Below are 243,793 nucleotides of genomic sequence, written 5' to 3'. Positions count from 1 at the left end.
TGAGCCACAGCCGCCCCAATTACATAAAATGGAAAATCAATGAAGTTTGATTCTTGGTCTCTGGCTGAGATCTGTTGTTCTTACTGACAGAGAGAAGGATGAGAGGAAACTGACACTCATAAAGAGAACGAGGTTCTCTCCCTTTCTCTGTGTGTGTGTGTGTGTGTAAGCGCACATATGCGTCCATTAAAGTTTTGGTGACGCAATTTCTGTAACGTATAGCCTATAGTGCACCATCACCACCAACACCACCACCACCCTCCCCTTCGACGCTTCAAATATAGTCAAATATTTCTCACTGAAGCTTCGAAGCCCAAAAATAGTATTAAGGACAGCCCTACAAGACTCTCTGCATTTCATGCCTCTAAACTTCAGTAGAAACTCAGTCATACTGGATCATGGGGTGGTCACTCCAGGGAGGCAGGTTGGAGAGTTTCTCCTCAGTGGCTGTTTCTATGGGCCAGCCCCAGGCCTTTAAGAACCCAGCCAGGTTCATCCCCACAGTCTGGGAGAAAGTCTCAGCATACAGGTTCATCTTTGCGGTCTTGTCCCTTGGAAATGTGCTCATCTCGTGGTAGGCAGCAAACACCTTCTTAAAGGCATCCCAGCCAAACTTCTCCTGGAGCTACATGGACGGAGACAGAGGTCGAGAAAACGTGAACAGGAATATTAATAAGATCTAAATGCGATTGTAAACGGGCAAAGAGTTTAGCCAACTCTGACTATATAGAGAGTTTCTCTACAGGATATAGTTTCTCTACAGGATGTGATATACAGTAACTCTCTCTCACCTGCAAGTATGTCTCCAGGGCCGTCCAAAGGGTCCAAGTGCGGAGGTTCCTGCCCTCCGTAACATACTTCTCTGCTCGACTGTTTCGTTTTGCTAAAGCCAAAGCTGGATGAGCCTGCATAGAACAAGATTAAATGATAACATTGTTAAACAATGTAATCTAAGGGAAAAGCCAAATACTTTTCTCAACAAACAAGTTGTGTTTTGTGACTTCTATTGATATGAAAACATGTCACAATACATGTTAAGATCAGGCTTTTCTAGTCATTGGTCTCAGTTGTTCTGTCAAAAAAATATAACCGATTTACTCCACCTTTGCTCTGTCGATCCCCAGCACCTCTTCGTGCACATACACTGACCACAGGTTGCAGGTACACTCTGTGGTGTGTGGTGGGAACTCCCAGCAGCCTCTCTGTTGGTTGTGTCCCAGTTCATGGACAGGCCCCCACTGGTCTTTACAAGCAGAGTCAGTGCTGAGTAGCTGAGATGCTGTTGGCTTGTGTGTCATGATAGGATAACCAGAATGCATGAAACCTGGATAGAGTAAACAGTCCTTTTAAGAGAAGTTGACATGTATGGTGGGTCACTGTGATGAGCTCAACGCCATACAAGTGCATCCAAAGAAAGCAAAGTAAAAAAAATGCATATCTCACTTTTTGGCTTGTGCTGTTGTAAAAGTTCTCAATCAATAAGTAATTTTCACTGAGAAAATCTTTAGCCAATACCACAACATTATTTTTTTTTTAAATTTCAAAAGTTCCTGCTGAGCAAACATTCACATACTGCACCACAGCCGAGCTCACTTACCGACAGAAATCTGCACATCAGTTACAAAACGTTCTTTGCGTGAAAACTTCTGTGGTTTCGCAGCAAGATCGGCGACACCCCTCATTATGTTATCCCAGAATACCGCCAACTCATCGGGGTGATCCAGGTCTCGAACAGTGTTTGATGGTACAGTAAGGATGACGTTTTCAAACTCAAACTCTGCCCAGGGTGAAGGAGCTGTGCGCAGCGTCAACCAATCAGCAAGTGTTGTTTCACCTGAAGAGAAGAAAGAAGTATACAGTGGAAACTGAATTTGTGTTGTTTTGATCTTTGACAACATTCACCATAATTGGTAGAGTATAAAAAAGTATTGTCTTTTCAATGACTATTACTCGTTCTACCAAATTAACTGCCTTTCACATTACCTGCCTTGCCTCTGCTTTTAAATCTTCACCATTGTATCAGAACTCTTAAACACATATACCAGCGTCGCCCGCCACTGACTCACCAGATTTATAGTAAGGTGCAGATACAGCCATCTCCACCGTGACCTCCACCCCCTCCACATGTGTTTTGGGTGGAGCCACCAGGTAGATGAGTCCCCCCCACAGGTTCGACACCTGTATCTTCTCTGAGGTTACAGGGAATCGCATATGAACACGCGGTGCTCTCTTCAACACTTGAAACCTCAGGTAGTCTGTTTGACAGCCTATCTGGATCTGAGAAAGACATGGAATATGTGTTGCTGCTTTATGAATGACTGCATGAAAAGTACAGTATACTTTGTTCTATAGTTACATGTATGAGTCAAACGATGTACAGCTGGCTGGCTGGCTAGATAGATAGACAATAGGGGTGTAAAATCTAACCGATACGTGTCCTAGATATGGCTATATCGATACAAAACTCTGAATCCGACTCAAATTTTGACGGGAATGGGTCAAAAATCAATATATTCATCATAAACGGAAGCAGAATATTCTGTCAGATGGATTTTCTCTCTTTTTTCAATAAATTTTGACTTTTGGACTTCGGACGATAACAATCGGTGAGCGATTGAAACGTAACCCATTTCAGCCTTCTATCTTCAGTATCTCACTTGACCTTAATAACTCTGACTTGATTTTATGAACTGCACCTTCCATCCTTTGCTGACAATCTCTGCTGGCACGACAATGTCAGTCTTCATACCAGGTGAGAGGTAGAGACCTGTACTCATCCACTCCGCTGCTCCTGACACACATACACACACAATATCAGCATATTATTGCAATGCAAAAGCACAAAAATTACTGCAATATATATTCAGTTGTGCACACAAATTATGCCAACGGAAAAATCACAGTTATGCAAATACAGTATATTACTTATAATTATAATTGCATCATGCATTTGTCGACAAGAGTGAGGTCTGACCTGCTGTGTCAGCATTAATCTTGACCTTGTGGTTATAGACCACTGGCATCACGGGGATGTCCTTGATGAAGTAAGGCAGGAGGGCATCAGGATCTGGGCAAACCTTATATACATCTGTCCCCACACTGAGGAGTAGGTGGTCTTTGGGAGTCTTCACAGGGGAGCTGTCACTCACCTTGAAAATGAATGATGAATATTATAAAAGAGATTGCTCACAGTGCGTGCAGCTAATATCCAAACTGAAAAGCCTTTCTCTTTTCTCACAAACTAACACCAATCACAAAGTCATTCACTGCCCACCTGTGGCATGCCCGACTCCTTGATGATGTCGGTGAGTGAGGACACCACTTGTGTGTAGGAGGGATGGTCATGAGCCTTCATGCTCAAGTACCTGGTACAGTCCCCACCCAGTTTTTTAAGGCATTCCTCCTCTTGCTCTGTAAGCTCCTCCCCCTGGGTGACATGACCACCGAAGCGGTGTAGAAGGTGGCGGAAGTGGTAGGTGTTTTTGACGGCCTTGTAGGAACCTGACCCAAGTGTCTTCCCCAGCAGGCTCAAGCCCATTTTGTTGATGATCTTGTTTCCTGAAAGACAAGAAACTTGACTTGATCTATGTGTTGCATGGTTTAAAGCATTATGAATAGGGGTTGACAGTTATGTTTGTGCAGGTCTGTTATGTCATAAAACAATAGTCAACCTTCTTTTTTTAGATTTGCCTTCACCAGAGTGTCTAGTCAATCTTGTCTGTGCATATTCTTTTAATGGTAATGCATGAAAACACAGAGGCACCGCAGTGCTTCCCCTAGCACCAATAGGAAGCGTCGCGCTGCAGCGTATCATGAGTATTTTTACACTGCATTATGACACATGGCGACAGGGGCGTTTTCTATCACGAGGGATCGCCTCGCTTCCCAGCATTGGGCGCTTGATGGGCTGCCACTAGGCACTAGGCACCTGACTGGACGAACGCTTTCCCTCGTTGGCTGCTGCTTCCTGTTTTTAAACCGGAACAAACATGGCGGCTCGTTTGGAAACTTTATTCTCTTATATCACGACAATAGTTCACCGAAATGTTTCTGAAAACATTTTAAGTGAGAAATAAGCCATGCAGTTGCTAAATCTGTTGAGTTGTGCCGCATACCCCTGATTTGCATAAAGTAGCCTAGACCTCAACTTTATGCAAATGAGGAGCGGCCAACGTGACACCCCGTCTCTTGAATCGCGCTGCCACACTACCAGAATGCATTGGACAGCTGCTTTCATAGACAATGAATGGGAAGCGTGAAAAGGATGGAGGCTGTGGACATGTACTTTTACAGCGCATTTCCACCAGATCCGGTGACGGAAGGCGTCTCAACGCAGTGCTCCAAATGGACACACACACCACTATTTATCTTTTAACAAACATCTAAAATTTTATGCCCTCAATCATGTGTCAATGTTTCCCTGTGGTATCGAAAATGGTTTTAAATATTGATATTTATCAAGGTATTGTATCGAAGTTATAAATTCTACTATCGTGACAATACTACTCTCCGTGCAACAAACAGAAGCACATGGCTAATTATTATGCAGAATGATATCATCAGACTTTCCTGTCTAGTGGCCTTGAATGCCATCTTGCCTTTGCCATGGTAGGAAAAAACCATAGCTCGGGATATTTCTCAACCTCAACAACTAGTCTCTCATCCATCTGTCAATGAGTGCCAACGCACGCCTAGCCGCCGTCGGTGTGGAGGGTGTACATAGAAAATAATATTGTCGTTTGACAAGTGCTGTACAATACGTCCAATGGTAACATTTGTTTAATATTATACATGGTCCCCTACATATGAAATAAATAAATATGTTATATTATCATGTGTGAAATTGGCAGCAGCACATTATCATACCTGCGAAATCTTTCATTGGGTTTAGATTACGGTGTGTCTGTGCCCAGTACCAGCAATGTCCACCAATCAGCAGGCCTCCTCCCTCTGCCACAAAGTTTTGGATTTCCTCCACCTGTTTATCGCTGTACGCGTTACACACAAATACACTCAGGTCTTCCCTGAAGTTCGTCTTCTCGCAATTAATCTCTGACTTGCTGAAGAGGTCAAGGGCTTTGTGGAGACCAGGAATGACGCCAACAACCCCATTCCGGCCGTCATCCAACCAACGAATGGCGTTGTTCCAAAATGGAGCCAGTGTCTGTGAAGGTTTATCAAAAAAAGAAAGTAGTTTGTTAATGTTGTTCACAGAAAACACAATTGGCAGATTAAGCACATATAAAAGAAAGCACTATTTAAGTGAGACCTCTTTTCAGGAGTAGTTCACAGATTTGGCAAAAGTGGCGTCATACGAACAAATTTCTTTCAGCTTGAAGGACAGGACTGAGACATATGGGGAGACTACTTGGAATACATTATTAAAGTGGACAGATCTTGAAGTAAAGTACACACCATCACACAATACTCGCATACACACTTTTTATGTGTCTGAGAATTAATTGGTTGCTTGTAAATTAGATTACATCATGGTGCAGATTAATGTAGGAATATGCATTTGATTTGTGTTTCTTTCGTATTTCATTTATTATTATTATACTATTTATTTTATTTTAAATATTATTATTTTGCATATAGGAGTCATTTGATTTGTTGACCAAAATGTGACAAAACTTATTTTAAAAAATCAATAAAATACTATTTACAAAAAAAGAAAACACTATTACAAATTCAGACCCCACCTCTCGTTGCAGAAGTCCTTCATGTGAGATCACAATAACCCGTCCCTGCCCATAGTAGGCTCCTGCCAAGAACGCTCGTCCATCCTCGGTGGTACCAATGGGGAAGGCTAGTGGGCCGTGGACCAGAATCTCAGAAGTTGTTGCCCTACTGAGGTCAAACTCGGACACCCCCTGGAGTAAGAACTCCAAGTCGTCCTCAAAATCCTTACCGGTTCTGAATTTGAAAGGGGGAAGAGGAGAGAGAGATGCCAAATATGAGAGACTGTTTTCAAAAAGTGAATGAATCAATGCTGATCCTAGTGTTGGCTTCTCCTGCCTCAGCCTCCAAACCGCAGCCGGAGGGAACAGGGGAGACACCAGAGCTTTGGTCGGAGACGATAACGTTTCTCGCTGCGGAGCCCCGTCACTTCACAAGACAAGAGAAACCTCTGTTGGTCTGGAGGAGCTGCAGCAGTTATTTCTGCACAAACGTCCACTGTATATTCACTAGATATTCTCAGAGCTAAACTAACTCTTCTGCAGTGTGTAGTGTGCGCGCATGCACGTGAGGTGGAGCGAGCTGAGTGAAGGCAGGCAGGCAGAGGAGCAGAGGAGCAGAGTACAGCAGAGACTCCGGCAATGGAGACCAAAGCTACGGTCTCCCCCGCGTCCTCCGACCGCGGCCAACACTGTTTAACAGACGGGCTTCACTAGATATAACTTTGTGGTTTTGGTGCTTTCGTGTAGTTTGTGTTGGAGTCTTGTCTGAACAGCGTAGCCACATGCGAGCGCGCATGGGACACCGACCCGGATTGACTTACACGTGTAAGAAGTTACAAACAGTCCCTTTAAATAGCCCTCAATTAAATCATTATGTCCTAAAAGTTGTAAAATGAACTAATAGCCAAATCCATCATTATGAACGTGCATCAGACATGGATGTATAAAGAGAACAACATATCTGGTTCTGCCAGCTTCCTGCTAGCTGTATGTGGCTGTAATAATGGATATATTGGTTGTAATTCATCACTTTTATACGAAGCTCCCCTAGGAGAACATTTTTATTAACTCGTAAAAAATATATATATAAAAAATATACACTTACTCTACAGCCATCCAGGAGGCTGGGATCTGAGGTTGGACAGGCAGGCACTCTACCTCACCCTGATGCTCAGAGAAGTAGATCCCTGCCACACCAGAGACCTTGTTCCCTTCAAACTGAAGCAGCGTGCACAACTCAGGGTGCTCTGCAGCCCAGGTGCACGCCTGCCCCGCTATCAGCACTCCTCCTCCAGCTTTCAGAAACGCCACCAGGTCCTTAACGTCTGGACCCACGCTGTAGGCATCTGCCACATACACACCAACTCCCTGATTCTCACTAAAGGACCCCACAACTGTGACCTGGAAGCTGGATTGGCTGAGGTTATCAGCGACTGCCATGACGTCATTGTGGATCCCCACAGACAGGTTGTCAGATCCATCTCCTCTCAGCCAGGTCAGAGCGTTCTCTACCAGAGCAGGAAAGGCGGTCAGGTAGCCCTCATGACCCAGGACCACGATCCTTCCACGGCCGTACAGAGAGGCTGCCATCAGGACCTGGCCTCGGCTGTTCATTACTAAAGGAAAGGCGTTGTCGCCATTCAGCACCAGGTCACTGGGAATATGGGGGCCACAGATGTCCAGGTCTTTCAAGCCTTCCATCAGGGACACGTAGGCCTCTTCATAGTGGTTTTGGATGGGCTGGTTCGACATGATGAGATGGATCGATGCTCTGAAGATGGGATAAAGAGAACTGTGGATGGGAAAAGAAAGCTGTGCTCAAATGTAAATTGCGTTAGCACAGGTTTAACAATTACAAGGATGGATGTTGTGTCTGTGCTGTGGGAAAAGAAAGAGAGCTGAAAGAGATTAAAAATACATTTTTCACATCATCTAACAACAAAATCTCAAATTCAACTTCAGAAACAAAAAGTGAATTCAGTAGCAAAGTATGAATTACCAAAAGTCTGCTGATTTTCATCACAAATAAAAACAACATAAAGCAAAAAGGGAAGTTTTTACCTGAAGTTAAGTTGGCTTTCCTCCAAGAACACAGAAGAGAAGAGTCGATATAAATAAGAAGAAGAGCAGGAGGGACTATTTAAGTGAAAGTGTAAAGGCATAAGAGGAGGGACTTCAGCGAGAACAACCCAACGCCTGCAGTTACAAGGGGATTAACAAAAAGGTCACTCTTCAAAGAACAGCATCTTCAAAGGATGAATCTTGTTCATCCAGTCAGTCAGTATTAGTAGTTACTGACACTTTAACGATAACATGTTGGGTGTGTCGCAGTTATGTATTTCCCACAAAACTTACATCATTACACATTTCTAATGTGATATCGCCACAAAAGAATCCCCAAATCCATGGCATCAAGTCAGATATCAACCCAGCACTCAAAGCATCAAGTAACCCCATGATTTAGTTTATGAAGTCCAACCTATAAAGGTCACATATCAACTATACAAACTAAACTAATTAACTAAGCAAATCCACAACAATGCCTACGATTGATCATAATAGTATTATTTTTAGTGCAAAAAACACTCAAAAGAAGAAGAACCTCCTATACCCCTTCTTCCGGCGCTCTTGCTCGGGCCATGCCCATCTTTGAACTCAACCTTCATTTTGATCTCAATTACACACCTGTAAAAGTTTCGTGACTGCATTTTGCACGATTGTGATGCTATCGCAGTGACACAATCTGTCCACAGACATATAAACAACTGGCAAAAGTACTCAAAACCACCTGTGCGGTAGTTCCTGCTACAGTCAGTGTCTCCAGGAACATATTTTGCCATGATGACAAAAAAAACCTGCTCTTCCTGTCCAAACACACAAAAACCTGCTGTTCCTATCTTGAAGCATAGTAGTAGTACTACAGTAGTCTATGTACTACAACTCTTCTTACACTGTTTGACACCAACCACCATATTACTGTGTACTCTACTGATTTAAAAAGGTAATTGAGCTGTTTTACAACATGTATTTAGTTCCATATGACAGTGTTGTAGTCAAGACCACCTAAACTGAGACCAAGTCAAAACCAAAACCAGACCAGTGCCAGTACTGCTGTTATTTTAGGTAGCCACATTTTATTACCGAAGATTTAGCCGACATCTCCTCCCAGACAGCCACAGCTTCTTCTCCTGTCTCCTGTGTTCATTTTCTTAGAGTGTGTGAAGGGTGGCAGGGAGGCTTGACGGCCGTTAACAGTAACAAACCACAGTAATGATGATAACATTGCGCAGACAATTTAGTGATATCCCCACAGTTGTGGTCTTGACCAGTCTTGAAATAAAACCCTCTTTGTCCAAGACCGAGTAAAAATACAGTCAATTCCGAGACCGATACCTTCAAAACGTGGTCTTGAGACTGGTCAAGACTGTTACAGAGCTAGTGCTAAGTGATAAGGACTGAGATGGTGGATTGAGGCAGATATGAAGCAGTTACATGTGAGAGTTGAACGCAGCGGAGGTATGAATGCTGCATTTCAACACTTGGCTTGTTTGCATTTCTTTAAACCAATCTCAAGCCTCTCAGACGACGCTAAGTCCAGGATGTAGTGACTGTGCCTGTGAGGGCTGTTGGTTAGGACCCAGATGCAGACACAGACACAGCTGGATGGTGGTTGAAAAGCAGGTGGATTTATTATAATAAAGGTGGTGAGGGTGCTGGAGAAGGCAGGGGACAGGCAGGCTGCTGAGCAGGGTGGAGTGGCTGGAGGAATGAGCTGAGGCGGCGTGAGGATGGCTCGATGGGAGGCTGGCACAACTGGTAGGCAGAAAAATCTGGCGAGGACTGGCAGGAAAGCTGGTGTTCTTGTACTGTGGGTTGATTAGGTGATTGTTGACAGGTGCAGAGTGCAGAGTGGAGAGTGAGACCAGGTGCCTGATGAGGAAGCCGCGCCCCTGCCACACCCACAGGCAGGGGAGGGGGAGACCCAGGGGAAGCAGAACACCGGAAAACTACTGGAGTCAAGGCCAGAGCCGTGACAGTGCCCTTGCAAAACAGCTAGCGGAGATAGCAGTATGGGAGGAGAGAGTTTTCTAACTCCCTCAAGAGCAAATCCACAGCAATGCCTGCTATTGAGCATAATAGTATTATTTTTGGTGTTTTATTTGAAGACAAAAAGCTGGACCTAATGATGAATGTTTTACTAATTTTAGCCAAATTCTTTATTCATAAGGCAAATTCTTTAAGACCCCGCCCATCTTCATGTTATGTTATGATTTAATGATTTATTCTGCTTACTTTTGATTTATTGACTTTTTTATTGTCTGTGTAAATGTTTCATGTCTAATGTGATATCTGCTAATTTTTGAGGATAACTTTGTAATTGTAATGATTGCCTTATTATATGTAAATTCATCTTGTGGATAATAATTAAAAAGACTTTAAAGAATGAACCCAAATTCTAAAGCTCAATGTTAGAGTCTCTTGTTTTGGTTAGTTTGAGTCTACTTCTCCGGCTTGTCTTTTGCAGTGTCGTATGTTTTATGTTTGTCTTCACATTGATCACTTATATTGCACTATTTGCAATGCACTATAAACAAATACAAAGGAAAAAAACAGGGAAACAAAGCGCATAAAACACTCAAAACAAGAAGAACTAGAGACCAATCTTGCGATGGAATATCACACCAACCACGACACCAAGCAACGACACTCCTTCTTCCACAACCCTTGCGCGGACCACGTCCATCTTTGAAGTCGACCTTCATTTGACCTCAACTACACATCTGTAAAGTTTCATGATTGCATCTTGCATCAGTGTCCACGTAAGGGGATAATGTACAGTGCTACTGTTCATTGTTGTGAAAGAATGCCCGAGGGTGGACCCCAGGCTTCGTATCGGGGTCAACCCCTCCACTCCGCATTAGGGTGCGGCATCGCCCTGAAGGGGATTCCTTCACAGCAATGACCCGCTAGCTGTACATTATCCCGCTAATTACACGGCTATTTACTGAAGAAACCAATATTTTCACACAGAAACGGTCCGCCAGAGTCCGACATAGGGGCTGCGCCCATAGCAACGGTCTGTTATAGAGAAATTACAGACAGCAGAACGCCGTGACTGACCAATCAGAATCAAGTATTCAACACAGCTGTGTAATAAAGACATATAAACACCTGGCAAAGTACTCAAAACCATCTGTGTGGTAGTTCCAGTCAGTGTCTCCAGGAATACATTTTCCCATGATGACTCTCACACACACACACAGGTTCACACGGTGAAAACATCACCAGCGTCGCTGAGGCGGCTGATAACAACTTGCTCTTCCTGTCTTGGAGCACAGTGGTAGTACTACAGTAGTCTATGTACTAGTCTATGCCATATGGTGTATTTGACCATGTATTTTACACCAATGCATCCCTTACTTACCTCCTCATTCAAGAACAAACAAATGAATACAAATAAGTTCGCAGAGAGGAGAATTAAATGTTTATTAGAGTCTTTTCCATTGACAATAAAGGCAAATATTGTAGTGAAGTTAAAGACATGTGACATCTTATAAAGCATGACTATCGTTACTGAATAATATTAAGATGGAGCATTAGAGCAAATGATGTACCGGGGAAAGATGCAGCTTACTAATTCACACAATACACATTCACACATCCATAAGAGAAATAGTGTTATTATAAGCCTTAAAGATAATCCATTTTTCTTCCTATAAAGTATTTGAACTAATACTGTGAAATCAGATAACTTCCTAATGTGTACAGCACAGGTAACAGTGCTAGTGTTAAGTACTAGAGACAGGAGGAATGAGGCAGATATGAAGCAGCTACATGTGAGAGCAGACCGCAGCGGAGGCATTAATGCTGCATTTCAACACTCTCGCTTGTTTGTATGTCTTTAAATCAGAGGTCGGCAACCTTTACTATCAAAAGAGACATTTTTGGCCAAAAAAAATCTGTCTGGAGCAGCAAAACATATTTGAGCCTTGTCATGAATGCAGTGAGGACCCAAGTGCAAATGAATGGCAGGACATTGAAGGATAGTCCTGAGCTCCTGCTGTCTTTTCAGCAAATGCAGTGTGCTTGTTCTAGAAATGTCTTTCAATTACTTTTTTTGTTGTTTGCCAATTTCTCGCCACAGAAAGCAAACAAATCTGTCCACGCACTATTAAATTCTCTATTTTCCTCTGAGACTTTTCTTTTTTTTGGATTTGGAAGCCTACTGTTTTTTATTCAATGTATATGCTACAAACTCAATCCTCTTAGACGGCACTAAGTCCAGGATGCAGCGACCGAGTCCTTGCAAAACAGCTAGCGGAGATAGCAGTAAGGGAGGAGAGATTTTTCTAACTATATATAGTATATGGTCAACTATGTAACTCCTGTCTCTTTTTAAAAATATTTAAATAAATATGGTAAAAACACAACAACAAAGGAAAGAAAGTCAGTTAATTGAATTGCCCAATAAATACTCAATGTCAGGAATATGGTACTCATTGAACCCATCACTCCGCACTTTTTAAATCAGTAGAAGTTCAGCCATACTGGACCATGGGGTGGTCACTCCAGGGAGGCAGGTTGGAGAGTTTCTCCTCAGTGGCTGTTTCTATGGGCCAGCCCCAGGCCTTAAAGAACCCAGCCAGGTTCATCCCCACAGTCTGGGAGAAAGTCTCAGCATACAGGTTCATCTTTCCGTCGTTGTTATTTGGAAAGTTGGTCATCTTGTGGTAGGCACCAAACACCTTCTTAAAGGCATCCCAGCCAAACTTATCCTGGAGCTGCATGGAAGGAGGCAGAGGTCGAGGAAAATGTGAACAGGACTATTAATAACGTCAAAATTGGGCTTTAAACATCTGAGACCCACAATAGACTTTTCTTTTTTTTTTTTTTAATCTTTTTTGGGGGGTACAGGGGGTCTTTAGGGGGAGATAGCAGGTCAACACTATATGTCACATAGAAGTGGTGTACATCATCTGAAAGCTGGGAACCTGAAGATTAATTTGAGATTCAGCTCAGCACTGTGTGTCAAATTGTTCTTGTCATAAATCTGTAATAAACATGAAAAACATAAAATAAGTTGTAAAAGTGTATAGAACATTATGATGGAGGTATATGATGGTCATCCCTATGCTCTTTTATGTCTCATAAGTTGTTGCAGCAATTTTTGGGTTGATACCATTTGTTACACAGATTTGTTGCTAAATTTAACCCATTTTTTACCGCTCGAGAATTGATAAAAATAATCAAAGATTCCTCCAAAACATCACATCAAGACACAAAGACCTTGAGGAACACCATAGAAAAGGTTTCAAACAGCTTTGACATTTGGAGATTTCTGCAAGAATTGCATTTTTCAATGATTGGATGGCGAGCACTTCTGTTTTGGAAACGGCTCAGAAACCCCCTTATTGTTAACGTACCTAGGGAAGCTAGTGATTCTCTCTCACCTGCATGTATGTCTCCAAGGCCACCCACATGCTCCAGTCGCTGAGTTTCCTGCCCCCCTTAACATACTCCTGAGCTCGACCTTTTCGCTTTTCTGAAGCCATAGCTGGATGAGCCTGCATTGAACAAGATGAAATGATAGTTAAACAATGTGATCCAAGTGAAAAGCCAAATACTTTTCTCAACAAAGACGTTTGTGACGTCTATTGATATGAAAACGTGTCACATCTTAAGACTTTACTCCACCTTTGCTCTGTCGATCCCCAGCACCTCTTCATGCACATACACCGACCACAGGTTGCAGGTACACTCTGTGGTGTGTGGTGGGAACTCCCAGCAGCCTCTCTGTTGGTTGTGTCCCAGTTCATGGATGAACCCCCATATGCCTTTTTTCCTAGCACCGTCAGCATTGACCAGGTCAGCTGCTGTGGCTTTTTGTGCCATGATAGGATAACCTGCATGCATCCAACCTGGATGGAGCCAAAATCAGAAAAACAAACGGTGTTATAGCAACAAATCTTCAGGGTTTCATATCTATGGTAGAGAAACATTATATATTATGGTTATGGTCATATTGAACATTGTTAAACTCTTCACAGTCACTGTATTGTCGGGGGATAGTGAATAAAAGGGTTAAGCTTTTACATGCAACAGACATGAAGTTATAAAGTCTAGCCTAGGTTCTCAGATACTGTGATTTGCTTAATACAACATCACTGAATTCACGATAAACTATTCACCTGAACAGTTTATGATGTTGTGAATGGTATCATTGTAAACACTGGCCATCAAAACATAGCGGTAGACATCACCTTTTCTGTGTCATCATGTTTGGTTAAGGAGATATGATGCAAAATACATAATTTGGTTATGTTGGGGAGTGAAATGTCCGCCATGGCTGCCACGAGGCGTTTTTGTGATGGCTCCATATCTGAAAATGTTCAGGGCCCCAAACTGTTCAAGTGTACCAAGTTTAAAAAAATTTAAACAGGCATACAGTGTCCAAGCCAAACACACGTACCATGGGAAATCTGCACATCTGCTACAAAGCGTTCTTTGCGAGGAAATTTATGTGGTTTGACAGCCAGATCAGCGATGCCCCTCATCAGCTCATCCCAAAGTGCTGCCAACAGATCGGGGCGATCCAGGTCTCGAACAGCGACTGACGGTACAGTGAGGATGATGTTGTCAAACTCCAGCTCTGCCCAGGGTGAAGGAGCTGTGCGCAGCAGCGACCAATCAGCTGCTGTTGTCACACCTGAAGAGAAGAAAAGGGATGAATGTATTCAAAATACATACATGGATCCCAAAACAATATTCATCGTTACACACCCTATATACTACACCATTTACCCCCACACATCAGCAGACATAGATACCACAGTTTCACCCACCACTGACTCACCAGATTTATAGTAAGGTGCAGGTACAGCCATCTGCACCGTGGCCTCCACCCCCTCCAGTTGTGTGTTGGGTGGAGCCACCAGGTAGATGAGTCCCCCCCACAGATACGACACCTGCATCATCTCTGAGGTTACAGGATATCGCTCATGAACACACGGCGCTCTCTTCAACTCTCCAGCCTTCAGGTAGTCTGTTTGACAACCTATCTGGACCTGAGGAAGACATATTGATTGTAAGTTTAGTTTGTACTATAAATAAGTGGGTGTTTATGGTAATGACCGCAGTACATTCAAAGACTGAATGACTTGTACTATCTGCCACAAAGCAGTTTCCTTCTCTTAATTTTGCTGCAGCCATGGGGTAAGGTTAGCTTCGATGTTGGGGGTTGGGCCTGATGCCTCTGCAGGGGATTAACTGAGTTCAACCCCATGAACACTATCTAATAAAGTTTCACAAATTAAAATGTATTTGAGTTTGGGTGGATACATGGAAACTTCATCTTGCACTTGGTAGGTCTGCCATGAGTAAAACTAGACCTACAAACAACTACACAGCACTGTCTAGTTTCCACTGGACTGGAAGGGTAAACATTGTAATCTGTGAAGTGTAACTAAAGCTGTCAGATAAATGCAGTGGGGTAGAGAAGTATAATATTTCCCTCTGAATGCAGTGGAGTAGAACTATAAAGTAGCATAAAATGGAAATACTCAAGTAAAGTACAAGTACCTTAAATTTTTACTTAAGAGCTAGTACTTGAGTACATCGTACGTTGTTACATCCCACCACTGTCGATAGTCTTGTAACAAAGGTCTACGTTTGGCCCACGCTCCCCTTGGGATGAAAACAAAGCGATAAAAATGACTGGAACCCAACATATACCGGTAGTCCTTTTCATTCTATGTACTGATTGTGTTGTTTAACCCTTCAACTTATCAACGTATTAGATCCGTCATACACATACAGGTACACACATGAAATTTGACCTCTGCATTTAACCATATCAGTAGTAACTGTCAAAGCATCATTCAGCGATTTACCACACTGACAGTGAATATTCATGTATCGTATGTGCTTCAATTTAGCTGTGAAAGCCTCAGTTAATCCGCTATACACCAGCTTTTCTGCATTTTCCTGTTTCTCTCCATATGTGACAGAGCATTTCTTACCCCAAGGAGGGGGCGCGGCTTTGGTAATGACACGACGCCGGTCTGATCTATACCTGGGATGGGCTGAAACTCCGCCCGGGGGGCACAACATTAACAGAATCACAATAAACTCCATTTCGCACCTTCCATCCCTTGTTGACAGTCGCTGCTGGCATGGCAACGTAGGTCTTCATTCCAGGAGAGAGATAGAGACCTGTACTGATCCACTCATCCCCTCCTGACACACACACACACACACACAGCAGCAGCAAAGATTATACTCATACTCATTTACATGTATAATATTTTACATTTACATTTCACCGTCTTAACAGTGAGGTCTGTAGATTAATGCAATGTAATGATACAAACATTACTGCAACATATTGAATTCAGTTGTGCACACAAATTATGTCAGTGAAAAACAATGAATCACAAGTGTGCACATTCTGTAGGTCTAACTTGAAGCAGTTCACAAGAGTGAGGTCTGACCTGCTGTGTCAACATTAATCTGGATCTTGTGGTTATAGACGACTGGCATCAAGGGGTTATCCTTGATGAGGTAGGGCAGGAGGGCATCAGGATTTGGGCAAACCTTATACACCTCGGGCCCCACATTGAGGAGTAGGTGGTCTTTGGGACACTTCACAGGACAGCTGTCACACACCTTGAGAGAAAGTGAATGATCAAAGACGTTCCTGTAACACGTCTGACTGGATGTCAGCTTTGTAGCATTATATTGGAATGAGCTTTCATGTTATTTTTGTCTCACCTGAGGCATGCCTGACTTCATCACGATGTCAGTGAGAGTGGACACAACCTGTGTATAGGAGGGGCAGTCATAAGCCTCCATGTGCAAGTAGGTGGCACAGTCATGGCCCAGCTTTTTAAGGCCTTCCTCCTCATGCTTGCTAAGTTTCTTCCCCTGGGTGACATGACCGGCGAAGCGGTGCAGAAGGTGGCGGAAGTGGTAGGTATCTTTGACGGCCTGGCTGGGCACAGGGGCCTTGTGTAAACCCGCACTGACTGTTGTCCCCAACAGGCTCAAGCCCATCGGGTTCAGGATCTTATTCCCTGAAAGACAGAACAATTTTCACATAAACAGCCTGAACCCAAAAACATCACTAGTTCCTGGGCCTTTTGCAGACCACTCTCCTCTTTCTTTACCAGCCGATTAGACTGTTGTTGTTAAATAGGCGTTATCAGTCGCTATAAGCCCCATAGATATGGGTCAATAGGGGGGCTACTACGCCCACTAGTAGGTTGTATCATCTATTCACGTGGTAGATCACCGAAAGAAGGAATAAAAGAACACGACAGCGACCTCTAGCGGCCGTAGTAATTATGACAGGAGCAGAAGTGGAAGTCAGGCGCTGTAGTATAGATAGCGTGAAACACCATAAGGATGGGAAGTCAGGGACGATGGATGGGACACACTTGACAAATCTCCCTTAAAGGTACATTTGCAACAGATAAAAAAATGTGTTTATAGTCATTTAGCCTGACACCCCTGCACTAATTCAGTCCATTGTTTTCTTAGAAGCATATTTCCATGTTTATCTCAGGCAGTTGAATTTATCCAACTTTAGTCCCCTACTTGGTTTCCCTGTGCTTTATTTGTATGTACATCCATGTAGTGATTCTGTAGAACCTGGAAAATCCTCCGTGTCCTGATTGTTCCTGAGCCTGAGTTACATGTTTGCCAGGGTCTGTTTGTTTTGAACATGTCTGTGCAGCAGCCCATTTTATAAGCTATATTTTGAACCCCATACTATACCTCTTCCTTTATTTCTGTGTATCATCCTGTACTAAATACTGCTTTTATTACTGCAAATGTGTTTCTCACTTAACAATGTGGAATTCATTGTGTGGGGATGTACCTGTAGTACTTGAAATACGCTTCACATGCACATATATTATCACGGGATAAACAGGGCACTGGTGGTGTATTATCATACCTGCAAAATCTGTTAATTCGTTTTGCCCGTTGTGTGTCTGTTTCCAGTACCAGGCGTGTCCACCAATTAGCAGGCCTCCTCCCTCTGCCACAAACTCTCGGATTTTCTCCGCATGTTTATCGCTGTACGCGTTACACACGTGCACACTCAGGTCTTCCCTGAAGTCTGTCTTCTCACACCGTAACCCGCAGTTGCTGAGAACATTGATTTTAACATTTGGCGCTACACCAACGACCCCCTGCCGACCTTCATCCAGCCAGTGAATGGCATTCTTCCAAAACGGAGCCAGTGTCTGCGGTAAAGGAAGATATTACAAGAAAGGCAGAGGTTTGTTAATCACATAAAAAGATTTCTTCATCTCATTATTTAGCACACTGAAGACATCCAACTGTTGGTGGCGAGAAGTTAATATCTAAACAAAATAAATAGGCAAAGTAATCAGATTTACTGTCTAAATGAGGTCATATACTATCTATCTTTTCTACCTTTTAAGGCAGCCGCTAATTTTCATTATCGATTAATATGGCGATTATTTTCTAGATTAATCGATTAATTGGTTTCGTCTATAAAATGTCAGAAAATAGTAAAAAAATGTCCATCCCAGTTTCTTAAAGTCCATGGTGATGTTTTTAAATGTCTTGTTTTGTCAGTCTAAAACCCAAAGATATTCACTTTAAACTATCTGAAACAATCCAAACCAAATCATCTCAAAACAAAAAGAAAATTATATAAAATATTGGAACGAAACCACCAAATCACAAAGTAAATTAGAATTCTATTTGACCCTAAACAGAGAGTACACGGTGGTCAGGTACTCTGCCACCGTGACTGATAGTAAACTTAGAAAGACGTTGACAATGTACATTTATATATATTTGAATTATTGTATATATATTTGAATTTGAATTTGAATATTCGCTTTAATAATCTAATATGATATATTTGAGAGGCTGAAAATAGCTGTCATTTTTGCATGACAAATTACGGTAACACTTCATTTTACAGGTTCGCAAATTTCATGGAAATTAGGTGATAATTAGTAAGTAGGCTTTAGAAGGGAGGTGGAAAACCAAAACTAATAGAAGACTCTTCTGATCAGGCGAAAATCTCACTATTGTGTGACTTATTGTCTACACAAATGTAACCTGGTAGCTGATGTAATGATTCAAGGAGTTTTTTAAAGAAATTTCAAAGAAGTTATTTGCTAATTATTATCTATTTATCATCAGGCATGGAAATACAGCATTTCAATTAACTTTGTATTCTTTTCCTGAAAATGTATTAAATAAATTACAGCTAATTAAGCTATTGGGAAAGAATGGAATATAATTATTAAATAATGTTTATAATAAAGTAATTTTTTATAAATGTTCAGGTAAATATTGGGGTAATTTTAAATAGGTTACTTGCTAATTATCACCTAATTACCATGAAATTTGCGGAACCTGTAAAATGAGGTGTTACCCAAATTAAATTTAAAGATTAGCAAAATAGTTTGCGATTATTATTTTTCTGTCAATAGACTAATCGATTAGTCGAGCAATCATCGTTGCAGCTCTAATACCTTTTAAATGTAGACTACATGAGCTGATTCTCATCATGTGCTCAATTTGACTTATGAAGGCAGAAATTAAAAAAGGAGTGAGATTACTGTGAACTCTACCTCTCGTCCCAGAAGTCCTTCATGTGAGATCACAATGACTCGTCCCTGCCCATAGTAGGCTCCTGCCAGGAATGCCTGTCCAGTGCTCGTGGTCCCGATGGGAAAGGCTAGCGGGCCGTGGACCAGAACCTCAGAAGCTACTGTCCCACCCTGGAGGTCAAAGTCTGAAACCCCCTGGAGTAAGAACTCCAAGTCGTCCTCAAAATCCTTTCCGATTCTGTATTTGAAAGGGAGAAGAGGAGAGAGAGAGAGAGAGATGCCAACTATGTGGGTAAGTCTGTCGATTAAGAGTATCAACCACATTTTTAAAATCTTTTTTTTCTTAACCTCTTAAAGTTATTGATAACATTTTTATGTAGACAAATATCTTTTAAAAAAATAATATATCCACAGAGCCTTTAAAAAGGTGCCGAATAAAAGAAAAAATGATTATGATTGTGAATTAATCATTTCAAAAATGTTTTGTTTATCTCTATGGAAGATATCTGACATTGGATTCCCAATTCTAACAAAGCTTGTGAGCTGATAGTAAAACAACGTTGGTATCACGTGGTATCTCTGGGTCGTCAGTTACTGTGGAAAAAAACGGATAAGATTGACTTGATGTCAATCTCAGCCGCGTCGCGTCGGGGTGCGGCATCATTTCACAACAATGACCGGCTCGCTGTACATTATCCCTTACATATTATATACTAGATGGTGTTTCAGATTAAACTTTGCAATAAAAGAGAAGTAGAGTATACACTTACACTACAGCCATCCAGGAGGATGGGATCGTTGGGTAGACCGGCACGCACTCTTTCTCACCGTGATGGTCAGAGAAGTAGATCCCTGCCACACCAGACACCTTGTTCCCTACAAAGTGAAGCAGCGTGTTGACCTTAGGGTTCGATCCAGCCCAGCTCCACGCCTGCCCCGCTATCAGCACTCCTCCTCCAGCTTTCAGAAACGCCACCAGGTCCTTCACGTCTGGACCCACGCTGTAGGCATTTGTCACATACACACCAACACTCTGATTGTGACTAAAGCCCCCCACAACTGTTACCTGGAAGCTGGATTTGCTGAGGTTGTCAGCGACTGCCTTGACGTTATTGTGGATCCCCACAGACAGGTTGTCAGATCCATCTCCTCTCAGCCAGGTCAGAGCGTTCTCTACCAGAGCAGGAAAGGCGGTCAGGTAGCCCTCATGACCCAGGACCACGATCCTTCCACGGCCGTACAGAGAGGCTGCCATCAGGACCTGGCCTCGGCTGTTCATTGCTAAAGGAAAGGCATGGTCTCCAATCAGCACCAGGTCACTGGGAACACAGGGGCTACGGAAGTCCAGCTCTTTCAAGCCTCTCATCAGGGACATGTAAGCCTTTTCATGGTGGTTATGGATTGGCTGGTTGGCCATGGTGAAAAGGATCGATGATCTGAAGGTTGAATGAAGAGGAGGGAGAGCAGAATAGCAAAAAAGATGTAAGTCAGATGTAAGATGCACCTAGATGTATGTTGTGTCAGTTGGTTGTACTGAGGGAAAGAGCTGACAGAGATAAAAACAATGTACCACTGATGGCTAATGTGTTACACTTATCATATACAGTATACCATATGCACATATGTCTACCAATCAAATTACAACAACAAAATGTCTATGTACAATTCGTTCAGAGACCAAATGTTAATCAGCTGCTCTCCACCTGGTGCCACTGAGGCCCAAAAGTTCACAGTTTTTCATTACAACCAAACACTACATAAAAGCACAAAGTGATTTTATTTTACCTGAAAGTCAAGTTGTGTCTCTGCTTGTATTATCAGTTTTCCCGACAGGCAATCCGCCAAAGACACTATCTGACAGGAGAGAAGAGGGAATATAAATGAGAGCGAGAGCAGGATTGAGTATTTCAGGGGAAATGACAACAGGAGGAGGGACTTCGATGGCACAACCCAGTGGCAGGCTATAAATGGTGCTGGACCAACAAAGGATTATCTTATCCGGAGATCGAACATCAGTGGATACAATGGATGACAATACCTGTCTGTCAAAATTGTCAGTGTGTAAATATTTCACCGCTTACACATGTGGTTTTGGACGGAGACACGCCCTGCATGAGACTGTTATACCGGCTAATCCTGTTTGTGTAAGTCAGTATGTAGATGTTGAGATACGTGTTTTGTTTCTTAAAGAAAATAACTATTTAAACAATGATAGTTCAAGTGTATCAATCTTTTGTTTTTGAAACACCAGCATCCTGTATTTAAGTGCCTGTGTCTGTGTTGTGGAAGCCTATCTAGGTGTCCCACTTTACAAGGGACTGCACAGCATTTTTATCTCTTGTCCCACGTCCCACATATTGAGACAATGTCCCACATTTTCATTGGCTCTAGTTTTCAAAAATCAAACCACTGCAGGACAGACGCTTTTTTAAAAATCTGGCTTTTATCCAGTGGCTGTGAAGAAAGCAGGGAAGGCTGTCATCACGGGGCTGGGTTTCCTGTCAAACTGAGCACACGTGGGTCAAGTGCAGGTTAAAACTTCACCGTCTTTGCTATGTTACACAAATTGCGAGTCACTGCAAAGTCACAAGCTCTGCAGATTTAGGTGGAATATGATGGAAACTACCACAAAGAAAAGGAAGAGCAGCTACAACTAAGACTGTGAAACTACTTATAAGTATTTATGAGCCGGTGGAAGGCGATTCTCAGAGATTTTTAGTGAAATTTGCGAGTTATTTTTCAATTTCACACAGGGGGAACATGACATGAAGCGACACAGTTCATGTGAGTCTCACAAGAAACGTGTGGCTCAAAAAGAGATGTGTCGATCTATAGATGTATTCAGGCAAAGCATAGAGATGTTACAAGATGAGGAGCAGAATAGAAATGTTTATTACTTAGGTTTGATAGACATATCAAAATTGTAGACTACCTCTCAGCCTTCGTAACGTGTCCCACATTGTCCCACACTAACCCACTCTTTGTCCCACACTAACCTACTCTTTGTCCCACAGTAATCCTTCTTGTTTTCCCACATTAACATACTCGTTGTCCCACACTAACATACTTTTTGTCTTATATTAACATACTCTTTGTCCCACACTAACATACTATTTGTCCCACATTGACATACTCTTTGTCCCACATTAACATACTTTTTGTCCCACATTAACATACTATTTGTCCCAAACTAACATACTCTTTGTCCCACATTGACATACTCTTTGTCCCACATTAACATATCTTTGTCCCACACTAACATACTATTTGTCCCACATTGACATACTCTTTGTCCCACATTAACATACTCTTTGTCCCACACTAACATACTTTTTGTCCCACACTAACATACTATTTGTCCCAAACTAACATACTCTTTGTCCCACATTGACATACTCTTTGTCCCACATTAACATATCTTTGTCCCACACTAACATACTCTTTGTCCCACATTTTTACTCTTTGTCCCACATTTTTACTCTTTGTCCGACATTAACATATACACTAACATACTCTTTGTCCCACATTAACACACTCTTTGTCCCACATTAACATACACACTAACATACTCTTTGTCCCACATTAACATACACACTAACATACTCTTTGTCCCACATTTTTACTCTTTGTCCCACATTTTTACTCTTTGTCCGACATTAACATATACACTAACATACTCTTTGTCCCACATTAACACACTCTTTGTCCCACATTAACACACTCTTTGTCCCACACTAACATACTCTTTGTCCCACACTAACATACTCTTTGTCCCACACTAACATACTCTTTGTCCCACACTAACATACTCTTTGTCCCACATTTTTACTCTTTGTCCCACATTTTTACTCTTTGTCCGACATTAACATATACACTAACATACTCTTTGTCCCACACTAACATACTCTTTGTCCCACATTAACACACTCTTTGTCCCACATTAACATATACACTAACATACTCTTTGTCCCACATTGACATACTCTTTGTCCCACATTAACATATCTTTGTCCCACACTAACATACTATTTGTCCCACATTGACATACTCTTTGTCCCACATTAACATACTCTTTGTCCCACACTAACATACTTTTTGTCCCACACTAACATACTATTTGTCCCAAACTAACATACTCTTTGTCCCACATTGACATACTCTTTGTCCCACATTAACATATCTTTGTCCCACACTAACATACTCTTTGTCCCACATTTTTACTCTTTGTCCCACATTTTTACTCTTTGTCCGACATTAACATATACACTAACATACTCTTTGTCCCACATTAACACACTCTTTGTCCCACATTAACATACACACTAACATACTCTTTGTCCCACATTAACATACACACTAACATACTCTTTGTCCCACATTTTTACTCTTTGTCCCACATTTTTACTCTTTGTCCGACATTAACATATACACTAACATACTCTTTGTCCCACATTAACACACTCTTTGTCCCACATTAACACACTCTTTGTCCCACACTAACATACTCTTTGTCCCACACTAACATACTCTTTGTCCCACACTAACATACTCTTTGTCCCACACTAACATACTCTTTGTCCCACATTTTTACTCTTTGTCCCACATTTTTACTCTTTGTCCGACATTAACATATACACTAACATACTCTTTGTCCCACACTAACATACTCTTTGTCCCACATTAACACACTCTTTGTCCCACATTAACATATACACTAACATACTCTTTGTCCCACATTAACACACTCTTTGTCCCACATTAACATACACACTAACATACTCTTTGTCCCACACTAACATACTCTTTGTCCCACATTAACACACTCTTTGTCCCACATTAACATATACACTAACATACTCTTTGTCCCACATTAACACACTCTTTGTCCCACATTAACATACACACTAACATACTCTTTGTCCCACATTAACACACTCTTTGTCCCACATTAACATATACACTAACATACTCTTTGTCCCACATTAACACACTCTTTGTCCCACATTAACACACTCTTTGTCCCACATTAACATACTTTTTGTCCCACACTAACACACTCTTCGTCCCAAGTTTGGTTTGTTGGGATCTTGTCACCCTATCCCTATCCTATTTTTTTTTTTTTTTAGACAATTAACACATTGAAACATGTAAATTATGAATAAAAAGTTATAAAACAATGTGAATATAACGTGCAGCCTACTGTAATATATATTTTAAACATCTTTTATGATGCCTCTAAAATAAAATCAAAGATAAAAAAACTAATATTTCCTCCAACCAATCTGTTAAAATGAGTGACAAAACATAACCACCTTATTATGGAGAAAATAGGCAAATAGGCAATAGGGAAAGGTGATGAACAAATGTATTTGCAAAGAAGCAAACCAGGAAGTAAGTAACTTACATGGCTATAAAGCGAGTCTTGTCCTATTTTCTCCGTGTTGTTTTCCTCTTTGTTTTCCTTCTTTGACTGGTGTCTGATGAACTGGAGGAGGAGGAAACAGCCTGTAAAGGGAGTCACTCAGGTTTGTTGTTCTGCGCAACATGCGAAACCGAAACTCCTTAAAATGTAGAAGAAATAACATTTTTCATTATTACCCCCCCAACAGTAATAAGCACAGTTCATCGTATATTTGTGTAGGTTTATAGAGCCTATATTGAATACCGTTTTCCTGCCTTTTAGTAAGAGATGTTGTGAATGAGGAAATACAGTGATTTAATATGACACGTGTGCTTGTCATAAAGCGGAACCTTCGACGGGATCACGTTTCCAATCGAGCGTATTTTTATGTACGCTCGTCTGCAAAACTGGTCCCCCTTCCGGTTTTGTTCAATCAACTCAGATACAAAAGAAGTTGTGGCATAAAATAAGTAGTAACTTTACCTACTTATAATACACGCTGCCACTTTCATGTGATGAAGATTTTATTCCCGGTTTCCAGGTAAATGATTTAATGAAACGAGTTGTTCACTAACGCACTAATTATTCTATATATTTGCTATATTTTTATTTATATCATGTTTAATTTTGTTTATATCTTATTTTGTATATTGCATATTGGTAGAAATTAAATTTTTTTATTCTTATTTTATTCTAACGTTTTTATCTATTCTTTTGTTATTATACTGTTTAACTTGCACCAACAGAACCAAAGCAGATTCCTGGTGTTTACCTCTATACACGTGGCAATAAACACCTTTCTGATTCTGATTGAAGCCTCACATTAAAGCTCACATGTCGTGCTCGCTGGTCAGCCGCTCTGGAGCTCGGGTCTCTCTGGAGGACGGTCGAGCTGTGGTTCTGGGCCGGGGGCCGGACACCGGGGTCACCGATAAGAGATGCTCCAGACACCAGGGTGAGTATATAAGTACTGCTGTGTTTATGTCAGAGAGCAGGGGGACATTTAAAGGTCCCATATCGTGCTCATTTTCAGGTTCTTACTTGTATTTTGTGTTTCTACTAGAACATGTTTACATGCTTTAATGTTTAAAAAGAAGCTTTATTTTCCTCATACTGTCTGCTGGAATAAACCTGTATTCACCCTCTGTCTGAAACGCTCCGTTTTAGTTAGTTAGATAGATAGATAGATAGATTTATAGTAACTTTATTGATCCCGAAGGAAATTCAAGTTTCCAGCATCACATTTCCATAGTGCAAAACATGTTAGTAAAAAGGCAGTAACAAAGTTAGTAGTGGAAAGTATAAAAAAAATATACCAGATATAAAAAAACAAGGAGATGAAGAAAACTGTTAAAACTGAATATAGTGCAGGGTAACAGCTGTGATACAGGACTATTATTAAAAAAGTGAATAAAGTGCAGAAGAGACTGATAAAAATGAGTATAGTGCAGGGTAACTCCAGTAGCTTAGTCTATGAAAGTGCACTGTGTTTTTAGTACATCACAATGGAATTGCAATGGAATTGCGTTGCTAGGCAACAGCTTGGGTCCATTTTTACTTCCTGTCAGCTGATGTCATTCACATACACTGCAACCAAGGCCTATGAAAGGACACTGGGTCACGCGTCATCAACGCGTCATATCTCGGGGGTATAACACATGCGCAGTAAAATCCTGCCTGCACTCGCCAAAGATGAGCCAATCGCAACGCACGACTGCAGCTTCAGTTACACTGCGCATGTGTTATACCCCGTACCTCAAGACCCATGTCCGCCCGTGACCCAGCCTCCTTTCCATAGGCCTTGCATTGCAACAGGAAATAAACAGGGACACATTTAGAATGTTTACATTTAAAACTTTGAAATGGTCTAAATATTGTAGATTTGTGACATCACAAATGGACAGAAATCCCGACGGCTTGTTTCAAAAGCTCAGTTTCTGAAACAGGGCCTTGTGTATTTCTCTGTGGATTAAGTGTTTAGATACTTTCACAGTATTTATACAGAACTTAAACCTGCTTTATAATATAAAAGCAATGAAAATATCACATTTCACAATATGGGACCTTTAAGAACACGCAAAATGTTTTTTGTTTTTTTTTTGCATTAAAAAATTACTTAAACTATTAAAGTTAGTCGACCAATGGTTTCAGCTCTAAATGTGTGTGTGTGTGTGTGTGTGTGTGCATGTGTCTGTGAGTATGTATGATGGTAATAATCCTTGTGTGTTTCTTTCAGTGAAGGTGGTGGCATGCTATGCAGACCAGGATGTGGTTGTTACTCAGGTATGACAACAAACACATAAGCCCAGCCCCGTGACACATTTCCTGGTTCAGTTAGTCTCCCTGTAAAGCCATCAGTCGAGAAAGCACTAGTCAGACACACCCAACAAAAAAAGCACTAGAGAGAGTTTGGCACCACAGTTTGTCTGAAAACCTGATGACAACACCCTTTTCACTTTACTGCATAGACGCACCCTGGTTATGTAACATCCTATAAAAATCACAGTCCAATGTCCATTCATATTTCATTTTCTTCCACAGCTGGGTCCCAATCCCAGCTTCCTGGGCGGTGAGAAGCTGGGCCGGAGCCAGTCTGGTAGACTCACCCACGGAGGCACCCTCTTCCTGGTCAACCAGGAGCACCCATTTACACTGCACTACTCCCTGAGCTCAAACGGAACGGCACAGAAAGGACTGAAAGCCACAGATAAGACAAAAGGAGGAAGAAACGGCAAAGAAAAAGAGGCGCAGTCGAGTCCAAATCCCAAGCGCAGTATAAAGGATTTCTTTTCTACCTCTCCCATGAAGGTATCACATTTGTTTGGTCATTGTGTTGAAGCATATTTACTGTATTATTACATGTATCTTATTCCAGCAAAGATAATATTTATCAAGAGAAGTTGAACTGAAAATGTAATTTTTTTTCCTGTTTATAGTCCTCTAAAAGGCCGCTGAGCCCAGAGAAGGGAAACCCTGAGGTGAAGCGCCAAAGAAGAAACGAGAAGGCCTCAGATCGACAACTGAAGGAAGAGGATGAGGATGAGGAGAAGGAGGAGAGAATGGCGGAGGAAAAGCTGAAGCAGCTGCAGGAGTTGGCAGAGAAGTCTATGACAGAGAAGAGTAATAGCGCTCGGCCTTCATCATCTTCATCCTCTTCAAAGGGCTGTCTAAAGAGCAACTGGCAGCAGATCGGCACCCTGATGCTTTACACTGCTGCTGGTGTCAAAGGGAGTGACAAGGTGGGAACTGTTTTCAATAGAACGGCCTCATTTTAGAGCTGGAACGATTAGTCGACTAATCGATCGGTCGGTTGACAGAAAAATAATCAACTATTTTGATAACTGATTAATTGTTAAAATGATTTTTCATGCAAAAATGGCAGAAAATTCATATTAAACTGAATATCTTTGTTGTTTTGGACTGACAAAACAAGACATTTAACGACATCACCTTGGACTTTGAGAAACTGGGATGGACATTTTTTTACTATTTTCCGGCATTTGTTTTTTGGCATTGTTAGTTGCATCCCTACTTTATTTATTCATTATATTAGAGTTTCAGTGTCTGCGGTCAGAGAATTACACAGTATTGTATTGTTGAAATTCAGGCCTCACAATAAAACATGAATAATTGCATAAATATTTAAAGTTACAGGTTTAAAAAAAAAAAAAAGCAGCATGTAAAACATTTCCTCTTGTTGTCGTTCTCCAGATTGCTGGGTTTGACATAGACGGCTGCATCATCACTACCAAGTCTGGGAAGGTATTTCCCGTTACGCCGGATGACTGGAAGTATGTCTGCACTCCTGAACTTGCCCTTTTTAAATGGTTTATCTCATGTCAGGGTTCGTCGTAATATTTATCTGTTTGCGTGTTCAACTAACAGGATTCTGTATCCTGAGATTCAGCCCAAGCTGGCCAGCTTGCTCAAGAAAGGATACAAGGTGAGGAGGAGCAAAACGCAAACGATGGTAATGATATTTAGTGAAGTTTAGACACTGGATTTCCTAGTCTACCCTGGCTCTCTTCCTACAGGTGGTGTTCTTCACCAACCAGATGGGGATCGCTAAAGGCAAACTGAGACCAGAAGTCTTTAAGTCTAAAGTGGAGGACATCCTCGCCACGCTGCAGCTACCTGTGCAGGTTGGTCATGTTGTGGCTTAAGCTAATTTCACGCTACACGACTTTCAAAGTTGTCAGATTGCTGTACTGTTCACACTAAACAACTTGCTGTCCTGTAATCTGGAGTTTTGTAGTCGTCGTGGTTTTCACACTACATGACTGACCGGCGACAGGAGGTCACACACTACAAGGTCTTCACCGGGAAGAATCCCCAATGAGGTCTCCAAACTACGTTTTATCACAAAAACTGGGGCTTTTGTCGGGGAGCTCCAAAAAACTGTCAGGCAGTGGAAAATCAGGACTTACGTCGTGTAGTGTGAACTAGGCATTAACTCTCATCTTTCTCCTAATTATTGTACAAAAATACAGATTTTTGTTTCCTCTCCTTGTCTGCGTCTCAGGTGTTTGTGGCATCCGGTCCTGGTATCTACAGGAAACCCGTGATGGGAATGTGGAATCACTTGTGTGAAAAGGTAAATGTCAGTAGAGTCACACAAACACACACCCATATTATGTAAGAACCACGCCTCATATACAGTATTTGCCCAAAGGCAGACAGTACACAGTCTTCATTTCTGCACACCAATTAGGCTGAGTCATAGCAGCCGCCCTTTTTAGTCTCTTCTCATAGTATATTTGAATGTTTGACGTTAAACAGTCAAGTCCTAACTGCGAGTGTCTTTGCATGTGTTTTTCCTGCTCAGGCAAATGATGGTGTGATCGTTGACAAGACGCAAACTTTTTATGTTGGAGGTGAGTGAGGTTAGGTGTGAAGTGGTGTCGCCATAGTGATAAACATCCCATGCTTTACATGTGGCTATGTGTTCTAATATCAGAAAACTTCTGATATTGTGTCACAGAGATGCACCAGTTCAATCCTATTTCCCTAAACCCCAAATCCTAATGCTTAACGCTAGAACTATAAACCCAATAGGATTCACAGGTCTGACACTTTACTCCAAGAGAAAATGATCTATCATTCACTGCTTCAAAGTGCAGAAATGCAACAAAAATCACCACAATTGGAAGCCATCTTACTATTGCTTTAAAGGTGCCAAACGCAACAAAATTCAGAGCATATCTATTGCCTCCACACGGCTCTCAACATGATGACGGCTGAGCCGGCGGCTTGCAGCTAACGGTGCTAACAGTGCAAACAACGGCAACAGTGTTTACCTGAGTGGGAATCGGAGGGTGGGCGCTACACTTCCACGACGGCGTTATCAGCTGTAACCGCTGTATGAGAGCAGTGCAGGGCAGCAGACATGAGCGAGCCAGTGGGGCACTCTCACATGCACTAAAAGACACGCATGACTGACCCAGCTACTGTATGTAAACAAAGCAAGGAGAAGGTCAGATTACAACACACACAGAGGGAGAGTCAGGTTGACATTACTCCTCTATATCTTTACATAGACAGTAATTGTTTACTGCTTTATTAATGCTCTGAATGTTGTATATAGAACCTTTAAGATAATTTGAAGAGCACAAACAAACATGCACAAACAGCTTCTGACTTTACCTTTGTGCACAGATGCTGCAGGTAGGCCTGAGAACTGGGCTCCAGGCAGGAAGAAGAAGGATTTCTCCAGCAGTGATCGATTGGTAAGACCAGTATTAACTTATACTGTTTTTTTTTACGACTTTGTGACACTCCCGCTCCTCCTTCTGCCTTGACTTGTTGTGTGTTTCATCGTAAATGTCAATAAAAAAAGGTCAGGTAATTAAATATGTCTCAATGTTTCTGCATGATACCTTAATGGGTAAAAGGTGAGCATTATTTACCACTCACTGTCTTCTTGTTTTTGTAGTTTGCTCTGAACATCGGGTTGCAGTTCCACACCCCGGAGGAGTTCTTCCTGGGATGGAAGAGCGCCCCCCACAGGATGCCTGAATTTGACCCTGTGAGTACAGTGAACATACTTGTGTTTTATGAGAATACGTTTGTGGGTTTGGTCTGTATTATGTTTTTCTTTTATCTTAACTTTTAGAGGAAGGTTGACTCCACTGCGAGGCTGTACGACCCACCGTCTGCCTCTCTCACCTCCAGCGGGACAGAAGTCATTGTTGCCGTGGGTTTCCCTGCATGTAAGAGAAAAAGGATGGTATATATATATATCACCTCTTCTGTTCCCACCTCCCACCAACAACAGTCTGATCTTGTTCCCTCCCCTCTTTCTGCACAGCTGGTAAATCCACCTTCTTCCACACCCATGTCATTCCAAAAGGCTACGTGTACGTCAACAGGGTGAGCGGATTTTAACAAACAGTTCTAAATGCACCCAGAACATTTGGTTTTATATAAAACAAGATGTTGTTATTATTATTACTAGTACATATATATTATTATTATTTGGCCCTTTCCTTAAAGTCTTCCCTGACCGACCTTTTGTGTTTTGTTTTGCGTCAGGACACACTTGGTTCATGGCAGAACTGTGTGTCGGCGTGTCAGCGCGCTCTGAAAGAGGGCAGCAGCGTCGCCGTGGACAACACCAACCCAGACCCAGAGTCACGCAAACGGTAAAGCACAACTGTATCAGCACACGCTGTGTAGATGCATTTCTCTGTGTGTGTGTTTCAGTGTGCATATATACTCAGTATATTTATGCTAACAGGCTTCAAAAAGCATCAATAGACAGTCATCCATAAATTAAGAATAATATTACACAGATAAATGAGTATATTTGCAGGCAGGGCATTTACACTAAGCTCTGAATTAAGCCACTTGTCCGAGGGTTAATACGCTTTGGTATTGTGTTAGAGGTCTTACTGAAACAGAATTATGTTACTCAAAAGTTTAATATGGGTAAAATAATTTTCTAAAAACGTGCTCTACCAAACGGTTCAATTGTCCTTTTATGATAAAGGTAGTAAAGCTAATAATGTCGTTAAAATGTACTGTTTGCTACAAAATAAAAAAACAAAAAACTTTTTTACTGTCTAAAAGCATTCTCAATCAAACAGTTGAATTGTCCTTTACTGGTAAAAGTAGGGATTTTAAGATAATAAATGTCACATTTTTATAAATTAAAAAAACATATGAAATTCACTGTTGTTAATATCATTTGTTAATAATATATTTAATGTTATTCCATTAAATGTTTGATGAAAAGATGATATCAGTATGACTTTCACCATTTCTGAGATGTTTTCAAGGTAGCCTACTGTAAATATCTAGAATAAATACGTAATATAATGATAATATTTATAATAATATATTAAAAAAAAAAAGTCTGAAAAAATGTCCGTTAAAAAAAAGTCTGAAAAAATGTCTGAAAAAAAAAAGTTTGAAAAATGTTGGAAAAGAAAAGTCTAAACAATATCTGAAAAAGGTAAAAAAAAAAAAAGTCTGAAAAATGTATGAAAAAAAAAAGTTTGAAATATGTGGGGAGAAAAAGTTTGAAAAAATGTCCGTAAAATTTTTTTTAAAAAAAAAAAAAAGTCTGAAAATATCTTAAAAAGGTAAAAAAAAAAAAAAAAAAGTCTGAAAAAAAAGTTTGAAAAAAAAATCTGAAAATGTCTGAAATAAATGTCTAAAAAAAAGTTTGATAAATGTTGGAAAAAAAGGTCTGAAAATGTCTGAAAAAGGTAAAAAAAAAAAAAGTCTGAAAAAATGTCTGAAAAAAAAAGTTTGAAAAATGCGGGGAGAAAAAGTTTGAAAAATGTGGGGAGAAAAGTTTGAAAGAATGTCCGTAAACATTTTTTTTAAAAAATGTCTGAAAAAAAAAAGTTTGAAAAATGCTGGAAAAGAAAAGTCTAAACAATATCTGAAAAAGGTAAAAAAAAAAAAAAAGTCTGAAAAATGTCTGAAAAAAAAGTCAGAAAAAAAAAGTTTAAAAAATATCTGAAAAACATGTCTAAACAAAAGTTTGATTAATGTTGGAAAAAAAAGTCTAAACAATATCTGAAAAAGGTAAAAAAAAAAAAAAAAAAAAAGTCTGAAAAAAAAAATTTGAAATATGTGGGGAGAAAAAGTTTGAAAAAATGTCCGTAAAATTTTTTTTAAAAAAAAAAAAAAAGTCTGAAAATATTTGAAAAAGGTAAAAAAAAAAAAAAAAAAAAGTCTGAAAAAAAAGTTTGAAAAAAAAATCTGAAAATGTCTGAAATAAATGTCTAAAAAAAAGTTTGATAAATGTTGGAAAAAAAGTTTGAAAAATGTGGGGAGAAAAAGTTTGAAAAAATGTCCGTTAAAAAAAAAGTTTAAAAAATGTCTGAAAAAAAAAAGTTTGAAAAATGCTCGAAAAGAAAAGTCTAAACAATATTTGAAAAAGGTAAAAAAAGTCTGAAAAAAATGTCTAAAAGAAAGTTTGAAAAATGTTGGAAAAAAAAGTCTGGAAATGTCTGGAAAAGGTAAAAAAAAAAGTCTGAAAAATGTCTGGAAAAAAAAGTCAGAAAAAAAAGTTTGAAAAAAAAAGTTTAAAAAATGTTGGAAATGAAAAGTCTAAACAATGTCGGAAAAAAAAAAAAGTTTGAAAAATGTTGGAAAAAAAAGTCTGAAAAAATGTCCGGAAAAAAAAGTTTGAAAAATGCTGGAAAAGAAAAGTCTAAACAATATCTGAAAAAGGTAAAAAAAAAAAAAAAAAATATCTAAAAAAAAGTTTGAAAAATGTGGGGAGAAAAGTTTGAAAAAATGTCCGTTAAAAAAAAAGTTTAAAAAATGTCTGAAAAAAAAAAGTTTGAAAAATGCTCGAAAAGAAAAGTCTAAACAATATTTGAAAAAGGTAAAAAAAAGTCTGAAAAAAATGTCTAAAAGAAAGTTTGAAAAATGTTGGGAAAAAAAGTCTGGAAATGTCTGGAAAAGGTAAAAAAAAAGTCTGAAAAATGTCTGGAAAAAAAATTTGAAAAAAAAAGTTCAAAAAATGTTGGAAATGAAAAGTCTAAACAATGTTGGAAAAAAAAAATGTTTGAAAAATGTTGGAAAAAAAAGTCTGAAAAAATGTCCGGAAAAAAAAAGTTTGAAAAATGCTGGAAAAGAAAAGTCTAAACAATATCTGAAAAAGGTAAAAAAAAAAAAAAAAAATGTCTAAAAAAAAGTTTGAAAAATGTGGGGAGAAAAGTTTGAAAAAATGTCCATAAAAAAAAAGTTTAAAAAATGTCGGAAAAAAAAAAGTTTGAAAAATGCTCGAAAAGAAAAGTCTAAACAATATTTGAAAAAGGTAAAAAAAGTCTGAAAAAAATGTCTGGAAAATAAAGTCAGAAAAAAAGTCAGAAAAAAAGTTTGAAAAAAAAAGTTTAAAAAATGTTGGAAATGAAAAGTCTAAACAATGTCGGAAAAAAAAAAAGTTTGAAAAATGTTGGAAAAAAAAGTCTGAAAAAATGTCCGTAAAAAAAAAGTTTGAAAAATGCTGGAAAAGAAAAGTCTAAACAATATCTGAAAAAGGTAAAAAAAAGTCTGAAAAAAATGTCTAAAAGAAAGTTTGAAAAATGTTGGGAAAAAAAGTCTGGAAATGTCTGGAAAAGGTAAAAAAAAAGTCTGAAAAATGTCTGGAAAAAAAATTTGAAAAAAAAAGTTCAAAAAATGTTGGAAATGAAAAGTCTAAACAATGTTGGAAAAAAAAAAAGTTTGAAAAATGTTGGAAAAAAAAGTCTGAAAAAATGTCCGGAAAAAAAAAGTTTGAAAAATGCTGGAAAAGAAAAGTCTAAACAATATCTGAAAAAGGTAAAAAAAAAAAAAAAAAATGTCTAAAAAAAAGTTTGAAAAATGTGGGGAGAAAAGTTTGAAAAAATGTCCATAAAAAAAAAGTTTAAAAAATGTCTGAAAAAAAAAAGTTTGAAAAATGCTCGAAAAGAAAAGTCTAAACAATATTTGAAAAAGGTAAAAAAAGTCTGAAAAAAATGTCTGGAAAAAAAAGTCAGAAAAAAAGTTTGAAAAAAAAAGTTTAAAAAATGTTGGAAATGAAAAGTCTAAACAATGTCGGAAAAAAAAAAAGTTTGAAAAATGTTGGAAAAAAAAGTCTGAAAAAATGTCCGTAAAAAAAAAGTTTGAAAAATGCTGGAAAAGAAAAGTCTAAACAATATCTGAAAAAGGTAAAAAAAAGTCTGAAAAAAATGTCTAAAAGAAAGTTTGAAAAATGTTGGAAAAAAAAGTCTGGAAATGTCTGGAAAAGGTAAAAAAAAAAGTCTGAAAAATGTCTGGAAAAAAAAGTCAGAAAGAAAGTTTGAAAAAAAAAGTTTAAAAAATGTTGGAAATGAAAAGTCTAAACAATGTCGGAAAAAAAAAAAAATTTGAAAAATGTTGGAAAAAAAAGTCTGAAAAAATGTCCGTAAAAAAAAAGTTTGAAAAATGCTGGAAAAGAAAAGTCTAAACAATATCTGAAAAAGGTAAAAAAAAAAAAAAAAAATGTCTAAAAAAAAGTTTGAAAAATGTGGGGAGAAAAGTTTGAAAAAATGTCCGTAAAAAAAAGTCTGAAAAATGTCCGTAAAAAAAAAGTTTGAAAAATGTGGGGAGAAAAGTTTGAAAAAATGTCCGTAAAAAAAAGTCTGAAAAATGTCCGTAAAAAAAAAGTTTAAAAAATGTCTGAAAAAAAAAAAGTTTGAAAAATGCTGGAAAAGAAAAGTCTTAACAATATTTGAAAAGGGTAAAAAAAAAAAAAAAAAAGTCTGAAAAATGTCTGAACTAAAAAAGACTGAAAAATGTTGGGAAAAAAAGTCGGTACTGTAAAAACTAAATATGGTAAATATCTAGAATAAATACATAATAGTACTGATAATACTACTAATTCTATGATAACAAATATACTTACCCATTACTGCCTAATAACTGTACATGGTTTGTATTTTTCTTTTAACATGATGCTGTTTGGTAGAGGCGTATATTAAAAGAAAAATGTGGGGTCTGTTTTAAAAAAAAACATTGATTTATAATTGCCCCAAGGTAATAAAATAAATGCTAATAGAAAGTTTTCCCATTGCTTTTTTGTTAGTGAGGACATTAAATGGTTAACCTGATTCAAACACACAAGTTTACTGCTCAGAAACATTGCAAGTGATTATGTTACCTTCATTGCCACTGTCTTAGCCATTTGATAATGTTGGTATTTATTGTATGCTGCTGTTGCTGTATTTCGTGGTATGAATATATATTCCTACTGCTGCTTGTATGTGCCCTTATTTCTCTGTTTGTGTGTGTTTTCCAGATATGTGGACGTGGCCAAGGCAGCAGGAGTGCCATGTCGCTGTTTCCACTTCTCAGCCTCTCTGGAGGAAGCCAAACACAACAACAGAGTATGACTCTCCTCTCCACTCTTTGTTTGTTTAGTCCTGGCTGGCTGGTGTTGCCATGTGTTTTCTTTTTTAATGCATTATTATTGTTGTTCCCAGTTCCGTGAGATGGCTCCGTCAGACACCAAACACGCCAAGGTCAATGACATGATTTTCCACAGCTACAAGTGAGTGACACTTTTACCTCTCTTCTCACACTCTCACCTGTTAGAAAACATGTTTGTTTCTTGTGCCAAGAAGCCCGAGCTAAATACATGCCACCAAGGTGCTTTAGTTTTCTATTTTAATACATTTTCAGAAGCTTTGTTTTATTTTTTCCTTGTTAAAATGAAAGTCTTCAGGTCTTTACACACTGGTGCCTTTTTTTCATGCGATCAATTTTTTTTAACTGTTGTTTTTGTCACAAATACTTTCTCAACGCGTCAAGTTATGCGGAACCAGTTGAGTTGCACCTATATTTATGAAACAACAACACATAGTTCCCGTAGTCTGGACCAGGCGGCAAACTCTATTACTCCTTTCAACCTTGCCAAAGGCAGTGCAGACCAGATCCACTCCTTCCGTTCTTACCTTTCACAATAAAAGCACTAGACATATAATATTCATAGAGTATTTCGCATTTTTGTGTTTATTCGTCATGCTCGGGGTGTGTAAAGGCCTTAACATGGTTGGTTTTGAATTCTGGTAATAAAAACACTTAATAGTAACAGCTCTGGTACTGACCGCTCTAATGTGTCTCTCTGTGTCTGCACAGGAAACACTTTGTGGCTCCTGCTATCGCTGAGGGATTCTCCGAGATCCTCCAGATCCACTTTGTGCCGAACTTCAAAGACACCCAATCAGAGACCCTGTTCCGGCAGTATTCTGAGGGCTGATTGGACAGCTGGCTTTCTAACACCTTTGACTTTCACATTCTCACTGACACAGAAAAAAAACATATAATAACAGCCAGTGAAGCAGCTCAGGTGTGAGATACAAACAACAAGCAACGATCATAGAAAAACACACCAAGTTAGTCAGTAGAGCGACAGTAGACTGGGCTTCCCACTCACTTCTGTGCGGTGCTTGTGTGTCCTCGCTTATATGCATACTGTATGGCTGCAAAGTAAGACCAGTGAAGTGAACTAGAGTTGAGTTTAAAGCAGTGTTTTATCAAACAACTCAGATTATGCATGTGTGTTATACATGTTGAGTTTAGAGAGAACAAAGTGTTAAAACAAGAAGGATTACATTTTTATGTTGTGTATGACAAAACGTCTTCCTTTACAAGTGAGTTTACTGCACCACAGGTAGAAAAATCAATGGTATGACATTTGACAATAAAGCTTTGGAAAACACTTGATATAACTGTCTGTGATTGGCTATGATTATTCCCACAAGCTCTATTGAATTCTGCATTACCTTATGGGAGACACCCCAGGTGAAAATGTTGAGATTTTGGGCTATTTTGATTCCATAACATGTCTTCTTTCAGACTAGTGGAAAGAAAACACCCCAAATACACATTTAGGTGTTTATTTTACTACTTTCTCTATTTATGTCTGTAGATTTCTCCTAAATTCACCAAAAGTTAGCATTAGATAATGCCTCATTTACATATTTAAACATAACATTTTAAAAAAACTTGTAACACAAAAAAGAATCGTCTTGATGTGAGTAATAAACTGGGGAAATTTCATGGTAATATCAATTTTTTTTACCCTATTCACCTGGGGCATCTCTCTTTAATCTAAGCAGTTCTCAGCTGATAGATGTTCTCAGTTGATCTCCGGCAGGAACTGTATCTCCTCGCCCAGATACTGTTTCAGCCACGGCATTATCTTGAACAGGTCGATGTGAAAGTCGCGAGCATCGGGAGGCGGGCTGTCTTTGCTGGACCTTCTAATACTTGGGTCGCATACGTTGGTGGTGCCCCAGCTCACGACTCCCACCTGGAGAGGAAAGCAGGAGAAAATGTCCATATGATGCTGATTTGCGTAATAATGAGGCTTTTTTTAAAGTGAGAAACTTTGCTGACCTGAAAGTAGCGCTTTCTTTTTTGCAGAAACAAGGATCCACCAGAGTCACCTGTACAAAATGTGAATGTGAATCCCGTGTAGGTCAAACTTTGGTGGCTATGATACGTACAGTATGTAAGTACAGAGTCCAAACCTTTACAGGTGATGGCGTCCTGGTATCCGGAGGATCCCCCAGAACAGAGGAGTCTGTCAGGTACATACTCATCCAAGGTCACATCGGTGGGCTCTTTCAGTGTTTGCCTCGCCTTCTCCACACAGCTACGCCTCTGCAGACAGACACACTTTCATAATAAAGACCTATCCCCTCCACGTTATTGAGCGTCAGCATGAAAGCAGCCCACAGTCTGTCAGCTGTCACTCACCTGACTCTCTATGTGAATATGTGTTTGTTTGCGTTCGGAGCTCTTATGGATGAAAAAGGCAGCAGTGTCCTTGTGCGGTAGTAGCTCCTTCCCTGTATATACACACATTCATTTTACTGAGAATACATGAGAATATTCAGGATATTTTGTCTGAGTTATTAATATATACAGTTCTGGTGTTTAGAAGTGGGGTTGTATGAGGTACTTATCCATAGTCAGTGTATTACCTACAGTAGATGACGGTCGGCACGCCTCCAGTTTGGAGAAGCAGACAGGAGTTACCGCACGGAAACAAAGTAATGTACTGCTGTGGACGGGGCAGACAGTATTTTAGACACCTAAAAGAAAGGCCCACCTAAAAAAATTCTGTTTAAATGTACGCTATATTTAGAATATTTTCAATGCTTTACCTTGCCGTCAGACAGCCCTTTCTGATATGGAACTGAAGCCGTCTCGCCAAAGTCACCAGACTCTATTTAAAAAACCTGTGATTTTACCTCGTAGAACATGGAGGTTGCTGGTCTACTGCTGCCTTGATCGGTTCGATTGTTTGTGCTATTGTGGGACTTTGGTTATTTCGGATTTACCTAAGTCACACAATAGCACAAACAAACTAACCGATCAAGGCAGCGGTAGACTAGAAACTCCCATGTACTGCGAGGTAAAATCACAGGTTTTTTAAATGGAGTCTGGTGGCTTTGGCGAAAGCATTGATGACGGCTTCAGTTCCCCATCAGAAACATAGATCGTATAGCTGTCTCACGGCAAGTTAACCGGTGAAAATATTCTAAATATAGTGTACATTTAAACTGATATTGATTTTTTTAGGTGACTAAATTACGTTTTGCTGCTGGCGCTGTCCACAGCAGTACATTGCTTTGCTCCCGTGTGGTAACTCCTGAGTGCTTTTCCAAACTGGGGGGCGTGCCGACCGTCATCTACTGTAGGTAATACACTGACTATGGATAAGTACCTCAAACAACCCCACTTCAAAACACCCGAACTATCCCTTTAATAATATGAATGCCTTTTGTGGAAAATAAAGGTCAAAAGGTCATACTGTGCTGCTGACAGGTGGAGTTGACCTTCTTCATGGCTCGGCTGGCTGGTACGGTACACGGCAAGCAGATAGGTCTGTTGTACGACACACAGGACACACACTTAACACTGACACTCATGAACATTTATGTTAGTTGCATAAGATGTATCCCTTTTCTAAGCTACACAAGAGTGTATATATAAGACACTACACACCCTTTTCATGACAAAACAAAACTCAGTATTTATAGGCTTCTACTTTAAAATCATTGCCTTTGAGTTTAGCTCTTATAGGTGAGGTGTATCCCTGGTGGATGACAGTTAAGCAGCTTGTCTTACCTGGCTTTCCAGGAGAGCGGGATACTGTTGTTCACCTGTACCAGAGCTACATCGTAGTCATAGAACTCCGATACGTTTCTGTGTTTAAGTGCCCTGGTGTTGTACTCTGGGTGTATGATCACATTCTTGGAAACCACCTTGCCCTCACCTGGGAACCAAAGAAGCTGCTGGTTACTTCAACATAAAAGGGTGTGAAGTCAACAACATGGTTAAGGGGAGACACCCAGGTGATTATGGTAAAAAAATGTAACTAATAGATATCACGATGAAACATCCACAGTTGATTACTTACATTAAGACAAATATTTTTTTTGTATTACAAGTTTTCTGAAGATGTATGTTTAAATATGGAGATGAGGCATTATCTTATTAAATATGTGCTAATTTGCCTGAATTTCCAAAACGGAAATCTGAACATTGTATTAAGGTTAAAAATTCTTGTTTTATTTTGTTGACATATTAGAGTCAAAGGTTTTTACAGAGGGAATCTCTTTATCACTTTATAATCAGAAAATACTGTCAACAGCCATAAAAAAAATACATTTTTGCCATGTTATTTAGGCATAAAATGTTCTATAAATCAGGCTATGAATGATATATGAACAAAACCCCTCTGTAAAAACCTTCAGAATATAGATAGGAATGAAACTGGGAAGTTTGGTGTATGTAAGTGCAACTGAAATGGAGATTTCTGGCTCAGAGTCTGAGAAAAAAGTAATTTTGAGAAAACGACATTTAGAGATATGTATTGTAAGATTACATACATTTAGACACTACAGGTGAATAGGGTAAAAAATTAACTAATAGATATCACGTGAAACTTCCCCAGTTGATTACTTACATTAAGACAATTATTTTTTGTATTACTGTATTTTTTATTATTTAAATATGCAAATGAGGCGTTATTTAATGCAAACTTTTGGTGAATTTAGGAAAAATCTACAGACGCAAATAGACAAAGTAGTAAAATGAACACCTAAATGTGTATTTTGGATATTTCCTCTCCACTAGTCTGAAAGAAGACATGTTAAGGAAGCAAAATAGCCTAAAATCTCAAAATTAACCAATGCATGAAAAATTATGTTTTTGCCTGAACTAATCCAGACCTGCTGTTTGCTGCAATATAGTAGGCTACTGTAGCTTAGTGAGTTGAGTAAGGCATTTGAGTCATGAGTCATGTTCTGTTGATGGTGATGTATATTACACTGGTAATGGGGATGTTGACAATATTCAATGTTTTATAGCCCATGTGGGGTTATGGTGGACACTTAAAAGCTGCTCCAGAGGAGCTTAAACGACTCGGAACAATTCTCAACTGTGCAAACATACAGTATAACACAGAAACATACAGCACTTAACATAAAGACGTGCCCAGGGTGGATTACACCCTGGGCACGTCTTTATGTTAAGTGTTTTTATGTTTTGTTGTGTGTTTTAATGCTCGCTGCAGCACAAACTGCCAGGATAAATAATAAATTGACTTGACTTGAAAGCAGTTTTTCATCCACTTGTCTTTTTCTCCCATTCTCTCTATTTTTCTCTCACATGAATCTCCAAAACATTTTCCTGAGTTCACACTTACCGTGACCTATGTAAGTCTCGGGCGGGACCTCTGTGCTTGCTCTGGTAAAGCAGTGAGCAGCTGTCAGCACCCAGTTCTGGCTCACAATGGATCCAACACACGGGTCAGGCTATAAGGGAGGAGAGTGTTAATGTATGGAGAAAAAAAATCACTCGAAAATAGGGCTGGGAGATATGAATAAAATAAAATAAAATATTTTTTGACCAAATACCTCGATGATGATATTGTAGGGTTGACTATTGGTGTTTTTACAAAACCTTTACATAATGAGATTTTGGTAATGTGGATATAATGACTAAGTGGGTAAAGGCAAATAATAGAACAGCTAGAATAGTCTGGTAAGTTCAGAAAATGACATCACTTTACTGTAACGCTGTGGCGGTACTGAGTTCCCCAGACTTTAGTTGTTCAGTCAGAAGACTGAAAAACAGTTCCCATCCACATAATAATATAAAATAAAATGCCTTCTTAATAATAATAATGAACAAATGCCTCTTCAATAATAAACAATTAAGGAAACTGAAATATTGGTTTGTGTTTTTCCTTTTACCCTCCTTTAAAGTTTTCCCAAATAAAATACACTAAAAGAAATGGGTATAAAGGGTTTCATTGAAAATCAACAAATGAATAGAATACAAAAATACAGCCTGCAGGCGTTAGGCTATTGTAAGGCAAGCCAGCTGTTGCACAAATAGCACCTAATCGTCCCAGTGCAGGTAACCTAATTGGTTGGCACTTAACTTGTTTCCCCAACTAGGAGAGTCAACACTCTCAACAAACAAAACACAAAGATCACAGAATCCCAAAAGGGCCCAAAACAGACCAGAGTTTCTGGTAAAGCTGATAACACATGTTGCATTGAGTGAAGGAGAGATCAGAATGACACTGGGTGTGCAGTTTCCCTCCTCTTTTAAGCCCTACAGAAAGGGCGTCGTTACACCCTGATTGGCCAAGAGGGGAATGCACCAAGCTGCTCTCAACTATCATTTAAGAGCCAGTCCCCACACCCTGCGCAACAGGTGAACTGAATAACCCTCTAATCACTCAGCAACTCAACCAAAAAAACACCAGGGAAAAGGGAAACAACAGCAAGCACCAGAGAATTGGCAGCTGCCACAACGCAGCCTTTAAAACCAGGAGAAGACAACACTTATGCCATATTATGATATAAAATATCTAAGACAATGTCTAGTCTCGTATCACAATATCAATATGATATCAATAAATGGCCCAGCTCTATTCTAAAATATCAAAAAGATTGAGAAAAAGAAATCTCCATTATGATTTTAGTGACTGACCTTTGGGACCTTTGCTTCCACAGTGACGTGCCAAGGTCGGGTGTAAGCCGTCTTACCCTCCTCCAATTCCTGAGCGACCCCACACATCGTCACACTCTTGTCACCTGCATCATGAACATTTTAATGAATTTTTTTCCAAGTATTTTGTGCTCTCAAAATTAAATCTTCTGCAGACGTATTGACAGCTGAAATCAGAAAACACGCGTGGTTTTATGCCTCAGAGCCGAGAGCGATCTCCTACTTACTAATGATGCTGTTGAACACCGTGCCCAGTGTTTCGTAGTCTTCCACAATGAAAACATGCTGCTCACCACGTTTCTTTGAGGCCAACAAGTTCAACTGATCTTTGTTCACTTGGTCGCCAATACCAAACACATAGACATCTGCAAACACACACAAATATACTCATACTGTATACATACATAACTCTGCACGCCTAATTTACTATTGCACTTAGTGAAAGTAATTCTAAAGTGCAAGTAGAGTAGCTGAATATATACGGTACATGGTGTATTAAAACATTTAATTAAATCTTTTTTGTATCTTGATACCCAGCATTGTTTCATCTGTGTGATCTTGTGTCCGTGTGTCGTGGTAGCCCAGCAGATTGCGGATCTGATTGAGGGCAATCTCAGGCTTTATGCCTACGTTGGAGTAACCTGCAGGCAGAAAGACATGACGAGGGAATGAACGTCTACAGTACAGTACACCCTGCAGCATGAGGCTCTTCTTATCATGTTTTTTCAGCATGAGTTTTTTTTTTTTTTTAATTCAGTATGACATAGTACAAAGAGGTGACAAATTACACAGACAGAGGTGTAACACGAAATATACAGACATTAATATAAGACGTATGAAACAGATGTTATGATTTGAATATGGTACAGATTTCTGATTTTTTTTTTTTTTTTAGTGGAGTAGAGTATTGTAAGTGTTTGTGTGCATGTATGAAAATGTGTTGTGTAAGTGTGTCATGTACTATTATGTGTACAACTGTGACCAGAGGATTGTGCAGGTATGTTCGAGAAGAAGGAAGAGAAAGAGGAGGAGAAATAAATAAATAAATAAATAAATGGAAATGTTGATAATTGTTGAAAATGTTGCTAAGTAAGTTCAATAACTACATAAATAATAATATAATAATAATAATATTAATAATAATAATTATTATTATTATTATTATTATTATTAATAATAATAATAATAATAATAATAATAATAATAATAATCAAAATTATAATAATAATAGTAAAGAAAAGATAAAAAAAAGAAATAGTATTAATATAAAAAACAAATTATTATTATTATTATTATTATTATAATAATAATAATAATAATAATAATAACAATAATAATAATAATAATAGTAAGGAAAAGATAAAAAAAAAGAAATAGTAATAATATAAAAAAATATATATTAATATTAATAATAATAATAATAATAATAATAATAATAATAATAATAATAATAATAATGTAAAAATAAATAAGTAAATGAGTCAATTAATATTAAGGTTTTGGTGTAGCCCGGTAAGGCATGAGCATCAGCATGTGAGACGTGTGTGTGTCTTTACCGTCTGTTTCTATGATGATGATGTTCTGAGTCTCATTAAAATGGTTCCTGACGCTGTGTTGCTTAAAGAAGTTGATCACCTCGTTGACACGGTACAGGGCAGCGTGGAGGTTGGTGCCCGTCTTACTCCCGTGGCCTGCAGATGAACAGATGCAAAAGATTAGACAACTGAAATAAATAAATTGATAAATAATTTAATTAAAGGGCAGGTCCATCTGCGTTCTGTTCCATTTTTTTCAAATGGAAACTCCCACTCAGCCATGGCAAAAAGCAGTGACGTAGGTTACCAAAGTGTAGCTAATTGAAGCTAATCAATAAGGATATGAATAATATGAGTTAGCTGAGTCACAGTTAGCTGTGCTAAGTAATAACAGAGGGTTAGTTTGGATTTTTTTAAGTGGGGTTGTATGTATACTCGGCTTTGAATACATAAGAAACACCACTGGGAATCTACAGAATGATGTGAAAAACGAAATAAAACTTAATAATGGACCCGCCTTTTAACTATTAAACAACACATTGGTGCATCATGGTTGTAGACTATTGTACTTATTCAGGCCTACTTGAGAATATCAGACTGCAGGAGATAAAAAGATCATTACATAAATGAATGCTGTGAGTGAATGAAGTGATAACAAGCCCAGCCCTACTGCTGTAGTTGAACTCCTCCAGATTGTAGATGATGTCGTCGATGCTACTACTTCTATCCGAGTCTCTGATGTCCAAGATGTCTATAGCCTCGCTGGCAAATGACAACACGTGGAACTTCAGCTGAACCTCGTAGCTGTCCAGCTAGAAGGAAAATAAAGAAGACATGTATGTTTCACACCCACTGAGACAGGAAGACAAACTAATACACCAATGTCTCCTGTTAAATCAAGTAAGCTCATTTGGCCCAGACCTTTCTGATAAGAGCAATGGTGGCTTTTCTGGATAAATCAAAGTCCTTCTTTTTGATGCTTCCTGATGTGTCCAGTAAAATGTAGACATTCATACGACTGCCTTCAGCCACACGGACGGTTCGGCCAAAGGACTTCCTGGCATCTTACACACACACACACACACAAAGTACTTTTGTTTAATTGCAGTTGAATTCAGCGAGTCTCCACTTTAAACTTATTTACATGCACTTAAAATGTCACATTGTCTATGCACTGTTAAAATGTCAAAATCTTGAAGGCACAGCTAGAAAGTTATACCCACCTTTCTTTTTGGAGTCTGGTGAGAGTACATCCATGACTCCTGCAAGTGACCCCGCCATGGCTGCTGCCACAACGTCGGGGGAGTCAAAGGTATGCGGGCCTGCAGTAGAGCGCAATGATATCATGCAAGGTTTATCATAATAAACATTTTAAAGGGAAAAAAAACTAAATCTAAAACTGTAATTAAAACTGTGCACTTATTGTATGTATAAAAAACGCCACTCTGCTGCACCTTGGCACCGTGGTGTTGTACCGCTCCACTCCCTGTTCTCCAGGCAAACCCTTTCAGCCGACCCAAGTAGATTCAGACCGGCCTGACACCGGTAGATCACCTTCTCCCCTGTGTGAAACCGGCCTGCAGTCCTCTGGGCCCCCGCTGGGATCCCGGGGTCACTACAGTCGTCAGCTGCAGAGGGGCAATAGTTTTATTTTTGAGATTTACAAAAAAATTTTAAAAGGGTAAAAGTGTTGGTGCATATACATGTAAATGAGCAGGATATAACTTTATTACTTTATTTGTGAAAGATTATGTACTGTATGCTAGTACTAGGACATCAAAAACGTAAGCATAGGTCTTAAAACACTGAATTGTAAAGTTAATACTGTGAGACCCGCGGGATCGCCGGCCGACATTATTGCTTTTAAGAGGCTGCAGCGGGTTCTGTATTCACTTGTTGGTCCCGATAGTAGCCATTTCATATAGTGAGACCACTTTTTGAAACTTGACCTCACTGTATAAAATGACCTGTTCTGACCTCTAGGATAATCACAGCCTCATGAAACTTTATAACCACAAACTAGAGACCTAGGGCATTCAGAGGATGGATGGCTTTCCTATGTAGATTGACAATAAGGGGGTTTCTGAGCAGTTTCCAGAACAGAGGTGCTCGCCATCCAATCCTCGAAAATTGCAATTCTTGCAGAAATCTCCAAATATCAAAAGTTTTTGATACCAAATCACAGCATGGCTTTTTCTAGGGTGTTCCTCAAGGTCTTGGTGTCTTAATATGGTATTTTGGAGGGATTATTGATATTTTTGATCAATTCTTGAGTGGTAAAAAATTGTTAAAATTAGCAACAAATCTGTATAACAAATGGTATCAACCCAAAAATTGCTGCAACAACTTATGATACATAGTAGAGCATGGGAATGACCATCATATACTTCCATCATAATGTTCTAAACCCTTTTACACATTCACAATTTATTATTATTTTTTTATTCTGAATTCTGAATTATGACTAGAACAACTTGACCCACAGTGCTGAGCTGCATCTTAAATTAATCTTCAGGTTCCCAGCTTTCAGATGATGTACACCACCTCTATGTGACATCTACTGTTGACCTGCTATCTCCCTCTGCTATACCCCCAAAAAAAGACAAAAATGGGTCTATGTGGGTCTCTTAGGGTTAATTAAATTAAATATATATTTATTTTTCAATTGTCTAATCCTTAAGGGTTAAGAAGAGTAAAAGCAAAATTTGGTTATTGACCTATTTTGTGTCAGTAAACTACTCTATGAAATCTGTTTACAGGGATCATTTATATGCATTCATCAAAAGCTGCTTTACAATGTAAACCTCAGTAAGTATGAGCTTAGTCAGTGCATGCTCACTGTACCATAGGCTCTAACATACCTGATGAACTGGGCTCAGGGCCTCATGTAAGTGGATATTCTCTATTGCACCGATGGAAGAGGGGAAAATATAGCCACGTATTGTACTTAATCTAGTCATACACATGGTTTATGCTTTATCATGATCAAGGTTAGTAATGTCATCCATCCTCACCATGGTTGTCACAGACGGGAGTGGTTCCTGTCCACTCCCCAGAGAGGGTGCAGTTCCTCTGGGCTGAGCCGTACAGGGTGAACCCTTCCTGGCAGGAGAAGCTCTGCGTCGTCCCATCACGGAACCACTGGTCCCTGGGCCAGTAGTCACCGTGGTCCAGCTGGAGCTGAGCCGGACACAACACATCTGGGAGCGGGAGAGAGGTGGGTAGACAGAGAAGAGGAGGGAAAGATGAGAGAAAACTCCTTTTGTGTACTACAGTATGAGCTTGATTGCATCATCACCTTTGCATGTGGCACTCAACACCTGTCTGCCACCGGTTAGTCTCATGAGCGACCACTCCCCATCAGCGCTGCAGAGCCTGTAGCTGACCGGGGACGGGTATCGGCCCGGGCCGCAGTGATAGGTCAGCACGCTGCCCTCCAGCCCTCCCTGTGCAGGAAACACATGTTTACTTTGTAAGATAAATTAAGTAACATGAACTTTTCCAGTAAAGAGATTTGTTTCACTTTCCAGACCTTCTAGTTCCTTTTTTTATCACGATCAGAAAATGAGCCTCCTAAACAGTGTTGTGCCTCACTTTTACTTGCATGAAATACATTTAGTCATTGTTTCTAACATATTATTATTTTTTTTTCTAACTCCATTTTGCCTGTTTTCTGTCCCTACCTGTACTCCTGGCCGGTTGAGCACCTATAGTCACCTCTTTTTTTGCAGTTCAATCTTTTTTTGAACGGCTTATTGCATGGGTGGAATATGGTCTAAAAAAATTACAAAATGCAAGTCTCCTTCAAAAACAATCCAAGACACACTGTAGGGTTTGTGCAAAATTAAAATGCCTAATTATTTTAGCCTTTTTTAGTCTTAAGTCGCAACACGTTGGTCATTTTAAATAATTATTGCCATGTAAAATAAAGGCATTTTAATTTTGCACAAACCCTACAGTGTGCCTTGGATTATTTTTGAAGGAGACTTGCATTTTATACTCATTCCACCCATGCAATGAGTTACTAGTTTTATTATTCGATACTTTATTTTACTAATTTAAATGTCTATATTCATTTTAAATGTTTTTACTTATTTATTAAACTTGTGTTCTCTTTAACTCTTAATGTTCAGCACTTAGAGTTGCATATGATGTGTAACTTTTGCTATATAAATAAAGTTTGATTGATTGCAAAAGTCCAAAATGGTGACGTCGTCAAATGTTTGTTTTGTTTGACCAAAAACAAAAAAGATATTCAATTTAAAATAATAAAAGAGAGCAAAGCAGCAAATACTAATTTTGGAGAAGCTGGGACCAGAGAATGTTTAGTGTTTTTTGAAAAATGATCAATTGATAATTCACTTCATTATTTGTACCTGTGAGTAGGTGACGTGTCCACCTTTGATGCTCTCTGTGGTTGAGCAGTTCAGAGGTTGTGGATCCTCATACGTTTCTTCTTCATAATAATTAAACTCTGACTCCTGCAGGGACACTGGAGCACAAACGGTTAAAGTGTTGGTGATAAACATGTGTCAACACAGCCATTGGATCCATACAAATGTGACATAAATCATACTTAAAGTTACAGTAAATGCAACACAATACTGAAATGCTCACCCTCCTGGACAGAGGTGACGAGTAGGATCCATAGTATGGGCTTGACATACATGATTAGACTATGTATCAGTGGTATGTGTGTCTCTGAGTGACAGAAACCACAGCGAGAGTGTCCGTATCGACCTGCAGCCAGATGCTTTATTTGATGACCGATTACCCATTAACACAGCAGCACCAAACAGGGAAGGAGGGATTGAGCAATTTAGGGAAAAACACAGATTTGAGCTCTTACTTTCGTTTTTGGTTGCACTAGCTTCTCTTGTTTTATTATTCTGTGAAGTCTTTGGTGACATTTTTACTTCACATTTAAAGCCTCATAAAAGCTGCTCCAAAGCTTTTAAATTAAAATCTATTAGGACACTCAACTGCAATGCCACGAGCCAGCTTTGGGCAGCAAATGCAATTTCAAATCTCACAATCTCTTTAGCACTTGTTGCTACTAGCCACCATTCACATCAGCCCTGTTGTTGTTTAGATGCTTAATTACCCAGAAGTATTACTAAAAGACTCAGACTGTCTCTGTGCCAATGTTTTGGGGTTTAAAAAGCTGTGTAGAGCTCATGTGTATTTGTATTTGTGCACCTGCTCGCTCAGGTTTAGGCATGCAAACGTGCGTGTGAATAAAACATTTTAGGAGCTTAAAAGATCATTATGGGGATTATAGAGATTTAACAGGGACCCCCACCTCCACCTCTACCCTCACCCCTTCTCCATCCTCCCTCCTCCTCCTCCGAGGGGCTCAGTCCTCTCAGCTGACTCGGCTTTGTTCAACACTGTGAAGGAGTTTCTAAAACTCTTTTGTAAGCACTCACACACCATCAAAAAACAAGAGAAATACAGGTTGATGCTGCGTACACAGACAAAAGGCTGAAAAATTGCAGCAAACTTGGATATTTTTTAATACTGGCGTTTGAAAATTGTATTATTTTTATCTGGATTACATTGATGGATGTCTAACAAAGAGCTCTGCAACGCTGGAGGACTGAAGGCCGTGGATTTACTGCACCTCAGTGGAAGTTTAATGTAGGAGCAAAACAATGTTAAGAAAACCCAGGAAAACATCTTTAACATTCTCCTCATGTAGAAACAATCCTCTTCAAGATGTCACCACTGACGTATTTACCACAAGAAGAGGAGCACTGAAAGAGTGACAGCGAACTAAAGATGTCTGACCTCAGCCAAGTTGCAGTGTACTCAGACTCCTCAGATATTTATAAGGTGAGTGATGATGATGAGATGGAGGATGGTGGTTAATGAAAGTTGTGTGTTGTGGGAAAGAAAGGTCAGTTTGGTCAACTTGTATTGCAAACTGGACCCTATTTATAACCCATTGTGTTCATCTAATAAACTGACTTTTTTTTTTAAATAACTGGCTTTATTTTGAGTGGGCAGTGTTCTTTTGCACTTTTTTTGGAAAATTTTCAGACTTTTTTTAGACATTTTTTAGACATATTTTGAAATTTCTTTGTATATTATTCAGACTATTTTTTGGACACTTTTCTGGTATTTTTCAGACTTTTTTCTGTCATTTTTCGATCATGTTTCAGAAATTTTTCGGACATTTTTGGACTATTCTTCATCCCTTTCGCTTTTTTTCAGACATTTTTAATTACTTAATAAATAATTTCAAGCCTTGTGGACATGAAACCCTGCTATGTCAGTTCTATTTGTGTACACTTCACAGTTATTGTTTTGCAGCAGCTAATCGATATTTGTATAATACCAATTTATCAAACCACAATGTGAAAGATGTCAGAATTATTACCTGAATCTGCAGCTCGCCTCAACTTTATTGTGTAGTGAGTTTCAGCTCCTTATCGGCCCACCGCAACGGTTTGCTACCAAGTTCGCCATATCAACTTATACAGTTCTCTATATGACATTCAGACCATTAATATAGCAGCAAACAAATACTTGCTATGTAAAGATATAGTGGAGCAATGTCTACCTGAGCAGAGAATGAAGTCACTCTCCCTCTGTGTGTGTTTAGTAATCTGAGCTTCTCCATGCTTTGTAGACATACTAGGGCTGGCCGCTGGCTAGTTCACAGCCACCGCTCTGCACTGCTCTCATACAGCGGTTACAGCTGATAACCGTTGCGGAAGCGTAGCACCTACCCTCCGGTTCCCCCTCAGGTTAACACCGTTAGCACCGTTAGCTACAGCTACGAGCCGCCATGTGGAGGCAATAGAAACCCTGAGTATGGAAGCAAAGAGACAAAACTCCTGTGTTTTTTTGACAACAGCCGCTGCCGCAATTTTTAACCAAATACGCTTATTATAATTATATATTTTATTGTTCAACACAGGCCATTTCGATAGAATATGACAAACGAATAGAAATAATTTGGTTTTACTTTTGTACAGCACTTTTTAGGCAGTCGTTTCACTGCCGTCCGGTAGTCGCTTTCAGTCCAAAATGGCGTTAGCGTAGGTTTGCTGCTGGGTGCTGATGCTGCAATGGAACGAACAATTGACTTTCACTTCTTGGCAATATACATCCTTTGATAGAAAGGCTCCCAATGAGTCCATTTGTTCCGCTGCCTGAAGTGGCCAACAAATCAGTTGTTGCAGGTCTATACATCTTCAGGTGACCGAGAGAGCGAGTGGAATGGGACCATAAACAGAAAGCTAAGTTAGCAAACTGACAAAGTAATGTCTGTTATACAGTGATTAATATCTATCTAAAGTTTGCTAACATTAGCAACCCCAAACTACTGGTCATACCAGACCAAGCAAAGCTGTGGCAGCAAAACCCCTGAGCTTGTTCAAATAAGTAAAGGTGTTTCATTGCTTATGAATTAAACTGAAATAGTAAGAATATGATATCTAAAAAAGTCTCACTTTGTATGAACTTGTATAAATCTTTTGTCCGTAATTGTATGAAGTTATTTTTTTAATTGATTGGCATAGTTTAATTTCCATATCTCTCTGTCCTGCTCTCTGCAGAATGTGTTCTGCAACCCTGCCTTTGAGCTGGAGGGGGAGCGAGAGGAGCGGGTGGAGGGATTCAGGACGTCCTCGTCCACCCCCGAACCAATCAAACCGCCAGCAGCTGGTGAGTCGGCCAATCAGCTTGCTGCTTTCTGTGACTGAACCTGAACTGTATTAGACTGTGTATGTGTGCATTGGATTAGTAACATGATTGCATCACTTAGACTCTGCTGGCTTTAATTCTCTTGAAGAATAGCCCTAGTAAAGATGTGTGTGTAAAACATGGTTGTTATGGTAACCAAGGATTAGCCACAATAAACCAATGTTGATAAGAGAAAATAACCCCGATGATGTCACAGTGATGTCATCAGGGTTATCTCACCTTGGGCTTGGATACTAAATGCATAAAAGAAAGCCTGTATTAAAAAACGGAGGTGTATAATCTGAAAGACATGGCAGGCAGGGAGAGCCTATGAAAGACACTACAACGTTGCATTATGGGAAATGTAGTTTCATCCATACTAGGGACTAAAAGTCTTTGGCTCTCTTGGCTTCTGCTGTTTTGATTTTTATCAAATTTTTTGGAAGGGCTATAAAACATCTTTAACCTATTAAGCCCTGGGAGCCCTTTCCCTTGGAAAAAAATAAATAAATAACCAAAATGAATCAGGAATAGCTCCTCAACCATGAGTATAAAATCTAAAATTAAAGAAGACTGCTTAGAGAAAACTTTCCACCATGCCAGCAATGCTCATCTCTCACATACATAATAATACCAAACTACTAAATAAACTACTGGACTTTGCAACCGGACAAAATACGGCCATTGTGTAATTTAATTTGATCATGTTTTCGCTTTAGTTTACTAAAATACAGTATGCACACCCATAAATATATGGTACTGTTTTCAGTTAATACCAATTAGGTGTTAAACAAAAGGGGGAAAATGTGAATAACATGCAAATAAATATAAATAAACCAGAAAGATAAAATCATGTATAGTATTTGAACTTTGGTAGCAATCAAGATCTCCTTTGACCTGTCACAAACTCACATGTGTACATGTGCTCTGTTATTCAGGTCTAGGGTTGGGTCTGTTTGGGGTGTGCGTGATGCGTCTTCGGGGTCCAGGTTGCGGCTGGGGGGTTGTGGTGATCTCTGCTGCTGCCCTGCTCCTGTTAACGGCCCTCGGACTGGCGCTGGCCCTCATCCTCACACGTGAGTCGCTGCTGCACCTCAGATCAGTCATCACTATGAAAAATAAATCAATTTAAAGGGCTTGTTACAGATCAAGTGATTTTATAAATGCAGATTGCATACTTACAGCTGTTTCTATATGTGCTCTTAAGTATTATGATTTTACCAATACTGGCCTGTTTTCCTATCTAGAATGAGCCTCTTCTCTGATTAGTCTCCCTGTCATGTTTCCAGAGATAAAGGGCCAGGCAGTGGAGGATCAGTTGCTGCCCACCAGCTCTCCAGACCAGCTGAATGCAGGAGATGGAGCGTCCCATACTGTACCCACAATCTCTGCCAACAGAAGTCAACAGGAAAGTACATCCACACCACAGCCCGCTAGGATCCAACCATCTGAAACACGTAAGAGATTCAAGCAAAGTGGACTTTTATATTGTAATTTAATATGCAAAATGTGCAATTTATGTCCATCCTAACCCAATATGTCATGATATCTTTATCTAGAAGCTCTTTCATTTCTGTCTCTCAGGTTGTGGAGGGGTGTTGACTGACTCAGAGGGCAGTTTCAGCTCTCCAAACCACCCCGGCTCCTACCCCCCCAACTTGCTGTGTGTGTGGGTCATCCGAGTCCCGCCCCCCTCCCCGGTCCAGATCCACGTCTCCTCTCTGGCTGTAGAGGGCCCGTCTCCCTGTCTGTTTGACTGGCTGGAGGTGCGGGAGCAGATAGAGCAGAGCTCTGTGGCCACCAGGTTGGTCAGACCCCCACTGCTATCTCAGTTTACACCCCAGACACAACAGCGTAGTTTCTAATCAGATGTTATTTTAATACTATATTTTAATACCTTGTGCTCTCTTTTAAAAGCTTATGTTGTAAGAATACCTGGAACTTTGCACTCCCTATTTATACAAAAAATACCTAACCCAAGTTGTACAAGCATTTTGTGGACTTAACTATTGACGCAGAGGCAAAGTTTGGATGTTTATTCTGGCAAATACACATTTGAGTGTATGAAAATGGCACAAACCTGAAATTCAAAGCTCAAATTGACCTATATGCTTGTCTCATTTATGCAAAACTATTCAGTCTATGCTATCCCTAAAGGAACATTCTAGTTTATTTCAATTATCCAACTTTTTTTCCCATACTTTATTACCAACACAGTAATATTACAGCACACTAGACCACTGGTTACCAAGTTGGTGGTCCCCGACCCCCACTAGAGGTCGCCAAAGCTTCACAGAGGGATGCCAGGTGTTTTTTAAAAATATACAGTTGGCCTATGTCTCAGCATTTCATTAATTTCTATGAAGAAAACCAAATGAAATTGTTATTTTTAAAGTTTGGATTATTATTTAAGAGGATAAGGGCACGATGAAGACCTGAACACAAGTTATATTCACAGAGCCTTCCCTCTCTGCTAAACAGCCTCGTCCTGCATTAGAAAAGTACACAGTTAAAACAACCAAAGAGCTGAAAGAACAATGGCCAAGCATCAGGGAGAAGAAACACTGAATTTGTAAAAAAAAAAAGAAGCCTGTTAAGTATGTATGATTGATAAAAAATAAAAAATACATAATACAGACAGAGAATTGTATTGAAAGTTCCTAAAAAATAACAGGAAAACTCATCTCTGATGCAATATTCACAGGAAATAATCAAAATGTATCTAAATCGCTCCTTTTACACAAACTTCCTGCAGTCATTGTGTTCAGTATTTGGGTTAATTGTACAGTTTATCAGTTGTTCTGTGCTGTTATTGTTATGCATTTAACATAATATGAAATATCCATAAAATATGTCACTTAGTCAGGGGTCGTCAGTTTACTCAATGATAGAAAAAGGGGGTGGGAACCACTGCATTAGACATTATAATACAACAGTACAGGAAGTATTGGGGAAAAAATAAATAAATAATTTAATAATATTAATGATATAAATTAAATATAAAAATTAAACACACAAAAAAAGAAAAAAAAACTCCACAAACACATCTTAAAAAGTGAATAATCCATATTGCAAAACAATAAATTAAAATATTAAATTATTTAATAATATTTAATAATAAATAATATTAATAATATAAATTAAATAAAAAAATTACAACAACAAAAAACTCCACAAACATCTAAAAAAGTGAATAATCCATATTGCAAAGAGAGAGAAAAAAAATCATCTGGAAATATTGTCCATAATGCTTTTCAAGAGGTTAGATATCTTTAAAGCTCTTTTGTTTTAAAATAATTTACAGACAGAATCATAGAATGATACCTAAAACAAGTTTTTGTAGTGAAGAAACTGAAGAAATCTGGCTTTGTGAATATGATATTTACCCATAAGACACAACAATTTTATCAAGTTATCAACTTCCTTGAATCTAAATTAAAAAATAAGACCACACTTTCAGTAATAGGGGCTAAGACATTATGGTTCTCCCAGATTAATAAGTAATTTTAAGTCCAAAAGTTACATTCTCGGGTTCATGTCATTACCTTAAATTGTTGGTAGATGGTGCTACAGGTCCGTGTATAACAGTAGTGTGCTTCCAGGTACTGAAGGCTTCTTGGAAAAGTTTCAACACATGTGGAAACTTTGACCTTTAGGCTACTTCCATTCTTGGAAAGTGTTGTAACGCAATTCATTCTAAACTGGCTCACAAATCCTTTTAGGAATTTACAGAGCAAAGTTCAGACTCCAATGGCGACTCCAAAGCTGTAATATGGAGAGAAAAAACAGATTATTCAAATATTAAAAGGTCTGTTCTTCTCTCCTGCAGGTTCTGTGGCAACGTAGCACCACCAATCATCAACACAAACAGCAGCACAGTGTGGGTCACCTTCCGCTCTGATGCCAGCATCGCAGGCAGCGGCTTCACTGCACAGTACAGGGCCATACTGCCTGGACACCGTCAGTAGAGTTTGCGTGTGTGCATCTGCAAATACTCGCACTCTTTCACTCGTTTGCATTCATGTGCATGTATCAACTGTGTGTTTTCTCAGAGAGCTGCTCCAGAGAAGAGTTTATGTGTGACAGTGGTCGCTGTCTGCTGCCTGTGTCTGTGTGTGACGGTCATCCAAACTGCCATGACCAAACAGACGAGGCAAACTGCAGCCATAAACACAAAGGTGAGAGCAGAAACAGAAGTTAAACACACTTGAAAAGGACACAAGAGTGAACTCATGGACACTGTTTCCACTCTGTTTTGTTCACAGACTGTGGTGGGCAGAAGACCGGGCCGTATGGATACCTGTCAAGTCCAAACCACCCCAAACCGTACCCTCACCAGCAGGTACATTTTTAACCACTTTGGACTGCCAAACACACTCCAAAGGCCTATACATCACTAATCTGGTATTCTTCTGTTTCCCGTCAGTTGTGCATATGGTATATATCTGTTGAAGAGGGTCACGTTGTCACGCTGAGCTTCAGGAACTTCAGCCTGGAGACTCAGGATGTGTGCGAGTTTGACTACGTGGAGGTGCACGACGGTGTCAGTATTGGAGCTGGAAGAGTGCTGGGAAGGTGAGACGCACCACCAGGTGGGGGCCTTACCCAGCTCTGATATGTTCAGCCACCTGGACAGTACCAGTACCTGTTTCATGTTGTTGACATATTAGAGCCAAAGGTTTTTACAGAGGGGGATTTTGGATATCTATTTTCATGCTTTTAGGATTAAAATGTTGTATAAATCAGGTTATGAATGATATATGAACAAACCCCTCTGTAAAAAACTTAAGAATATAGATAGGAATGCAACTGGAAAGTTTGGTGTATGTAAGTGCTACATACACGAACCAGGCTTTCAACTAACTCCAATGTACTGTTTGCAATGTTATTTGACGGTCGGGACAAGTGACGCAGTATTAATAGCGTGAGAGTCTGCTAAAGGATGGCGGCAAGGGTGGTGGACTTGAGTCACGTCAGTCGCTAGTCAGTGAAGTTAGCGTCAACCACATCGTTTCCTAACCTTAACTAAGTGGTTGTGTTGCCTAAACCTAACTTCCTGTGAAAACAGAAGTTTATTTTGAAAGGACACTATGCATGTATTTGCATGTATATGCATATATTGACACGCCGTCTCTGGTCCGTCCAAAAGTAACACAAGAGGGGTACCCCGTGCGTTGGTATTTGACGAGTCGGGAGTGACGATGTGTTGAAAAGACAAAATCTAATCTCCCCTTAAATCCCGTGTGTTGAGGGTAAATAAGGACAAATATGTGTCCTCCTTTATATCGGTTATATAACCGCAGTGTTCAGCTCTTTGTTTCCTCTACCTTTGTCTCAGGTTTTGTGGCACCACCTTCCCTCCGGACCTGACCTCCTCCAGCCCCCACATGACGGTGGTGTTTGTGGCCGATGAGGGAGTGGCCGACAGCGGCTTCAACGCCACCTACCAGGCCGTGTCTGTCCTGGGCAGTGAGTTCTTGCTTTTATAAAGAAAACAAACGTACTAATGCCTTTATTATTTCCAGTGGTGGAAGAAATACTGAGATTGTTGATTTGAGTAAAAGTAGCAATACTACAGAGTAAAAATACTCTGTGACAAGTAAAAGTCCAGCATTCAAAATCTTACTTAGGTTAAAGTACAAAAGAATTTGCATTAAAATATACTTAAAGTACCAAAAGTAAAAGTACTCATTGTGTAGATACATTTCAGAATAATATATATATATACACTATATCACTAGATTATAATTAGTGATGCATTAAATGTGTACATCAATTTAATTGGTAAAGATGGGGCTGATTTGAACTACGTTATATACTACTGGGTACCTTAATCCATAATATTACATCATAATTTATTTGTTGATTGTGCTTTATATGTTGTATTGATAACCTGAATCTGCAAAGTTACTAAAGCTGTCAAATACATGAAGTGCAGTAAAAAGTAAAATATTTTCCTCCCAAAATGTAGAAGTATAAAGTAGCATGAAATAGAAATACTCAAAGTACAAGCACCTGAAAGTAGAAGTACTTGAGTAAATGTACTTAGTTACATTCCACCACTGATTATTTCCCTTGCCTCTGATCCTTCTTTCTTTCCATATTTTCTCCTTTGTTTTACTTCCTGTCTCTTTTGTTTCTCTCCTTCCTTCAGATCGTACCTCTTTTAGACCATCTTTCTTTTCTTCTCCTTGCTTCCTTCTTTCTATATGACTCATTTTGTCATTTAGTCTTTCCTATTACAGTACTTTCTTCCTGTCCCCATATCTCTGCGTTTGCTCTTCTTTACGTGGCCAATTTCTGCTTTCTATAACCCTCTCATGTGTTTTTCTGTCTTGATTTAAAGGGACATGTGGTCCCAGCCAGTTTGCCTGCAGTACAGGGGAGTGTCTTCAGCAGCAGTGGATGTGTGACGGATGGAACGACTGCCCTGATGGAGCAGATGAGCAGAGCTGTGGCAACTCCACCTATCCTCCATTCAGTGAGTCGCTGTTATCTCTGACCCCGATCAGAGTCACCGATACAATAGTTTTTGTTTCCAGAGTTTTGCTGTTGAAATCACTCTTAGAAGAAAGAAAACAAACCCTAACAGAATAACAGTTTGTCACCAGCACTGCACTGAAATTCAATTATATCATCATTTCCTTTGTCTATTACAGACAGGATGTTCTGGATATTAGACTATAGGGCTGTCCCGATTACCATTTTTTGGACTTCGAGGCTTCAATGAGTAATATTCAAAGCTATTTGAAGCTTCGCGGCGAGGCAGGCTGACATGTTTTTGTGTCTTATCTGTTTCCATCTGCCCCATTTCACACAAAACAAACAGCGATATCTGTCTGAGAATGACTTATAATAATAAATGTTGAATATAAATGATGAATAATGTTGTGGGATCATTCCTTATTTCATGGGCTATTATGGGATTTATACATTATTATTACATATTTGTATATAAACAAAACAAAACAAGAAAAACAAAGCATTCGAATACTGATTTGGAGATCGAATACCATGGCAACGGTCGAAGCTTCGAAGCATTCAGGTCAGCCCTTTTACACAACATAAATGTAAAATAAGATGTATTTTCTCCATGCCCTCAGCGTCATCGTGTGAGTCCATAGAGGTAGAGATGTGTCAAGGCCTCAGCTACAACCTCACCTCATTCCCAAACATCTGGCTATCCATTGCTGATCAGAGAGAAGCTGCCACCCTCCTTCGACAGTACCGGGTAACAGCTACCTTCATAACTCACCTGAATTACCTATATTTTCTTGTTGCTGCTTTATAATCCTCAAAAATTGCATAAACACACACAAACAATGCATGAACTGACAGCTATTGCTTCTTTTAACAACTACACAGCTGTGCATTCAAATTCACCCACTCCTCCTGTTCTCCGTTTTGTCGTCCAGGTGCTGATGGAGCTGGCGTGCTTCGAGCCCTTGCGGAGGCTGGTTTGCGGGATGTTCCTGCCCCAGTGCAGCCCTCAGGGTGGCGTCCTCCAGCCCTGCCGCTCGGTCTGCTCCTCCGCCGAGCAGCAATGCAGCCATGCTCTGGATCTCTTCTCCTTCAGCTGGCCCTTCAACTGCCACCTCCTGCCGGACTCACAGGACCCCATGGAGTGCTCGCTGCCTTGACGCTTCAAGAGTTTGTAGTTTGTGCTAGTAAGAAGAGATGATCACACACAGATTTGCAGCAGTGTTTGAGAGGACTGAAAGGCCTGCATTTTACAGAACTGACTCATTTTCTGGACTCAGACCAGCAGGTCTACAGCATTCAAGAGTTGTGTTGTAGAAAGCATTTTGAGTTGGAGCATGAATGCAACCCTCATTACACACTACTGCCTGTAAAGCTTGTGGTGCATGCAGAAAATTGCAGCACAGTAACTATTTTAAAAGGAAAGCTACGTAAATAAAAATAAGTTTAATGTTTTTGTGTGATTCCGACACCAATTAAGCAAAATGAAAACACATCTCACCTATTACAGGAACAGTGTGTAACATTTCAGGGGATCTATAACGGAATATAATATTCATAACTATGTTTTCATTAGTGTATAATCACCTGAAACTAAGAATCGTGTTTTCGTTAACTTAGAATGAGTCCTTCATATCTACATAAGGAGTGGGTCCTCTTCACAGAGTCCGCCATGTCCCAGAACGGACAATAAACTTAAACTTGTATTAGATTCGTCACATACTGTAAATACATGAAATTTGACCTCTGCATTTAACCCATCCTAAGAAGCAATGAGCTGCTGTAAAGCACCTGGGGAGGAACTTGGGCTTAAGTGTCTAAGTTCAGGACAACATGGAGACAGTAGGAACCAGGGGTCGATCCGCCAACCTTGCGGTTATAGAACAACCACTCTACCCACTGAGCTACAGCCGCACCAACAAACCAAACACTGGCTCCAGAGAGAGAATTACCAGTTTTTACGTTACCTGAAGGACACACCGACAGGCATATGAAACGGCAGTAATGTGAGCCGCAGAGTGCAAAACCGTGGTACCGCCAGCCGCCATCTGTTGCTCCTAAAAAAGTGTTATTGTGTTAAGGATGGCACACGTTACTGCAGCCTAGGAAAGGGAGGAGTGAGCGGATGGGTACTCATTTGGTTGCAATCTGCAATAACACCACTAGATGCCGCCAAATCCTACACATTGTACCTTTAAGAAAGAATAGACAATACAGAAAATACCTTTAAAACAACTTTTATTGCATTGTTCACCACTAGATGTGTGCTTTTGTCATTTCAGTCCAGATTTGATCTAGTGCGAGATAAAAATTGGTATGAGCTGAATCACACTGGAAACCTGATCTCTGTGCCTCACTGAGTCCACGTGATAAAATGCAACAAACAAGCCTCATGGGAAACTCAAATGATAAAAGTTATCTCAGTTGATTTAACTTGTTAAAATTAAATGAATTGGTAAAAGAAGATTTCAAGTTGAATTAAATAAGGATTTGTAATCATTTTAAAATTAAAGCAGTCCATAATATAGAAATACTGATAGTGTTCAGGTAAGAATCAATTAGGTGCAATAAAGTATTGGCATGTTGTTACTTCTTTATCTGTGACATCATCACAGCTGGCCACCATCTTTATGCACCTGATCCATTCATCATACACCCGAGGCTCAGAGAGTGCACAAGTGGAAAAACCCTTCTCCTGACTAGAAAGGAGTTTAACTTCATAAATGAAAATATTCTGTATTCACACTGATTACTGAGATGATTTTGCTACACAAAGCTTGATTGCACATTTTGTCATAATCAAATCTTTGAGTCACATTATAGATGTGCTTTATTGCTGTAAAGAAATGGCTTTGAGCTGCTAAGGAGGGACAATGAGTTTCAGGGTGTGGTCTAGGGCGACGGCCGTTAGACCCCACACCCGATGCTTCCCGTTACGAAACACTGGGAGGGTGTATCCGTACTTGTTGCCGGTGCGGAAGTGTGTGTAGCCACAGTTCTGAGGTTTGCACAAGTGGGACAAAGACAGGGTAAAAATCTCCTCCACCTGGGACAAATACAGGCAAAGGAAGCACAGTTTACAACTTTGGTTCAAATTGAAACCAACCAGAAAAGAGGTGTATTTTATATTTAAAGGGCGGGTCTTGTTTTTTTAGGATGTAGGTTTCTGCATGATGACGTTGCTACAAGTACAGTATATATACATCCTTACAGTCAAACAAACTTACCGATCGATGCAGGGGTAGACCAGCAACTGCTGTGTAAAAAGACTGTTTTTGTGAATGGAGTCTGGTCTGGTAGCTTTGAAAACCACAATATAACAGCTTCAGTCCCCCGTCGGAAAGAGCTTTCTGATGGCGAGGTAAAGCTGTGAAGATATTCTAAATATAGCGTACACTTAAACTGATGCTAAAATATGTTTTTCTGCTGCTCCCATCCACAGCCGATTTACCTCGCCGTCAGACAGCCCTTATATTGTGATCTTCAAAGCCACCAGACTCCACTCACAAAAGCAGTAATTTTACCCAACAGAACGCAGGAATATACATACTACCCCACTTCAACAAATCCAAACTAACTGGCAAGAAATGGACAGATGATAAAAGCTGCAGGCTGGATTGAATTCTGAGTGTTTGGGTAGATGATATGAACCCAAATCACCCCTGGAGATCATTGGTACAATACTGCAAATAAACTGACTATAATATACCTCTAGCTTTCATTAGACTGTGGTGTGACATCATACACCTATAAAGGGAGACACTTTTTTTAAATCTGCTTTTTACTAGTATGTTATGGAAAAATTCACTGACAAATTGGATAAAACATGACTTACTAAATACATAACCGTCATCTTCACCATGTTCAGAAACAAAACCTGCCTCTCTCAAGCAGATATAAAATAAAGGAAGTGCTAAAAATAGGACGACTGTACCTCTCCAGGGTTTGGTTTGAAGGACAACTCCTCTAAGGGGCCGAGGTTAGCCAGCACCGGGGCGATCACCATCCCTGACTGATGATAGAGACACAAACAGCATCAGAACCAGATAGATTTTGTATTCAATATGATAAACATTTTGAAATAATGATTGGTATCTGTGTAAGTGACACAAAACCATAAACTGTTACAATTCTACTTGTATTTGCAACGTTTTTAGTGCCAGACCTTCATCGGGCAAAAGGTCTAGCACCGAAACGTTGCAAATAAATGTATAATTGGAAGTTAGATATTGTGCAGGAGTTTATTTAGCAACTTTTTTATCTACTCGTCTCTCTCCTACGCACCTGTCTCATTAAGATGTGCAAAGTGTGCTTCTACTCTTGAAAGACATGACAGCACTTGCACTCACCATGTCCCTGAGAGGTTTCAGGATGCCCCAGACCTTCTCTGTTGCCACAGAAACACCCAGCTCCTCCCTGGCTTCCCTCAACGCCGTGGCCACCACGTCTCTATCTGATGGATCACTCTTTCCTCCTGCAAAGCTACAAATGAGTGGAAATGAGAACAGATACATATAATATCTTCTCTACTGGAGTTTTAAAACAATGTCGTTTCTAGCCTGTTTAAATATTACACTTACCTGACATCTCCCTTGTGCCTGCCCTTCAGTGTGCTGGAGCGCAGAGTGAAGAGAAACGCCGGCTCCCCCTCAACAGAGCACAGAGAGACAAGGACTGACGCCCATCTCCCCTGGTTCTTTCCCTGGCTCTGACTTGCCCCCCTTCTCCCCTTGTCCACCTCGTACAGCTTCAAGTTGGGCCCCAGGCTCTGTCGACACCTGTTTTCATTCTCCAGCGATAGACAGTCTCTCCAGCCGTCTGACACGCGCGGGGCAGCCTGATGAGCGGCTCTGGTTTTGTGAGAAGAGAGGCTGCAGGGTCGTTGTCTAAAGTGGTTCAAAATCCATGGCGTATGTGTCGTTGAGCTGAAAGGTCGAACAAAGTGCTGTCTGCAATATAAATGGCTTTGAAGGAGGTTACACTGAGTCTTATAGGTGAGTGAAGGTTGGCAAGTGTCCCAAGGCCTTCTTCTCCAGGGTTGAAGGCAAGTTGTGTTGATTAAACAGTCCCGGTAAGTGCTCACAGCTTTGAGGTTTTGACCTGCATCCTTGACTACAGCACATTTCCAAGAGTCAGATGCTTGTCTGGCTTTTGCAGAGGCAGAAACCTGAGGGAGGTGACGATGGCTGGACAAAATGTCCTTTTTGGATGAGAGGTTTTGAAATGAAGCCTCTCTCAGCTTCTGATTATCACATTTAAATAGAGACAGCTGCGTTGAACGGGATTCAGTCTCTCCGGAGAATGATGACCCCTCTTTACTTCCACGGATCCCTTCATATCTCCTTCTCTTCACATCTCTTGCAGCCTGCCATCCAGCAGCAGTGCGCTCAGAGAAAGCAGAGAGGTGGGATTCTCTCAATAGCAGCAATGGCCTTAAGGGACAAGACCCAACCAGGACCTGGTGGCCTCTAAACATCCTAGAAAAAGAAACAGAAACATACAAAGACAGTTAGTCAATGAGGCTCATCAGCAAATTACACTAGCAAGTGATTGTTTGGCAGCATAAATGAAGCATAAATGGCTCCACCTGCAGAGTGATGATTAATGTGAGGTCAAAAACCAGGCTGATCTGAGAGCAGAAGTTTACCCACATTTAACAATCACCACTGTGATACTTTAGTCTTACCATCAGCTTAAAGCTGTGCAGATCCAGTGAACTTATTTCATCTTAACTTCAATTCTCCAAACCCCCAAAGTTCAGCTGTTATTGACTAAGTTTGCTCGACCTTTAGTTTATCAGTTCAAACTGTCAAACTTTGACAAACTACAGTTGCAAAAAATGTTTTTATTATTTATTTAATTTTATTAAACACATTCAAATTTACAAACAACATGGCTCATAGATCATTGCATTAGAGTAAAAGATAATAATAAATTAAATGAAGGGCTGTACCTGTAATTCATATCCTTCTGTTATACTAAGAAGTTTCAATGCATTTGTTTTTCATGACTTTAAGGGCTTTTATGTAAGAAAGAAACTCAGAATGAAACACATTAAACCTAAAGGTTTCACTTTCATATACTTGGATTTGTGCAACTAAAAGCCAGTCATGTATCTCAGAAGCCATAAAGCTAGCTAGTTAGCTTAGCTGCGTTTTGTTAGCGTTGTTAAGAACATTTTAAAAGTCAAATCACGTTAAAGTACTGGGTTATTTCGCTTCTCTTCTGCAAACTAGAACTACATAAAGCTGGTTTATTAGCTGTCTGCTCTTCTTTGACTCTAATAACAGATGAAGTGTATGCTAACTAGCATTAGCCTGCTAAACCATTAGCATGAAACTGTCAAAAACACAAAGCAAGGTCTCAAATCTAAACTTTAAAAGTGGTGAAAGGGAAGATACGACATGATGCCAATGATAACACGCCAATGACACCATAAAATGTAATAAGAAAGCTGAAAACACTCACCTTGAAGATTGAATCAACAGCAGCCCAGCTAGCTAGCCAGCTGCCACTAGTCAAGATGGCGCTCAGTGGCTTCATGCGCGTCACTGTTGCCCTCACTGCGCTGTGGTGACGTCACACCAAACTTTTTTTTTATTTCTTTTGATTGAATATAATTAATTTACAAATATTAAGGCATTGTAATCTAAACTCAATACTTCTAACATACAAGGCACAATTGGATAGGAAAGATAACTTAAATTATAAAAAATAATATAATAACAATAAAAGAGGGTAGAAAATAATTAAAGGAACAAAAAAATAAATGCATAAATAATTAAATAATAATAAGACTGCACTCTTCCGTAGTAGCTCTATAGGGGTCATCATCATATATGTTCAGTTCTTCATAAGCTCTGAGGAGAGACTTTGCATGTTGTCCTTGCATCAGTCTTAAAGCACTGAGATGATTGTCCACAAGGTCCCTATACATGGATGAAAAAATTTGCAAGCAGTATCAGATTGTTCAATATCAAGTCACTCTTAATGTCCTTCATGTTAATACCAAACACAATATTTTCTCTTGTGAGAGGAGCGAGTAGTTGGATTTTGGTTGACAGCCAGTCCTGCAAATCTTCCCAGAATGCTGCAGAATATATACAGTGGAATAACAGATGATCAGTAGTTTCAATCTCAGTCTCACAAAAGTTGCAGTTCGTCAAACCAAACTTATTTTACAATTCCTCAGCTTGTGTTTACTTAATAACAGAGGATGGAGGGTGAGACTGAATATTTACATTATTTACTGATGAAATCACAGGGGAAAACCCTTCATTGTTTGCACATTTGCATCACTAGTCAAGCCTTCAGAGCAGGTGAAAAACCAGTCTGTCCTCTTTGCACTGCACATTAACCAGGCCTATAGACTAAAACACATGTTCAATATGGTTTTAAAATCTAAGGATCCCCTTACATCACTCTCTTCTGAACTCTTAATATTATGGTTCCATTGTTATTGCCAGGTCATTAGTTAATTTTCACAGTGACATAACGTTGATAGTAATGAGGCCTAACATCATTTGGCAACCTGGGAAGCACCTATGACATCAGCGAGAAACTCCTCACCCCACCTGTTTTACCTGCTCCACCCTGAGTCCACGCTGTCTCAGGTTTTAAGCAGCACAAGTTTCATGTGAGGTGACATTTCAGCCTTGCCATCTTTGCTTGTCTTTGCTTTGACTTAAAAGACTTGCTTGTATTACTTTTAGTTCTGATTTCAAACAGAGAACCTCCAGGTTTGTCCTCCACGAACTCCAGTTCATCCTCCTCCGTTCCAGCCGGTACCACATGGCCTCAGCCTGGTCTGAAGAGGAGACCTTTGTCTGCTCAGTATGCCTGGACACCCTGAAGGACCCGGCTACTCTACCTTGTGGACATTCATACTGCTTGGCCTGTATCCAGAGCCACTGGGATAAGAAAGACAGCAAGTGTGAGTACAGCTGTCCCCAGTGCAGGCAGGTCTTCAAACCTCGACCCTCCCTGGCCAAGAGCACCTTGCTAGTGGAGGCGATGGAGAAACTGAGAACCAACAGCCTCAAGCAAAGCTCCTCCGCAGCTGTCTCCTCTGCCCCGCCGTCGACTCCTATCTACCTGGAGATCCTACCAGCTATAGGGCCGCGACAGGGCAGCATATACCCTCAGCTTCCCACGGTCGACCCCATGACCTGCCCTCAACACAACCGACCCCTGGAGCTGTTTTGCCATGAAGACAAGGAGTGCATCTGTGAGGTGTGTTGCCAGCATGGACACCAGGGACACCGTGTGCTCAAACCACAGGAAGAGAGGAAGGAAAGACAGGTACGTAGCCTAATCGACAAGGCAAATATCACCAGGGTGATGTATATAATCAATGCTATTTTGTAGTTTTGTCTGGGTGTGTAAGATGAGGTGGAGGTGAATCAACAACTGTGTTCTCACAAGTGTACTATTTCCAAAATGTGGCTGAACTTGAAGTACTTGTCAAATTGTTTTTAATGTGCATTCCTGTGTGGAAGTGTTCTTCCTCGTCTTTAAGGCCAAAAGATTTTGTAACATCACAAATGACTCATCTCAAATTACAATCTAGGGCTGCGGTCGAAAAGTAAAAAAAAAAAAAAAGAAAGACGTCTTTTCCCAACCACTTTTCCTTGACCTCGATGGAAAAGGTCATGAGGTCAAGGAAAGATGTGAAGGAGAATTCATAAGGACTTAGGAAAAGACGAGAATCCGACAGCGCTTACACTAGGATCCGTAATTATGATGCGACGGCGGCGGATGTTATGACGCAGGTCTGCCATGGTGAAACTACAATGTTCCAAAGATGGACTACAAAAGACGCATGTTCGCCCAGTTTGTTCTTAAATAGCTCTTTCAGTTCACCCGCGGTCTGAAAGAGAGATACCGCAGGTCCTTCTGCTGCTGTAACACTTTACATCAACATATAATAAAGGATTATCTGACCTAACGTGGACAGCCGTTGAAAAATATTACTTCATTACTAAGGTTGGAATTGAAATAAAAAAAGGAATATAGGCTACCAGTCACAAAAGTTTATATGATGAAGCTAATTTTTGAGTTATGGAGAAGGAGTAGAACCTTTAAATGTATACTTCTTTCTACTCCTTATCGGACGTAATATTTATTTATGTTGATTATTTGTTTTTTACTTAGTTGTTACTTGTTTGAAATAAATAAATAGAAATAATGTGAAATTAAATGGTTGTCATATTTATCAACAAGAATCCCAATTAGTATGACTGTGAAAATAATTGTTAAATCTATGCAAGATGGGCATATCGTTTGTTTTCAAGAACGGCCAAATTTTGATGGTGCGTTGCTTTAAATGTTGCGGCCGCAAGCAATTGTAGGGCGGCATTATCTCCTTTCCTTTGGTAAAGGATGGTGCAGTGTATCCTTTGCTAAAGGAGACAAGAAAGGAAGCATTGAAGCACCTTTCTTTAGCATTTAGAGAATTTGACCAGCTCTTATCATGGCTGCTACCAGATACTTCCAGGTCATTTCACTTTGTTAGGAACCTTCCTAAGCAAAAAAGACTTTTTGACCGAAGCCTAGGTCCATCACTTCAATCCTATGCCATGTATGATGATATGTGTGGTCTGTGTGTGTCTAGAAAGAGCTGGTTCAGATGCAGGTAGACATACAGAAGAGAATCCAGGAGACTGAGAGGAGGCTTGTGGAGCTCCCACATGTTGCCCGCCAACACAAGGTAAGTAACAGTTATGATTGTTTGGTGGAGAAACCTTTGTACAGAGTCACCATTTCTGACGTCTTGCTCCTCCCTGTGCACTCCCAGGCCTTGGTGCAGGCTCTGGAGCAAGAGAGCACAGATTTGTTCTCGGACCTCGTCAAGAGCGTGAACCTAACAGGCATCCAGATCGGCGAGGCCCTCGACGCACACGAGACCTCCTTAGGCAGCCGGGTGGAGGGGCAGATCCACAGACTGGAGCAGGAGGTGGCACCGCTGCGCTGGAAGAGCGAGGAGCTGAGCCGGCTGGCCGACACGCAGGACCACATCTACTTCTTGAAGGTAATTAGTGTGAGGGAGGTGGATTTAATTTGGATAAATAAAGAATAACATCGTCTATAAAATGAGAGCTACTGCTTTTAATTGCAATTCTTTGTGTGATTTATTCTGAAGAATTTCCTCACTATGGTGCCGCCGGGTCAGACTGGTGCCAGAGAAGAGTCAATACTGAGTCAGGAGGAAGCGGTGGTGGCCTCCGTCCGCTCGGCCACGAAAGAACTGCAAGAGTCAATACAGGAACTCTGCAAAACCAGTTTGGCCAAGATCGTCACAATAGGTCAGTCTTCTCTCCTCCTCGCCTCTCTTCTCTTCTCTTCTTCAGTCAGTCAAAACTTTCCTTTTCTTTGTAGTGAATCCTGATAATGCGGCTTCAACACCCAATGATGAAGCAGCAGCAACAGCAGAAACGACAGCAGCAGATAACAGTGGTCAGGCCACCACACAAAACACAGGTACGCAAACTTAAAATCACCCAGTGGGGCACAAGCACAAAACACGTTCAAGCTGAGGATAAGTTTGTTTAAACTGAAGAAAAGGACGCCTTCAGATGTGTTTCTCACAGCTCATCTTCTCTTCCTTGTAGTGAATGAGATGAAGACAGAATCTCCACCTTTGCCACCTCCACGACCTCAATGTAAGTTACCATAGAAACTTCACATACTGTATGTCTGTGGCTCGTTATATTTTGTTTAGGGCTGTCAAAGTTAACGTGAGAATAACACGTTAGCACAAATTTGTTTTAACGCAACTAATTTCTTTAACGCATGTCATACTAACTTGTCGTTAAGGAGGTTAGATAACGCTCCAAACGTATGCTAAATATTGGTGAGGAAAAACTGTCATGGCCATTTTCAAAGGGGTCCCTTGACCTCTGACCTCAAGATATGTGAATGAAAATGGGTTCTATGGGTACCAACGAGTCTCCTTTTACAGACATGCCCACTTTATGATAATCGCATGCAGTTTGGGGCAAGTCATAGTCAAGTCAGCACACTGACACACTGACAGCTGTTGTTGCCTGTTGAGTTTGAGTTTGCCATGTTATGATTTGAGCATATTTGTTATGCTAAATGCAGTACCTGTGAGGGTTTCTGGACAATAATTGTCATTGTTTTGTGTTGTTAATTGATTTCCAATAATAAATATATACATACATTTGCATAAAGCAGCATATTTGCCCACTCCCATGTTGATAAGAGTTTTAAATACTTGACGAATCTCCCTTTAAGGTACATTTTGAACAAAACTGTGTGATTAATTTGTGATGGACAGTCATGCGATTAATCGCGATAAAATATTTTAATATATTGACAGCCCTTATTTTGCTTCATCTATTCATTCCTTTTCCTCCTCAGGGCATGACGATTCATTAAAACGTCCTGTGAGTCGTCAAGGTAAGAATAAGAAAGCCTGCTACAGTACATGAAAAACATTTCAGTGATGTTAGATGTCATAGAGTTGAGATTTCATTTGGTTTACCTTTTTCTATGTCCCCCCCCCATCTCTCTGAACATGAAGCTTCAGCCCCCCCTCCACCCTTACCTTCTCCTCAATCTCAAGGTAAAAACAAAAGCATCAAAAGCTCAATCAACTACTTCCCCTTGGAGAAGTACAAAGTGTAGACGACTCGTGATTTGATATATTTGTTTTTTTCCTCTCTTAGCACCTCCTGTAACAACCGTGGGACTTGTTAATCCAGAACCAAAGACAAGAGAAGAAATGCTGAAATGTGAATCCATAATACTCCACTATATGAAACAGAACACAGGTTCAAAACCTTTGGGTGTGTCTTTACTAAAACGCATCCTCTTCCTTCAGTTCGCTTCGAACCCACGATGGACGCCAACACGGTGTATCGCCACGTGCAGCTGTCTGAGGGAGGTCATAAGGCCACGATGCGGGCTGAGAACCTGAACCTACCGGACCATCCTGAGCGCTTCCACTTCTGGAGACAGGTTCTCTGCAGAGAGGCCCTGGGAGGAAGCCCCTACTACTGGGAGGTGGAGTGGACTGGCAAGAAGGTACATCAGCGGGGGAATGCATGGTTTCAGCTATATGCTTCATACAATATATAATTGGAGATCATTGCTAAGTTTGCAAGACTTTTATATTAACTTAGAGCACTAAATCGGACCACAACTGAGACCTGTGGATTCAGGGTCTGTTGATTGTTGAGTCCTGTTAGCCCGAATAACAATTTAAACACATATCCAGTAACAGAAGGTGACAAATTCAAATGTGAGAGGCAAACAGAACAATGAAAGCTGGACTCAATATTATATCTCACATCCCCTTGCTAAACGTTAATATCAAAATGCTCATTGTTTTAGTTTTTTTTTTTTTACAGATTTGCTCCTAAATATACCCCGATTTTAAAAGAAGCAGATCAGTTTAAACTGATTTGAATCTGTATTTTATTATACTTATGTCCTCACACATCCCAAAATGTTGCATTTCATGCTGCAAGATCATCGTAATTTAATGTGATGAGCACTGATTATGACCCACATTCCCTCTAACCAAACCATTAAACTTCAGGGTACTGATAATATATATATATTTTACCCGTTTATAATTCAAAATAACTACTGATATGCATTCCCTGATTACTAGCAACTTGGTTTTATATCTCAACTACTGCATGGACGGTCATGAAATCTGGTACAGACATTCACGGTCACCAAACGATGAATCCTAATGACTTTGGCGATCCCCTGACTTTTCCTCCATAGGCTCACATTTGTGGTTTTGAGTGTCAGGATGAATAGTGACAAATTTAGAGATCCCTTAACTTTTCATCATCCTTTCAAAATTTGAATTTGTCCAACACTAAAAGTACTATTTGACTAAATAACTGCAAAACGAATGACTTTTCCATCAGCCTCAGTTTTACTGTGTACTGCGTTTAGTGCTCTGTTAGCAAGCAAACATACTAAAAACACTACCTGCTAAACATCATTATGTAAGCATTGGTATTGTGTCCATGTCAGCGTGCTGACACACTAAAAACACCACCTGCTAAACATCAGCATGTTAACATTGTTACTGTGAGCATGTTAGCGTGCTGACATTGGCCCAAAGCACCACCCTGAAGACAAACTGTTACCCGTTGCAGCCATTTGCAGCCTCCTAATCAAGTTTTTTCCTGCCTCCCCCATGCAGATCACCATCGGCGTGGCCTACAAGGAGATAGAGCGTAAGGGTTCTGATGACAACAGCCGTTTGGGCCACAATACTTTGTCTTGGAGTCTGTACTGGTCGGGGACCGGCTTCTCCTTCTGGCACGACGGCCAGGAAAAACTGCTGGGCTCAACTAAGGCCCGGCGGATCGGCGTCTATCTGGACCAGCATGCGGGGGTTCTGGCCTTTTACCGCATCACCCACAACCAGGCTGATCTGATCCACCAGCACCAGAGCCAGTTCACAGGCCCACTGCACCCAGGGTTCAGGTTCTGGGCAGGAGTAGGAGCTACAGTGGCTGTTTGTCAATTGGATTGAGATGTATATGAAGGATGGGTTGTTGTTTTTTTGTTATATAACCTGATTGTCTGGTTGGAAGCATGTGACAGTTTAAATAAGGAAGTAAATGAGCTAAATGAGATAAATGTTCAGGAATGTCTGGTTCTCATATTATTCTTTTTGCACCAGCTTTTATTGGTGTGATGTATATTTTCCAAAAATGACTTTATAAGTGAATAAAAGAGCAGAAAACACACATTTTTTTTATTCATCTTTTTTTAAACATACTCTTTTGAGATGAAGGTTAACCTAAAGCGTTGTTGACGGTTTGAGTAGCCCTCAATATTAGTGTGAATTGTATAATACAGATTCCTTCTTATGTGACTAAAAGCAATAACCAGAGTACTGCTGATCTTATCTTTGATCCCGACACTTCGGTGACCTGGATGCTTTTAAGCTCCCCTTCCATTCTTAAGTTATCTGTAGTATCTTTAGCAGTCCCACATGGATTTGCAAAATGACCTTCATTGGTGTTTTGTCCACCCATTTCTATCTCTTGACACAGTTAAGGTTATTATTCATTAACCTGCAATGTAGAGTCCTGATTTGTATTCAATCAAAGATTGATTAGACTCAAATTCTCACCTCCACCTCACTCGTTGTGCCTTTTCTCTCTTGATCCAAACACTCATAAGCAGTAGCCTTGCTTTGTGCTAGTAAACTCAAGTAACTCAACACTATTCACAGGAGGACAATGAAACTCTCATTTTACATGTGGTGCAAAACAACTTATTTTGTCATGCCCTGATTGAAAAAGGTGGACAGATTAGAACGATATAAACACTGATGGCATGGCTTCTGGGTGCAAAATATCTTTCTTGTACCTCCAGTAGCTACCTGTGAGGGTTTCTGGACAATATCTGTCATTGTTTTGTGTTGTTAATTGGTTTCCAATAATAAATATACACATACATTTGCATTAAACAAGCATATTTGCCCACTCTCATGTTGGTAAGTATATTAAATACTTGACAAATCTCCCGTTAAGGTACATTTTGAACAGATAAACAAAACAACAATAAGTATACGACTTAAAATACGATGAGACCACAACACAACTTAGCCATGTGGTTCACAAAGAACAAAAAATAACTCACCACTGACTTTTAAATCACTTTAAGAATGACCGTAATCTACAATAAAAAGCTATTGTTGATATTTTTTTAAACTTTAGAAGAACTTTCTTCTAGAACATATGCACTGCGTGTACTGTATCGGACAATGTACAGTGTGATTGTCATGATTTGTGTTATATTGTGCGGTGCGGCGTGGCGCAGCACCCGTGCGATTTAGCCAAGTCATCAAAATCTCACTCCAGCCAGGTAACCAAAGTTGGCAACCATGGCATAACACCCCCGAATCTCTGAATGAACTGTTGAGTTGCATCGTGGGTAATGTTGGGAGCCAGGTTTTGACAAAGAAGACAAATGTGTGGAATAAAAAAGTTGATATCTGTCCACCAAGAGTCCAACAATGTATTAGGGGTGCAGTGCTAAATCTTTTGACTTTTTTAATTATTAAGATTAAAACAAAATACTTCATAACGCTACTATTTTGTTTTGAATCCTGATTTATTTTTTTGCGATTTTACAGGTATATCACATATTTCAATCACGATTTATGTCACATAAAATCAGTAAGTGACATATTTGCAGTTACAAGAACAAAGATACACAGGCTGTATGACATTAATCAGTTGTGAAGAAGGTCAGAACATGGACAATAGTAACATTTTGAAATGTTATTTCTTATGTTTTGAAAAGGCTTCAAACATTAGAAAATGTACTTGCTTCTGTCAAGAAGATAATAATGAGTTAGGATAGTGGAACATGATGAAATAAGACGTAAGATAAGAGCATTGTGTTGGGATGGACGACAGTACAAAAGAGCAGATACATTAAGGGCTACAGAGCACAACCACAGAAATATTTCATATATCAGACTCAGTTGGTACAAATCCCAGAGCAGCTACATTTCTCTAACTTAGTCAGTAGCATACAGCAGGAAACCAGTGAAAGTGTTATAGTGGTTGCTGTCATCGCAGAGGAAACATCCAATGGGCAGGTTGACAGACACTCTGTCCCCAGCCATCAGTTGGACGGCCACAACAATAGTGGCACTGTCCTCTTGGTCTTGCATATTTTTATCTCTGGGTCCTGCCATCACTTGGCCGTTCACCTGCAGATTGGCGCAGGCGGCCAAGCTGTTACCAGGAGAGCCAGCGTCGCTGTAGACGGTGAGGGCGAGGCTGTAGACACCAGAGCGCGGGGCAGTGAAGATACCGGTGTCCGCATTGTAGTTATTACCCAGGTTGATGAAGACATTTTTGTAGGCGATGAGCCTGTCATCGTGGAAGGGGCCAAAGCAGGTAATTCTATCGGCATTGTTTAGAGCGACAGAGAAGGCACTACGGCTGGCTGGAGATGCAGAGAAAAACATGAAGTTACATTTGGAAAAAACCCTAATTGGGTGACAGAACGTGTGGAGAACAATTTTATTCTTTAGTTTGATGACCTTCACTGTCTGATTTGTATAACTCATGCCTCACCTCTGACATTGTTGAGGACGGACTGTGTTTCCATCAGTTCCTTCTCAAGCGCCTTGAGGCTCGTGTTAAAGAACGTCGTCATCCTGTGCATCTGCTGCTGCATCAGACAGCAGCCGCACGACCCCTGGTCAGTAAGACACGCTGAGGACACAGAAACACAGTATAGGTTGCAGATGAGAGTGCGTGCAGACACATTAGCCGTGTTTCCATTCAATTGTCAAGCAAATTTTAAGCAAACTTTTTAAATGCCGCAAAAAAAGAAAATGCGAATTAGGCATGTTTCCATTAACTGGTTTGGAGCGAATAAACTCAGAAGTTGGTGCTATGGGCTACGCAAAGCTAGTAGTTGCTAGAAGAGGTTGCGAACCGGAAACAAAACAAGTCAGCTTGGCCATCTAACCCATTTACTAGGGGTGTAGATCTAGATCGATATATCGATTCAGTGATCGACAACGATCCAATATCATCGATGCAAAGTGAGAACATCGATACATATCTTTAAGATACGCCTTTATTTTTAAATTCCCATGGCACATCCGTCAGAATTTGCACCTCCTTCCTACAAAGCCCAGTAACAAAATTGTCAAATCATTTTTTAGTTGTTTTTTGTGAGTTGATATAAATGTAACTGATTATGTTAAATAGGCATATGCTATCACCTCATATTGATCGCAGGCCCCTAAATTGAATCGAAAAGAACTCATATCGTGGCAGACTTCGTGGTATCAGCAAATATCGTATCGTTTTCCAAGGAATCAATATAATATAAGGGTCTTCAGGATTTTGTTTCAATTGGGCAAGTTTGAATTGATCTTTCATGTCAGCTGGTATAGAGTGCTGGGATGACGTATTTCTGTAGGCCAACCAGGAAGTTAGCATCGCCCTAGGTTTATGATACTTACACTATCCATTAGGCTATAAATTAACTACACCATGGTCGCATGAGCGCGAGTATACACAACGAGGTTGTAGAGGCGGACGAGTCGGCGTGATGACGTTTAGTAATCTCATTTAGCCACTTGTTAGCAAGGCTTCAAAATTCACGAATGGTGTATTTACTGACGTATTTTATATTGTAGAACAAAACGTTAAAATCTCTCAAGCTTGTGTTAACAACAGACCTTATTTCAGGCATCTAACTAAATCCCATTGACTACCTAACAAAGGAACCGGAAGTGCTAAAATGCTAACTCATTTCTGGGTTTTCATTCCTGCAGCACTCTATTGGCCATGTTTCATGTTGTCCAGAGACAAAGACAAGCATTCGCACATTATGGGAATATCCAGGAAAACACCGATCAGCTGATCAGTCATGTGATTTAAATGTTCACTATGTCAGAATTTATTCGGCAAATGCGTTTCTAAAACCTATAAACCTACCATCAAGCGCATCACCCTCAAGCGAGCGTAATTTTTTGCCATTTCCATTCAGCTTTTCTAATGTGAATGGAAACACAGCTATTGACTATGTCCCATGGCTTCATTTATTTTGTGAAAAAACGCTCACCATTAGCCACGTTGGGGTCGACATCTGCAGGTCCGCCCCAGTCGTACTGAGCATCCTGGCCGAAGGCTACTTCCAACAGACACAGCAATACAATAGCTGGGAGAAGAAGAGCAAAAAGGAAGTACCATGAAACCCAGAAACAGTCATGACATTGAGAACATTTTACAAGTTTTTTCTTATTATATCTAGTCTCACCTCGCATGTTGATGCTGGCAACAGATATTGGCTTCAGGAAGGCAGAAGGTGTGATGGACTGATGCAGGAGTCACACCTATATATGTTTCCCATCAATTCTATTCTATAGCTCCTCCCCTTTAAACCTATAGTCCACCTTTTGGGCCTTCATACCTGAATACGTATACACCTCTATACCTTATCTTATTTCTGTTTGAGTGGGGGCTTCACAGACACACACACCCTCCAGGGCTTCCTGTTGTAGATGTAGATCAGGTATCATCTATCCTGAGGAAAGTTGGTCACTCGGTTCAGTGTTCCCATCAACACACAAAGATATTGTATTTCTTCTGTGTTTGCGACGCTATATTGTGACCTGTGAGTTGGCAGCACTGACAATATAATAAGTTTTGTTCAGATAAACTTGTTTAAAAACGGCATAGCAGGAATCCTAAGTGTAATCACATACAAGACTTTTGGAAAGGAATAATCAACACAATTTCCAACATCATCCGCAAAAAAAAAATCCCTATAAGCCCAGAGATTTGTATCCTTAGTCTTATTCCAGAAGCGTTGGCCCTGAGAACTCATGAACGCAAGTTGATTAACCTTTGCCTAATACAAGTGAAGCGTCTTATTGCTAGACACCTCACACACGATCAAACAAACAAGTCATATCTTTCATAAAATATGGGATTTATACCTTACGTTTTGGAATCAAACAGGCAAGTATGTATGCATTTCTGCAAGTGGAGATTTGTATATATGTATTTTATGTTACAACCCGCAGCTGGTGTAGGGGTAAAGGGAGTAACATTGAGCCGATGTTATCAGGCAATCACTTGTTTATTGATGGGTGGATGAAATTAAAGCAAAATAAAACATACAATGGTTTGAATTAATACTAAATGAAAACGAGGGTTTAGGGTGGCCGAAAAGGAGACAACGAAGGCACACACCCTAGCCCTGAACAATCCTAACAATCTGACAAATTATGCCACTGCTCTATGCACAATGAAATACAAACAAAACGAGTACCTCAACTAGTTAACATTCAGGTTAACAATTCTTCACTATCTAAAGTCCACTGACTCCAGTAGGATTTATACACAACACTAACAATCAAGAGGCACGGGGGACAGATCAATAGTAATCACTCAAGTAATTTCAATTATTTTCGTTATTATTATTATCATTTTGTAAATTATCATTTTTGTTGTTATCTACACCGAGGACTCAGTTCATGCGTGGGTAAATGGGTGAATGGGGGGGAAGATTTCTCGAGGGAGACTTCAAAGATGTAACCAACCCATTTTCAAAAAGTGATGTATTATGTTAAAAATCGATAAAGATATGTGATAGAAAAAAAGAGGCATAACAGTAGAGTTATCATTGATATGAGCTCAGATTGAGCAGTCCACTACACGTTGAACACTGACATTGCATAATTGTTTTCTATACCAGCAGATTATTTAAACCCCAATTCAAGATAGATATTTTGCACCCAGAAGACATGCCATCAGTGTTTATATCGTTCTAATCTGTCGGCCTTTTTCAATCAGGGCATGACCAAACAAGTTGTTTTACACCACATGTAAAATGAGAGTTTCATTGTCCTCCTGTGAATAGTGTTGAGTTACTTGAGTTTACCAGACCTGAACGGACTGTCAGTGTTGTCGACTTGCCGACTTTCTCGCTAGATTTATTGACTTTTGGAGCTTGTGCTGCTACTTTCATTGGAAAAGAGTTGGCAATACTGGACTCAGCTTTTTGGTTAGTTAAAGGGACTGTTTGTAACTTTTTAAGCGTAAAAATGTATCGGGTCGGGACACATGCGCGCTCGCATGTGTCCGGAGTCACTGCTCCTCTGCCTGCCTGCCTTCACTCAGACAGCGCGCGTTCTCGCTCAGCTCGCTCCACCTCTAGACGTGAACGTGCGCTCACTCCACAATGCAGAAGAGTTAGTTTAGCTCTGAGAATATCTAGTGAATGTTCAGTGGACGTTTGTGCAGAAATAACTGCTGCAGCTCCTCCAAACCAACAGAGGTTTCCTGTGTCTTGTGAAGTGACGGAGCTCTTCAGAGAGAAACGTTATCGTTTCGTTACCGACTGGGTGCCGGTGTCGCCCCTGTTCACTCAGGCTGCGGGTGGAGACGATAACGTTTCTCGCTGCGGAGTCCCGCTGCCTCAGCCTGCGCTGAAGCATGAAAAGCCAACACTATGATCAGCAGTGATTCATGGAGAGACCTTCGTCTGGTCAGCTAACATTACTGCCAAGCAGGTGAAATATAGAGTGATATTGTGCTTTTAGCTGACGTGTGTCGCCTCACTGTTTTGAGCGATACTCGTTCATGTCTATTTAGAGCGAGCAAGCTCGAGCCCGACGCTGACTTTCAACAGGTGATATTACGTCACATTGTCTGCTGCACTCTAATACCAGGTGTGAACAGGCGTACTTAGAGCTGTCCACTTGTGATCGGATCATCCAAGACGCATGTTAATGCCAGGTCTGAACAGGGCCTCACTTGCATCCGCAGGCTGGTGGCTTGCATTCCTAGGCTACTCTGACTCATGAGCGTGGGCTAGGGATGCACCGATACCGGATCGGATATCGGGCCGATACTGACTTAAATAGCTGGATCGGGTATCGGTGACAATGGGGCTGATTTATTCAATTCAATTCTACGTTTATATACTATACACCTTAAATACTGGAATTTAAATTCCTGTTTAAGTTTTGAACAATTTCTTGCTGCATTTAAACACTTGAATTAAAATCCTGTTAATTTTAAAGATTTTTTGCCAAGTTGCTGGTGTACGATTTATTATTTCAATAATAAGTAAGAATTCAGTAAAGTTATATCCATGTATTTATTTGTTATATTTTGTTTTACAAAGTTAGGAAAGCAATGTTTAAGTCAAGCCTGATATTGCCTTACATATAAAAGAATGATCCCAGTCACTTCCAGACAGCTTATTAATTAAACACTGGTATCGGATTGGTATCTGGACTGAAAAAGTCAGATTGGTGCATCCCTTACATGGGCTATTTAAAAGTAGGGTCGATACTGAGAAACTAGCAAGAGTACACTAGATTTTAACCAACCAAAAAGCTGAGTCCAGTGTTGCCAACTCTTTTCCAATGAAAGTAGCAGCACAAGCTCCAAAAGTCCCTAAATCTAGCGAGAAAGTCGGCAAGTCAACAACACTGACCGTTCAGGTCTCCCTCTAAAGCCATGCCCCCACAATTACCATTATGAGTGTAAACATATCATAATGTGCTTGCAGGCAGGTAGATAGGTAGGAAGACAGGTAGGTAGGTCGTTCAATCATTTCATTAGGGCTGAATTACATCCCTGCAAAACTGAGAAAACTGAACTCCACATGCAGAGCACCTCATCTCAGGCGATAGGTGATACCTGGTTGGCATCAACAACAAAGCCCTGGAGGGTGTGTGTCTGCTTGTGTGAGATTTTTAGAAAACGAGAGCCCCTAGTGATGAAGAAACACATCTACAGTTATAAAGTTATATGGGCAAATAAGGCGGACAATAAAAAAACAAAAACAAGAAGGAGCGATGCCAAAAAGGGAGGAATAAAAATGAAAGGTAACAAGGGAGGGGCTCTCAGAAAAATATATATCAACGACTTTTGCCTCATGATCAGTCTACACATCTGCCATCCTTGTGAAGCCGTCGTCATTTACCAGCATCGACATGAGAGGTGAGACTAGATACGAGTTGCAACTACGGTGGCATAATATTTAGGACGGAGATGGTTGGAGCTTCACAGGAAACGTGAACTCCACAGTGTCTTTTCAATGGAAGTAGTGCGGGTTAGAAATATCCTGATTATTAGTGTCAAAATCTTTCATAATGTGGTAAGATAACCTGTATGTTTACATTTCTAATAAATAGAATTAAACAACAAAAAAGAAAAAAGGTGTATTGGCAAAGCATTGTGCCACTTGTTTAATGGATGGTCTTTTATTGAAGCTTCTGCAACTCAACGTAAGAAAAAGGGCAGAAACAGTAGTTCAGAGGCTCATCGCCTGAGAAAAGCAATGGTAATGCAAAGCGTTTTATGGGTGTGTGCTTTTGCTCTTTTCCCCCAGCTATTGTGTTGCTGTGTCTGCTGCATGCAGCTTTTAGTAAGCAACTGTATACATGGCCTGGAAAGCATGACTCCCCAGACTACGGTGAGAGATTGTTATGGAAATAAGTTCTGTCAATACATAGTCAATGTGTCTGCATGTACTCTCATCTGCCACCTAATGTATTCATGTATGTGTGTGTGTTTGCAGCGTGTCTTAAGGATCAGCCGTCGTGTGGCTGCTGTCTGATGCAGAAGAAGATGATGAGGATGGAGAGTTTCTTTAACCAAACCTATGAAGCAATTACCAAGTATCTGGCAAAACCAAAGATGGCCCTCGACGATATGATGAGTGAGCAACGCATCCACAAGTCACACAAACATCATCAAAATATCTTAAAGAACAAAACTGATCCACTTTTTTTTTATTCCTTTTGCCTGATTATTTCTTCTTTCTCTGCATTTACAGCCAACCGCAGTGCCTTCTCTGTCGGTTTAAACCATACTGAAATGATGAGCTGCTTTGGCCCCTTCCCCGTCATCAAATACAATAATGTCTTCCTTAACCTGGGTGATGGCTACAATACAGACACCGGTATCTTCACCGTTCCCCGCTGTGGGGTCTACAGCCTCGCCGTCACCGTCTACTCCTCATCTATAACCTCCTTGATGGCCTGCGGCAATCTGCTGGTAAACGGCCAAATGGTGGCTAGCGTCATCGAACGCAAGGGCCAGGACGATGAAGACAGTGCCACTGTTGTTGTGTCTGTGAAACTGAAGACCGGGGACGAGGTGAAGGTCAACCTGCCCGAAGGTTGCGCCATCTGCGATGACCACAACAACTTTAACACTTTCACTGGCTTCCTGTTGTACAGTGATGTCGAATATAGAAGAATGTAGCTGTTGTGGGCTGTGTAACTCTGAGTCTGTTAGATGAAATATTTCCGTGGTGACTGTCTTGATTTGTAATCTCTATCTGATCTTTTGTACTATCGCCCATCCCGACAATCACTATGGTTCACTATTCTTCCTGAGATCCCATTCAGTCAATTATCTATAATATCTTTTTGAGGGAATTTTAATCTTACTTTGGTGTCTTTTTCATTGTAACAGCTGTTGACCTTTGCTGAAATGATGTGATGTAAATTGTGATAGATATAAGAATTAAAAAAAAAAATTGGTGTACCTGAAACCTACCAGTGAAATAAACCAGACTTCCAAACAAACTAGTTTGCGTTCTGAGTCATGTTTCAATCTCCACTAAAAGAATCTGAAGATACAAAAGGTATAAATTAGAGATGCTGGATTAACAATAATAAAACTGTAACTTTTTAGGATGTTTTTCAGGATTGGGATCATTCTCAAACATATTATGAAACATTTGATTGAACATTTTATTTCAGTTTTAATCACCCTTACTCATAGAAACTGAAGATAAATACAAATGGATCATCCAGAGAGATTAAATACATGCCATAATGAATTGAGTGTGACTATAGTAAGATATATATTTATTAAACAAATAAAATATCATGTATCAAATTATATAAATCAAATATATAAATAATTTATTTATTATTTATACACCATATCTGTAATGAAAGCAGTGAAGATGACACTGAGATGTGACCTATAACACATCTATGTATTTCTACCTTTTATAGAGCCATTTTGAACATCACTCTTTTCATTATTTGTTTTTATATATTATATTATATTTCTATTTTAATAATTTCCCAATTTTGGATCACTAAAGTATCTATCTATCTATATCTATCTATACACAGTAACATGATCCGGTATCCCTGAAAGACAATCATGAGCAGATCAGTGCACTCATTACTTCATAAAACAATTCTTCTTCTTCAACCAGCATGTCACATTGGATGATGTAGTAGCACAGGTAGAACAGGGTCATAATGAATGTTATTTATTACACCTGTGTTTACCCTGCAATGACATATCAATATGGCTGCTGTGCTAATTTGTGGCTTTCTCCTAGGCCTGTCAAAGTTAACGTGATAATAACGCGTTAATTTGTTTTAACGCCACTAATTTCTTACGCAATTGCGATTTTTAATTAACCTTAAAAATCCAATCTGGCATCATATGAAACTACAAAACCTAAAGAACCCATTGATACCAACCATGTCATACTAGCTTGTCGCCAAGGAGGCTAAATAATGCTCTAGAGTTAGGCTACATTTTGGCGAGGAAAAAACTGGCATGGCCGTATTCAAAGGGGTCCCTTGACCTCTGGCCTCAAGATATGTGAATGAAAATGGGTTCTATGGGTACCCACGAGTCTCCCCTTTACAGACATGCCCACTTTGTGATAATCACATGCAGTTTGGGGCAAGTCATAGTCAAGTCAGCACACTGACACACTGACAGCTGTTGTTGCTTGTTGGGCTGCAGTTTGCCATGTTATGATTTGAGCATATTTTTTATGCTAAAGGCAGTATCTGGACATTCGTACTGCATTATCTGCAGTATCTGGACAATATTTGTCATTGTTTTATGTTGTTAATGATTCCCAATGATAAATATATAAATGCATTTGCAGTAAGAAAGCATATTTGTCAACTCCCATGTTAATAAGAGTATTAAATACTTGACAAATCTCCCTTTAAGGTACATTTTGAACTGATGAAAAATTAATCGTGATTAAATATTTCAATCGATTGACAGCACTGCTTTCTAAATGATAAGAAAAAATGATCAGCACAGCATATGAAGCATTTAAACTTTCATGCAGCTCTTCAAACTGTCTGCTGATGAGACTGACACCTTGTTCCAGACGATAGGTGATACCTGGCCTGTGACCAAGCACACAAAGCCCTGGAGGGTGTGAGATTTTAGAAAGTGAGAGCACCTGGTGATGGCGATAAAACATCCCCAGTTATACAGTTATAAAAGAAAACAGGGCGGACGATTAAAATAAACAAAAACAAGGAGGAGCGATGATAGAAGAGGAGGAATAAACTTTAGAGGTAACCAGGGAGGGGCTCTGAGAAAAAATATATATCCAGGACACTTCCTCTAGTGATCAGTCCATCAGTCCATCCTTTGGAAGCCGTCAACATGAGAGGTGAGACATTTACAGAATGGTTCAGATATACAACAATACAGGAACAGGCAACTAATCACATGCCTTTGCTCTTTTCCCCCCAGCTATTGTACTGATGTGCCTGCTGCATGCAGCCCTTGCTCGTTATGATGGGAATCATTTCGGCCATTCAACATCGAGTCCACCGCCCAAAGAAGGCAGAGGTGAGGAATTCTGGGTGCATAATCAGTGTGTCTGCATTATATTCTTATCTGCAAGTGTATTTATTGGCGCGTTTGTGTTTAGAGTGTATCACGGATCAGGGTGCTTGTGGCTGCTGTGTGATGGTGCAAGAGGTGAACAGGCTGACGACGTACTTTGAGACGAGCCTGAATACGTTGGAGATGGAGACAATGCAAACAGCGCAACGTCTCAACAACATCGAAGGTGAGTTACACGAAGCAGGAAAGAGTGCAGATTATAGAAGCATCTTAAAGAACAAAACACTCGCACACAAACACACACACACACACACACACACACACGTTGGACTTTTCTTAATGTTAATGAGACGATAATGATCTACTGTTTTTAACTTCCAACCTGTTGGCTCCCCTTTGCATCTCCAGCCAGCCGCGTTGCCTTCTCTTCATCTATGAACAATGCCGACAGAATGACCTGCTTTGGCCCCTTCCCAGACAACAGGCTCGTCCCCTACGATTATGTCTTCATCAACCTGGGTGATGGCTACAATGCGTCGACCAATATCTTCACTGCTCCGCACTCTGGTGTCTACAGCATCGCCCTCACCATCTACAGTGACGCTGGTTCTCCTGGTAACACCTTGGCCGCCTGCGCCAGTCTGCAGGTGAACGGCAAGGTATTGGTCGGTTCCAGTGAAAGAAATAAGCAAGACCAAGAGGACAGTGCCACGATAGTTGTGGCCCTCCAACTGAATACTGGGGAAGAGGTGGCTGTCAGGCTGTCTGCTGGATGTTTCCTCTGTGATGACAAAAACCACTATAACACTTTCAGTGCCTTTCTGCTCTATCCTACTCCATAAATGATAAAGCTGTAGTGTATGTTTTTTTGTACCACCTCTTGCCCAACTACAAGATTAGAGTCTGCTAGAAGAAATCTTTCTGTGGTGCAATCTGCTCTTTTTAAGGGAAGCCAGTTTTTAAATCTGTCACATCTGGATTCAACCTATGCAATCTGAGTATCTATGTTCTGCAATAGCTTATCTTTTTCTTGTTGAAATGATGTCTTGTAATGATTTGGAGAAATTCACTAAACCCCTATGCACCTGTAAAAGAAAAATAAATTTGTATTTTAAACAAAGCAGTTGGCATTATAGTTGATTTTGTTTCATCTGAAGACATATATAAACACATTTAAATAAAGCAATTTATTCACAGTTTTTGGGTTCTCCGTGTGTGAACTTTGCTTACAGAATGTAATGAGGTGAAATGAAAATGAAAGCCATGTCACCAGCCAGGTGAAGTAGAATCCGTAATAAAGTGTACATTACAATACAATGCATATTAGATATGTGTGTTAACATTAAGTTAGATAGTAATTTTAAGGCCTTGTATGCAACATGTTCACCACAATAAAAACACTGTAGACAACATACAGAACTTATGGGACACTTGAGTAAGTGAATGAGGTATAGCTGATATATTTAAAATTTTAATTAACCAAAATTACATTTAGGTTCTTTTGGAGATAAAATGTTGAATAATACAGCAACAGCATTTGTTTATCCAAAAAATAATTACATGTGAAAAAAGTTGTATAAAGCCGTAACTGCGTGGTATTTGATTAATTGCTTCAAGTGATGATAACCTTAAATATCACTACGCTCTTTCTTTTGTCATCATTGTCTAATTTTCTATCCAATCCAGTTCCTTATTTTTCTTTGTGTGGGTACACAGCTGTGCTTCACTTCACGGTTGGGGCTGTAGACTACCAGCTTGAAATTAAAATAACGTGGGGGTGTGGAGTTAGAAAGAAGAGAGCTAAAATCCGAACTGTCGGTGGCATTGTGGGCAATGTAAAGGCCTTTGCACACCTAGTCCGTATTTTTCATTTTGAAATTGTCACATGTTTAAAAATAAATACGACCTCATGCCAATCACGTTCGCACACCGACTCCGAAACTTTCGTCCGTCATTAAAGTTGTCGTAACAGGTTTGATTTTCTGCGTTTTTCACATCCGTCAAAAGGCAAAAGAGCTTTGTAGAGCCACCGTCCACAGAGATGTGCAATTTAAAGATAGATTATGGCAGGTGATTGCAGAACAGTTTGGAATCGGGGATGATTCTCGCTAATGTCATTCATTCATTAGCCCCGTTTTGGACTACTGCTATCCATTGCACCCACGTAATAAATTCAGTTTTGTTTGTGAATTTTCACAATGAATAGAATAATAAAACACATCAGACTCAGTGTGCAACATTTCTGTGCATAATGTTTTTATTTGATGACGGATAAAAAAAACAACGCATACGAAAATGACGGACTTGGTGTGCAAAGACCTTAAGCATGTGGAGTAAAAACGTGTTGTACAGTAAGAGCGCAATTCTAAATAGGTTGAGTTTAATGGAAAGGAAATGCATTTAATAAGTGTTTTTTTAACTGTTTTCTTGGGAAAAGTTTTAATTACATTTGCAAATTGTTCATCATCAACTAGAAACAAGCTGTAGTAGTGGGTGAGCAAAATTCTCATTTAGTTGTAGTCGTGTTTCTGGCCCTCTGGTGAATGTAAAGGCCCTGACACGCCAAGCCGACGGTCGGCCGTCAGACAGTTTGGGGCCGTCGGTGAGCATCTGTCGGCCTAGTCTGCCCATGTCGGAGGCTTTCAGCGGATTCAACATGTTGAATCGGCGGCGGCGCCCGTCGGTGAGAGACGGTCAACTTAAACGAATCAGTGCATGAGAAGAGAAACGGATGTGAGGAAAGCAAGCTAACAAGTAAAGTTAAAAGGAAAAACACATAAGGCTCTTCTTATTTTTCATCTTCATCTCATCCGATCATTCATAGCCATCTGGAATGAAGTGGTGAGTGAGAGTGGTGTGAAAATGGTCGACAAACGCAGCTTTGTTTCATGTTCGTATCATAACAACGGCTTGTATATCCGCTGTCCTCGGTCTTCCGGTTTCCCTTTTTTAATGACGAATACAGACTACCATGACCTGCTGGTGTGGAGAGTTATTTCATCTCACACAGGCGCTGAACATACGTGTTAGTTGGCTGTCGGCTGTCGTCTTTGCGGTGTGTTCCAGTGCAACCTTTTGGCTAAGACAAAGGAGACGTGAGGCGTCGCAACTGGTGGCCTTCGTCGCCGCTGGTTTTGATGTTTGGTTGGTGTATCTGGGCTCAAGTCCAATATTCAAGGTTCATCTATAGTCATTGTACAACACAAGGTTACACAATGAAATGTAATTGTAGTCCCTTTATGCTACACAAGAAAAACAAAAACAGTGGGGCCTTCCTGCAGTAGCCTTCATTTACATTTTCCTTTGCATCAGGAGAAATGTTAACAGCAACAGCAAGAACACTGGTGAGATAATATGGCCGGCAATAGTCACTCCCTTCTAACTCTGTTTTTGGTCTCCACCAACTCCTGAAGGAAACACATGACTCTGCTGTGTTCACCAGCTAATCACCAACTGTGTCTGTCTGCTGTTTGGTGGTCGATTTTTAGAGCTTTTGCAGGACTGTGTAGGCGTGTGTATAGACTGTAATTGAGTGACATCTTCCTCAGTCTCTTGTTAGCTTTGTTGCACCTGTTAGGACGGGACAAATCACACCTTTATCAATCTTATTGGTAGATGAGGATTTGTGACCTAATAAATTCCCATCAAAGCTCCGGCTCACCTTCAACCAGAATAACTGAAAACACCTATGTGGGTGTACAGAGGCTTTAACCCCAATTTTCTGCCAGGACCATAGATATAAAACATGATTGAATTAGGGCTGTCAAAGTTAAAGCGATAATAACGTGTTGACGCAAATTCGTTTTAACGCCACTATTTTCTTTTACACAACTTGTGATTTTTAATTAACCTCTTAAAAATTCGACGGGCCTAAGGAATCCATTGGTACCAACCATGTCGTACTAGCTTGTCACGAAGGAGGCTAAATAATGCTCCAAACTTGCGCTAAATATTGGCGAGGAAAAACTGTCACGGCCATTTTCAAAGGCGTCCCTTGACCTCTGACCTCCAGATATGTGAATGAAAATGGGTTCTATGGGTACCCACGAGTCTCCCCTTTACAGACATGCCCACTTTATGATAATCACATACAGTTTTGGGCTAAATGCAGTACCTGTGATGGTTTCTGGACAATATTTGTCATTGTTTTGTGTTGTTAATTGATTTCCAATAATAAATATATACATATATTTGCATAAAGCAGGCATATTTGCCCACTCCCATGTTGATAAGAGTATTAAAAACCTGACAAATCTCCCTTTAAGGTACATTTTGAGCAGATAAAAAATATGTGATTAATCATAATTAACTATGGACAATCATGTGATTAAATATTTGAATACAATAGATTTTCATCTGCTCTCTACCTGTTATTAATAGCACTGCCCTCCCAAATAGCGTTATGTCTATTTGGATTTCTGTAAACTGGAGTTTTATTACAATTTGTTCAGAAGATCAGGGAGCTAGAAACAAACGTAAGTAATATCACTATGTAGGATAACATACTCTACATTAATTTCTTTATCTGTGAATGACTTTTTGGTGAACACAAGGAATGCATATTTCCTTATGCACAACTCATATGACATATAGAACAATATTTCCTCATTTGGTATAACCACAATGCTTTATGGTCATTTCTGTATGTTGTCAGCTTCATCTTAATGTAATAGCCCAGTTTGTGGCAAAGGGAAGGGTTATACTTCGATACGTTTTGAGTTTTAATAAGGTCAGAAAGAAATTAAAGCTCTTTAAGTAGTTGGGTAAGTTCCCGACTCCTTATCAAGACACTTGCTGATGACTGGCTTCATCACAGGAAAATAAACTCCTGTTCACCTCCATATCAAACAATCTCAGAAAGACAACCACGCTTTTATTTTCCCCATTATGCAGCAATTCAAAGCTCTGGTTTGAAATCACATCTGCGGTCAGGGCACAGAGCATGTCATTTTTATCCCATGCTGTTGTGTGAATCCTCTCAAGGACTGGAGGTCTGTTTTTGAAGAGATGTGCGCAAAGCAGATATAAAACACCTGATACACCATGGCCTCCATTTAGCAGATAAGACTATGTGAAGAACCAGGTCAGTTAACTTGGTACTCCACGCACACAAGTAGGTGGCTATCACAAAAACACAGACAATGCACGGCTGTCCCTGGAGCCACGACAGCTTTAAAGGTAACGGTCAACACAGGAAACACCCTGTTATCTAATAGGACTACAGGAACAACAAGGAGAGAAACAAACGAGGTTACAAACAGCCAGTATGATGAATAACAGTTTTAGTTGTATCATAGCTGATAACAGACGATAACAATTACATTCTGATGACATTGGTAAAATATTTATTTACAGTTTATTGTTGCACAAACATTTTATAAATTATATTAAGTATTTGTTAGGGATTGCTAAATGAGTTGGAAACCTTAAATAAATCGTTTGCAAAACATCTATAAACTTTGCATAGATGGATGGGCCAGAAACCAATTAACCATAGTTTAAGTATTAAATACCTATCTAAATATTGTTTATAGACACTGTACAAAGTATTTATTAACCATTTAACAATGTATGATAATCATCAGTGGAAACTTTATAATAGCCATCAAAATAATGATTATAGATGGTTTATAAACTATTTTTTTAGGCATTTACAGGTCTGCGAATTTCATGGTAATTAGGTGATAATTAGCAAGTAATCTATTTGAAATTTCTTTGGAATTACTGCCAAGTTACCCCAATATTTACCTCAAAATGTATCGAAAATGACTTTATTATAAACATTATTTAATAATTACATGCTAAAATAGCATATAATCATTAAAATAGTGCCCTTAGGCTTGAGGTGGAAAACCAAAACTAATAGAAGACTCTTCCGATCAGGCACAAATCTCACCATTGTGTGACTTATTGTCTCCACAAATGTAACCTGGTAGTTAATGTAATGATTCAGGGAGTTTTTAAAGAAATTTCAAACAAGTTATTTGCTAATAAATTAAATGTATTATTATATTATTAAATGTATTAAATAAATTATCAGCTATTGGGAAATAGTGGCATATAATTATTAAATAATGTTTATAATAAAGTAATTTTCGATAAATTTTGAGGTAAATATTGGGGTAATTTGGCAGTTATTACAAACAAATTTTAAATAGGTTACTTGGTAATTATGACCTAATTACCATGACATTTGTGAACCTGTAAAATGAAATGTTTATATAAATGTTTTACAAACAATTTCTTTAAGGTTCATAAATAATATTTTAATTAACAAATACTTGTATGTAGATAGTAAATGTCATAATCTGTGCAACAATAAACTGTTATTGTAAATTAGTAAACATGAATTATCATTTCATTGTTTGTTAACTATTAAATAAGTTTAATTAACTATCAATTTACCATTAATAAACGATGGTTATTATAAAATGTTACCCAATATTTACCGACAGCGCTACAGTCAGCTATCAAATGCATGTAGAACAACCAGAGACCCATTAGCCCAAATCTCTATATCAAGATTAAGGTGGTTTCCAGCTTCTTTGTTTGTCTGGACAGCACATTTTGCACAAACAGCTTGGATGTCTTTCCGAATTTTTTGTATCCGTCAAAAACACGATGAAAGGAGGCAACACCTATCCCTTTAGTGACTTATTATTGAATGAATATTGGCAATTAAACAGAGGATCGTTTAATCCACTTTAGCCAAGTAACTATCACATATCTCAACACACAACAAACCACAATCAATACATCTGGGTTTCCGACAATATCCAAAGGGAAAGCAATGATGGGAACACAAAGTATCTCGGCATGAGAACCAGGTGACGCTGTGTATTGTTCTCAGATCTAGGCCTTTATCGATGGGCCGATAACACCTTCCTATCAGCTTCTTTTGTCTTCTTGTCTGTACGCCATTATACCCTCAGGGACCTGGCAACAATGTTCTCTATATCAGCATTTCTGTCCTCTAGGAGGGCGGCAATCAGACACTGCTGTCCCGATAAGGGCTATTATGGACCCAACAATAAGGTGCCGAAAGGTGCAACAAGATCAATTCTTTTTCTTTCACACCAAAGGAAAACCATTTTAGAGTACTGTATTACCAGGGGTGAACCGTACGTGGCCCAGTTTGTAGAAGGAATTGTTAGTGTTTGGCTGAAACCTGTGTGTGTGTGTGTGTGTGTGTGTGAGGAGGTGTCATTTACCTAATCAAGGGGAGGATCCCCTGAAGAGCATCAATAAGAAGCGAAACCACCCTCTTGCTTAAAACTCTTACTCTCAGTTTGACAAACTCACAAGACCTTGACGTAGTCTTTCAGACCAAGGAGAGGGAGGAACAAAAGAAAAACAGTAAGTTTATGTTTCCAATTATATACTTTTAAAAAAACAATGTCAACATCAATCTCTGGTTGTCAACCATCAATCATTATAGCTAAAATAGTTTCGCTAATTATTGGGTAAAATGATTGAGTGACACAAAAACAGGTTTGGTTTGACAGGTATCGTAACACATCTGGAATTTGAAGGTCATTTTCGAAATGGAATTATTGTTAGATGAAATAATGGAGGGTTAATTAAAGTCAGTTGTGATATCTATACTTCCTGTCACTTTTGGATTATTTTACCTTTTTAAAAAGTATTATTATTCTATGTAATTATTTAAGCTCACATGAAGAAATTTCAGAAAGAGTCAAAAACAAAAACGAATATGATAGCTGCTGGATGTTTGAATTTCTTTAACAGCCAATAGTTAACTTGATGCTTTGTTGTTTAATGTTGGACAGATAGCTAACGTTGCCTTGTTGATTCAGAGCAGCATTGATTTGGTGATTTGCAGGTCAAACTTACTCTTCATATAGATTAAAACCAGGCTAAGTTTGATTTGAAAGTGAAAGTTTTGTAGACGTCTCGGTAGCATAAATGATTGTTCCATCAGCATTTAGATGAATATAACATTATTTCAATGTGAAGAAGGTGCTGACTAGTTACCCATTGAAATCATTGAAATGCTGTTAAACCAGCGACCATATGACATTATGACCTGCAGAACATTAACACGTGTACAGTGTTGTTTCGTACAAATTGCTGCTCTTAATTATTTGCATATTGGACAGGTAATAACAGCAGAAACACACAATCATGGAGTGTAAAAGTGGATAAAGTCTGAGGAGAGTTTGGTTGATACAAAACACAGAAACACTTGAGTCAATATAAATATAAAAAATATTGCTTAATGCAGATTTAAACAGATTGAACTCTGAATACAAGCAGCACAGAAATACAATTACTGATTTGAATTCAGAAACTGTAAGACATTGAATATTTTAAGTCAAATGTAAAATGTATTACGTGTAAATCACCTTGTGACACTGCTCTGAGCATTTAGCCTCTCGTATTAACCCATGACTGACTGCTTTTTCTTTTCAGATGGTTGTATTACCAGTTTTGTTCCTGTTGGGTTCGCTGTTTCTCTGTGGTCATGGGGACACCCACTCCACCAACATTGAAGTGCTGAAAATGGCTGCACGTAAGCCACACATACTGCCTCATTTTATTCCTTATTTTTCTAGCACTCATCCACACAGTAAACACATGTCATATTCATGGTTGGAAATTCACTTTTTGTCCACTTGCCACTGTGGCTGGTGGATTCCAAAACCTACCAGCCACTCAATAGATTACCATTGATTTCTTTGGCTGGTGGTGAGTGAAGCAAATCCAGCAGCTACTTGCATATTTTACCAGCATTTGGCTGGTGGCTGGTGCTAATTTCCAACCCTGTGCATGGTTCATCTGTAAGCTGTATGTCTTTTATGAATGCTTTGTAACTCAAATGTGTTTTTGTTTTTTAGGGCTGTAAATCGATTAAAATATTTAGTCGCAATTAATTGCATGATTGTCCGTACAATATTCGTCGCGATTAATCGCAAATTAAGCTCACGTTTTTTGTTCAAAATGTACCTTAAAGGGAGATTTGTCAAGTATTTAATACTCTTATCAACATGGGAGTGGGCAAATATGCGGCTTTATGCCAATGTATGTATATATGTATTATTAGAAATAAATTACCAACACAGAAATTATAAATATTGTCCATTAACCCTCACAGGTGCTGCATTTAGCATACAAAATATGCTCAAATCATAACATGGCAAACTGCAGCCCAGCAGGCAACAACAGCTGTCAGTGTGTCAGTGTGCTGACTTGACTATGACTTGCCCCAAACTGCATGTGATTATCATAAAGTGGGCATGTCTGTAAAGGGGAGACTCGTGGGTAATTAGCCTCCTTTGCAACAAGCTATTATGATATGGTTATATTCTTTAGGCTTTCTAGTTTCATATGATACCAGTATCTTCACTGTAGCTTTAAAACTGCGCCCGTTACAACCTAAAAATCGCAAGTTGCGTTAATGTGGTAAGGAATTAGTGCCGTTAAAACGAATTTGCATTAGCGTGTTATTATCGTGTTAACTTTGACAGTCCTATTTTTTTTTTTTACTTTAATTTTACTCAGATAAAGTCGACAGAGCAAGCATGTTTATTTGCAGCAAAGTCCTGCTTGAAACTGCCCTCCATGATGAACTTGTTTCTCACTTGTCTCTCTTCTCCTTTCTCACCATCTCTCCATTCTGTTCCAGTCAAATGGGAAGGACCGCTGGAGTGTACCAAGTGGGACTGCAATTGTACCTTCTATCGCCAGCGCGGCTGCTGCTGTGCAGCCAATGAAATGTTCGATTTGGAAGAGCAAACCTTCACTAGGATTTCAGAGTTGTGGATGAATATTGCCAAACTGAAATACAGAGTACACGCGCTCACAGGTGAACACCCATAACACTGATGGATGTTAGATTTGGACCAACATTACTGGCAATACACACACAGAAAGTATGTTAAAAAATGATTTTTTGTGGACACTTTGCTGTACAACACAATAAATGTCTCTCTCTCTTACTCTCAGAATACAGCCAGATTGCCTTCACAGCCAGCATGGAGGACAACGTTCTTGATCCCAATACTCTGTGCTTTGGTCCTTTCAATTATAAAGTGACAGTCCCCTACTTCAACATCACTCTTAACGATGGCAATGGATATAAACCGTCCATGGGTAGGAAACATGACTTATGAAAGCTTTACCCACCATTTTAAATTAAAGCCTTATGTAAAACATGCATCACTGCAGTTCCACTAACTCTTCACCTCCCTCTCCAGGTGTCTTCACCGCACCTTGTGATGGCGTTTTTGTCTTTTCCATGACAGTCTACTCATCTGTGCAGGAAGATGGGAGCCTCTACCACAAAGTAAACCAACCAGATAGACTTAACAAATATCTTATTTCAGAACACATTCTGCTGGTTTACCCGCATTAGCAACAGCAAAGTCATTTGTAACTTAATTTTAGGGATGCACCAATCTGACTTTTTTTTGATAGCGATACCAGTGTTTAATTAATAAGCTGTATGTCTCACTGTGTGGAAGTGATTGGGATCATTCTTTCATGTGTAAGGCAACATCAGGCTTGACTTAAGCATTGCTTTCCTAACTTTGTAAAACAAAATGTAACAAAAAAAATACATAGATTTAAATTTAGTCAAGTGTAAATCTTGTTAATGCAACAACGTATTGGTCAAAACTTAAACAGGAATTAAAATTCCAGTATTTAATGTATATAGTATCTAATCATAGAATTGAATTTAACAGATCGGCCCCATTGTCACTGATAACCGATCCAGATATTTGATTCAGTATCGGCTTAATTTTGTGTTTTGTTGTATGTGTAGGTCCAGCTGATAAAGAACGGGGAAGCGGTGGTCGGTGTCTGGGAGCAAAATCGAGAAGATTATGAAGACAATGCCAATCAGGTAAAAAAAAAAATCAGATTGTAACACAATTGCACAAATGGTGATCAAATATTACAATTTAAAAATCGTAAATTGTGGGAAATAAATCATTTTCCCTGTGATTTTAACAGGATTTTTGTACATGAAACATGACAGCGTTTACTGTGTATACTTCCAGGTGGTGGTTCTGGAAATGCAGAGAGGCGATCAGGTCTACGTTGAGCTGATGGCCGGGAGGAAGCTCTGTACATCCAGTAAAACACCACACTCAATAAAGAACAATATCTTTACTGGTTACGTACTGTACCCCCACACCTACGATGATCATGATGACGATGATTATTAAACTTTCACAATTTATCCGCGCTCAACTGAGATCCTGATTCATGAAAACAAACTAGTGTTCTTTGCCACATGTTGACCCACCAGAAGTAGGTTTGTGACCCATCGTGGGACGAGCCCCCCGTCGTTTAACCATTGTACAGAGAGTACATAGTACTACGTAGTTACATAGTTTAACCACGGTAGAGATAAACAAGATAAGTCGTACACACATAGACTGGTGCATGTGTATGCAGGCATTTATGATCAGTCACAAAGAGGCGCACGCCTATATTTTTGCATTTGCAAGTTTGGAATCATTCTAAAATATATGAGAATGCATGTGAATAAACTACCTGCAACTAACTGCAATGACGTGTGACATTGTTTTGATTTGGAAATAATACAAGTGTATTTGACAGGTGATGTACCTTTATTTTTATATTTGTTATGCTTTTTAGCACACACACACACACACACACACACACAGAGAGAGACATACATGTAGACCATGAATGGAAAAAGGTAGCAGTCAGAGGCATTGATAATAATTTGGGAATGATAACAACGATGACGTTTGGCCTATGACAATATGGTATAATACTGTAAACAAGTGCCTTTCATGGAAGGTAAATTCCTTCAGTTGAATAAACACATGATGTAGGAGCAGCTTCATGCTGCACACACACACACGCACACACACACAATGAGAGTTGAGACATACCAGTCATTCTGTAGGAAGCTTCTATGAGGTAGCAGGAAGCTCTGACTTGTGGGTCCATGAATAGACTGTCTATAATGCTTCCTTCAAATGGGGTCGTGTTTACCGTGTTCACGAGAGGAGTCCATATGAACGCCCCCCTCTTGTGGTATTCACGACCTTTTAAGTGGAAAGTGTCTGAAAGCTCAGAGTTCATGAGTTGTGACGTGTTTGTTGACGTTGTCAGAAAGGGCGGAGGCCGTGGAAGTTAACTTTTTTCGGTGCATAATAAGTGAATATATCGTAAATTCATTGTTTTTCTTCGTAATTTTATAATATGTCTGAGGAAAATGTTGATATTCCCAACGGCCTCATCTATTTCCTCTGTCATTATGCCTTTGAATTCAACTGCATTATGTTACCCACTTGCTAACTTGCCAAATTGTTAGCCTCTGTGGCTATTAGACGCCGACAGTAACGTTAATGTTGCTGTTTCCTAGCAGCGACGTTCTCACGACTCGAAGTGACACGAGAGGGTGGAGCTAAGTACAACCAAACAATGAATAAGACATTTTCAGGCGTCCAAAAAGGTTATAATTAACGTTCATGAAGTGAAAACACACTATGAAAGGGTTAAAGTTATAAGACAAAAACACAGACAACGCCGTGGTAGCGACCTGTCAATCACAAGGTAGCCACACCCTAAAGCATCCCCTGCTTTATGGTCTATTTGACTCTAAATGGGACCATAATTTACTAAATGAACATCATGCTGTATTGAAGAGGACTTGAAACTAGCGATCGAGACCATAAACTCATGTTTACAATGTTTAAATCGAGGTAATAAATCAAGTGAGATAGGGGTTTTAAATCTTCCATAGTTTTCCTCACAGTCAACTACTCACATTGAATACCCAATAAAACACATACAAAAATGTCATTGCCAACGCCTGCTCCACTGTAATGGTTCATGACAAATAAAGACGTTAAAGACAACATCTGGCTCTGGTCTAGTTACAGCTGATGGAAGTAGGATTTAATGAGATGCCCACAGCCATATGGCACTGAATGTTATAGGAACCAAAACGTAAAGACAAAAAGAGACAAAATAGATTTCAAAGATGTTGTTTTCTTGTGATCGTGAGAGAAATATTTTGTGATATTGGAAAGATTGTTTTCTTAATGAATTACGCTGTTATTATGAGGCAGATGTTCACCATTTATTTCATACACATCAGGTGAACACACTGCAAAAGGCCAATGATACAGACTTGTTTTTGTTTAGATTTTGTGGTCAAGAGACAACAAAATGTGTACTAAAATGTTCTCAACATTGCAATCAGATTAGTTGCAGCTTTGTCTATGAACGCTACGTGTGTGTTTAAGTAAGAGTGGTTCCATACTGAGTGTGATCTATCTGACTTTCCACTGAGGGAGTGAAGCCAACTTCAGTTATGAGCATATGTTCAACACGTCTTATATTCAAACAGGAGTGCTGCCAAAGAGTGACTGGAAGTGATGGAAATGTCATGAGTGGTGGTGGCGTGGTATATGCACACACACACACACACATGCACGTGCACACGCACACGCACACACGCACGCACACACACACATGCACACCACACACTGGGCGTAGCTGAAGACCCAGGACTTACATGGACTTCTCTGTCTGAATTATGATGACTCCCATCTCTGTCTCTCCTTCATCCTCTCCTCTCTTTCTTCCTCTCCTCCATCTTCCTCTCCTGTCCTCTCTTTCTTCTTCTACTCTCGCTTCCTCTCCTCTCTTTCTTCATCTCCTCTCCTCTTTTCTCCTCTTTTTCTTCCTCTACTGTCCTCTCTTTCTTCACCTCTTCTCCTCGTTTTCTTCCTCTCCTCCTTCTTCCTCTCCTCTTCTCTCCTCCTTCTTCCTCTCCTGTCCTCTCTTTCTTAATCTCCTGTCCTCTCTTTCTTCGTCTCCTCTCCTCTTCCTCTCCTATCCTTTCCTCTCCTCTCCTCTTTTTCTTCCTTTCCTCTCCTTTCCTCTCTTTCTTCGTCTCTCCTCTCCTCTCCTCCCTCTTCCTCCCTTCTCTTCCTTTCTCCTCTCATGTCCTCGCTTTCTTCACCTCTTCTCCTCATTTTCTTCCTCTCCTCCTTCTTCCTCTCCTGTTCTCTCTTTCTTCATCTCCTCTCCTCTTCCTCTCCTCTCCTCTCCTCTACTCTCCTCTTTTTCTTCCTTTCCTCTCCTGTCATCTCTTTCTTTGTCTCCTCTCCTCTTCCTCCACCCTCTTCCTTCTTCCTCTCCTCTCTTCCTTCTTCCTCTCCACTCATCCTAATTCCTCTCCTGTCCTCTTTCTTCATCTCCTCTCCTCCTCTCTTCCTCCCCTCTCTTCTTTCTTCCTCTCCACTCATCCTACTTCCTCTCCTGTCCTCTTTCTTCGTCTCTTATCCTCTCCTCTTCTTCTACTCTCTTTCTTCCTTTCCTCTCCTTCTTCCTCTCCTCTTTTTCTTCCTTTCCTCTCCTGTCCTCTCTTTCTTTGTCTCCTCTCCTCTTTCTCCACCCTCTTCCTTCTTCCTCTCCTTTCTTTCTTCTTCCTCTCCTCTCATCCTTCTTCTTCTCCTGTCCTCTCTTTCTTTGTCTCCCCTCCTCTCATCTTCTTTTACTCTCTTTCTTCCTTTCCTCTCCTTCTTCCTCTCCTCTTTTTCTTCCTTTCCTCTCCTGTCCTCTCTTTCTTTGTCTCCTCTCCTCTTTCTCCACCCTCTTTCTCTTCCTCTCCTCTCTTCCTTCTTCCTCTCCTCTCATCCTTCTTCCTCTCCTGTCTTCTCTTTCTTCGACTCCTCTCCCCTCCTCTTCTTCTAATCTATTTCTTCCTTTCCTCTCCTCTTCCTTCCCTCCTTAAAACTGTGGAAACAAAGAGTAATTTTGACATAGTTCCTTCCCTACAATGGGATCGGACCAACACCAGATCCAGTTCTTCTTTCTCTATTTTCCTTAAGCCCCATCTCCTCTCTTTCCATCTCTCCTCCTCCCTCTCTCCCCCCCCCCTTCCCATCAGCCCCCATCCTCTTCCTCGCCACCTTGCTGCCACTTTGAGCGAGGAGGGATGTGGTGAAAGTATTAGAAGAATTCCTGCTGTGCTGACCAAACCAACGTTGCCTGGCTGCTGTCTCTGCTCTACATGGAACAGTCTACCCAAATAAGGCTGGGCTTTTTAACTAGACGTGAGGGGAAGAGACGCACGGACAGGGAGAGGGAGAACTGCTGAAAGGCCATGCCCTTTTAAGGATGAAGTTTCCTTTTTTCCTTCCCCTTTCTCCCTCCTATTTCTCCTTTTCGATCCCTCCTTCCTCCTCCCTCCCTCCCTCTCTCTCTTGGTAGACTAGTGAAGTCATCTTTCCTCATCTGCTCCTTTTAAGCCGGCATTTTTGAGAGGGAGGTCCCTGCGAAGCATATACAAACACTCAGTCAAGCATTCTCACTCAACCCCACTAGTAGCTGCAGTAGTAGCCAGCAGAGAACTGACCTATTCCTTCACACAGTGAGTATACTTTTCGTTTATTCCTCCATCTAGGATAAAAAAGCTCCTGAAGCTGGATTTGGGACAGTTAGTAGGACAAAGTGGCAGATGCGTGAGGCTTTATAGACCACTCAGTCAGTAGTTTTGAGGCCTTCCTATAGCCTCTTATAAAAAAAATATGCATGTGTGTCCTTCATCTTCTGTGTTTGAATATAAGGTGATAATATCCAAAGTTCAAGTCATTTCAAAATAAGAGCACTGTACTCATTCAAATGTTCAAGGAGAGTTTGGTATGCAAATATATACACTTTGCGATGCATCTGCACTTGACCATGAGTTAAAGAGTAGCTATCATATGTATATAAGTTTGACGTTTCCTAAGTCTTTAGTAGATTATATGACTGTCATACCTTTTGTTTGAGTTACTGTTGCATTCAATCCTGTGTGGGTATAAGAATGCTATTAGTTTCATGTGATCGATCAAGTGTTTATAATAATCATCTGGTAAAAACTGCTGTTTTAACATGGAGCCTGGTTGAACACAATCCGACTGCTTTTTCCTAGGGTTTCCACAATAACCCTAATTGTGACAGATGATGGTCTCATTGCAAGTACACAGATATACAGATGTTATTTGAGGGTTGATATGTTTTCCATGTGAAGCGAGGAGAGGGTGAAGAAGAGCCAGACAGCGTTGCATATCTCTGTCAGTGTACATACTTTTTATTTGCACAAGCAAATGATCCGCTGCCATACATGGGCTTTTTGGGAGCCTTGTGAATTCACAAGGCATGAAAGGTAATCACTAGTGCTGTCAAAGTTAACGCGATAATGACACGGTAACGCAAATTCGTTTTAACGCCTCTAATTTCTTTAATGCGTTAACGCAACTTGCGATTTTTAGGTTGTAGGGCTCAGTTTTAAAGCTAGTGGGAAGATACTGGCATCAAATGAAACTAGAAAACATGTCGTACTAGCTTGTCATGAAGGAGGCTAAATAACGCTCCAAACTTACACAAAATTTTGGTGAGGAAAAACTGGCATGGCCATTTTCAAAGGGGTCCCTTGACCTCTGACCTCAAGATATGTGAATGAAAATGGGTTCTATGGGTACCCACGAGTCTCCCCTTTACAGATATGCCCACTTTATGATAATCACAAAAGTCATAGTCAAGTCAGCACACTGACAGACGATGTTGCCTGTTGGGCTTGAGTTTGCCATGTTATGGTTTGAGTATATTTTTTTATGCTAAATGCAGTACCTGTGATGGTTTCTGGACAATATTTGTAATATATACATACATTTGGATAAAGCAAGCATATTTTCCCACTCCCATGTTGATAAGAGTATTAAAGAATTCAATATTTTAATCGACTGACAGCCCTAGTATCTAAAGCTTTCTGTGATGGCAGCACACCCAGTGATTCCAGTAAAACCAGGCCAGCAGTAATAACATAAGGGAGTTGTACCAGTGGGCAGCAGCACCAGGAGCAGATAACACTCTAATCTCCACTGCCAATCCTGTAGCAGCATAAACACAGAGGCACAGCGGTTTATAAGGCCAGGAACTAACCACATCCGTGTAACAGTGCAGGGGCTCTGGCACCGAGCTGAATCGGACAAAGCTATCTGCACTTCAGAGTCAGTAGGAGTACAGCGGCTCAGACACACAGCAGCTATAAAGATTGTCAGAAGAATAATCAGAACCATGAAGGTCTTGGCGGCCATTTCAGAAAATGCTGTCAGTGCTCATAAAAGTCTGGCACGTCTAAGCGGAGCAGCAGATTCTGTGCAGCTGGCATAAACCACAGAGTCATGTAACAAAAGAGCTCTGAGGCGGAGGATGGAGTTGACCTACTGTGCAGCACATCAGCCAGAGGACTCCAATGACGTCTACAGTGATTTATTTATTACTTTTATGTGGTTATGCACTAAAGAAAACATACGTATTAATTCCATTCCTGCCAATAGATCCCCCTAAATGCCACACACTGTTCCTTTAAGTAAGATGCTTGATCAAGCCAAGCTTTCATCTGCTTTATATCTAACCCTGACCTTGATAGGATAAAATGATTACAGTGACTGTGAACAAGTCCAGGGCCGTTTGTACGTAACAAATCATTATATGGCGGTTAGCTAGTTAACTGTGGAGGAGGCGAGGCCGCATGACGCCATGTCCTCTCGGGCTGCCACAGTTGCCGCAGCCCTCACACTGGTTTCCTGCTCTGGCATTAGGCGGATTTACCATGGTAATAGAGAAACACAGCAGGAAAAACACAACTCAGAGAGATGGATGAACGGAGGGACCGAGGTGATGAAGTCATGTTTGTGGGATACAGCACTTTGGGACTTTTGAATTGAGGCATTTTAAGGCTTACTTTTACTTTATCTCCATAGTTTCCTTTCTGTATTGTAGTCTTTTCTCTTTATTTATTAGCCATGTTCAAGGTCATTACTTTTATTTTATTGCTCAATCTTTTAACTGAATCTTAGAAACATTCCTTTGAAACATTTGATTACTTACAGTAATAATCCTTCTCTCCTGCATAGCGTTATAATTATCCGTAGTAATGAATTAAAGCTGCAAATAGCGGTACTAGTACATGACACATGGCAGTACATAGCGCTAGACTAGTGATTTTATAGTTGCAGAGACAGATTTTATGTAGGTTTGGGTGATTTGGCCAAAATCTTCTATCACAATATAGATCATTTCACATCTTAATAATGATATATATCCCAATTTTTACTGGTAATTCAATAAATAAATTGTCTATATGAAATGACCACATGGTAAAGGCTATTTTTGTATACTCCTGTCCAAATTAAATACTTGACAAATGAAAAGTATTTTCTCATTTTAAGAACTTCAGTGCAAAATGACCATAAAAGTTTTAAGTGAAATTATAGAGAAAAAATAAATAAATATATCCTAGACTAGATAGTGATAGAAACGATATAGAAAAAATATATATCATAGACATTTTTATATAATTTTGACCATCTATATCGTCATATTGCCAAGCCCTAATTTTATGCATGGATAGTTTGATTCTATGGTAGTAGTATTGTAATATTGTTGATGCATCAGCAAGTTGGATCAGCAGTAACAGAGGAAGCTTTTGTACTATAATACCTGTAGTAATTGTCCTAGCAGCAGCAGTAATACTTGTAGAAATAGCTTTAGTAATGGTATGAAAAGTTGCAGAATTTAAAGTCGGCATTAACCTTCCCTGATATTGCAGTAGATAGCTCATGCTTTACTGAAAAGGCAGTTTTATAGAGAGTTTGTTACAAATATAAAATGAACACTGTCGTAAATATGAAGGAGAAGCAGCCTGACAGCACAGAAGCTTGTTTAGCAGATCATCCTGAGTTATTGGACCTTGGCCGGCTCCCAAGGATAACAAGTCCCTAGATGCACATAAATACCAGAAATAGAGGACCAGGCTCCTAACGGACTTGTTTGACCTCTTAAAATATTATGTGATGTTTACATGGTTGTCATGCAATGCACACAAACAGACAGAGGCCTTATGGGAGAAATAGTACTTCTCTTCTCTTCACAAGACATGAGAAGGCATCGAGTGCACAATGTGGTGGACATAACTTCTGTTTCTTTCCCTACAAAGAGTGTAGTGTGTGTGTTTGATTTGCAATTGTGGTCCAGTGATTAGTTTATGAGGCTAAGAACGAGAGGCCAATGGAAAAAAAGACAAGTTAACGGCATAGCAGACAAATATTACTCTGTGATAATGATTATATAAATGACGCATAACACAAGGGGTATGAGTGTGTGTGTGCCAATAAGACTGAAAGGCAGACAGATGATAAAATATAGTATCTGATCTTGTGGTTGTATATAAGTGAGCGTGTTGCCCGGCATGTGTGTTTGGTTTCTTGCGGCCTGGAAAAGCCCCACAGGGAATGCAAAGAATATTAATCAGGGTCGGTGGTAACACTCTGCGGACGCTCTGGGCAGGAATCCGTTAATGCCGCTGGCATGCAGACACCAATATGCACACATGCAGTATATCTATTAGCAGTGGTGGAACAAGTATGCTTTATTTAGCATTACCAGAAAGTAAAACATTCTCCACTATGGTTAAGTCCTGCATTAAAAATGTTACTTTACTTACTGTATAAGTAAACGTAAATCAGACTCTTATCAGATTAATTTCCAGCTGCAACAGTCAGCTATTTTTAGTGAAAATGCTTGATAAACTCGCTGCGCACTTCCTGCTCGGCACCAAACAGCAGACAAAGTTCGAGGCTTATGAACAAAACGGAGCATTTAGCAGCTAAAGAGAGTTATTTCCTGACTTATATTCACCAGGTGGACACAACCACAACTTCAAATGAATGATGATGTTGCTCCCTTGCACTAAATTTTGGCAGGCAAAAACTGTCGTGGCCATTTTCAAAGGGGTCACTTGACCTCTGACCTCCAGATATGTGAATGAAAATGGTTTCTATGGGTACCCACAAGTCTCCCCTTTACAGACATGCCCACTTTATAATAATCACATGCAGTTTTTGGGCAAGTCATAGTCAAGTCAGCACACTGACACACTGACAGCTGTTGTTGCCTGTTGGGCTTGAGATTGCCATGTCATGATTTGAGCATATTTCTTTATGCTAAATGCAGTACCTGTGAGGGTTTCTGGACAATATTTATATAGAGTATTAAATCCCCCTCTAAGGTACATTTTGAACAGATAAAAAATGTGTGATTAATTTGCGATTATATATTTTAATCGATTGACAGCCCTAGTAAATAGGCAACTCCATATCAATTTAAAAGGTGAGAATATGCCAGCATTATATTCACACCTGGTTTCAGCTGCCATATATTGGAGGTCTGAGGAAACCTTTGTATCTACAGTTTCACGCCCTCAGAGCAGTTGAAGAAGAAAGGGATGGAAAAGAGAAAGGAAGGGAGGATGCAAGGGGGAAAGAAATGAGTAAAAAGGAAAGGAAGAAAGAAATTAGGTGAAGGAAAGAAAGAAGAACTTGAGTATTAGCTACAGTATTAGTTTGTATATTGGCAATATGATGAGACAGAATTACTTGAACCATAAAAAGACTTACGTCAGCCCAGTCTTGGCCCATCTTGACACTTTGTCACTTTTTGTAATGAATACGACTGCCAATTGGAAAAAATAATCCTGTGATCAGTGGAAAAAGGCAATACACAAAAGGGTTGCATATTGTTCCTAAACTGAAGTGTATTGTCGCCCTTGGTTACAACATCCCCCATCCTATGTCAGAGATGAGCCTCCTCCAGTCAACTCCTGGGTTTAACCTTTAACATTTGAACTTCCCCAGGAACAGGAAGTTGAAGTGACCTGACATCAAAGATGGCAACAAAGGTTGGATGGTGCAGACAGCACTTTGATATGAGTTTTGCACTTGGCTGTCGGCCCAACGGCAATAAAGAAGCATAATACAAAAACAGTGCTGGGAATGATATATGTGTTGACAGAGCTCAGGAGAGTGTGTGGGTGTGTTAAAAGGGAAAATATGCAAAAATCAGCTGGCTGGTATAGAGCTCCCATTGTACACCACTTTGCCTCAGACACAGGTCCTGATAGGGCTAAATGGTGTGTATTAGGAGACATAACGCTGTTAATGCCACTGTTCTGGGAGAGGTGCATTTACGCTTAAATACACGCTTTTGACTTGCATGTCCTCAATTGTATTGGTGTATGCAGTACAGTATATGGAAGGAGTATCTGTGTGTGTGTTTGAAAGTAAATATGCCTTCATCTACATTATTTGCATTGATGCATGTTTGTGCATACAGGCTAAATCCAAGTTTCACTGCAATGTGAGTGTTAGCTGTTGTTTGTATTGCCTAAAAACAACTATTTTGGAGTAAAAGGTAATACTGGGACAGGAAAACAGTAAGTTTATAAAGTCTGTATGTTGTCATGAATATATACTCTGCTCTAAGTTGTCAAGATGGGAGATAAGGACGGTACCGGTGAAGATCAAGAAACGATTTCATACTTTCCCCAGAGATCATTTTTCATGACATTTTTCACTAATTTTTACCCATTTCCCCCCCCCACTGTATTGTCCATCTTCTCCATCCACCTCTCCTTCTTCACGTTCTCCCAGGGAGTCGGCATGGCTAACAAAGGTCCAAGCTTCGGCCTGAGCCGGCATGTTCAGGATAAGATCGACAGCAAGTACGACGCCGAGCTGGAGCAGATCCTGGTGGAGTGGATCAGCCGTCAGTGTGGTTCCGGTGTGGGAAAGCCAGAGGAAGGCAAAATCGGCTTCCAGGCCTGGCTGAAAGACGGATGTGTGAGTGCAACACGCCTGTTTGATCACTTGTTGTTTTATCTAGATGTTGTGATGTTTTTTGTTAATCTTCTTCCTTTCTTCCCCTTTTCTTCTTCTACCCTCTGTCACTCCATCTGGTCTTCCGCAGGTTCTGAGCGAACTGATCAACAGTCTGTTCTCCGGAGACAAACCCGTGAAGAAGATCCAGAGCTCACCCGCAGCCTTCAAACAGATGGAGCAGATCTCCCAGTTCCTCAACGCTTCCGAGAAGTATGGAGTCACCAAGACCGACATGTTCCAGACCGTGGACCTTTGGGAAGGTGAGAGGGGTCTCATGGTCTTCATTCCTCGGTTACTGCAAACATTTAATGCTGGACTTGGCTTGGGTTTAAGCACTATACAGTGCTACAGGAATGAGTCCTAAAACTTTTCGTACTTCCGATTCGCTCGTCTGGAAGTCAGTGGGTCAGTTTTTTGGATGACCCAATGGAATGGAAAAATCCCATTGGCGTTTTGTCGAGGGAATTCAGGGCAATGTTAACTTCCTGGTTGGCCTACAAAAATACGTCATTCCTGGAGCACTCTATGCTTGGATACGACGATATACGTACATTTACATCATAATGTGACTGATGCTCGAGTTAATAATCCTTGCTGTATGTGTGTGTGGGGACAGGTAAGGACCTGGCGGCGGTGCAGAGGACCCTGTCAGCTCTGGGCAGCTTGGCCCTCACTAAGGATGAAGGCACATACAAGGGAGACCCTAGCTGGTTCTTCAAGTGAGTCCAACACATGAAATGTCAACTGCTTTATCTCCAAGTAGAATAAGTGAACAAAGACTGTGGTTTAGTTCTATTAATGCAGTGACATTTTCAATGTTGCAGGAAAGCCCAGGAGAACAAGCGAGACTTCAGCGATGACCAGATGAAGGCGGGCAAAAGTGTGATTGGTCTACAGATGGGGTCCAACAAGGGCGCCAGTCAGGAGGGCATGAGCTATGGAAGATCCCGACAGATCCTGTAAAATCACTGAGCCACAGATACCCAAAACCTCTTCAGCCCCTTACAGCCTGTAAGCGTCTAACGTCATCGTAAAACCTTTTCTGCTTTATTTCTAACAAGTACCCCCTACTTCCTGGTCTTGACACTTGCGCTGAGCCCCTTATGTGTGCGCTTGCACTGGTGATGATCACAGAGCTCACCATGCTTCGTCCTTCCCACTGCTGTTAGGACCAGAACAAAGTTGGTAGTCTTAAGTGGGAAAAAGTAACCATAAAAGTGACCAATGCATTGCCTTGGAGGTAAAAACAACAAGATGACAATGTGCCAAAAGTTGAGCTGTTACTTCCTAATATGAAACAGAACGGATATTACAGAAAACTGACCACTGTCTCATCTCTGATACATAAAACATGTCTGAATTATGGCATTTGTTTCCTAGATTTTAGAAATATTGATTCTGGATTCCGACATAAATATCAATGTGTGTTTACATAACGTACGCAAGGGATATTCTTTCCAAATTGAGTGGTGTCACAACCCATGGCGTACCAGTACACCCCAATATTGTTCCTTGTTCATTGTTCCTACCTACCACTTCCCACAATGCTACGCCTGCTGTATCAGCGCCAATATTTTTGTACATTGTCTTATTAAATAATGACTTTGAAATACATTTTCTGAATTGACTTTGTGATTCTGGGTAATTCAGTTTGATCATTCTGGGAAATGGGGGAAAAAAAACTATCACCATTCACTGCATCTTTCTTTTACTACCAATATTTCAAAGGATAGGCTCACTTTTTTTAGGCGTGTCTTAAAACAATACTCACAAGAAAAATGGTGGACAAAATCCAAAGTCTTGTGTCTAGGTGCAAAAATGCATTTCTTTCAGTGGAGTTCTGCAAAGACAGAATCTGACAAAATGTGAACTATCCTTTAGCTCCTCCTGGCAGTTTAGCGTTATGCCAGTTTGGGGATTTTATATCTGAAAAGTGGCAAATCAGTGGCGTAGGATGGGCCAATACAAAAGTGGGTGGGCCATCTATTCCCAGAAAGGACTTCTAAAAACTTACTTTACTTTACTTTTCTGCATGCATTCTGCATTACAAAGGCAATAACAGCTAAACACTGCCTTTACAACATGCTCAACCAACAGAGCTTAGTCTTTAAAGGCTGTACACAACTGTATAGACAAAAACTCATCCATGATATCTAATTCAGGCTAAAATACACTTATAGATTACAGAACTGGCAGCGCATGGGCTCAACAGGCACCGTTAAGTGACCATTGTATTGCACAAGTGGCAACTAAGCATAACAGTAGAGAATGTGTGAATGACATAAATCACACATATATTCCTCTTGCATTCATTACAATTATTGTTACTCTAGTACCATGGTCAGCTCACATATAACATCAAATGCCAAGCAGGTCCCATATTATAAAAAAGTGAGATTTTCATGTTTTTTTATTATAAAACAGGCTTAAGTCCTATATAAATACTGTGAAAGTATCAAAACACTCAATCCACAGGGAAATACACACAGCCCGTATTCAGAAACTCTGCATTTGAAACAAGCTGTCAGGATTTCTGCCCATTTGTGATGTCACGAATATACAATATTTAGACCCTTGACACAATTTTAAACGTAAACATTCTAAATGGGTCCCAGTTTATTTCCTGTTGCAGTGTATGTGAATGTCATCAGCTGACAGGAAGTACACATGGACCCAAGCTGTTGCCTAGCAACGCAATTCTGTTGCAATTCTGTAAAAAAATGCGCTAAAACAGGGCGTTTCAGACGGAGGGTAAATACAGGCATATTCAGGCTGACAGTATGAGGAAAATAAAGGTTTTTTGAACATTACTGCATGTAAATATGTACTAGTAGAAACACAAAATACAAGTATGAACCTGAAAATTGAGAATAATATGGGACCTTTAAGAAAGAACAAAACACTCCTTCATTTATATTAAATCAATCACCACATACATAGAAATCTGGCTGAGCTTCTGCATGAAAAATTTGCAACTAATTTAAAATGATGTAGCCTATTAACAGTAGGCCTATACAGAACATACCATTACTAACGTGAAATCTCTTCATGGGCTGAAGTAGTGGAAAAAATAGTAAAACAGGCTTACCATTGTTGTCTTCATGGCCCACAAAATGCCACAGAAATGAGCTCATCATGGTTCAGCGAGTCAGTGAATTCCTTTTCAAAGGACAACAGGGTCAGCACATATTTTCACATGAACTTGAATCGTTCTTTAATTGAGAGCATCTGTATTTCCTCTGTGTCCACGAAGGGGTGATGTCCTGCTCTGCACAAAACAGTACAGCATGCAAAACAACTTTTAGATGGTCCCGATTCCTCTCCATAAATGAATAGTCCATGGCATCACGGTTCATTTGACTTCACACATTCCCCTGGCCTGCAGTTTTGTTATTTGCCCTGTAGCTTTGAAACTGGTCCAGTGAAATTGAGCGGTGCTTGCTGGTCTGGTGTTTTTTGCAGGTGCTTCCGCTCCGCTCGGAAAATGTCTGCACATTTTACAAAAACGCTCGTCCTTTACACTGTGATTTAACCAAGAAAACTGTCCATACCGCGGTTGAGAAGTACCTTGATTTTCCATTCTTGACAGTGCAGGGAAATACCTTCAAATTGGGTGTGAAAGTCATCAACTGCAGATAAATTGGCGGGTAAAACCCGCGTCAGGTTGACCCTGAATAGAGCACTGGGAGCAAGCGGCCGCCGACGGGCCCGGGCTAACCTTCTTGTGGGCTGATTAGTCTGAAGAACAGGGCTGGGTGGACTCAGCTGAGGGAGGCAGCGGCGTGTCTTCTTCCTCAACTCTTGTTTTTTTTAAATAACACATGAAAGAACTTGTTTAGCCATTATTTTGGCGGTTAGTTAACTGGCTAGCTAAAGGCAGCGGCAGTCATGTTGTGTTCCTGTATGAACGGTCGGAACCATGGCAACCAATTAGTTCCTGCCGGCTGCCTACAACTCGTTTAAATAGTTCCATTTTAATCAGAAGAATATTAAACACACACAAGTCAACAATAAATGAAGTTTTTTTATATTTCTTTTCTTAAATACATTTTTATAATTTTATAACAACATTTATTTTGATTTAACTTGACTGGGTGAGCCAGTGCTGCCTAGGCGACGCCCCTGGGCTACATGTTGCTATGTGTTCTAAAAAAAAAAAGGTTATAGCTAGCCTTAGTGCTCTTTTGTTGTTTTAAAGGTCCCATATTATGTTCATTTTCAGGTTCATATTTGTATTTTGTGTTTCTACTAGAACATGTTTACATGCTTTAATGTAAAAAAAATCCCGTTATTTTCCTCATCCTGTCTGCCTGAATATACCTGTACTTACCCTCTGTCTGAAACGCTCCGTTTTAGTGCATTTCAACGGAATTGCAACAGAATTGCAACGGAACTGCGTTGCTAGGCAACAGTTTGGGTCAATGTTTACTTCCTGTCAGCTGATGTTATTTACATACAATGCAACCGGAAATAAACTGGGACACATTAAGAATGTTTACGTTTAAAGCCGTGAAATAGTCTAAATATTGTATATTTGTGACATCACAAATGGACAGAAATCCTGACGGCTTGTTTCAAACGCACAATTTCTGAATACGGGCCGTGTGTATTTCTCCTTTTATTGAACATTTCAATACTTTCACATTATTTATATAGCACTTAAACCTGCTTTATACTATAACAGACATGACAATCTTACTTTTTACAATATGGAATCTTTAAATTAATTTTAGTTATTTTTAGTTTTTTTGCTATGCTGAATGCACAATTTTTGGGATGGCAATGTTGATACTTTATTGCCAATACTTTGGTTTATGACCAAATACCTGCAAATCTACATTCCCATGAATTTCAGCTGTACTTTGTGCTAAGTGTTAATAATCTAATGTTAGCATGCTAACTGGCTAAACTAAGATGGTGGACATAGTAAACATTAACAGCTTACCTGCTTTATCCATGCTTTAACATCATCAGGCGAAAATCATAAAGTCATTAGATAGTAGCTATAGTATCATCTTAGATGAATTTCTGATTACACAAATTTATTTTCTGTGTTTCAAAAACCATGTGAACAATCTCAGAGGATATTCCGTCAAGTATTTTATTATCATTCAGATCACCTGTGACTTGCACAGCAAAACACAGCTTCCAGTTTCACTCCAAACTCTCCTTTCCAATAAAAAATTAGAACTCTTTAATACATTCTTACAAAACACTTTTGTATAAATCATTTAACACACTTAATATATATATCTGTACAGCAGGCACACGTTGTGTATATATTACACTTCATAAAAAAATACATCTACAAATCCCACACTTGAAAATCCCACTTCAAGTTTTTTCATCAGTAGTTGGTTGATAACCCGCAGAAAATGACCCCAGACTTAAAAATCAAATACATCCAACGACACCTCAGAAAATAAATCTAATTTATAAAAAAAACAAATCATCAGTATTTTCTTGGAGCCTCATATTTGAGGACATTCTTTTATGGAAGACCTTACATATTACAAGCACACCCACTCATGTCACAACACACACTCACTCACACACACGCAGATTCGTACTTTCCTATAGTGCACATCACATTTAAAAAGAAAAAATCTTTCTCTCGGTTTAATGACCCCCACAGGTGTTCGTAAAGTATATCCCAGCAATGTTTAAGCTCAGTTCTTCTGTGGGCACGAATTTACACGCAGACAAGCTTGTATACACACTTTCACGCATGCAAACATGCAGTTATACTGGGGCATTAAACCCTATTAGGTCCCTCAGGTTAATGCCTGACCCTTACTCTAACCAAAATATCTTCACTTTGGAGGATTGTTCTCATCTTTCCTTATGAGGACACACTCACACTCGTACAAACACAGATTTTCATAAAAGGCCACGTGTTTGGGGAATGCAGACAAATCCACTCTTCAGTCAAGTCCATCTGCAGTCTACACTGTGACCCCCCACCACCACGGATAAGGTTGACTGGAGGATGGGTGGGTGGGGAGGGAGGAGAGGGTGAAAGCCTGAGACGTCCCATGAGCATAGACGGTCCATCATCTGGCTCAGTGCTATGTTGCCTCCCCATTTAAAAGCAGCACTTTGGACTCAAAGTCCAAAACTGCGTGCAACTCCACCCCTGAGTCCCACTCATCTTCCTCCGCATCCTCCTCCTCCTCTACCACCGCCTCCTCCACTCCTTTCCCTCGGCGCCCTCCCCTGGCCCGGTGACCTCCTCGTCTCCTGCGCAGGCAGAGGAGGCCCCTGAGGTCCAGGTGGGCCAGTGTAACTTCCAGTGTGTAGTAGAGGGACCAGAAGAGAGCAAAGCAGCCCAGCAACAGCAGGAACTGGAGGGGAGGACAAAGCAGAGAGCAAGAGGAGGTAAATCACAACAGCAGAGCCGCTGGGTTCGATAAATCACTGATGGATGCATGTGTGGATGAGGTGGAAGACAAAAAGCAAGAATGGCTACAGAGAGGGTAAAAGGAGAGGAAGTGGAAGTAAAATTGATGACTTAAGGCCTTTACACACCGGGGGCATTTTATGAGTACTCTCACACAGAATATCATATATATATATATATATATTATTTTTTTTCAGAACAAGGTTGATTTTTCGGAGCTTTCGCACCACAAATAAAGGCATCAACCAATCACATTAATCTAATAATCAACAGATTAATCGACAATGAAAATAATCATTATACGCAGCCCTGAACAAGTCCAAAGTATTCTGAAATTGAGCTAAAGTAGGCTCATCACTTCCACCTCCTTTAACTTGTTTACTCTGAGTAAATAGGTACTATCTAGTAATGAAACTATCCCTTTTGTCTGATTTTTTTCAATGCACAATATATAAGAGAAGACAGAAAGGTTAAAGAGAGACAGAGAGATGTGGTAAACAGTGTACAGTTTACCTTGAGGCTGTTGGAGGTGAAGGGGCTGACGATCTCTGGAGGGATGTCCAGGCCTGGAGGGCAGGGCAGAGAGAAGCTACTGTCCAGATACTTCCCACTCATGGCCTCCTCCACCAGCCTGTCAATCAATGCGTAGCGAACATGAACATGCAGAACATCTGGCTAGCTTTCATTTCAGTCTAAACACTTACAACACAACAAGTATTTGACTCTTCGCTAAACGGGAGGGGCTTAGCGAAGGGTGAAATCAGTACGAGAATTGTTGTAGAGGCTGTTGTATCGTGAAATTGCAACAAACAAATCAAATGGGAATGAAAACAGAAGACCAAGATGGAAACCACAATCATTCAACAATGCTGATGATCTCAACACTGTCCAGATGGCAGCGAGCTCTCACCTCTGTCTCTCCTGGACGTCGCTGTTGGTCATAGAGGAACCATACAGGGTCAACTGCCACTGCTTCAACACTCCTGCAGTGGCACACTGCGCAAGTGTTGACTCTTGTACAGGAGCAGAGAGAAAGAAACAACATGACTACCATACGAGAGACCTCCTGAAAAGACATTCCCATAAATATCTGTCACTTGTGTCCGTGTGTGAGCCGTGTGTCTTACTGTGGTCAGATATCTTGAGGGTGTACTGGCCTTCAGCTCTCTCTCCCCAGCAGCGCACGGTGGAGAAAGTCCAGTCCTGGTAGCCTGCAGGGTCTCTATGTGCACAACACAAACACACTATTTCATTAGACTGCAGTCAAAACATTTTATTTTCATATGAGGTACTGTTATATATGATTATTACAGATGTTCTTTTGGAGCTATAATAGCATCTTATTTTTCTCTCCTTCGTAAATTAAAACACTGATTTCATTTAGCTGTTTTAATCAAGTTTTACTGTTTCCAAAAATAATACCATTGTGTGGGTTTGTACCTGTCGATGGCGCGGCGCGCCCCGATGACTGATGTCATACCGCTGGGGCAGACCAGCACAACCTCCACGTTGCCACGGCAAGGATGGGCTATCGTCACAGTAACGGCCACGTGCTCCAGTGTCTCCATTCCAGACAGGCTCAGGTCAGCAGCAGAGACTAAGAGAGGGAGCAGCGTAGTGTGTGAGTGTGAATATAAGTGTGTGTTTGACCATTTCCTGGATTGATAAGGGCATTTATATGGAAACATTTGACCCCCCATTATAACAAATAAAACTGTTAACATAATCAAGAATGTGAAAACATACTTATGCAATCACTTTGAATAATTTAACAGGGTTTCTGTTGCAATCTAAGACTTTTTGTAATAAAATAAAACTGTATTGATCATGGAACAACAATTGTTAGATTATACACATAAGCTTATAAATATTTAAAACTGTTTACACTTAAAATATGGTAATAGAAGAACTTAATTTGTTATTACATCTTATTTTTACATGTTACACCCCTTGTAAAGTAATGTTAGCAGGTTAGTGTACAAATGTGATAGTATTAATACGTTATCGACCACTTTAATAACAAATTTTAAATTGAATTTACATTTAAAAAGCTGATGATTATTGCAAATAATGTGACAGGGAGAGAAAACAAGCTGCTAGCCTAGAAACACATGAGGGTGAGCCTGAGATAGTTGCATACTGGGAGAAATGGCGATTAAAAAAAATCTTCCACCAGACTCTGGATTTTTCTTCTCCACTTTATCTCCTTGAAATATCAGTCGGTCTTCCTCACCACCTCCCGCCCTCCCACCGTAAGTGTCTGGTAATTTCTCGGTATTTCCTGGTCTCTGACTACTAATGAGCCGTGGTGCTCTCTGACCATGTAGGGCTGCACACATCCTCGGGGCAGGGAGGGACGCAAAGGGACGAGGGAGCGAGGAGTGTAAACAGAGGTGTGGAATGAAAGACGGAGAGTCAGGGGACAGATGTGGAGAGAGAGGGAGGGGAGATGGAGACAAGTGGAGGAGAGGCACTGAGAGGGCGAGTACAGTGGATGTGAAGCTACTAAAGTGGAGGCTGAGAGTATGGAGCAGGGTTATTAAAGTAAACTAAAATGGAAACTGAGAAAAATGAGCAGTGAAAAATATTTTTAGTAAACTGAGAATTGATAAAAATGATCAATAAAATGAAAACGATATTGCGTGGTTAAAAAACTAATAAAAATAAAATAAAAATGTACGTAAAATAATTTCAGTTAGCTATAATAAATCACTACCGAAAAAAGAAGACAGCATGAATTTCTGTCAACTGTCTTGAGGTTGAACAGAAACCGAACGGACTTGATATTCCAGGAGACGGCGCTATGCTGCAATTGCTTCACTAAAGTAGAGCAAAGATTAAACATTAAACATTATGGCCCTTCCTATACAGTTCTCCAACCAGGTATTTTGTATATGTAGCTACATACTTCTGAGACATTACACCTGGCCCAAACAAAAACAAACTAAAACTACTGTAAAACTAAGTATATAATAACTAAAACTAAACCTTTTGAAACTAAACTAAAACTAGAAAACACACTGAGAAAACTAACAAACTAAACTCAAATTAAATTGAAGATACAAAACTATTATAACACTGGGGTGGAGGGGCAAAAGAAAGTAAAAAGGAAAGAGGGCAGGTATTGGAAAACTGTAGGGAGAGAGGAAATAAAGGACAGAAATAGAGAAGTGGAATGAAATTTGGTGGGGATGTATTTCTAACACTGCTGCAGTAAACATTGTAAACACGAGTTTATGGTCTCAATCTCTAGTTTCAATCCTTCTTCAACTCAGCATGATGTTCATTTAGTAAATTATGGTCCCATTTAGAGTCAAATAGACCATAAAGCAGGGGATGCTTTAGGGCGGGGCTACCTTGTGATTGACAGGTCACTACCACGGCGTTGTCCGGTCTGGGAGTTGTCCGTGTTTTCGTCTTACAAGTTTAACTCTTTCACAGTGTGTTTTCAGCTCATGAAAGTTAATTATAACCTTTCTGGTTGCCTAAAAATGTCTTATTCAGTGTCCGGTTGTACTTAGCTCCACCCTCTCATGTCACTTTTGGTTGCAAAAAAATAAGACGGCGACGGCCAAAATGCCGAACTCAAGCTTCAAAACGGCAGTCCACAAACCGATGAGTGACGTTACGGTGACTACGTCCACTTCTTATTTACAGTCTGTGGTAGACTTTGGGTCGGGAGCAAATTTATGAGGTTGGGCAGCTCCAATAAGTTCTATGTGTGATCATGAACTGTGATAAAAGGAGAGATTTAGTGCTCTCTGACTGTAGCTGTACATTTAGTCCTCTCTCACGTACGTTTTCTACTTGAAAAGAACAAATTCCAGCTGAGCGCTCAACATGAACTTTTCTCTTTAATCACAATCTTTCCCTTTCCTGCATGTCAGAATAACCCAAAGCTTCACTGGCATGAGCATCTGTGTGTACACACACACACACACACAGACACACATACACACACACAACTGCTGCATCTTTTCATAAAATAACTGAACACACAGTACCATGGGAATGTGACTGGTTTTATCATCAGGACAAAGCCAGTCACTGCGTGCATGTGCATAAACACACATTCGTAGACTGACTCTGTTCACATGGGAGACCAGAGCTTTTGGGCAGTGCATTTGCCAATAAGGCAGCCAAAACACATAGAAACTACAACAACAAACACTGCTGAGTAGTCTGACAGGAAGGCCTGAACTCAGTCAGTGACAAAAAGCCTGTCAGGGATTTGCCCAAGACTGAAAAATGTGTTTTATAGTAGTTTGATTTGATTCAATTTCTTTTCTAAATTAAGCCCAGACACACTTTGTGAGTCTGCTCTACAACTGTCAGCAACTCTTTGCTTTGTCCTTAAGAAAGTCCTGTTGCATGAGACAACACACACACACACACACTTGTCTCTGGCTGTGTTCCTGACCACAACGAGGCCATAAAAGAGGCAAGATATAGATCGAGTGAGGAGAGGAAAAGAGAGGAGGGAGAAGGAAAAGTTCCTGCTAGAATGAGGTCACCATGACCATGTGTGAAAACGTTAGTGAGGGAGAAATAGACAGATCACATACTCAGATAGTCGCAGTGCAAGAAGGAACAAAACTACTGAGAGGAATTGTAAAATACAGAGACAGATTGGGGGAAAAAATGAAGAAAAAAGGAGGAATCTGAATGTGAATTTCAATGTGGACGCAGGAACTCAAAAACATGAGAACATTGCCTAATATGGAGAGGCAGACTGACCGAGGAGCAGGGAGGGAGGGAGGGAGGGAGGGAGGCAGCTACATAGTTCAGTGTGTAAACTCAACAAGCAGCTGTTCAATGCAGAGCTGAGAGAGGAGCAACTAGCAGACACAGTTACCTTTCCAGGTGCGGATCAGCTCATCAAAATAATTTGGGATGGGCGCTTCCTCCTTTATTACTGAGCTCTGATAGGACACAAGAAACGGCACTGACTCCCAAACCTGAGAGAGGAGAGAGAAAACTTAGGGCTCTGGTGGTGGGAATTATAAAATTAATTTATTTGACTAAATGATTAATAATAAAAAAATCAATATACAGCATACATTTTTTTTTATATATTTTTTTTAATCTTTTATTTATTTATTACACCATGTTTATATATTATATGAGTTTGTAGATATTTCTTATATTTCTCAATTTTATTTTCATTATTTATTTCTATTTCTAAAGGATCAAGGTTATTTATTTGTCACATGTCAATTCCAGTAAAGCAGTCAGTGGCAATGAAAATCTGTGGTCTCAGGTTCCTTCAACAATGCTCATAAAATATGTATATGTAAAAGGGGAAATCACACAAGTAAAAGAAAAATGATAATCTAAGTCATAAAATGGTGCAGTTAAAATAAAGATAAACACAAGTAAATATAAAATAATAATGTAAATTTGTAATTTAGTTGATGACAGTATTTCAGATGGGAAAATTGAATGTAAACAGGATGTAGTATGTAAATGCCTGATGAGAAGTAATATATGTACACAGAGGTAAAGCTACATATATTGTAGCATTATGTACATAATTTACATGTTACACACTGTTATTTCCATTTTTCTTATATTTCTTAATGCTTTTATAAAAGAGTAACTGTAACGTCCCAATTCCCCCCGGGGATCAATAAAGTATTTCTGATTGTGATTCTGTACCTTGGCAGCATTGACGAGTCTCCATGCATTGAGCACGCCGAAGCCGTGCTGCTGGCTGTGGTGGAAACCAGCTCCGTTCACCCTCCAGTCTGCACTGTTGTCACACTGTTAGAACAAATAAAAAGTGGGATTACCTCCTTAAGACAGAGACAATATTTTTAAAAACTGGCTTTGTAAATGTTTTATGGAGGAAGGAAATTCATTCAATGTGTTTGTTAAACCTCAGGGATACACAAAATGCATATTGGTGAGAAACATAATTTTTGTTTGTTTAAAAAGAAAGCTCCACAGGACACCTTTAACAGTGTAAGAGTACCCAGGAGTGAGGTTTTCCAACACAAGTATCCAGGTGAACTAAGTATCTAAACACAGGCCTGTGTAAAGTAATAACTGATGCAGGAAGACATTTCCCCAGGCCTACTGTACCTTTGTGGCGGTGAAGGTGATGATGTGTTGTACGTCCCTCCAGGTGAGACAGGGACGGACCTGCAGCATGAGGGCCACCATTCCTGCCGCCAGGGGGGCCGCTGCAGACGTGCCGGTGTGTCCCTCCGTACAGCCGGTCCCCTGCTGCATGGACCAGTCTGACGTCACCTGCAGAGACAGAGACAGGAGATTCATGCACGGTACAAACAGTGCAAGGGCGGACACAGCTCTGGCAGGAGGCCAAACACAAACTGGCACTCACAATTGCAAGTCGTATACATTAACAGAACCCTTCACAGCGTACATCCAACACAAACTATCCTTCAGCATGACGGCTCTCCAGCTAAACTAACAACTAAAGGACACTTCATCAGGCGCCAGAGCCATCCTGACAAAACGACATATTTACTGCAGGAGGCCAGAGTTCAACGCTGTTTGTGTAGAGTTAATGGTATACACGAGGACGGTATGACAGGGGTTTAAAGCCGGGGAGAGGTCCAGCCTTTAAAGACATGAAAGGATGTAAAGAGAAAAAGAACACATTGTACAAATTAAACTGAAGAGCAGTAAAGTCAATGTATATACACAGATTGGAAATGTATCCTGACAGATAGTGGTTGACCTAAACGAATGTAAGAGAGGAAAGATTTACAGAGAAGATTAACTAAATGAGCGAGCAAAAAAAGGACCAATATAATTTTTTTGACAGGTTTGTCTGTGTGTGAGATCTATAGTTGTGGACAGTAAAATCCACCCATATGCAAGGCGCACATGTGTATGTACACCACCCGCTGGTACACACGTTAAGTGACAGCATGTCTGACAGATGGACCACAGCGATGTGGGCTGAGGAATTCCCAGCTCTCTGTGTTTACATGCGGACGACATGTGGGTCTTTTCCACCAGCTGTTCCAGCCGTGTAGAACGTTTCAACCTACTATGTCAGTCAGTGATGTGCATGTTCATCCAGAGCAGCTGTCTATGTGGTGAGAGTATACAAGCATCATCGGGAGACAAGTTCTGTACCTCAACATGCTGCACAATTGTGTTTATCAATTCCACATGTCACACTGAATCTCTTTAGGTAAATGGCTGAATCGAGACCACTGGTACCCATCCTAGGTGTCCCGACCCCCTCTAGGGGTCAGCAAAGCTCCACAGGTGAGGCCTTGATTTTCCTTGAAAAGTAGCCCCAGGACTAAAATTACCAGGAACGTCTTGGTGGAAACTCGGCTTATTATTCAGTTGGCCTATATTATTCATTTCTGTGAAGAAAACTAAATGAATTTTCTTATTTTTAGAGTTTGGATTATTATTTAAGATATAAACTAAATATAAATACAAAATGCATTCGTTCTTGCAGCTGCTCTTGGAAGACTCCAACGGGTTCTTTAGAGTGATACACTAGTGGGCAGTGTGTGGTCAGCAGCACTTGGCCTGTGAGTAATACTGCGGTCAGTGGTGGACCAGTCTTCTCCGGAGAGCCAGCCAATCGTGGCTAAGCTCTTTCCCCCAAGGCGCTGACATCCCTGGGCTAAACTGCGTTGCCATGGTGACACCCGCAAACAGTGGCAAATAGAGGTCAGCGGCTTCGATGGGCCCTTACTCCTGTCATCATCCGTCTGATGAAAATAGTCTCTCTGCTCCTCCTGATGTGGAGCAGCTTCTTTTAAACATTTGTCACAATCACTAGAGAAAACTTTATAGACCACAACAAAATTTAGATTTTACACGCCATGTTGTGGAATATATTATCTGTAGACTTCAGGAGAAAATCCTACAATACAACTACAATATAATATCCTAGGACACAATGTTGACGTTACTGGAACATTCGCGAAACCACCACTATAATTTCAGATAAAGCACATTTGGACAGTTTTGGTCATGTCGTCCTGCATCATCAGCACTACAGAGAGCGGAAGTCATGACCGGGCTAGCCTCCGTTCCACCAGCTTCTGTCCCATGCAATGCAAACTCTCAATCGGCATTTCTTTTATCGGTCTTTTTGAAAAAATTAAGCATGTTCCTGGGCTTCATATTAGACAAATTAGCACCTATTACAGCACTTGAAGCCTTTGTGATTTTAATAAAGGTCTTATAGGAAATAATGTTTGTTAAAGCCGCTAAAAAAAAACAGAAGTATTAAATAAACAACTATATCAGGTCATTTCCGCTTGCGGTTTCACTGCAGCTGCCTTGGTGGACTGAAGCGGGGACATTAAATTCCTGTGACTGACTGGAGTCATGCAGCACTTTACTGTGCCTTTATGTGTTTATTTATCTTCTCTCTTCTTCACACTGAAATAACTTGTTATGAGCATTATTAGTTAAGACTGTAATTGGGCCTCATATGTCATAAATAAAGATAGGAACGTAGAAAAAGGACAAAATATGTTTTGGTCGGGCTTCACTTCTTCAAAAGCCTGTTTGAGGGTTCAGATTCGGTTTTAAGGTTCAGATTAGAATTAGGTTTGGGTAAGGGTTGGGATTAGACACGGTTAAGGTTAGGGTAAGGGGCTAGGCAATGCATTATGTCAGTTAGTGTCCTCACAAAGATAGAAGTACAGGGGTGTGTGTGTGTGTGTGTGTGTTACGGTAAGACCTACAATGCTCCTCAGCTTGCTCCCCCCGCTGCTGAAAGTGACAGCCAACATGGATGCACACTCTTCGGCGTAGAACGGCATCCTGCCTTTCTCATCGACCGCTCCTGCAACACACACACACGCACATACACAATGATTATTTATGGCCCCGGATGCACACACGTCCACACCCCAAACACAAGTGAACACTCACAAGCCTGAGAGCCTCCGTGTCTTACCGATTGTGATGGTGTAGATGGAGTTGGCATAGCCGTCATAGTTGCAGTTGTCGTCGAATTGACCTCCGTTGCCACTGGCAACTACGAAGATACTGCCGAAGCCTTGTCTGCCTGCAATCACCCCGTGCTGCAGCGCCGCCTGTGGAGGGAAAAAAAAAAATCCATGTTGTGATTAAAAGGGAAGATTATACTTTATGTGCTTAAAGTTTTTCTACATGCTGATTCCTCTGTAATTGATCTGTTGCATTGTGCTGCCCTCTGCAGGACAAAAATCACTCCACCACCACACAAACTGTCATCCTCATACCTTGCCCAGAGGATGGGGTCCATCCACAGTGTGTCCGTCATCATCTGGACCCCAACTAGAGGAGAAGAATCCAAGCAAGACTTACATTAAATTACAAGTACGCAAACAAAGGCTGTCAAAGGTTTGTGGAATCAGGAGACACTTGCACACATGTGATATTTTACTGTTTTTAAAAGCCACTTTAGCCACAAAGAGGACCAGAGAGAGACGGTTTGTTACCTGCAGCTGTAGATGTCGTTGACCTGATAGTGCTTATTGAAGGCTATGGCTTCCAGGCTGTCTGTCAGCGGGCCGTCCAGGACTCTGATACCTGAACAGAAAACAACAGGTGAGAGGTTTCTCGGTGGTTCCTAACACTTGAAAATCCAAGTTTAAAATTAAAAATTGTCTGTACCTGCCACCTTGCTGCCGTAGGCCACCCCCACAGCACAGAAGCTGTTGTTGGGAACGGCTGCGATCTCTCCGGCACATCGCGTCCCGTGGTGGTTGTCGCTGTGGAAGTCTGGGTGAGGCATGGGGTCCGGGTCGTTGGAGTTCAGGTCGTAACTGCCCTCTGGACTCTGAGAGGGTTGAAAAATGATTGTTGGAAAAGGAACTGCTGGTAAACTTCCAAGCGGCTTCTTTCCTTTATTGTTCTCAAAATGTTCAGCCATGGCAGCAGTTCATAAGTAACAGGAAATATTTACAATCGAACGGAACAACTGTTAGTTTTGACTTACATAGTTGGGCTGGATGTCCTGGTGGGTGTGCTCCACGCCGTCATCTACCACCACCACCGTGACTCCTCGGCCAGTGATGTTGCGCTCCCACACCCCTGTTACGTTGATGTCCATACCCTTACTGATGGAATTGTGCTGCAAGAACAAGAACAATAAGGGGAGGTTGAGGTCATGTAAAGAGGGAAAGTACAGGAGAGAGCATACTGTGAAGGGAAAGTGAGGACTTCCAAAAGTGCTTCTACCGCCTCTACTTTTGCTGTGACGCAAAGACTAGCCTAATCATCACTATGGAGTATTTTACCTTGAAATGAACTTTGGTTGTCTGATCATTTTGTACCCACAGGACACACACTGTGCAACCAGGTGACACATTAAAGCTGGGGGGAGGCAGTTTATTTTTGACATTATTGGGCAAAAAATACATAACAACCTTTCAGCATAGTGTAATTCATGTGCTAGCCCAGTTTTGCCTCGATTTAAACCTAACCCTAATCCTAACCATCATGCACAACCAGCTCCAGGCTGCTGCAAAATAACCACACTAATGTCTTTGATTCTGCAAACATGCACAACTAACCAATTCTCCCACTTTATTTGTTCTGAACCATTGCATGTAGGAAATGTGACAACCTATTCGAATCATGTAAACAGGATAGATTAACAGGATTATAATGGGGAACTGAATCATTTCTTGCAGTCATGCAAGCACCGTTTTGGCAGCATTAAAGTCACATGTAAATGTATACAGCCAAATCTAATTGAAAAGATTTCATTAATTACTTGAGTAAAACTGTTATGTGTGGAAAACATGTGGATTTAGCATGGCTGTTTAAAAGGTATAAGAGGAGTAATGTGACTGACTGAAAAGATAACGATTAAGTACCACAACTCTCATGTGTATATTCCACTTCACCCAGCCCTTTATGCATACAGGATGCTGTTTGTGAAGAAATGTCAATAGCAGGTGTGACTGGATGTACTCATCCTTGTACACGTGTTGACCTAGTACACTGCATCCTGATTGAGGTGTTACAACAGAGTCAGCATTACATGAGGCCAGAGATTCTGTTTGAAGTCAATTTGAGTCCAAAATCGTACTCCTTACTCATTACTCAGTAAAATCTTAACACACAGACATAAAATAAATTGATATCATTCAGTGTGACTTACACCTCCAGACGACATAATTATCTCTGATTTCCATGAATAAACATCCATAAATTATACAAAAAAGACGCTTCAGAATTTGGCGTTTCATTTCCTTCAGTATCGAAGAAATCCAGGGATACTTTGTCTGTGTGTATTTCAAACAGGAACTGGCTAGTTAGCTGATGTTTTCTTCCGGAAAAGGTTCACGTAATGGGGCATGACAAATCAGGGAAGGACATGTCATAACTGATAAGACCCGATCAAGAAGCGAACGTGGGTGTCTGCGTCATCGTTTTCAAAGGTCTGCGTTTCTGCCTGTCCAGACTAAAACGCAACCCTAGAGTTTTCAAACTAAAACGGAGTCGGCAGTGTTTTCAAAGGTCTCCTTTTTGGAGTAGTGTGGAAGCTAGGCATAAACGTAGCAAAAGCTATGCGTTTTAAAACAAAAACGTTTTAGTGTGGATGTAGTGTGAAGGTAACACTGACTACTAGACAACGAGTGAGTGAGCAAGATGGTATCACAAGACACACAATAGTGTAGATTCTCACCAGGTGCCACTGTTTAGGGTAGTTGGGATCGTTGAAGGCCATCGATCTCTTAGAACGGCTCAGCACTCTGTCCTGGGAGTACCACAGGACATGAGGGTCGGCTGCCAGGATGTCACCGGGCCGGACACTCTTGCTCCAGATATCGGCCACAGATCCAGGCTTGACAGAACACAGCAAGTAATGTCCTTCTAGTTGTCCGATCTGGCCCTGGTTCTGCAGCCCAGCCTGCTCTGCTACCTGTGATGGAGAGAATACTGATGATAAATGAAACTGGGACAATACTTCTAAAAGTGGGCAACTTGTGTTTTGTCCCTGACCTAGGCAATTTTAAAACAGATGAGATGAGAAATGGGGTTGTTGCAGAAAATAGGGGACAAATGGGGAGCATTAAACATAAAGCACAAAAACTGAAACATACAGTACAGTATATTAAATTTAAAAAAGATAAATGAAAGTGGCATACTGGGATAAAGAAAAACTGAATTTAAAAAGATGTGTATAAAAATATCTGTAAAAGTAAAATTTTGTAGTAAGGAACACAGTAATACCAAATGTATCATTCCTACAAATCATAGACAGTCAGTACCAAGTAAATAAATATTGTAGCCCTCCTAAATTATGTTTTATTTTGAAAATGTCACAAAAGAGAAATGAGTCCCTGAGCTTTGGGAAATTCACAGAATGACACCCTACATCAGGCCTATTCAATTGACAGCACGGCCGAATCCGGCCCTTTAACGACCTCAATCCAGCTCTTTGATCATTTATAAATGTGAAAAAAGTATATTTTTTTTAAATAATTTCTTCCAATAAAAAGAGTTTATTCCCGTACTCTTCTAAAAAAGTAATTGAATAGGCCTGTCCTATGTATAGATTAAAATATATCATCTGTGTTCAGTGTTCATGAAGTACTGTACCCTGTCGGCTATCACATCCAGGTGCACAGAGCTGTGTTCACCATCTTCTTCCTCGTGATGTGGGCCAGTGTGGAGCCGGACGGCCCAGGGCTGACCCAGGCCGCAGGAGAGTGACGGCCAAGGTGAGGGATGAGAGGAGGAAGAAAAGGGAATCGATGGGGCAACGGGGGGCAGGAAAGTCAGAAGCAAGAGGGCGAAGAGGGACAGAAAAATAAGGAGCAGGAATGTGGGGAAATAGGGCGTTGCCATGGCAACGTAGGGTGACACACAGGGTCAACCAGGCAAGCCCTCCTCATCTGAACAGCAACCTGGATATGAGACAAAGACAGACGGGGAGAAAAGAAGATCTGGTTAGTTGTGAGCAGGCGATGAAGAATGAGCGGCTGGTTGCTTATCATCTGTGTGCTGCATTCAGAGGCCACTTATTAAATTCACAGCATCCCACTAACTGGAAGCCAATTCACAGAGCTGTGGCCGCGGTACATTTGATTAACACTCTGCGGTTACATCAGTGTTCCTGTACAGACTACTGCGAAGAGGCTTTTACAGATGAATGCTATTCTATTAGCACTGCTAGGCTAGAAAATTAAAAGATAGAATGCAAACAAGTACCTCTGAGTTCAACGTCAACAGTGGAGAATTAATACATGTACATGAAGTACACTTCAGCTATGATAGCAGCATGGCAGCACCCAATGAATAACATGAAGCCTAGCTGGAACTAAATGAGCGGCTGGATTAACCTGTTAGGGGGGTGTATGTAATCGGTCACTCCCACGTACAGTTCACACAAGGCACAGTTTTGTGCCGGCTAAATGTTGTGTTGTTAGCTACTGATTTAATTACATTTCATAGATAGATAGATAGATAGATGTACTTTATTGATCCCAAATTTGGAAATTCCTGTGTTACAGCAGCAGCTTATCCAGGCAATGTACAGGAACAGTAAATACACAGTAAAAATACACATCAACCCTAGAGATAATATCTATAGTATACACAATATAAAGAATATATTAGAATACACTATAAATATACTACAACTAGCATTGAAAATATAAAATATAAACACATAATAACAATAATGTAATATATACAATATATACATGACATACTATATATATTAGCAAAGTGTGCAAGTTATAATAATGATATAATAATAATATAAATAATGTTTCACACAATGTTTTTGTTGGGTAATAAATTCCTCTCAATTGAGTAGGCAGTTGTATACAGGCTACAACCTTCTCATGTGAAAAGGTTATTTTAAAGCTTGTTTCATATATTTGTACAATTTAATTTGTGAAGATGTCTTTGTTTCCATGGCACCAAAGGGGGAATAAATAACAACAAAATAAACAACATCAAAACATTGATATCGGTATCAATTATCAGCCAAATCTTTATTTAAAACATTTGTATTGGTATCGGCCCATACTTTTGCAATCGGTGCATCCCTACAAATTCTACATGGAAGATTAATTTGTCCAGACATGCAGAAACAATCAGTACACCTGTTGTGTAACACCTGATGCCCCAAGGCAGTTGCCTGCTTTGTCCGGTTGGTAATCCAGCCTGGACTACAGGTATTAAATACTCTTTCAACTATTTTGCCTGGAGTTCAAATGTATATAATAACATGAACCTGACTCTGACACTTACTATATTACAATACAGTGCAGTAGAGTCATCTAGCTAAATGCCATAACTGCCACACCCTAGCTACTCTATAATCAAGCCATAGCTTACAAGACAAGTGACCTGTTTAAATCATCTTGTTTTGACTTGGCTCTACTGGCTATACCCAGGTCTAGGGTGGTGACTAAGGGTGACAGGGCCTTTGCCATCAATGCCCCTAGATTGTGGAACAGCCTACCTCGGGACCTCAGGTTATCTAGCTCTAATACCAATGTTAAATCTCTTTTAAAACCCCATTTTTATAAAAAGGCTTTTTTTTTTTTTTTAACTCCGTAAGGCAACAGCTTGGTGCACCTTTTCCCACACCTTATATTGTCCTCTTTTGGCATATGTGTTGTAACTTATTGTTTTGATACCACTGGTTACAGGTTTTAGTTTTCTCATTATTTGGTCTTTATGTTTTGTTCTTTTATTGTTGTTTTTATTTTGTCTGTATTTCATTGTATCTGTGTAAGCACTTTGAAACTAGAAAGGTTTAGAAAGGTGCTATACAAATAAAGATTATTATTATTATTATTAACCCATAGCTTACAAGACAACTGACCTATTTAAATCATATTTATTATATCTAAGTTATAGTATAGTATAGTACATATAGTATATCATATTACATCATAATTTAAAACCTCCTGAACTCTGACTTCTCCTCTGTCTGAGTTGAACACGTGCAATGTAAATGTGCAATAACACGTTGGTCACTTTTGTATCACTTTTACAATGTAAATACTGTAAATCTACTGTTACGGGTATGTGCAATAGCATGCTGATCACTCTGTGCAATAATTATATGATGCTGTGCAATACTTAATTATATTTATAATTATATATAATTAATAATTATAATTATATATAATTATCTGACAGACACTTTGTGCAATAATCTGGCAAAACTGTCATCTCATCAATATACATTTTGTATTTTATTATCTTTTATATTTATATTGCACTATCTCTCTTTTTTATTGTATTATCTTTTTTAGCACCTATGGGATTGTCACAATCTAATTTCGTTGTACTTACAATGACAATAAAAGGGCTTGAATCTTGAATCTTGTTTTTCCCCAGTAACATTGTGGATTGTATTATAAAAAACAAAACACATCCAACTTGTCTATTTTGTCCTCCAGCAAAACACAGGATCCCTGCCTCCTGCTAACCATCTCTGACCACATAATAAAGGATATATAATACTACTAATACTATATAATATCAACAGATACCCTTGACAACAGTAGCTCAGATTTTAATGACATTCAGCTGCTTAAATTCAGCGTCTTTTAAACATGTAACATGAGGTGAAACCAGCTGTCTATTCAAACCTATTAACAGAAGTGACTAAACTAAGCTGGCTTTCAATTTTGCTGATTGTTTAGTTTCTTTATTAAGCCAATAGGTAAGCTAGTTAGTTGGGCAGCTAGCTGGGGTGATAGTCATTTAATGGAGTGACACTCTAACATTACAGCTATGATGAATTAATAAACCAGTATAACATAAAAACAGCTGATTAAAGTGAGAACGTGGAGTGAGACTCGAGTTTCTGTTGTTGTCAGTTAGCTAGCTAGCTAACGTTAGTGACGCTATCTCTTAATATAGCTCTGCTCTCTAGTGAAATAACAACAATAAGTTCGACTCAGCAGCTCTAGTAATTCATTACGATTATACAATAATGTCTTACCTTTCCCCTGAATCCGTGTTTCATCTGTTTCTGGTGTAATTTAATGAGTAACACTAAAGCACTAATAAGCTTGTCATCCCATTTCCGGAACACACAGGTCACACAAAACAAAACGTGCCTACGTCATAGAGTTGTTGCGCAAAACGTCGTGCCTGATTGGTTCAGAATCATAGCGGAATACACTGCTATACTGCGGTCGTGTCTACAAGGGAGCCCGCATATTGCGATCTGATCTCGCGAGATTTAGGATAGACGCGCTATCCTAACCTTAGCTATTCGAGGTCAATGGCTAAACCTTAACTATTCGAGGTTAATGTTTAATTTTAAACATTCAAGGTCAATGCCTGACCCTAACTATTCGAGAGCAATGCTTATTAATTTTCACAATCTCGCGAGAGTTTACCCAGTTTTTCTGGCTCCCCTCTAGCCAGTACTACCATACTGCACTTAGTCAGTCTAAACCAGGGGTCTGCAACCTGCGGCTCTGGAGCCACATGAGGCTCTTTAGCTCCTCTCCAGTGGCTCCCTGTGGATTTTTAAAAAATTAGTGGAAATGAATAACTGTTTTTTTATTTTTACATTTCAATTTTTATTTATCATTGTTGTAGGTCTATGGTACGACGGTACGACAGAATATTAGGGCCACATTGAAGAAAAAAAATAAATCTGAGATTTCGAGAATAAAGTCATAATATTACGAGAAAAAAAGTCGTAATATTATTAGAAAAAAGTCAGAAGTTTACGAGAAAAAAAGTCGTAGTATTATGAGAATAAAGTCATAATATTATATATATATCTATATATATATAGATATATATATGTATAGTAGTATAGAAGTAGTAATTTTACAAGTTATTTTCTTTTTTTCTCTTCAAGTTTTTACTTTATTGTTGTAATATTATGACTTTCTTTCTCATAAAGTTATGACTTTATTCTCGTAATAATATGACTTTTTTTCTTTTAAAGTTATGACTTTATTCTCGTAATATTACGACTTTTTTTATCGCAAAGTTATGACTTTATTCTCGAAATCTCCAATTTTTTTCCCCCTCAACGTGGCCCCTACCTAACTGCAAATGTTTTGCGGCTCCAGACAGATTTTTTATTTTTTTGCCTACAATGGCTCTTTTGATAGTAAAGGCTGCCGACCCCTGGTCTAAACCATGGTCTAAACATGAACATGAGTGGTCTAAGCTGCAGAGTATGCACATTTCTTAAAGTTTATTCTCCTGGGATCTTAGTTCGTAAAACATTTATTAGAAACAGCTCTGTAATGGCCTAAATATCACCAAGAATTACATTTGAAAGTGTTTTATTGTGGAGTTTCTGCCTTTGGTACCCAGACTATGCATTTGCTTTTTCTAAATTATTTCCCAACATTACATTTACGGGGGAAGACGCTAAATCCTTGTTCATTTTTCATAACTTTTTTAACACTGAAATGGTAAAATTCAACAATGAATGTCAGTCTATAAGTTAGTTTCGTGGTTAATGTTTTGTTTTGTGTGAAGAAATCAAAATGACGCCACATGTTACAGTTACAATAAGTACTTTATTGATTCCACAGTGCTGCCAGCGCCTGACAGATAAATATACAGTTCTGAGTTTATCTATTTACAGCTTGCTGAGAGACAATACAAACTGTCCCTTGTAGACATACATAACGTTCTTTAGTGTATAACATACATTGGGCTGGTTTCCTTGTCCAAGCATATATGGTCCCCATTGAAAGATGTGGTGAGTTAGGCTGTTTCTGTGTCTGTGAAAGAAGCCCTATTAAGTCTTGGTTTGTTAACATGTAATGTGTTGTTACATGTGCAAATCATCTGATGGTGCAGCAGTAGGATAAGCAATGTGTGTATGTGTCTGCACAAATAGAAGATCTGGAATGCACAAATTTTATTTACAATAGATACATTTAAGCTATCAATATAGGAAGTAAAAGTGACATCTGATACTGACTGTGTTCAGTAGTTTCAGTTTCACACGAAGCAAAACTGATTTTATGCAATAAATGCTGTTACAATCTGATATTTCATCAAACGTACCTCTTTATGCGTACTTAATTTGCAGAATGCTTTGCTGGCAAAATAGTGTAATTTCATAGATGCTATTCATACTCAGTAGTATCTTTTTAGTTTTCATAAGTATCATCTTCATTAAATCTTTCGGTATACTCTTCACTTAACAGTACAGCTGTGCACACAAACAGGCATGCTCACACATATCAACCTTGTTTCATTCACTCAAAAGCCACAAACAGCAGATCTATAAACACCCACATTTAACCTCATATGTTCATATCATACCATAGCAAACCACGTCCGTCTACATGATGCATTCCCATCTTGTATTCACATCCAGGTTGTGAGTTGCTTCATTTAGCCATGTTTGTAAATGATCTCTTTAATTTTCACCAAACCCCTCCGTGCAGAGCTCTGCATCCAATACACCTCTGTAGTCTATTTATACACTATTTATAACAAAGAGCTGATTTTTTTTTTTTTGCATTTTCCCACCTCTCGCCATGCTGTTCTGCATAGGTAGTTCAAACAGGCAAAGTTGACGCGGATGACGCCAACTTTCTCTTGTCTGTCCTTCAAGTTAGTAATGGCTCTAGTTATCCTCAAATGCTCTGTTCACTGTGTATTCCGCGTTTTCTACACTCTATGATATTCCAGAAAAACCCTCTCTTTCAAAAGCACCAGCATTTTGTAACAACGTACTTCCCTTTTAACACAATCCATCCCTGCCCTGCGTTTCAAGTGTAGGTCTCCACGACTCCTTTTGTCCCCTTTCTTCTCCCCCTTCACTTAAGGAGCGATATGTCGTCAGCAAAGTCCCCGTGTGGGTGGATGCAGCGGGCGAAGCGCCACTGGCACACCATGAGACACAGCGGCAGCATGAAGAGAGCGCAGATTCCCGCCATGATGTAGGCGATGGTCATGAGAGTGGACTCGTCCGTCTGAGGGATGTTGTAGCCACAGTCTTCCAGGTCGACGCCATGAAACGGGCCTTCCACAGAGGCTGTGCGATACTCATCATGCACTACAAATGGGAGAAGGGAATTGTTGGTATTTGCGAGACACAAAGATCATGATAACAGATAGCATGTTACTATTAGCCTGCTGTAAATATGTTAGGTTCTTAAATGAGATATACTTAAAGGGATAGTTCAGTTGAAGTGGGATTGTGTGAGGTGCTTATCCATAGTTAGTGTATTACCTACAGTAGATGACGGTCGGCATGCCCCCAGTTTGGAGAAGCAGACAGGAGTTACCGCACAGAACAAAAGCAACGTACTGCTGTGGACAGGGTCGGAAGCAAAACATATTGCTGTCAGACAGCGGGGAACTGATGCTATTGTACCCATATATGGTCTTGCCAAAGCCACCAAATTCCATTGAAAAAAACAGTAATTTTACTTCGCAGAACACGGGTTTTGCTGGTCTAGATCATTAACTCCAAATCAACCAGTCGAGGCAGCGGTAGAACAGCAACTCTCATGTTCTGTGAGGTAAAATTACAGTTTTTTTCAATGGAGTCTTGTTGCTTTGGCAAGAGCATAGATAACGGCTTCAGTTTCCCGTCGGAAACATAGACTGTATAGCTGTCTGACGGCAAGGTAAACTGGTGAAAATATTCTAAACTTAAACTGATATTGATTTTTTTAGGTGGGCCTTTCTTTTAGGTGGCTACAATACGTTTTGCTGCCGACCCCGTCCACAGCCGTACATTGCTTTTTCTACCGTACAGTTACTCCTGCCTGCCTCTCCAAGCTGGGGGCGTGCCGATCGTCATCTACTGTAGGTAATACACTGACTATGGATAAGTAACTCATACAACCCCACTTCAAAACACCTGAACTATCCCTTTTTATCCATCCTGCACATATTTTCTTCCTTTTAGGTAGTCACTCAATCCCAATACTTCTTTCTATGAGCATCCATATTTCTTTTTTCATTTAACACTACAAACCGTGCTGATTCTCCATCTCCCTCTTTCCCTGCACACCCCTCCACCCTCTCCTCCTCCTCACCATGGCAGGTGCTGACAGCAAAGCCGATGCGTTTCTTTTCTCGGTCGAAGACCACATAGAAGCCCTCCATTATGACGGCCCCCATCACTGTACCGGTGCTGGACTGGGACACGGCAAACTTGTAGCAGTCCTCCTGGGCTGAGGCCACGTCCTCTACTGGCCGCAGGTATTGCTGCATAAATAAATATGAAAAAAGAAAAATCAAAGGAGCAGAGTCACGGACACGAGAAGGGGTAAACACACATCCTTGTCGAAGCGCTCTGCTCATTTGAATGTATAGCCCTCACTCTGAATGTATGTAGTAGTGTGTTGTACTGAATTATGAACAGGGTATTACTGTATAAATCCCTGTGAAATTATATGTGGATTGTTTTTAAAGGTACACATTAACACTCCCAGTGTTATATTTCCTATGTTTGCTACATTTCCTGAATATTTTCCTGTGATTAGATATGTTGTAATGTAGAATTCGTAGGGAATTTGTTTAATTTTACGAACCATACTGTGTTTTTTTTTTAGAAATTTCTTGATATTTTTATTGTTAGTATTTAGTTGATGTTTTACTAATAATAAGTAATATTTTTTGATTGATTATTTTAGATGTTTGCTTTTTTTCAATTAGATTCTTGATAGTGTTTTCTTTTGCTAGTTAGTTCAATTATTTTCTTGTCTAGTATATTTAGTTTTTGTTTTTGTATTGTTTGTGAATTGGGTAACGTTGTGGGCATTTGCAGTTATATATGAGGGTGGGCAGGTATAGGACCAGCATGCACCTGGGTGGGCCTCTGTTTCTTTGCCAGAGCAAGAGAGGCAGCGATAGCCATGATTTTTTGTTCTTTCGTTTGCTTGTTTTTTTGAGAAATAAATCAAAAGAAACAAAGAAACTTTGCATGGATAATGTACTCTTTTGCCTGTGTATATGGTACATCAATGGCCCTTTGATTTAAGTTTGATTTATTATGCTCTCTTCCTTCCCCCCTTTTCATCCTGGACCTTTGCCTGGTAAGGCACTGAGCACATTTATGTAAGAGAGATATAAATACACTCTTCATCAATGCCTGAGAAAAACTAGGAACATATTAGAATAAAAGGCCGTGTCTGTGTGCTTACTTCCTGTTTATGTTTACCAGAGTGGAAGAGTGTTTTTGTGCAGCCTATTCAAGTGTGGTTGGGTGATTGTGCGCTTTTATATATATATATATATCTATATATAGATATATATATTTATATATCTATATATCTATATATAGGTTGATTATGACATTGTCATGTCCGGTGTGGTCCTTGTCCACGATACGACACAACAGAGTATAAATATCAAAGGTGTTATAGAAAAAGAGCTGTCATTACATAGTTTGTCCACCAGAGAGCACTGACATGTTTGTTTTGCATCTGTAAAAGGCCCCACTCAGTACATATCTTGGTCACAAACAATCCTTTATAACATAATACATAATATGTGTATGTGTTTGATATGTTTATTTTAAAAATGTGAATATCAGCTCTCAGTGATTATCATGTTAACCCTAACCCTCCTACTTCATCTTTGACGTTTTCCTGTACATAGGTAGAGTCGGTGTATATTCTATACATGGTGATTTGCTGTTCTACCTGCGATACAAGTTACAGCAGAAGGCAATGAAAGTGAAAACTTTTCTCAAGTGTTTCATTCTGCTGTCAGCATCAAGGTCACCAGTCCTCCCACAGATTTACAGCTCTGAACCTCGTTTCTAAATCTCACTGTCAAATATCCTTCATTCCTCCACCATCAAGGCCTTTCTGAGTGGCTTTGAATAAAAAACGCTTAATTACTTTTCAGAGCTTTATGAAAAGCTTTAGAAAATATATTCAAAGGAAATTCTCTCTGAAATGTGGTCATTATTTTTTTCTCCTCATGGTACCTCACCAGGCTTTCATCTATTGAGACTACATAAAAGAGTATGGCTGAAGGATAGGGTGACTTAATGTAAACAGACTTCCTGTAGGAGGGCAGAGGGTGATGAAAACTGCATTTATTCAGGATTACAGGCAGGCATTGAAATCAATTAAGACCTCAGAGTTGCAGAGGATTTACATGACTCACAGTAATGAGTTATTTTCATTGCCATTAAATAAATATCAAAAGTTCTTACAGAAACTTGGCAAAATAAACACTCTAAATGGGTCCCTTTGTATTTCCTATAGCAATAGTTGTTAATGCAGAAGCTGACAGGAAGTACATTTGGACCAAAGCTGTTGCCCTAGCAACAGAATGGCAATGACAAGGTCTATAGACTGAGAGGGTAAATCAAACACCTCTCTCCAAACACTATTTAAACCAGTTACATTTTATAGCACTGGACAAAAATGTAATTTTCCCATCATGAATCCAGGTAAAGTAAAAATAGTAGCTGCTGATGATTTGGAAATGTTATGTTGATGTTGATTTGGAACAAATGTTATCACAAAGTCGATCCGTGACCTGAAACATGAGTGAACTTTATGCAACCACATTCAGTTCCAGTGCGACATACTGGGCCTCAAGCAGGAAGCGCCACATTAACAGGTTTTATTTTTGTTCGTATCCACGATTTGTTCTTATTCTTTTAGTACCTGTTGATTTCTGGGATTCATTAATGTTTTCTTATTTTTGCTCTTCTCTTAGGTGAGAGAAAATTTTACAAGTGGTCAAGAGCACTCTTACCAAGAGAAGAAAAAAACATCTTGTTTTCAGTCCACAAAATCACATCTACTTTGTTTATTTGCACACGGCACGACACCTGCCCTATAAATGTTTAAGCGGTGTTACCTATGCTCATAATAAACAATCGGCCACACTCCTCCAATTTATGATCAAGTGGGATTCATCATTCAGCACATCTGGGCAAGAGCAGATCTGGATGGTTAAGAATGTTTGGTGCATCTGGAGTTGACTACCAAATTAAGAGAAAATATAAGAGAGCTTTAAGAGAATGTTGCTCCATGAGGCCGACTGTGCGTTACCTGCGGTAGGATGGAGATTCTGAAGGACTGGTTGTGGTTCTCACTCATCAGATAGAGGGAGATGAGTGGGAAGATGTGCCAGGGTGTAGTGCCCGTCTGCCAACATACCAGCTGCTCCCCCAGCCAGAACCCAGAAGGAAACTGTTCGGTCTGAAAAACAAGGTCAGGAGGACATTCATTCTTTCCTTTCCTCATACCCGCTCACTACAAATTAGGGTCATGTGGTCATGAGACTGGAGCTTATCCAGTAGGTGTCTGTGTGTGTTAATAGCGTTTTGTTATAAGTACGTAATGACTGGGGCAGCAACAGAGGAAGAAAATAAATTAGAGATAATAATACAGATATGAAGGGATCTATAAGGTAAGGACTGACCGCAGAGGCTGCTTCAATAGCCTTGACTGCAGCCTGGAAGACTTTTCTAGGCAGTCGAAGGTTGGTGGTGCCACTGTCCACGATGCTCTTATCATAGTTGTACTGTAAAAGACGGACAAACAGTCGCCTGTTATAAATCTCTTCAATGGCTTTTAGCATCAGTGATTAACCATGAAATCATTCTTTCTTTGTTTATCTATCTGATCTTACCTCTTTACAGTCCATGTTGAGGTCCTGTCCATTCACCTCAATACGTACGATGATGACCTCATAGTACCACTCCCTACGGATGGGAGTGTACCAGAGCTCTCCCACGTAGAGCGATGGGTCCACTCCTCCGATGATCTAAGAGCACGGGGAAAGATATAATCCAGAACTGGCTCCAAATATGACAATACATGATTTGTGTGTGTGTGTGTGTGTGTGTGTGTGTATGTCTCACCATGCTGCCGCCAACAGTAGCGCTGCCCAGGGAGTTGTTCTGGGTGAAGCCGGCTCCACACAGCTGGAGGGAGAAGAGGTTGGGGACGGGAGTCTGGCGAACCAGAGAGTCAAAGAAAGGCTCCAATGTCTCGTCAGGCTGGAAAGAGAGAGAGAGAAGTAGGATAGCTCTACTGGCCAAACTAAGCTTAAGATTAAACAAACCTCATCCTTCTCCTGACGTATCAGCATACCTTTTGTCAAATCAGGTTTCATCCTGCCATCTCACATTCCCAGTGAATACAGTGGTATTATTACTTTTCTCAGAAGTAAATACTATAGTAATAAACTATTACAATTTCAACAATATTAAAAAAATATATATATTTAAAATATTTTTTAGTTATATATCCAAAAATTGGGTGTTGCTTTTCTTATCACATCCTCCAAATGTGAAGTTGAATTTGAATTATCAAAAAACGATATCCCTCATCTAATATCATCATAGTAATCACCATCTTACACCAGAATAGGAATTCAGAAAAGGACAAAAAAGGAAGTGAAGTACAGTAGGGCTGCAACTAACGATTATTTTCATTATGGATTAAAATGTCAGAAAATGTTTCCCAAAGCCCAAGAAGACGTCCTCGAATGTCTTGTTTTGTCCACAACTCAAAGATATTCAGTTTACTGTCATAGAGGAGTAAAGAAACCAGAAGATATTCACATTTAAGAAGCTGGAATCAGAAAATTTTGACTTTTTTTCTTTAAAAAATACTCAAACCGATTAATCGATTATCAATAGTTGGCGATTATCTTAATAGTTGACAACTAATCGATTAATCGATGCAGCTCTACAGTACAGTATTCTCACCAGTCTTTAAACTACCTCAATTCTCACAAGAATACCCCTATTTGGCTTTACAGATGATACACAGGAGAGATTTGGAGGGACCAAGCGATACGCTGCTCTTACCCGGGCTATATCAGCATAGGCCAGTCCCAGGATTCCCTCCCAGTTGGATCCATTGATGAAGAAGCGATCCGACTGGGTGATTGCAGCAATGTTGGCGCGCAGCGTGGCGTTGGGGCCGTGTGGGACAGAGACCAGGTCGGTGCCCAGCTCCCCCTCCCAGCGACCCTGGGTGTAGGGAACATACACACTCCTGCCCTGGTCACGGTACGAGCCAGAGCTGTGAACGAATGGTGAGACAGAGACATTATTATATCATTCATATATTTCAATCTTTTTATGTGTAAAAGCATTGTCACATAATTTTATCCAGTTTGATATAATTCATTTATCACGTAAGACCTCAATGAGGAAAGAAGAAGCTGAAACATGGCTCCTTTTGTAGTGTCTCTACTCACAGTGAACGATGGTAGTATCTGCGCAGGAAGGGATGAGCAGCTGCTCCGACAGCAAAGTTACTGCTTCCTGTATCCACCAGGATGTTCAACTAATGACACAGAGAGACAATGGAAGAGAGAGAGAGAGATTTATTAAATATATGCTGTGTGCAAAAATCAATAGGTTTGTAAAACAGATGCTTGGGTTACACTGTGAAATTGATTATGTTCAATCTCTGAAGGGCAACTTTAATCTGTAGCTTTGCTACCTTGGAGACAGACTTGGAAAACAATTTTCTGTGTTGGATTTTTAATGTGTGCTATTGATATCTTTATTTTTTTATACTTGTGTTCTTACTGGCAATTCTTTGGCTGATTTTCCCTATATTACAACAAGTAGTCAGCCTCACCTCCCGTCATTCTCTGTATCCATTTCTCTTCCCTTGTAGTGTCCTGTGCTGTTTCCTGTTGCCCTAAATGTCCTTCTCCGTCCCCTCTCTGTCTCCACTCCAACCCTCCACTCCTCTCAGGTTGCCCATTCTACTCCCTCCCTCTCCCATCTCCTCCTCTTCTGTCTGCATCTCTATGTGAGTATCATATTTTGCACAATCAGTCAAAACAGTTAGTGAATGTGTGAATGGAACACAATGGCAGGTGGCGATGAAGACAGAAATATACAATACCAACAGTATATGCATCATGTTAATTCAATTTTACACGTCTATACACTGCTGTATGCCATATATCACAGGTAACATTTATGTTTTCATTTTCTTTCTTTGTACTGCTGCTTTAATACATACTAGTCTATTTACAGTATGTTGTGAGTCATACATTTTAATGCACTTAATACATTTTCATTCATATGGTTCTAGTTTAAGGGATAGTTCAGGTGTTTAGAAGTGGGGTTGCATGAGGTGCTTATCCATAGTCAGTGTATTGCCTACAGGAGATGACGGTTGCCACACCCCTAGTTTGGAGAAGCAGACAGGAGTTATGTACTACGGAACCAAAGTAATGTACTGCTGTGGACGGCAGCAAAACTTATTTTAGCCACCTAAAAGAAAGGCCTACCTAAATAAATCAATATCAGTTTAAGTGTACGCTATATTTAGAATATTTTTGCCAGTTTACTTTGCCATCAGACAGCTATACAGTCTGCGTTTCAGACGGTGAACTGAAGCCGTTATCTATGCTCAAAGCAACCAGACTCCATTGAAAAAAACAGTAATTTTACCTCACAGATCACAGGAGTTGCTGTTCTACTACTGCCTCGGTCAATTAGTTTGTTAGTGTTATTGTGGGACTTTGGTTAGTTCGGATTCACCAAAGTCACACAATAGCCCAAACAAACGAACCGATCGAGACAGCAGTAGACCAGCAACCTGCGTGTTCTGCGAGGTAAAATTACAGTTTTATTCAATGGAGTCTGGTGGCTTTGGCGAGAGACACATACTGTACTATTTTACTGATTGACAAATCAAAGAGAATATGTGGTACAGAAACACCCAAACAGTTGAACAGACAGGCAGCCATACAGCCACAGCAAGCTGTTCAATAATGGATTGGCTCTTTAAATATCCAGGGAAGTGCTACTGTCTCTGGGGCTGGGCCTGAAAGCCCAGAATAAATACGGACTCTCTCTACCTCACTTTGTTTCTAACACACACATACATCAATGTCAATGATACACACACACGTGCCTGCATATGCTGTCCCTACATACACCACTACTGTCATAGTGTAATAACGCTGTACACATCTTCCTCTCTAGGGCATCATTTTGCTGACTGCTCAGGACGGATCTAAAGGCTGCATCCTGACACTGACTGAGACTTCATGTCTTTCCCTGCTCTGTCGCTCTGTCTTCCTGTCCTCCCTGGCAGAGTGCCTGTCTATTCCAGCCATTATATTTGCCCTTCCCCCTCGACTATAAAGGAGAAATCACCTAGTGGTTACCAGAACACACCGTATCTGAAAGTTACTGTAATTACTTGATGTAATTTAAAACACTTTGCATCTACCAAGTATCTCAAAGTTAAATTCAAGGTCTTTTATTACTTTTGCTATTATGATAATTTGATTTAAAGACTATTTACGCAGCGACTGATAAATCATTTTACATAAAGCTTTATTTATCTAGCTGCATGGGGCTTTTAAAGAAAGAAATACATTCAGATAATTTGATTCAAGATATCTTAAGACTTATTAAAGGCCTGCAAATCAGTGTGTTGTTATGACATGGATATCCTGACTGGTCATTTTAATGAATGAGATGGTCAAAGACCCCTGAGCAGCACTTTTCTGCTGGTTATATAATACACAAGTCTGTGAACTGCTGTTTTTCACTGTGCTAAAGGCGTACTCGACGACCTTGAGACCATAAAAAAAGGGAGGATTTCAAAACCAAAGAGAGGGATCAAAATTAGAGCTTCAGAGACTTTGTTTCCTGCATTCTGGTGACTTTTAAAGAATTAAAAATAAAATAACAAAATAATAAGTTCACTGTTGTTATTTGATAACCACTAATAAATAAAACAATTTGTATAGGGGCAAGTAAAAAAAAAAGAAAAACATTAAAGCTGAAGTAGGCGCAATAGGAGCAAATATGATTAGAAAAGGTTATTTTTATAAAACAGTTGCTATATCGTGACAGTAGTTCATGAAACAGGTAACCTGAAAGAAATCATGTGCCTTTGTGTCCTCCGGTGCTCCTAACGGCATCTGCAAGATTTCACAGACCGGAGGAAAACAAGCAGTCTGCTGTCCATCTACTGTCTATGAGAGCCGGCTGTCAATCACTTGCGAACTCCGACCAAACGGTCAAACTAGGCAGCGCTGATCAAATATGAATCAATATTATGTTACGTCAATGCCTATTTCTCGCCTAAAATGTTTTCAGAAACGTCTTGTAGTGTACTGTTTGAGCACAGCCAATAGGAACGCGCTCTCTCTGAAATGACCTGTGATTGGTCAAAGTCTCCCGCCACGGGCTAGATTTAAAGCCTGAAAACAGAGCCATGAGGAGGAGCAGAAGTCTAGTTATCTCTCAGAACATTTGAATTACAATATGCTGAAAGGTTATTATGGAATTTTTGCCAATGATGCCAAAAATATACTGCCTACTGCCACTTTAATATACCATTATCTCCTTTCTTTTCATAATGGATGGTCCAGTGTATCCTATGCTAAAAGAGGTAAGAAAGGAAGCATTGAAGCACTTATCCTTAGCCTTTAGAGAATTCAACCAGCTCTTATCATGGCTGCAATCAGATACTTCCGGGTCATTTCACTCAGTTAGGAACCTTCCTCAGCAAAAAAAGACTTTTTGACCGCAGCCCTACTTAGCACCCTCCATCTATCCCTCATCATCTCACTTTTATCTCCCTCTTTCCATTTGTTTCCCTCCTTTTCTCTCAAACTCATTCTCTCTCACACACTTTCTCTCTCTCTTCTTCTTTCATTCAATCCTTGTCCCTCGTCTCCATCTCTCTCTCTTGTCGTTTGATTCATTTCTTTTTTTTCACTCCCTCCCGCTCTCATCTTCTTCTTCTTCTTCTCCTCTTCTACCACCTCATCACTTTCTCTCCCTTCCTCTATCCATCGCCCTCTGCGTGCCAGCCTGTACACCGCAGCTGCACCCAGCTGGCACTCCTCACTCTGCAGAATTAATGGTTCCATTATCTGTCTGTATCATTCGGTCCTTTCTCTCACATCACACACACACACACATGGGCCATCTGTCATTGCAGGGCCATCAACAGTATTGGACAGTAGCCTATATTTGAAGTACTTTTCCATCAACTTTCTTTAATTTTGCATTCCATATTTGTGTGTTTTTTGTGTGTGTACTTCGTCTCAATTCATTTGTTTTTGTGATGATAGTGTGTCAGATAAGATAAGATAAGATATTCCTTTATTAGTCCTGCATTTGGGAAATTTGCAGTGTACCGCAGCAAAGGGGATAGTGCAAAAAACAAGATGCATCAGCTAAAACAGTAAAACAAAGAGCTAAACAAAGTGTAACAAAAATATGAACCATTTAAATAGAAAGAAGTATAAAAATAGGAGCAGTATATACAGTATTGACAACAAACAGATTATTAACAAAATTGCACAAGTGGAAAATGATATTGCACAGTGAGAATGAATTAATGAATGAAATTCCACCTGAAAATATCAGGTTATTGTCAGTTTTTGGTGTGCAAGTGGTCTACTGGGAGCAGTGCTGGTTGTGTAGGCCAAAGATGCATGATGATATAGGCTGTACAGGAGTGCTTTGACAACATATTTAATCATGCAAATAAAAATATAAAAATAGGAGCAGTATATACAGTATTGACAATAAACAGACTATTAACAAAAATTGCACAAGTGGAAAATGATATTGCACAGTGAGAATGAATGAATGAATGAATGAATGAATGAATGAATGAAATTCGATCTGAAAATATCAGGTTATTGTCAGTTTTTTGGTGTGTAAGTGGTCTACTGGGATGCATGATTATATAGGCTGTACAGGAGTGCTTTGACAACATATTAATCATGCAAATAAAAGTATAAAAATAGGAGCAGTACATACAGTATTGACAATAAACAGACTATTAACAAAAATTGCACAAGTGGAAAATGATATTGCACAGTGAGAATGAATGAATGCATGAATGAATGAATGAATGAATGAATGAAATTTCACCTGATAAGATCAGGTTATTGTCAGTGTTGTGGTGTGTAAGTGGTCTACTGGGAGCTGGTTGTGTAGGCCAAAGATGCATGATGATGATATTGGCTGCACAGGAGTGCTTTGACAACATATTAATCATGCAAAATAAAACCTTTCTTACCTTCTGCGGAGGAGAGCCCACGGACATCTCTACGTAGTATCCCTGACCGGACTTCCCACGCAGGTTGTCAATCATGTCCACGAAGCTGATGCCGCCCGCTGCCGCTCCTGCTGCCGCTCCTCTCCGCCTGCGCGCACCGTGCTTCGCCGCGTTGCCGCGTTCGGCGGCAGGTGGCAGCAGGAGCGGCAGCGTCGGCTGTTCGGCTAGAGCGCCTTGCCGCAGTGGGACGCGGATGGCGAGAGGCAGGCCCGAGGATTGACCGCTGCTGCTGCTGCTGCTGCCGAGCAGACACAACGTCGTCCATACAAACAGACCTGTCTGTAACGTCGACGCATCCATGTTGAAATTATATTTTTGGTATGTTTTGACTTCACGACGCTTCGTTCAGTTTGACGCTCACGCGGCACAGGCGAAGAGATCAGTTGGTGATGATTCTAAAGTATAACGGCTAAAACCATGATGGCAGTTTGTCGGTGTTCTCCCGCTCATCCTCTCGTCAAAACGACCGGAACCATCGTCAGTAGGCAGGCTGGCCGGCGGGCTACCGGAATCCGCATCCCTTCTCCTCCTTATCCAGCTATCCAGACCCCCGTTCATTCAGTTCGCTTCTCTGCCTTCCAGTCTTTCACCTCCTCCTCCTCCTCCTCCATCCACCATCCAGCCCGCTGCTGCATCCTTCAGAGAGGCGAGAGAGCGAGCATCACCAACGGTCAAGTTAAGATGTAACACCACACGACTTCCTGTGAGTATTTTCAAAATAAGACCAATGAACCCCAAACTTTTTTCAGAATTTTATTTCAATAAAAGACATATATATATATATATGGAATACAAAGAAACAGCACAAAAAAACGACAAAAACAAAAACAAAAAAAACTTAAAGCCAGAGGATCTCAATGTCCATTCATTTTAAAGGGACTGTTTGTAAGAATCAGAATTGCTTGTTAACAGTGACACCTGTGGCCGTTAAGTCAACGAAAGTCAGCATCGGGCTCGCAATTGCTCACTCAAAACAGTGAGGTGACACACGTCAGCTAAAACCACAATATCACTCTACATTTCAGCTGCTTGGCAGTAATGTTAGCTGACCAGACGGAGGTCTCTCCATGAATCACTGCTGATCCTAGTGTTGGCTTTTCGGCTGAAGCAGGAAAAGCGGGTCGGTGCCGGGGCTTAAGCAGGAAGAGAAACGTTATCGCCTCCTGACTGCGCCCGCAGGGAGACACCAGAGTTTTGGTCGGAGACGATAATGTAACTCGTTGCGGAGCTCCGTCACTTCACAAGACACGGGAAACCTCTGTTGGTCTGGAGGAGCTGAAGCATTTATTTCTGCACAAACGTCCACTGTACATTCAGTAGATATTCTCAGAGCTACAAAGTCTCCTGCAGTGTGTAGCGCGCATGCACGTCTAGAGGTGAAGCAAGACAGCGAGAACGCACAAAGCGTGAGTGAAGACAAGCAGGCAGAGGAGCAGAGGCTCCGGCCACATGCAAGCGCGCATATGCGAGCGTGCATGGGATCCCGACCCGGTAGATTTATACTTGTAAAAAGTTACAAAAAGTCCCTTTAAGTCTTTTCAGAGTTCAAGAAAATGTCCATCCTTTAAAATATTGAGATACTCTACAGCTTTTTGGTTTTCGACATTTTCAAGTAAGGTACCTTACTGCTTGAGTTCAACAAGAAACCGACGAAAGCAGGGTCAGACCATTTCAATTTGTGGATATGGAATTTACCAAGAATAATCAGAAGCTGAATTATATAGGTAATGTTGCTATCCATCCCATAAAACACAAAATATAACATCACATCAAATACCTGTACATTAGCACTCATTTTTCTATTTATGAAATTTTGCATATCAGTCCAAAATAAAATCGAATGATTACAGTGAAAAAACAAATTAAATATGGTTTCTCGATCTGAATCACAGAAAACACATGTAGAGTCTATATTTATTTTAAATCTTTCTAATACTTCTTTAACAGGGTAAATTCTATGAAAAATCTTGAAGATATCTTATTGATATAATATTTGTTTAGAATACAACAAGCCTTTTTCAACTGTAAATCACCAATAATAGACGACCAAAAGAATTTCACTGCAGTAGGTGTAACACAGTTCAAAACATCTCTAATGTGTCTGTTAGTAATAATAATAAACACCCAACTGAAATATAGTGCTACCACAGGAATGAGTCTTAAAAGCGGGAAATTAGACATTTTTTCCAGACTTTTTTCAGACTTTTTTTTGGGACATTTTTCAGACTTTTTTTTTTTTTAAATCTTTTTCAGACATTGTTTAGATTTTTTTCCAACATTTTTCAGACTTTTTTTAGACATTTGTTTCAGACTTTCCTTGGGACATTTTTCAGACTTTTTTTTTTTTTTTTTTTTTTTTTACCCTTTTCAGACATTGTTTAGACTTTATTTTTACGGACATTTTTTTCAGACTTTTTTTTTCCAACATTTTTCAAACTTTTTTTTCAGACATTTTTCAGAGTCTTTTTTTCCAGCATTTTTAAAACTTTATTTTTCAGACATTTTTCAGACTTTTTTTTTTTTTTTACCTTTTTCAGACATTGTTTAGACTTTATTTTCCAACATTTTTCAAACTTTTTTTTTCAGGCATTTTTCAGAGTCTTTTTTTCAGGCATTTTTCAAACTTTATTTTTCAGACTTTTTTCAGGCATTTTTCAAACTTTTTTTTCAGACATTTTTTTCAGACATTTTTCAGACATTTTTCACACTTTTCTTGGGACATTTTTCAGACTTTTTTTTTCAAACTTTTTTCAAACTTTTTTTTCAGACATTTTTCAGAGTCTTTTTTTCCAGTATTTTTAAAACTTTATTTTTCAGACTTTTTTCAGACTTTTTTTCAGGCATTTTTCAAACCTTTTTTTCAGACTTTTTTTTCAGAAATTTTTCTGACAATTTTCACACTTTTCTTGGGACATTTTTCAGACTTTTTTCTTTTTTTTTTTTTTACCCTTTTCAGACATTGTTTAGACTTTATTTTTACGGACATTTTTTCAGACTTTTTTTTCCCAACATTTTTCAAACTTTTTTTTCAGACATTTTTCAGAGTCTTTTTTCCAGGATTTTTAAAACTTTATTTTTCAGACTTTTTTTTCAGACATTTCAGACTTTTTTTTTTTTACCTTTTTCAGACATTGTTTAGACTTTATTTTTACGGACATTTTTTCAGACTTTTTTTTTCCAGCATTTTTAAAACTTTATTTTTCAGACTTTTTTTCAGACTTTTTTCAGACCTTTTTTTCAGACATTTCTTTCAGCCATTTTTCTGACATTTTTCACACTTTTCTTGGTACATTTTTCAGACTTTTTTTTCAGAAATTTTTCTGACATTTTTCACACTTTTCTTGGGACATTTTTCAGTCTTTTTTTCCAGCATTTTTAAAACTTTATTTTTCAGACTTTTTTTTCAGACATTTTTCAGAGTCTTTTTTTCAGGCATTTTTAAAACTTTATTTTTCAGACTTTTTTCAGGCATTTTTCAAACTTTTTTTTCAGACTTTTTTTTCAGAAATTTTTCTGACATTTTTCACACTTTTCTTGGGACATTTTTGCAGAGTTTTTTTTTTTTTTTTACCTTTTTCAGACATTGTTTAAACTTTTTTTTCCCAACATTTTTCAAACTTTTTTTTCAGACATTTTTCAGAGTCTTTTTTTCCAGCATTTTTAAACTTTATTTTTCAGACTTTTTTTTCAGACATTTTTCAGACATGTTTTTTACCTTTTCAGACATTGTTTAGATTTTATTTTCCAACATTTTTCAAACTTTTTTTTTTTCAGGCATTTTTCAGAGATTTGTTTTCAGGCATTTTTCAAAAAAATTGTCAAACGTTTTATCTTTTTCAGACATTGTTTAGACTTTATTTTTACGGACATTTTTTCAGACTTTTTTTTCCCAACATTTTTCAAACTTTTTTTTCAGACATTTTTCAGACGTTTTGTTGTTTGTTTTTTTTACCTTTTTCAGACTTTTTTTTCCCAACATTTTTCAGACTTTTTTTTCAGACATTTTTCAGAATTTTTTTTTTTTACCTTTTTTTTTCAGGCATTTTTCAGACTTTTTTTTTCAGCATTTTTCAAACTCTATTTTTCAGACTTTTTTCAGAAATTTTTCTGACATTTTTCACACTTTTCTTGGGACATTTTTCAGAGTTTTTTTTTTTTTTTTACCTTTTTCAGACATTGTTTAAACTTTTTTTTCCCAACATTTTTCAAACTTTTTTTTCAGACATTTTTCAGACGTTTTGTTTTTTTTTTTACCTTTTTCAGACATTGTTTAAACTTTTTTTTCCCAACATTTTTCAGACTTTTTTTTCAGGCATTTTTCAGACTTTTTTTTTCAGCATTTTTCAAACTCTATTTTTCAGATTTTTTTCAGACTTTTTTCAGACTTTATTCCAGACTTTTTTTAACGTTTTTCAGACATTGTTTAGACTTTATTTTTACCGACATTTTTTCAGACTTTTTTTTCCAGCATTTTTAAAACTTTTTTTTCAGACATTTTTTTTCAGACATTTTTCAGACTTTTTTTTTTTTTACCTTTTTCACACATTGTTTAGACTTTATTTTCCATCCATAGCATGTACTTAGCAAACTACTGTGTAGAACTTTCTTTTCATTTTGATTAATTTAAGATAGATTTTGGCTGCATATGCACACCATATAGCGTATTGTTTGTTTCTCATAACGTCTTTTATTTTGAAGGCAAAGTCACTGTTACGTCATGGCTCTTCAGGAAATAACCCTGGGACACTCTCAGCATTCTGGGTGATGAAGTTTTCACCGTGATTGCTATTGGGGCATTGCTCTCATTCAGAACATCTACAGAGAAGTCCACATTATTTGCATTTTTCTTAACAGTTATTCTTGTCTAAAAATCAGAGACCAATATTTAATTTCATAATTTTTCATCCATTTATTATCACAAACAACAGAGGTTGATTGCACACATGTTCTAATGAGAAATGACCATATGATTTTAATAGTGAGATTTACTATAGTGTGTTTGTTCTTAGCTGTGAGTCATCACCGTATTGTTGCTATAATATAGTTTACTGTGACTGTAGTGCTCTTATTGTGTAAGCATATGGCGTCATTGCAGTACATCTAGCATATGGCTAAAGACATGATGGTTTTGATGGAACACTTGCATAATGTATAGTATCCCTATAAATTATTTTGCAAGGGAGACCACAAACTTATATACATTTATTATAAAACTCAAATTAAAGTTGTATGATATCAAACAAGTAAGCAAGCAGTGGGTGAAATTTAATTCAAAGCTTCTCTTTCCCTACGACAGACTGCCTCTCTCTTGAGATGATCCTGGACAGTCCCAGAAGGAGGGAATAGGGAGGAAGGAAGCAGCTGCTAATACACTGTCCCCGTCTTTCCTCTCCATGGTGAGTCCCACAGAGTCTTTGGAGTGGTGAAACAGTCCACATTGCTCCACCAGCAACAGGTCTGGGTCCTCCAGTCCTGAGGATGCAGGAGAATACAGTTTGATCAGCATTTAGACTAACATTTTATATCACCTATCTATCAAATCTAAATAATTTCCCCTCTGCTTATTCAAATAATCGGATTCTGCTCATTAACCCATCCAGCTTCATAACACTGGAGCAGTAAGATTGAGTGCCTCTTGAAGGAAGCATCTACACAGCAAACAGATCCAACAAATGCTAAAAAATGTTTAGGACTGTCCTCGACCAAAGAAATTCTTAGTCTACTAACACTCATACGATTTTGTTGACTAATTTATTAGTTGATTTAATCGTCAGATCTGTAAAACTGAGTAAAGCACCACTTTAAAGGTACAGTGTGTAGGATTTAGTGGCATCTAGTGGTGCGGTTGCAGATTGCAACCAACTGAAAACCCCTCCTCCCTTTCCAAGACTGCGGTAACGTGAGGCGCCGAGTGCAAAATTGTGGTAACGCCGTTCATCTCGCTCAGAGACCGTCCTTACCATAATAACACTACTTTAGGAGCAACAGAAGTCAGACGGCGGCTGGCGGTACCACGGTTTTGCACTCTGTGGTTCACAAGCTTGTCGTGGCCTTGAGGTAACGTAAAAACACCAAAGGCTCTAGCTAGAGCCAGTGTTTGGTTTGTCCGTTCTGGGCTACTGTAGAAACATGGCGGAGCAACATGGCGGACTGCGTGAAGAGGACCCGCTCCCTATGTAGATATTAAGGACTCATTCTAAGCTGACAAAAACACAACGATTCCTAGTTTCAGGTGATTATATACTAATGAAAACATAGTTATGAATATTGTATTCCATTTCTGCTACACACTGTTCCTTTAAATCTTGTGTTTACCAGAGATGTGCTTATAAGTTTCTGGGAAACAGCATGAAAAAAGCATAAAAATGAACGACTAATCTACGAGAGAAATCTTAGTCGACTAAGACCAAAACGACCGATCAGTTGACTAATCGACTAAGAGGGGGCAGCTCTAAAAATGATGCACCAGAGGAAGAATTTTATTCTAAAAGCAAATTAAAATTTCAAGGGACCTTAAACAACCCCTGTGTTGAAATTGTGGATGTGCTATCATATTTAAAAGAGTGAAAACTACAATGAAACACTATGTACTGAACAAGATTAGTTATGCTGAGTCGTTGCACCCAACATATACTGCATTGTAACATACAGAGAGAGATACTCACTAGTTGAGGCCTTTGAGCCCCAGCTTCTCTGCTCTCCAGGTTTGGTGGTGAGGGGCTCCGCTCTGCCCTCTGGTGGACACCACACGGCCAGGGGTCCGGAGTAACCCACCCTGCACACATTAACACACACACAGATACTGTATATAGTCACACAAGCATAGTACACAGAGGTATACATGCCCGTACATGCGCGTATATGTCCATATATAATCACCAAAAACAGTTTTACCATACATGGCCAACAGACTGCCATGTGTGAGCCCCCTTTGAAAACAAAGGTCAGAGATTGGCTATCATGGAGGCTGCTGCCTTATCGCTATGTACCAGCTGATAACAACGATAAAGATACACTATGATCTAGTCAGCTGGCCTTTTCATGGAAAGCGGTTCACATGTGTTTCGGCAAACTGTATTCAGTCCTTATAGACACTCACCAGTCCTGGGTGTCTGTAGTCCTGAAGCCTTTAGCAAACGGGTTGCTAGCGATTTTTAGCTGGGTGATCTGAGAAAGAAAATAAATAACATAAAAAGCAAAGACTGAAAACTTTTTTAACAAAATAAGTATTTCTTGCTTAACAAGACATAATGTCTAATTAGCCTACAAATAAAATTGTGATCTTCTGATTATCTATGTAAACACCCATAAACATAGAATGAAAGCAAGGTATTTAAATAACAACACAATGATATTGCTTTTAACAGTCCGTAACAGCATAATCAGCGTGAGTGGTAACATTGATGAGTGGGAAACTCTTTTATTGGAACCCACTTAGACCTGTTTTTTTCCTTTTTTAGTGGGGGAGAGGGTTTTTTTAGGGGTAGATAACAGGTCAGTAGTTAATTAATTAAATACATTTATGCTGCGCGCAAAAAGATTGCATGGTTTTTGCCCAAAACTGCACTGTATTATCATAAAGTCGGCATGTCTGTAAAGGGGAGACTCGTGGGTACCCATAGAACCCATTTTAATTCACATATCTTGAGGTCAGAGGTCAAGGGGCGCTTTTGAATATGGCCATGCCAGTTTTTCCTCGCCAAAATTTAGCCTAACTTTGGAGCTTAGCATGACAAGGTAACATGACATGGTTGCTACCTTTAAGACTGAACAGTCTACAGCCTCTTAAAGACAGCAATGCTGGCCGGGATCACCAGCGATTCTGTGGGTCTCAGAGGGTTAAATACTTTTTTCATATTTATAAATGATCAAAGGGCCGGGTTGAGGTCCTGAAATGGGCCTCCAATTGAATAGATCTGCTATACTAGTTATATTAGTTACAATGAAAAGCCCACTGATCCTGGGTTTTCCTACCCGGTGGTTCTGATAGGCAGTGACGGCCATGAAGCGTGTTTCAGGGAAGGAAAAAGAGCAGAAGTTCCTGTATGCATTTAAGTGACTGTTGGGAGCTGGATCCACATACACCACATGGAAGCGCGGCTGATAGCGATGCATGGAGTTCAATATCATCTGGCAAGACACAACAAACAAGTCAAAAGAGAGACATTTCTATATGTAATGTACTTTGTTTCTTAGGTGCTATGCTCTTTTTTTCTGCTCTCAAAAGTAAAAGCATTTAGGAGTCACATTAAAGACTGACATGTCCGTTGTCATCCAACAGGTTGTTGGTGAGCTTGAGCGTGTCGAAGGATACAGTCTGCTTCATCCACTGGGCTCCGCAGGCAGGTGAGTCCGGGTGGAAATGCATCCTGCTTGGGGCCACGACGTCCGCTCGCCCTGCCACCAACCAGGATGAGCTGTGGAACGCATATCTGATCCACACATGTTTCATATGAGTAAAATAGGACCAGTAAAGTCAGATGAAGCTTGCAGAGGGGCACAGATCTAGGTTAAACGTGGACAATGATGGTCTTGGATAAAGTGATGGAAATACTACATTACTGAACATTTACTGTATGTTAGAAAACTCTCTGTTACACACTAAGCACTGCACACCTCACTCTGTGTGTGTCTGACCTGTAGGGCTGCAGCGATTATTCTAGTTATCAAATATTCTACCGATTATTCCATCGACTAATCGGATAAAATACTTTTGCTTTTTTAAGGAGAAACTGTAAATATACAAACGAGAAAACAAAATGAACACCCAACTGGTTTCTCTTTTTAGAAAAATCCACATCTTTATTGCTTAAATTGAAAACACTTATATTATCTTTCAAAACTAAACCCATTTAAGTGCCATATTACATTTTGATAAATAAAACCTTCTGAAATGCAAACAAATAGATTTAAAAAATAATTTTAAATTACTTTAAGGTACACATCTTATGGCCTTTAACTGATCGAACTGTGATGATCTGTTCGTATTCAAAATTAATTGTAATTGAATCACTCAAGCTACTCGAGGAATCGTTTCAGCCCTACTGACCTGTATCTTTTATCGTCAACAATGATAAAGTCCATGAGCAGGACGTATTCAGCAGTAGGATCCATCCCGGAGATTTGCACCTGGAATGTTGGAAACATCCTCCTGCAGTTTATGAACACGTAAATGAACATAATGTAGTTAGAGACACCAAGACATCAGAGAAAAACGGAGAAGTGCATGATAAGGTAACGAGGAATATAAATACGTGTGTTATTGTTACCTTCCAGCTTTGGTAACAATCATCTCTGTGCCTAGCTGGTCAAACTGCTGCCAAAGTGCATGCATCTCCAGCTGAACTCTGACCCCGCTGACTTGGGGGGCCTTGGCGCTCGACAGTGACCCCCCGTCTGCACAGCAGGGCAGAGATAGTTCACAGCTCCGAGGCAGATGAGGACCTAAGGAGAGGAGAGATGTGGGGATTGGATCACAGACTTTGTCACATTAATGTTCTCCATTGAGCTCAAGTGACTTTGATCATAAAACAAACACTTACCATCCATAATTTGAAGGTTTACAAGATAAATAATATGAATGAATTTGCCGTTTCGTTGTATTTCTGTTCACTGCAGTCCGTTCTTCCACTTCCGACCAAAAGCAGCAACTCCTGTCTTTACAACTTTTTGCTATGCAACATAGAACTGAAGACAAAAATCTTCCTCCCGGTCGTGCCAGGTGCTGTGTTAGCCTAGATGTACATCCAAGTGTTCGGAGTAGCTGTTTGTGTCCGGGAACAAGCTGGTTTTATACACCATGAGACTCTCACTGGGGACCTCATGTCTGCCTCATCCATTACAATACTCATAGTGCCAATGACATGCACTAATCACAGCTGCACGCGCATGCATGCATGCTGCCCCAATAATTGTGAAAATGTGCACACACACACACAAAACCTTTTTGGAGCATCTAGAAATCCCTAAATCCTTTATTGTTTCAAATAGCCTAAAGCCTTAAGTGGAGCTCGTCTTGACCGACCAGTAGGACATTAATAACATCCTAATCAGACCGGTGTTACTGAGTGTGGACAGACGAAGACAGCAAACAAACTGCTTTTATTATTCATAGCCTATTTTCTTGGAGCAGAGTTTCAACACCGCACTAATTAGAGAGTCAGTTATTCCCTAAAACTGAATTAAGTGGACATTTCTGGTTTGGTTTTATGGTAATTCTAACGTATTTATAAAATGCGTCACCATGCATTTATTAAACTTAATTTTTTAATTGTCTTTTTAACATTTTCTTAAATATAATTCAACTGAAAAAGCAACACAAAATAAAAATTGAAATAGATCAAATGAATAATATATAATATGGAACTTCTTTCTATTGTTGTCCTTGCTGTTAATGTCATTAGGTGTTTGAAAGTGTCTTCGTCTCACAGTGTGTTGTCATAGGGCTGCTCGATTATTATTACTATTATTAATTAATATTGAGGTCACGATTATTTAAAACAATAACTCATTGACTTTGGAAACATCATGTATTTATTTAACTTTTTTATTGTCTTATTAACATTTTCTTGAACTTTAAATATAATTCATGTGAAAAACTAACAACAAATAAATGTAAAAATTGAAATAAATAAAATCTATAATGCTATATGCTATGCTGTAATGCTATACTATATGCTATATATATACATTTAAATAAATAATAAATAAAATAATATTTAAAAGTACATTAGATAAAAATAAATAGACAACATAAATATTCAATATAGCATAATAATATAATACAATATAAATAAATTAGATCAATAATTACAGCAAATATGTTGTAGTTCACTGCCACAACCTACTGAAAACTCCTGAACATAAATATAGAATAGAATAGAATGAAATAGAATAGAACAGAATAGAATTTAGATCAATAATTAGATAAAATATATTGTAGTTCACTGCCATAACCTACTGAAAATGACTAAACATAAAAATTTCAAATATAATATAATATAATATAATATAATCTAGATTAATAATTACAACAAATATCTTGTAGTTCACTGCCATAACCTACTGAAAATGACTAAACATAAATATTCAATATATAAAATAATATAATATATTAATGTAATATCAAATGATTTAGATCAATAATTTGATCAAATATGTTGTTGGACGCCAAAATTGTAATTAAAATTCACGAATCACCCAGCCCTAGTGTGTCATGCAAGGCTTTGTGTCACATGAAGACATGACCATGATACTCAAAGTAAGACCTTGATAAGGCAAAGTTGTCTGATTACAAATGGGAGTGGAAGTGTTTAGTGGTGTGTGTGTGTGTGTGTGTGTGTGCGTGTGTGTGTGTGTGTGTGTGTGTGTAGCCTCATGTGGCTCTATGATGGGACCGTGTTGAAGGGATCCAGCCTGAGGGATCCAAAGCAGGAAAGCGGGCTGTTCCCTAATAAAGCACAACATGACTTAAGATTGTCAATAGACCAATTCACCCCCCCGATCAGCTCATTAATCACAGCTTTCAGGACCACAGGCAGAAATATCTCATATGTTATTGGAAGCCTCTCTTAAGTAGAACTGATTGTATTAATATTATTTTCCAATGGGCCTTGTGATCAATGATGACCCCTCAAAATGCTGTCTGCGTGATATGACCTTATAGGGCCGGGTGATTAATCAAATTTTATTTTCAATTACGATTTTGGGCTCCAACGATTATGAAAACAAGATAATCGAGATAAATCGATTATTGTGTCGCATTTCATTTCGCAACGATACTCTTGTTTTGTCCAACTTTCCTTTATTGCGATGCGCTGTCACTCGTTTCCACTGACTGGAATATATTAAATAGAGTTCACCAAAATGTTGAATGCATGTTGAGGAGTTTTCAGTAGGTTGTAGCAGTGAACTGCAATATATCTAATTATTGATATAGTTTATTTTTATATCATTATATTATATAATATATATATTTATATATACATTTTAATTTTTTTATTTTATGTTATATTATTTTATCGTTAGTCTTTTTCAGTAGGTCGTGGCAGTGAACTAAAACATATATGATCTAATTATTGATCTAATTTATTTTTATATTATATTATTTTATATATTGAATATTTATGTTATGGAGTTTTCAGTAAGCTGTGGCAGTGAACTACAACATCTTTGATTTTCTATTATTATATTGTATATTTTTTATATTATTATATTATATATTATTATTATATTATATATTTCATATTATATTATTTATATATTGAATATTTATGTTTAGTAGTTTTCAGTAGGTTGTGGAACATTACAATATAGTTGATTGATTTGATAAAATTTATTTTTATGTATAATTTATTTAAATGTATATTTATATATAGTATTTATATTATTTATTTAAATTTTTACATTTATTTTTTTTGTTTTTCAGTTGAATTATATCTTAGGTTTAAGAAGAAAAAAAATGAAGTTTAATAAGTGCATGTTGTTTCCAAAGAGTTATTATGTTAAATAATCATGATCTCAATATTGACAAAAATAACCGTGATTATGATTTTTGCCATAATCGAGCAGCGCTATGACCTTAGGTCAAAACCACTCAAATAAAGTACTGTTAAATTCCTGAGAGGGCAATTTTTGTTATTAGACTGCATTATATATTTTAATAGTTTAGATAAAGTTGGCTATTTCTGATGTTGGCTTCAGATGTGGTGAATTGCAGTGTGTTCTAGACAATATTCTGCTTTATTACATGATCATTTAAGAGTCAGAGAGCAAAGTAGTATAAACAGTCAGATGTTTATTGAGCTGTATTTCGTCAAAGCACAGTTTTCACCAAACAAGCATCATTACACAGAGTTTCAGGCTCTCGTGGTAATTCACATACAAGTTCTGCACCAAATGTAAGCAACTGGCCGTGGCATGCGAAGAGTAAAGCATGTGTGTGCTGAGCGTGTGTGTGTCTGTGTACGTCTTCGCTTGCATGTGCTTGAGCATGTGCCCACGAAGCAAGGTGTATGCATGGGAGAGAGAGTGCAAGAGTCCTGCCACTTTGTTGCAAAGAAGAAGTGCAGCAGTAATTTTGGGAGGTGGTATGGCTGCGTATGTGAGGAAAGACGGAATGGAGAGAAGGGTGAACTGGATCTAGGACTGGCCGGTAGGCGAGGTTAGTTACTCTTAGTGATGGTTGCGTAGACTGCCTCATAGATAGCTTGCATCTTAACCTTGATCTCTTCGGCTAAAGGTCGAATCTTGTCCCTCAGGGCATCGGCGTCATCGGTGTTGATGCTCTGAATCTTGCTATAGGCATTCTTTAATTGCTCCTTGTATTCGTCGACGTAGGGAGAAACCATCAGCTTCATCTGCTCCAGACGCTCAGACAGCTTGATACGCACAGCCTCAACGATGGGCATCAGGGCGGCCTTGGTCTCCTCCACATTGGTGGTCAACTTGACCTGCAGATCTGCCAGAATGGGGTCCAGCTTGGTCTTCAGGACCTCCATATCTGCGTTGTGCTTGGCAAAATACTCTGTGACGATGGGCTCGATCCTAGTGCGGTAATCTGCGATGTGCCTGTCGATGACCTCCTGCAGCTCAGCACGTTTGGGCTCGAGATCGACCTTCAGTGCCTCAATATCGGCCTCGACAGCGGTACGGAATTCAAGGGTGACATCGGCGATGGTGCTCACAACGCTGTCAGTGACGGGGGCAACGGAGGCCTGCACAGCCTTGAGCTGGTTGTACAGTTCATCAATGCGCTGAATCACTCTATTCCTGGGAGGGAACAGAGTTTAGGTTAAATAAACACATCAGTGACAGAGCAAGTATCAATTACAGAAAGTGGGACTGACTGAGGAGATGGCCTTACTTGAGCTCCCCGTACTCAGCATCATCGAGCTGGCCCAGGGACCTTTTGGCGCCTTCCTTCACCTGAGTCAAATACATATCCATAACAGACCGCACATGGGCCAACTGGTCAGGTGCATCAGCCTGTATGGAAGCGGCATGAGCGCCTGAGGAGGAAAGGAAAAAGAAAATATATAAAAAACATTTTAGATGTAAAATTCATATACTGGCTAAACAAAGCTGTACATGCAGGGTTAAGCATTTCCCTTAACGGCGCCAACGGTACTCACCGACAGCCAGCAGAACGAAAGCGAGAGCCAAAACCTTCATGATGGTGGTCTAGAGTGGAAAAAGAGGCACTCACAGTTAAAGGAATTTGTTTAAATTGCACAAAGGAATGAACAATTTAAACATGGAAACCCATTAATCCAGTAAGTCTTTAATCTCAGGTCAGATGAGCAGGTTTAAAAGTAAGAACGCTCTAACACACATCCCTGAATTGGTCCAAATGAGTTGACACTAAACATATGGCTGAAAAAGAACCTGTAATCTGGGTAGATTAGGGATAAAGGAGACAGCTCAAACTGATTAGCTCTGGATTGCTACGTAATCCCATGTCTTTACAGTAAAACACATGTCGTAGAAATACCAAGTCGTCTCTCTGAGCTCAAAGACCATCTCAATCCTTAAATTTGCGGTTGTCTTTATCTCCTTGAAGTGAAGATAACTGCTAAAATATCACCACAGGCTAAACAGCATACAATTCATTTAAATGAAATAAATCACAATTACAAGTTAACACCAAAACGTCCCTTCCTGACAGAGAAACTTATTTTTTGACACAACTTTATCAAAGTTTACAGATGGAAAAAGTCGTCCAGCTCTTGTCTGACTACCTATTCTACGTCCCAGTAAAGAGCCACAGCAGCTTCTTGTCTTACCTAGTGGAGTTCGTGACGAGACTGAACAACTTCAGGCAGAGCGGACTTTATATAGTGCTCGGGTGATGTGTGGAGGAGGGGCGGGGGGGTGGAGGTGTGAGGGTTGTGTGTCTCCGTGGAGGTGGACCTCAGCCCCCTGCCATCTCCCTCAGCAGGATGACTGGGTTGAGAGTTCAATGGTCACCTGCTGGGAGGACATGGCTCAGCACACACTCACAGTCACACACATATTTGCTTTACATTATCAGTATCATAAATGCACTGTAACTTTAGTTTAAGTACCCAACATTTCTTAGCAGCAAATTCACCACATTATTTTAGGACATGGTGGTACTTCTGGGATAGCTATTAGCATTTTCTTTTCAGTTTGATAAAAGTGTTTCTCATTTGTCCTTTAGCCAAGCTGCTCATAAACAACTCGGTGTGGAGACGGAGCCTTGAAGATGGTTAAAAAAACAATTTTTCATTCAATTGTTAATTTTGAGATTTAGAATTTTGCTTGACTTCTTTCAGACTAGTGGAAAGAAAACATCCAAACTACACATTTAGGTGTTTATTTTACTACTTTGTCTATTTGTGTCTGTAGATTTTTCCTAAATCCACCAAAGGTTAGCTTTAGATAATGCCTCATTTGCATATTTAAACATAACATTTCAGAAAACTTCAGAAAATTATTGTCTTAATGTAAGTTATTAACGGGGGAAGTTTCATGGTGATGTCTTTTAGTTACAAATGTTTAACCTATTCACCTGTAGTGTCTAAAATGTATGGATTTTTTCTCAAAATAATGTTCTTTCTCACTCTGAGCCAGAAGTCTCCACTTCAGTAGCACTTATATACACCAAACCTTCCAGTTTCATTCCTATCTATATTCTGAAGGATTTTACAGAGCGGTTTGTTCATATATCATTCATAGCCTGATTTATACAACACTTTATTCCTAAAAACAGGGCGGAAATGTTTTTTTAATGGCTTTTGACAATATTTTCTGATTTATGGAGTGATACAAAGAGATATCCACTGTAAAAACCTTTGACTCTAATATGTCAACATGCAATGTTCATCCAATGTTCAGATTTCTGTTCGGGAAATGTATGAAAATTAGCACATATTTGATAAGATAATACCTAATTTGCATATTTAAACATACATTTTCTAAAAAACTAAACTGGGGAAGTCAAAAGAAGACAAAAAGGTGAGGGGGTGACAAGACAGAACATTTTGTTTTTTTTATGATATCAAACAAAAAGTAGAGAGACAGGAGAGCTGGGAACATTGGTGGAAAGAATGGGAATAAACTGGAAGAAAAGTAAATAGGCTATATAGAAAAAAGTTCAAATTTCCTTGCACAAAGGTATCTCGCAGGGGTCTGTACTGGGTACTGTTTTATTTTCTACATTTTTTGCAGCATACATTTCAAACAACAGTTTAGGTTGACCCCCCCTCCCAGTCATTTTCTTGCATAGGCCTACCATTTGTTACAGAAGAGTGTGTGGGACAGGAAAGCCACATTATTGACAGTCCCAGCGCTGCCAAGAGAAACAAACAAGAACAAACAAGACAGTGACTCGTTGCGATCGATCGACTCTCTCAAATGTAATCTCATTCAATCTGCCGTAACTAAATTGTGAATATCATGTGCTCACATGCACACAGACCCACACAATACCACGTAAGTACTGTAAGCAGTAATCAGTGGAGAACAGTGTATCAAGACAGACTTATCTCAGATAACAAAGTTTGCGGCTGGTGTGTGTGTGTGTGTGTGTGGGATGGTGATGATGATTTGTAGGTCAAAGAGTGGTGTGTGTGTGCCATGCTGTTGTTTGTTGTCCTAGCACTAGTGGACTTTGCCACCATGGCTTTATGTAATTTGAGGAATAGGAATGATCAAAGTTATCTCTAATTATACAGATATATGCGTATATCATATAGGTACTATGATGTCTTCTGTCACACCCGCATATAATGTCCATCAAAAGGTTCATTTCTATTCTTTTGAGATTTCCAATAAGATATAATTAATTTCCCTTATTAGAAAAAAGAATGATATAAAGTCAGTTCAGTAACTAAAGGTTTTACTTAAAGAGGAACACCACCTAAATTAAGAATTTCAATGTGTTATTTCTATCGGAAATTTCAATCAATATTTGTGAACATCACTCTCAAAGCTAGAAACCAGAGAAGTAAAGGCCTTTATAAATTTTACATTGTGGCAAAACCGTGGAATTACAACTCCTGTGTCCGTCACGTGATGCCATATACAGGCAAAGTCAAGCCCTTTCCTGTGAACCCCATGGGACATTATTTCAGAAAAAATATGTAAGGTAGTCAATGGAGAGAGATAAATCAGTTTTTTGATCCCGTTTGAATTGCGCCATGAATTCACAGTTTTATATTTCATCAGCTTTACAACAAACTGTGACTTTCTTGACTTGCAAAATTACGTTTTAAATTGACAAACATCATATGTGTGATTCAGGGCGCAATTAAAACGGGATCAAAAAAATATTTGTTACTCGCCATTGACTACCGTTCATATGTTTTCCGAAATAAGGTCCCATGGTGGTCCACCGGAAGGAGAGGGACTTCGGCTCTCTATTGCGGTGAACTTCTAGGTGATTGGAACACACCTGTTGTCTATGGACTCTATGACATGACAAGGTTGAGTTTTATCACTCTAGTTTTTGGATTTTGGAGAGAGTTGTTCATGTTTACTGATATTTTTGGACTGTCTTAAACCATAAGATTAACATGTATGAATTTTGAAAATAAGCGTAGTCTCCCTTTAAAACAGAGTAGGTGACACATTTTCAGTCATACTTGTGCATTAATGTGCTGTAGAAATAAGTCTTCAGAAAGAAAATGTTGCAGAGTGAAGTAGTCTCGGGTTATTAGGAGCAAGGTTAATCATTGTCCTCAGTGGTCAGTGGCAATCAACTGTAACCAAGAGACTGGCCTCTGTGTTTCTTGCATATACAGCACAGTAGTTACAGTAGCCGATACAGTCAATGCACTTTTCTCTGAATACCATCACTCTCACAATCTTGCACTGTCAATACTTTGAGCTCTGAGCGATTGCAACATGTCCAGTTCATATCTTGTGCAACAGAAAGCAGCAAGATACGGCAGCGAGAACCCAAATCATATACAGTCACACACATTATATGACATTCAAGGCAACTGACACTACAAAAGGACTTTACTCTCAGTTAAAACAAGTTCAGCACAGCGAATTAGCAATATAAGAACATTATCCAAGATAATGCTTTTTCTATAGGCTAACTACCTTGTAATCCATTCAGTGTGCCGCCACAACTGACTGTAACTACCGAATTGGGTGGAAATTAATGAACCTCTCTCCAATAATGCTTTTGATCTCGGAAAAACCCTTCTGCTCACTACAGTACCTACAGCATGCTGGAAGAACACAGTTGTACGTTTTTAGTTCAGGCCGAATTTGTACCTCAGACTATCAGAAAGTACACCTACATGGTGGATCAAATGAGCCGCATCTGGTCTCATTATGTGCCTGTTTATGGTACAAGTGAGCTTGTATTTTTCAGTGAGTCTCAACAAAAGCTCAACATTCCTTTCCTGCATTTACTGCAGGACTGTTTTGTTGGATTTTATAACATTTGTGAATTTAAATTTTTCAGGAGTGTAAACCATAAAACAAATTTCCCTTTGTGATGGTCTGCAGCATTTCCTTTGACCCTTCTTTGTATTTCTCTACTTCCATTTGCCTTTGTTATTTATCATTTGCCACCGTGGTGTCTCTCTGCACTCTCAACCCCTGCCTACAAACTCACTCACTTTACATTTTTATGGGCGGGAGCCAAGCTGAGCTTGATGAGGCCGTGAAGACAGAGGGGTGACGGAGCTGTCACCTACGTCTATTCCTGCTTCTGGGTTCGGGCTAACGTTATCAACTCTAGCCATTTGTCTGACACCAATTAGCAAAACACATATAGTGGCCATTTGTCAGTAAAATCAAAATCATACTTAAATCAAACAGCCTCTGACGCACCATGGGTATGTGGTTTACACAGTCTGAACCACTCACTGCTCTGAGCTCAGAGTTGCTGACTGTAGGAGTGAAACAGGCCTTGTCAGATAAATTACACTTATCTGGAACATCAACCTTTGAGACTGCTTTGCATGTCACCATGTTGATTCAGCATCCACACGGGGCCGTCTACAGATTACTGCCATTGTAATTGTTATCAATACAAACCACCTAGATGGCAAGACAGTTGCTAAGGTTGCATGTTTCCTGATATTCAAGGCAACTCAATTATTACGACGAGCGACAAAAGCATTTAAAACGTGCGGAAAAATTTGGAGAATCTAAAAATTAGGGATATTTTCAAAATGCTTAAATTGAGGGACTTCTTGACTGATAACTATTTGGGGCTAAATCACAGAAGATTTTAATGGTTACATAAAGCCAACTGGTTTCTAGAGTCTCGTTCTAAGAAAAGGAACTTCTTTGTTGATGATCAACAACCAGTTTTACAGTGACCATCAAACAGCCAGACAGATGTGGGGTAATTGCCTGGAGCTGATAAATATTTAATCAGCGAATCCACCATTTGATCAGGCGCTGGCTGAGGTTCAAAGGTCACGTCATTGTTCCAGCTGCCTCCGTGATGGAGCACTGTTCTCAAACCAGCAGGGGAGGTTATCTCAGCTGTAAGCAACAGTGTGGAGCTCTCTCTCTCATTTTCTCCAGCCACTTCAGATCGCTATACCCAAGTAACTGTTGTGTTGTGGTTTTGCAATGTCACATCTGTTGAGGTCGCTTCTGCTTTAATACAGATATTTGGACCGGAGCCCTGGTCGCAGAGCGTCACTGTAGGATGCATCGCCCTGTGGGTTGTACAGCTTGAAAATCCACCCTGAACTCAGATAACCTAAATCAGGGGTACTCAGACTTTTTAGGGACAGGGACCCCATACAGGAGAGAACATTTTCCAAGGACTTTTCAACCTAAATAATTCAGTTTCATTGTGATGAACAGAAAAAAATTTAATCATGTTAAGATAAAATAAGATGAGATTATAATTTTTAGTCTCTCAGTGGGGAAATGTGCCTACATTTCAGGTAATTTATCTTAAAAGCTTTCAGAAAATTACCAGTAATAAAGACTGGCATAGTCTTAATAAATCCAGACATTCAGACTTATACCATACTAAAGCTGACTTTCAGTGCTTCAATTTAAAAGTCCCACATTGTAAAAAGTGAGATTTTCATTCTTTCTTTTTTATTAGAAAGCAGGTTTGAATAAATACCATATGAAAGTATTGAAACGCTCAATTTACTGAGAAATTTAGTGATGTCGCAAATATACAATATATAGAATCACCACTTTGAGAATCACGGACCTAAATCGGAGCAAAATGAAGGTGACATACAGTTGTTTAATCATAAAATATTCCACAAACTCTCAAAAGCACATTCCCACAAGTACTGACGAACGCTCACGTAATCAGAGAATAACGAGGACACACTTGAGCAACGTCTCCACCAACCGCCACACAGTGAGTTCAGTTGCTCTGACCGGTGATAGGGAACATTATCTTCTCCTTTAATGAGCCTCTGTGGCCATTCACTGCTCTTAAGACTGTTCCAAAGATAATGAAGTGCACAATTAAATGTTAGGGCCTGCCATGTGCCCAAGTGAAGAGCTGCACACTAAAAGATGATGCAACAGCAAATGTGACAGTAAACTGTTGTTGCTGCAGAGTCTTTAAATGTTTAAAAAAAGGATATTATTTAAAAACGTGAACACACCTTACAGTACAGGTAACAATACATATTGCACATGCACAATTTTATTTTTTAAGAGGAGTTGAAAGACAGTTTTAAGGTACTGGGACTGTACTTGTGTTTCTACTGGAACATGTTCACATGCTGTAATATTAAAAAAACTATTTTGTTTTTCTCATACTGTCTGCTTGAATATGCTTGTATTTACCCTCTGTCTGAAACGCTCTGTTTTAGCACATTTCAATGGAATTGCATTGCTAGGCAACAGCTTGGGTGCATGTTTACTTCCTGTCAGCTGATATCTGCTAAATGCTTTCTTTACTTTACAAGTATAAAATTCTGAAATCATTAGTTTGACTATATATATGTATATATACATACATATATATATGTATATATATATATATACATATATATACATATATATATATTAAATGTACAAAGTTGGGTTGATGGATTGTTGCATTGTCTAGCTATGGAGAAAATGACATACAGTATATAGTAAAAGGGAAATACAACACTTTTTATAAGATTTGGGACTCAGATTTTGCTAAGACCTTGTAGTGATCTACTGTTCATCTTTTAAAAAAAAAAAGTATATAATATTATATAATTATATATATATATAAATATATAAATATATATATATATTATTATTTTTTTTCTATTTTTTAATTCTGAGCGGTTTTATTATTAAGAGTCAGATTTTTTTTTCCCACCAAGATATGATCTTAGTATTTAATGTGTCAAGGTTTGCCTTTTTTATGCATCTTTTATGTGCAATGTTATGTGAAAAATGTCAATAAACATATTTGTCTAAAAAGTTTTATTTAAATGTATTGGGACTATTACATTAATTATTTTAATGCTTTATCCACCACTGGTTTTACGTAGTGACCAAACAAGGAATTGAACCCATCAGTTAGTGGTGAAAGAACCTGAACACATCACTTTTCTCAACTTCAAATAAAATTTCATGAAATGGACAACAGAGATGTAACATCTACCACCATCTTAAATGAAAAAAAAGGATGAGTTGACTCATATTTTAACATTAAACAAGATGAACTTCACGGCTTCCATATTTTGGCTCATTCAAAAACTGCATGATGCATGTTTGGGGGTGCTGAGAGAGAAATCCACATTAGCACTGTGGGATATGTTGTTTGGTGCGTAGGTGTCATGTTGAACATCTGAGTTTCAAGGCCTGTTTGTAATGCGAAAGCTACCTTTGCCCAAGATGTAGAGGCCATTCACCCAAACCGCCCACACTATGGACAAACACAGGCTGGGAGGACAGTCATTTTTACCGGAACACTCGATGTCAAGGACCACAATTTGGAAATATATATTGAACAGAAGGGGATATTTGAAAAATGACTGTATTCATGGCACCACAGCAGAGAGTTGGAGTAATTTACTGAGTTCAGTCACATCACCACCGCTTCTACGCCAGAGAGGTGGACTAAAGACCAGTCATGTTGCATCAGTCCTCCCCTCGTCTGCCCTCTTGTGGTTAAAGCCCTGAGCAGAGAGATTGGGATAAAAGTCAAAGTAAAATAGTGTTATATGTTTGAAGCTTTAATCATACTCTTCTACACCAGATAGAATTCTGAAACTCTTCTGCAAGATTGCGGACAGGAAACTTGCTCTAATGCACTCTGTTGTAGGCAACAATCAACAATGGGCTGCATGAGAGGAGTGACGACAATCTGATATCACGCCGTGGCTCCGAGACGGGACAAAGACACCATTTAGCAACACGGTGTTAATGCAGCTCCTGGCTGTGAATGAGAGGCTTTGGGACAGAAAAGTGCCATTTGCAACACTACAGGGGATCCTTAGACACATGCAAAACACATCACCATTCCCCTTTGTGAAAAAAACAACTCACTCCTACTAAGCTACTTTACGACACATTTTAAAAAGAGTATTTGAAGTCACAATAAAGACATTTTAGTGTTAAAATGTGTTTTTATATGTAAAATTAAAGAATAACTATCTTCAAACAGATTAGCAACATCCCCATGGAGCTCAAATCCTCCACTAAGCTCTGATGTTTCTAAGAAAATGGCTGTGGTTTCTACTCAACAGAGTAAATGCTTTATCCTTAATATAATGTGCCCAGTGAGGGAGACTTTTCAACAGGACCAGCTGAACTCTGACATACAGAAAAGACATGGTGAAAAGAGGAATATGAGGATTTTTTAGTTAATTAGAAGGGATTCCAAACTAATTACTCAATGCTCCTTTTAAGAAACGATGGCAGAAATAACTGCGATACACAGTGATGTAATGTAACTAAGTAAATCTACTCATGTACTGTACTTAAATGCAATTTTGAGGTACTTGTACTTTATTTATACTTCTACACCACTCCATCTCAGAGGGAAATATTGTATTTTTTACTGCACTACATTTATTTGACAGCTTTAGTCACTTTACAGATTTGTATTTTGTATTAATAATCTGAATCAACTGATAAATTATGATATATTATTGTAGATTGAGCTGCCCGACAGTTATTTAAAATTTCCTTTGCGATAACCAGCTGCAATATTAATGTGATGTATACAGTAATGCATCAACAACTATAATCATATATATATATATATATTATTCTGACATTGGCCATTCTGCATACTAATAAGTACTTTTACTTGTGATGCTTTTACTCAAGTAAGGTTTTGAATGCAGGACTTTTACTTGCAACTTGAGTATTTCTACACTGTGGCATTACTACTTTTACTTAAGTAAAGGTTCTGAGTATTTCTTCTACAACTGGCAACACATAAACATATTTCCCTTCACAAGTAGAGTAACATCACACAGCTGCTCAGCATCAAGGTGCTATTTCAGTCCTAAACCACACAAGAGGAAGAAAAAAGAGTGAGAGGAGGATGGATACATGTCTGTGTGAGGATTACTGACAAAATGTAAACCTGGTCCTGGATCTCTGAAGTGCCTCGTATGGTTAGGAGCTCATTCCCTACAACATACTCATACACTTGTTTTGCTCTTGAGGAAAGCAACAACATAGATGGAAAGTGGTATTTAATACAATGAATGATGCTTTCAAGTGCAGTGTGAAATATTATGCATATAGCTTCTCTATATTGAATGGATTAATATTGGTAAATTAATAAAAATCAAATAAATGTGTCTGTAATAATGTCTTTTCTCTCTAGTCCTGCTGAATCAAAAAACAGTTCTCTGACATTTTAAAATCAAAACAAAAGACACTAAAGTCAATTTTGTTAAAAGTTCCATTTCGCTACGAAGCGGATGAATTGAACCAAGTGAACCAATATAGAACACCAAAATACATTAAGAGCTCGTTATCCTTTTAACATTTTAAAAGGGAATTATTATCACATTTAATTCATGATGTCTAATTATCTTTTGATATGTTTAGATATATTTTCTTTTTCTTCTGTACTGTTTTTTTTTGTATGTATTTCAATGTTTTTATTGGATTGTTTTCCACTGTTTGGTTAGTTTTTTTTTGCACATTTTGTGTACTTCTTGTTGTTGTTTAACCTTTGTTGTATTTTTAAAATGATGTTAGCTTAGATCTTTCTTTCTTTTTTGTTATAGTTTTTTTTCTCCTCTGGGGCACTTCAGAGATCCAGGACTAGGCTAACAAGTGTATGAGTATGTTGTAGGGAATGAGCTCCTAACCATACGAGGCACTTCAGAGATCCAGGACCAGGCTTACATTTTGTCAGTAATCCTTACATAGTCATGCATTCATCCTCCTCTCACTCTTTTTTCTTCCTCTTGTGTGGTTTAGGACTGAAATAGTACCTTGATGCTGAGCAGCTGTGTGATGTTACTCTACTCGTGAAGGGAAATATGTTTATGTGTTGCCAGTTATGGAAGAAGTACTCAGAACCTTTACTTAAGTAAAAGTAGTAATGCCACAGTGTAGAAATACTCTGTTGCAAGTAAAAGTCCTGCATTCAAAACCTTACTTGAGTAAAAGCATCACAAGTAAAAGTACTTATTATTATGCAGAATGGCCAATGTCAGAATAATATATATATATATATATGATTATAAGTGTTGATGCATTACTGTATACATCACATTAATATTGCAGCTGGTTATGGCAAGGGAAATTTTAAATAACTGCTGGGCAGCTTAATCTACAATAATACATCATAATTTATTAATTGATTCAGATTATTAATACAAAATATAAATCTGTAAAGTAATTAAAGCTGTCAGACAAATGTAGTGCAGTGAAAAGTACAATATTTCCCTCTGGAGGAGTAGAAGTATAATTAATTTAATTTATTTGCACATATTATGTGCAAATAAATAAAAAATTAATTAGGAGATTACGAGGACACCTGAACGCCTCATGTGGCTCAGCCAATCAGAGCCACGTCTCCATCGTCAACAGGAAGCGGTTGAAGCGTCCTTGGAGATGGAGAAGTCGTTGTTAGCTGTAACTTTCGTGTCTTTCTCCTCTTCTGCGTTCACAATGTCTGCGTTAAACTACTGACAACTAGTCGGTATCGCCACAGAGGCTAATGAGAGAACGATTAAAAGTCTGTAAGGTAAATAACTCATCACCAATAAGCTGTTCTCTAACTACTTATCTGGCTGAGCTAACGTTCAGTTAGCTGAGATGCTAGCTTAATTAGCTTAGCTGTCCCACACATTTCTGTCTTTAAAATGATTTCACGTCGATATTTGTGTGTTTATAGAGATGCTAATGTGGCCTAACTGTTTATCAAAGGCTTCAGAAATGTTTAATTAGCCCTAGCTGTTCTTTGTACTACATTCAAGAAGTGTTAATATTATTAGCTGAGCATTATAGCAAGTTAAAATCTTCTCTCACAAATCAAGAAGTCTTTTGTTGTCAACTTGTTGTAGTTGTCTGCATATACAGTATCCTATATTCAACTCAATTTGCTTTATTGGCATGACTGTCAGGTGAACAATATTGCCAATTCAATAATAAATAAAAATAAAAAAAGGAAACAAAATAAAGACAAAAACATATATATATATACATATATACAGTATATATATATACAATGCATTTAGCAAATTACAATATATAGATATTTAAAAAAACATGCATGTAAATGGAAGAAAACAATAAAGAAGTAATTCATGTTTGTTGTCTCAATAAAACAAATAAAAAACAATTAATAACAATATATTGCAATATACATATATACAACTCATTAAGCAAATTACAATATATAGATATTTAAAAAAGAACATGCATGTAAATGGAAGAAAACAATAAAGAAGTAATTAATGTTTTTTGTGTCAATAAAAAAAACAATTAATAACAATATATTGCAATATCAAAGGATAAATAAAAAAAAGAAACCCATGAAGCAGAGGAGTAAATAAAAGGCAGAGTGTGAGTTACATCTATTATGTGTTGTTGTTGTGGTTGTCTCTTAGGCTGTGACAAGCACCTCTCTCAATTTTCAATTCAGTTCAATTCAATTTTCTTTATTGATCATGACTGTCAGGTGAACAATATTGCCAAAGCGTCAATTCAATAATAAATAAAAAGAACAAAATAAAAATAAAAACATATATATATATATATATATATATATATATATATATATATATATATACAATTCATTAAGCACACTACAATATATAGATATTTAAAAAGAACATGCATGTAAGTGGAAGACAACAATAAAGATTGTTGTGTCAATAAAACAAACAAAAAAATAAAAACAATTAATAACAATATATTGCAATATCAAAGAATAAATGTATAAAACAACACAAAAAAACAACCCATGAAGTAGAGGAGTAAACAAAAGGCAGAGTGTGAGTTACATCTATTATGTGTTGTTGTTGTGGTTGTCTCTTAGGCTGTGACATACACTGACATATCCTGCAGCTTCTATGGCGATGACACTATTTTCTCCAAGTAGATGTTGTATTTTAGTTTGGTCAGAGAGGGAATCAAAATCTTGGAGTTTACATATAATTTTTGTAAAGAATTTTTTTCTAATTTCTTCATATGTACTACATTGTAGAAGGAAATGATGCTCTGTCTCCACCTGTCTCTGTGGACAGAGCTGACACAGCCTGTCTTCTCTCTCTTTCTTGTGCCATTCACCCTGTTTTGCATTTCTCTTGCAGTAACCATGACTGCAGCTGCTCTCATAGGAGACCAGCTGATCCTTGAGGAGGACTATGATGAGAGCTATACACCCTCTGAACAAGGTACACAGTGGTGATGGCTGTAACCTGGGTAAAACATTAGTGATGGGAATTCCGTCTCTTTTTAGTGAGCCAGATCATTTGGCTCAGCTCACCAAGAAGAGCCGGCCCTTTCGGCTCCCAAACGGCTCTTCGTTTTACCACTTCTGCCTTTTATAAGTCAGCCAAATTTAGCACAGTTTTGACCTATGATTAGTAAAATAAATTAAATTAGTTCAATATAATTATACTAAACATTATAATTTCCAGAATACCGTAATTTTACATGCTGCTTCGTTTCCAACTGTCACTCATCTTCTCTGCTATTCGCGCACCGCACTCCTCTCTCTCTTTCTCTCCTCCTCTCCCTCCTGTTCTGTACCTGTAGACCGTCAGCGCGCCGCGCACCCCCGTCCCTCCCTGCTTGATGGTATGATCCTTGTTTGTCATTACCTGATTGGTCGCAGGGACGTCATTAACACAACATCCAGTCACAGTCAGTGCATGAAGTGCCCTTGGCGCGGAGAAGATCGTACCATCATTCCGCCTTGAATTAATAAAAAAAAAAAAAAACGTCTCTCGGACGGGAGCCGGCTCCCATCGTTCACTTAAAAGAGCCGGCTCAAAAAGCCGACTCGTTCGCAACCGACACATCACTATAAAACATCTGTTTTGGTCATGTCCAACTGCTAAAGCGGTCTGGTTACTCGTGTCACCATGGCTGCAAGCTTTGTATAGAATACCTGTGTGTTATGAAGATATAGCTTATTGCATGGTATGCAAAAAAAATCCTACAGTTAAGGTAGATAAACGGTGGGCTATCATTAACTGTGTAAAAGAAAGTCTATGGAAAGCAAGAAATGTTTGGGTTATGAGAAAGTATTGTGTCCCACATAAAATTGTTGTGAGATCTATGTTGAACGTCTTCAATGACTATATGTTAAAAGATAAGTCAACAACAGAAAAAAGAAAACTGTCATTGTGGAAAGTTCCTAAAACTCCATTGTTCTTGACCTTTTTTGATAATGTATAGTCTGTATGATCTGTTTTGGTGGAAAATATTAATTATGAAAAGATTGCTATGGAATTTTAATGGGAACCTGAATCTTTACATGTAATCGTGTGTTGAGTAATTGTATGTGTTTTTGATGTTAACCCTGCACTGAACTTAATAAACGTGTAAAAATTGAAAATTGAAAAGTGTAACCTGGGTATGGCTGCCCTTACGGATGTGATTGCCTCACTGTGCCTTGATTACGTATACATCACATAAAATATTTACTACATGGTTTACACAGGTATAATGATTACTGATGATAGATAATGATCATTCCTGGCAGCAGCAGTATGGAAAACCTGCAGCGTTAAAATAGTTTTATTTATTGAGTTTTCATCCCCTCCTCAACTCTTATATCCTTCTATAATCTCATGTGTTGTTTTGTATAATTTACTACTACTACTTTTCTCTCTCTCTCTCATCAGAGATCCAAGAGTACGCAAGAGAGATTGGCATTGATCCCGACGGTGAGCCGGAGCTCCTGTGGCTGGCCAGGGAAGGCATCGTTGCCCCTCTGCCTCCCGAGTGGAAACCTTGGTAAGTGAGGGGAGACAGGCTGGCTAGAGAAGATTTGCTGCGGTTTTGCAGCAATGGATGTATTATTATGAAATCATATTTGGTGTGGAGGCTGTGGTGTCACAGTGGGTTTCTATTACTCTTGATTAGAGTTGAAAGTTTCTGTTAACAGTCTTGGTGATCCTTAATGAGGCACCAGAGATACAAGCACAGCACTCCCCACAGCAAGTTCGATTTACTGGAGTGTAATTTAGAACTGCAACGATTAATCAATTAGTTGTAAACTATCAAATTAATCGCCATCTATTTTGATAATCGATTCATCGGTTTGAGTAATTTTTTAAAGAAAATAAAGTCAAAATTCCAGCTTCTTAAATGTGATTTGTTTCTGGTTTCTTTACTCCTCTATGACAGTAAACTGAATATCTTTGAGTTGTGGACAAAACAACTCATTTGAGGACGTCCTCTTGAGCTTTGGTAAACACTGATGGACATTTTTCACCATTTTCTGACATTTTATAGACCAAACAACTAATTGATTAATTGAGAAAATAATTAATCGACAATGAAAATAATCGTTAGTTGCAGCCCTATAGTGTATTGGACAGTAATGTAGGAGTGTTTGTGTCCTTGGAGCTAATCAAGGATGAAGGTCTGTTCTTGACACCTGAGGGTGGAGATGCATAGCAACCTTCTTTTGCTCCAACATCATGTCAGTTGCAGTGAAATAATGCCAGTCGGGCACGCTCACATACACGAACATGTACTAAAAGCACAGAGGGAGAGCGACTTCGTTCTCTGCTCAGGTAGACATTACTCCTCTATATCTTTACATAGCAAATAGTTGTTTACTGCTATATTAATGCTCTGAATATTGTATAAAGCACCTTTAACTCAACTAAAATGCACAGTCATCATCACTATGAAAACTTAGGAAGCAGCTTTAATTTTTCATGGCCCAACAAATCTCTGAGATATGGTTATATAAAATGATATAGTTCATTTGGTGCAGCATTCAATTTCAGGTGACATCTCTCTGTTCACCTACCCATCCTCCCATCATCTGTCCTTCTCTTTCCTGGGCCTTTTTTGGAGGTGCCGAAGTGACTCCCCTCCTCTCCCCCCTCCTCCCCCACAGCCAGGATGTGACGGGGGACATCTACTATTTCAACTTCTCCTCGGGCCAGTCCACCTGGGATCACCCCTGCGACGAGCACTACCGCGGCCTGGTGGCCCAGGAGCGTGAGCGCGTCCAGCTCACGGCCGCCGTCGCAGGAGGCACGGGGGCGAAGAAGGACAAGGACAAGAAGAAGAAGAAAGAAAAGAAGGAGAAGAAAGAGAAAAAGAAGAAGGAGCCGCTCAAGACTCCTGGAGTGAGTGGTTGTTATATTTTAGTTTTGTGGGAGAAATGCTTCACTTTAAAGGACCAGTGTGTAACATTTAGGGGGATTTATTGGCAGAAATGGAATATAATATTGATAAGTATGTTTTCTTTAGTGAAAAATCACCTATACCGAAAAGCAGCCCTAGTGGGGATTGTAAATGTAGTTAATTATTTAAATGTTTTTAATGTTTTTCACTCCAGATGCTTACTTCTCCTACTGTTTCTGTATTCCTACAGGCACTGAGTTCATCCCTGGGACCGCTACCATCCCCGCTGGGCAGCCTGGCCCCTCTGAGAGGTCTGGATGTCCCCGGTCCACTGCCTGGTTCTGCCCCTCCTCTCCGGCGGTCCCTCGGCAGCTCCGGAGGACTGGAGCCCCTAAAGAAATCCCTTGGGGTGCATTGATGATACACTATTGCATTTGTAGCCTCTCTCAAACCATTCCACTGTACACAATACTATATGTAATCTCTTTCTCTGTCAGGCCCCTCGGAGCAGTGGAACATCGAGTGTTCTGGGCAGCAGGCAGGAGGAGAGGGTGTCTCTCGCTCTGCCTGGCTTTGATGATGATGACGATGATGATAAAATCTCAGATAATGAGGTGCAGTACAACCCTAAAAACAAGTGCAAGATGATGTATACTTTATGTCCCTATCAAACCAGATGTTGTCACTTTTACAGTCAAGTCCTCGTGGTTCAGACCGGTTATTGAAGAACCTTCATCTCGACCTGGATGCCCTTGGAGGAGGCCTACAGTATGAGGTAGACAGCACTGATTCTATTCCACGTCTTCGTAAAATAAATCTTCTAATAAGAGAAAATGAGACCAGCTGTTGCAGGCTTATACTGATACTGATATATTTCAGGACGATAATTCCCTAAGAAATAAATGTGTTAGATATTTAATGGTTTATAAGTTCCAGTGGAAGGTTTTAACGTTTATGTGTGTGTGTGTGTGTGTGTGTGTGTGTGTGTTCTCTAGGACAGTGAAGCCAGTGGTGGAGCTCCAGCTGAGGAGAGAACAGAGCCAGAGTTGCAGGACTTGGCTCTATCTGGAGACCACAGCCCTGAACCTCCATCCCAACAGGTAAAACACACACACACACACACACACACACACACACACACACACACACACACACACACACACACACACGGCCAAGGCCACAGTGGCTCTCACCTTTGTTTTTGTCTTTCTTGCTCTCTCTGCCATTTCTGTGTACCATGTACTGTTTGTAACTCCATGCCCTTTTCAGAAATTTTTCAAGTTTAAATATTGAAATGAGGCATTATCTTATTAAATATCTGCTAATGTGCATACATTTCCAGAACAGAAATCTGAACATTAGATGAAGCCAGGTTCAAAATTCTTGTTTTATTTTGTTGACATATTAGAGTGAAATGTTTTTACAGAGGGGGATTTTGAATATCTGTTTTTATCTCTCCATAAATCATGAAATACTGTCAAAAGCCATAAAAAAAACAAAACAAATTGCCACGTTTTTAGGATTAAAATGTTCTATAAATCAGGCTATGAATGATGTATGAACAAACCCCTCAGTAGAAACCTTCAGAATATAGATAGGAATGAAACTGGAAAGTTTGGTGTATGTAAGTGCTACTGAAGTGGAGACTTCTGGCTCAGAGTCTGAGAAAAAATCATTTTAAGAAAACTGTCTTTAAAGATATGTATTGTAAAAATAACATACATTTACAAGACACCACAGGTGAATAGGATAAAACAATTAACTAATAGATATCAACATGAAACTTCTCCAGTTGATTACTTACATTAGGACAATTCTTTTTTTGTATTACAAGTTTTCTGAAATGTTATGTTTAAATATGCAAATGAGGCATTATCTAATGTTAACTTTTAGTGAATTTAGGAGAAATCTACAGACACAAATAGACAAAGTAGTAAAATAAACCCCTAAATGTGTATTTTGAATGTTTTTTTTCCACTAGTCTGAAAGAAGACATTTTATGGAAGCAAAATAGCCCAACATCTCAAAATAGATTAATGCATGAAAAACAATGTTTTGCCTGGGGTATCTCCCCTGAATTAATAATAAGAACTTTATAATGTGTGATATAGATGCTACATATATTTTGTAGTTTGGGGCAGGCCTACTTGTTTCTATCACGGATAGTGGACTTTCTCTTGTTGTCTCATGGAACTGTGATTCTAAACCATCTGTTATTCCTTCTCTTTGTCTCGTGTGACCTCTTTGACCTTTAAACCTCTCACCTTTTGCGCCGTGACCCGGGACGTGTTGGTGTAGCTGCTGTGCTGCTGGGATCTGTCCTACGGGCACGGCTGTCACTGTGTCTTCCTCTTTGTCCTGCTGTCCTCCTACTGTCACTGTTACTGCTTTGCTGTCTGAAACTAGATATCAGGAGCATGTGTCATCACTGTCAAAACTATAATTTCCCTCTTATATATTCATCCCCATTGGGATAGACCAGTACAACTCCTCACGACTGCCGTTGGATTCTGAGAAAAGTCTGTCCTAATTTATGAATTTCTTACATTACCTACTAATGAAAGTTGGTAATGCACAATTACACAATGTCCCAATGATTTAGTAGAACTAATGCATATCGATTCAGTGATTTCTTCTATACATTTTGGCTTTTTTGGAGGAGAAACGCTGAAACAAGGAAATCACATTTATCAAACTGCTCCTGCTCCTGTGTGTGTGACTGTGTTTGAGTGTGAGAGAGACCCAAAACAAGTCAATGTGTATGTTTTTCTATGCAAACATGCATGTTTTTATTTATTTATTTTACTCATTTTGTCCCAGTGAAATGCCCGATCCGTCGGTTTTGCATGTCAAGATCATCACCCCCCCCCAACCGTCTTTCAGTGGAGGTCACAATCTTTTTGTCTGCCTCCTTCCCTCACCTGCCTTCCTCCGTCCTTTCTCTCCCTTTTGTCTCTGCACGCCTTCCACTGTGCCTCTGTCTGGGACGGATGAACTCTTCTTCCTATTCCCCGCCTTCACCTAGGACTCTGTGAGGGGCCGCCACCTCCGCCTGACCTCACTTGCGGGCTGCAGAAACCATGTCAGTAAGGAGGGGGCACGTCCTGAACAAGAGTTAAATGAGGTGGTGGAGGAGGAGCAGGAGGAGGATGTTCAGAGAGAGAAGGGAGAGGATGAAGGAGGAGGGGAAGCAGAGGAGGGAGGGACGGAGGAGAAAGGAGAGGTAGGAAATGAGCTGGAAGATGGAGAGGCACAGGACGGGGAAGCAGATGAGAGAAAAAGCAAAGAAGAGATGGAGGAGGAGCAGGGAGGAAGTAAAAAGTCTATAGGAAGCAATAAAGAAGAGGAGGAAGTAGAGAGTGATGAGGTAGAAGAGGAATGCTGCAAAGGCGGTGATGAAGACATAGATGAGGAAAATTGCGTTAAGACCAAAGACAAAGAAGAGAATGTAGAGAGTGACGAGGCAGTGGAGAGTTTAACGGAGGAGAAGGAAGAGGTGCAGGAGGAGGATGTTCAGAGAGAGAAGGGAGAGGATGAAGGAGGAGGGGAAGCAGAGGAGGGAGGGACGGAGGAGAAAGGAGAGGTAGGAAATGAGCTGGAAGATGGAGAGGCACAGGACGAGGAAGCAGATGAGAGAAAAAGCAAAGAAGAGATGGAGGAGGAGCAGGGAGGAAGTAAAAAGTCTATAGAGAGCAAGAAAGAAGAGGAGGAATTAGAGAGCGATGAGGTAGAGGAGGAATGCTGTGAAGGCGTTGATGAAGACATAGGTGAGGAAAATTGCGTTAAGACCAAAGACAAAGAAGAGAACGTAGAGAGTGACGAGGCAGTGGAGAGTTTAACGGAGGAGAAAGAGGAGATGCAAGTGGAAGAAGAAAAACAGAAATTTGAGGAAGGTAGCGAGGAAGTTGTGGAGAAATGCTTCAAAAGTGATCGAGGTGGAGGGAGTGAGAAAGATGACAAAGAGAGGGATGAGCTTGAGGGAAGCGTAGATGACGAAGAAGGGCGGGATGAGAGCGAGGAAGAGGAGGAGGAGGTAAATAGCGAAAGAGAGCAAGAGAAGGAGGAGGAGGAGGAGGAGGAGGGGGAGGAGGAGGAGGAGGAGGAGAACGATGAGGCCTTGGAGAGATGCTCCCTGAGTCAGAGGAAGCTGTCAGAGAGTGACGAGGAGGTGTTAGAGAGACTGGAAGGAGACAACGAATCAGATGCCTCAAAGCCCCAAACTGCATCGGAGGATGAGGAGGAAGTCGTGGAGGTCTTTGAGACTGAAACGTCTTGGGACCAACCAGCAAAGCAAAGCAAGGAGACGATGCCGAGTGACCTTAAAACGCTTGACCAAAAGAGAAAAACTGGCAAGATGGAGAATGTGACAAAAAAATCCCCCCTTCCTGCAGAGGTAGGGTTCGGTGTTGCCTCTGTGTGCTTACACCCCCCCTCTCCCACCATTCACTACCCGACCCCGACCCTGATCCTGCCTGATCTCTGCAAGCCATACTTGCCAACCTTGAGACCTCAAAAGTAGGGAGGATTTCAAAACCAAAACGGGAGGTCTGGTGGTCGTCCCCCAGAATTTGAGTTTCAGAGACTGTTTCCTGCATTCTAGTGACTTTTAAAGAATGAAAATAACAAAATAATAAGTACACTGCATAGGCCAACTTTTGATTTTACTTTTAATTGTCAGGAAGGAAAACTGAATAATTTGGCGTGAACTTCTGTGAATTTCTGGTATAAACTAGGCTAATATTCATCAGTTTTCATTCATTCATTTTCTGCTCCTGCGTGAGTATTTTTTTCTCTCAGTACTCTCCATTTCCCTCTCCTTCTCTCACTCACTGAAGGCCCTTTTAGACACGATGTGACAACGGCACCACTGCGCTCTGAAACCCGGTATTTCCAATGGCTTGCGCCACGCCACAACAACTTTGCTCTGATATTGCCAGATCTGACAGTGCCAGAAACATGTTGAGATAACGAAAAGGAGAAAAAGGTGTGAAAAATTGCCATAAATCGGGAGAAATGCGGGAGAATGGTGACCCCGGGAGGAAACCGGGGGACGGCAAGAACAGAGATGAGTCTCCTGGGAAAATCGGGAGGGTTGGCAAGTATGCTGCAAGCAGGTGCATGTAGCTCCCAGAATCCACTGCCTTAGGGGCTCCCAGCCTGAACATCATCGCTCGCACACACTGGACTATCATTTGGTGAAAGGACAATCCATTTGAGCCCCTGAGGACTGGATTGGAAACTTCTGATCCCCTTTTTCCACATCAACAGTGCAGGCTTTTGGTAGTCTGTCTGCTTTTAGATTGGCGGGTGATTTCAAGCAATTTGACCAGACACAGGACTCTCATCTCCCGCCATCGCTTCCCCCACTTTACAGAGTCTGCTTGCTTAGATTACAGACTGATTTTACAGTTTGCCTTGCCAGCTCTCCGGCCACGCTTGTGTTTGCATGTAGGCTCTGCTTTTGCCATATGCTGTGTGTGTGTGTGTGTCTTTAGAAAACACAGCATGCTTGGATGTTTAGTGTCGCTTGTGCAATTTTGTTTACGTGAGTTCATTCGTTGAGGGTTTTTGTTTGTTATTGCAGGAGTCTGAGGCCAGTGAGAACATTGAGGAGGCTTCATCCTCCATAGATGTCAAGGTACTCTGATCATGCAGTGTGGCACCCAGTCATTCGTTCAACTGCTTATTGTCAACCTGTTTTTGTAACGGTTCTGGTTTTGTATCCTAAAGCTGTCGGAGAAGGTTCTGGACATCGACGACCTGTCTGCCGCCGTCAGTCCACTGGAGAGAGACGGCAAAGAGGAAACAAAAGAGGAAGAGGAGAATGGAGGGGAAGCGAAGACAAAGAAGGCAGAGACTGCCAAGAGGTTTGTTGTTGTTTTGATATTGTTCCTGGAAAACAGCTGCTGTGCTCAGTTGCATCATCTCTTGAAGAAGTGTGTCCTCGGCAGGTCTTGAAAAGGGTCTCACAAGGAATTGGAAGTTAATTTTTGATCCATTTATTCCATCATAACCCAAAAATTCATCAGTTATCATTTTCACAGTGATTTCAGCTGTGAAATTGTAAAAATCAGGTGCCAAACATTAACTTTGTAAAAGTCCCAACTATTAAATTTATGTTGGTGAAACATGCAGCTACTGCGTCAAAATAAGGACATGGACATTCAGGAAATATACACAACTTGTCCATTAATAAAATATGCTGAGTTTCATTTGAACAGGGAAGTCGGAAATTTCCAGATTCAACTGGAACGCCCCCTGAAGTCGGATTTCTGACTTGGAAAGTCAGAGGAACTTCACCAACCTCGACGTCAAAATCCAAGATGCTCTGTGCATCAGCAATAAAAAAGCTGTAGTAATAAACCGTTTATTATTACTTCTGTCTTATTTGTGTCTCTAAATCAGTCGTACACACAGTACTGTCCAACTTCTATCTGTGGACATGTTGCTTCAGTGTTTGTATGAGCAAAATACTGGAGTAATGCGTTGTTATCAACTGGTATGGCTAACAATGGCTAACCTGGCTTTAGCAAACCCCATAAAGTTTTCCGATTGTTGTACTGGAACGCGGTCAACTCAGGTGTGACGTCATTCCTATCTCCAACTTCCGATTTCTGGTGTAAATGGAACGCAGCATATGTTTAACACCTTTCTCCCTCTTCAGGCATTTGCAGGCTGCTGGCAAAGACAAACCTCCAGCTCCGAAAGTTGACCGACTCGTCCTCCATCAGTCCAGCCCTTCGCCCTCCCTCTCCAGCCCGTCCCACTCAGAGCAAGGTGTCGGGCTCCGTCTAAAAACTGAAAACCTCGGCACGTCTCCGGGGCTACAAAGGCCTGAGACCTCCAGAGGTCGGCTGGTCCGCACCTCCAACACTCAACACGAAGACGCTGAACTCCCCTTACAAAACCATGAGAGCCCACGGGAAGAAGAGCCAAGCTGGAGAATCCAGAAAGGGAGGAAGAAAGAGGAGGAGGAGGAGGAGGAGAGGAAGAGGGCAGAACGAGAGGAGAGGAGTCTGAGAGAGAGGAAGGAGGTGAGGGAGAAAAGGAAGACTGATCGAGATGTGGAGGACGAGAGGGAGGATATGATGAAGGAGAAGGAGAAGAGAATGCGTCTCCTCCAGGAGGAGCTGAGGAGAGAGGAGGAGGAGGAGGAGAGGAAGCTGAAGGAGAAGAGCGAGGAAAGACTGAGGTAGGCATGGAAAGTATTACACCTTATACCACCTAAACACACCTACATTTCACTTTTAGAACAATTTCTTCATCCATAAATGTATACGTGTCTCCCCAGGGCTCTGCAGCAGCGTCTCCTGTCCAAGAGGAGAGAGGAGGAGGCCAGGCTGAATGAGGAGTCAGATAGGACGCTGGAGGAGCTCAGAGAGTCTGCCCACGGGAAGAGGGAGAGGCAGCAACACCAACTCAGGTCAGACACACTGTATTAGACATTAAAACAATTGAGAGCTCCTGCTTTATGGAATATGAGCCTTGCAAATCAACTGAAATCACTTTGCATTTAATTACGTATAACACTGATATGTGCGTCCTGTGCTCAGGGAGGAGAGCGAGGTCATGTTGAAGGAGTTACGCATCACTCTAGAGGAAGAGCGAGCAGCGGAGTGCGACAGACTGGAGGCCCAGAAGAGGAAGGACACCGAGCGTCTGAGGGCGGAGTCGGAAGAGGAGCTGCAGGCGGAGAGGAGGAGAATCCAGGGAGAGAGGGAGGAGAAGCTGAACTCTCTGAAACACGAGGTGATGCTGGCCTGCTTGTGCCGGGCTCGTTTTATTTAGTCTAGCTAAAGCTAGTCTTGTTGTTAAACATACTGTCAAATCATGTGTACTGTTTGTCAACCCTACAAATTCCATACCCGTGAACACGGTAAACACGACGTTTATCGTGTTCACGAGATGAGTCCATATGAACGCCCATCTCTTGTGGTGTTCACAACAAGTAGAAAGTTTCTGAACGCTCCGAGTTTACGACTTCTGTCATGTTTGTTGACGTTGTCAGAAATGGCGGAGGTCATGGAAGTTCATTTTTCGGTACATAATAAGTGAATATATTTTAATTTTAGTCATATATCGTTTTTCTTCGTAACTTTATATGTCTGAGGAAAACGTTTATATTCCCAACGGCCTCATATTTTTCCTCTGTCATCATGCCTTTGCATTTACTACATTATGTTACCCACTTGCTAGCTTGCCAAATTGTTAATCTCTGTGGCTTCTAGACACCGACAGTAACGTTGATATTGCCGTTGCTTAGCAGCGGCGTTTTTCAGGACTTAACCACTCGAACGCCGAGCATATCGTGTACACGACTTCCCATGTTGTAAACACGAGCTCACGAGTTTCATTTGGAGGCGCCATAAGGCACCATGAGTGTGTTGAACAATAGTAGATGAAACTTTGGTGTTTTATTTACACAGCCGCTGCCGCCATTTTGGATTGAAAACGCTTATTATATTTATAATATTTTATTGTTCAACAAAGGCCATTCGGCAGAATATGACAATAAAATATAAATAATTTAGTTTTTACATTTATAGTTTTACTGCCGTCCGGTAGTCGCTTTCAGTCCAAAATGGTGGAAGCGTAGCTTTGCTGCTGGGTGCTGATGTTGCACTGGAACCAACAATTGACTTCCAGTTCTTGGTAACATACGTTCTTTGGGCAAAGGGTTCTATGAGCTGAGCAAACTAGAAATATCTCCCGTTGCCTAGTCGTAGCTAAGCTCCGTCCTATTCACTTGAGCAGTGAACAACGTTTCCATTACATAAGAAACTTGTGGGATGTTAATGATTTTTCCAGGTATTAGCAAACATTCAGGGTTACCAGGGAAACAGAGTGACTGGATTGTGAAACACTTTCGATTTTGGTTGCAAAACGCATGAAAATATAAATGAATGCCTAGCACAAATGCACAAACACTAGGAACAACAAATAGCTCGACAAACATCTGTTGAACAAATAGCAAAATTCAAATAGTGTCACTGTTATTAAGCAATCTGAAGTGAAAAACAAATGACTCATAGAGTTCTTGACCCGCGTGATGTTTGCAGGTTGGCATATTAACCTGGATGACAGCTTCCATATGTAAAAACACATCATGAAGCCAACTTTGCAGGACGCAACACGTTGTGTTACACAAAATCTATTGACTCACCCTGCTGTCACACTCTTCAGTACAGTTCAGCAAGAGCAGGAATTCTTGGTTCTGATGGTGTCTTACCAACATATGTTCTGTTACAATCCATGAAAATCTGCATTTAACACCCATTTTGGAAATAAATTGTTGGTGCTACTGTATAGTTGAGTATGATAGGACACCACGAGAACCAGACGACTTTGTTTGTGGTACATGGTGTCATTGGACTTGAGGAACACAGATTAATGATCTGTCCTTATGTGTGTCTGTCTCTGTTTGCACTATTTTATCTCTATAAAGGTCAAAATCCCAGAGAGGAGGAGGGAGCTCATGAGTCCACGTCCTGAACAGCAGCTGTCAGAGTACCACCGAGAGGTTATTAGACTACAGGACACATAAAATTACATCATCATGTGTAGAACATTTTCACTGGAATATAACTTGTTGTGCTGTAAACTGACCTTCACTGTCACTGTTGTCAGCTGGCTGATGTTCTTCAGGAAGTGCGGGATGAAGTGCAGCGTGATCACGAGAGGAAGCTGGAGCAGCTGAGAGAGGACCACAGGAGAGAGATAAACAGCATCAGAGAGAAATACCTGGACGAGGTCAGAGGGTTTAGCATTTACATGCCCTCACCCTGTTCTTGTATTAGTGGAAACAGTAGAATATGTTTAAATTACGGCCGTCAAACGATTACAATATTTAAACACGATTAATCGCAAATTAATCACACATTTTTCATGTGTTCAGATGTACCTTAAAGGGAGATTTGTCAAGTATTTAATACTCTTATCAACATGGGAGGTGGCAAATATGATGCTTTATGCAAATGTATGTATATATTTATTACTGGAAATCAATTCACAACACAAAACAATGACAAATATTGTCCAGAAACCCTCACAGGTACTGCATTTAGCATAACAAATATGCTCAAATCATAGCATGGTAAACTCAAGCCCAACAGGCAAAAACATTGGTTGGTACCAATGAATTCTTTAGGTTTTCTAGTTTCATATGATGCCAGTATCTTCACTCTAGCATTAAACTGAGCCCACTACATCTAAAGAACGCAAGTTGCGTTCATGCGTTAAAGAAATTAGTGGCGTTAAAAAGAATTTGCGTTAACGCGTTATTATCGTGTTAACTTTGACAGCCCTAGTTTAAATGAATGTGCCATATTTTTGTTTCCAGCAGGCACCAACAAAGAACTTCAGCCTGAAAATGAAAATTGATGATAAATGTTGTGTTTGTGCGTTTTTGTGTTGCAGGAGACTGGTCAGAGGGCGCGCCTGCTTTCTAGTCTGCAGGACGACAGAGAGCATCTTCAGGCCTCGCACGCCATCGAACTGGAGAAACTCCGCCTGCAGCTCAACACTCAGATACAAAAGACACAGCTGACGCACTCACGCAAGGTGAGACCAGACAGACACACACATTTACTTAACAGTGCAGTGCTGAACTAGTGGTGTCATGACACTGCCTTTCAAGTAGGGCTGATCTCAATCATTTTAGGTTATACATATATATATAAATTATATTTTGCTCACCAAATTGAGGTAGAATAAAGTGAAGCCTTTATTCCAGAGAATAAGTCTGTGGTATTTCTTCTACTAGGAGTCAGAACTGGAGGATCTGGCAGATCAGATGGAGCTGAGAGTCAAAGAGCTGAAGAGCCAGGAGGCCATGCTGCAGACCAAGGTCTCCTATCCCATACTGTATGTACTATTAATACACTAACCTAAACAACATGGACTAATGGTTTCTGTCTCTTATCAGGCAGCAGATCTGAAGAGGAGGAGGAAGAAGCTTGGGGAGGAAGAGGAGGAAGTGGACAGACAGATAGAGGTGGGACATCCTGCTTTTTCCTCATGAAATAGAGATTTTATTCACCAACTAGTCCATCTATCAACCCCCTATTTCCCCACCTGTGTGTGTCCAGGCCATACCCCGGCTGATCCAGGAGAGAGACCAGCTGACGGAGGAGCTGGAGAGGATGAGAGAGGAGAAACATCAAGCCAGAGAACTCCTCCAGAGAGCGAGGGAAGAGAGGAGTGAGGCCAAGGAGGGGGAGGAGAGGCTGAGAGTGGAGAGACACAGAGACAGGGAAGAGAGTAGGAGGACCAAGGAGGACAAGGAGCGACTGGAGAGCAAGGTGGCGCTGCTGCAGGACAGATGCGATCGTCTAACTCGAACAGTCAGGTATAGTTTCCTACACAAGACATCCTATGCGTTTACTTTAGTTTCAGACATTATTTAACTGAGGTGAATGTAATTATTTCCAGTGTTCCTGTTTTTAAAATGATTATTATTATGGTCTTTATCAGTGAGCTGGAGCAAAGCGAAGGAGTGAGCGCCTCCCCCAGACCAGAACCGAAACAGGACAAAAAGAAGGCAGAGAAAGCAGAGGCGACGGCGCCCCCCGGTGACATTAGAGACTCATCGCTACATGTAGAAGACCTGGACGAGCCGCCACTCTCCCCTGTACCTGACAGCCACAGCAGCATGGACGAGTAAGGAGAGGAAACAGAATACATTTGTGGTTGTGAAAGCACAATTATGGTTATTTGGTATTTATAGAGTACAGATGAACTATAAGTCTGTTTCAGGCCTCTGAGCAATGCAAAGTTGTTGTGGTTGCTGATGCACCAATATTCAATATTTCTTCCAATATGTGATTTTAGTGCCTCAATAACAAGTAGTGCTTCCCCTGAAACTGTAATCAGGATGAAAAAAAACTGAAATGGCACTGTGAATGATGCTACGACTACCACTAGTAATACTATGATACATATTATTTATATATCAATATACTCAAAGAACTATTTCAACTGTTAAACCATAAACATTTTTGGGTTCTTGTACCATATTCTTGAATTGTTTTTTTTCTGTTGGATTTATGCTGTTTACCTTTTCTGTTATTTTCTTGCATACTTGGTATTCATGGTCCTCATCCCCACACCTCTTGTGTGTCCAGGTTCCGACGCTACATCTCCTCGCATGGCGCATCCATCCAAAAAACCAAACAATTCCTGGAGAGGGAGAGCGGCCGGCTGATGGAGAGGCAGGCAGCTCTGCGGGCGGCCCAGACCAGCTCCTCCCAGGACCCCAACCAGGGTGGAGGGGTGACTGAGGAGATGATGAGAAACCTCCAGCAGGTAGGGAGGAGCGTGACCCCATCACCTGCTGAATAATAGTTGGTGCGACGATTCGTGAGACAGGGTTGATTTTGAGTGGTGGTTTCTTTCCCTCGTTCTGTCAGGAGGCCAGAAACGTGGTGGAGCTGCAGCGGACGGTTCAGAGAGGAAACACTCTCCTGCGGAGGAAAGAGGAGCAACTCCAGCAGCTAGAGAGCTCCATAGCTGAAGAGGTCAGGAGAAAACACCCATTACAATACACTCAGTTAAAGTGATACTTTGGTTAAGTGCTTTTATATTTTCAGTGACTTCATGAAGTCAACCAGCACCTTTAGTCGTAGCTGATGGTGAAAATTGATGCTTAAAACGAATCTATAAACAAAAATTATACAAATATAATACATCTGTAGTTCTGCCTCTCTGCTCTCTCCGTTCAGCCGCTGTTTGAGGATCTGTCTCGGCTGGCAGGAGAGAGGAAGGTGACCTTTGATGTGACTGAATCTGACCTCAGCAGCACTGTGGACCCACCAGATGGGACAGGTAACACACATTCATAGTTTTACCAACAGTTATTATTGCTATATTGCGGATATGCCCTGCCATACTGATGGTTTGTTCCTCTCTTTATCTCCATTCCTCCCTCACTCTCTCATCAGGAGGTAATCTCACTGTCCCGGACAAAGTCCAGGAGTTAGCAGAGTCCCTGCAGCATATCTCAGGGCAGCTCAACACCGTCCTGAGTGCGTTGGGTTCACTGGCCCAGAGGCAGAGCCCCACACCCTACACAGCCTTCCCTCTGCCTCTGTCTCAACCACACTCCACCCCAACCGCCACCTTCACCTCTGCTCCGCATCCCCCAATGAGGCTCTCAGAGCCGTCCTGGCACTGGGTGCCCCAAAGCACCTCCGCAGCCGCCCCTCTCTTCAGTACCCCCATCAGCAGCGGGCTGAGGGCTTCCGACGATCTCATCAACAGCCGATGGAGCCAGATATTCCCAAGTACGCCAGCAGACGCCTCGTTTAGCTTTAGACTGAGTGAAGCACCATTAATGTGACTTGTTAAAAAATGATTTTTATCAGTTGTTGTTGGTCCTGAACTGTTGTTCTGTTCTCCAGGAGCAGCTATGGACCCGATCGCCTCCAGCCCCATGGGGACGACCTCCGCATACCCATCATACACTCCTGCTAGGTAACCTGCACCTTTAATCATGCTATTATTATAGATTACACACACATCCTCGCTGTCTTAAATGTACTTATGTGTGTCTGTGTGTATCTCAGTGAACATGGTCGTAGCCTGCGGTACATGCAGAAGTCAGTGGAGGTCGACGGCCAGAGGCTGCAAGGGCTGATTGACGGCAACAAGAGGTGGCTGGAAATGCGCAAGAAAGACACCAGCATGTATCCTTCTATCACACGTACTCATCCACACACACACACATACATATTAGTCTTGGGTTGAATCTACTTAAAGAACACACAACCCAGTGTTTAGATTTCAACCTCATCTCAATGCATCTGTTATAGACCATTACTTGTCAGACAGTTTTATGAACACAGTGTTGTGCCCGTCGTTGTCTTTAACTCCCGCCTTCCAGACCTCTGTTCACTCGCTATCAAGCTCCTCCAACCAAGAGCAGCCTGGTCCAGCTGGGCCTGGACGATAACAACCAGATCAGAGTCTATCATTACTGAGGACATGGCACACAGTTCAGTCCTGTCTGAACTGTGACTGTCACTGAGGACTTTGGAGCATTAATGACTGTGACACGTCAGCGTTGTGACGTTTACATGTGAGCGTCCCCGTGCCCTCTTGGATGCATTCCTTTTAAAAAAAAAACTTTCAGTGCAAAGGTTTTCAGGGAAAGTCCGACCTCCTCTGCTGTGATTGGAGGAAGAGATGGCAATTCAGGGAGCAACACGTCTGTTTGAGGGCTGAGGGCTTTTATCCTCCAACATTAGATATGGCTGTGAGACTTGTTTAAAGCACTTAAAGTTTATAGATTAGAGCTCCGTGCCAGACTTGGGCCAAACTGTTTTAAAAATGGTTTACTTTGATGTCAGAAGGGAAAGTCAAGACAATCACAGAGAAGTATTTACTGTACTTATTATACTTCTTTTACTGAAAACGTCCCAGACATCTTCCAACTTATCATGTTGTGAACCCATTTGCTGCTGCAGGCAGGACGTAACACTACAAAGTAGTGCTTTACAGCTGCACAGAGGTCACGTTTCATTTCATGACAGGTTACATGTGTTATTATGTATTTCTATTTTGTACTTTAACCACTACATTTTGTATTTATGACACTAGTTTTGTGACTTGTGACTAGTGTGTGAAATGTAAGTTTTTAACTTATTTCTTCAGATTTGTTTGTTTTAGTCAGAAATCAGTTAGAATCCGTTTTTCATAAAGATGAAGCCAATCCACTTTTATTTTACATAAATTACTTTTCCATATGCCTCAGATGTTGGCAGAGCAGTAGTGGTGAGCTGTTGATTAGTTTTAAACGTTAACATATGTGTGCAAGCAGGGAGAGAAAACATGTCTTTTGTGCATAGATATCTGTGTAAATAAATACTGTATTTTTCTATAAAATATTTTAATAAATATAATTTTATATATATATTCATGCATTAGGGGTGTGACTCTTTTAGTATCTCTCGATTTTGGTATTCTCGACGAAAAACTCAATGAAAATGTCTTACAATTTTAGCATTTAAAGGTACAGTCTCTGATTTGTCCCTGAATCCCAAAATGTAAATTATTAATTATTATCAATGTTTAAATTGATAAATATATATGAGGACTTTTACTAAATGTTATGTGAGAGGAGGTCTAACAGGCAGCTAAACCATATCGACACAAAGGTGAAACATTTAGTGAAAGAACAGGAAACATCACAGCGATCTCTGACAAGTCATTTGCCAAAAAAAGAGACAAAATACACAATTAACAAAGATAAAGATGAATCTGACTGATAGCATTATTATTATTTTCAAACTTTCTAGATATCACAATAATATTATCCTGAATTCTTTTGGCCATGATAATCGTGTAGTGAAAATCTGATATTGTGACAGCCCTACCTGAATATTATACTGTATTATATTCACAGAGAACCTCACGTGCATCAGACTTCGATTTCTTGTTCTTATCAGGATGTTCATAGATTACAGAAGATCAGGTTTAAAGACGGGAGTCCCCATTACATCAGAACATACAGAGAGAACAGCCAAATAAAGTATCTGGAAATGAGACCTTTATTCAGTAACCGCTCATTGCAATGTTTAACATTAAAATCTGTTTTTTTGTCATACAATACAGTGCAAAAAATACCTTCGCATTCAGACTTGAGGGCAGTCGAGAAGTAAATACAATCATCATCATCATCATTATTAGTATTATTAATATTCTCCAATGAGAAGGACGGCTAGCTTCAAGATCTGACCAATCAGAGCACAGTATGTGACGAACATGATTAGAACATTAAAAGGCCACCGACAGACTGGACATGTTCTCACATTTATGTAAACACACGCACACCTGTACAAACACACACACACACACACACACACAGCATATAAACAGCATACAAACAGTCATTTCAAAATGCATTGCTGACGCGAAGGTCAAATATAATGCGGACAGTATAAAATAAGTTAATTTGGATAGTTTTCTCTTAGCAAGTGTGTACATTGTTATCATCTTCGTCAGCAGGAAGTAAACATCGATTACAACAGTTACATTGATGATGGCAGCGAGAGGACAAAAACACTTCAGCGTCACTCAACGTCAGACTCAGGCTCTTCATTGGCACATTAGTGTCCATACAGGTGGAGGGAAGGGGCTGCTGCCCTTCCCTGACTGGCTGATTCGCTGGTGCCCGTTGTACAGCCTGGGGAAAAACAGGCTACTGGCTGTGCTTGTTCAGGACACGAAGGAGATGCAAACGGAGAGCGACGATAAGGCAGAGAGGAAGAGCTGAGCTCATCACAGAAGATCTGACGTATCTAGAAGGCGAAGATCTTGTCTCTCTGGACGGTGTCGAGGTCGTCGTCCATGTACAGGAGGACCTGGAGGGAACGAAAGAGATGAGGGGTGAGTACACAGTTTGATAGTTCCCATTACAACAATATATTTTAATTTATGTTTAAAATATCACACATATATTTAATCAGCTAGCCCTGTCAAGTATTTACTGTAGTGGCTGTTGTTCACGTTAAGGTTTTATTTTTAGTTTGTATGCCGCATGTCTGAATGAACTAAAACAACACACGCAAGAAACATGATCATACCAGGAAGGATCCAAACATGGCGATGGAGGAGAGAAAGTGCCAAATGTCGTGGTCATCAAAGAATGAAAGCAGGATACAGTCTCTGTTGTGCTCCCGAGACTCCGCTGGAGTTTTCTGTGCCAGGAGAGAGAAACACACACTGTGAGTAAACTAATGCCACATTATGTAGGAATACAGCGAGACTCTGCGAATCTGTGTGACTCTTAAAGGGTAACTTAGGAATTTTTCAACCTGGACTCTATTTTCCCATGTTTTTGTATCTAACTGAGTAATAGCAACAACAATATCTGAAACTGGTCCAGAATTGAGGGAGAGCGCTGTAGACAGCAGCTGCTCACGGGCTGAAATATGGTGCTATTCGGGCAAGCTGGCACCGTCATTTACGTCCACTAAAAGTGCTTTTTGTTTTTGCCATGACAAACTCTGATTGTTATTATAAGTGTCTGACAACATTATGGAAAGAGTCTAGTTCAAGGAGAAGTCTCATTCTGAAATCTGACGAGGTGGCGTGTTGCCGGAAGACAACGATGGAATAGTGGAATACATCCATGGTGGAGTAGAGAAAGCGTAGCTTAGTGTTATCTAAAAGATTTTCAATGTCATGGCTGAATATTTAGATGATTTCGACAATGTGGATGAGGTCTTTGAATTTGATTTATTTGAGCCAGAGTCTATCGGATATTCAGATTTCACAACGAGACTTCTCCTTGACCGGGACTTGGACACAATAACAAACAGACTGGATCAAGAGAAAGGTAGAAAAAAGGTTTTATTTCTCTGTAGGGTCCTTTCCATAATGTTGTCAGACACTTATAATAACAATCTGAGCCTGTCGGTGGCAAAAACAAGCACTTTTAGTGGACGTAACATTACAACGCTGCTCACTTGCCCTCGCAGGTTGTTTTGCTGCTGCTGGTTACAGCGTTCTCCCTCAATACTGGACTAATTTCAATTGTCCCCATTTGTCAGTTAGACACAAAAACATGGGAAAATAAGGTCTAGGTTGAAAACTACCGAAATGATCTTTTAAGTATATGTGTGTGAGTTACTGACCTGCCAGGTGCTGAGACCCTGGAAGAAGAAATACAGTGCAAAGCCCCACACCACGGCTGTGAACAGAATACACACCAGCGCCAGACACTGGATTCTCTCACCGCTCCGCAGCTAAAACACACACACACACACAAAAAAGAGCTTTAGATATACAAAGCATTTCTACTCTTTTATAAATCTAAATGCTACTTAAAAATGTGGAAACACACAAAACACACACCTTCATGATGATGTAAAAGGCAAAGTAGAGCAGCAGGTTGCAGATGGCGATGGCCAGCAGGTAGGAGGCAAAGTCGTTGGGTCTCTCTATGAGGCCGTAGGCAGCTCTACAGACACAAAGATGATGTCATCATGTAGTCCTTTTTATTTCTATTGTCTCTACTTAGCGTTAAGTAAAAGAAGACACTGTTTACTTACAGAGACCAGTTGACTATGTTCCCCATTACGAGTAGAACCATTCGGTCCTGTTGGAGGGGGAGAGAGGATTTACAAGAAGCAGGTAACTTAAATACTATGATTCCTCGTGAACTCATGTTGATGCAGCCGTTTTCCGGTCATTACTCACAATGTACATCGGTCCACTGCACTGTCTGATGCAGTCTGTGTAGATGACGTTCACGATCCTGCGCATGATCCCGGAGTCTAACACAAATATATGCAGACAAATATTAACTGCAGTCAAACACTAGTCCACTAGAGGTTCAAATCCACAGCACCCACACAGTTAATGGCAAGGTTGACACTTTAAAATGGCCTTATTCCTATTAGCAGTTATTATTATACAGTAAAACATAGCAAATATTATTCTGACTGTAAAGTTTGCAGTTTAATTGCGTTGCTACGCAGCATTACAGCACACATTTCTTCTGTAAGTTTTTAGCTAAATAGATCATTTTCTGTAAAAGTGATCATATGATTTCTATAAAGAGATGCATGCACTTTGTGAGAGAGGAGTTCTGATCATACCTAGCCTCCATCGGCCCATGTAGTAGAGCTGTGTGCTGAGCAGCATAGTGGCCAGAATGTGGATCACGGAGAAAACGATCCAGAAGACCATGTTTCCTTTCCCAAATACCTGCAAACACACCGTCACAGGCTTTAGGAAATGTGTTTTTGCGTATGTGTTAGACATCCCCCATCACCCAGGCCTCGTCTTCCTTGTGGTCTGATTGATTGTATGTGTGTGTTTACGTACCACTCCCAGCACAGAGAAGAAGATGACGCCGGCCAGGCAGGCGTAGGCGGTGTAAGCACTTGCGTTGATATCTGGGTGTCTCTTCTGATACAACTTCAACATGCACAGTCCAGCAATCATGTACATGAAGGAGGTGTCTGCAAAGAAAGATAGATTTCATCACTAGAGGGAGCTCTGCATACCAGCCTGAACAGCCATAACAGAGTAAATGTGGCTACACAAGACAGGAAACTGAACCCAGTTCCTTCCACTTTGCTTCAAAGTGCTACCGCTTAATCATCAAAACATCAACAATATAGAGGATAAAACTGGCAAACCTCTAATCCCACTGTATTAAACAGTGTTGTTCATCATCTCAGGGTGCTTTCACAACTCTAGTTGGGTTCATTTGGTCCGGACCGAGGAGAAAAAAATTATACATTGTTGAATTTTAGTCCTGGTCCGGTTCCTGTTCACACTGGAGTAAACATGACGTTATAACTCGTTGATTGGATTGTTTTAGCCGTTGTCATCCTGCATCATCAGGACCCACGTGGGGAAATCTGATGCATATATTTCTGTTCTTTGATTAATAACTGATTATAAGCATTATTAGTATTATTAGACTGCTAATTGGCTGCATGTTATGATGAATAATGGTAGAGACAGGACTGCACAAAAGCCCCTTTGCACGCTCCCAGATGACTGGCGTGAACGTCAGAGAATGCACGGACACTCGCATGAGGCGTATCACTGTGGGATCGCTGTCACTCACTTTTTAATGGAGTTAATGAACTGACAAAGTACACGGAGTCGGATACAAGCACAGCAGTTTTAACAGCTTTCTGACCTATTAATCAGGGAAAATACACATGCTGACGTTATAAGATCGCTTCCTAAAAAGATTTCACCATCAGCAGATGGATTTATTGGTAGTTTAGCTTTTGAAATCATGCTTAAAATCACATATTGGTTTGTTCGTTTGCTTTCACACCACAAATGGACCGCACCAGAATCCACTCTGAAGCGGTTGTCTGGTCAAGACCAGGGTTTGATTGACCGCTTTAACACCAGCCCAAATGAACCGTACTTACTGGGCAACCAAACAGGTTCAAAGAAACAACAGAAAGCTGTGTGGAGGATGCACATTTTACATCATATAGTCGAGCTAGTGATTCTGAACATTAAGGAGGACACATGCCGTTCTGGTAGGAACACAAGCAGCAGTCTTACCAAACTGGAAGTTGGTGTAGTTTGGACAGACGTGGTAGCAGGCGCTGAGCAAGCCCTCCATCATCAGAGCTGTTCCCATCGCATAATACAGACCAAAGTGCTTTGGGATACCACACTCCTGTATGGTCGGAGAGAGGAAAAATGAATGAATAATTAAACAATGAAGTTCAATTTGACTCTATATTCCAAATGTCTCTGGGTGTGACAGTATCCTCCCTTCAATACGTCCTATTTCTGACTTATTAAAGCAATAACGTGAGGCTGTGGTTCACCAAGATGTTAAAAGAGCAAAGAGAAGAGTGTCTAAACAGTAACATGCTGACGCTAAGTTTTCAAACACCAACAGTCATTATTTACAGTAGGAAAAGAGAAACCATCTCTGCTGGGTGACATTGTGAGCTAATTTATCCGTCTGTGTGTCTTACATGCGCGTTGAGGTCGTTGCGGAACAGGGCCCGACTGTGGACGATGTCTCTTTTGAGGACGATAAGGAGGAAGAGGAGTCCCAGCAGCACGTAACCAAGGTTACTCAGGATGTTGTTGAACGCACTGTGTGTGACAAACAGCGTGTGACAACACGGTAAACACAGGTATATAATCTAGTAACCATACTGCAGTTGTAATAATAATACATTCAGACACGTGCTAACCTCAGATCTCCCAGAGGGTGGGCACACAGGAAGTTGTAATAGCAGATGTCCTGGTTTCCTGTAACATTCACCACCTGAAGGGCAGAGAGTCTGTTTAACATCCATGTTGTTATCATATCTTATATATATCACAGTTTTATGTCTCGTCAGCGTACCGTCTGATAGGTGATGACCAGCTGGACGACTGGCAGCGCGTAGAACACAGCGATGGTAGCGATATTCCTGGAGAGAAGATCACTATTAATTACGATGATAGAGAAGTTTTTGTTATTGAATCGTTGCAGTTGATTTTACGTGTTTTTCTTTGTTTAACCGGCGTCCTCACCAGAAGTAGATTTGGTATTTCTTGCTGAGGATCCTCTTGTCTTTGCGGGACAGGTCAGACACACATAGATATTTCTGTATTAAGGAAACAACATTATTACATGTCATCGAGGTAAGATGGAAAAACAGCGAGGAGAGGTGACATTTAAACATCGTGACTGTGACTGTGTGTTGAGACGGAGAGACGAGGCGTACTTTGGTGCGGACGATGTTTTTGTCTGAGTTGATGTCGTCCAGCGTGTCGTAGTCGTCCTCCTCCACAGAGCTCAGAGACTCATGCCTGCTTCGCCCGACGCTGTCCAACGATCGATCTGATGAAGAGAGGAGAGAGGAGAGAGGAGAAAGGAGAGAGGAGAGAGGAGAGAGGAGGGAGGAGGGAGGAGGTCACGGCAGAATAAAGAAAATAGCTTTTCAATTCATTGGTTTGAACAATCTGGTCAATTAGACGGACGTCTGGATTTAAAGGATTTTATTTTTCAATGATAAAAAGGTGTTCAAACACATCACACCTTTTCAAATGTATTCGCAATTTCCAAACGTATTAAACAGAAATATTAAAATGATTGTTGATTTTCGGATCAGTATTGTTGCTGTTCATTTCAATTTAATCAGATTAGAATTAGACTCTGGCCACTTCCTGGCATCAACATCTCATACCCCCTTTACACCTGGCATTAAAATGTGTTTAAGGTGATTGGATAGTGCTCGACCACATGAAAGTACAGGTGTAAATGCGCCCAAAACGCACTGAGGACAGGTTGTGATCGGATCGGCAGTTTGAGCTGGACAGAGCAATCGGATCTCAATGTGGACACTGGAGACACACATTAATACCAGGTGTAAATGTACAATCTGGATACGAGACGCTAGGTGTGACGCCAGGTTAATGCCAGGTGTAAAGATGGTCTAAGTCTCATTGATGAATGATTCACACAGTGCTGATTGGTTTGGTTTAACTCTGATTCAACCAATTTTTGCGGCAGTGTGTCACCAATGCGGATGGCTATCTGGTGAAGGTGATTGAGGATTGGGCGACGTTTGAAAGGCTCCTGTCCTGATGAACAGAAAAGACACACAGGAAACCAGTGAGGGAAACAGAGCTGCTCGCAGGAAGTGAACTGCAGGCCGGCCTGTGGAAACATACTGCAACATGACAGAGGTGAACCAGTGGAGTGTGTTTGTGTCCATACCCATGTATCCATAGTTGTTGTCAGTTGAAGTGGCGCTGTCAGTGACGGCCTCTGAGCTGAGCGTGCTGCCGTTGTCAGCTGGAGAAAAAAAACAAAGAGTTGTTTATCTCGATCTCCACACAAACAAAGACACGACCAGAACCAGAAGCGTCCAAAACTCACCAAAGGAGCCGTATTCATATGGTGAGGCTGGAGTTTTGCCTGTGGAGACGGAGACACACACACACACACACACACACACACACACACACACACACACACACACACACACATTTAAAACCCCCAAATGACTAACAAAATGCACATACAGAGAAGAGCACCACTACAACCAACACTCGTTAGTATCTATAAGCATGGGACGATATGAAAATCTCATATCACGATTATCCTGCCTAAAGTAATTGAGATTCACGATCCCGGTAATCATCAAAATATGCTTAAAACTGGCACTAAAGCATACTGGAAACACTTTACCTTACGATTTGTTAAGAAAAAAAAAAATGTTATACTTTTTTTAGTGAAAAACAAACAATCTTAAAAAAGGTAATCATAAATCATAAGGTCCCCCTGCATAAACAAAGGATAAATAAATAAAAAAAACAGCAACATTGTGTGAGTCTGAGCTGTCTTACATGATATTTTTTAAATTAATTTTCACTTCTCTACCATGATAGAGAGCTAGACAGCTTTTTCAAGTCACTCGTGACAATATTCATGATTATCCCGATAATGGAAATTCACCACGATCAACTTTTTGTGTTTTTTAATTGTGATCCGTGATAAAATCCTATATCGTCCCATCCCTATTAGTATCTTACGCTGCACACTAAAGCACCACTGCAGCTGAACTGTTAGTACATGAACACAGAGGGGTGAAGGAAGGCAACAACACATGCAGGGATCCAGGCTTTTTTTCAGACTCAAAAACACATTTGAATAAACAGTTTTAGTGAGAAATGTGAGTTCAGGATGGTGCAGCAGAGGCTGGTTGTTATTGAAGAGAGGTGACTGCTGCAGTGAGAGTGAACTGTTTGAAAAAACGGTACGCGTCCTGCGGTTTTAAAATCAAATCATGTCAGCATCACCCTGCAGAGAACAGACAGATACACACTGAGAGGTAGTCTCGAACTGAAGAACCACATTTATCTCAATGATTAGCTCCAGTATTTCTTTATGAACAACTTCTATTTTATGCTTTTGTTTGTCTATTGTGTCGTTAAGATTGTTGACTATACTCTCTGTGTTTCTTCAGCCAACAGAAAGTATAGCTGTGAGGAGAAATAGAAGGCTATCACTGTGACAAATACAGGCCAGATAACAGGATGGTAGCGGTGCTTTGTGTTTAGCTCTACCTAATGACCCAGGTGAGTCATGTGTATCTCTGTGACGTAAGCCATAAAAGCTTAAAGAGGACCTACTATGCTTATTTTCAGGTGCATACTTGTATTTTGGATTTCTACTAGAACATGTTTACATGCTTTAAAAATGCTTGTTCAAAAAATGCTTTTTTTTTTCTTATACCGGCTGTGCTGCAGCACCTCTCTGTCTGAAACGCTCTATTTGAGCTCCTGCTCCGCCCTGCCGAAAAGCCCAGTCTGCACTGATTGGTCAGCTTGCCCACTCTGCTGTGATTGGTCAACCGAACCAAACTCTTTGGACTCTGCTCCAGCTCCGCTCTAACTAGCTTTGTTTGAGGGCGTGCCAAACTAGCCATTACAGAAAAATGTTACTTGGTGACATCACCACGTTACGGAAGAAAAGGCGGGACTTCAGGACGTTGGGCATTGTAACTTTGCAGACCTTTTACATGCACAAAAAACTGTATAACACACTAAAGGAAAGGGGAAAAGCACAAAAGCATAATAGGTCCTCTTTAAGTCTTGGAACAGTGCCGTGTTTATGTTAATGCACAGTCCATTAAGCACTAAAGTCAATCACATCTCTTCCTCGTCCCCTCTATGAACGCTGTTTATATGGCAAGAGAGTAATAGCATGTGAGCTAATGCAAGCAGAGCAGAGCATCTGCAGACCAGTAACACAGGGTGAGAGTGAAATTAGTGCAAAGGTAGGAGTAACAGTGTCGTTATACCGTCTCCATTCTTCCCGAGCAGAGAGGCTGAACCACACATTAGCATGAGGGAGAGAGGGAAAGACACACAGACATGTTAAATTCTACATAAAAAAGCTTAAGAGTTAAATTATTATTGTACTGCATGTTAAGTGGAGTTTAACATTGAGTAAGGCATCTACTCTACAGTACAGGTTCAGGACTTGGTACGCTCCACACACCCTCTAACGAGCCCCTAATGGGGCAGTCCATCATTAGCTAGTTGCTGGGTTACCTGTCTCAGCAGGCGACATGTCAGCAGGAATCGGAAACACGTCGCTCTTCTTCAATCTGCAGAAACACGCAAATTAAAATCATTTGTAGTCTGTATAGTGTTCTTCTTGTAGTGCAGCTGCATGAATCTACACCCCTGGGCTGAACTGGGATCAAAGAAATGAAAGTTTAACCAACATTTAACCAAACAAAACCCAATTAAGGTTAATAAAACTGTCTCTGCTGTAATGGGGATTATCTGTGGCTACAGGGGAGATACAGAGGAAGATATGTGCGTCACTACAAGGGGTTCAACTTTTCAGATTCACAGATGCAAAACATCTCAGCAGTGAAACAAGCCTGTATGTGTATGAAGTGGATGATGCTGTTAGTAACTGTTGTTTACTTACCGCTTGTTCTCCAGACAGGCCATGAGCAAGGTGAGCAGATAGAAGGAGAGGAAGATGCCCAGACAGAACATCATGCCCATCACATAAACCTCCGCTGTGGAGTGTGAAGACAGAGAGACACTGTAAGCCTATTCACATGCTAATACTGTGTGACCTTGTCTGCACTGCATAATGAAATGATATAGCATCATTACCAACAGCTTACATAAACAATATGCAGCATGAACCTTACATACATGCAAAACTTTTAGTTATGCATTATTTATTTCTCCAACTTTAACTTTTATCATTACTTTTGGGAGCCCTGGCTTTAATCAAAATGTTGCTCTGCTTGTTTTCCCACAGTTGCATGGTATATTTTGCTGACATACCGCAAAGAAGCTTCTACTGCAATGACGCAATCACAAACCAGACGATACTTTAAGAGGTATGTTCGTTTTTTTTAACTGTAGACATTTTAAGAATGCCTTTTACTCCAATTTAGAAGGAGCCCTATGGTGTACAATAAATCCATGTGGATTAGAACAGTTCATATGTATAAACATGTGACTTACATTTGATAGCAGGGGTGACGATCACATCAATGACTTTGCTGCGGTTGCCGGCGTCGATGAGCTCATCAGGACGGAGCGGGTAGAAGCGCAGCGGACCGCCGCACGCCTCGTCCTCTGTTTTTACCACGACCACCACATAGAAACTGTTGCTGGGGAAATCTTTTCTCTAAATGACATAAAGGGACATTAGAAGATATGATGTGTGGTATCGGAAGACATTTTGACATGTCCCAGTAGGAAAAGCACAGGTGTAAATAATTAAATTAATGATGGCTGAATTTCCATTTAGCTGCTTTGTTTTTTTTATTGTGAAGCATCATTTTTCCAAGATAGCAAAACATAGTACAGTATTACCATGATTCTTTTCCATATAAACATATAAACAAACATAATGTCAAAAGACACAAGAAAAACACTCTTCAAAAATAATCAAATAATAAAATAAATACATAATTTAGAAAAGGAAAATAAATTATATATATATATATATATATATATATATATATATATATAAACAAGCATAATGTCAAAAAACAAAAGAACAGTGAAAAATAAGAAAATAAATAAATACATAATTAAAAAAAGGAATACAAATAAATAATTCAGTATTTATTTATTGTCCATATACCTACATATTACAAATAAATAAATATTATTAAATAATAAAACAATAGTTATAATGATAACTAATTAAAAGAATAGTAACATAATTAATAAATAATACATAATAAAATAAAAATAGTAAAAATGTAAAATAGTAATTATAATCAAGACACTAATATCAGTATAAGTATAACATAACCTACAAAAAGTTCTAGTCTGCTCACTCTCACTGGGACACTTAAATGGTCGTGTCTAGAAGGTAACCCGCAAATTGCGAAATCTAATCTGAGATCTGCAAAAACTTGCAAAAACTCTCGCGAGACTCGCTGCCTGACGACCTATCCTAACCGTAACTATCACAGATCAATGCCTAACCTTAACCATCTCGTGAGAGTTTCCCCAACTTGCGGGTCCCCATTTACAGAGCCATCGTTAGTGTTAATAGTAACACTTATGCTTTTCCTACTATGACTAGTCAAAATGTCTGCTGTGAAGCCTATACTGTATGCTTTCTCACAAAGGTTTGCATCATGTACGTGACCGTGTGTCAGACAATACCTGCACAGTGATCGCTCCTTTTTTGGTCATAGTCTGGTACATCCCAATGAAGGCCACGTTGTTGTCAAGGTCATAGACAGGGCACTGAAAAGAAAGAGAGAGGAAGGAAGAAAAAATAAATGAGAAACATGAGGCATTCAAATATTTAAGGCAAGAGGGAATAAGAGATGAACAGGATCGCATCAAAAAGAACACAGTGATGAAAAAAATAAAGAGTAAAAAGGAATAAAATCCTCAGAACCACCATCCTAGAATTGACAATGTTTGCACAGTTGCAATGAAGTACCTGGATGTCCTGGATGGACATAACGGAGCAGGGAAAGGTCATGTCTGAGTTGACCTTGACGATCACAGTGTCCACCCCGTCCGGGAAGTCATACTTGAAGTACTAAGAGAAAGATGAGGGAAAAAAGATAAGGATTCAGGAAAGGGAGTAATTAGTGGGATTAGGATAAGAAAACACAGATTCAGACAAGATCAACCCATGTTTCTGTTTCCTGTCTTTCTTCGCTATCTAGCAGACGTAGGACTAATTCATTGCTTTGCAAGTACCAAGTAAGTCTCTTTGCACTCAAGTCCCAAATCAAGTCCCAAGTCCTAAACTTTGAGTTTCGAGTCCTAAACAAGTCATAATGCACTCTTCACCAAATGTAATGCCATTTTAACAACAGAGTAACTGGCACTCAGTAACGTAACATTAGTTCTTCATGGTTTTCACTGCAACTTGATTGGATGCTATTGGATTGATTCAAACTAAGTGGATCTTGGGAATTAAGTGTAAGGTAATCAAGTGCAAGTCCCAATAATACCTAAAATAAAGAGTCCAGATTTCAATAAAAAAAAACAAAAAACTCTTTTCGGGGGTTTTCAACAATAAACAACAAAAAATAGAAAGTAGATAGTTTGTTCAGTTCAGTTCAGTTTCTTCCCCCACAAGTAAATCCTCTTCCCAAACAAATAAAGGATCTTTGTTTGAGTCTAAAGTCATTCAATTTGTGACTCGAGTCCCCACCGCTGCTATCTAGTATACTGCTTGTAGGAGGGTGTGACAACTTCCACAACAAAAAACACAACGTGATGACAGAAAAGTAGATAAAACTGAAGTACTGGGTGACAACAATGATGGAGAACCTGATGGATTACACGGTTCAGGTGCTACAAAAGGCCAAAAAGGAAAAACAAGTTTGTTCCCTTTTTTTATGTGTTGAAAAGCAAAACTTGTCAGACAAAAGGGAGAAAGAAATGTCATGGATGAATAATTGTGTAAAATGTGAAATTCCCTCCATTGTTACTTGTACTTTCCTCAACTTCTCTCATGTTTCTCGTCATGTGTTCCCTCTAGCCCCACTCACATCCGGTCCGCTACCTACTGTCTCTAACTAAACTTCTTTGTAGTAAAGTAGCACACAAAGCTTAGGTATCGAGCTGTAATACCTGAGGTTGGGATGGCGACGCGGTGAAACTGAATTTCTTGTCCGTACTGTAATCAAAGATGAAGATAACATGTCAGACATACTTCATAGTCGGTCACTGCAGCCTGATGGCAAATGCATTAAGCTGAGAATTCAGGCAACTATTTGTGTGATCACATCACATGTCACTCACTGTAGGGTGAAGCTTTCAACGCGGCTGACCCGGAGCTGGTAGTTTGTACCCTGGGTGGACAGGGTAGACACGTCCACGAAGAAGTACTGCGTCTCCGAGGCAGCCCGGGTCGGAGGCTGGCACAAAGTCCGGCCCACATGATTGTAAGGGTACTTCCTCTGGTAGCTGGAGACAGACACACAGAGTTTTACAATTAACTACATTTTCCTTTGTTTTTATTAAGTTAAAGCTCTTTTCCGTTGCACAGAATAGATGAGACACGATGGATGATTGTAGTAAGAAAAATCTAAGCAAAAAGATGGATTTGTTACGTAATGATGAGGGAAATGATCATATTCGATTCTTTAATATAATAGTAGAAGTAGGCCTGGTCCGAATACTATTTTTTGGGCTTCAAAACAAAACATTAGGCATTCGAATACTGATTTGGAGGTCGATTACTATGGCGGTCGAAAATTTTAAGCATTAGGGGGTCAACCCTAAATAGGAGTTTACTACATTAAAAGTGAAGTGTATTCTTTTAAGGAGAGCATGTGACAGAAGCTACATGAAACAGAAGTAACCTCCATCTTCAGCTCATTTACAGTAAACTGAGCTCCTCAGATCTGCACTGATGCATCTCAGAGGAGGAAGTGAAAGTCCAAGGTTCATTGATCTGCTAAAACATGGCTGACCACGAAACTGCACGGGCAAGAAAACCTTGGGCAAGGTAATTCGGATGTTACACAACCACAGAGAGGACCTTGGAGTGTGGGAGACACAGATCATATCACAGATGGGCTGTTAGCCAATCGCTAATAAACAGCTGAACTTCTGACCTGTTATGAAACCCCACCTGATTAAGTCAAGTTACAAAAGGCGTGCGACCTATAAACACTGACATAAATCCAGAGTAGAGCTGTAGTAGACCAAAGAAAGTCTTAGTCGACTAATACTCATACGATTAGTTGATTTAATTGACAGGGGCCATATTACAGAAACTTCCTATTTTGAGTTGAGGAGCTGTTCATCTGTAATGGCTTTTTTCCTGAATCAGGTCCTAACCCTAATTACCATGGTTACCAAACAATTACGATAGGATCTGCAAGTTAAGAAGTTTCTGTAATACGGCTCCTGATCTGTAAAACTGAGCTTCTCCACATAAAAATCAACTTTAAATCTTGTGTTTACCAGAGATGTGCTCATATGTTTCTTGGAAATAAGTTATTTAGCAGGAAAAAAGCATAAAAATGACTCATCGACTAAAGAAATCTTAGTCGACTGAGACCAAAACTACAGATAAATTGACTAATCGACTAAGAGGGGGCAGACTTAATCCAGAGCGTATCACAGGCTGTAGATTTTGTTGTTTCCTCCCCACAATGTACATCAACAACTGGCCTTAGTAATTACTCCATCAAAGATAAATAATGACTGCTACTCTAGCAAATGTTCACATACAACTATTACATCTCCAAAAAAGAGACATTCCTAAAATGCAGCACCTCCTGGAATAATCCTGACACTGGATCTCAGATCTCAGCTAGCATTTACAGATCTTCCTTCTCTTATTAAGTACACACGCAGCTCTCTACACCGAACAAGAACATTAGCTTAATCGCAAGACATGAGGTCATAACTACTATCTACTGTCGGGGAAAAACAGCAGCAACAGCCAGACACTCCCTCAGAGGAACCTTGGATTATTACTTTCTGTACCATCTGCATGTGTACAGTTAGTTACAAGAACATACATAAAGGCCTCGTATAGAAACTGAGTATAGAGACGGGAGACTTTGCTCAGTTCAGACATTGTGACAAAATGTCATGACATACAGCTTAATCTGTACCTACGGCTAACGTGTTACCTTTTCTTTCTAATTCTCTACGGAGATTCTCTACATTTTTTCTTTCTTTTCTTCCTCTTATTTATTCATCTTCTCCTTTTTTTTCTCTTTTCTTTCCCCTCATAAAAAATATCGCTTTTGGATCTATGACTATGTTATGGGATGTTCTCAGGCTTACTCACTGATACTGCATGACGAAAATATTTTGTATATTGGAGAACAGAGTATGTGTTTGGCCTGAGTGAGTCAATAAATAAAAAGTTTAAAAAAGATAAATAATGGTGGGTTTAAAAGAGTGAACGAACAAAAGAGCACATTTTTTTCATGCTTCTAGATGAGTCTTATATGCAAATAGTGTACATAAAGTGTGGATACTCACAGGCCTCTTAAAATGAGAGGGATTTGAAAAGACAGCACGGCTTGCTTCTGTCTGACCACAAACAGGATGGGACTCTCAAACCCCTGTGACAACACATCCACAGTCACTCGCACTCCCTCCGACTGGCACCCACAGAAAGAAAGAAAGAAAAGATCATAGAACACTCAATATTACATATTAAGTGTAAAAAAAATACTCTTTATTATAGTCTAATATATCCCTATCTTTCATATTGTAATATAGTTTGGGCGAGTACTTTTCCTTCAAACCTTCATAAAATTTTAGTTCTCCAAAAACGTTTTGTGAGGATTGCAACTCGATCAGAGTCACACATCTCCTCTGCTCCTCTATTTCAGAAACTCCAAATTCTTACTATTTATGATATCAATATTTCTCAAATATGTGTTTTTATTTATAAGATACTTTCTGGTGGGAATATTCGTGAGCAGTTCAAGACCTATTTTAAAACAAATTCTCAGGTCCATTCTTACTCAACCTGTTGATCTCTAGATCTTCATCCTCCTAGATTCCTCACTAGTAGAGGTCAGTTTTCGATAAGATTTAGGGGAACCAAATGATGGAGTAGCTTTTCACATCTATCAATAAACTGTTCATCTGTCAAATGTTTCAAAAGTCGCTTAAAAAGGTCATTTAATTGCTGTCTTGTAATTGCTTTTCCCCATGTTGTCAATGTATCTGTTTTTATGTTTTTTATTTTTTCCCACTCACAATGTTGTTTGGTTACGATTGCCCAGAAGTCATTATAAATATTTAAATCAATATCCTCCTCACAAACACTAACCATACACTTGTCTTTTTTGATATATTTACTATATTGTTATTGTTGTTATTCTATATATCTTGTCCTAATTGTTTGTTATCACTATTATGTAGTCATATTATTTATTTAAATTAATCTTGTCTCTGGGTGGAAAAAAAATGTCCAGGCTTACTTGCCCATATTAGTGTAAAATATGATTTTAAAAAATACTAAATTTGTCTCACATAGACTTATTTTTGATTTAGTTTAATTCCTTTATTTTACATAAATATTTTTAATAGAAAATAATGGCATATAATGTGACCCAGTGACTCAAACTCAATACCAGAAATGATTACTACACTGACTGGAGACATATAGGACACATTTCAGTGTTTCTTCAATTTTGATACGTCCACGTAACACACACACACATTAATTTGTCTTTTTTGATATATTTACTCTGTTGTTATTGTTATTATTATATATATCTTGTCCTAATTGTTTGTTAACACTATTATGTAGTCATATTATTTCTTTATATTAATCTTGTCTCTAGGTGGAGGCTTCAGATAAGCCCAGTGGGTTGTTTTTTTGCCTCTTCCTGCACTGTATATTATTCATTCATTAATTTTTTTGTTATGTTGTATAGTCTTAAATTGTGCAAAACAAATAAACAAATAAACAAATAAACAAAAGTGAAAGAAAAATAGTCTGACAATGTACAACTCACCTTATTCCTGGAGACAGTGTGATTGAAAGCATAGATGGTCTGGTTCTCACTTGTAACTGAGTCATTATAGGTGACATCAAACTCTGCGTCTTTCTGGACCACACTCTTTGTCTCCGCAACACTGCCGCAGAAGAACTGGGTCACACAGAACAGGACCAGCAGGGCTGCAGATCCGGGTCGGATCCAACAAGGAGAGCTGTTTTTATGTCGAGACTTCCAGCAACTTCTCAACACCATCTTGTCTGACACCGTCTTCCCAAACTGGAGCTAACGTTGTTACAGCCTCTATGGCAATATTAAAGACAACTCCACCCCATTCAACTATTACTCAGAGCTAGATTAACTGTTCCTTGTCCTATTGACACCTGTAACTACCTAAAAGCTGTCCAACAACACACACACGATTCAGGACAACAAGATGACAGCGATCCTCAATTCCTCTTCACCTGAGCGCTGTTAGCTTGCGGTGCTAAGGTTAGCACCGTTAGTTAGCATCTTGTTTTGATAACGGATATTCGTGTTCAAAGCGTCGCAGATTGTGTCAAGATGATAAAATGAAGTGTTTTCTCAAGTCTAGTCCAGTGTGAGCGATGTCACGGTGTGTATTCGCGGCCCCAGTATGTCTCGTCCCGGAGGAGGAGGAGGTGAAGAAGAGATTGTTTACAGTGAAAAATCTGTGACATTAGCGCCCCCCTCCCTCCACGCGCAGACAGTAAACACACTGCGTGCGACGTCATGACGTCATGTCTATGCCCAGAAAGGTCAGCACAGGTCCCTCATTTATTTGAGGATAATACAGTGGGAGAAAAGCTTGGAAAAATTTGTGATAAATACTGTATCAATTTCAAACTTAACCCTCCTATTATCTTTGGGGTCAATTTGACCCCATTCAATGTTTAACGTCTCTAAATAAATGATTGACATCATTTCTTTTGCTTCATATTTAATGACTTTTCCTAATTTAATAATAATAATAATAATAATACATTTTATTTGGTGGCGCCTTTCTGGACACCCAAGGACACCTTACAAGAATTAATTAAAACATAGACAGATAAAACAATATAAAAACAACAGGACATGACAGAGACATATTTGTACAGACACATAGGATGGGTGATGATGAGTGCTAGAGAGAGTATGCCAGTTTAAACAGGTGGGTTTTGAGGAGGGATTTGAATGATGTGATATTTTCAGACTGCCGGATGTGTGGGAGGAGTGAGTTCCAGAGCCTGGGAGCAGAGCAGCTGAATGCCCTGGCTCCCATGGTGCTGAGGCGTGAGGTGGGGGTAGTCAGAAGTCCGGCTGATGATGAGCGGAGGGAACGGGAGGGAGTGTACTCCTGGAGGAGGTCTGTGAGGTAGGTGGGGGCGAGGTTATGGAGGGCTTTGTAGGTGAGCAGGAGGTTTTTGTAGTCAATCCGGGATTTAACAGGGAGCCAGTGCAGCTGGATGAGGATGGGGGTGATGTGGTCGGAGGATTTGGTGCGGGTGATGATCCGGGCGGCAACTGGGTAAACATAAAATTAAAATGATGATATGTTTTCAATGTCCTGTACACATGCTATACGCATCGGTGTTCTTTGGGGTCAATTTGACCCCAGGCTGTTTTAGCTGTATAAAACATATAAGAAATATCAACATTTTACACACATTTGTTTTGGATGATATTGAGGTCACTATAACATGCAACTTTATAATCTTCAAAAAGCTTTAGGGCCCTAACCTAACATAATCATAACTGTAGTAGTGCGAGAACCACTGATAGTTCACACGACATGGGGGAGGGGAAACATCATTCTTGCGAGAACTTTGATATTTCCCCACGCTTTGGGGGCGGCAAAATATGATTTTATGATATTGATTTTATTTAATATATATATTTTTCAGACTTTTCAGACATTTATCAGACTTTTGTGTCCAGACATTTTTCAGACTTTTTTTTCAGACTTTTTTTTTCGAATATTTTTAAGACTTTTTTTTTTCGAATATTTTTCCGACTTTTTTTTCGAATATTTTTCCGACTTTTTTTTAATATATATATTTTTCAGACTTTTCAGACATTTTTCAGACTTTTGTGTCCAGACATTTTTCAGACTTTTTTTTCAGACTTTTTTTTTCGAATATTTTTAAGACATTTTCTTTTCGAATATTTTTCAGACTTTTTTTTCGAATATTTTTCCGACTTTTTTTTAATATATATATTTTTCAGACTTTTCAGACATTTTTCAGACTTTTGTGTCGAGACATTTTTCAGACTTTTTTTTCAGACTTTTTTTTTCGAATATTTTTCAGACTTTTTTTTCAGACTTGTTTTTTTCGAATATTTTTCAGACTTTTTTTTTCGAATATTTTTCAGACTTTTTTTTTTATATATATTTTTCAGACTTTTCAGACATTTTTCAGACTTTTGTGTCCAGACATTTTTCAGAATTTTTTTTCAGACTTTTTTTTTCGAATATTTTTCAGACTTTTTTTTCAGACTTGTTTTTTTCCGAATATTTTTCAGACTTTTTTTTTCGAATATTTTTCAGACTTTTTTTTCAGACTTTTTTTTCCGAATATTTTTCAGACGTTTTTCTCCGAATATATTTCAGACTTTTTTTTTCGAATTTTTTTCAGACTTGTTTTTTTTCGAATATTTTTCAGACTTTTTTTTTCGAATATTTTTCAGACTTTTTTTTTTATATATATTTTTCAGACTTTTCAGACATTTTTCAGACTTTTGTGTCCAGACATTTTTCAGACTTTTTTTTCAGACTTTTTTTTTCGAATATTTTTAAGACTTTTTTTTTTCGAATATTTTTCAGACTTTTTTTTTTTAATATATTTTTCAGACTTTTCAGACATTTTTCAGACATTTGTGTCCAGACATTATCCAGACTTTTTTTTCAGACTTTTTTTTTCGAATATTTTTAAGACTTTTTTTTTTATATATATTTTTCAGACTTTTCAGACATTTTTCAGACTTTTGTGTCCAGACATTTTTCAGAATTTTTTTTCAGACTTTTTTTTTCTAATATTTTTCAGACTTGTTTTTTTTCGAATATTTTTCAGACTTTTTTTTTCGAATATTTTTCAGACTTTTTTTTTATATATATTTTTCAGACTTTTCAGACATTTTTCAGACTTTTGTGTCCAGACATTTTTCAGACTTTTTTTTCAGACTTTTTTTTTCGAATATTTTTAAGACTTTTTTTTTTCGAATATTTTTCAGACTTTTTTTTTTTTAATATATTTTTCAGACTTTTCAGACATTTTTCAGACATTTGTGTCCAGACATTATCCAGACTTTTTTTTCAGACTTTTTTTTTCGAATATTTTTAAGACTTTTTTTTTTATATATATTTTTCAGACTTTTCAGACATTTTTCAGACTTTTGTGTCCAGACATTTTTCAGAATTTTTTTTTCAGACTTTTTTTTTCTAATATTTTTCAGACTTTTTTTTCAGACTTGTTTTTTTTTCGAATATTTTTCAGACTTTTTTTTCCGAATATTTTTCAGACTTTTTTTTTCGAATATTTTTCAGATTTTTTTCTCCGAATATTTTTCAGACTTTTTTTTCAGACTTTTTTTTCCGAATATTTTTCAGACTTTTTTCTCCGAATATTTTTCAGACTTTTTTTTCTCGAATATTTTTCAGACTTTTTTTTTTTATATATATTTTTCAGACTTTTCAGATATTTTTCAGACTTTTGTGTCCAGACATTTTTCAGACTTTTTTTTTTCTTATATATTTTTCAGACTTTTCAGACATTTTTCAGACTTTTGTGTCCAGACATTTTTCAGACTTTTTTTTCCGAATATTTTTCAGACTTTTCAGACATTTTTCGGACTTCTGCTTTTGGACATTTTTCAGACTTTTTTTTCGAATATTTTTCAGACTTTTTTTTCCGACTTTTGTTTAGAATATTTTTCCGACTTTTTTTAATATATATATTTTTCAGACTTTTCAGACATTTTTCAGACTTTTGTGTCCAGACATTTTTCAGACTTTTTTTTCCGAATATTTTTCAGACTTTTTTTTCCGAATATTTTTCAGACTTTTTTTTCTGAATATTTTTCAGACTTTTTTTTTCGAATATTTTTCATATTTTTTTCTCTGAATATTTTTCAGACTTTTTTCTCCGAATATTTTTCAGACTTGTTTTTTTCGAATATTTTTCAGACTTGTTTTTTCGAATATTTTTCAGACTTTTTTTTTCGAATATTTTTCAGATTTTTTTCTCCGAATATTTTTCAGACTTTTTTTTCCGAATATTTTTCAGACTTTTTTCTCCGAATATTTTTCAGACTTTTTTTTTTTTATATATATTTTTCAGACTTTTCAGATATTTTTCAGACTTTTGTGTCCAGACATTTTTCAGACTTTTTTTTTCTTATATATTTTTCAGACTTTTCAGACATTTTTCAGACTTTTGTGTCCAGACATTTTTCAGACTTTTTTTTCGAATATTTTTCCGACTTTTTTTTCCGACTTTTGTTTAGAATATTTTTCCGACTTTTTTTAATATATATATTTTTCAGACTTTTCAGACATTTTTCAGACTTTTGTGTCCAGACATTTTTCAGACTTTTTTTTCCGAATATTTTTCAGACTTTTTTTTCCGAATATTTTTCAGACTTTTTTTTCTGAATATTTTTCAGACTTTTTTTTTCGAATATTTTTCATATTTTTTTCTCTGAATATTTTTCAGACTTTTTTCTCCGAATATTTTTCAGACTTGTTTTTTTCGAATATTTTTCAGACTTGTTTTTTCGAATATTTTTCAGACTTTTTTTTTCGAATATTTTTCAGATTTTTTTCTCCGAATATTTTTCAGACTTTTTTTTCCGAATATTTTTCAGACTTTTTTCTCCGAATATTTTTCAGACTTTTTTTTCAGACTTTTTTTTTCGAATATTTTTCAGACTTTTCTTTCAGACTTGTTTTTTTTCGAATATTTTTCAGACTTTTTTTTTCGAATATTTTTCAGACTTTTTTTTTCGAATATTTTTCAGATTTTTTTCTCCGAATATTTTTCAGACTTTTTTTCAGACTTTTTTTTCCGAATATTTTTCAGACTTTTTTCTCCGAATATTTTTCAGACTTTTTTTTCAGAGTTTTTTTTCCGAATATTTTTCAGACTTTTTTCTCCGAATATTTTTCAGACTTTTTTTTTTATATATATATTTTTCAGACTTTTCAGACATTTTTCAGACTTTTGTGTCCAGACATTTTTCAGACTTTTTTTTTCTTATATATTTTTCAGACTTTTCAGACATTTTTCGGACTTCTGCTTCTGGACATTTTTCAGACTTTTTTTTCGAATATTTTTCCAACTTTTTTTTCCGACTTTTTTTTTCGAATATTTTTCAGACTTTTTTTTTATAAATATTTTTCAGATTTTTTTTTCCGACTTTTTTTTTCGAATATTTTTCAGACTTTTTTTTAATATATATATTTTTCAGACTTTTCAGACATTTTTCAGACTTTTGTGTCCAGACATTTTTCAGACTTTTTTTTTCTTATATATTTTTCAGACTTTTCAGACATTTTTCGGACTTCTGCTTCTGGACATTTTTCAGACTTTTTTTTCGAATATTTTTCCAACTTTTTTTTCCGACTTTTTTTTTCGAATATTTTTCAGACTTTTTTTTATAAATATTTTTCAGATTTTTTTTCCGACTTTTTTTTTCGAATATTTTTCAGACTTTTTTTTAATATATATATTTTTCAGACTTTTCAGACATTTTTCAGACTTTTGTGTCCAGACATTTTTCAGACTTTTTTTTTCTTATATATTTTTCAGACTTTTCAGACCTTTTTCAGACTTTTGTGTCCAGACATTTTTCAGACAGTGATAAATAGCACTACAAGGTAAGATGGAAAATATGTATTTTTGATTTTGGGGTGAACTGTCCCTTTAATTCATTCTGAAACCAGTCAGAGGGCCAAAAGACAACATCAGCCGATTTCAAGCATTTCAGGATTTAATTTCTAAAAGTTACAAATACTCTATATTACGATTGAAAATAACATGTTATATATCATACAATTATTTATCATTTTCTTTTGAAATTCCATATTCATAAGAAAAAATGGTCCGGAACTAAGCCAATTTTCCTGCTCTTCATTAATGAATTAAAACCTTTACGTTATTAAATTAACATATTATTATGCATATAACTCAAACTCTGGCATTATGAATTGTAAACGTAATTATTTTTGTTTTGTATTCTTTTTTTGTTTTTTTAACATAGAATACGTCCTGTAAAGCATGTTCTGGAAATAGTTTAACTGAACATTAATTATTCTTGTGTTTTCTAAATAAAGGGAACATTTTTCACTTATTTCTCCATTGTGCGTAGTCCAAAATATTTTGGATTGTGAAACTTTCTATCTAGAAAGAAAGGTAAATGGTCATGCTTTATGGTAGTAATATTTTAATTTATTTTGAAAATATCTCAGAGGACAAAATTTTTTAGCTTTTTAATCCAACTGTTTATAATGTTTGACAAATTCCATATACATGAGATGAAATGGACTACTAGAAAACCAAATTTTACCTCATTACTAATGGATATTAACCTCGATTACAATTCTTTAGTAAAGCTGGAAAATAGAAAAGCAACAACAATAAAAAAATAAAATATTTGAAACATATAAAAGTATTGACTAATGTTACTTAATAATCTGTGCTCCTTGATTTATAATGTATATTTTTTCCTCATCCTATGTATTTTTTAAAATTTTTTTATTGAATGTAAAAAAAGATTCTTGCACAATCCCTTCACAAAATTTTATTTTTTTATTTTATTTTTTTTAAATGTCATAATAATGAATTCCCTGGCACTTTGTTTCCTCTTAACAAGGACAAGGATGTGGTGACTGTGGAGGTCTCTTGCAGCAGGTGAAATATTTTTGTGTGTGTGTTGTCAATATACCCTGTTGCCTCCAGTTAGTCTTCAAGTAGAGAACACACATCAGACAACAACTGGCAGCTATATTATATTTTGCTTAGAATCACAGAAACCAACAAGTATTCCTATGCTGCTTGTTACTTCAAGCAGTTCCTCACTCCAGGTCTTGTGTGTCAATGGGTCAAATTGATTTAAAAATATGACCCATGTTTCCTCAACATATACTTTGACACATCTACAAACCAGAGCCTTAGGTAATGCCAACAGGGCCTGCCTGTTAAGGACACAATTCAGCTGATTAAACAGTGCTTATACCAAAGCTAATCAAATTACCTCAAACCAATTCACATATAGTGAACCTGATTCTTTCTGGAGCTTTGGGGTGCAGGGACTCAGGGCAGCTACTGCCTGTTTTGCTCAGTTGGTAATCCAGCTTTGAGTAACAGGATGCAAGAACACCTCTCTACCATGGAGTGGCGCTGTCTACAACCTGGTGAGTGGGCTATAGAATAGAATAGAATAGAATAGAATAGAATAGAATAGAATAAAAAAGAGAACAATTGTTTTGTCCCTACATATCAAAATTGTAGTACAAAATTGTACTACATAGCCTTCTATTCAAGTTATATGTCATTATTTTCTATTAAAAATATGAATGTAAAATAAAGGAATTAAACTAAATCAAAATAAGTCAATGTGAGACAAATTTAGTATTTTTAAAAAATCATATTTTACAGTAATATGGGCAAGTAAGCCTGGACATTTATTTTGTATTGTGTCATTTAAACAGTAGCCTAATTTATTGATGGTCCCTAAGTCAACCCCCAGAGGTTTTTCAGCACACATGTATAGTGACATTTACCTATCCAGTGAATCGGCGGTAGAAGTGGGATGAAGGTTTTGAAAACAGAACATATATGTATATATGTATATATATACATATATGTATACTAAAAATAGCATTTCATCCATTAGAAAATTCAGATTATTCAGAAATATTCGGCTTTGCCTCATAATATGTATATATATATATATATGTATATATATATATATATATATATATGTGTGTATATATATGTATATTAAAAATAGCATTTCATCCATTAGAAATATTCAGCTTATTCAGAAATATTCAGCTTTGCCTAATATATATATATATATATATATATATATATATATATATGTATATTAAAAATAGCATTTCATCCCTTAGAAATATTCAGCTTTTTGCCTCATAATATATATATATATATATACATATATATGTATATATACATATATATGTATATTAAAAATAGCATTTCATCCATTAGAAATATTCAGCTTATTCAGAAATATTCAGCTTTGCCTAATATATATATATATATATATATATATATGTATATTAAAAATAGCATTTCATCCCTTAGAAATATTCAGCTTTTTGCCTCATAATATATATATATATATACATATATATGTATATATACATATATATGTATATTAAAAATAGCATTTCATCCCTTAGAAATATTCAGCTTTTTGCCTCATAATATATATATATATATAAATATATATATACATATATGTATATTAAAAATAGCATTTCATCCCTTAGAAATATTCAGCTTTTTGCCTCATAATATATATATATATATAAATATATATATACATATATGTATATTAAAAATAGCATTTCATCCGTTAGAAATATTCAGCTTTGCCTCATAATAGCAGGGTGTGCACGGTGGTCATGATTTGCATGGTAGAATCGACTGCTTTAAGTGTGACCATCCCTTTATATATTCCTTTGTTTTCCTCAACTCGATGATTTGAATGTGTCATTGCAATATTAGAGCATTATATATACACCTTTAAGAACCTCACGAACTCGTCTGATCACAGACAGTGCAGCAGTTTTTTGCAAAAAAGAAAACCACTGAATCATGGGGAACCAGGGTGATGATAATGCGCACTTCTTTTTCGTCGCCTTGGCAACCACAATACGTTTCAAGCGGGGATGATGAAGTCATTTGTTACGCTCGCCCGTCGCCATGGTTACAACCTAGAGAGGGCGCTGCGGAGGAAGCGTTTTTTCCACCACGTAAAGTGACGCAGACGGGGCGGTGGGCGTGCCAGTTGACGCGCTGCGCCGCGCTGCGCAAGCTTCTGCTGCTGCTGCTGCTTGTTGTTCCCGCAGAGAGAGAGAGGCTGAGAGAAGATGGCGGCCGTGTCAAGCGGAGGTGCTGCTGCTGCTGCTGGGTCCGCTGCGGCCGGGATTACGCACTCTTCTGCCGCACGACCGACCCACGCAGGAGGCATGGGCCCGCAGAACCGAGCCCAGCCGCCGCCACAGTCTGCTGGGATCAGTCGGACCAGCACGGCCACACACAACATCACTTCTTCTTCTTCTCCTTCTCCTTCTTCTTCTTCGGCCACCAGGCCCCCTCCAGCCCGAGTGGGCCACTACGAGATCGAGCGGACCATCGGCAAGGGGAATTTCGCGGTTGTTAAACTAGCCACGCACGTCATTACCAAAGCAAAGGTAAGACGAGACATGTCGGAGCATTACAGGTGAACAATTACAAGCTGTCATTGTTTTATTTCAAGCCCTTTTACGACCATTATAGTCGGTGGATGACGCTGAGGCCTTCAGGCTCTGGAGACTCAGCGGCCAGCAGCCTCGCTGTGGTGACACCGCCGCTGCTACGATACGATCATACTGTATTTATCTGTTTATTTTGCACAATTTAAGACTATACAACGTAACAAAAAAATACATGAATAATATAAAGTGCAGGAAGAAGCAAAACACCTCGCTGGGCTTATCTGAAGCCTCCACCTAGAGACAGGATTAATATAGAGAAATAATATGACTACATAATAGTGATAAGAAACAATTAGAACAAGATTAATATAATATATTTTTATTTATTTATTTTGCACAATTTAAGACTACACAACATAACAAAAAATAAATTAATAATATAAAGTGCAGGAAGAGGCAAAAAACCCAATGGGCTTATCTGAAGCCTCCACCTAGAGACAAGATTAATATAAAGAAATAATATGACTACATAATAGTGATAACAAACAATTAGGACAAGATTAATATAAAGGAATAATATGACTACATAATAGTGATAACAAACAATTAGGACAAGATTAATATAAAGGAATAATATGACTACATAATAGTGATAACAAACAATTAAGACAAGATTAATATAAGGAATAATATGACTACATAATAGTGATAACAAACAATTAAGACAAGATTAATATAAGGAATAATATGACTACATAATAGTGATAACAAACAATTAGAACAAGATTAATATAATATATTTTTATTTATTTATTTTGCACAATTTAAGACTACACAACATAACAAAAAATAAATTAATAATATAAAGTGCAGGAAGAGGCAAAAAACCCAATGGGCTTATCTGAAGCCTCCACCTAGAGACAGGATTAAAAAAAAGAAATAATATGACTACATAATAGTGATAGCAAACAATTAGGACAAGCTTAATATAAAGAAATAATATGACTACATAATAGTGATAACAAACAATTAGGACAAGATTAATATAAAGGAATAATATGACTACATAATAGTGATAACAAACAATTAGGACAAGATTAATATAAAGGAATAATATGACTACATAATAGTGATAACAAACAATTAAGACAAGATTAATATAAGGAATAATATGACTACATAATAGTGATAGCAAACAATTAGGACAAGATTAATATAAAAAATAACCACCGCTGCTTCGATACGATAATACTTTATTTATTTATTTATTTTGCTCAATTTAAGACTATACAACGTAACAGAAAAATAAATGAATAATATAAAGTGCAGGAAGAGGCAAAAAATCCACTGGGCTTATCTGAAGCCTCCACCTAGAGACAAGATTAAAATAAAGAAATAATATGACTACATAATAGCAAACAAGTAGGACAAGATATATATATATATATATATATATATATATATATATATATATATATAATAACAACAATAACAATACAGTAAATATATAAAAAAAATAGAGAGGTCATGTAAGTCCCCTCTACCACAGAAAAATGTTAGCAGACATCTAAAATAAAGCCCTAAACATCTATTTTAGATTTTTAAACGTTTTATTTACTCAGTTAACCGTTCTTTTATAATGTTTTTAAATTTGTATTTCTCAAAATTATGCTGCTTCAAAAGTCCCTACACTCAGCCAAGAATTGTTTGTTTATTTGTTTTGCACAATTTAACACTATACAACATAACAACAAATAAATGAATAATATACAGTGCAGGAAGAGGCAAAAAAAAACACTGGGCTTATCTGAAGCCTCCACTTAGAGACAATTGTCAGACTATTTATTACGTAAAGGTCTTAATAGCTTTTTTTGTTTTTACATTAGGTAAAATAGTGCTTTATTCTTTGAATTCATTAATAAAGTGCAGGAAAGTTGGCTTGGTTCCTGAGCATTTTTCTTATGAAACAACATTGTGAGTGGGAAAAAATAAATAAAAAACATAAAAACAGATACATGGACAACATGGGGAAAAGCAATTACAAAACAGCAATTAAATTACCCTTTAAGCGACTTTTGAAACTTTTGACAGATGAACAGTTTTTTGATCAATGTGAACAGCTACTCCATAATTTGGTTCCCCTAAATCTTATCGAAAATTGACCTCTAATAGTGAGAAATTTACATACATTACATAGAGTACATTTAAACATTACAATCACAGAAGATGATATTCAGGGCCCTTCAATGTACATTTAATGTGGGATTAGGCTCCATATTTAGTTTTTAGGATTGACTGGTGTACAAAAGAGTGCTTCAGTCTAACCTTATTAAATCGTGGAACCCTGTATCTCCGATTTGATGGTAACAATTGATATTCACTGTTCAAAATGTGGTTGGAGGTCAGAGACGATGGTGTTATTGCCAGCCTTAAGATGTTATTATGATAGGCTGATTCATATAATTTCTCTAGGGGTTGACCTACAATCTTTGAGCAGATTTTCATTTGGTGAAGCAGTTTTGACTTTAAAGTAGTGGACAAACTCTTGTACCATGCTGCTCGGTTGTTTGAGGGTGTCTGTTCAACACTGAGAGGCATCACCTCTTAACTACTTGATACAAACACACATAACATACATCTGATTTCACACATATTAGCTATTCATGTGTTTTTAAAGACAGATATAAAAGGCCTGAGGTTAATGTGAAGCAGACGGAGGAGAAAGGTACTGATGAAGATGAGAAAGATGAAGACACTGTTAGTAACGTTAGCTAGCTTCGGCTAGATGCGGATATCTTTATAAGACGATACGATACAACTTTATTGTCAGTTTGCACTGAAATTCATTTTGCGTCCATGGGCAGCTCAGTTTGAGAAAAAGTACACATACAATAGACATACTGTTACCATAGACATACAGACAAGTAAGACACATCAGACAAAAACACAAAACACATGACAATTATTCATACGTAACCCATTACAAAATGACCATCTGTCCTCTGGATTTACACGTCTTTAGCAGCACATTCATTATTATTTAGAAACACGTGCCAACAACACAAGGTTAAAAGTTTACCCTGCTGGCTGGATATCTTTTAAATAATAATAACAAACTTCCAAAGTTGATAGGCGTAGGTTGTCCAAGTATTATAACTCTTTGTGAAATTCAACGTAACTCAAAACTGTCTGAAGCCAACTAAAGCAGACACAGAGTGTGTAGCTTCTTTAATATTAGCTAGTCGTGTATTTTTAAAGACAGATAGAAAGGCCTGAGGTTAATGTGAGGCAGAGGACGGAGAGAAGGGTATTGACGAAGATGAGAAAGGAGACAAGCTTAGCTTACTAGCTAATTAGCTAGCTTTGGCTAGATGTGGATATCTGCCAACAACACAAGGTTAAAAGTTTCCTGCTGGCTGGATATCAATTCAAACTTTATTTCAGACACACAGGAGGGTCCATAGCAATAAAAGAAAAGAAAAAGAAACAAAAAACATACAAGATAAAACCACAGAAGTTCATCATTCAATTCATATGTATAGGCTATCTTGCCAGTGTTTTCTGAGCCTGGATGAGTACCGACTAGTGCAGCTCTTGCTCGGGCTGGTTAAAGCCTCTATGATGCTGTTCTCTGACTCATCCAAACGACAAATAAAATTATACATCAAATGTCTTAAAAGTGCCTCACATGTAGGAAAACCAGAGGACACAAACAGTTGACTGGCACTATGCCATCTGGGAACCCAACAACAACCTCATTGCATCATTGTAAGCCACTATGAGCCTATCTTTTAATTTAACAACAAAGTTTCCAAAGTTGATAGGCGGAGGTTGTCCAAGTATTATAACTCTTTGTGAAATTCAACCACTCAAAACTGTCTGAAGCCAACTAAAGCAGACACAGACTGTAGCTTCTTTAATTTAAGCTAGTTTGACACTTTGGAAAGTGTCTTTATAATAAAACCATATTGTGTAACTGATAACTAATTGGCCTTTTATAATGCTCATTATAACAGTCTCTTACTCTAGGATTTTATCTTCTGTCTCTGTCTGTGGATGTGTGAGATTTTGTTGTCTGCTCTGTTGACCTTTTTTTTATTCTGCCTATGTCTGTAAAGCACTTTGGTCAGCTCATGTGGTTTTAAATGTGCTATAGAAATACATTTGACTTGACTAACTGAACTAATTCGTGGAAACTATTTCAGCTTTGTGCACTATTTTGTGTGGTATTTAGATGTCCCAGTTGATAGCTAAGATTACTTTTTATGATGACTTTTCATGATAACATTGACATTAGTGGTTTCAAAACTGCCACCAGTGTACATAAATGTTAATGCATAGAGTGGGCGTCATTGTCAACCATGACACATAACATTGTACCCAGGCTTTTTAGCTAAAGGGTCTGTTTTATTGTAGGTAGGGGAAATTTTGGGGGCATCACAAGTGGAAGGGAAATATTCCAAGTAGGGTTTTTCTTTTTCTGCTGACCTAATTGAATCAGGTGCCTCAATGTTTCACACGGCTTTATTTGCCTGTGAGCAGTTTGTTGTCACTCCAGATATGTTGGCTATGTCTTCATGGCTGGCACTGTGGTGTAAGTCCAATACGGCCAAAAACAAATAGCTAATCAGAGAGCCCCCAGTTGGTGCATTTTACAACAGCTGCATCAGTAAGATTTCTGCTAAGAGATGCATTGATTTCCATCCAGACCATATGTGCAGTATGGTGACTAGGAGTGTAACGATCACTTTCCATGGTTTCAATACGATTCAAGAACGCTATTTGGCTTATCTAGAGCGCTACAATATGATTCAATGACTTGAAATCGATACAGTATCTTTTTTTTTGGCCAAAAATTCAATCAGTGTGACTGTGAAATAAATAGTTGGATACTGGACAGTGCAGGTCAGAAGTTTTTCTTGAAAGTGCAATATTTAACAAAAAATAAAATAAACTTCTATTCAAGTTAAATGAACAGTGGTTTAACCACCTGCTTCTGTTCTCATTTTCAATATAAATGGTATTTAACAACAAATGAAGTGCATGGCGTCTCAGTAGGTGCATGGAAAGATTGGTCGCTTTGCAGCTGTATTTTATCTGGCCTTTGTATATTTTGCGAACAGTGAGCGATTTATCAAGGACATCTCTTTGCAAAAGCCGAAATGTTTCCCCACGCTGGACCTCAAATGAAAAATCTCTCGTTCGCCTGACTCTTCCTCGCCGTCAGCCATGCTTTGTTTTGTTGTTGTCTTTCTGAGATTGGCGCTGCTGGCGCATGTCGATGACGTCATACACAGGGAGAGTGAACCGGAGTAATGTTTAACAGTTCTTTGCTATTAAAAGTGCTAAAAAATACATCCATATAACATTTGTTGTGCTTAAATACAAGGTGCCAATTCTTAGTATCGATACAATAGATTATTTACCTTGCAAATCGATTTTAGATCGATATACATCCCCTGTGAAGGACAACTATCGATGTAGTTGGATCGTAGGAATATAAATGGATACATCAATGTAGTAGATGAATCGTTACACCCGTAATGATGACACAAGAAGCCTTTCTCTGAAGATATGACCATTGTGATCAGTATGCACATCCCTTATAATGGATGCTTGGTTGAACAGTCACAACAAATAGCGGTAGCTGAAGCCTACTCTTACAGACAACTCCTGCAATTTAATTTTTTTCCCCTGATGAAGAGCCTTTAATTCTAATGGCACAACTAAAGGTGTGTCAAGGCGGCTGAGTGTGCAGCTTTACCTCTATGCCCTTGTTGACATACACACAGACTGGCAGACACGAGTCATTTGGGTGCTTTGCGCCACATAGCCCAGAGAACCTTCCATTTAGTGTCATGAGGCCAAAATAAACTCAGGTCAGTGAGTGCCTTGTAGTGTTTTTCAATGCTGCAGGAGACGTTTCTTGAAGGACTCTAAATGTGTTGATATGACTATAATGTAATTTCCAGACTAGTAGGTGTGGGAGCAGTGTGTTCAATCTGTTATGAGAGCAATACAAAGACAGTAGCAACGTTGGAGTGAGAGATTGATGAGCTGGTTATGAAGCTTTACTCCTTGTGTCTGTTTATGCTTGCCTGGATGTGTGTCTGGCTGTCTGACTGAGTGTGAGAGACAGGCAGAGGACAAAATGACAGGGGACCACGGACTGACAGAATGAAAGAGAGGCCTTGTTTGTCGTCTGTTGATGGCGGTCACAGACGAACCAGTCAGCTCATGATTTTCGCCAACCAGCACCGGGGTTTCGGCACCCCCAGTTGCTCATGAATATCTGAAGAATAGGAGTGTAGATTTACATGCCTGTGGACATCATGAATATGGATATGATGATCAGTCATCAGATGTGCTTTGGAGGCTTGTTTTATGGCCTAGGTTTTTATAACGATCCAATGAGAAATGCTGACTAGTCAAAAATAGCCTAACAACTCTCTCAGTTGTTGGATGGAGCTGGATGATATCCTGCAGTGTAGTCACACAGAAGCCGACCTGGTTATTTATACTTGGTAGTTCAGAAGGGAAAGGGATGGTCCCTTTCTATGCCTCATTTGCTCTCTGTTGTTTTTATTAAACCTAAAACATTCAACAGGCATTTGTTTAAACTTTATTTCCCCAATACGCACCACCATTTCGACTGTGTATTTTGTAAATTCTTGTGGAATGGAGGCTGTTGGTGTATACTTGCTAACACAGAGGCAGTCACACAACACAAACCTTCTATGGCAGACAGCAATAGTGTGGTGCACCTGAATGTTGTAATAGTGAAAGTTCATCTCCTCTAGACAAAAGCCAGCTAGTGAAGTGGAAGTCAAAAAAGGAGTTTTGATACACTCACACAAACGCTATGCTAGCGGCAGTTGGGCCACACTTTGCTGCCGTCTTGATAAAGGTTGATATCAGTGTTCACTCTCTCCATAAACTTTATTGCTGGTCATGACCTTTCAACAAGGGACATAAGTTCTCTATTAGCTCTGAATTACACTATGAACTATAAACACGTGTTTTCGGTGTAGCTCTAGATGATGGAGGTTCCAGCCCCCAACCACCAATTGTGAATGGAACTGACTTGCCATTTGCCAGGTTTTTTACTTAAAACTATGCAATTTGACATCATTTTGGACCATTATTATTAGGGCTGCCCCCTCTTTTTGTATTAGTCGACTAATCGGTTGTTTTGGTCTTAGTCGACTAAGATTTCTTTAGTTGATTAATCATTTTTTATGCTTTTTCATGCTGAATGACTTATTTCCAAAAAACTTATGAGCACAACTCTGGTAAACACAATTTAAAGTGGTGCTTTTGTATGATTCTTTGTGGAGAAACTCAGTTCTGTCAATTAAATCAACTAATCAATTAGTCGACAAAATCGTTCGAGTGTTAGTGACTAAGAATGACCACCAAACCATCATTGTTTTTGCTAATTTTGCTATATGTTTTTTCAGTTATTGCAGCAGCACCATCCGCCAATTTGTTCTCTCCAGTTTTCACTTTTGATTTTGCAAAAATGAGGTAGTAGTTTAGCTCAACTTACGGGAAGCTGACATTTTAGTTGCCGCCAAGCAGTGTGTAAAATGTCAGCACATGAAAATTTTAAGATTATATTGATTGATGGTGTATATTAGGGCCGCACAATTAATCAAAATGTTATCGAAATCGCAATATGGCCTACTGCAATTTTTTAAATCGCAATATTTGTTAAAGGTGAAATGTGTGTCAAAATAGCACATTAAATGAAATATTGTCGTGCAGCAGAGATGTCCTGGACTACAGACTTATGAAAACATCTTTGTTTGGTACAGATCCCAACAAAAATCGCACCATAATCATTTTAATATGTTTTTCAATGATAATCAAAGTCAGCCAAAGTAATCGTAATTAGATATATTTTCAAAATCGTGCAGCCCTATTGTTTATGTCCACCACTCATTGATGTCTACTGAGTTTCCAGCACAACTTCATGATAAAATGTCCTTGAAAACATGCTCACATTTTATGAAATATGTTGAAATGTGACGTAGGACCTACACAGACCCTGGTAAAGAAATGTTCAGTGTATACACACACGTTGCTTCTTGGGTGTCACACAAAGATAGCCAAGCTGTTAAAAGAATTAGTTTCCTGTTGACCGAGGTCGTGCAGCTGATCGCCCCACACCGCAATTTCATAGGCTATTAATCAGGCCTGTAGTCGCCTTGTGTTTCAATGCACTTTACTTGAGATGATATTTCACATCCTGGCCACATTCCATAACCGATGGCATAACCTCTCAAGGCCACTATCGGCCATTGAATGGAATTTATTAAGAGCAAAAATGTATTAAAGCAAAATGTATTGATTTAAGTCAATTAAATGTTTCATCAATAATCTGCCTCTGAAGATTTTAGAAATTGTTACTAGTCGGGTATAAATAATCTATTTGGTCATGGCTGGCCTCTTGATAAATGGTCAGTGCTAATATCCAGTGATGATGAGCTGCAACGATTAATCAGCTAGATGTCGACTATTAAATTAATAGCCAACTAATTGATTAATCGGTATGAGTAAGTAAAATAAAAAAGACAAAATTCTCTGATTCCAGCTTCTTAAATGTGAATATTTTCTGTGATTGGTTGTTCCTCGTCACATGACATGCGGTGTGTGCTGCAGCGTTCCAAAAGTTGAACTGTGTTCATATCGGGGAGCAGCCGTTGCGCCCTGAAAAATAAGCGCTTGAGAACGCTTGCGTGTTGTGATGGCGTCGCACACGGATTGAGTGACTACACTGAAAACCACGGATTTGAGGGCGTAAAAAACGCGCCATGTCTATGGCCCCTAATCTTAAGCAATAACCAGATATTTGGTGCCATTCTTCTGTCATATTAGACTAAATCAATAACATGATTATCAGGATGATAATGTAATTGTCAGCCACAAATCATGCAGTTTTTTTGTTGTCAGTAATGTACCTGTATGCCAGCAACGTTTCATATTTGAGTGGATATTTTAACACAATCTTTTCCTTGCGAGTGTTTGTAATGTTTGATAAGCCCACTGAAAGCGCCATTGTATGTTTGCGTGTGTGCGTACTTGTGCGTAATAGCTCGACAATGGAGGTATGGTCAGTGCCCTTGTATGACCCGACTAGTAAGGATCAAGCAAAAACACACTTTAAAAAGGCGTCTGTGTTGTTGTGCCCACAGCAAGGTGAGCGAGATCGGTAAAAGATGGCACTGTGCGGCATGTCCTGACCCGTCTGTCTGTCTGTGGGGAAGCCGCTCTTCTTTCCTCCTTTTTCCCGTCTTCCTCTCGCGCGTTTTTTAGGCAGGAGAAGGATGAGCAGGAGGAAGAGAGGGCAGGCAGGAAGGCAAGCGTTAGGTAACAGACCTAATGTTCTGTGTAACAATTTCACTCAGTCACGCTCACACACACAGCTCTCTAACATACAGCATCCCCTCTCTGTTTCTCAGAAACACACATACGCACACGCAAATGTGATTTCATTTGGGTGAATAATGTGACAAAGGCTGTGTTTCTGCTTGACTTATCTTCCTGCCCTGTAGTCATCTTCAGCTGCGTTCTCAGTCGTGTAAATGCGCAGCCAGAAAGAGAAGAACACAGCCCAGACTGTGTGTCTCTGTTACATGTGACATGAGGGAGGACAGTGTACGCGTCATCAGTATGATCCTCTTCCTCACCTCATGTTTTCTACGTTTTCTCGCAGTTTGTGTGCATGTGACCCCCTCCACCCCCCCTCTACTGTAACTGTGGCAGCACACACTGTGTCACTTAAAAATCACAACTCTGTGCCATCATCATCATCCACAGCGCTGCTTGTTGTCAGAGGCGACTGTGCGTTGCCAAGGCTCCTAGTTGGAGAAAGGTCGCTCCATTGAAGTCTTACTCGTTTCCATAGCAATGATGGAGGTTCCAGCCCCCAACCACCAATTGTAAATGGAACTGACTTGCCATTTGCCAGGTTTTTGACTTAAAACTATATAATCTGACATCATTTTAGACCATTATTATTAGGGCTGCCCCCGCTTAATCGATAAGTCGACTAATTGGTCGTTTTGGTTTTAGTCGACTAAGATTTCATTAGTCGATTAGTCATTTTTTATGCTTTTTTTCATGCTAAATGACTTAATTCCAAGAAAATCATGCGCACATCTCTGGTAAATACAAGATTTGGTACTTATGTTATTTTTTTATTTTTTTATTTTATTTTTTGGTGAAGAAACTCACTTTCACAGATCTGTCGATCTTAATCAATTAGTCGACAAAATCGTATGAGTGTCAGTTGACTCAGAATTTATTTGGTCGAGGACAGCCCTAATTATGATTACTGTAGATAACCCCACTAAAGCTTAAAGACAAAACTTGCTAGTTGAATAATTATTTTATTATTTATTTACACATATCACAGCCTTCGTATGAATGCGTATTAATTCTTCTGACAGTGGTTCCCCTGTAAAATCACATTCTGTAACTCAAATGAGCAGATTCAGAAAACTTTTAGATAACCTTTCATTATTATATTCATTCACGAATAAAACAAGTTATGACAAACAGTTCACTAATTATTTTACAAAAAGGAAGCATGTAGCAGGTAGCATGAAATAAAATGTCAGGTCTTCCTCAATTCCTACTTTAGGTGGTCAAGATTTCAGAATCCTGACTTTGATACCAATACAAAGGCATGTCTTTGTAGCATTTGAGGCTGCACAATTAGTCGTCGCAATATGGCCTATTGCAATTTTCAAATCGCAGGAGACACAATATTTGCTATGTGCAAAATATGTGTCAAAATACCATTTTTTTAAATTAGATATTGTCTTGCTGCAGAGATGTCCCGGCCCACACATCATATTCCAACAACCTAGAAAAATCACACCATAATCATTTTAATGTTTTTCAATGAAAATTAGAATAATGATGTAAAAATTATCATTCCCTCTAATATCGCAAATTATATCAGTAAAAAATTATCACAATTACATATTTTTTCAATCATTCAGACCTATCAGAATTTCTTAAAGAAGAGTATGAATATTTACCAATCCTTATCTATGTTCATTGCTCTAAATGAACATAGATAAGTAAAGCCAGTGCCAGTGCCAAACTGGAACTGCTGGATTCTTCTTTGTAAGTCCCAATCAACAATCACTGTCGAGATGGAAATGTGCAGAGTCAACCAGGTTAGGGGGATGGTGTGTCATGCAGCTACTGCAGTTTTGGGGTTTTTATAATTCCAATACCTGCTTCTGCCCCGTAATTGTCATAGAAAAATTAAAAAATGTACATTTAAAAAAATATATAGTGCTCATAATCTATAATACCATATTGTATTTGTTGGTTTGCTTTGTCAATAAAATGGAAATTAAGTCCTGGTTGTCTGATGGCACAGTGTAAGTAGTTGGCAAATACTGGTTATGCTCAGGTCTTCACTCTTCCCTCACAATTTCCTCGCCATAAAGTGTGGGCTCTGCTATGCAAGAAGAGAAAAAAAACCCTGCAAATGGCAGATTAATGTGCAATGTCCAGTGTTTCCACACTGTAGTGTGTCCCCAGTCTTGTACTTTCAGCCTGACACACTCAACTGAGTCATTTCCACACATAAACTCTTCCAAGTGCACAACACACAGCCTCTCTCAAAAGCATTGTGCTGACTCATACTGCCTGTACGCTTTCATCTGTGTGTGTGTGTTGCACGCGCATAATACAGTCATAGTGCTGAGCTGCCGGAGCTTTGTCTTGTTTGTACGACACTGTGTGATGTCTTTGTGACTTTATACAAACACAGAAGCCGCAATTTTAGCGTCATAACAAGCAGTGTTCTAGTTAGCTATTGTAAAGACTAGGTTTACAGATGATCCTATGTTTTCAACCTGAACAGGTGTGTGTGTATGTACGTGTAAGTTGAACTCCTAACTCCATGCTGATATGGGTTAAGCCTGAGCATAACAGGTGTTGTAATCTGTGTCACCTGTTGATGAAGGTTAACCTCATACGTGTGTGTGTGTGAACACAGATGAGCATGCAAGATGCCCCGGCTTCTCACTGTAGACGTTACACCATAGACCCAATTCTCTGTGTAGGATTAGCCTCATTATAGCTGAGTCATGTATAGATGTTTTTAAAGAGAACATCGGAGATAACTAAAGAATGCTGAAAGGCTATGTGAACATCATGTATAAAATCTTATTAAACTTTTAATGCTGTATAAATGTTAGACCTTACAGCTTCTGTGTTCACATTTTTTAATTTATATATTTTGCTTAAATAGTATAAACGGCCTAGGAAAAACAATGCACGCAACAAGAATCAGGGCGTCACAACACATATTTTTCATCAGAGAATATCGGGAGGAAAAAGACATCAACCAGAACTGTAATTTTTTCATCGTCAATTATTTTGTCAATGTCCTTTTTCTGATATTTTGATTTTAGTTTACATTGAGTTGGCGGTTTATTAAGCATATGTAGCTATACCTAATGTAGTTTAATAGAACAGCCCCTTGTGTAGTCGATACCGATACCAGTGAAATTCCATGATTCTCGGTACCCAATTTAATACCACGGTGAAAAACAAAAGTAAAACCATAAATCCCATGTACTTCAACAGACACTCCTTTATCACCGTTTGCATACTGTGTTTTTTGAGGAAGTTAAACAGGTCATAATTCCCTCTCTATTATCTATTTTATATTGCTGTGAAAACATCTCCTTCAAACCACTGAATTTATTCAAGTTTCTCGCCAAAAACTACATTTTACAAGATTACATTGGACCACACACCATGATAACGTTAGAATGTACCTTTGCCCAATACTCATTTTTACTGTATAGAACCTGAATGCATCATAATGTAGCAGCGGCACCTCCCGTGTTGAAATCTGCAGGACGAAAGCTAGTTAATGTTGGCAGCCGGTAAGCAGCACAGATCTAACAGCTAACGTTACTGAGCTGCCGTCTTGCTGATTTCAACACAGATTTGTTGTTCACAATGTTATGTAGCATTATCAGGGAAAAAACAGGGTGTGTCCCCTGGACATGTTGATAGTGAGTTTACGGCGTCCCAAACACATTTTCCATCGTCCCTGAGATGACGGGACACGGTTAGTCTCGAGCCCTGATGGTACCTGCGGTACTGTTGAATTATATTGCATTATACAGAGAGGTGCTTTTAATAATTTGTCCATCCTGTTTATCAGTTGGGGTAGTCTAAATAAATATTTATTCAAAATAGAGACTTTGACGCTTTTTCTTTATGGCCTGTTTAACCAGTCAGTCAGAAATGTATTGGAACTTTGCTGTCATGTGAATTTGAACTGTACCGTAATACAGTTATTTTAGCAGATGTACTAACATTAGCTTAACATTCTCAAGAGTCATGGACTGTTATGTGCTTGAGAAATGGCCTACGTGCAGTCATGATTTGAAAAAGCCACTCGGGACTTGACTACGTAAACAGTTTCTCGGAAATGAGCATCATGGCATCGGTCATGTCCTTATCTGAGTTGTAATAGTACACATTTAATAAGTCAGTGTGTTGTTTTCCCAAAACATCACCGTGCTGAAAATGCTGGTATTTTTTACACAGTGTTGGTGCTAACCAGTGAAAAAGAAATTTCCCTGTCACCAACACGTCTGCCTGAGGGCAGGTGTGTAGCTCGATTAAATTTTGTCCCACGATACATGTTGCTGTGGACAGTACTAAATGTGTTGTGGTAGTAACATGGTACTGTGTTGATACAGCAGTGTCTACCTCGGCCAGCCAAGGCTTTCTTGTGTCCACCTACTGTATATGCTTATACAGAAGGACATTTGCCCCCTCTTTGTGTGTTGCTGTGTCATTAGCTTGTGTATAAGCTCCTAACAAGCTCCCAGTAATCCCAGTCTTACTAACCTCTATACGGCAGGTGCATTGTTGTTGTTGTATACTTGTGTTAACGCTGGCAATCACCTGAAACCTTGTGATATGTGTAAAGATCCATCCAATGAAAAATGTTTAGAGCTATAGGCCAAATACTGCAATTTGCATGTATTTTATGTTGTATTAGCAGATTTCAGGTTTCTCGGAGTGTACAGTGTGTATTGGAAGTGTGCCACCTCAAATAAAGAGTGCTACCACTAATGTCAAAAGCAATTGTTCGATTCTTCTCAAATATAATAAGGAAAATGCACAGAGGCGCTACATGACACAGCAAAGGCCACATATTTAATGAGTGGCTCAATTGTTCAAACTCTCATCTAGTGGCTATGTCGATAATGAGACAAGACGTATCAGGATCTGCCCGATTCAGCTCAGCAGATGACAATAATTGATTGATCACATTGTACGTTTGCATGGCAGTAATTAATCAGAACAGCGTGTTGCAATGTCATGAAAGAAGGAGTTAATGTTTTCAGTTTTTACAAGTTGAGTGGAGTAGAGGCAATCTGTCCAAATCAGGTGTGGATGTGTGAGGAAAGAGACATGCCGCGCTTAGACAGCTGACGGTTGGAAGCTAGAGTTAGTCGAGTCGAAACTGCAGTAATTTGGGGGAAAAAAGAGCAAGAAAATAAAAATGCGCCCTGTTTTCTTCAGATGTAGTCTGTCGTGACACCGCCAGCAAATATGCAAACCTTAAAGGAAGCATTAGTGGATTGTTGTTCACCATTTTGATTTCTCATTACATTCCTGAATGTTTTGTTTAAGATGGATATTATATTTTAAACGGTTGATTTGTTGCAATCAGCTGCTGTTATTTGTTTGTGTACTGTGACGCTAGAATCGGTATGCGCGCTGTGTAATGTACAGTAAATGGTCCAGACTCCTCCGCGGGGCACCAGCTGCTCTGGGATGGTGCTGTGTTGAGGTCACTGTCTTGTGATCGGAGGGGCTATGTGACACTTCATCTCTTAGCAGCCGGCCTCTCATGAGTGTGTGTGTGTGAGTGTGTGTGTGTGTGTGTGTACAACCAGATCTTTTGATGGAAAATTCCAGAGTCATGGAAGCTAGTGCAAAGCACACTGAACACCCCGAGGCTGCTGAAGCACAAGCTCTCAGTCACAACATATTTACTAAAGCTAAAGCTGGAAACCCAACCTTTGAGAGGTACACTGGTCACATGGTTGTTTGCAGAGTACGGCTTACCCCTTAGCATCACCACTCGTCTCGCTAGGTTTATGCTTGTTAGCATGACAAAGTTGTCAGTTCTTAAGAGGGATGCAAATCTTAAACAATGTCCTTTTGATAGAAACAGCAGTTGAGTGACCTATATTTAAGACTTGAAATGTTTTCAACCCCACAGTGACGTCTATCTCGTCATCTAGCCATTGAACAATCTCTCTGCCACAAGGTTCCACTAAGCTTCTGTACAATTGTGGTTGTAGCCCTTTTCCCCCATTTTCAGAAGGACTCGCTGTCCTTAAAATGAGCACGTGTCGTCAAGATGTTGCCATACGTCTGAGTGTGGACGTGTGTGTGTGATCCAGATATCCTGTTGTTACCCTCCAGAAGATGCAGAGGGGAACGATTACATCAACAAAACTGGATGACTGCCAATGCCAAGAATAGATTTCTAGAGCTTAAAATACCACATAGACACGCTTTCCAAACAGACACATACATGGCAAGAGTTGTTTAAATAATACTTAATTTATCTCTGGTTTTGCTGACTTGTGTTTTTAAGATTTTAAGCAGCACTTTGCCTATACAAAAAAAATACAAGTGTAATTGCATTAGGTGGGCTATACGCTTCTTAAAGGACGGGTCCATCTGCGTTCTGTTTCGTTCTTTTCAAATGGAAACGCCCACTCAGCAGTGATGTAGGTCACCAATAACGTTACGTCGGTAATCATTAAGGTTATGAATAATGTGAACGCTAGCACTAGCTCAGTCAAACTTATCTGTGCTAAGTTTGGAAATAACTGAAATGGTTAGTTTGGATTTTTTGAAGTTGTATGTATACTCCCGCATTCTGCGAGGTAAAATTACTGCTTTTGTGAATGGAGTCTGGTGGCTTTGAAGAGAGTGGCTTCAGTTCGGAAAGGGCTGTTTGACGGCGGGGTAAAGCGACTGTGATGGGAGCAGCAGAAAAATATATTTTACCCACCTATAAAAATCTACAGTATATCATTTTAAGTGTATGCACTGCTTTACCTCGCCATTAGACAGCCCTTTGCAACGGGGTACTGAAGCCGTTATATTGCTGCCTTCAAAGCTACCAGACCAGACTCCATTCACACTAACTGTCATTTTACCTCGTAGAACACAGGAGTCGCTGTTCTACCGCTGCATCGATCTGTTCGTTTTTGTTATTGTGTGAAAAACAAAATAATGGACACTCCACTATTTTAAGTATAAAGAAACCTACAGGATGCATCACTATATTTTTAAATTAAGAGCTCATCCACAAAAAAATGCCTATTTGAACAATCAAATAAAGTTTGGAAAACACAGTAGGGAAGACTACCAATACACGTTTCCACAATTGTCCAATGCCCTTGAAGGGAAGCTACACACTGATCTGGATTAATGCCACTGTTAGATGTGCTCTCCCAGGACCCCTCTCTTCGCTCTCCCTCACTTCCCCTTCCTGTCTGCAACAGGAAGTCACCCTTGTCGGGCTTCAGATGGCCTTCTTCACGTCTGTTATCAGGAAAGGGAGAGCTCAGGATGGCACTGAATTTAACGGATGAAGTGTTGTGTGTGTGTGTGTGTTAATGCAGGACGCATGCTTTTCATTTTTTCACACGCACTCGGACTGTACTCGCTCATCTATTTTTCCAAGAAGCTGTGTTTTGGGGAAGCCCCATCAGCTTCGCTTGATTAAGTCATTAAAGTCATCTGCCCATTCCTAAGTGGCAGCGCAAAGCTCCTGTCACACACCATCACCGTCCACGCTGCCGGAGCTATTGTCAAAGGCTCAGCCGTTATGCAAGAGTCGTGCTCGCAGTCGAAGGTCACGGCTCAGGTCAAGTTACCCAAACAAACTGGAAGCCAGGGAAAGCATTGTGTTTGACAACACGCAGTTTGGCTATTTATCATCTTGAGATATCTCCTCATAGCATCTTGTGTTTTTAACTCAGTCGGTGGCAGATATTTATTTGTGTTTATCACATGTGTTTGCTAATGGATTAGCGGTGCCAGGTCATGTTAAATTGACTCCGTGTGACTCACACCCTCCCCTGGCGCTTTGCTCTTCTATGATTATTGTGTCATCATAGCAAAATTGCAAGGGCACTGGGACCGTGCTCTGGGATTGTTGCCTGCAATTTAAGTGTCAGCTAAATACCATTAATGTGAATGTATTGTCTGTATTTTGAACATTCAAGAGCTGGTAAACAAAAGCATCGTTTAAGATAAATTCTTTCTTGTTTTGTCTCCTCTGTTTCTGTCTTTTTCTGTCTTCCATACTTCCTCCTTCCCTCACTGTTTCCTCCTCAATCTCGCCCTCTCTCTTCACCCCCTCTCATCCTTCATCCTTATCTCTCCCTCTATCCCTTTGTTGTCTCTCTGTCTCCAGGTGGCTATAAAAATAGTGGATAAGACCCAGCTGGACGAAGAGAACCTGAAAAAGATTTTCAGAGAGGTGCAAATCATGAAGTTGCTGAAGCACCCCCACATCATCCGCCTCTACCAGGTATACACATTCGCACTCACCCACCGACAGATAACGCGCTCTGCTCACATCTTACACCTGAGACCCATGGCCCAATAGGGAAGGGACAAATGGAAGATGTGTTGGTTTAGAAGGATCTGATGTTACCTGCCATTTATTTAGGGGTTAACTCTACCAAGGTGTTGGTTGCTAGTAATGCATTATAAAATGTGCCTGGTAAATAAAAATACTGTTTCTATTAAGGGTGGGAACCACCAGAGGCTCCACGATACCATATTATCACGATACTTAATGCCTTGTTCAGATTACACAATATTTTTGTCGGTTATAATGTTCGCTATGTCAGATTAGGCGATTAAGAGTCATAAATTCTTGCGTGACTTGTCCGAGAGACATGATAAACTACACATCGGTCCCCGACCAATCATCATTGGTCGTCTTTCACGACGCGCATGATGTCATCAGGAAGGAAGCTTAATGCTAATGGCAGTACCGGGTTGCTGAATCGCCTCTGCTCTTTCACGCCAGCTTTTTTCTTTTTTCTTTCTGTCGAGTGGTAGTCCCTTGAGGAAACATTGAAAAGGCTGGGGTGTTGTTGCCATAATTCCACAAATCTTTCCTCCATTTCAGAAATACCACCTCGCAGCACCAACATCGTTTCTCTTTAGCTTCGCTATTGTTTACAGCAGTGCATACCTGCGAGTCACAGCTGTGAAAAAAAAAATCAAACATGCTAGACTTTCTGTCGGGACGCAACGTTGTTTGATGTCTACTGTGACACACTAGACTAGATAAAACGATCGATTGACGCGCACGACACTCGTTGTCATTCCTGATCTGAGCCGACACCCTACGGCGGCCGCATTGGGCTACAATCGGGCTAATATCGTGTAGTTTGAACCATCCATTAGTCACGATACAATCTTAATGCGATTTTAAACATTTTGTGATATGCTGAGTATTGCAATAAGATACATTGCAATTTATTACCTTTTTCAACTGCAAATTATGCAGTTTGTCAACATGTTGTTTTATCTAACAAGATGCAGTTTTCACTCCGTTCATCTCAGAGTTTTCATTCACATATCTTGAGGTCAGAGGTCAAGGGACCTCTTTGAAAATGGCCATGCCAGTTTTTCCTCGCCACATCTATCACATCTCGCTACTTTAGAGCGTTATTTAGCATTCTTCCTGACAAGCTAACATGACATGGTTGGTCATGATACCACACCAATCGATTCCTTAGGTTTTTTTAGTTTCATATGATACCAGTATCTTCACTTTAGCTTTAATGACTGAGCTCGCTACAGCCTCTGAAAGACAGAATAGCGGCCGGCGGATTGTTAAGAGGTTAATAGTTTATATAATAAAAGGCAGATACTTGATGTATGTGTATTGATACAATATTGCCACACACAATATCGTGATACTATACTGTATTGATTATTTTCCCCCACCCCTAGTTTCTATTTTTATCCAGGGAAAGTTGACAGTTCTTTTTCACATTCATGGTTATACATCTGGGGGGCTGCCCAGTACAACCACAGTCTTTTGCCTAAGAACTTAGCTCTGGCGAGACTCAGTGGTAGAAGTAGAGAAAAGAGAGTCACCCAAACTTCTCCAGCTGTATGGGGATTGTAACACCCAACCAACCGGTTTCAAGCCAACTTTTATAGCATCTTGTCTAAAACGGCCTCCCGGCAGTTAATCTAATCTCTTTGCCGCAACACGTAATGTTGAAAACTTCACACATGCACACATACATTGAACACTACACTGAGTAAATGCCAGGTTTTGTTCTATTTAAATCTTCCTGCCAAACACTGCTTACTCATTCTGTTGTGTAACGGGTGAACCGCCCATCACTAGATGTCGGCCTGTCAGAGGGTCTGTAGGTCCTGATTGTTGTTATGTGTTTATGTCTTTAGGTGATGGAGACGGAGAGGATAATCTATCTGGTAACAGAGTACGCTAGCGGCGGAGAGATATTCGGTAAGGGAGTTACCCACTATTACCTTGAAGTAAAGTGTCTTCCTCATCCCCTCTTCCTCTGCTTTACAGTTTGTGTTTATGTTTAATTTTCAACCAAGACTGGGACCAGTTGCTCAAAGCACCTCAAGTTAAGATTTTCCTTAAGTCTCCTCCTTAAGGTTTCCTTAACATGTTCACTTAAGTATATACGTTTTTTTTTCTTTATCTTGCCCTTATACTTAAGGAATTCCTTAAACTGTTACACAAAAGACCATAGCTCTCTCTATTAGTTGCAACATGGCAGAGTTTGTAGCAATGAATGAAGAAAACAAACGCATCCTGAGAACCCCATGGATATGCTTAACAATGAGCAATTGATTTTACACTATAGATTTGACCGGAAGCTTCATTGCTCACAGGCTGTACGTAATGCGTGAAGACATTTGCCTCAAAACGCCGCCATTTAGGGGAAGAGCCGGCCCGAAAAAGCCTTAACGTGTTTCCTTAACTAAGGAAACCTTTTAAACACCCTTAAGTAAGTTCCTCAGCTAAAGAGAGCGTCAGCTTTCAGTATCATACTTAAGGAGAAGACTTAAGGTGCTCTGTACAACCGGCCCCTGGTATTAAAAATAAGTAAAAATCTAAATCGAATCAAAAATTTGGTTATGAGAGGGTTTTTTTTTGTAAATTTGTCCATCATGATTGGTTTGTTTGCACTGCATGTTCATTCTTGTATTGCTTTTTTTTTTTTTTTAACAAACATTTCTTGATTTCACATTTTATTTATTCACTTCCTTTTATGCCACTTATTTGTCGAGTCATGTCAAGTCTCCTATGTCCCAAACCCTTTTGCATTTCTCCTTGATGGTTTAATGTTATTTATTAGACTAAATCAGAACAGAATCATGGTCTTCACTTGCATAATCACAACTGAGTACCATAAATCTCTGAACGGTACATTTTGTGTGTGTGTGTGCAGACCACCTGGTGGCTCACGGGCGTATGGCGGAAAAGGACGCCAGGAAGAAGTTCAAACAGATTGTGGCAGCAGTCCATTTCTGTCACTGCCGCAACATCGTCCACAGAGACCTGAAGGCTGAGAATCTGCTGCTGGACCACAATCTCAACATCAAAATCGCAGGTGTGTGTGTTTGCACTTAAGAATGTAAGGGTGGGAAACTTAATTTAGAAGGTGTCTTGGTGAGTGGGCGTAGGCAAGTGTCAACATGTGCTTTTGGAGCATTTTCTTGGGTTGATTGAATTTACTCTGTCAGGTAAAGTGATAAGATTGAATAAACCTCTCCTCTCACCCTGTTAGATTTTGGCTTCAGTAACCTGTTTTCTCGAGGACAGCTGTTGAAGACATGGTGTGGCAGCCCTCCCTACGCCGCACCAGAACTCTTTGAGGGCAAGGAGTATGATGGACCTAAAGTAGATATATGGGTGAGTAGACTTTTAGGTATGCACAAGGCCCTGTTAGGCTGCAGCACATGATGTAGCTAACTGGCTTGAAGACAAAAAAAAAACCCTGAATGAATCTGTGGGCGATATATTCAGTAATATACTCAGTGTATTGCGGCTTGTTCTAAATGGGATGTAGTAAATGACTATCGCGAACATCAAGGACAAATATTATTTGTTACGTAATTTTTTTTAGCCGCCGGCATGAGACTCGCTTTGGCGTTTTGCTTCCTCTGCGGCTCTCTCCCAGTCACAGGCGCACTCTCCTGGGCGAGTGTGTGTGGCGTATGAGCATAGATGTGTGTATGGGGCGTGTGTTTTTGTATCTGGAGGGAACCGGGAATGAGCCTAGAGAGAGCGAAAGAAGGGAAGGGCCAAAGCGAGTTTATACGTGTTTAGATCGGAAGAGTGGATGTAAGATGCCAGCCTCTTCTTTGAAAAAGATGCTCAAACTAGCCCTCACGTTGTTTTGCGGTACGTGTATATGCTAGGCATTACAGTAAAAGCGTGTTCGAACTGACCTCAAAATAAAAGCGACCAAGAACTGACTTCAAAATAAAAGTGATCTTCTGGTGAATGCAAAAGGCAATTTCACATAATTTCAATAAATCAGTCAGACTGCCAATAATATATAATGAAATAAAACTAAATTAATAAATATTAAATTATAGATAAAATTAATCTTAATTTAAAAAACTACCATCAAACGCAAACTTTATTTTGGAGAAAATTTGAATTTCGATTGTGTGAATAATTAGTCAAACTAAATAAGGATACCAATCTGACTTCAAAATGACAGTATATCTTCTCAGTGTTCAGATTAGTTTGCCAGAACGATCACGCTAGTAATGTCATGTTGGCAAACCACCCGACTGTTGAAACGTGGACCCTGTCTCGTTTACCATGCTTGGGTATGACTTTTTTGCTGTGTCATCACCATTCATATCTATACAACCAATATGTTTATGATGAATTTGTTTACAGGAGCACAACGTTATTTATGAGAGCAAGTTCTTGAGATCTAGCCTCTTAAAACGTCAGCTTCACTTCAAGAATTTCAAGTTGACTGAGGGCTCACTGACGATGATTGGACTTATCGACTTTCAGATCAAAAACAGTCAAATCAAACAGTTATGTTACTTTAGAAAAAATAAGAAAATATTGAGATATATATTGTATATCGCGATATAGCCTAAAAATTTCGAGATATTATTTATAAGCCATATCGCCCAGCCCTACCTGAACGTTTTTTGTCTTAAAATATAGTACCTAATTTCTTCAATAGTCTATAGCACTCTGGATTTGTTAATAATTATAAAGGATTTGTTTGTTGTCCTATTTAAAAATGATGTACTCATGGTTTGTTTCCCGCTGTCTTTTCTCTCTACAGAGCTTAGGTGTGGTGTTATATGTGTTGGTGTGCGGCGCCCTGCCTTTCGACGGCAGCACTCTACAAAATTTGCGGGCACGTGTCCTCAGTGGCAAGTTCCGCATCCCCTTCTTCATGTCCACAGGTAGGACTACAATCAGCTCTTACACTCTCCCATGTCTTCTTACATCCTCCTCCAGACCAATCCTTAATCAGTGCAAGATGTCTTTAGCTTTAGGGCCAAGCGAATCCCGGAGCAGTACTTCACCAAAAAATCAATTTCTTTAGTATCAAGCACTTACCACTGTTGGCTTGAGAGGTGGCTGTTAAAGGTGCCCTGTGGAGGTTTCTTGTAAACAAACGAAAGTTTTCAGTGTTTCTCACCAAAACACACTGTGTTATCCTTGAGGTCCAAGATACAAGATACTTACAAGAGATGCAATAAACGCTTTGAGAGTATTTTTCCTTCCTCACAAAACATTTTCAAACCTTTTTTTTTTGTGTGTGCAATCTATCGTACAGTATTTATATCCATGTTTGCTTGCTGGCAGTCTTCTTCTTCTTCACTGCCTTTGTTAGTGCATTACTATGTTAGTTGGTGCGTTACAGCCACCAACTGTTGATCAGGGGAATAGTGTGACTCAGATGGCAGGATGTAAATTGGCCCTCTCGTGTGTGTGCATAATGCAGGGATAGTGATGACTCCTTATTTCAACTTCACAAATCAGCCGTCACTCGTCCATCGTGGGGCTTTCAAAGTGTGCGACAGGAATAAACAGAAACAGGGCGTCCGACATAAGTTAAGTAATTAGTAATAAGCGCTGCATCGAACCCTGCGATGTGCGTCCTTGTGCATGATACAAACAAAACGAGGACCCACTCACAAAACCATCGCTCTATAGCGCCCCCAGTGGTAAAAAAAAATCCACATGGTACCTTTAACAGCGGCTTTGGTCAGCTTGAATTTATGTCGGTTACATTTGACTCAAATTGTGCCAAGTTTTCACGTTGGAAAAAAGTATAAAATGTTAATTAAAACCACTCCTCTGGCACATTGAGTAAACTGATATAAAGCGGAGTGTGTTGAGAATTTTCTTTGGATTTTGAGATACTTATTTCTGCCACAAAACAACATTTAACAAACACAATTGAGGCCTACAAGGAGTGAGTATTTAATTTAAGATTTTGAGTGGGGTATCACTTCAAACCACCTTTTGAAATGTCAAAAGAACTGCAGAGTAGGTACAGCAAGTTTTCAGTATTGATCCACATAAATGGACTTCCTGAACAAAAAAACAGAAGTACTACATTTTAGGAAAAGTAACTTTCTATATGAATAATACAAACTGGCTAGTAATAAAAAAAGCTACTAAAAACTATTGTTGGTAATTCTGCACATTTTCCAAACATGCAAGTTGCTTTAATTTCTACTGTATTACAAGTTGTGTGATCTCATTTATGTTTGTGTGTTATTGCAGACTGTGAGTACTTGATCAGACACATGTTAATACTGGAGCCCAGCAGACGGTTGAGCATGGAGCAGATCTGTAAGAACAAGTGGATGAGACTAGGAGATCCAGATCCAGAATTCGACAGGGTGAGACCCCTCTAGAAGTAGCAGTCGATGTGTGTTCCTACCATGTTGTGTATTGTACATCTTTTTGCAACTATTAGTAGAATTTGCTGACTTAAGTTAGAGCTGCAACAATTAAACAATTAGTTGTCAACTACTAAATGAATCCCCAACTATTTTGATAATCAATTTATCGGTTTGAGTAATTTTTTAAGATACCAAAAAGTAAAAATTCTCTGATTCCAGCTTCTTAAATGTGAATATTTTCGGGTTTCTTTACTCCTCTATGACAGTAAACTGAATATCTTTGAGTTGTGGACAAAACAAGACATTTGAGGACGTCATCTTGAGCTTTCGGAAACACTGATCCACCTTTTCCACCATTTTCTGACATTTTATAAACCTAACAGCTTATCGATTAATCGAGAAACTAATCATTAGTTGCAGCCCTAACTTAAGTATCCTGTTTTTATGTGTGCCATTGTTGCAAAGATGATGGTGGCTACTGTATGTGTAACATTAACAAAATATTATATTTTCTGTTATGTGGTGGACTATGTCTTAACTGTGAGAGGAAAGGCTATGTAAGTTTGACCTATGACCTCTTTTCTCCCTTTCAGTTGATAGCGGAGTGCGAGCAGGTGAAGACGGAGAGAGAGCTGGAGCTCATCAACGAGCAGGTGCTGATAGCCATGTGTGAGATGGGCCTGGATCGAGAACGCACACTTCAGGTTGGACGCAAATGTGTAGCTGACTTACACTGATTTATTTAAATTTTCTGCACTGCCTTTTGTTATAAGTGTGTGGAGTGTAACGGTACACAGAAGTCACGGTTTGGTTCATACCCGGGTTTAGGAGACACGGTTCGGTGTGAGCTCAGTACAACAGGAAGAAAAACCCCAGATGCACAAAGACCCATTTCTTTTCATTTATTTTGAACAGACAGTTGTGCAAGTGGCAAAGACAAACCACTGTCCTTGTCTTACACACAACTCTCTCTCCGATGTTGTTGTAGCTGACTGGGAACCCACAGGCTGGTCTTCCATTTCCGACGTTTCATTTACGCTCGCCAGAGTGTGACTGACTCGAAAGCCAATCAGCTTGTTGTGCTTACCTCGGCACATGTTGTTACGGCTAAAAGTTTCTGGGTAGTACTTGCACTTGTGAAATTTGGTTGCGCATGTCGTGCATCAATTTACATACTGCTCGTGCACCGAACCGTGGACCAAGCTGCAGGTACTGCTCCTACACAGCCCTAGTTGAAAGTCATCTCAGCAACATATGTTTATCCTTCCTTTTCCTCTCTAGTCTCTACAAACAGATGCATACGATCACTACAGTGCCATCTACAGTTTGCTGGCTGACCGCCTCAAGAAACACAAGACCCTGCGTGTTGCCCCGCCCACACCGCGCTCCATTAGCTATCCCCTTAACGCTGTACAGGTAGCTCATTGTCCACTGTTGTTGGCATGATATGATGGTAGATTTGTAGCCTGTATGTGTCAATTTTTTAACACAGTTTGATAGTATTTTGGAGAGTTTTCTAAGCCAAGTTTTTATAGTTGTAAACAAGGTTTCTAGAGCCACAACTTGATCTTAACACAACCTATAGTTATTTTATTAACCCTATGTGTGTCTTTCTATACGATGATTATATGTATAAATCAATTCTTTGTGGATATGATGTCATTATATGAAGAGCTTCTTCATTGTCATAAAAGTAGTAGTTGATTGCGAGAGCTTGAAGAAGAGTGATTTTGTTGGATAGGACTGTTTTCATCAGTCTAACTTACAGTAGTCACTTTTTTTGTCCACTGAGTAGAGTTGATTGCTTTAACCTACATCAGCCAAACCCACTGCACTAATGAGATTGCCAGAAAATTAGTACAATCCTCACGCAACATGTGTGCGTGTGTGTGTTTGTGTGTGCATGTATGTGCCCAGCAGACGGATCCGCAGGGTAATCCCGTAAGCATGACCGTTCCTCATGTCCAGCTCATCAACCCAGAGAACCAGATTGTTGAGGTGAGTCAACGGTGCCGTCCATGTGGTTGCATCACCCTGGCAGTGTGTAGCCAGCAGTGAGTGTGCACGATAAACAAGCTAAGACCAGGCACAACCTTTGTTCACGTTGTTGAAATCCCAACCACGGATCTAACCCTAACGGCTTCCAACTTAAACAGTTAAAAATTGTTGTCCCTTAACCTTGCATGGAATTGATGCACCATTTAGTCAACAAACATTTATATTTTTGATGATTTGCATGTTTGTATAAACTGGCTGTCCAGTATTTTATGGTTAGCTACTACAGTTTACTACTGTGAGTGTAACCCAGGATCCATCAGACACACATAATCACACATACATGCACACACACTCCAACAGAACACACACAGCCTCAAAGCTGACTCACAAATGCTGTGAAACACAAGAATGCGTCAGATTACTGCAATGCAGCAGGGATTTTAATAGAAGACCTGAACTTTAAAGCATGTATATTAGAATTTAAACACATTTAACATATATACAGTATCTCTGGATACATTGCCACTCAAGCATGCAACACACACTACCATTACTAATGACCAAATATGTGTGTGTATTTATTGTTTAGCCGGATGGCAACATGGCACTGGACAGTGACGAAGGGGAGGAACCATCTCCCGAGGCCATGGCTCGCTACCTTTCAATGAGGCGGCACACTGTGGGAGTACCAGACCAAAGGTAAAACTCAACTCTCCAGTCTACTATCAGTGATGTTTCGGTTATTGCTACAGTATCACAAGTAGCGATAAGGGCTTGACATTAAGCTTTTTCAGCCACTTGCCCGAAACTTACAGGCAACAGGGTTTTGGACAGTTATTATAATTTATTAACGTACAAAACATATAATTAATATGCTCTCCTCAAAGCCACCAGAATTAGTCATTTTACATTGCTGATCATTGTAAATCGCACTTCATTCAAACTCGACTTAAACAAAATATAACTCCTCAAAACTGTCTTGGTTAGTCTTTCCACTGTTCCAACAATCACCAACTCTGGTTGCTTTCCACAGAAGCTTGACATTATTAGTTTTAATAATGTATTATAAGCTGTTTCGAGCTAGCGTTAGGAAGTTAAACAGGTCATAATTCCTTCTCTAAAATCTATTTTATAATGCTGTGAAAATACCTCCTTCTAACAACTGTATTTATTCAGATCTCTAAAGAATAGTGGGAATTCGCTGGTATTGGTATGAACTACTAAATATCTGGTATTGTGACATCCCTAGTTGAGTCAAGTTTTAATGTAATGTAAAGTAATAGTTGCTAGCTCGTTTTAGCCTATTAAATAATCCACTGGGCAGGGATAGTGAAGTGTGGGTTATTTAAGAATGCATTTAAATAATCTATCCCATATAAAAGTAGTATATGAGCCAGTTTCTAGCATATTAATGCAGCCATTGACTCCTTCATGTCGTTGTCTCTTCTCCCACCACAGGACGGAGATGCAGGAGGACCTCCAGAAACTGCCTCCAGGTTTCCCTCGTGGTGCAGTGCCCCAGCCCCCCTTCCCCACACTGGCCCCCAATATGGGCCAAATGCACACTCTCATGCCCACGCAGATCTTGCAGCCCACACAGCAGCTGGAGTACAAGGTACAGTCAGCTGGGTTGGATTAGACGAGGGGTCTTTCAGTTTGCATCAGAAGGCTTCTGGAAGTCATCAGTTATTTGCAGAAACATGCATGTGGAGGGTCTAAATATCAGCTTTATTGATTTTTTCCATCCAATCATACTTCCTGTGTGTCTGCTGATCCTCCAGGAGCAGTCGTTGCTGCAGCCGCCTACCCTGCAGCTGCTCAACGGCATGGGGCCTCTTGGCCGAAGAGCTTCCGACGGTGGGGCCAACATTCAACTACACGCTCAACTCCTCAAGAGGCCCCGGGGGCCCTCGCCGCTTGTCGCCAGCCCGGTGAGGATCTGGATTTCTATATGTGTGCAATTTCTATATTCTCCCCTCGTATGACGTGTAGGAGTGTTGACTGGTAAACTCTTTGCCTCTCTCAGCACCCTATCCCTGCGGTAGCTCCGGTGGATGAGGAGGGTTCAGATGGAGAGCCAGACCAAGAGGCAGTACAGAGGTAACCCTCCATGACGGCTTTTGGTGAAGGGGTATACTGTACAGGGGTGCTGTCTAAACTGGATACTCTGGAGGGCCCGTAACCTGTGACAACAGGTCGGTGGGTTCTGTATGAAGCTTAATAGTAATTTTATAAACAGTTTGTATTATTAGTTTACATTTATTCTCTTGAGGCTTTATCTCTCATCATTAAGAATAATTTACTAGTTGTAGTAAATACAGGTTTGCATCACTGCCTTCTATGTAAACAAACAGTTTACAGGCCTAAAATACATCAGGCTAGTGACATGCAGGACATAGAGTGGTGCAGGGATGACGCATTTTTTGTAGGCCAACCCGGAAGTTAGAATCGCACAGGTTCCCTCGACAAAAAGCTAATGGGATTTTGTTTTATGATTTTGATTTTGATGTAGGAAATAATCTCTGTGGCAAACAAACGTTTATGATACTTAAACGTTTTATTCTGTAAGATAATTTCCACAAATGAACACCACTTAACAAAAACGTTAGACTATAAACAATCTACACCACGGTCGCATGAACGTGAGTATAAGCAACGAGGCTGTAAAGGCGGACGAGTCGGCGTGATGACGTTTAGTAGTCTCATTTAGCCACTTGTTAACAACCGCCTTTTTGAAGTCATTCAGTTCACGAGTGGGATATTTACTGACGTATTTTATATTGTAGAATAAAACGTCAATCTCTTCAGCTTGTGTTAACCACAGACCTTATTTCAGGCAACTAACTAAAAACCCATTCAATAAACCCATTCAATAAACCCATTGACTTCCAGACGAGGGAACTGTAAGTGCTAAACTGCCAGCTCATTTCCGGGTTTTAGGACTCATTCCTGTAGCACTCTATTATGTTTCTTGTCAGCAAAGTTTAGAGTAGGAGAGATGTGTTATATCCTGTAAACAGAATAACTTTTTGAATACAAAAAAAAAAAACTGGGCTTACACAACAAATACTAGAACAACACAGAGGAGGTTAATAGACGTACTAATGCAAGAAGTCAGTAAAATTGTCCAAAATAAGGAGCTGAAATCAGGCCAGTTGATGGACAGGCACAGGTTTGGTGTATGGAGTTGTGATGTTGGATTCAGAAGTCCAGGTTCGGGTTTCCCAGCTGGTCCTCTTCAGACAGCACCTCCTGTAGACTTCGCTGGTGTCCTGGGTTGCTGGGAGTGAGTGCCTCTAGGCTGCTCTGCTTTTTCCCATGGGAGGTGGCCACTCTGCTGTGGTGCTTACACCCATCTCTCCTCCTTTCTCCATCGCGCAAGTGCCTTCTGCCACAGTTCCAAACTGAATCTGCCACCAAATCCAGCCCTCCTATCTTTCAAACTCTTTGGCCAAGAGCTTCTTTATCTCTTTCATTTCTGTTAAGTGCCAAATTGTCCTTCGGACTTTCCTCACTCTTTCTCACACAGCTTTGCTAACTCTGAAGCTTGCAAAACCAATGATCTAAAAAAAAATGGCATCCAGTCCAATCCTTAAATTGGAAGCTGGGGGGTTGTGGGATACCCATAAGCTATAACATCCATCTATGTAATTTTATCTGATGTTTTTCTGATTGGCTAAGATGATATGAATGATGGCACCCATTGGCAGAGGTGGGAAGGGGCGGGCCTTTCCCCCCGTCTCCATTAGCCAATGAGGACAGAGAGCTGACCAGCGCTGCTTCCTGTCTCCCACCCTCACCCCCGTCCTCCCCCCTCCCTGCGGCCCAGGTACCTGGCGAACCGCTCCAAGCGGCACACGACGCACGCGCTCACGAGCACATCGCATGGCGAGCCCTCGGCAGAGTCACAGCGGTCCCAGGGCCCCCGCCAGAGGGGGGGCTGGGCCCTCGACACACACAATCGGTGAGGGGAAACACCCGCTCCGAGCTGCACAGACACACACACACACATACACACACACATTAAATGAGGGGCATATTAAGCCTAACTCTGTCTTTTTCTCTCTCTCACACACACTCACTTGCACACACACAGCTGATCTCACACACACATTGGTGAGGATGTACTCTCACCAGATGAAGGTGGTGCACCTTCTAAAGAAGAAGGATGTTGTTGTCAATAGTGGTGTTTGAGGTGGAGGGTGTGGCACATGACAGACATACTGTATCTCCACATCACCTGTAAACCACGATTCTAAATAACTTTTTTTCCCCCGTAAACATGGAAAGAGCAGGTATGTGACCGGCTCAGATTTAGCATCAGTAACTCTGTATTTTCCCTCCAGTAGCGGTTAAATTTCGTGTTTTTGGTGTTGTGTCCATTTCTAGCTGTTGTCCCCCTTAAGGCCCTGACACACCAAGCCGGCCGGCCAGTTTGGGGCTTTTGGTGAGCGTATGTCACCCTAGCTTTTGTGGTGTATCAAGCACTGTTGGCTCTAGTCTGCCCGTGTTTGATTTTTTCAGGCCGATTTAGTATGTTGAATCGGCGGCGGAGCTCGTCGGTGAGAGAAATCACTTTGAGAAATGGACGTGAGGAAAGCAAGCAAGCGAGTAGAATCACAAGGGCAGTGTTGAGTGAGAGTGGTGTGAACATGGTCGGTAAACACCGCTTTGTTTCATGTACGTATCATGACAACGGCTTGTATATCCGCATTCCTTCCAGTTTCTCTTTGTGATTGACGAATACAAACTACTGGCGCCTGCTGGTGTGGAGAGTTGTTTCATCTCACGCAGGCGCAGAGCGTACGTCATAATCGGAGTGTTTGAGTGCAACCTTTTGGCCAAGACACGGGCGACGTCAGGTGGATTTTGTCGCAGCTTGTTCTGTCGGTTTTGATGTGTCTGGGCCTTTAAGCATCATCTTCCTCCAACTCAGTTTAGAAAGTCCTTTTGATATCTTAGGTGTACCTTTGTATTTGGATGTAGTGGTAGGCAGAACCGTTTGTCTAAAATTTGTCTTGAGCCAAATTTGTTGAGCTACGATCGATGTGTAAAGCTAGAGGCTGTATCTTTGTTTATGGAATTCTTTTTGTCATGCAGATGCTGTG

At 39.5% G+C, this 243,793-nt stretch overlaps 18 protein-coding genes and 1 long non-coding RNA gene across 35 annotated transcripts in view; 10 read left to right on the top strand and 9 right to left on the bottom strand.

Annotated features, from left to right (window-relative positions):
- Positions 1-367: 367 nt before the first annotated feature.
- LOC119491853 (TRPM8 channel-associated factor homolog) lies at positions 368-24,879 on the bottom strand. Of its 3 annotated transcripts, none has more exons than XM_037776106.1 (13): positions 24,684-24,879; positions 21,065-21,133; positions 20,050-20,715; positions 19,301-19,517; positions 17,638-17,929; positions 16,452-16,753; positions 16,172-16,346; positions 15,823-15,917; positions 14,536-14,746; positions 14,152-14,388; positions 13,377-13,600; positions 13,133-13,246; positions 368-625 (listed from the first exon to the last, which is right to left on the bottom strand). In XM_037776106.1, the coding sequence occupies exons 3-13, from the start codon at positions 20,694-20,696 to the stop codon at positions 383-385; spliced, it is 2,757 nt and encodes a 918-aa protein (XP_037632034.1). In that variant the 5' UTR covers positions 20,697-20,715; positions 21,065-21,133; positions 24,684-24,879; the 3' UTR covers positions 368-382. The 3 variants fall into 3 exon arrangements, with proteins under 3 accessions (XP_037632034.1, XP_037632032.1, XP_037632033.1); XM_037776104.1 differs by lacking the exon at positions 368-625 and adding an exon at positions 11,909-12,463; XM_037776105.1 differs by lacking the exon at positions 368-625 and adding an exon at positions 11,909-12,463 and having other exon boundaries at positions 21,065-21,129.
- On the top strand, positions 19,443-37,359 carry LOC119491864 (polynucleotide kinase 3'-phosphatase). Of its 3 annotated transcripts, none has more exons than XM_037776122.1 (18): positions 19,443-19,571; positions 25,497-25,635; positions 26,917-26,963; positions 27,222-27,488; positions 27,617-27,919; positions 28,392-28,471; positions 28,566-28,623; positions 28,715-28,822; positions 29,203-29,274; positions 29,506-29,554; positions 30,336-30,406; positions 30,613-30,705; positions 30,793-30,889; positions 30,988-31,049; positions 31,212-31,321; positions 35,938-36,025; positions 36,122-36,189; positions 36,777-37,359. In XM_037776122.1, exons 1-18 carry the CDS (start codon positions 19,557-19,559, stop codon positions 36,895-36,897), a joined length of 1,848 nt encoding a protein of 615 aa, XP_037632050.1. In that variant the 5' UTR covers positions 19,443-19,556; the 3' UTR covers positions 36,898-37,359. The 3 variants fall into 3 exon arrangements, with proteins under 3 accessions (XP_037632050.1, XP_037632049.1, XP_037632051.1); XM_037776121.1 differs by lacking the exon at positions 19,443-19,571 and adding an exon at positions 25,047-25,221 and having other exon boundaries at positions 26,922-26,963; XM_037776123.1 differs by lacking the exon at positions 19,443-19,571 and adding an exon at positions 25,047-25,221.
- LOC119491898 lies at positions 20,623-21,481 on the top strand. Its single transcript, XR_005207670.1, has 2 exons — positions 20,623-20,761; positions 21,101-21,481. It is a non-coding gene; the product is annotated as an uncharacterized LOC119491898 (long non-coding RNA).
- On the bottom strand, positions 37,153-48,985 carry si:ch1073-280e3.1 (complement C2). Its single transcript, XM_037776109.1, has 19 exons — positions 48,830-48,985; positions 48,589-48,704; positions 47,511-47,658; positions 47,227-47,412; positions 45,667-45,840; positions 45,436-45,534; positions 45,134-45,276; positions 44,883-45,024; positions 44,234-44,368; positions 43,211-43,318; positions 42,905-43,042; positions 42,660-42,763; positions 41,362-41,470; positions 39,780-39,927; positions 39,463-39,536; positions 38,403-38,494; positions 38,174-38,306; positions 38,040-38,089; positions 37,153-37,953 (listed from the first exon to the last, which is right to left on the bottom strand). Exons 1-19 carry the CDS (start codon positions 48,879-48,881, stop codon positions 37,780-37,782), a joined length of 2,325 nt encoding a protein of 774 aa, XP_037632037.1. The 5' UTR covers positions 48,882-48,985; the 3' UTR covers positions 37,153-37,779.
- Positions 48,986-49,993: 1,008 nt separating this feature from the next.
- On the top strand, positions 49,994-59,838 carry LOC119491636 (membrane frizzled-related protein). Its single transcript, XM_037775788.1, has 13 exons — positions 49,994-50,047; positions 51,778-51,886; positions 52,843-52,980; positions 53,194-53,361; positions 53,489-53,708; positions 55,734-55,864; positions 55,957-56,082; positions 56,170-56,246; positions 56,331-56,479; positions 57,243-57,373; positions 58,251-58,385; positions 59,008-59,135; positions 59,320-59,838. Exons 1-13 carry the CDS (start codon positions 49,994-49,996, stop codon positions 59,542-59,544), a joined length of 1,791 nt encoding a protein of 596 aa, XP_037631716.1. The 3' UTR covers positions 59,545-59,838.
- A 767-nt stretch (positions 59,839-60,605) lies between these two features.
- On the bottom strand, positions 60,606-64,987 carry nudt8 (nudix (nucleoside diphosphate linked moiety X)-type motif 8). The gene is made up of 5 exons (XM_037776133.1): positions 64,853-64,987; positions 62,965-63,861; positions 62,734-62,866; positions 62,319-62,396; positions 60,606-61,430 (listed from the first exon to the last, which is right to left on the bottom strand). The coding sequence occupies exons 2-5, from the start codon at positions 63,858-63,860 to the stop codon at positions 61,245-61,247; spliced, it is 1,293 nt and encodes a 430-aa protein (XP_037632061.1). The 5' UTR covers position 63,861; positions 64,853-64,987; the 3' UTR covers positions 60,606-61,244.
- A 630-nt stretch (positions 64,988-65,617) lies between these two features.
- ftr86 (finTRIM family, member 86) lies at positions 65,618-72,126 on the top strand. Of its 2 annotated transcripts, XM_037776124.1 has the most exons (12): positions 65,618-66,020; positions 66,113-66,685; positions 67,998-68,093; positions 68,181-68,414; positions 68,526-68,688; positions 68,762-68,863; positions 68,995-69,045; positions 69,767-69,805; positions 69,930-69,971; positions 70,075-70,140; positions 70,230-70,432; positions 71,574-72,126. In XM_037776124.1, exons 2-12 carry the CDS (start codon positions 66,176-66,178, stop codon positions 71,907-71,909), a joined length of 1,842 nt encoding a protein of 613 aa, XP_037632052.1. In that variant the 5' UTR covers positions 65,618-66,020; positions 66,113-66,175; the 3' UTR covers positions 71,910-72,126. The 2 variants fall into 2 exon arrangements, with proteins under 2 accessions (XP_037632052.1, XP_037632053.1); XM_037776125.1 differs by lacking the exon at positions 69,930-69,971 and having other exon boundaries at positions 65,620-66,685.
- A 1,383-nt stretch (positions 72,127-73,509) lies between these two features.
- Positions 73,510-77,378, bottom strand: LOC119490891 (complement C1q-like protein 4). Its single transcript, XM_037774425.1, has 4 exons — positions 76,181-77,378; positions 75,986-76,081; positions 74,479-74,619; positions 73,510-74,347 (listed from the first exon to the last, which is right to left on the bottom strand). The coding sequence occupies exons 1-4, from the start codon at positions 76,185-76,187 to the stop codon at positions 73,914-73,916; spliced, it is 678 nt and encodes a 225-aa protein (XP_037630353.1). The 5' UTR covers positions 76,188-77,378; the 3' UTR covers positions 73,510-73,913.
- Positions 77,379-79,413: 2,035 nt separating this feature from the next.
- On the top strand, positions 79,414-81,479 carry LOC119490892 (complement C1q-like protein 2). Its single transcript, XM_037774426.1, has 4 exons — positions 79,414-79,881; positions 80,273-80,356; positions 80,462-80,602; positions 80,720-81,479. The coding sequence occupies exons 1-4, from the start codon at positions 79,875-79,877 to the stop codon at positions 81,148-81,150; spliced, it is 663 nt and encodes a 220-aa protein (XP_037630354.1). The 5' UTR covers positions 79,414-79,874; the 3' UTR covers positions 81,151-81,479.
- Positions 81,480-83,182: 1,703 nt separating this feature from the next.
- On the top strand, positions 83,183-84,640 carry LOC119490890 (complement C1q-like protein 4). Its single transcript, XM_037774424.1, has 4 exons — positions 83,183-83,341; positions 83,425-83,523; positions 83,606-83,746; positions 83,929-84,640. Exons 1-4 carry the CDS (start codon positions 83,335-83,337, stop codon positions 84,360-84,362), a joined length of 681 nt encoding a protein of 226 aa, XP_037630352.1. The 5' UTR covers positions 83,183-83,334; the 3' UTR covers positions 84,363-84,640.
- A 6,087-nt stretch (positions 84,641-90,727) lies between these two features.
- On the top strand, positions 90,728-95,059 carry cbln18 (cerebellin 18). Its single transcript, XM_037775559.1, has 7 exons — positions 90,728-90,876; positions 91,954-92,053; positions 93,167-93,346; positions 93,487-93,633; positions 93,738-93,826; positions 94,307-94,387; positions 94,545-95,059. Exons 2-7 carry the CDS (start codon positions 91,954-91,956, stop codon positions 94,710-94,712), a joined length of 765 nt encoding a protein of 254 aa, XP_037631487.1. The 5' UTR covers positions 90,728-90,876; the 3' UTR covers positions 94,713-95,059.
- Positions 95,060-98,755: 3,696 nt separating this feature from the next.
- On the top strand, positions 98,756-106,853 carry tagln (transgelin). Of its 2 annotated transcripts, XM_037775560.1 has the most exons (6): positions 98,759-98,908; positions 104,217-104,260; positions 105,012-105,200; positions 105,328-105,499; positions 105,856-105,958; positions 106,064-106,853. In XM_037775560.1, the coding sequence occupies exons 2-6, from the start codon at positions 104,249-104,251 to the stop codon at positions 106,200-106,202; spliced, it is 615 nt and encodes a 204-aa protein (XP_037631488.1). In that variant the 5' UTR covers positions 98,759-98,908; positions 104,217-104,248; the 3' UTR covers positions 106,203-106,853. The 2 variants fall into 2 exon arrangements, with proteins under 2 accessions (XP_037631489.1, XP_037631488.1); XM_037775561.1 differs by lacking the exon at positions 104,217-104,260 and having other exon boundaries at positions 98,756-98,908.
- Positions 106,854-110,324: 3,471 nt separating this feature from the next.
- Positions 110,325-127,717, bottom strand: pcsk7 (proprotein convertase subtilisin/kexin type 7). Its single transcript, XM_037775985.1, has 17 exons — positions 127,562-127,717; positions 124,189-124,496; positions 123,272-123,508; positions 121,574-121,708; positions 121,249-121,414; positions 121,074-121,164; positions 120,855-120,909; positions 120,548-120,686; positions 120,333-120,433; positions 117,724-117,891; positions 117,298-117,402; positions 116,495-116,597; positions 113,080-113,236; positions 112,767-112,861; positions 112,550-112,655; positions 112,153-112,270; positions 110,325-111,583 (listed from the first exon to the last, which is right to left on the bottom strand). Exons 2-17 carry the CDS (start codon positions 124,435-124,437, stop codon positions 111,308-111,310), a joined length of 2,301 nt encoding a protein of 766 aa, XP_037631913.1. The 5' UTR covers positions 124,438-124,496; positions 127,562-127,717; the 3' UTR covers positions 110,325-111,307.
- A 1,376-nt stretch (positions 127,718-129,093) lies between these two features.
- bace1 (beta-secretase 1) lies at positions 129,094-142,316 on the bottom strand. Its single transcript, XM_037776179.1, has 9 exons — positions 141,570-142,316; positions 136,747-136,835; positions 136,352-136,568; positions 135,398-135,535; positions 135,166-135,300; positions 134,956-135,057; positions 134,583-134,732; positions 131,601-131,772; positions 129,094-130,609 (listed from the first exon to the last, which is right to left on the bottom strand). Exons 1-9 carry the CDS (start codon positions 141,906-141,908, stop codon positions 130,371-130,373), a joined length of 1,581 nt encoding a protein of 526 aa, XP_037632107.1. The 5' UTR covers positions 141,909-142,316; the 3' UTR covers positions 129,094-130,370.
- Positions 142,317-148,703: 6,387 nt separating this feature from the next.
- LOC119490994 (T-box transcription factor TBX1-A) lies at positions 148,704-151,098 on the bottom strand (the record flags this gene model as incomplete). Its single annotated transcript, XM_037774547.1, has 5 exons — positions 148,704-148,775; positions 149,583-149,738; positions 149,869-150,040; positions 150,658-150,759; positions 150,878-151,098. Coding segments are annotated over 5 exons (723 nt in total), but the record flags the coding sequence as incomplete, so codon positions are not given.
- Positions 151,099-154,384: 3,286 nt separating this feature from the next.
- LOC119492038 (apolipoprotein A-I-like) lies at positions 154,385-156,408 on the bottom strand. Of its 2 annotated transcripts, XM_037776371.1 has the most exons (4): positions 156,392-156,408; positions 155,741-155,789; positions 155,473-155,617; positions 154,385-155,378 (listed from the first exon to the last, which is right to left on the bottom strand). In XM_037776371.1, the coding sequence occupies exons 2-4, from the start codon at positions 155,778-155,780 to the stop codon at positions 154,772-154,774; spliced, it is 792 nt and encodes a 263-aa protein (XP_037632299.1). In that variant the 5' UTR covers positions 155,781-155,789; positions 156,392-156,408; the 3' UTR covers positions 154,385-154,771. The 2 variants fall into 2 exon arrangements, with proteins under 2 accessions (XP_037632299.1, XP_037632298.1); XM_037776370.1 differs by lacking the exon at positions 156,392-156,408 and having other exon boundaries at positions 155,741-155,900.
- Positions 156,409-166,526: 10,118 nt separating this feature from the next.
- On the top strand, positions 166,527-186,213 carry LOC119491172 (centrosomal protein of 164 kDa-like). Of its 4 annotated transcripts, none has more exons than XM_037774885.1 (29): positions 166,527-166,728; positions 168,299-168,382; positions 169,841-169,952; positions 171,070-171,304; positions 171,553-171,711; positions 171,800-171,916; positions 171,997-172,077; positions 172,298-172,402; positions 174,328-174,798; positions 175,159-175,695; positions 176,887-176,940; positions 177,033-177,169; positions 177,967-178,494; positions 178,594-178,725; positions 178,856-179,051; positions 180,748-180,822; positions 180,930-181,052; positions 181,719-181,862; positions 182,065-182,148; positions 182,227-182,295; positions 182,390-182,649; positions 182,775-182,960; positions 183,425-183,605; positions 183,713-183,817; positions 184,022-184,124; positions 184,241-184,582; positions 184,700-184,772; positions 184,865-184,984; positions 185,182-186,213. In XM_037774885.1, exons 2-29 carry the CDS (start codon positions 168,304-168,306, stop codon positions 185,276-185,278), a joined length of 4,905 nt encoding a protein of 1,634 aa, XP_037630813.1. In that variant the 5' UTR covers positions 166,527-166,728; positions 168,299-168,303; the 3' UTR covers positions 185,279-186,213. The 4 variants fall into 4 exon arrangements, with proteins under 4 accessions (XP_037630813.1, XP_037630814.1, XP_037630812.1 ...); XM_037774886.1 differs by having other exon boundaries at positions 171,027-171,304; positions 183,710-183,817; XM_037774884.1 differs by having other exon boundaries at positions 166,528-166,728; positions 183,710-183,817; positions 185,182-186,212.
- Positions 186,214-186,824: 611 nt separating this feature from the next.
- sidt2 (SID1 transmembrane family, member 2) lies at positions 186,825-203,953 on the bottom strand. Of its 4 annotated transcripts, XM_037774888.1 has the most exons (27): positions 203,255-203,953; positions 201,762-201,883; positions 199,557-199,721; positions 199,386-199,431; positions 198,238-198,339; positions 197,952-198,035; positions 196,791-196,956; positions 196,237-196,330; positions 195,849-195,904; positions 195,596-195,622; positions 193,669-193,707; positions 193,507-193,584; positions 193,308-193,370; positions 192,512-192,627; positions 192,318-192,391; positions 192,148-192,214; positions 191,993-192,066; positions 191,768-191,891; positions 191,343-191,460; positions 190,131-190,267; positions 189,902-190,010; positions 189,501-189,577; positions 189,353-189,399; positions 189,156-189,261; positions 188,936-189,046; positions 187,883-187,996; positions 186,825-187,660 (listed from the first exon to the last, which is right to left on the bottom strand). In XM_037774888.1, exons 1-27 carry the CDS (start codon positions 203,489-203,491, stop codon positions 187,598-187,600), a joined length of 2,616 nt encoding a protein of 871 aa, XP_037630816.1. In that variant the 5' UTR covers positions 203,492-203,953; the 3' UTR covers positions 186,825-187,597. The 4 variants fall into 4 exon arrangements, with proteins under 4 accessions (XP_037630816.1, XP_037630817.1, XP_037630819.1 ...); XM_037774889.1 differs by lacking the exon at positions 195,596-195,622; XM_037774891.1 differs by lacking the exon at positions 193,308-193,370 and having other exon boundaries at positions 203,255-203,491.
- Positions 203,954-212,239: 8,286 nt separating this feature from the next.
- The window catches only part of sik3 (SIK family kinase 3), a 43,361-nt gene continuing 11,807 nt past the window's right edge, over positions 212,240-243,793 (top strand). Inside the window, exons 1-15 of one of the 4 annotated variants that reach the window (XM_037774858.1) lie at positions 212,241-212,681; positions 230,191-230,307; positions 232,215-232,278; positions 233,237-233,398; positions 233,576-233,700; positions 235,109-235,232; positions 236,566-236,684; positions 237,281-237,391; positions 237,969-238,103; positions 238,608-238,685; positions 239,275-239,384; positions 240,144-240,300; positions 240,467-240,616; positions 240,712-240,785; positions 242,515-242,649. In XM_037774858.1, the coding sequence (XP_037630786.1) occupies positions 212,358-212,681; positions 230,191-230,307; positions 232,215-232,278; positions 233,237-233,398; positions 233,576-233,700; positions 235,109-235,232; positions 236,566-236,684; positions 237,281-237,391; positions 237,969-238,103; positions 238,608-238,685; positions 239,275-239,384; positions 240,144-240,300; positions 240,467-240,616; positions 240,712-240,785; positions 242,515-242,649 (1,985 nt within the window). In that variant the 5' untranslated portion in view covers positions 212,241-212,357. Of the gene's footprint in view, positions 212,682-230,190; positions 230,308-232,214; positions 232,279-233,236; positions 233,399-233,575; positions 233,701-235,108; positions 235,233-236,565; positions 236,685-237,280; positions 237,392-237,968; positions 238,104-238,604; positions 238,686-239,274; positions 239,385-240,143; positions 240,301-240,466; positions 240,617-240,711; positions 240,786-242,514; positions 242,650-243,793 lie in introns of all 4 variants that reach the window. The other 3 variants (XM_037774857.1, XM_037774860.1, XM_037774859.1) reach the window with 3 other exon arrangements.

Source organism: Sebastes umbrosus, chromosome 7 (genome assembly GCF_015220745.1).
Source record: "Sebastes umbrosus isolate fSebUmb1 chromosome 7, fSebUmb1.pri, whole genome shotgun sequence".
NCBI classification, from domain to species: domain Eukaryota; kingdom Metazoa; phylum Chordata; class Actinopteri; order Perciformes; family Sebastidae; genus Sebastes; species Sebastes umbrosus.
Note: the sequence above shows the minus strand (reverse complement) of the source record. Positions and strands in the feature narration are given on the sequence as shown.

Bases quoted from the DNA above. Each gene is read 5' to 3' on its own strand.
- LOC119491864 (XM_037776121.1), top strand. From the start codon at position 25,196: ATGAAGATTTTATTCCCGGTTTCCAG. The intron at 28,472-28,565 runs GTATGTCTGCAC...TTCAACTAACAG, and splicing joins GTTACGCCGGATGACTGGAA to GATTCTGTATCCTGAGATTC. The intron at 31,050-31,211 runs GTGAGCGGATTT...GTTTTGCGTCAG, and splicing joins GCTACGTGTACGTCAACAGG to GACACACTTGGTTCATGGCA.
- LOC119490891 (XM_037774425.1), bottom strand. The intron at 74,620-75,985 runs GTGAGCGTTTTT...CTGTGTCCTCAG, and splicing joins CGACCCCAACGTGGCTAATG to CGTGTCTTACTGACCAGGGG. The intron at 74,348-74,478 runs GTGAGGCATGAG...CTGCATCTCCAG, and splicing joins CGTCCTCAACAATGTCAGAG to CCAGCCGTAGTGCCTTCTCT.
- tagln (XM_037775560.1), top strand. The intron at 105,201-105,327 runs GTGAGTGCAACA...GGTCTTCCGCAG, and splicing joins CCTGGCTGAAAGACGGATGT to GTTCTGAGCGAACTGATCAA. The intron at 105,500-105,855 runs GTGAGAGGGGTC...GTGTGGGGACAG, and splicing joins GACCGTGGACCTTTGGGAAG to GTAAGGACCTGGCGGCGGTG.
- LOC119492038 (XM_037776371.1), bottom strand. From the start codon at position 155,780: ATGAAGGTTTTGGCTCTCGCTTTCGTTCTGCTGGCTGTCG. The intron at 155,618-155,740 runs GTGAGTACCGTT...TTTCCTCCTCAG, and splicing joins TTTCGTTCTGCTGGCTGTCG to GCGCTCATGCCGCTTCCATA. The intron at 155,379-155,472 runs GTAAGGCCATCT...GTTCCCTCCCAG, and splicing joins GCTGAGTACGGGGAGCTCAA to GAATAGAGTGATTCAGCGCA.
- nudt8 (XM_037776133.1), bottom strand. From the start codon at position 63,860: ATGTTTAGAGGCCACCAGGTCCTGGTTGGGTCTTGTCCCTTAAGGCCA. The intron at 62,867-62,964 runs GTAAGTGTAATA...ACTCATTTGTAG, and splicing joins AGGCACAAGGGAGATGTCAG to CTTTGCAGGAGGAAAGAGTG. The intron at 61,431-62,318 runs GTACAGTCGTCC...TATTTGTCCCAG, and splicing joins TCAAACCAAACCCTGGAGAG to GTGGAGGAGATTTTTACCCT.
- LOC119490892 (XM_037774426.1), top strand. The intron at 80,357-80,461 runs GTGAGAGATTGT...GTGTGTTTGCAG, and splicing joins GCATGACTCCCCAGACTACG to CGTGTCTTAAGGATCAGCCG. The intron at 80,603-80,719 runs GTGAGCAACGCA...CTGCATTTACAG, and splicing joins GGCCCTCGACGATATGATGA to CCAACCGCAGTGCCTTCTCT.
- cbln18 (XM_037775559.1), top strand. From the start codon at position 91,954: ATGGTTGTATTACCAGTTTTGTTCCTGTTGGGTTCGCTGTTTCTCTGT. The intron at 93,634-93,737 runs GTAGGAAACATG...CTCCCTCTCCAG, and splicing joins TGGATATAAACCGTCCATGG to GTGTCTTCACCGCACCTTGT. The intron at 94,388-94,544 runs GTAAAAAAAAAA...GTATACTTCCAG, and splicing joins ATGAAGACAATGCCAATCAG to GTGGTGGTTCTGGAAATGCA.
- ftr86 (XM_037776124.1), top strand. From the start codon at position 66,176: ATGGCCTCAGCCTGGTCTGAAGAGGAGACCTTTGTCTGCTCAGTATGC. The intron at 68,415-68,525 runs GTAATTAGTGTG...TTTATTCTGAAG, and splicing joins ACCACATCTACTTCTTGAAG to AATTTCCTCACTATGGTGCC. The intron at 69,046-69,766 runs GTAAGTTACCAT...TTTCCTCCTCAG, and splicing joins GCCACCTCCACGACCTCAAT to GGCATGACGATTCATTAAAA.
- pcsk7 (XM_037775985.1), bottom strand. From the start codon at position 124,437: ATGGCAACGCCCTATTTCCCCACATTCCTGCTCCTTATTTTTCTGTCC. The intron at 117,892-120,332 runs GTAGGTCTTACC...CTGTCTCTGCAG, and splicing joins GGAGCAAGCTGAGGAGCATT to GTGACGTCAGACTGGTCCAT. The intron at 111,584-112,152 runs GTAAACTGTACA...CCTCCCCTCCAG, and splicing joins TCACCTCCAACAGCCTCAAG to TTCCTGCTGTTGCTGGGCTG.
- si:ch1073-280e3.1 (XM_037776109.1), bottom strand. From the start codon at position 48,881: ATGTATGTCAAGCCCATACTATGGATCCTACTCGTCACCTCTGTCCAG. The intron at 48,705-48,829 runs GTGAGCATTTCA...TTTGTGCTCCAG, and splicing joins CGTCACCTCTGTCCAGGAGG to TGTCCCTGCAGGAGTCAGAG. The intron at 47,413-47,510 runs GTGATGATGCAA...TCCCGCTCCCAG, and splicing joins GTTGAGTGCCACATGCAAAG to ATGTGTTGTGTCCGGCTCAG.
- sidt2 (XM_037774888.1), bottom strand. From the start codon at position 203,491: ATGGTGTTGAGAAGTTGCTGGAAGTCTCGACATAAAAACAGCTCTCCT. The intron at 196,331-196,790 runs GTAAGTCACATG...CACACTCCACAG, and splicing joins CGTCACCCCTGCTATCAAAT to CGGAGGTTTATGTGATGGGC. The intron at 195,905-196,236 runs GTAAGTAAACAA...GTGTTTCTGCAG, and splicing joins GCCTGTCTGGAGAACAAGCG to ATTGAAGAAGAGCGACGTGT.
- LOC119491172 (XM_037774884.1), top strand. From the start codon at position 168,304: ATGACTGCAGCTGCTCTCATAGGAGACCAGCTGATCCTTGAGGAGGAC. The intron at 177,170-177,966 runs GTTTGTTGTTGT...CTCCCTCTTCAG, and splicing joins AAGGCAGAGACTGCCAAGAG to GCATTTGCAGGCTGCTGGCA. The intron at 184,583-184,699 runs GTACGCCAGCAG...TCTGTTCTCCAG, and splicing joins ATGGAGCCAGATATTCCCAA to GAGCAGCTATGGACCCGATC.
- LOC119490890 (XM_037774424.1), top strand. The intron at 83,524-83,605 runs GTGAGGAATTCT...GTTTGTGTTTAG, and splicing joins ACCGCCCAAAGAAGGCAGAG to AGTGTATCACGGATCAGGGT. The intron at 83,747-83,928 runs GTGAGTTACACG...TTGCATCTCCAG, and splicing joins ACGTCTCAACAACATCGAAG to CCAGCCGCGTTGCCTTCTCT.
- bace1 (XM_037776179.1), bottom strand. From the start codon at position 141,908: ATGGATGCGTCGACGTTACAGACAGGTCTGTTTGTATGGACGACGTTG. The intron at 135,536-136,351 runs GTAAGAGCAGCG...CTCTCTTTCCAG, and splicing joins CCTATGCTGATATAGCCCGG to CCTGACGAGACATTGGAGCC. The intron at 130,610-131,600 runs GTGAGGAGGAGG...TCCCATTTGTAG, and splicing joins TGCTGTCAGCACCTGCCATG to TGCATGATGAGTATCGCACA.
- LOC119491636 (XM_037775788.1), top strand. From the start codon at position 49,994: ATGTCTGACCTCAGCCAAGTTGCAGTGTACTCAGACTCCTCAGATATT. The intron at 52,981-53,193 runs GTGAGTCGCTGC...TCATGTTTCCAG, and splicing joins GCTGGCCCTCATCCTCACAC to AGATAAAGGGCCAGGCAGTG. The intron at 59,136-59,319 runs GTAACAGCTACC...TTTGTCGTCCAG, and splicing joins CCCTCCTTCGACAGTACCGG to GTGCTGATGGAGCTGGCGTG.
- LOC119491853 (XM_037776106.1), bottom strand. From the start codon at position 20,696: ATGGCCAACCAGCCAATCCATAACCACCATGAAAAGGCTTACATGTCC. The intron at 13,601-14,151 runs GTACGTGTGTTT...GGCTCCATCCAG, and splicing joins AGATGTGCAGATTTCCCATG to GTTGGATGCATGCAGGTTAT. The intron at 13,247-13,376 runs GTGGAGTAAAGT...TGTTCAATGCAG, and splicing joins TGGGGATCGACAGAGCAAAG to GCTCATCCAGCTATGGCTTC.